Source organism: Stegostoma tigrinum, chromosome 12 (genome assembly GCF_030684315.1).
Source record: "Stegostoma tigrinum isolate sSteTig4 chromosome 12, sSteTig4.hap1, whole genome shotgun sequence".
In the NCBI taxonomy this organism is placed as follows: Eukaryota; Metazoa; Chordata; class Chondrichthyes; order Orectolobiformes; family Stegostomatidae; genus Stegostoma; species Stegostoma tigrinum.
Window position 1 is genome coordinate 32,610,169 of NC_081365.1, and position 244,161 is coordinate 32,854,329.

The 244,161-nt window shown below is 40.5% G+C and overlaps 4 protein-coding genes across 6 annotated transcripts; 1 reads left to right on the plus strand and 3 right to left on the minus strand.

The window, feature by feature from the left end:
* Positions 1-22,648: 22,648 nt before the first annotated feature.
* Positions 22,649-40,313, plus strand: LOC125457307 (T-cell receptor-associated transmembrane adapter 1-like). Its single transcript, XM_048541354.2, has 6 exons — positions 22,649-22,833; positions 23,971-24,084; positions 25,987-26,026; positions 35,015-35,076; positions 35,938-35,999; positions 39,656-40,313. The coding sequence occupies exons 1-6, from the start codon at positions 22,830-22,832 to the stop codon at positions 39,962-39,964; spliced, it is 591 nt and encodes a 196-aa protein (XP_048397311.1). The 5' UTR covers positions 22,649-22,829; the 3' UTR covers positions 39,965-40,313.
* A 12,131-nt stretch (positions 40,314-52,444) lies between these two features.
* Positions 52,445-87,259, minus strand: LOC125457138 (uncharacterized). Its single transcript, XM_048540920.2, has 11 exons — positions 87,145-87,259; positions 83,854-83,920; positions 80,493-80,569; positions 79,924-79,981; positions 74,225-74,292; positions 70,883-70,987; positions 64,496-64,586; positions 61,127-62,592; positions 59,309-59,369; positions 54,681-54,753; positions 52,445-53,231 (listed from the first exon to the last, which is right to left on the minus strand). Exons 1-11 carry the CDS (start codon positions 87,229-87,231, stop codon positions 53,186-53,188), a joined length of 2,199 nt encoding a protein of 732 aa, XP_048396877.1. The 5' UTR covers positions 87,232-87,259; the 3' UTR covers positions 52,445-53,185.
* A 4,380-nt stretch (positions 87,260-91,639) lies between these two features.
* LOC125457039 (ATPase MORC2-like) lies at positions 91,640-177,977 on the minus strand. Its single transcript, XM_059649998.1, has 27 exons — positions 177,874-177,977; positions 174,516-174,664; positions 174,373-174,426; positions 171,716-171,750; positions 162,649-162,717; positions 157,710-157,800; positions 153,715-153,823; positions 151,310-151,469; positions 148,064-148,175; positions 146,726-146,851; positions 146,181-146,260; positions 141,290-141,366; positions 140,667-140,936; positions 140,322-140,401; positions 139,333-139,476; positions 125,771-125,925; positions 122,772-122,900; positions 120,762-120,867; positions 114,560-114,698; positions 106,129-106,197; positions 105,506-105,766; positions 104,838-104,883; positions 102,826-102,946; positions 102,254-102,388; positions 101,174-101,267; positions 97,850-98,038; positions 91,640-92,124 (listed from the first exon to the last, which is right to left on the minus strand). Exons 2-27 carry the CDS (start codon positions 174,578-174,580, stop codon positions 92,095-92,097), a joined length of 2,946 nt encoding a protein of 981 aa, XP_059505981.1. The 5' UTR covers positions 174,581-174,664; positions 177,874-177,977; the 3' UTR covers positions 91,640-92,094.
* Positions 177,978-181,587: 3,610 nt separating this feature from the next.
* Positions 181,588-238,100, minus strand: LOC125457041 (suppressor of tumorigenicity 14 protein homolog). Of its 3 annotated transcripts, none has more exons than XM_059650269.1 (12): positions 237,724-238,100; positions 236,528-236,675; positions 234,924-235,078; positions 229,890-229,960; positions 219,398-219,567; positions 218,453-218,488; positions 217,130-217,355; positions 204,213-204,343; positions 197,449-197,546; positions 189,644-189,753; positions 186,037-186,155; positions 181,588-182,873 (listed from the first exon to the last, which is right to left on the minus strand). In XM_059650269.1, exons 1-12 carry the CDS (start codon positions 237,829-237,831, stop codon positions 182,863-182,865), a joined length of 1,383 nt encoding a protein of 460 aa, XP_059506252.1. In that variant the 5' UTR covers positions 237,832-238,100; the 3' UTR covers positions 181,588-182,862. The 3 variants fall into 3 exon arrangements, with proteins under 3 accessions (XP_059506252.1, XP_059506251.1, XP_059506253.1); XM_059650268.1 differs by having other exon boundaries at positions 234,924-235,081; XM_059650270.1 differs by lacking the exons at positions 181,588-182,873; positions 186,037-186,155 and adding an exon at positions 193,882-193,936 and having other exon boundaries at positions 189,730-189,753; positions 234,924-235,081.
* Between the last annotated feature and the right edge of the window lie 6,061 nt (positions 238,101-244,161).

Here is a 244,161-nt window from a genome sequence, read left to right on the forward strand (position 1 = left end):
AGGTTATAGGGCCATGACATCCTTCATTTGGAATCTGATGAAGCCATTATATTTTACATCTTGCAACCGGTATTGACTTTATCAACAACCCTGGGGGCCAAGGAGTCACAGGCCGTTGAAAAAGCAGAGTAAGGTTTCTTAGAGTGATAATGGGAACTGCAGATGCTGGAGAATCCAAGGTAACAAAGTGTGGAGCTGGATGAACACAGCAGGCCAAGCAGCATCTCAGGAGCACAAAAGCTGACGTTTCTGGCCTAGACTCTTCATCAGAGAGGGGGATGGGTAGAGCGAACTGGAATAAATAGGGAGAGATGCCACCCGAAGGTTGCAAGAACAGCAACTCATATTCTGCTTGGGAACCCTGCAGCCCAATGGTATCAATGTGGACTTCACAAGCTTCAAAATCTCCCCTTCCCCCACTGCATCACAAAACCAGCCCAACCTGTCTCTGCCTCCCTAACCTGTTCTTCCTCTCACCCATCCCTTCCTCGCACCTCAAGCCGCACCTTCATTTCCTACCTACGACCTCATCCCGCCTCCTTGACCTGTCCATCTTCCCTACTGATCTATCCCCTCTCTACCTCCTCACCTATACTCTCCTCTCCACCTATCTTCTTTTCTCTCCATCTTCGGTCCGCCTCCCCCTCTCTCCCTATTTATTCCAGAACCCTCATCCCATCCCCCTCTCTGATGAAGGGTCTAGGCCCGAAACGTCAGCTTTTGTGCTCCTGAGATGCTGCTTGGCCTGCTGTGTTCATCCAGCTCCACACTTTGTTATCTTATTAAGGTTTCTTACGTTTGCTTTGTGAGCCAGAAGTACCATTGCTCCTTTGTTTCTGAAGAAGAGTCTCGACCCAGAACGTCAACTTTCCTGTTCCTCTGATGCTGCTTGGCCTGCTGTGTTCATCCAGCTCTACACGGTATTATCTCTATTGCCCCTTGTGGAAGCTTTAGGCTTCTCCTTCCACTGTCCTTAAGAAAAATACATTGGGTGTGCCAAATCATTTCAGAATAATAATATTTGATCTACTAACCTGAACATAATAACCTTGGTGCAAATTCCAGCCTGAGTGATTTTGAAACACACAAACTTCAGTATAAATTGGCAAATGTTTGTGTTATATTAAATAGCAAGCAATTAATGCAAATTGTTTTATCCTTCCACAAGGTCTTATTCAAGTAACCCAGAATTGTATCTATTTCTGAAGGATACTCATGACTACACAAAGTGCATATTGACTTTAAGAAGCAACAAGACCCATATTTAAACTATACAGCTACCTTAATATTTTGAGTTAAATCTGCTGTTGTATGAGCCACAGAACCAACCACAAAAAGTTAATGACTGCCTCTCTATTACGTTAAATGAGCCTTACACAAGATAAACAGCTCTTACAGCACCATAACTAAGACAAAATTCAAATGACCAATGGGAACTTACTGGACTGCATTGAAAACTTATCAAAATTAAATTGAAATGTTTATCTCCAGACCACTGGTTTCAGAACACTGTCTTTCCAACAGTAGAGGATGAACCATTGGTGAAGCTTAATAAGAAGAGGTGCTTGTCTTAACATATAGCTTAATGCCTGATAACAGTAGATACAAGCTACATTATTAAGCACAATAACTAAGACTATCAGGAGGCAAAATTAATACAACTCTCTCTATCAGGACCCCAAGCTGGGCTCTGCTTTCTTCAACCAAGGTCACATGATATCAGCACAATGCAGCCTCTACCATTAACCTGTTCAGAACCAATTCCTTATGCAATAAATACACATTTGCTGGGGCCACATATTTAGGTATTGTCCATTTCTAATCATTTGCTCTTTTTCTCCTTTCTACATGTGTTATTTTGGATCCATAAATGTATAAGTCAATTGACTTTTCAGACTATTTAACATGTGATATCTTAACATCTGTCTCCTCACTTTCGTATGGATTGTCTCTTGACCTGAATGTATGACAAAGGTATATAATGTACACTATCATCATTTGAGAATTTAGATTTTAAAGACAGAAGCAGGTGGATTTTGGTTTTAATTCTGTGAAGGTAACTTTTTAATAAAGCGGGAAGAGAGTAATTTGGAACAGTGACCCCAACTTCATACTTTCCATGAAAGTATGTTATTCAGTTAAATATCTAGCAGAATACCCATGATGTTATTTGATGAAATGTTCAAACTGCTGAGTTTACCACAAACAAAGAAAACAGACAAGAGTCACTATCTTAGTTTGACTTCAGTTCAGAAGACTCAGGAATTCCTTGAATTTAGGAAGCATCAGCGTCTCTTTTAAAAGAATGAGTATGCGGGAGATCTGTATTTTCTGAATTTCTAAGCAGTCTTTGTTAATAGATTTTCCTGAGTTAAAATGAAAGGAAAATACTAAGATACTTTGACCAATTTAAACCTTGTTAAACTGTTCTAACACGCAGAGGCTGACTAACTTTCCTCTAGGTGATAGGCATTTCACATAAATTTATGGAGAAGAGCAATCCTTGGCCTGGAGGAAAGGTAAGAGAACATTGACTTGCAATATGTGAACAGCAATTGAGGAATACAGTTAAAAAGAGGCCAAGGAAATCAGAGTTGGGGAAGTACCCTTTTTGTGCCCTATCTATTCCAGATGATGTAACATGTACACTTTTATCCAGGTTTAATTAATGTTTTGCTATGAATGCATGCCAAGCTACACCACTTATAATCACAAAGGCCACACCAAGAAATCGGTGTGTGTTGCCAGCACTTTGTTGACATCACTCAATTGCCACCTAGAACATGCAGACTTTCAATGTGAATAATCAAGCACTCATAATTTGCACTAAACATAATAGTAAGCCACGACATTTTAGAGGCTGAGTACAAGTGGTTCAATTTCTGTTGAGCTTTTTTTAGAAGACCAAGCCTTTTTTTATCATATAATCCATCTGTATTTTGATATCAACTTCCTTAAATACTGGTTGATTCTGCGTTCTCATCTATTACAGGAAATATATTATTTCCGCTCGACGACAGTTCAATGCAAAATTTAGTAACTATTTCAATTCGTAAATTACCCAACAATTTGTAAGGTAGGTTACGGATTCATATCTACTTTAATATTATTGTGGATGGTAATTGCAATTGAAAATCGGGTTAAATTTTAGGACCATGTAGCGTATATTACAAATGTCACCCTGACATTATAGTGCTGTAATTTGCATCGATTTTAACGTTATTAGGGTGGAGGCTTAATCTGAAGAAATATGTGGGCTTAAGAGCAAGTGATGAGAGTTGCAAAGTGCCCAAGAGTGCTCACAATGCTCCAAAGCACTAACTTCTGGGTTCAACTTGGACATGCAGGGTTGGTTATGTGTAACCCGTGCCTGAGAGATGGGCTAATTTAAAGGCGTTGATTGATAAATTTCAGCACTATTTCCATTTGCATTCTTATTTAATGATGTCTCCATCATGGTTTCTCTGTGCTTCCTGAAACTAATTACTGAAACCAATACAAGAAGAGGACAACAATTTATGGACCTTATTTAAAGCCAGACAGATCTATTAATAAACATTCGGTGTTTAAAGCTTTCTTGCCTCCACCTGAGAAAGGCTTTGCTGGGCACACTTGGGAGAGGTTAATTTCTGCATTTAGTTGGACTCAGATCAGAGTGGGTGGTGTTTTGGGTGTGGATTGTGGAGGAAAGGGAGTAACATCTTGCTGTGGCGAGATCTGCAGATGGGGAGCAAAGAGGGAGCAGCGTGAGGGCTGGGGTCGAGCTTGCAAGATGCACATTAAAACAGGCATAGTTGTAAGTCCAGCTGGAGAGTCAGCTTCTTTGACACCTTGGAAGAATAGTACTTTCAAAGGCAGAGGTTACATATAGTTCAGCTGTGATCTTATTGTACGGTGAGACAGGCTGACAGACCTGACTTCTATTCCTAATTCATATGTTTGTACATTGCGTCAGGTGAGGGCAGAGCTCAGCAAGTCCACTCCCTGCTGGACATGAAACTCATCACAGCCTCAACTCTTTTCATTTGCTTCTAGATGCTTCCAGGGCTCTCTCAGAGACATAATCAGGATCCCATAGAATAAAAACAAGGCCCCGTTTTCTAATAGGCAGATCGTCATTTCTGCAGTGAACTAAAAATCGAGGCCCTGATGCAGCAGACTCTGGGCGAATTGTCCCGGAAGTTAAAGATACTGATGTGCAATTCTCCTGAACCTGAAAGCCTCTTAAAGTCTCCATTTAAATCAGAATTTGGAGGGTCCTGCTGCAGTTGAGTAAATAGTTATGCTGAAAATCTTAAACAATGACAACCTAATCTAACTCGTATAACTATTCAATTAATCCCTTAATTTATCGCAGCACCCCTAACTATACTTCCTGACCCCTTAAACCCAGGCCGTGACCTGATATCCACTCCCTTCCTGAGGACCCAATACCACTCCTGCCACTGGACCAGTCCCTGGAATCTGATAGCCCCATCTCTGCCTGGAATCCAACACTAGCCTGCAATCTCTGCCCAGTATACTAAATCCTTCTCTCCCCACTCTGGGACCAAAAACAGCCTCAGACCTCAGTATCCAGGCAAATGGACCTGACACCATCCTGCCCCATTCCCCACATCCCAAACAATTCCCTCTCTTCCTGGGACCCAACATCCACATGGCACCCCTGGCACCTGATACCCACTCCCACTCTGGGGTCCAACAGCATTCCACCACTGGACATGAAATTCCTGCCACCTTCCAGAATATGACAGCATGCATTCCTCCCACCCCTAGTTATAGAGGTTTACAGCTTGGAAGTAGGCCCATCAGCCCAACTTGTCCATGTTGCCCAGTTTTCATAATTAATCTTATCCCATTTTGTCCATATCTCTCCATACCCATCCATCTATGGACTTATGACACAACTATACTCGCCACATCACTTCCTCTGGCAGCCCATTCTGGATACTCACCACCCTCTGAGTGTAAAAATTGTCACTCTGGATCCTTTTTCTATCTCGCCCCTCTCGCCTTAAACCTTTGCCCTCTAGTTTTAGACTCCACTATCATGGGGAAAAGTTTTTGACTATCCACCTTATCTATGCCTCTCATGATTATATTGACCTCTATATGGTCACCTCTTAGTGTCCTATGCTTCAGGGAGAGAAAAACCAGTCTATCCAACCTCACCTTTTAACTCAAATCTTGCAGCCCAGACAGCATCCTGGTAAATCTTGTCTGCATTCTATCTAGTTTAATAATATCCCTTCTACAGTAGAGTCACTAGAAATGCATGCTGTTGTCCAAAAGTGGCCCAACCAACAGCTGCAACAAAACACTCAACTCCTGTGTGGAACACTCTGACCAATGAAAGTAAGCATGCCAACAGTTTTCTTCACTACCCTGTCTACCTGTGACTCTACTTTCAAGGAGCTATGAACTTGTGCCCCTGGATCTCTTTGTTCTATAACACTACTCAGGGCAATGCTATTGACTGTGAAAATCCTGCCCTTGCATTTATCTAAATTGAACCCTATCTGCCATTTGTCAGCCCACTTGCCCAGTTGATCAAGATCTCACTGTATTCCCAGATAAACTTCTTCACTGTCCACCGTACCACCTGTCTTGGTGTCATCTGCAAATTTACTAACCATAAATTCTCATCTAAATATTTATGTGAAAGATGACTAACAGTGGACACAGCACTGATCCCTGTGGCACACCGCTGGTCACAAGACTCCAGTTTGAAAAACAACGATCTACCACCAACCTCTGTGATCCACCCTCAAGCCAATTTTGTATCCAGTTGGCTAGCTGTCCCTGGATCCTGTGAGATTTAACCTTACTCAACAACTCACCATGCGGTAGGTACCTTGTCAAAGACCTTGCTTAAGTCCATGTAGACAACGTCCACTAAACCACCCACATCTACTTTCTTGGCCACCCCTTGAACAAATGAACCAAATTCATGAGATATGATTTCCCACGTATAAAGCCTTGCTGACTATCCCAAATGTGTCCTTACCTCTCCAAATGCCTGCAGATCCTGTCTCTCAAAATTCCCTCTAACAACTTACCCACTACAGATGTTAAGCTCAACAGTCTGTAAATCCCAGACATTTCCCTGCAGTCTTTCTTAAATTATGGCACAACATTAACCACCCTACAATCTTCAGGCACTTCTCCCGTGGCTGTTGATAATACAAATATCTCTGCTAGGGACCCCACAATTTCCTTCCAACCCTCCCGCAAAGTCCTGGGATGCACTTCATCAGGTGCTGGGAACTTAGTGTAGAGAAATTAAAAATGGGCAAACAATTTTGGGCACAACTCCAACAGTTTTTTATTTTATTTACTGGTGGGACAAGGGCCTCATTGGCCTCATTTATTGCCCGTGCCTAGTTGCTCTTGAGAAGGTGTTGGCGAGCTGACTTCTTGAATTACTCCATGAAGAAATAGGTTTCTTTTCAGAGCATCATGATACAGTGTAAATAAGGTTAAACAATTGCTGAGCTGTAATTACAGTGAAAAGTGATCTTAAAAAGCAGGAAACCAACAAGTCCACTTGGTCAACAAGTGACCATACTGTGGTTATTGCCGCAACCAAGCTTCTGACCAGAAGTGCAAAATATAATTATTAGAAATAGCAGCCACTGTTATAGCCTCTAAAGCAGCAATAGTAGACTGACTCTGTGGAACATATGTAGGTATCGATTCAGAGACAGTAGGAACTGCTGATACTGGAGAAGCTGAGATAACAAGGTGTAGAGCTGGATGAACACAGCAGGCCAAGCAGCATCAGAGGAGCAGAGCAGATCACCAACATTCCTCATTCCATTTCATCCCCACCACACCCCCACTGTCATAATCATCAACACCTTCCCCTGGTCTTATGGTTACCAGAAGACATACCTTTCACATTTCCAGAATTTAAATGCTCCTTAATTTATGTCGTAACATTTAGCCATTCTGCAGGTATTTCCTTTTTCAAATCAACACTTATTAGGAAAAGCCTAGACATAGGTCAATGTAACATTGAAGAAAATACTGCACTGACCCATCAAAGCTAGACCAGCCATTAAGGAATTACTCAGTATAATATTGCCTTCTTGCTTGACATCTGTGGCCCTGTAGGTGATACCACCCAACTGCATATCCCAGTGTCTTTTTTAGGTGTTACTGAGGTTTTGCAGTGATCAGCCTTCCTGCTCGTGAGTTCCAGAACATCAACACCCTCCTCAACTTCTATGTAACTCTCTCCCCAATTCATTTAAATCTTTTATCCCCACCCAAATCACTCTTTGCTAATGGATATAGATCATTCCTGTCCAATCTATCTTGGTACCTCTTTAATTTACAATGTGGAGGTAATGGAGTTGGACTGGAATGGACAATGTCAAAAATCATACAACACCAGGTTATAGTCCAACAGGTCTATTTGAAAATACAAACTTTCCAAGTCTGATACTACCTCTCTCAATAACACCTGAAGAAGGAGTAAGACTCTGAAAGCTTGTGTTTTCCAATAAACTTGTTGGACTGTGGCCTGCTCTTTAATTTATAAATCACAATCAATTTTCCCCGTGGCCTCCTCTGGTCCAAAGAAAACAGATTTCAGCCACTGAATACTGAACTATGGCAATGCTATGATCTAAAAAAATGACTACCTCAGACATTGTGGTGAACCAATCACTTAAATCATAAAATGACTTACCATGATTTTTGTAAATCTGCTTCAGTACCACCAAATCTCCTCTACAATGGTGAGAAAATACTAAATTAGGGAGAATTGGATAGGGTTACAATGGATTACATCTGCATGTCTTCATCATATGCTTCCACAGCTCTCAGGGTTAGAGAATTCCATAGATTCACTGCCCCCTGCATGAAGAAATTCATCTCATCACAGCCTTAAATGGCATGGAATGATACATTGAAAATTTATTAGATCATGTAACAAGAACTAATGACACATAAATGTCATCTTTTCCTCACCTAGATCACACACCCAATGCCATAATTTGGAACCTTTTCCCTTGAGCAAGTACCTAAGATGAGCTGCTATGGCACAGATGCCAATCTAGGTTATGCAAGAAAACCATCTTTCTTCTCAATTCGTCATATACTGGTCGAGTCTCAAGCTAAAGGATCTGGCAGGTGCAATCTTGCACATAAACTCAGAAAAAATAGCAGAGCAGGCCCATTTTCTGAAACTGAAAGAGAACTAACTATCCTTACGGTTTTACTGAATGGGTCATTGTACTTATTTCAATTTAAGGGCCCAAATGAGCTTAATAAGCCACACAATATTCTAAAGCACATTAATTTATACGTTCAATGGCGTCTTTCTACCTTTTAGTTTTATCAGTTTTCAACATTATTCTGAAAACTATAGATTCTTAACATAACAATATATGAAGTTAATAACTTGCAACTGACAAAACGTACTGCTAAAGTAAATATCTTTGTTCGACCAAATCCTTGCTGCAAATATGTCATTCAAAGATATATTCAAGGCCAATATCCAAATTTGGACTTTTTAACAGATGGAATGAATGCAACAGGATAAATGCAAACAAAAGCATATAAATCCGTGTTTCTGCGTTTCTATCTTTTGTGGTATTTTTGCATTGAAAAGCTTGCTGCAACGTTCTGCAGACAGCACAAGCCCTATCTGTTGCTGGTTTGTGGATTTATCGTTAACAGGAGAATGTGTTCTTTTTGAACTTGCAGATCATTTTAGTACAATGGAAAATATAAGATGTTTTTAGAAGATGTCCCACCACAAGTGCTGAAGGCACGACATTCTCACTGTCTAAGATCTAATCTCGGTCAAGTTGTCACGTTTAAGTTCTGTCCAATGAGGGACTTTATCCCAGAGTTCTCAGCCTTACTTTATTAATTAGTCACATCTTTAGCCTATGAAACATTTTGCTGTAAGTGGACGATTATGAACTTATTCATTTACTTTATAACATTCTTCTCTCATGAAGAGGGACTTTGGCATGGGAGTCTGACTCACAGGTCCTGAAGCAACCACAGTTTACGTTATTTTCTAAACAGTGAGGACTGACAGGCCTTTATCCTTCAGAAAATCAATATATATTTCTGGTATGGGAAGGAAGGTTGGCCTATCATTTTGAGTGCAGTGGGGCCATTATTTTGACAAGGTGGCACAGTGGTTAGCACTGCTGCCTCACAGTGCCAGGGACCCAGGTTCAATTCCACCCTCAGGTGATTGTCTATGTGGAGTTTGCACATCGTCTGGTCTGGTTTCCTCCCAAGGTCCAAAGATGTGCAGGCTAGGTGGATTGGCCATGCTAAATTGCCTGTAGTGTTCAGGGATGAGTAGATTAGAGGGGGATAGGTTCTGGATGAGATGCTCTGAGGGTCGGTGTAGACTTGTTGGGCCAAAGGGCCTGTTTCCACACTGTAGGGATGCTTAAAAGAAAATTTATCTGAAATGTATAATATTCTGAGAGGACTTGAAAAGATAGCTGATGAGAGGTTTTTTCCCTCGTCTGGAGGATGTTGCTAGCACCAGGTGAGGAGGGATAATTCATTCCCTTTTCTAAACCCCTCTCAATCAGTCACGACAACTTTTTTTTAAGCACATAGATATCATTTCAATTTAACTTAATTAACCATACCAAAAAGTGATGGAGAGTAAATTTTAAAGTTTTAAAGAGAGTGGAGTTTATTATCTATTTAACCAAAGAAAATTAAAGCAACATTAAAGATATAAAGACAAATAATAGCACATAGAGGTGAGGGGAGAGGTATGTGTAGTAGAGACAGGAAGGTAAAGGCAGATGCGGTTTAAAGATTTTAGAGTAATGAGAGTAAAGCCATGGTCCCAACAATTTAGCTTTAGTCCTATTTCCTCAGGAGTGGTGAAGATTGCAGGAGACCTTGATTTCTCAGTGAGTGATGGCTTTTCACAATTGCTTTTTCACCAGCATCAGTTTCTGAGTTGGACAGAGAGAAAACAGCAATTCGTATGCTGCTATTCTCAGTCCATGTTGCTTTTCTACCTTTTGTTGTTTGTGAAGCCAGGCCTGGAGGTTAATTGCAAGCTGATTCCCAAATAAAAGATTCCTTACAGACATAGCTACCCCAGGCAGAACATTGTGTCTAAACAGACAGCAGAAGTTGGCTATTGACAAGGCCAGTTCCTGGGAATTGGCTCCATGTTCAAGCAAATGTCAGATGCTGAATGGTAGTTAAGACCTCAAGAAGAGAGGATTAGTCAAACAGGTATTGAAGTTGGTTTTTGAACTATGTTTTCAGTAGATATGAGTTTGGCTGCTGCATACATAGCATGTAGATTTGTAAACTCCCTGCCTAATCTCGCACACAAATTTTCTGAAACTCAAAGAGTAGAAAGGTAAGTTAGAAGTATTATTGCTTTTACCAGAGTGAATTGAAAAGGTGACCCTGATCAATGTTTCCACATAAGTGACCACGGAATCCACACTTATGCCTGTGAAAAATGCATTGCGAAAACCATTTAAGTAATCTAACCAGTTTTTTTAATCTCTTAACTGTGTTGGTTTGTCATTCTGTCTTTTGTGTCAATGGGGGCTGAAAACAAATGTTTTGGTTTAGGTATTAATTAGATTGATTAGATTAGTTTATTGTTTAATTTTTCTCTACTGAAGTTTTGTGTATTTAATAAATGGTTAAATCTTTGGTTTTAGATGCAAAACCAGCATCTGTAGCTCATTACTTGCAAAGTCTGGTGTTGGTTAATCAGAAGTCTGGTTAGGAACCATTAGAGTAACTTGTCGGGGTCTTTGGTTTTAATTTTACTGTGTTGTAAATATAAGTATAGAAAGGCTGATTTGGTTTGGATGTCTGCATCCATATTGTAACAATTTTCACTACGATTATAAAAAAGTATAGGTCATTATTTCAGGATAAGGGATGTGCTATTTATAATTAAGATGAGGAGAAATTTCTTCAATGGGATGTGGGTGAGTCTTTGGAATTCTCTAACCATCAAGATTCAGACACAGTAGATTGTTAGATTTTTAAGCACTGAGGGAATCAAGGATCAAGTTAGAAAATAGCATTAATCTGAATGGCATTGCAGAGCAGGGTCAAAGGGTACTTGGCCTACCTGTGTTGATATTTATTCGGCAAGGTATAAAATTCCAGCCATATTTTTGGTGACTGGTCATTGTTAGTTAGTAATACCATTTATTTAGGGTGTTTGAAATGTTCTGAGCATCCAACAGGAGGGTGAGTTCTGATTTTGCGTTTTTGTTGGGACTGAAGTTTATTCTGCACCAAGTCTAATCTGCAAGTGCAAAAATTGGCAGAATGTTCTGTTCTGCAGCATTCACATTCCTCATCTTAAGGAACACAAAGATTCACAAAGTAAGGACGGATCAGGAATCAGATAAGTTTGGAACATTTTGTACTCAATGCATGGACACAATTAAAAGGAAAGATGCTCATGTAGAGGAGAAATAATAGCCAGCTATGGTAATGCGGTGGATGAAGAGCAATTGGCAAAGGGACACAAAATCCAAAGGAGCCACTGGCCCAGTTCTTCGCTGTAGGATACAGTAAGTAAAGGCAACTCTAATGCCAAAACAAATTTTAGCAAGGTGATGTCATGGGGATGGATATCATCCCCAAGGTGACCAGGAGTCAGATAACACTTCCTAGCTCACATCCCTTTAACGAATGATCAGATATCTAGACTAAACGATAGGAAGATTAGAGATAATTATAAACTAACTTAACTCTTCCTCTGAAGTGATAAACATCTCACAAATTACTTCAATGCTGTCAGCCCAATAATCTTAAGCTGTTTCATCAGAAGTGGGAATGTTCATTGATAACTACGCAATATGCAATTCTATTTGCAACTCCTCCAATACTGAATTAACCCATGTTCATACACAGCAAGTTGTGGGCAATCTTTAGGCCTAGGCTGATGTGACAAGTAAAATTCACACTGGAAAAGTGCAGACAATGACTCTCCTCAACAAGAGAGATGATAACATTCTTCTTTTGACATTCGACAACATCGCTGAAATCCCCACTGTCAACATCCTGGGGATTACCATTGACTGGGCCAGCCTTATAATTACAGTAGCTACAAAAACAGGTCAAAGGCTGGGAATTCTGCAGCATCTAGCTTTCTTTCTGACTTCCCAAAGCCGACCTATTAGGCACAATAAGGAAATATTCCCACTTGCATCGATGAATGTATGTTCCAATCACATTCAAGAAGCTTGATATCATCAATCACACAGTAGTCCACTTGACTGGCACCCCATTCACTCACTTTTTCCATCACCAATGTACAGTGACAGCAATGTGTACTATATGTAAGGTGTACTGCAGCAACTCATCAAGCCCGTCTTAGAATTAGTTATGGTAAATGCCCCACTTTGGTGAATGGTTTCAGTACTGAGTGCTCATTGTGTGGAATGCATTAAAGGTTTAGAGGGCAGAAAAGCAGGGAATTCTGCCCACATGTGGCAGCTAGTCAATTCAGCTCATTAATAGCCGCTCATTAATTGATCTCTTGTCAAATTAAAGAATGACCCTGCTAGCCATTAATTTGTTACTCAGAGGAAAACCATGTTGTATGAATGGTACCCACATGATATGGGCCTATGGTTCCCTTCTGAGCGTGGCAGTGAAGTTCAGAAACCCAGAGCATATGCCCTGCCCAAAGTTATAGGAAGTCCATTACATAGAAGATGAAGTGAACATTGTTAACACTGCAGTTCAAAATGCAACAAGAAATCTTTTTTGGAAAATAAAGTATGAGGAATTGAGTAAGAATAAGCGTTGACATATCAAAATGGAGAAGCTTGTTGAGCCTAATGGGGTTTTTGCCCTCTGAAAATACATATGCTATACTCTGTGCTTCTGTGCTGCAGTGAAGCAAGGGAAAGGCTAAATTACATATTCCTTTCTTAAAACAATGGTGTTGTAATTGATCATCTGGTTTGACATACCTGAGGAGTATCAGAATCGCTTTGTTATTGCTCTTTAGGTAGTTGTTAAGCATGGTAAGCTCAAGTAAAACTAGAAACAGGATTGTAGATGGACTGACATATACTAGACCATAGTATGGTGAACTATCACAAGTTCTTACCCATTATATATTGCCATATTTTAAAATCTTACATTGTGTCCAAACTTGATAAGCTTCTCTCCTCCCTGTTGTGCTGATAATAATCGCTTACCTTCCTGCAATTTTGTCTATCCAGAGCAGAGGCCATCCATGTTAGCTGGTATTTTCTAGTGGAGATAAATATTTTAGTGGTGATCTAAGAATTTGACAGTGACAGAAATAACAAAGCATCCCACTCAAACGTATAACCACAGCATGGATGCTAACCACTTCTATATCAGTAACTAACTATCTGCAGAGTTGTCTTCCTTCCTCTCTTTGCCACATTTCTACAATGGCTTTTTTTATAACATTGAGGACATAACAAACTTACAGCAGCCTATCGGAAAGCAATTGAAAATCAGTTGCATTCGCAAGAAAGATTTGTAATGCTTTTTTCCCTAACAGTGCATGATACTGCAACATTCAAATCAAAGTATTTTAAGCAAGCTTCATTTCATTAAATACTGTGTTGTAGGCTATATTTCATTAGTCACAATGGCTACATGCAATTCAACTGAATCAATAAAAAGCATGTTGTCAGCATAAACAAGCTGAGCTCGAAACCAGCTCCTGTTATTTTAGCAGCTTGTGCACAGGTGACTTATTGCTGAACTTTGAGGTTTTATACTTTGATAACAAGAGTTACATTATTAACTCTTGTATTATTTCTTGATCTGTTGAAGTTATTTGTTTATTATTACACCTCTTGACAATCACTGTTCTAATCTTTGGTTAATCAATCAATATGATTTACTTACAACAATGTGGATGCTTTCCAAATATTATGTTTGTGTGTCAATGCTTACATTTAAAATTACCTCCTTCAACACTTCCGGTAATAAATTGTCTCACAACAGGGCAAGAAATAGCCTATCTAAGAAAATGAGAAAGTCAATTTAGGGTTAGTGTGGCTGTAAAGTTGCTTCAATATGTAATAAAATGAATGAAAAGATTAAAGGTTTTGATCTTTTGTTAACTGTTCTACACTACCTTCGTAACTTACCTGTAGCCAAATGATTTTCCTAGCACCCTCTATATCTCATTTCAAATTGTAGACCATCTCTGAATTTATGCTGTTATTAATTCATTTGCCTGGATTGAAGTATGTTAGCTACATGGAGAGGTTGGAGAAAGTTGGATTGTTTTCATTAGAGCATCAGAGTTTGAGGGGTGACCTGATAGAAGTAAATAAAATTATGAGAGGTACGACAGAATGGATAGACAGAGTCTTTTCCCAAAAGTAAATATATCAAATACTGGGGAGCACAGGTTTAAGGTGAGGGAGGAAATGTTTAAGGGAGATGTGTGAGTTAAGTGCCTGGAATGTGTTGCCAAGGGACATTGTGGAAACAGATACGTTAATAAAGTTTAAAAAGCATTTAAACTGATACAGGAACAGACAGGGGATATGTGGATACAGACCATGTGCAGACAGATGCAATTAGTTTAGAATGGCATCACGGCTGGCAGTCATGGTGGGCTGAAGGGCATGGTCCTGTGCAGTAATGTTATATGTTTTATGTTATCCTAAAAAGTTTGAATTTTTTCACATCTCAGGTCTTAATTTGAATGAATGTGCTGGTTTAGAAGAAGAAAGGAGAAAAATACATACGAAACCTCCCTGTGAGGTTAAATGTCTTTTTTAAAATTTCTGAACACTTATAGCTCCACACTTTAGTGTGTTCCCACTTCATTGATCTGTGTCCCAGTTATTTACACAGCCATCCCTCTGTACTCCTTCTGTTTACACTGTCACTGATCTGTGTTCTTGCCCTTTAGGCTGGCACCACGCATATTCCCTCTCTTTACAGTGTCACTACTTTGGCATTGTCACATTCCTTCTCCATCCTTGCACTGTGTTCCCATTCTTTGCACTTATCACTCTGTGTTCCCACTCTTTACACTTATCACTCTGTGTTCCCACTCTTTGCACTTATCACTCTGTGTTCCCACTCTTTACGCTTATCACTCTGCGTTCCCACTCTTTGCACTTATCACTCTGTATTCCCACTCTTTACGCTTATCACTCTGCGTTCCCACTCTTTGCACTTATCACTCTGTGTTCCCACTCTTTACGCTTATCACTCTGCGTTCCCACTCTTTGCACTTATCACTCTGTGTTCCCACTCTTTACGCTTATCACTCTGCGTTCCCACTCTTTGCACTTATCACTCTGTGTTCCCACTCTTTACGCTTATCACTCTGCGTTCCCACTCTTTGCACTTATCACTCTGTGTTCCCACTCTTTACGCTTATCACTCTGCGTTCCCACTCTTTGCACTTATCACTCTGTGTTCCCACTCTTTACGCTTATCACTCTGCGTTCCCACTCTTTGCACTTATCACTCTGTGTTCCCACTCTTTACGCTTATCACTCTGCGTTCCCACTCTTTGCACTTATCACTCTGTGTTCCCACTCTTTACGCTTATCACTCTGCGTTCCCACTCTTTGCACTTATCACTCTGTGTTCCCACTCTTTACGCTTATCACTCTGCGTTCCCACTCTTTGCACTTATCACTCTGTGTTCCCACTCTTTACGCTTATCACTCTGCGTTCCCACTCTTTGCACTTATCACTCTGTGTTCCCACTCTTTACGCTTATCACTCTGCGTTCCCACTCTTTGCACTTATCACTCTGTGTTCCCACTCTTTACGCTTATCACTCTGTGTTCCCACTCTTTACACTGCCTCTTTTTATTTTTCTGTTACACCGCCATTGTTCTGTTTTCTGCCTCTACACTGCCATCGGTCTGTGTTTCTGCTCTTTACACCGTTGCTGCTGTGTTCCTAATTTTTACGTTACTACTGCTCTGTGCACCTATTCAAACACCCCAGTTCCCTCTTTAGCTCAGCCTCTCTATTTCAATAGCTTTCTGTTAGTCTTCCCTTCCAAAGGGAGCAAACTCACATTTTCCTTCATTATACTCAATCTTTCAAATTTTTACACATTCCCTTAACTATCTACATCCTTTTTGTAAGCCCTTTGTTTCATTCTTCTTTTCCCCTCCATATTTATGTTATCAGCTATTATACATCAGTTCCATCATCCACATAATTAACATGGGTCATATACAGAAGGTGTCCCTGCACTGATCTTTGTGGTACTCCACCACAATTTTCCAGCTTAAAAATGACCCATTTGATTTGAATCTATTACCAGTCTAATATCCACCACCTCTCAAGACATGAATCTTGATAACATTTTATCAAACTACTACAAAAAGACACGTGCACAAAACATGAAATTCCATGGTTTAAATACTCTGGTTCTATCTGAAAACCTTTGATTTTCACATTTGATCTGTCATTGCCAACTTGTGCATGATAATTCACTCAGGAGTCTAAGTTGCCATGATATCATATGCTCTTTGTCTTAACTGTTCATTACAGTCTATATTGGCGCTGTGGATAGTTACAGTTGAGGACTTACTGTTGCTGAGGACTGTTGTTGATATCTTGTTATGGAGGAGAGGAGGATGTTGAGGAATTTCACTGAACAGCTGCCCTTTGACAGAGCTTTCCATAGCACTTCCGGACTGACTGAGTCAAAAGCCTTGCTCAGGTTGATGAAGGCCACGTAAAGTTAATACTCCTGACATGTCTCTTGGAGTTGCTGAGCAGTAAAAATCATGTTCATAGTTTCACAGTTTAGTCGGAAGCCACACTGGCTTTCAGGAATGATTTCCTCCAATACAGGGAGAAGGTGTTTAACAAAGATTCAGGCAATGATCTTCCTAGCAATAGAGTGGGGAGATTCCGAGGTAGCTTCTACAGTCCACCTTGTCTCCATTCTTGAAGAGAGTGGTGATGGCAGCATCCCTAAGATTGACAGGGTTTTCTTCTTAATTCTTCTTCTTCTTTCATAACTGATTATGGGTAAGCTCTGCTTCTCCAAGTTTGGAAATCTCCAATGGAATCCCATCTATTTCTGCAGTTTTCCCATTTTTTACGTGTCTCATAGCAGCTTCAACTTCAGCCAGACTAGGTGGATGTCTAAAGTCACTTTTGATGAGGGGGCGGGGGAGGCTTGTGTTGGGGGGAGGCTTGTGTTGGGGGATTTCCTCAAGCATGTCCTTATTGACAATTGTATCATGGTTAAGGAACTCTTGGAAGTGTTCTCTCCATTGTACGCTGATGTTTTCTCTGTCTCTCAAAGGGGTTCCTCCTTACTCTGCATCAATTTGAGGTCAAATGTGTTAGGTCTGTATATTGCCTTTGTGGTCCTGAAGAAAGGGATAATGGGAAGTGCAGATGCTGGAGAATCCAAGATAATAAAGTGCGAAGCTAGATGAACACAGCAGACCAAGCAGCATCTCAGAAGCACAAAAGCTGACGTTTCGGGCCTGGACCCTTCATCAGAGGGGGGGATGGGGTGAGGGTTCTGTAATAAATAGGGAGTGAGGGGGAGGCAGGCCGAAGATGGAGAGAAAAGAAGATAGGTGGAGAGGAGAGTATAGGTGGGGAGGTAGGGAGGGGATAGGTCAGTCCAGGGAAGATGGACAGGTCAAGGAGGCGGGATGAGGTGGTAGGTAGGAAATGGAGTGCGGCTTGGGGTGGGAGGAAGGGATGGGTGAGAGGAAGAACAGGTTAGGGAGGCAGAGACAGGCTGGGCTGGTTTTGGGATGCAGTGGGTGGAGGGGATGAGCTGGGCTGGTTGTGTGGTGCAGTTGGCGGGGCGATGAACTGGACTGGTTTTGGGATGCGGTGGGGGAAGGGGAGATTTTGAAGCTGGTGAAGTCCACATTGATACCATTGGGCTGCAGGGTTCCCAAGCGGAATATGCGTTGCTGTTCCTGCAACCTTCGGGTGGCATCATTGTGGCACTGCAGGAGGCCCATGATGGACATGTCATCTAAAGAATGGGAGGGGGAGTTGAAATGGTTCGCGACTGGGAGGTGCAGTTGTTTATTGTGAACTGAGCAGAGGTGTTCTGCAAAGCGGTCCCCAAGCCTCCGCTTGGTTTCCCCAATATAGAGGAAGCCACAGCAGGTACAGAGGATACAGTATACCACATTGGCAGATGGGTAGGTGAACATCTGCTTAATATGGAAAGTCATCTTGGGGCCTGGGATAGGGGTGAGGGCAGAGGTGTGGGGGCAAGTGTAGCACTTCCTGCGGTTGCAGGGGAAGGTGCCGGGTGTGGTAGGGTTGGAGGGCAGTGTGGATCGAACAAGGGAGTCACAAAGAGAGTGGTCTCTCCGGAAAGCAGACAAGGGTGGAGATGGAAAAATGTCTTGGGTGGTGGGGTCGGATTGTAGATGGCGGAAGTGTCGGAGGATGATGCGTTGTATCCGGAGGTTGGTGGGGTGGTGTGTGAGAACGAGGGGAATCCTCTTTGGGCGGTTGTGGCGGGGGCGGGTGTGAGGGATGTGTTGCGGGAAATGCGGGAGACGCGGTCAAGGGCGTTCTTGACCACTGTGGGGGGAAGTTGCGGTCCTTGAAGAATTTGGACATCTGGGACGTGCGGGAGTGGAATGCCTCATCCTACGGCCCGTTTCTACTTCCCAAAATCCACAAACCTGCCTGCCCTGGTCGACGCATTGCCTCAGCCTGTTCCTGCCCCACCGAACTCATCTCCACCTACCTGGATTCCATTTTCTCCCCTTTGGTCCAGGAACTCCCTACCTACATCCGTGACACCCCCCACGCCCTCCACCTCCTCCACAACTTACAATTCCCTGGCCCCCAACACCTCATTTTCACCATGGACGTCCAGTCCCTATACAGCTGTACTCCGCATGCAGATGGCCTCAAGGCCCTCTGCTTCTTCCTGTCCCGCAGGCCCGACCAGTCCCTCTCCACTGACACCCTCATCAACCTCGCCAAACACGTCCTCACCCTCATAAAACTTCTCTTTCGATTCCTCCCACTTCCTACAGACAAAGGGGGTGGCCATGGGCACCCGCATGGGCCCCAGCTATGCCTGCCTCTTTGTAGGTTACGTGGAACAGTCCCTCTTCCGCACCTACACAGGTCCCAAACCCCACCTCTTCCTCCGTTACATTGATGACTGTATCGGCGCCGCCTCTTGCCCCCTAGAGGAGCTCGAACAGTTCATCCACTTCACCAACACCTTCCACCCCAACGTCAAGTTCACCTGGGCCATCTCCAACACATCCCTCACCTTCCTGGACCTCTCAGTCTCCATCTCAGGCAACCAGCTTGTAACTGATGTCCATTTCAAGCCCGCCAACTCCCACAGCTACCTAGAATACACCTCCTCCCAAACACCCTTCTGCAAAAATAGCATCCCCTATTCCCAATTCCTCCTCCTGCGCCGCATCTGTTCCCAGGATGAGGCATTCCACTCCCGCACATCCCAGATGCCCAAGTTCTTCAAGGACCGCTACTTTCCCCCCGCAGTGGTCGAGAACACCCTTGACCGCGTCTCCCGCATTTCCCACAACACATCCCTCACACCCCGCCCCCGCCACAACCGCTCAAAGAGGATCCCCCTCGTTCTCACACACCACCCCACCAACCTCCGGATACAACGCATCATCCTCCGACACTTCTGCCATCTACAATCCGACCCCACCACCCAAGACATTTTTTCATCCCCACCCTTGTCTGCTTTCTGGAGAGACCACTCTCTCCATGACTCCCTTGTTCGCTCCACACTGCCCTCCAACCCACCACACCCGGCACCTTCCCCTGCAACCGCAGGAAGTGCTACACTTGCCCCCCCACCTCCACCCTCACCCCTATCCTAGGCCCCAAGATGACCTTCTATATTAAGCAGATGTTCACCTGCACACCTTCCAGTGTGGTATACTGTATCCATTGTACTCAGTGTGGCTTCCTTTACATTGGGGAAACCAAGCGGAGGCTTGGGGACCGCTTTGCAGAACACGTCTGCTCGGTTCGCAATAAACAACTGCACCTCCCAGTCGCCAACCGTTTCAACTCCCCCTCCCATTCTTTAGATGACATGTCCATCATGGGCCTCCTGCAGTGCCACAATGATGCCACCTGAAGGTTGCAGAAACAGCAACTCATATTCCGCTTGGGAACCCTGCAGCCTAATGGTATCAATGTGGACTTCACCAGCTTCAAAATCTCCCCTTCCACCACTGCATCCCTAAACCAGCCCAGTTCGTCCCCTCCCCCCATTGCACCACACAACAAGCCCAGCTCTTCCCCTCCCCCCACTGCACCCAAAACCAGCCCAGCCTGTCTCTGCCTCCCTAACCTGTTCTTCCTCTCACCCATCCCTTCCTCCCACCCCCAAGCCGCACCTCCATTTCCTACCTACTAACCTCATCCCACCTCCTTGACCTGCCCGTCTTCCCTGGACTAAACTATCCCCTCCCTACCTCCCCATCCACACTCTCCTCTCCACCTATCTTCTTTTCTCTCCATCTTCGGTCTGCCTCCCCCTCTCTCCCTATTTATTCCAGAACCCTCTCCCCATCCCCCTCTCTAATGAAGGGTCTAGGCCCGAAACGTCAGCTTCTGTGCTCCTGAGATGCTGCTTGGCCTGCTGTGTTCATCCAGCTTCACACTTTATTATCTTGGCCCTGAAGAAACCCTGGTTTCATGTTTGTCATTCAGGAGTTGCCGTTCATTAGCTTTCTCAGTCTACAATTGGTTATTGATTTCCCTCATTCTTTGTAACTCTGTTGTTGTGGTTTGACGAGTTCTCCTCTTTGCCTTGCTGGTGGTGATGTTTTGCCAGGTGTGGAGAGCTTTCCTCTTCTTGTTGATGAGGCCTTGGATGATGTAATCATTCTTGTTGAATAAGTCTTGACATTTCTAGTTCTTGTAGTTGATGGTTTCTTCACAGCATGAGGTGATAGCTGCCTTCAGCGCTTCTCAGATTTTGTCCACTCCATTAAAATGAATCCTTTGGAGACATTGGTGAAGATATTGGAAGTTTGCTCGTCTTATTGGCTCTTGAAGCCTCTTAACATTGAGTTGTTTTCTGAAATGTTTCTTCATTTGCAGCTGTTTCTGGCAGCATTTTATGGATATTGAGGAGCAGATGAGCTGGTGGGCTATCCAGCAATTATTTGCACTGGTCATTGCTTTGGTAGTGAGGCCATCCTTTTGGAATCCAGATTGAATGATGACATGGTCAACCGTCTGCCAGTGCTTTGATGTGTAGGGCACTAAAAAGTCTTGTACTTGACTTTTTGGATGAACAATGTGGTGGTAATGATGAGCTCTGCACATTTGGTGAACACAAGAATTCCATTGGAGCTGCAATTCCTGATTCCTTCCTTTTTGATGGTTCCTTTTCAACCCTGGTGTTAAAATTGCCAAGGATAATAATTTTATCTTCCTTCAGTATGTTGGTGAGTATGGCATCCAGAGCAGAGTAGAAGCCTTTTTCAGACTGATCTGTGGCATCAAATGTTGGAGCATAATCACTCACAACCATTGTCCGCTGGCTTGTAGCAAGTTGCGGACAGAGTGTCATAAGGTCATTGCAGATGCCAACAGGGAGTTCCAAGCAATTTGACAAGTTTGTTCTTGATGTAAATCCAATTCCATGCATCAGGGTTGATCTAAATGAAGCAATGAGTCATCTTGTCTATTTGTTTGTGGTCAGTTCATTCATGGTTGGTTCACTTCTGTAAACTATACTGATCTGCACTTTTATGTCCAATTTTCAGTATGTTAGTATGGTGGACTACGACTAGAAGGACATTATTGAGCATGACATTGTTCATGGATGTGTTTCTTGCATACATGTTCCTAATCTACTTTGAACACTGCCATACCTTGAAGGATAAGGTAGAAATTGTATGGATTTAGGGACAGACACTTCAGGGTGAACAAAAACGAAGTTGCTGGAAAAGCTCAGCAGGTCTGGCAGCATCTGTGGAGGAGAAAACAGAGTTAACATTTCGGGTCCGGTAACCCTTCCTCAGAACTGTTCTGAGGACGGGTCACCGGACCCGTAACGGTAACTCTGTTTAATCCTTCACAGATGCTGCCAGACCTGCTGAGCTTTTCCAGCAACTTCGTTTTTGTTTCTGATTTACAGCATCCGCAGTTCTTTTGGTTTTTACTCCAGGGTGAAAGGGGGCTTTATAGCATAGGAGCTGGGAAGATAATTCCGCTATACACACCCTCAAATATAAATCCAGCTGAGATCTGACGGTTAAGGCCTAACTCATTGTGGATCATTCCATAACGATTGTCTCAAGTAAATTTGAAGCCCACGTCAGAGAAACTATTTTTTATCTGCATCATCATTTGTACGGAAGATGCAACAAGCTGCAGGAATGGGGTCCCAAATGGGATATCGTACTGAAATGCATTGGCTCAAGTTTGTTTCATGTTTTCAGTGACCAAATCAAAATCATTTGTAACACCCATGCCTAATTCATTACTTTGAATGTTCATGCACAATGTTGGGAAGAAAAGTGAATCGGAAAGAAGGCCTCGCTGATGTGCCATGAAAATGTCATCATGTACTATTTTTGTGCTCTTATGTTTTGTTTGTTGCCATTTAACTTTTATTTTTAATCAAGATTAACAAGCAAATGTGAGAAAAAGAGTGGTGCTCACGGATTCATCTGATGTGAAATGTAACATCGCAACAAAGTCGGCGATTTCCGGTCGCTCTGTGTTTACCAGACGATCTCACAGTGTGCATTGACTGAAAGAACACTCCAACCTCTCGCTGGGGAGCTTCAGATGAGTCAGTCTGCATTTCCGAGAGCTGGCCGTGTTACAGAATTGGAAATACCATGGGTACGTTACGATCCTCAACTTTATAAAGGCAGCTAACGGAAAAGTGAATAAAATCGGTTTCTAATTTTGTTTCGTTTACTTTGTAACATGTATGACGATTTAGGCACGCTGTTTAATCGCTCGAAAAGATTGCACGCTTACATCGGAGTAACTAGTGGCAATGGTGCGCGATGGAGCACGGTTAGAAGTCATTACCCAGTGACAGTGCGGCCGTGTTACAGTTGATTTACACCAAGCAGCATCTCTCTTTCGTGCACCAGAATAATCTGATTTGTCTAAAGGTGTTTTGTGAGACGGCATAAAACAAGTTAAATAATTGGCATTTTCCATTCATTAAGATTGCGGTTGTACTTGGGGTACTATGAATAGCCAGTGATAGATGTAAGAAACTCCCCATCAGCACTGACCCCCTGTTAGAGAGATGAACGCTAACGTCTCTTGCACTGGAAGTACGCTGTAATCATAATCTGGAGCCAGGTTCAATTCCACCCTCCGGCGGCTGTCTGTGTGGGTTTCCCCTCGGTGCTCCGATTTTCTCCCACACTCCAAAGATGTGCAGGTTAGATGGATTGGCCATGCTCAATCGTCCAAGTGTAGGTTAGGTGCATTTGCCACGGGAAATGCAGGGTTACGGGGATGGATCTGGGCAGGATGCTGTTCGGAGGTTCGGTATGGACTTGTTGGGCCGAATGGCCCATTTCCACTGTGGGAATTCTACAATTCTAAAATGTAGTCTGGACTCGTAATAGTGCTATGCATGCCCAAGCATTGTTTGTTAAACAAGTGACAAAGAGAAGCCCCTTTTGCTATGTTGGCTTTCAGAAACGAATTAGAAACTGTTTTTATTTCTCTCAGGTACTGTGTGTAGAGTATTTGTGATGCCTGTTTGCTTTCCCTTCCAACATTTCTATTGCCTGATGTATTGCTTGAACTTTTAGTTCACATTCGGAGCAGCGCTGACTGATCAGAAACACATTAAAGCCCAGATCACTGGAATTAAAGGCATGGTTAGGCCAGACAGCACAAACTTTCTAATTGCGGAATCAGTTTTATAGTAACCTATCACAACTGGCCTGGATTGTCTATTTTATCTGCTTCTGGCAATGTGCAATAATGACTGATCATTTATTTTTACAGAGGCATTCACCAATTGTCATATTGGAATTTGGGGATTTTTGGGGATTATCACTTTAGCTCTGATAACTTCTGTGGTGGTGAATGTTATCTACTGCACAGCCAACCGACATAGAGGTGAGCACCCTTTCCATCACTGCGTCCAAGTTTGCCAACAAACATCTTAGCTTCCTCATATTTATGAGCAACTGCTTTCAGCATTAAATCTCACTTTTGATGCCACCATCAGTTTTAGTGACTTGTTAAACACATTGATAGACACCAACCATGGACACACTATTACTACTGCTGTTTAGCAAGGCCCAGCCTTACACTGCCTGCATTTCCTGACTAAAAGAGGAAAAGTTGGGTGGCAGTAAAGATTGCAAAAGAAAGGGATAGCAGGACTGACTATGAAGAGAGCGGGGATCAGATAGGACTACAGAGATAGTAAGAACTGCCGATGCTGGAGTCCGAGACAACAGTGTGGAGCTGGAGGAGCACAGCAGGCCGGGCAGCATCAGAGGAACAGGGAAGCTGACTTTTGAAGAAGGGTCCCGACCCCAAACATCAGCTTTGCTACTCCTCAGTTAGGACTACACTCACTGGGATTTAGAAGAATGGGTGGGGGGGGGGGGGGGGAATCTCATTGAAACCTATGAAATTCAAACAGGATTAGACAGGGTGAATGCAGGAAGGATGTTCCTGATGAGCAGGGAGCCCAGAACCAGGAGTCACAATCTAAGGATGTGGGGTAAGCTATTTCGGACTGCGCTGAGGAGAAATTTCTTTACCTGGAGAGTATTGTGCCTGTGAAATTCTCAGCTGCAGAAAGTGTTTGTGGCGAAAACATTGAATGCTTTCAAGAATACGCAAGATTTAGTTCTTACGGCTAAAATGATCAAAGAACACAAAGTAAAAGCTGGAACAGTTTACTGAGCGACGTGATCAGGTGGAGGACGCACATAGGGCTGGATGGTCTATTCCTGTTCCGTTTATTTCTATGTTGCTACGTATCTATAACAAACATAATTAATGGAAAATGATAGATTCAAGGAGAAATAAAATGACAGAAAAAATTAGAACAGAATAAGCTAAAGAAAAGAGGAAGCAAATAGTTCAGTTTATTCTTTAAACTTAGTCTGGTGATTTCTATGGACATTTAATGGTGACGGAAACACACATTTCCTTTTGAATATCGCAGTTGAGTAGCTGTCCTTAAATGGCCACTCGTTTTGTATGAAAAAAAATCATCCTTTAACAAGAATATTAACTTTTTTCGCAACTCTAAGGTGAGTTTAGGATTTGACTATTGCTGAAAGCTAGTTTTCTTGTTCTGAATATGGGAATGTACATGAATTGGAATTTGATATTTCAGTGCTATTTAAAGCAGACAATAGATTGTAAATACTATGTTATCAACTTCAAGTAACAAATGAATGTCAGATAATGCATAAGTGAACATGTCTCATGGTAACAAATTCTTTCGGATCACCGCTATAACTCTTCACTGTTTCTGCGTTCAAAGACGTTTTCCCAATATATCACAACATCACCGCTATATTCATTTCCTCTGTGTATGGAGAGCGACATTACACGAAATGTAGGCAAAACTGTAAAAGTGCTGGACAATTGTAACTTGGACTCAAATGTGGCAATGTGTGGACAAAAATGCAGCTTTGTTATTCAAAGTGTCGAAGTCAATCTTTGGAGAAAGGAAACAATATTGTCTCCTGTTGGTCATTTTATGAAAAGATTATGAATTCCAAAACAACAACCATAGGACAGTTAATGAAAGAACAGTATTTGCCAAATGATCTGATACAATGTAGCTCAGTGTGTTTACTCCTAACTTTTCTAGCATTATACTCTGAAATATCATTTGGCTGGTTTATAAAACAAGACAGAGCCATTAAAAATCACAACAGATCAAAAGACGTTCAATTTCAAACATCACTCTACTATGTTTCAGTAATTTGTACTTTTGAAATTATGGTTATTTGGCTTTTAAGAATGAATCAAACTTTCTCTCATTTACAGCTCCCAGATCAGTACACCGAAGTGTCAAACAATTGCAGAGGTATGGAAATATCAATTTATATTCCAGTTCATGTGGAGCAACAGTTGATTTATTTTTAACCAGCAAAATATATTTCTCAAAGGAATAATTATTTGAGTTTTGTTTGAGCTAAGGACTCAGATTCGTACAAGGGTCCTACCAACATGTGTACTGTTCCTTAGCTGTGCCAAATATCAAGCTTTATTTACCACCTAAATCAGACCTGCCAGGGTGTCACTGAATTTAGAAGACCATCCTGTATGCACCTGTATGTAGTTGACACAGGGCACAGTGCATGTGGTGTTGTGGAGGAACCTAGAACACAATATTCCAATTGTGATCCATATAATCCAACTTCCTTGCCTGATGTTCTTAGTAACTTATTAAACACAAATTGAATACCTTAAAGCTCAGCTGTTTAGAAAGAATCCTCTATTATCGCTGCCCGGAAATCAACCGGCAAATTTTCCTGTAATAAAAGTTAAATAATTTTACAAGAAAATTGTTTAAGTGGATCTAATCTGATAGAGAGTGTTATTAATTCAAGTGTCAAAAGTGGTAAGTTGCATGCCGAGGATATCACCAGATGAACAATGAAAGTGTGTATTTGGACCTAAAAGGTTTAACTAGATTCTGCAATTTGTCTTAAATAAACTAGGGGTAATCTGCACAATTACTGTATTAATTACCTATCATGTGTCATAAATCACTAATTAGGGTTTTGAAAAATAAAGAAACAAGTTACTACATTTCTTCATTTCTTAATATTTTTAATTGAATTAAGTCCATTTAAAAAGGTTTTCTAGATGTTACTGTTCAAACACATTTGAATCAATAATAGCTATGACAAGCAAATGGACCAGGGCTCAAAATATATTTACCTTTTCGGAAAAGTTTACATAAGCTCACTTATTAATAGAAATTAGTCAGTATCCAAGGATTCAACACATTAGATGAGATTTTATTCTTGGATTCTAAGATTCTTAGCTCAAAGATTTAAGCTAGCAATGAATCACAATATTGTGACCCAAATTTATTTCAAATGCTTCAGATATTGGATGGAACTAATGAATAATTATTACAGAAATTTACAAGAATTGCTACTTATTCTGAGTAAGTAGATTACAAACTCTGTCTATGTACATTCACATATAGACAAATGCAGACGGGAAAAAAGAAATGTCTCTTAGGAGTGAAGGGAAAGACTAGGAAGGCGGTAAAGACCTCTGTCTACACAGTTCATTGAGATAATCCTTTTATCCCAGAACATACTGTTCCTTGATTTTCCTTCTCCAGGCACTGTCAGTTGCTTGCAGGAACCAGAGGATAGCTGATTCACACATATGATCTCTGACTTATTGGTTAAAATCTACAGTTTTCAATAACTGATGAGGGAAAGTAAACTGGTTTTCTTCACCTTGGGTGATTTTCACATAAGAGGAAGGGGACAGCTTTCCTTTTGGAGATCCAATGGCTTCTCCTCACACACTCATACCAAGGAGCAGTTTAGGTACTTGGAAGTTGTTGGCAGGCAGAAACCTTTGTCATCAATAACCGGTCACCTTTTCACAGACCAATCATATTGCCAGCCAGATTTCCAATTCCACAGAGCCCTTGGCTCAAGTTTGTCTGAAGTTAGACTTCTCCACTGTTTGAACAAAATGTCAGTGTAAACAGTAAGTGTGATATGAGTGTGACATGAGTGCCAGGTAACTTGCTTTTAAAGAGTGCACCAATCTTTCAGTGCTTTTAAAACATTTCAGCCATAAAACATTTAAAATATTTCCCTTTTCAGTCCTCAATCAAAAATTCAGAAAAATAAAATGATAAAGTCTTTTCAATTTCCAAAAGCTACTAGTTAGATTCTTGTTAACAAATATAATTCAGGGTTTTCAAAATATTGAAAAGGAATACTTTAGGAAAATGAGTGAGGTGAATTAAACCTGCCTGAAATAGTTATTAAGTAGTCATCTAATGTATATCACATAAATAAATCCAAGAAAAAGATTTATAGATTTTTAGATACAAAGGAAACGAAGAGTAAAGAAACAAAATGCAAGCAATCTGCCATGTTCGCATTGAACATAGAACATAGAACATAGAACAGTACAGCACAGAACAGGCCCTTCAGCCCACAATGTTGTGCCGACCATTGATCCTCATGGATGCACCCTCAAATTTCTGTGACCATATGCATGTCCAGCAGTCTCTTAAATGACCCCAATGACCTTGCTTCCACAACTGCTGCTGGCAACGCATTCCATGCTCTCACAACTCTCTGCGTAAAGAACCTGCCTCTGACATCCCCTCTATACTTTCCACCAACCAGCTTAAAACTATGACCCCTCGTGCTAGCCATTTCTGCCCTGGGAAATAGTCTCTGGCTATCAACTCTATCTATGCCTCTCATTATCTTGTATACCTCAATTAGGTCCCCTCTCCTCCTCCTTTTCTCCAATGAAAAGAGACCGAGCTCAGTCAACCTCTCTTCATAAGATAAGCCCTCCAGTCCAGGCAGCATCCTGGTAAACCTCCTCTGAACCCTCTCCAAAGCATCCACATCTTTCCTATAATAGGGCGCCCAGAACTGGACGCAGTATTCCAAGTGCGGTCTAACCAAAGTTTTATAGAGCTGCAACAAGATCTCACGACTCTTAAACTCAATCCCCCTGTTAATGAAAGCCAAAACACCATATGCTTTCTTAACAACCCTGTCCACTTGGGTGGCCATTTTAAGGGATCTATGTATCTGCACACCAAGATCCCTCTGTTCCTCCACGCTGCCAAGAATCCTATCCTTAATCCTGTACTCAGCTTTCAAATTCGACCTTCCAAAATGCATCACCTCGCATTTATCCAGGTTGAACTCCATCTGCCACCTCTCAGCCCATCTCTGCATCCTGTCAATGTCCCGCTGCAGCCTACAACAGCCCTCTACACTGTCAACGACACATCCGACCTTTGTGTCGTCTGCAAACTTGCTGACCCATCCTTCAATTCCCTCGTCCAAGTCATTAATAAAAATTACAAACAGTAGAGGCCCAAGGACAGAGCCCTGTGGAACCCCACTCACCACTGACTTCCAGGCAGAATATTTTCCTTCTACTACCACTCGCTGTCTTCTGTTGGCCAGCCAATTCTGTATCCAAGCAGCTAAGTTCCCCTGTATCCCATTCCTCCTGACCTTCTGAATGAGCCTTCCATGGGGAACCTTATCAAATGCCTTACTGAAGTCCATATACACCACATCCACAGCTTGACCCTCATCAACCTTACTAGTCACATCCTCAAAAAACTCGATAAGGTTTGTAAGGCATGACCTACCCCTCACAAAGCCGTGTTGACTGTATTTGATCAAGCCATGCTCTTCCAGATGGTCATAAATCTTATCCCTCAGAATCCTTTCTAACACCTTGCAGACGACAGACGTGAGACTTACCGGTCTATAATTGCCGGGGATTTCCCTATTTCCTTTCTTGAAGAGAGGAATTACATTTGCCTCTCTCCAGTCCTCAGGTACGACTCCAGTGGAGAGCGAGGATGCAAAGATCTTCGCAAGTGGCGAAGCAATTGCATTTCTCGCTTCCCAAAGCAGCCGAGGACAAATCTGATCCGGGCCTGGCGACTTGTCAATCTTAATGTTTGACAAAATTTTCAGTACATCAGCTTCCTCTATCTCTATCCATTCCAGCATGCACACCTGCTCTTCAAAGGTTTCATTCACTACACAGGTCGTTTCTTTCGTAAAGACAGAAGCAAAAAACTCATTTAGGGCTTCCCCTACCTCCTCAGGCTCCACACACAAGTTCCCTATGCTATCCCTGATCGGCCCTACTCTTTCTTTGACCATTCTCTTATTCCTCACGTAAGTGTAAAATGCCTTTGTGTTTTCCCGGATTCCTTCTGCCAAGCCTTTCTCGTGCCCCCTCCTGGCTCTCCTCAGACCATTTTTGAGCTCCTTCCTTGCCTGCATGTAATCCTCTCTAGCTGAACTTGACCCTAGCTTCCTCCACCTTATGTAAGCTACCTTCTTCCTTTTCACTAGAAGCTCCACCGCTCTCGTCATCCAAGGTTCCTTTATCTTACCCCGTCTTGCCTGTCTCAGAGGGACATATTTACTCATCACTCCCAACAACTGTTCCTTAAACCATCTCCACATGTCTATAGTTCCCTTACCATGGAACAACTGCTCCCAGTCCATGCTTCCTAACTCGTGTCTAATCGCATCATAGTTTCCTCTTCCCCAATTAAATATCCTCCCATTCTGCCTAATCCTCTCCTTCTCCATAGCTATGTAGAATGAGAGAGTGTTATGGTCACTATCACCAAAATGCTCTCCCACCACAAGATCTGATACCTGCCCCGGCTCGTTTCCGAGCACCAAGTCTAGAATGGCCTCTCCCCTCGTCGGCCTGTCAACGTACTGCGTTAGGAAACCCTCCTGAACACACCTTACAAAAACAGCTCCATTCAAATCTTCTGCTCGAAGGAGGTTCCAATCAATATTAGGAAAGTTAAAGTCACCCATTACAACAACCCTACTGCGTCCACACTTTTCCAAAATCTGTCGACCTATGCTTTCTACAATCTCCCTGCTGCTATTGGGGGGCCTGTAGTAAACCCCTAACGAGGTGACTACTCCCTTGCTGTTCCTAATTTCCACCCATACTGACTCAGTAGGCAGATCTTCCTCGACAATGGTAGCTTCTGTAGCTGTGATACCCTCTCTGATTAGTAGTGCTACACCCCCTCCTCTTTTTCCCCCCTCCCTATTCTTTTTAAATGTTCTAAACCCTGGAATATCCAGCAACCATTCCAGCCCATGAGAAACCCATGTCTCTGTTATGGCCACAACATCATAGCACCAGGTACTGATCCATGCTCTAAGTTCATCACTTTTATTCCTGATACTCCTTGCATTAAAGCAAACACACTTTAACCGATCCCTTGGTTCCTTCCCAGGAAAATCCTTCCCACTAGCTGGTCTACCTCTTGTTACTGCCTCACCTGCATCAACGCTCACCTCTGGTATACAGCTCAGGTTCCCACCCCCCTGCCATACTAGTTTAAACCCTCTCGAACTACTCGAGCAAACCTTCCACCCAGGACATTGGTCCCCTTCCAGTTCAGATGCAACCCGTCCTTCTTGTACAGGTCCCACCTTCCCCAGAAGGCATCCCAATTATCAACATATCTGAAACCCTCCCTCCTACACCAGCTGCGTAGCCACGTGTTCAGCTGCGCCCGCTCCCTGTTCCTCACCTCGCTATCTCGTGGCACCGGTAGTAAACCAGAGAACACTACTCTGTTCGTCCTGCTCTGCAGCTTCCATCCTAACTCCCTGAAATCACTTTTTATATCCTCAAACCTATTTCTGGCTATATCATTTGTGCCAATATGTAACACGATTTCTGGCTGTTCACCCTCCCCTTTCAGAACTTTATACACCCGATCGGAGACGTCCCGGACCCTGGCACCAGGGAGGCAACATACCTTCCGGGAATCCCGATCTTGCCCACAAAATCTCCTGTCGATTCCCCTAACTATCGAGTCCCCTACCACGAGTACTTTTCTATTCTGCCCCCTTCCCTTCTTTGCCACAGTGTCAGGCTCAGTGCCAGAGAACTGACTACTATGGCTTTCCTCTGGTAGGTCAACCCCCCCAGCAGTATCCAAAACGGTATACTTATTGCTGAGGGGAATGCCCACAGGGGATCTCTGCACTGTCTGTCTGTCCCCTTTCCTCCCCCTAACTGTAACCCATCTATCCTCGTCCTGAGCCTTAGGAGTGACCAACTCCCGATAACTCCTCTCAATTACCCCCTCTGCCTCCCGAATGATCGTAGTTCATGAACAGAAGAGTACTTAAGTAGTGCATTAACCAATGCAATTTACAATACAATAAATACTGGATGTGAGTTTGCTCGCTGAGCTGGAAGGTTCGTTTTCAGACGTTTCGTCACCATTCTAGGTAACATCATCAGTGAGCCTCTGACGAAGCGCTGGTGTTATGTCCCGCTTTCTATTTATCTGGTTAGGTTTCCTTGGGTTAGTGATGCCATTTCCTGTGTTGTTGATGTCATTTCCTGTTCTTTTTCTCAGGGGATGGTAGATTGGCTCCAAATCAATGTATTTGTTGATGGAGTTCTGGTTGGAATGCCATGCTTCTAGGAATTCTCGTGCATGTCTCTGTTTGGCTTGTCCTAGGATAGATGTGTTGTCCCAATCAAAGTGGTGTCCTTCCTCATCTGAGACATCATCTCTGTCTCGAGACACGCACGAGAATTCCTAGAAGCATGGCATTCCAACCGGAACTCCATCAACAAATACATTGATTTGGAGCCAATCTACCATCCCCTGAGAAAAAGAACAGGAAATGACATCACCAACACAGGAAATGACATCACCAACCCAAAGAAACCTAACCAGATAAATAGAAAGCAGGACATAACACCAGTGCTTCGTCGGAGGGTCACTGATGATGTTACCTAGAATGGTGACGAAATGTCTGAAAACGAACCTTCCAGCTCAGCGAGCAAACTCACATCCAGAACCTCAACCTTAGCTACAAATCTTCTCAAAACTCCCTAATACAATAAATACATTCAGCATACCCTTATATATTTTGACAACCAGGGAGGGGTGATTCACTTCCTCTCTTTTCACTCTCTTTGTATGTTTACAATGGAAATTTGTATTAATTTTAATCATGAAGCCATACCTCTAATAAAAATGTAGTTATCCAATTTCTGTTGTACCAGTAAGGTGCCATGAGGATTCTTTGAGTGAAAGAAGAAATAATTGTTTTTCATGCTAACCCCAAGACAAATAATAGTGCTATGCCAAACATACCTATACAAAGATATAAAGTTAAAAAAAGTGTCCAATACACTAGGAAAGAAATAAACAGATTAAAGTCTTTAAGGAAGACATTGAGCTTTGAAGGATTTAACTTGAAACCACAGTTGTTTATTTACTGTCAATTACTGCAGACTTCTTAAGTTCTGGGATCTGGTTGTTAAACTCCAACTTGTGTTGGTAAATGCTTTGTTCTTAAAAAGCAGGGAATGTGAAATTTCTCCGATTTTGCAGTCACAAATTCAACTCCTTTGCTGTGCCAAAAGCAGTTTCTTGCAATACAACCTGGAGTGTATATTTCTATATCTGAGTTCCTTATTTCCAAGATTGATATCGCTGATGATATCTTTCATCTCCAGCATATGAAACTTATTACACAGGTTTCAATCAATCAATGTAGGAGAGCTGGTGATGCAATGGCAATGTCACTGGTCTAGTAATCCAAAACAAGGAACAAAAACAGAGGTTGCTGGAAAAGCTCAGCAGGTCTGGCAGCATCTGTGAAGAAGAAGTTAGAATTAATGTTTTGGGTCCAGTGACCTTTCCTCAGAACTGGACATGTAACCCAAAACCCAATCTCAGCAAGGGGCTCACCTTTGTCCCCCTCCACCCACACATCAATGTCACGTCTGGACATCGAGCAGTTTTTTCCACCGCCTTCACCTCGTCCTCACCTCCCTAACCTGTTCTTCCTCTCACCTAGCCCCTCCTCCCACCTCATTTCCTACCTACTAACCTCATCCCACCCCCTTGACCTGCCCATCCTCCCCGGACTGACCTATCCCCTCCCTACCTCCCCACCCATACTCTCCTCTCCACCTATCTTCTCCTCCATCCATCTTCAGTCCGCCTCCCCCTCTCTCCCTATTTATTTTGGAATCGTCTCCCCCATCCCCCTTTTCTGATGAAGGATCTAGGCCAGAAACATCAGCTTTTGTGCTCCTAAGATACTGCTTGGCCTGTTGTGTTCATCCAGCTCCACACTTTGTTATCTCGGATTCTCCAGCATCTGCAGTTCCCATTATCTCTAATATTCTGGGAACCTGGTTTCAAATCCCAGTGTGGCAGATGGTAAAACTTGAATTCAATAAAAATCAGAACTAAAATAATGTCCATGTAATCACTATTTATCTCTTTAAAATAATTTCAGTCTATCAAAAGATGCAATATTAAAATCAGATGATAGAACTGAAAATTCAATATTCCACATTTTATCACCACTGTGACAATTTAGATGCTGGACCTCATGCAATCAGTTAAAATAATTCCAGCGGAAGGACAGTAAAAGAAAAACATTGTGTAAATGGCTTAGGAAAGAAGGTGTAGAGCTGGATGAACACAGCAGGCCAAGCAGCATCAGAGGAGCTGGAAGGCTGATGTTTCGTGTCTAGACCTTTTTTCAGAAATGGGGAAGGGATGGGGATTCTGAAATAAATAGGGAGGGGGGAGGCGGATAGAAGATGGATAAAGGAGAAGATAGGTGGAGAGGATACAGGCAGGTCAAAGAGGCGGAGTTGGAGCCAGTAAAGGTGAATTGAGGTTGGGAGTTAGGGAGGGGTAGGTCAGTCCAGGGAGGACGGACAGGTCAAGGAGGTGGGATGAGGCTAGTAGGTAGGAAATAGGGGTGGTGCTTGAGGTGGGAGGTGTTGGTAGGTGGGAGGAAGGACAGATTAGGGAGGTGGGGACGAATGGGCTGGTTTGGGGATGTGGTCAGGGGACGAGAAATTTTGAAGCGCTACCTCATACTTCCACGAGGAGCTCAAACGGTTCATCCACTTCACCAACATCTTCCACCCCAACCTCAAGTTCACCTGGACCATCTCCAATACCTCTCTCTCCTTCCTGGACCTCTCTGTCTCCATCTCTGGCAACCACCCAGAAACTGATACCCATTTCAAGCCTACTGACTCCCACTAGAATACACCTCCTCTCACCCACCTTCCTGCAAAAATCCCCTCATCCCAATTCCTTCATCTCCGCTGCATCTGCTCCCGAGATGAGGCATTCCTGCTCCTCTGATGCTGCTTGGCCTGCTGTGCTCATCCAGCTGTACACCTTGTTATCTCAGATTCTCCAACATAGGCAGTTTCTACTATCTCTGTTTCAAAGGCTTAGTGCTTTCTTTAAAGTAGTTGCCTTTTCTCCCCTTAGTTCTGTGACTCAGGAAGTTGATGATAATCCAATTTATGGCAATCTCAACCAGGATTACACAGGTAGGCTTCATATTCTAAAAATACAAAGTGAAATGTATGAGTGACTTATTAAATCTGAGACAACCAAAGCCTCGAAATTACTAAGAGTGCTATGATTATACATACAGTATAAACATATCAAAACCGTCAGCACAAATTTAATAGGTTTTTACCTCATTATTAAGATGTTTAAAAGATGTTAAATAATTGAAATATAAAAAAGAGAAATGTATTTGCGCATTTAAGAAATTTGAAACTTTGAAGTGAAATCTTAATATATAAAACTCAATAAACAAAATTCCAATGTGTTTAATTGCAAAATGATACTAAATATTGTCTATACAATATGAGAAACTAAATGTTCTTAATTTCATATTTACATTGAGACAAGTACTTCCTGAAAAAAAAAACACAATTTGATTGCACAGAACAACATGTTTTGAGACATTGAATTTGTTTCATTCACTGCTCCCGTCTATCCACCTTACAGCAACCTCTGTTCTAGTGAACTACTCCAGTTAATCTTTTTCTGTACCCACTCCAAAGCCTTCATATTTTCCTCAAAGTTTTGAATCCACAATGAACACTAAACCTTGAGCAGAAGAATGAGTAATTTCTGGGAATTATATGGGATACCATGCACTTAAACAGAGTTATCAATTATCTTGTTAAGTGAAGGAGCTGCATATTTTCCAATAACATTTCCGGATTTGGTAAACTACCACGAGTCAATTCTGTACAAGTTGGCAACTGAAAAAGCAGTGGCATTGTTATACATTACGAATTGAAAAGATGACCTTGAGTTAATAATAATAAAACATTTTTGGACACAGAAAATTATCAGAACGTGTAAGATGATAATGTACTTTTTGTTTTTACAAGTTGAAGGTGAGGGCTGTTATGAAGCCATGACACCAACTAGTGGATCTGGAGATGAAACCAAGGTATTTATATCAAGGGGATACAACTTTGTACCAAATTGCAAAATATTACTTATATATTTTGAAATGTGCCTTAGTGCAGCATAACTTTAAAATAATGGCTATATTACAATAATTGCTTTGCCACAATCATATTCTGGATTGCAGCTCTAGAAAGAAATTATTACATGACATCACTAAGGTGCAAAACCCTGCTATTGTTTAGTGGAAACAATTGTTTTTGGTGTAACTGCATTTAAACTACATTGACTTGATGTTAATGCACTTGTCATTACAGCATAATTCATCAATGTATAACAAAATCTAAATGTCATTGCAACAGAGGGTGATAATGTGCTTTAGAATCACACAAAGTACAAATTTCTTATGCAGTTGCTTACAGCTTTAAAAAGTAATTTTGTTTACAGTATAATACTGCATCTGTGCTAATAAAATTCACAAGTGCAAGAAATGATTTTGTGACTACTCCAGCATCTATTTACTCTTCAGTCAATTATCCAGTCTTCTTTGAAAGTTACCATTTAGTTTGCTTCTTCCATCCTTTGAGGCCTTGCATTCCAGATCATATCAATGCACACTGTAAAACAGCTCTAATTTCCTTTATTTTTTCATTTGCAAATTATCTTATATCTGGTATTCTATTGTTATTGAACATCTAGTATATGCATGCTTCCAAACTATTTATGGTAAATACAAAACTATAAACATTCATCATTATTTCTTTGTCTAATATACACATTCCATCTCAGCAGGATGCTCAATTGGAGTTTACATTTCACGAGGAATAGTCAGTAGAGTTTTGCTTCCCAAAGAGGAGTTGACTTTGATGTAGTCCCTTTCATTACCTCAAAACACTTTCTATCCAATGAATAATGGCTGTTGTTCTGATGTAGGAAACATGGCTGTTAATTTTTGAACATAAAATAGATAAAATAGAAATTAAATAAATTACTTGATTATAATTTTTAGTGTTTGCTGAACTAGAAATATTGGTCAACACACCAGGGTAGATTTCTTGCTCTCATCAAATAATGCCATTAGATGTTTAAATCAATTCATGAGTGCAGATGGAGTGTCATCTAGCAAACAGCATCTCCAACAGTGTAGTGCTTAGGTCTGTTTGTACCTTAGTGCATAAATCGCAAGTTAAGCAAGTGCTGTATGACTGTATGACCCTATATGTAATGAGGAAAGCTGACAGAATGTTATAATTTAATGCCAAGGAAATTGAACACAGAAGTGGGAAGGTTATACAGGACATTGCGGAGACCTCATAGAGTCATATAGTACAGAAACAGACCATTGGGTCCAATTAGTCCATGCTGAACATAACCCCAAACAAACTAGTCCCACCTGCCTGCTTCTGGCTCATATCCCTCCAAACATTTCCTATACGTGTACTTATGCAAATATCTTTTAAACATTGTAATTATGCCCACATTCACCACTTCCTCAGGTAGTTCATTCCACATGTGAACCACCCTCTATGTAAAAAAAAACTTGTCTCTGATGTCTTTTTTAAATCTCTCTCCTTTCACCTTAAAAATGTTTCCCCAGTCTTGAAATCCCCCATCTTGAGAAAAGACAACTGCCATCACTCTATCCGTACTCCTCATTATCTGGACAATTGTGGAGAGTATTGTTTTTTTTACTTAATAAAAGGATGCAAATGCATTGGAAATGGTTGAGAGAAGGTTTTACCAGGCTAGTAACACAGAACTAGGGTTGAGGATATGAATTATGAGAAAAAGTTGAGCAGGTAGAGTTTAGAAGAGCAAAAAGATTTCATAATTAAAACACAAGATCCTGAGTTGTCCTGACAGGGTGGAAATAGAGCTTTTTCTTGTGGGAGAATTTAGAACCAAGGCTCACTGTTTCAAAATGAAGGGTTAGCCATTTAAAACAGAGAGAAAAATACTTTTCTTAGAGAGGGTGACATGTTTTTGAAAATCGTTCTCAAAGGGGAAAGGAAGCAATGAATTTGAATACTTCCTAGGCAGAGATAGATTATTAATAAGCCAGGGTGTAAAATGTTAGCAGGAAAGGGTTGGTGAGAATTTTGAGTCATGTTTGCACTCAGATTAGCATGATTTAATTGACTTGGCACAGTAGGCTCAAAGGGGCTGCGCGGCCTAATCTTAATTTATTTTTGTCAGTCTCTGGCTAAATCTTAAGCTGTCAATATTCAAAATTGAAGACAAGAGTGCTATCGCAGAGTCAAGCTTATACTGTGGAAATTAGATTTAAATTTAAATTAGATTAACGTGGGTTGAATACCTCAGCAATGGCTTCAAACATTGATGTATTTTATTAGCACAGCTGCTTTGATAGCTGCTCTTTTTTCCTCAAATACTACTGCTACTAAGTCCAGACCTAGTGGTCTTGACAGCTCGCAGACATTATAGTAAAATTGTCCATTCACCAATGCTGACTCCTGAAAAGCCCATTTTGCTTTAAATATTATCTTCCCAGATTGCCCTCTTAATGAATTGGAGTTTGGTACACTCCAAACTCTGGCACAGCCACTAAGAGATTGGGAGTTAGCAGGACAAGGATAATGCCATTGAATGAAAACAGTCCAAATTGGCCATTTCTTATATAATTTCTTCACCTCAGCTAATCTAGCGTTGAGCATCATTGATAGTAAAATCCCCTATTATAAATTAGAAGGCAAATTCTGCCAGCCTGAGGAGCTGAACTAGTCCTGGACTTGTAGGGACATCTCAGCAACCTTCCACAGATCTTCCAGCATATAAAACGTCATGAGATTTTCCTTTTAGGTGCAGGGTTGGTGGCCTTCGGATTGTTTTGTCCAGCTAGGGTGGGTAGAAGTTTCTGAGTGGTTGCAAAGAAGGTTACAGAAATGATTATTTGTGCTCAAGCGGCAGTTACCTGTTGAAAATTCTTGGGGAGAAATAAAATCAAACAAAAATGTTAGACGATAGTGCGTTGTTTGCTTAAATATCTGCTTACTGTCAAAGGCAACCCATGCAGGTAGTTTCTGAAGACAGGACAGAAAATCATGGGCAGCATGTCCAGAGTTTTCTACTCGACAAGGGTAACTAGTGATGCTCCCCACCATTGTAGACATGGTGGGGAAAAAAAACACATCTATTGTTAGAGATAATGGGAACTGCAGATGCTGGAGATTCCAAGAAAAGGGTCTAGGCCCGAAACGTCAGCTTTTGTGCTCCTGAGATGCTGCTTGGCCTGCTGTGTTCATCCAGCCTCACATCTATTGTTAGGTGTGTTTTTTTAAAAAGAACTGTAATACGTAATGAAATGGGTCAGAAATCATGACAGTTTAGTAACTCCTTAAAGCAGCTACATTAAATCTGTGAGGAACATTCTTAGTACTTTAATATTAAAATAGCAATTTTCTTTCAATTGTACTTATCAATTGTTTCTTATATCAACCTTCAGTTATTGCTGCAGACCAGTGGCAATATTGCATGTTTTCACTAGAATCTGTGACATTTTCCTTGAATAAACACACACTCTATTTTTGTATTGGAAGGAAAAAATTGTGAACTGCTACACTGACATGTGAACAAAGTCAAATGCTGTGCCATGAGGGCAAAGTCACCTAAACCCTTTCAAATGTATTTTGAACATGAAATAATCTCCATGTTCTAATAGGCTGCTGTATTTGTTTATAGGTGGTGGTTGAAAATCAAATGTGCTATGCATCTCTAGACCTTCCAGTGGAACGGAAAAAACGACACAGAAAGATGGAAAAACAAAAGATGAATAATAACATAGTGGAGGATGATAATGTGCCGCTTAATTCACTTGCATTGACCTCAAGACCCAGCATTTATCTGAACAGTGATCAGATTTCTTTTAACGAAAGTAGAAGAGAAGAAACTATACATGATGATCCAATTACTTTTTATGGCAGAGTAAAGACACTGCAAAGCAATCTGTCATTAAATGATGCAGTTACAGCATTTGATAATATAAGATGACCTTTAGTTGGTGCTTGTATCAACACTAGTAAGACTAATCATGAAGTAATAGGAAGTTCAGAGAAATATGTAAAAGGGACAAGTTTATTGTGAAAAAAATTCGCATTGAAATGTGTTGTCATCATTTACATGGAAATATCAGGAAGAACAAACAACATTTAGTTTCAAATTTACATTACAATTCCAAAAAAATTCCATCTAAGAAACTTCATTCTGGAATTCATAAGCAACAAATAGCACTGAAAAATAAACATCCCAATCAACAATAGTAGGAACTGCTGATGCTGGAGAATCTGAGATAACACGGTGTGAAGCTGGATGAACACAGCAAGCCAAGCAGCATCAGAGGAGCAGGAAAGTTTGGCATTTGAAATCTGAAGAAGGATCTTGACCCAAAACATCAAAATTTCCTGCTCCTCTGATGCTGCTTGGCCTGCTGTGTTCATCCAGCTTCACACCGTGTTATCCCAATCAATAATCCATTTTTCCATAATTCACCAATTTCAGTGCACTACATTTTTAACCAAAGGGGTTTTAACCTGTCTGAGTTTCAAGTCCATTCACTTGTTGAACATCAGCATTTTGTTACTCATTGAAGACACAATGTTAGAGGTGTTTCATCTCTGCCTATACTTATTCAAATGGAGTTCAGATAGATAAACCAGGATGGTAAATATGGCAATATCTTTCAACTGGGAATTAAAGTTTAGATGTAACTTCCATTACAATATCCAATTATTTGAATGTTTAAAATTGATGTCACTTTATGAATTCAGTCATCTGCCAGAGCTGTAATGTTTAGTAATGCCATTAGTTTTAAAATAAGCCTAAATATAAGAGGACTAGTAAACCATATTTAAAACAAAAAATAGATGTGCTTCTAGTCTTGAATGTTCTAATACATTCTTGACCAAGTATTAGTGTCCAATCCCTGAAAGCTAAATTTCTGCTGTCCATGTCCTAATGCACATCAAACCACGTTCACCTTCTCTTCAATGCTCAGTAAACTACGCCTGTTCTTAGTTAAGTAATGTCTCAATTTTAAAATTCCCATCTCAAATCCATTGCCTCCCTCATTCTGTCTGTAATCCCCTGTAACCCACCAAAATATCTTCTAATTCTGGCCTTATAAATACCTGCTCTTGATCACTCTACTGTTTGTTGGCCTTTACCTGTTGAGGCCTTAGCATCCTTCCCTCAATTTCTCTCTTTCTTAAAATATTCCTAAAAACGTGTCCCTTTGACCAGCCTTTTGGTCATCTGACTTCATACCTTATAAGATTCAGTTGTTTTGGTTTTATAATCCTGTCAAGTGCCTTGGGAGGTAAAATGGTGTCAAATTTCTGTTGTTAATGCATTTGAATTGTCTTTTACCTTATAAAGTGTCTATATGAACACAGTTCCCCATTGCACCATTTTACGCCTGGGTTCTGTCACAGGCAAGGAAAAACCAATATCACTAAAAGTGTTAATACAGACTGGCGATTATAAGGCAGCAGTAAATCTCATTTTCTAATCTAACATTTCTGTTTATGGTTTGATACATGGCAAGCTCTGTATTTAAAGAGACAGCTATATATGGAAAGTTAGTCATCTTGTGGTCGCAAAAGTCAAATTGCATTCAAAGATGTGGTTGGTTTAAGACTCAGAGAAGATGCTTAATGCTGTAAGAACTCTGTCCTTCACTCACTGATCAGACTTTTCTATCATTCAAATGAATGAACAGGAACCCACAAGCTGGCCTTTTTCAAATAGTCACCAACACAGCACAATATTAAAAATAAACATTTTAAGTCAAAGTTTAATGGGAAAGCTTCAGTTGTTGCCTGTAGTGAGGCATGATAACCATGGTACAGCAGAATGTCACTTTTTGGTGAATGTTGTGGTCAATGTGATTGTGATCCTCCATCTTTTTCTCTTTTAACTGAATAGGAATTATCACAATTATCCGTTAATGTTTCAGACTAGGAGCAGACTTTGAAAAGCATCTCTAAAAGGAAACATTAATCACAGTGACAGTAAAAGCAAAAGTGATAGTATATATGTTAAGTACAGAGATATTTTGCTGCAATCGTATAGTGCATTCGTGAGACTGTGCCTGGTGTATGGTGAGAGATTCGGTCTCTTTATCTGAGAAAGGATGTCTTATGTGAGGATATTGGATCAGTCAAGACAACATTCACTGGCGTTTAGAAGAGTGAAGGGAGATTTCATAGAAACCTGTAGAATTCCAACAGGACTAGACAGAGTAAATGCAGGAAGGATGTTCCCAATGACTGGGGAGTCCAGAAAAAGTGATCACAGTCTAAGGATACAGAGTTGGCCATTTTGGCCTGAGATGAGAAGGAATTTCTTCAACCAGAATGTGGCTGAGTTCAAATTATTTAATGTCTTCAATGAGTCAGCTATAGCTCTTAGAGTTAAAGGGGTCAAAGAGTATGGAAAATGCAGGAATAGGACACTGAGTTGAATGATCAACCATGATCAGATTGAATGGTAGAATCGATGAATGGCCAACTCCTACTTCTATTCCCTATGTTTCTATACATTATTTGTGAATTTGTCATCATAATGGTAATACTAATTACCTTCCCTCATATAATATGTGTTCTAAAGTAAAAGTAACACATGCAGATTGTAACTTAATGTTTATTTAAATAAAGGACTACATTTTGATTATACCTCTTGGCCCAAGTAGTTTTTAAAGCTGATGAAAATTTACAATGGTGTCACGTCTGGGACATTTTCAGTCTAACTGCTGAAGATCATTCCAAGTTTCTTAGTTATTTACATAGGACTTTGGCAACTTTACCTTTTAATGATGCCACAATGTTATTTTTCAATGTAAGGCATACTATCTTAAAGTTTTTAAATTACAAAATTTAAAAACAATTAAATAGTAAGTTATCAGAAAATATGTATGAATTACTAACAGTTAAAGATTCAATGGAAGACCCAATACGATATAGTTTCATGGAACATTGTGTGAATAAGAATTGGCTGAAAGATAGAAAAATACATTAATTAGATAAGTTATTCCTAGAGGATTAGCATTCACATATGTACTGCGAGGGGATGTCTCAAGGAATTGTCAGGCTACTGTGGTGTCTAATGAAATGGATTTAGGAACTCAATGCAATCTGTTAAAATTTGCAAAGGAAATCAAACTCGCCTCTAAAATCAACTTGGACAAGAAAAGTTGAAGTACTATGTGTGCATAGAAAGTTTTTCTTCAATTCCTTTCACACACTCCACGAAGAAGATAGGTGGGCTCTCGACTTTAAGTTATCCAAAAGAAAAACTTCAACAATGTACTGCACTGAATCCACAGTCACATGTTCACATCCTGCAGAGAAACTTCGACACCAAAATAAAAAACACTACCATGAAACATGACCAAATGTCAGACAGGACTTCACCAAGAGCTTAACTTCTAGTACCGTCACCATTCCATTACCAAGGTACATGGAATCAAAGAATAAATTATTTTTAAAAATCTTGTATCTCCCAAAAAATCAAGTAATCACATTGGCTATTTGATACAGTTCGCACTTCGGCTGAATTACCCATATTTAAGTGTGGCTGAAAAATATGTAATTTGTTGAAGATTCTCATCTTGCAATTAATATGACAATTTGCAACAATTACCAAAGTAAAAGAAAAACACTGATACTGTATGAGAGGAGAATGCTGACTGGCTGGCAAGAGGCCTTGGATTGGAAGAGGCATTCCCAATGAGAATGTACTAATTAATGATGACTGATAGTTAACTGCCAAGTAATCTTTAGATTTTAAATCAGACAGGTAAAATTGGATTGGTCAATATTCCAGGGCAATATTTCGACCAGAGAATAGCTTTAGCTTGTTTTATTGAGTTGAAACAGGCACAAATGTGTACAATGCTTTATCTGTGCATTTTCCAATTTCCAACACACACAAGGGTCCCACACTTCAAGCCTGACTGACAATCCTAAATTGAATGTTAGCATAACGCTTCACTCTGATTATATTAGACACTGTTGTGAGATTTGAAAGCGCAGGTTGGTTGGGTATGGTCTGTACCTCATTTGTTGCAAACTGTCAACGGGATTTGCTGTTGATATAATGTGTCAGTTATTGGGATGTCTGCCCTCCATACCGAGCACCACACCAGCATTTAAATTCGTATACCACAGTAATCATCTGCACGATTGGCAAAACATCTTTTCAGCTTTACAGCTGCCTCCAGTAAGTGGCAACCAGCCCAGTTCTTCCCCTCCACCCGATGCCACCCGAAGGTTGCAGGAACAGCAACTCATATTCCGCTTGGGAACCCTGCAGCCCAATGGTATCAATGTGGATTTCACAATCTTCAAAATATCCCCTCCCCCTATTGCACCCCAAAATCAGCCCAGCTCGTCCCCGCCTCCCTAACCTGTTCTTCCTCTCACCTATCCCATCCTCCCACCTCAAGCCACACCATCATCTCCTACCTACTAACCTCATCCCACCTCCTTGACCTGTCCGTCTTCCCTGGACTGACCTATCCCCTCCCTACCTCCCCATCTATACTCTTCTCTCCACCTATCTTCTTTTCTCTCCATCTTCGGTCCGCCTCTCCCCTCTCCCTATTTATTCCAGAACCCTCTCCCCATCCCCCTTTTCTGATGAAGGGTCTAGGCCTGAAACGTTAGCTTTTGTGCTCCTGAGATGCTGCTTGGTCTGCTGTGTTCATCCAGGTCCACACTTTGTTATCGTGGCAAACACCATTTGTTTTGCTTCTGCATTGTAGGATCTGAAGAAGTTAAAATCACCAGCTGTTTAAACTTTTGACAATGCTTACGCTTCCAGATAAGCCAGGCACTTTTTAGGATGTTTTACACCTATTCAGTACAAATAAATCAGCTGATCAATGTAGCCATTATCGTGCAGGATAGCTTTGATGCATCCTATTTCAGTGTCAAAGTTGTGAGATTTAAGACCAATCCTACAGTGCCTCGAACTGTAGGAATCCTAATATTGATCAATGAAGGCAGGATTGCAGCAAACAGTAGGAGAGAAACCCCTGGCAATTTCTAAACTAGGATGGCTAGGGACCTTATTTGATTGCTTCACTTCAGAAATGAATTTGTGCATAGGATGGAGCATTTAAGCATGAAATGAAGTTCTTACATGCCATTGTGGATTCAAATATAGTAAAAATATTATAAACATCATAAACATGCAAATGTTAAGAGGTTAAAGGAGAGCCAATGGATGTAATAGACATAGATTTTCAGAAGATTTACGATAAAAGTTCTCCACAGGAGGTTGGTTAATAAAGTTAAAGCAAATTAGTAAAATTAAAGCAATTAAAGGATGGTAAATAATGTACTGATATGGATTAATACAAAAGAGAACAAAGAACAAAGAAAATTACAGCACAGGAACAGGCCCTTCGGCCCTCCAAGCCTGCGCCGATTGAGATCCTCTGTCTAACCTGTCATCTATTTTCTAAAAGTCTGTTTCCCTTTGCTCCCTGCCCATCCACGTACCTGTCCAGATATATTTTAAATGACACTATCGTGTCTGCGTCTACCACCTCCGCTGGCAACGCATTCCAGGCACCCACCACCCTCTGTGTAAAGAACTTTCCACGCATAGCTCCCATAAACTTCCCTCCTCTCACTTTGAACTCATGACCCCTAGTAATTGGGTCCCCCACTCTGGGGAAAAAGCTTCTTGCTATCCACCTTGTCTCTACCCCTCATGATTTTGTAGACCTCAATCAGGTCCCCCCTCAATCTCCGTCTTTCTAATGAAAATAATCCTAATCTACTCAACCTTTCTTCATAGCCAGCACCCTCCATACCAGGCAACATCCCAGTGACCTCCTCTGCACCCTCTCCAAAGCATCCACATCCTTTCTCTATTGTGGCGACCAGAACTGTACGCAGTACTCTAAATGTGGCCGAACCAAAGTCTTATACAACTGTAACATGACCTGCCAACTCTTGTACTCAATACCCCGTTCGATGAACGAAAGCACGCCGTATGCCTTCTTGACCACTCTATTGACCTGCATTGCCACCTTCAGGGAACAATGGACCTGAACACCCAGATCTCTCTGCATATCAATTTTCCCCAGGACTTTTCCATTTACTGTACAGTTCGCTCTTGAATTAGCTCTTCCAAAATGCATCCCCTTGCATTTTCCCGGATTGAACTCCATCTGCCATTTATCTGCCCAACCCTCCAATCTGCTCTAATCTCTGACAATCCCCTTCACTATCTGCTACTTCACCAATCTTCATGTCATCTGCAAACTTGCTAATCAGACCACCTACACCTACCTCCAAGTCATTTCCGTATATCACAGGCAACAGTGGTCCCAGCACAGACCCCTGTGGAACACCACTGGTCACAGGTCTCCAATTTGAGAAACTCCCTTCCACTACCACTGTCTGTCTCCTGTTGCTTAGTCAGCTTTTTTAACCATGCAGCTAGCACACCCTGGACTCCATGCGACTTCACTTTCTCCATCAGCCTGCCATGGGGAACCTTATAAAACGCCTTACTGAAGTCCATGTATATGACATCTACAGCCTTTCCCTCATCAATCAACTTTGTCATGTCCTCAAAGAATTCTATTAAGTTGGTAAGACATGACCTTCCCTGCACAAAACCATGTTGTCTATCACTGATAAGCCCATTTTCTTCCAAATGGGAATAGATCCTATCCCTCAGTATCTTCTCCAGCAGCTTCCCTACCACTGATGTCAGGCTCACCGGTCGATAATTACCTGGATTATCCCTGCTACCCTTCTTAAACAAGGGGGCAATATTAGCAATTTTCCAGTCCTCCAGGACTTCACCCATGTTAAGAATGCTGCAAAGATATCTGTTAAGGCCCTGGCTAATTCCTGTCTTGCTTCCGCCAATAACCTGGGATAGATCCCATCGGACCTGGGGACTTGGTCACCTTAATGCCTTTTAGGATACCCAACACTTCCTCCCTCCTTATGCTGACTTGACCTAGAGAATCAAACATCTATCCCTGACCTCAACATCTGTCATGTCCCTCTCCTTGGTGAATACCGATGCAAAATACTCATTAGAATGTCACCCATTTTCTCTGACTCAGCGCATAACTTTCCTTCTTTGTCCTTAAGTGGGCCAATCCTTTCTCTAGTTACCCTCTTGCTCTTTATATATGAATAAAAGGCTTTTGGATTTTCCTTAACCATGTTTGCCAAAGATGGGCTTAATGTTCTTAGCCACTGTAGATGACTAACTCAAAGCCGCTGAACATGCATGGAGTTCATTAATCAAGCAGGGGAACAACGATAGAAAAACTGTGAACACATTTGGACAAGCATATGGACATACATGGAATAGTGTAGGTTAGAAGGGCTTCAGATAGGTATGACTGGTCGGCACAACATCGAGGGCCGAAGGGCCTGTACTGTGCTGTAATGTTCTATATCCCATGTCCCTTTTTAGCCGTCTTAATTCCTCGTTTCAGATTCACCCTACATTCCCAATATTCTCCCAAAGCTTCATCTGTCTTCAGTCGCCTAGACCTTACTTATGCCTCCTTTTTCCTCTCAGCTAGTCTCACAATTTCACCTGTCATCCATTGTTCCCTAATCTTGCCATTTCTATCCCTCATTTTCACATGAACTTGTCTCTCCTGCAGGTTAATCAAGCTCTCTTTAAAAGCCTCCCACATATCAAATGTGGATTTACCTTCAAACAGTTTCTCTCAATCTAAATTCCCCAGATCCTGCCGAATTTTGGTATAGTTGGCCTTCCCCCAGTTTAGAATGCTTCCTTTAGGACCACTCTCATCTTTGTCCATGCGTATTGTAAAACTTGTAGAAATTGCTGGAAAATCTCAGCAGGTCTGGCAGCTTCTATGGAGAGAAATCAAAGTTAATGTTTCATGTCGAGTGACCCTTCCTCAGAACTGAATAGCATGAAATTAGGAAGATAAATGTTATGTTGACTTTTGTTGCAACTGAATGAGAGTTTTGGATTTGTCTTGCCTTGGTGAGACTACACCTGGAGTATTGTGTGCAGTTTGTTTCTCTTTTAAAGAAAGGTATACTTACCATAGTGGGAGAGCAGCAGAGGCTCACTGGGCTGGCAGGACTGTCCTGAGCAGAGATTTGTTGAATTGGGCCTGTATTCAGTAGAGTTTAGAAAGGTGAGATAGAATCTGATTCAAACATATAAAATTCTAACTCGGCTGGAAGACAAGATGTAGGGAGGATTTTTTACTGGTTGGAGAGTCTAGCAGCAGAGGAACCACTCTGAGGATACAGGGTAGACATTTTAGAACTAGGATGTGGCAAGATTTTTTTCACTTAAAATACAGTGAATCCATAGAAATTTCTACTGCATAAGGTTGTGGAGGCAAAGTCACTGAACATATTTTTAAAAATAGATTGATACATTTTTAGATAGTAAAGGCAACAAGGCTTATGGAGAGAAGGCAGAAATGTGATATTGAGATAGAAGAATAGACAGGATATTATAAAGTCATACAGCACAGAAACAGAAGCTTTGGTCTAACATGTGTATGTCAACCAGGTTTCCCAAAATAAACTAGTCCCATTTGCTGTGTTTGGCTTATATCCCTTTAACCTTTATAATTCATGCACCTGGCTAAATATTTTTTAAAAGTTGTAGTAATACCTACATCTGCCACTTCCTCTAGCAGTTCATTCCATATACGCACCATCCTTTGTATGAAAAAGTTGTCCTTCAGTCCCCTTTTAATTGTGTCCTCTCTCACCTTAGACCTATGGCTTCTAATTTTGAACTCCCCTTTCCTATTCACCTAAACAATGCCCCTTGTGATTTTATAGACCTCTATAAGGTCTCCCCTTAGGGTCTGACAAGAAAATAGGCCCCAGCCGACTCAGCCTCTCCCTGTAGCTCAAACCCTCCAATCCCAGCAACATCCTGGTAAATATTTTCTGAACCAAGTTTAACAACATCTTTTCTATAGCAGGAGACCAGAATTGTCAGCAATACTCCCAAGATGGCATCACCAATGTTCCATATAGCTGCAACACGACGTCTCAACTCCTATACTTCATGCTTCGACCAATGAAGGTAGGCCTGCCAACTGCCTTCTTTATGACCCTGCCTACCTATGAAGCCACTTTCGAGGAATTATGTACTTGAAACCCCCAGGTCTCCGTTTGACAACACTGCCCAAGGCCCTACCATAAACTGTGTAAGTCTGCCCTGGTTTGATTTACCAAAATGTAACACCTCACATTTATCAAAATTAAACTCCATCTGCCAATCCTCAGTCTATTAATCCAATTGATCAAGATCCCTTTGTAATCTTGGATAACTTTCCTCACTGTTATAATACTATCAATTCTGGTGTCATCCAGAGACTTGCCAACTATGGTTCCTATATTCTCATCTAAATCATGCATATAATTGTGAAACAGTGGATCCAGCGCTGATCCTTGCAGAACACCTGCTGGCCACAGGCCTCCAGTCCGTAAAACGACCCTCCATCACCCCCAATCCACTAACGTCAAGTCAATTTTTACATCCAATTGGCAAGATTTACCTGGATCCCACTTGGTCTAACTTTACAAATGAGTCTATCGACTGGAATCTTGTGGAAGGCCTTACTAAAAGACCATGTAAATGTCTATCGCTGTACCCTCATTTATCTCGATCACATCTTCAAAAATCTCAATCAAGTTTGTGACACAATTTCCCACACACAACACCATGCTGACCATCTCTCATCATGATGTGGATGCTACGACAATGGATGAATGGACATCACGCAACAATTGCCAGGCAGGCGTGTTCCCTCCCAGTTGGGGAACACTTCTGATCTTCGGGTAAGCATCTTCCAAGGTGGACTTCGAGATACACAACAGCACAAAATCACTGAGCAGGAACTGATAGCCAAGTTCCATACCCATGAAGACAGCTTCAACCATGATCTTGGGTTCATGTCACGCTACATGTAACCCCACCATACTGTTGTTTGTAAAATCTCCCTTACTGTTGTTTTGACACCATCACCTTGATTGATTGTTATGATCTCTCTACTTTGGCTTGTACAGTTTTAGATAACTTGTTACTTTGGTTGGACCCTTCTCATGTGACCCTTATACCCATGGTGTTATTCCAGCCATTTGGTTTGTCTCTCGTGCCATCTTATTTTTGATTTTTGAAATTATCACACTGCCTCAATTAATCGGATCATAGGTTATCCCTTTACTTGCTATGTAGCTGTTGACATTTTAGTGTTACCATCTGACACTTTTGATCGGCTACAGACTTCTTATTCAGCCTGTCGACACACCACTCACGATTTGTACTATCTTTTGACACTCTTAATTACTTGGAAGTTTCTTGCAATGATGTCTCCACCTAAAAAAAATTGTGCCTATGCGCTTCCCACTACTTCACCTGACAAAGGAGAGTTCTCCAAAAGCTTGTGATTTCAAATAAACCTGTTGGACTATCACCTGGTGTTGTGTGACTTGACTTTATCCCTAATTAGTCCTTGCCTGTCCAAATGTATGTAAATCCTAGCTCTCAGAATTCCCTGCAACAACTTACCCACCAATGACTGGTCTATAGTTTCCTACATTTCCTTGCAGTCTTTTTGATGTAAAGGCTCAACATAGCCACGCTTCAGTTTTCTGGCACCTCACCAACAGATGATAACATATGTTTGCTGGAGACCTTGCAATTACTTCCCTACTTTCCCATAACATCCTAGAATATACATCATTTTTTAAAAAAAAATCATTTTGTGGGATATGGGCGTTGCTGGCAGCATTTACTGCCTGTCCCCCGTTGCCCTTGAGAAGGTGGTGGTGAGCTGCCTCCTTGAATCGCTGCATTCCTCCTGCTGTGGGTTGACCCACTATGCTATTAGGGAGTGAATTCCATGAGTTGGACCCAGAAACAGTGATATCACGTGGAGTGAATTGAATTGGTATATCTTGTCCTGAAGTACAGAAGGACAATTAACAGCATTGAACACTGTATTTAAAGAGATTTCAATTTCCCCACCATCAATTCACTTCAGAAGTGAAGGAGGCACACTTGCACTGATGTCCATGGGCGGAGACAGAGTCAGAATGATTTTTCCAGCATGGAAAAAGGTCCTTCAGCCCCTTAGTGTCCATTTTAGTCATAAAGCATGCTTCTATTCTCATCCTATTTTTCAGCACTTAGGCCACAGCTTTGTAGGCCTGGCATTTCACATGGTCACCTACAGTTCTTAAATGTCTTACAGTTACTACCTGACATTCCTTTTGGCACTGAATTACAGATACTTACAATCATCTGGGTGAAAATATTTATCCTCAACTATGTTCTACACCTCGTGTTCTTTTCCATGAAGATATGACCCTGGTTATTGACCATTCTAAGGGGAATATGTCTCCCTGTCTACATCAAGGTGTACAAATTTCTGAAGGGCATTTAATCAGATCTTCCCTCAGCCTTTCCTGCACTAAGGAAAACACCATTAACCTCTTCATTGCTGAAATGCACCAACACAGGCATTATCCTGGTGAAACTCTTCTACATCCTCTCTCATGCCATCACATCCTTCCGGTACTGTGGCAACCAGAACTGCACAGTATCCAGCTATAGCCTAACTAATGTTATGGCAAGACGATTGACTTACAACAACCACAGCCACTTCTCAGTCAAATATGGCTCCAACTAGTGGAGAGTTTAGTCCTGGATCCTCATCTACCTTAATTTTGGTACAGGTTCTTAACATTGCACCCCAAATTATACCTTGCCATCAAGGGCAGTCATTCTCATCTCTCTGCTGCACTTTGCTTCTTGCCCAAAGTTGAATCAACACTACAAGGAGGTCTGGATTCATTTGCCCTAGCAGAACTCAAAGGTATCAGTAAGCAGATTATTAGTGAACAAATGTCATTTGATAGCACAGCCAACAATACTTTGCAGCAGTTTCCTGATTACTGTGAACAGGCTGGTGGAATCGTAATTGACTAGATTAGATTTATTTTATCAACAGGGCATGGCTGGGCAATTTTCCTTTGGTCAGATAGATGTCAGTGTTATGGCTGCACTAGAACAGCTCGCTGTGGCATGACTAGCCTTTCAGGACTTGGCTTCAGCTGTATAGCCAATACATAAAGCAGCGATGCAATGCCATTGGACAGGTAATCCAGAACCCCAGGTTAACACCCTGGAGACACAGGTGCAAATCCCACCAAGATAGACAGTGAAATTTGAGTTCAATAAGCATCTGGAGTAAAAATGCACCTGGTTCACTAATATAAATAGAGGAGGAAGTTTGCTATCCTCACCTGATCTGGCCTACATGTTGCTGCAGACCCCACGTGTGGTGGGCAATAGCCAGCAATACCGACATCCCATGGAGAAACAAACAAACATTGTCAGGATACGTTGTCCACAGCCTTTGCTGTACAGGCCTTGTCTGTTAGTTGTGAAGTCATTATAACGGAAACAATTGTGGATTCTCATTTATTCCAAATTTACTACTTAGGAGATAAATTAAGCACAAAAATTGAAACAAAGTATATGCTGGCTGCTTATTGATCATGACTAATGCCAAGACCATAAATGAATGTACCTTCAGAATTTTCTCTTGATGCAGGTACAATTCAGTGAAACAGTTCAAATTTACAAAGAAACATGAACAAGAAATTACAAGCCATTTTACAGGCAAGGTCATAGAAACCAACGAAAATTTCACACAAACAGCAATCCATAGAGAAGGAAGTTTCTTTGACTCTGCACGTGGTGTGAATGCTTCTCAATTATGGGGCAAAGAGGACGAAGACTTGCTGGAGGAACATTTTGCTGGATTTGCTTCAGAATCAGTTTGGCCAGGGTTATCACATGAAGTTTAAAACACCACGCAGTGAGTCTTCAACTGATGGCATGAATAGAGTTGTTTTCATATCAAATAATTCATATGGGTCTTAGTAATGTTGATAATCTACTATATACAAATAACAATTCCATAAAATTGAACTCAATATATAAAAGTTAGCAAAAAAGTTCAAAAGCACACAAGTAGAAAATTTGATTAGCTGTAATATTTGCCAAAATTATGAAATAAGAACTAAAATTGTAACAAAATACATTTAGTACATAATTAACTTTTCATTCAAATTTTGTTATATAGGCATGATAAAAAGGATTAGCTCTCAGAAACAACCAAAAACTGGTTTGGGGCACACTTCACAGTTTCTGTCAGACTGGCATGTTCAGTTTATTATAGACCAGTTTTCTAGACACTCTGTTGAGAGGAAATAAAAACAATAATTATTAGTGAGTTTTGAGAAGATTTGTAGCTCAGGTTGAGGTTCTGGATGTAAGTTTGCTCGCTGAGCTAGAAGGTTCGTTTTCAGACATTTCGTCACCATTCTAGGTAACATAATCAGTGAGCCTCCGATGAAGCGCTGGTGTTATGTCCCGCTTTCTATTTATCTGTTTAAGTTTCCTTGGGTTGGTGATGTCATTTCCTGTTCTTTTCCTCAGAGGGTGGTAGATAGGCTCCAAAGCAATGTGTTTGTTGATGGAGTTCCGGTTGGAATGCCATGCTTCTAGGAATTCTCGTGCGTGTCTCTGTTTGGCTTGTCCTAGGATGGATGTGTTGTCCCAATCAAAGCGGTGTCCTTCCTCATCTGTATGTAAGGATACTAGTGATAGTGGGTCATGTCTAGCCACATAAGGAAGGACACCACTTTGATTGGGACAACACATCCACCTTAGGACAAGCCAAAGAAAGACATGCACGAGAATTCCTAGAAGCATGGCATTCCAACCGGAACTCCATCAACAAACACATTGCTTTGGAGCCCATCTACCACCCTCTGAGAAAAAGAACAGGAAATGACATCACCAACCCAAGGAAACTTAAACAGATAAATAGAAAGCGGGACATAACACCAGCGCTTCATCGGAGGCTCACTGATGATGTTATCTAGAATGGTGACGAAATGTCTGAAAACGAACCTTCCAGCTCAGCGAGCAAACTTACATCCAGAACATTAATTATTCCCCTCAATAAATACAACACTCTAGCTTTTAATTTGTTTCTTCGACTCTTAAATCAGTCAAATTTCTATGAATTTCACTTTTAATGCTACAAATAAATTTATTCAAATTATTGGACAGTTGTACACTCTTCAGTTCACTGTGTCATTATATTCAAATTGAGCACATCAAATATTTTGTGCTAATCAACAGCAAACAGTGAAATTAATTACATGCACTGCAGTTTAGCATGTTGCTCCACCATTATACAATAATTCAACAAATTAAATGGAAAGGAACTGAAAACGGTTTCACTTTAACATTGCTTATAGTACTGTAAAACCACAATGCTCATTTTTCATCTCCAAATGCATGCATACATTCCTCAGAAGCCCCAAGCGTCATTATCTTGTGCACTTGTTGTTGAACAGCAGGTCAGAAATGCATTATTAAGAAACTTCACATCTGGTGGAGAAACTAAGCTTTCATAATAACATTGTAACAGAATTGACATCTAATGATACTGCAGTTTCACACTAAAGCACAAAATTACAACAGCTTGATCATTTATATCATTAAAAAAAGCCAAGGTTTACTTAATTTGCCCACACTACATAAACCTAGGTCATTCTAGGTATCAGGCCAGTAACAGTGTAGGGTACGTGAATATGAATAACCTGTACCACAAAATTAATACTTCACTACATACCTGTTTCGAAGTCTAGGTGATAAACATAAACTCACAGTGTTTCCCGAACTATTTATGACAGGCAAAGCAGTACCTAAAAATAAACAAATTAAATTTAACACGGTGCACTTTCCATTTGAAAAAAATCTGTAGACAAATGAAATATAGCCTGCAGAACTGATTCCAGAGTTACAGATGCTGAATAATGTTAGACAGACTTTAAGACATTCATTATCTGCAGAAAAACATTGTTGGTATGGGCCACGGCAATATGGTAGATGGCATTCACTTGTAGGCAACACTGGTATTGATGTCAGATCACTGAATCATGCAGTAATGAGGCCCTTCAGTCCATTAAGTCTGTACCACCAACAATTTACTCCCACCTACTCTACTGCCACTGCCTTCAGCAGTATAATACTTCAAGTGCTCATCCAAGTACTTTTCAAAGGTTGTGAGGTTTCCCACCTCAACTAAAGTCCCAGGAAGTGCATTCCAGACCTCTACTACCCTCTGGTTGTAAAAGCCTTTCCTCAAATTCCCTCCAAACCTCCTGCCTATCACTTTAAATTTACACCCCCTTTTAGTGATCGTTTGAATAAGGTGAATAGTTGCTTTCTGCTCACCCTGTACATGCCCCTCAATTTTATACACTTCTATGAGGGCCCCCTCAACCTTCTCTGTGCCGAAGAAAACAATCCCCACATATCATATCCAGCCTCTCTTCACAGCTACAATGCTCCATCCCAGGCAATATCCTGGTGAATCTCCATTGCATCCCCAGCAGTGTAATCATATCATTCTTACTGTGGAATCAGAACTGCAGAGTCCTGTAGCTATGGCCTAACCAAAGTTCTCCACTGTCCAACATCGCCCCCCTTTTCTTAAAATCTAAGTCACTCAAAGCCAAGTGTTCCCAATGCCTTTTTTACTACCATTAAACCTGTCCTGCCACCCTCAGGGATCTGCGGACAAGCACCCCAAGTTCCCTCTGTTTCTGATGCTATCAATTCATCGAGCACCACAGTATTACTGAGCACAGCAAACTTTGTTTTAGCCAGCACTTTACAAACTACCACTCTTGATAAACCAACAAAAATTATATACCTACAATACCAGAAATTTACTGTATTATTGCAATTTCTGACATTCAAGTAGTCAGTTGCACGTGCAAATGAAAAGGCTGCTTGTTGGTTAAGTTTTACTTAAGGCAAGGTTGCATTATTTTTTATGTGAATTATGTTGTAAATAAAGTACAACAGTGATGTATATACATCCTGCATTGTGTTTCTATCACATAGTGTGTGTTTTTACATTGACTATGTGAACATCTTGATTAACCGGAATATTTAATCAACTGCACACTCCTGATCCCATAGGTGCTGGTTAATAAAAAAGTTTGCCAATCTAAGATTTTCTTTCCAAAAGGTTATTAATACAACTTTGTTTTACATCAACACTACTTGTCATGATCTTCACCAAGTTGCTTTCAATTCCATATTTCAGATAGAATTCAAATTCTGCCAGTCACTTTGGTAACAGCTGAATTCACATCCCCAGGCATAATGTTTGGGTGTCTGGATAGCTAGTCCAGTAACACCTTCACTATGCCACCATCCTAAATTGTGTCCTAAAAATAGATTAAGTCAAGAAGAACTGCAAGTTATCCAATCTCATGCTTGAGTTGACGATATGCTTAAACAATTGTTACATCATAAACAGACAGCCAATGGAGAGATAGCTGTTGCATCTTACAATTAGAACAGAACCCCCCTCATCCATCACCTTCTGTTTCCTACCATTCAGCCAATTATGGATTCAATTTAGCAAATTTCCTTGGATCCCATGGGCTCGTACCTTTGATATCAGTTTCTCACGTGAGACCTTAACAAAAGCCTTGCCAGTCCAAATAGACTACATCAAAAACGCTGCCCTCATCCTCATTCCGTGTCACTTCAAGAAAATGTATTCAAGGTGGTCACACATGAACATGCCTTAACAAAATCATGGTGACTGTTCCAAACTATTTCCAGCTTTTTCAAATGCCAATTACTTATGTTTCTCAAAATTGCTTCTAACAGTTTTCCTACCACTCAAGTTAGAGTTATGGGCCTGTGGGTTTATCCTCGATCCCTTCTTGAATAATGTAACACATTGACTGTGCTCCAGTCCTCCGACACCTCTCGTGGCCAGAAAAGAATTGAAAATTTGGGCAAAATCCCCTTCCACTTTCTCCCTTGTCTCACCCAACAACCTGCGATAAATAACAAAGGCCAGATTAAACGTGTTGTTTCTGCAGGTAAGGATGAATGGTGGGATCTTGCAAAAGCAGCAATTCACAAGATTTTGTAGTAGAAGTTTATCATTAACCAGGGATTAGGTTCTGCAAAGATGGCAGTAAGCACGACCAGAAACATTCTTTCTGCAGACAAGGACATGGTAGAGATAAGGGTGTTGTAGCAGAGGCTTATTTCCTGACGATTCGCACGTACAGCATGTCTAGTGCTCTTTAGGATAGCCAAATAAGGATTGCAGTAAAAAAAAGGGAATGGGGCCTTTGGCCGGCAGAAAAGGGAACAATAAACGAGGGCTGTCCGACAGGACGGGGAATGATAGGATAAGACCAATGGGAGCAGGGAGGCGTGATTCTGCAACTCGTAAATTGTATAAGAATGTTTAACATTCTTTGTAGGGTGTGCCTGTCCAGCAGACACCCTTTCTTGCAAGATCGTACAGAATAAAATTGTCTTATTTCCAAGGCTTTGTCTCAGGCTGAATTCGTGAGCAGGGACTGGTTCTCACACCACCACTCAAGTTAGAGTTATGGGCCTGTGGGTTTATCCTCGATCCCTTCTTGAATAATGTAACACATTGTCTGTGCTCCAGTCCTCCGACACCTCTCGTGGCCAGAAAAGAATTGAAAATTTGGGCAAAATCCCCTTCCACTTTCTCCCTTGTCTCACCCAACAACCTGCGATAAATAACAAAGGCCAGATGAAATGAATCTACTTTTAAGCTTACCAAACCACTCAGAGCCTCCTCTCTGTCTACATTAATTTCTTTGATTATATGACAGATCTTCATATTGTCTAATGAGCACTGACACAAAGTATTCACTTTCAATCAGACCTACATTCTCTAGCTCCATGCACAAATTACCACTGTGGTCCTTTATGGGCTATACTCTTTTCCTTAATGTATGATACGTGTTAAGATTTTCCCTTATCTTTCCTGCCAGTATGCTTTATGTTCCCTTCTAGCCCTCTTACTCGTCCTTTTAAGTTCCTTCTTGCACATCCCACAATGCTTTATGGTTTCTGCTGTTCAGTCCTCCGCATCTGCCATAAGTTTCCCTTTTTCTTTTAATCCAATGCTGTATATCATTCAGTATCCGGGGTTTACGGGATCTTGGCCCTGTACTCTCCATTTCTCCTTCTTGGATATACCCCACTGTTCAGAGACAGAATGAATCTGCCCACAGTCCACTCTAGCCAAATCATATCTTACTAAAATCAACATTTTCCCAGTTGAGAACTTTGACTTCAGGCCCATTCCTGTCCTTTTCAATAAGGATCTTGAATCTAAAAGAGTTATGACCACTGCCTGTAAAGTACTTCCCCACTGATATTTAAATCACTTGCCCCACTCTGTTACCTAAAATTAAGTCCAGGACCACATCCAGCCTTATAGAGCTTTCTATGCAATAATTTAAAAAGCTACCTGGATGCATTTTAAAAATTCTATTCCATCCAAACCTTTCGTACTATGCCCAACATTAACAAACGTAGTCAATTTCAAAACTCCTATTATCACTATTCCATTATTTTTACACTTCCCTGAATTTGGCCCACATATCTGCTCTTCTATTTATTTGAAAGGGCCGCAGTACGCATCCAGAAACGTGATTGCTCCTTTTTGGTTTTTAAGTTCTACCCACAGGGCTTCATTTGAGAAGCCCAAGATGTCATCCCTCTTTAGTGCTACAATAGACGTCTCATTAAAACTGCAACACCACCTGTTCTTTTACCTCCCTCTGTCACACCTGGAGATCCCATTTCCTGCCCTCACAACCCTGTCTCAGTGATAACAATGACATCATATTCCCATATTTTAAATTTGGGCCCTCAACACATCTGCCTTGTTTGTCAGACTCCTAGCATTAATGCCAATACCATCCAACCTTGCCAACCTCCCTTGTGCCTTAACTGGCCTGCAATGACTACACCTTCCTGATTCACTTACTGTCTCTTCTAATTTTGAACATTCATCTTTTCCTGCTAAACGTTCTCTTTGAATCTCAAATGTACTCTGGAACCCCTCACCAACATGGTTTAGATTAGTGGAAATAGCTTGACACAAACTCAATCGACTGAAGGGCCAAATCTCTGAAATCCAAAGATCTTGCATACCGAAAGCTGACTTTGGAGCAGTTGTGTCATAGCTGAAGTGGTAACAGGGATGCAGTTGTACCTTAAATTTATTGTTACTTTAGAAATTAGATACGTTTTCAACACAAAACTTGTAAAATATTCGATGCCTACTTGTTCTTAAATGCCCATAAACTTAAAAGGTTCAAGTTGTTTCAGTTACAAAGCATTCGCACTACATGGACTGTAACTAAGAGCTGAGCAAAATATTTGAATACATACCATGACTGGAGTATTTTCTACAGACATCTTCCCATTTAATAGATGGGCTCACAGTCAAGTTCTGGGTAAAGCAAATGAAAAATTAGAAACAGAATTGATGTCAAAATATGAACTGTATTACAGATATCTCAATGTTATAAGCAACATGATAGATGGTAATAGCAAATCAATAGATGAAGACCATTTGGTCAATCAACTTTGCACTGGCTTATTTGCACTCCCTGCAAATTCCCCAAATCCTTGCAATTTCATTTATCTTTCAAACAGATTTACTTACATGTAATATATATGTATATATATAGCATAATGGAAACAAGGATATTCCGAATTTAAGTTTCTACTTGAAAACCTCTATGATTTTAAAGGTCAACATACAGAATCCATTAATTTAATCAATTTAACTGCTCCAAATTCAGGCTAAGATTGTTACCTGGTCCTAATTAGAGATCATTAATTACTACCCTCGATTAATCTATCAAGATCAGATAACTTCCATAGCCAGTCGCAGTTAAAATGATCAAAATAAGAAGCAAATGACAATGAATTTTCCTATACAACTGAAGCATAGGGTCTTGAAGAATGCAAGGAAAGATTATTCACATTGCAGCCAATTAATGCTAATTTTGTGAACAATTTCTTTCATAGAAATACTACATTTTGTTCAGATTACTGTATCCTAAATAAGCTTAATAGGATAGCACAAAAATACAATGAAACCAACTTAAATTTAACATACCATTTCCTTCAAACAAAATATCTTCAATTTATACAGGAGTCAAAGGTGTTCAAAAACAAACGAGAAGTAAAATATTCTTCACAACCACGGATTAAAATTAATCTACTCATACTTGATGAAAGTAATTCTCAGTTAATATTTCAGGAGCTAATCTGAAGAATCTCCTGACAGTTACTAGTTGTGTTAAGCACATTTAGTATTCTAGCATCAGTACATTACAGGAACAAAAGAAAAACTATAATTAAGCAAATGCACTTTGCAAAGAGATAATGGGAACTACAGATGCTGGAGAATCCAAGATAACAAAGTGTGAAGCTGGATGAACACAGCAGGCCAAGCAGCATCTCAGGAGCACAAAAGCTGACGTTTTGGGCCTAGACCCTTCATCACAGAGCAACTCTGATGAAGGGTCTAGGCCCGAAAAGTCAGTTTTTGTGCTCCTGAAATGCTGCTTGGCCTGCTGTGTTCATCCAGCTTCACACTTTGTTCTCTTGCACTTTTGCAAAGCAGTGTTCTTGCTTCATTTTGATTTCAACTCATATCCATTGCTACAGCTGAGTGATACACAGGTGAAAAACTCTAAGGGAGGCACTGGTTTAGTAATCCAGAACTATAGGTTGATGTTCTGGAGACACAGGTTCAAATCTCACATGGCAGATGGTGAAATTTGAATTTGGTAAAAATCTGGGATTAAAAAGCTTGTTAATGGTTATCATGTAACCTCAACCATGATGTCATTAAAAAAACAAATCTGGCTCAGTGTTCTTTAAGGAAGGAAGTCTGCCAGTCTTAGCTGGTCTGGGATATGATTCCAGAGCCACAGTAATGTGGTTAACAGTTAACTGCCTCTAAACAATTGAAGTCAGGCAATAAATGCTGGCTTAGCATGTGATATCCAAGTCCCATGAATGAATAAAGCAAAAACTCAAATTTGAAATGATAAAAATCCATAACTTCACTGCTGATGTATTCTGATGATCCAGGATTGATCTTTCAATTATCAATGGTCATGTTTCCGTTAAAATCCTGCCAACATTTACTCAGAATTTTTATTTTAAAAAAGCATTCAAGTAGGACCTTACCCCTCTGTGCTGCTGGCTTCCTGGTGAATAAAAGCCACTTATTGCTGTACAGTGGTATTTCTGTTCTTGCAATATGGTATTCAGCATTAACATTTCTGGGCTATTCTGTCTTGAACTAGAGGACTCTGGGAAAGAGCGGAATCTCTTTAATGGTAATCGAGAAGGGTCCCTTGTTGGGACAGTACAGGCAGCACGTTTTCTTGATTGTTGGGAAGGTGAATTGATAACAGATGTTACTGATGTAACGGTTCTAACAGGAACAGAACGGGCATTCAATATATTGGGAAGTTTCACAGCAGTTGAAAAGGAAAGCGAATTATGAGCCAAGCTTTGAAACACCGATTCAAATGCATCCATCTCTCTTGCTTGAGTTTTAACTGGGCTCTGTATTGAATGGAACATGGCTGAAACAGAACATTCAGAGGAAAATGAATGTCTCCGTTTACTTTTTTGACCAGTACAAGAAATATTACTTGAACACAAAAGCATTCTAAATGGTGATCTGCTGGAAATTGCAACATAATTTTTTTTATTTGATGGAGATAGTTTTGCCTCAGGTGGATAATTAAAAGTGTTTCTCGAGTATTGTGCCTGTGCCTTTGACAGATTAGGTTTTGGGCTCAAACATTTGAAACTGGAATTAATCATGGTATCCAGTTGAGATAAATAAGATCCATTAAAAGTTTCATTTAGACTCAATGTTTTGCTGATTTTGCAGCAATTTGTAACTTGTACTGGACTTTCTGGGTTGCAAGGACTTGTTGGTAGCAATTGAGAGTTAATTGCATCATTATAAGTACTTTTAAAGTTGGAATCTTCAATGTCAGATGATTTGGAATTTATTTGTTGCATAGTCCCAAAAACTTCAACATCAGTCATGGACACACTTGCATCAAAATTACATTCTGTGGTTTTGAATTTCTTCAGAGAACAAACACTTTTAGTCACTTGGTTGGTTCCATCACATGCTTCCAATTCAATAATGGGATAACTCTCCATCTTTAATTTTTGGACATCTATGTTGCTCTTCGTTCTTATTCCATCTTGAGTTGTATTTGATTTTGATTTACACCCATTTAACTGGAGACGTCGATAGTGCTTTATTAATCTTGAGGCAGTCTGTGCCTTGTAGCTACGGTCGAGCAAGTCACTCATCGAAGCTAGCATACTTGGGTAGATATCAATAAGAGTTGTATCACTTAAACCAGATGAATCATCATGGCTTTCCTTGGAATCTTGGTTGACACAAGTGGATACAGTTTCTTCCAAATCTAAGACATTGCTTCTGTTTTTCTTATGTCTGAGCTGATCAGGAAGTTCTTTGCTACCTTGTTCACTAAGTGGCCTTGGCAGCAAATAGTTATTAGAAACAGAAGTGAAATTTGAATTAGCTTTATCATCATGCTTGGATCTTGATGAATTATTGAAATCTCCAGAGATTGATGCCTGAAAGTCATCACTGCAATCTAAGAGACAAACAAATTACATGGAAATAAATCATACATAACATTTTGCCTCCATTAGAAACCAATATATAACTAGCTGCTAGAGATACAAAAAAATTCCAAAGATACCTGATAAGTTACAAATGGAACAGTTAAATTTTACCAATGATTTGAAAGTGTTGCAAAATGGCCAGCAATGCTTTCAGTTACACAGACATTGACTGGGAAAATAGAGGATAAGTACATACTTGCAGATTAGAACTTTTTTTTTAATAGCTGGAGAACTAATTTTCAAAGTCCCAAGTCTGCAAACTAATGCAAACGCTCAGGACAAAGATTAAACACTTTCATATACAGATATCATCTTATCACTTAATTTGTGTTGATGATGCAATTCATGTCAATAATTCCTTTGCTTCTCGGGATCAGAATTAATAAAAGAAAGTGCTCAGGTCAGTCAGACTTTTCCATGCTGTGCCATATGGTTATGTTAATCTCAATTTTAGTTTGGCAGGACTAATCTACCTCAATTGTTTCTCAATACGTTCACTTGTTATCTATGAAATAAAACTGCTGAATGATTCCTATTCAGTCTCATTGCAGCAAATAGTTGTTTAAAAGGCTTGGAAAAGGGCAAACATGAAAGAGCTTGGATTTTCCAATCATCAGACAGTCGTTACGCCAGTTTGCGTTTGAGTTGTACATCAAAAACCTTCAGAGCCCCTATCACTTACTCACAGGGAATCGCCATAGAAATTTAAGGTTCCACTGGGTAATACCCTACACTTTGCAATCTCTAAAAGTGTTCATTTAAATCAGATAATTCATTGACTTATAGTGAAATTAAGTAAACAATTACTCAGGAAAACTCAGCTCACTGAACAGACAGTCTAAGTGATGTGTAACTATTCAACTCACCTGATACCTACCACAAACACCCCCAGGTTTACTACCTCCAGAACACCTCTCCTGCCCCTGGAATTTCCTCAACTCAGGCTAGCTCAAAATCCCTTACCTAATTGGTATCCTACCCTTCCGCAATCCAAATCTTACACTTAGCTTATACATTGGCAGCTGTCGTCAAATGTAGGTGGCTGAGATTCTAGACTTTCACATTTTAGCACATGGTTGCTCACTGCTGTGTAAAGGGAAATGTGGTTTACCAACATAAGATTTTGGAAAAGTAGCCCATTTACCCCATCCAGTCTGCTCTACTTTTCAATGAGATCATGGCTGATCTGATAATCCATTATTCCTCTTTATCTACATAACCCTCAATTCTTTACCAATTAAAATGTCTCTCAGCTTTGAATATACTTAATGGCCCAACTTCCATAGCCCTGGGGTAAAGAATTGCACAAATTATTTCCTGATAGTTCTATACTATCCTAGAAACATCAGAATGGAAATATGCCTCAGCATTTCAGAAGAGTCACAATCAGAATCTCAGAGGTACGGAGTTCCCTTCTTTCTAAAAAAAAAACTCCTTGGAATATCCAGCACAGATAAGGATTATAATCTCAAACCATGCCATTGCAGATGGACAATTGGTTATTGCAAAGAACAGAAACAAACTCTGATGCAAAAATGCATAAAATCACTTATAGGAGTGACCAGTACTGCTGCAACTACAAAATATTCCAGGCACATCCAAAATCTAAAACAAAATATACATCCTCTATCTCTAAGCACAAGTTCATTTGATTTTCAGTATATTTGGTTATTTCCTCTACAGCGTTTTCTTTTCCACAATTATTAAGATAAAAATATTCAACGTACAAGACTTTTGTAAACTAAAGTGCTTTCAAATACAATAATAGTATGACTTTTACAAAATTATTACTGGGTAGGAATTTATCATATTAAAAAACTGGGAAAACAAAACTTGGGTAGCCATTAATCAGGTGCAAAAACATACCCATACCATGATAAACATGCGGCAATCCAACTTCTACGCTCGAAGTGGGAGTAAACATGATCAATGGCTTGTCTTTGGTCCTCCCGACACATTCCACCTTCAAAAAAGCATTTAATGGTTAAGAAAAGGAAACACACGTAGCATTTTTCTACCTAAAGGCACCAAACCATACTGAAAGTTAGATTAACAAACAATACTTCAAAACCTGCACTGTAAGGACAGTCAGATCAATGTGCGGCTTGAAAAATAATAATTTCAAAGGTATTTCCACGGTACACCCATTATTAAAGTTATTCTGTAATTAATCAGATGCAAAAACATGCGGCATCTCTCTCTTCAAAGCTTCCATCTGAATACATTTCTGAATGATATCCTTTTAATCCAAGAGATGTGGGTATCACTGATTAGGCCATATTTATTGTCTCTGTCCCCACGTCTTCAAAAAGATTATAAGTTATGTTCTAAAACTGTGGCAGTACATGAAAATTGGTACAGACTCAGTGCCATTACAAAGGGAATAGCAGCTTTCTGACCCAGCAACAATTGACATTTCCAAATCAAGATGGTTTAAGGCTTGTAAGTGAATTTTCAGGGGGTGGTGTTCCATTACATATGCTGCCACACATTATTAGATGGTACAGGTTACTTGACAGTGTTGTTGAAAGACTGTTGACGTGTTGCCACAGTGCATCTAGCAGATCGAGCATCAGTCAAGTGAGCTGCTTTGACCTGAATGATGTCAAGCTCAAGATTTAGAACCATCGACAGATTATGGCATGGAAAGAGACCATTCAGTCCATCATGTCTGTGTTAACTGAAGGAAGTAGTCACCTGTTATAATCCCAAATTCCAGTGCCAGCTCCACAGCCTTGTAGATTATAGCCTGTCAGGTACAAACTCAGGTTCCTATTAAATGAGTAAGTTCCCAACTCAACCAAACTGGGCAGCCAATTCTATGCATCCAATCCTCGTGTCTACTTTAATCCTTTTACCAGGCACCTAAAATCTGTCAGTACAAAACCTGACACCCTGGAGGGATCTTGCAGCAAGGCATTATGGGTAGATTTGAGGAATAGGAAGGGTGCAATTTCAATGCTGCCAGTGGACGATGGAGGAAGAAACGTGGTCAGATTCTGGAACAAGACGAAAATAACAAGGCTGTTCCAGTGGGTTATGCTAACTTCTCCGATCTTGCCTGGGACTGCTTGAGTACCAGGGGTTTGGATGGGGAGCAATTTGTCTGGTGTGTCCAGAAGAGTTTTTTGAAACAATATGCGGATAATCCAATGAGAGAAGGGGCCATACTAGTCCTAGTATTGGGAAGTGAGCCTGACCAGGTGCTCAGCTTTTCAGTGGGGAAGCATCTTGGGAATTGTGGCTATGATCCTGTAAGCTTTCGGACTCTTATGGGTGAAGACAAGTGGGGCTGGATGAAGGTGTTAAATTGGGGGAAGGTCAACTATATCTGAATTAGGCAAGAATTGGATAATGTGGATTGGGAGCAGCTGTTTGAGAGTAAATCAACATCCAACATCCGGGAGACTTTTAAAGACCAGTTGACTGGAGTGCAGGACTAGCATGTTCCTGTGAAAATTCAGAACAGGAATAGTAGGATTCAGTTCCTGAAAGTACAGCTCCCAGAAAGTGAGAACACAGGAGGATAAGGCAGGCAAGAAGGCATACCATATAGCATGCTTGCCTTCATCTATCAGGGCATTGAATATAAAAGTTAGCAAATTATCTTACAGCTGTCTAAAACTTTAATCAGGCCACATTTGGAATATTGCAGCAGTTCTGGATACTGCACAACCATAAGGATGTGCATGCTTTGGAGAGGGTGCACAGAAGGTTTACTATGATGTTACCTAAAATCCTCCAGACCAGGCATGAGAAGAGATTGGATAAACACTGATTGTTTTCGCTGGGAAGATGGAGGCTGAGGGGCACCCCAATAGAGGTCAACAAAGTTGAGTGGCATGGACAGGGTGGATTGTCAGACAATTTTTACCAGGGTGGAAAGGTCAACTACAAGAGGGCACAAGTTCAAGGTGAGAGGGGGAATGTTTAGGGGAGAAGTGTGGGATAAATCTTTTCACACAGGGGGTGGTGAGTGCCTGGAACACACTGCCGGTAGAAGTAGGCATGGTAGCAATGTTCAATGCATATCTCGACAGGCACATGCACGGGAGGCAGAGGAATAGAAATCGCATGTGGGCATAAATAGCAGGTCTAAATAAGGATTAAAATCAGTGCAGGCTTAGTGGGATAAAGGGCCTGTTCCAAAGCAGTGTTGTTCTTTGAGCCCCCTGATGATTGGCCTGCACAAGAGAAAAAAACAAGTCTTCCCTGTCCAAGCCCCTCATTATTTTGTACATCGCATCAAGTCTTGGTTTACCCAGTCCTAAAGAAACAACCTAACCCAAGCCGATCTTATTTCATATCTGTAATTTTCAAGGCTTGGCAACATTTTTGTAAATCTCCTCCATGTTCTGACTACTTGTCCTTCTTGTAATGTGATGATCAGAACTGCACACAAGCCTTCAGCTGCAACCTAACCAATATCTTATTTAGTTCCAGCACTAGATCTCTCCATTTGTGTTTAATTTCACGGAATTTTACAAAATTTGACAGAATATCAAAGAACCCCTAACCCCCGGGTGAAATTAAGCCATTCAGCCCAAGTCCACACCGGCTCTCCAAAGAGCACCTACACATCCCTGGACACTATGGCCACACTAAATTGCGCAATCTACTTAACCTGCACATCTTTGGACTGTGGAAGGAAACTGAAGCACCTGGAGGAAACCCACACAGACACAGGGACTATGTAGAAACACCACAAGGCAGTCGCCCGTGGCTGGAATTGAAGCCGGGACGGCAGCATTAACTACTGAGCAACCGTGCTGCCCATAATCCCCTCACCCAATGAAAGAAAGCATCCTATATACTTTTTTATCTAATTTATTTCCCTATCCTGCCATCTTCAGGGGCCTGTGGATATGCACTCCAAGGTCTTACTTCCTCCACTCCTCTCAAGTTCCTCTCATCTACTGGATTCCCTGCTTTTTCATCCTCCTGAAATGCATAACTTTGTACTTTTCCAAGTTGAATTACATTTCTTTTTACCCACTCAACCAAATCACTGATATTACCTTTCAGCAAGCAACACAAATACTTCAAACAGAATAGCTAATTTGTGTTGTCAGCAAATCTCCGATTCATGCCTTTCACATTTAGTTCAACTCATTAACATATACCACAGACTTCAAGGGATTCAAAACTGAGCACCACTGAACATTGTGAGAACCAAATTTCCCTTCACAAACACGAACCTTTGTCTCGTGTTTTGCACTGATGTCGTAAGTTCCACCATCATTAAAGGATAGTGACATTTATGGAGTTTCCTCCTCCAGTGAGTTGTTTAATTGTCTATCACCATTCAAAATTGGACATTGCATGGACTAAAGAGCTTAGATCTGATCTGTATGTTGTGGAATCACTTAGCCTTATCACTTGCTGCTTATGTTGCTTGGTACTCATATAGCCGCGTGTTACAACTTTACTAGCTTCACCTGACATTATTTTTAGGCTGGTACTGCTCATGACCTCCTGCACATATTGCTGACCAAAGGCTAATCTCCCAACTTGATGGCAACGCTAGATTGGGGGATATGTCCTTCGGAGTTGCTCAATCTGCTTGAAATCTCTCCATTCAGATTGAAGATATTGCCACATATCATGTTGGAGGGTGTCCTCAATGTTAAGATGGGATTCATCTCCACAATGGCTTTGCGGTAGTCACTCTATCGATTCTATAACGGGCCGATGTACCTGCAGCAGGCAGACTGAGGATGACAAAGTCAATTAAGTTTGATCCCCTTTGTTACTTCACCATCAGCTGCCAGACTGGACGCCATTGCTGCCAACTCTCTGAAGACTTTTTAGCAGTGGTGCGAGATCCACTCTTGGTTACTGATACTGAAGCTTCCCCTCACCCCAAATATATCCTGTGCCCTTGTCACTCTAGACGCATCCTTGAAGTAATGTTCAACGTGGTAGAGCAATCAACTCATCAATTAAGGGGGTGGCACCGTAGATGGTAAACAGCTGGTGATTTCCTTGCCCATGTTTGAACTAATGCCACATGACTGCATGGTGTCCAGAGACAATGCTTTCTCAGAGCTATTCCTTTCTGACTGTGTACGGCTGCTACAACCAGAGATGGTGAGAGCGCTAAATAAAAGCCAAAAAAACTGCAGATGCTGAAAATCAGGAACAAAAACAGAAGTTGCTACAAAAGCTCAGGTCTGGCAGCATCTGTGAAAGTGACCCTTCTGAGGACCTGACAAAGAATTTGGCTGCCAGACCTGCTGAGCTTTTCCAGTAACTTCTGTTTTCGTTCCTGATGGTGAGAGAGCTACCTGTGACATAATCATTCTCAAGGAGTCATTTATACCTTGCAGACAGTATCAACCTGTTGTTTGACTTGTGTGGGGAACAACTCTAACCAATTCAGAGAGTATAAAGAGTCAGACACATTGCTGCAAGTCTGGGGGGCACATGTGGGCCATATTAGCTAAGGATGGCATATTTTCTTTTCCTACAGGACTTTGCACAGACCACGTTGGTAAGGACTCTGTAGCAGCTAAAAGGCTTTGTTCCACCTTTTCAGTTTTCATCAAAACCAGATGGTCTTTTCAGGTACATTCACTTCTTTAGATTTTTCTGTAACAGTTTGATATGACAGTGGCTTGCTAGGCCAATTCAGAGAGTATTTAAGAGTCAGCCACATTGCTGCAAGTCTGGGGGGCACATGTGGGCCATACTAGCTAAGGATGGCATATTTTCTTTTCCTACAGGACATTATTGAATCACATGGGTTTTTACGCCAATTGTCAATAGTTTCATTCAGCGTCATTTTTACACTAGCTTTCAATTACCATCGGGATTCATACTCATGCTGCAAGAGTATAAGCGTGGTCTCCAAATTGTTATCCTTGTGCCAGCATTACTGTTCCAGCACCTGACCCTTTTTGGACATCAGTACGGTAATTCTCATCACAAAATCCTACAGCACTGGAGTGGGCAGTTGGCCTATTGAGTCTGTGCTGGCTGTTTCATACTCATATCTGTTTCATACAGATTGTCATACTCTCTGGTCTTTTACACACTCTCTCTGCAATCTTTTTCTCTCTCTCTCTCTGGATTTTTAGCCAGTTCCCTATTGAAAGTTATTATTAAATACCTTAAATAATCCAGTTCTTTTGTCACTCAAAAATCTGTTCCTTCTGATTACTGACCTTTCAACAATAAGCAATGGTTCCTTTCTAAACACGCCACACTCTTGACGACTTTAAATATCTCAATTAAAGCTCCTTTTAAGTCTCTTGGCACTAAAGAGAGCGAGATTCTCCAGCCTATGCAAATGACTGTAATCCCTGTAAGACTTTCCAAATGGGATGGGGTCACACTGCTGCATCAAAATAGGGAAGTGAATCCCGAGCTGAGTAAACTTAAAATTGTGAGATTCCATCATTTACAAACAGAGCATAAACCAGTGGCAAGGTGAATTAAAATATAGTTGCAGCTGTTTTACTTTGGAATGGAAGTCACAGATATGGCGCAAAGAAAATTTAACAGGATGACACCAAAACTTCAATTATAGATGAACAACTTCAGGAACCTGGAGCTATTCTCAACAGAGCAAAAGACAGGCAAGAGTAAAGCTAAAAAATGCTCAAAACCAAAGGATTTTGAAATCGTAAACTAGATAAACCTACATTGATGACAATGTCAAAAACTAGAAGGTAATTTCGGTTCAATCACCATAACAGTAAAAGGGCAAGATTTTATTTTCTTCAAAATATTGCAGAACGGAAGACATGAGTCCTCTGCCTAACAAGAGGGACAATAATTGAATCTATAATTGGTTTCTAAAAGGAAAATAAATGGAGAATAAATAGTGAAACAATAAAAGGAGAATAAATAATGAAATAATAAAAGGAGGGAAGGCGTTGGTGCCAATAATTTACGCTTTCAAAGACGCAACAAAAGTGCTGGAAGGGTGCTATGGCCTTTATATTTCATAGTCCTATAGTTTTAACGAAATGAGTAAATTAACATGATTTGATAGATATTAATACATAACTAGTGATCGTTGAAAACAAACGTTATATTTGAAGATTTAGTCATGCCATGAAAGAGTCATTAAATATCCAAAGACTACGAAAAGTATAGTTTATAAAAAATGTCTGACTCATTAACAATGTTTTGTGGATTTATAATGAAACATTTTTAATTTTTCTAAGTGCATGCCATTAATTCAAATTTGCCTATCACCACTCTTAAAATATGTAAATACTTTAAGAAAATGCAGAGAAATGCGACACTTACCAAGACTTGTTTAACAAGTTTATCATGGCCAGTAGCCAGCACGTCCAAATCTATTTTATATTTGTCTCCCACGTTCATATTCCCAATGGAGATGCTGGTTTGTAGCTAGTTTAAAAAAAATGTAATAGAGGAATGTAATATGCAAAATGGTTGAATCTCACTGGATTCAAATGGGTTCTATCAATTATAAACAAAGCATTCACAGAGAAATAATAATAGGAAATTTTAAAAACTGTGATGGACAACTGCAATAGATACTGTTTTGATTCCAACTAATCTTTCAAGATCACTAACCAATGTGAAGAATTACACAAAAACCACACGCCCCAAAGATTTTTGGAAACGCTAGTTGAGCCATCTTTGATAAGACTAACATCACTAGCCCTAATCAAAATTTGAAACTGTATAATTTCCACTATGAAAGTAAACTTTGTTTATCCACCAAGCAATCGCGTGGCCATGGAGTTTCTTTGAAACTTTCTTGCATCTGATCTACCAGCTTCTCTTTACCATCATTTGACTAAAACCACAGTAGGATAAAAGCAGTTCTCAAACTTGCATCACATATGGAATGTCAGTAGGTGTCAGCCTCAGCTCAATGAAAGCACTTGCCTTAGTGTCAGATGACTTATTTGTATTCATTCACAGGATACGGATGTCATTGTCATGTCCAGCTTTTGTTGTCCATCATTAACTGCTCTGGAGAAGATACTGCACCACTGCCACCCTGTTTAATTGTTGCTTCCATATGGCAGAGGTATGCCCATGACAATGAAGGAACAGTTTTTTTTGGTTGTTCATGGGATGTCGGCACTGCGGGTAAGATCAGCATTTAATATCCATACCCTTTGTCCAAGGGCTGTTAAAAGTCTACCACATTGCTGTCGGTCTGAAATTAAACATAGGCCAGACCAGGTAAGGATGGTAGATATCCTTCCTTAAGGACATTCATGAACCAGACAGATTTTTATGGCAATTGACAATGGTTGCAACTAGACTAAGCTTTTCACTCCAGACGGCAGGGAAGTTCTGTTCAATATCCTGATCAATGTTTTGTACCTTAAAAATCATTCAACATGCTGCTTGTGGAACCAGACTTTACTGAATCACAGTTGTTACAGTGTTGCCTGTGTCAAAAGTGCAATAAAAGGGAGAAAATTGATTATGAAAGTAAAAGGGCAGAAAATATAAAAACAAACAGTGAGAGATTTTAGGATATATAAAAAAAACTAAAGGGAGTAGGATTCTTGGAGAATTCACTGGGGAATTAATAAAAGGAATCAGTGAAAAGGCAGATAATTAAAACTAATATTTTACATTAGTCTTCACCATGGAGGACATCATAAGCATCCAAGAGATAACAGATAAAGTAAGGTCCTAATGGGAGGAAACATCTTCTAACAGGCTTTGTCACAACGGACAAAATAACTGGCAAACTAATGGGACTGAAGGTTAACAAGTTTCCAGAATATGAGGGCCTACATCCAAGACTTTTAAAGTGGCTGCAGAAATAATGGAGCAATTTGCTAAAATATCCAATAGCTCACTGGCTTCCAGGAGGGCTCCAGCAGCTTGGTAAAACAGCTGGTGTCAAGCCCCTGTTTAAGAAAAGGTGGGGGTGGGGGAGAGAAAGCAGCTAGCCTACCATATATCATTGGAAAAATGCTGAAATCCATTATTATGGAAGGAATAGCAGGGCATTCAGAACAGTTCAAAGCAATCCAACAGTCAACATGGTTTTCTGAAAAGTAAACAGAGTTTGACAAATTTGCAGGGGTTTTGAGAGGTAAACAGACTTGATAGAGGGTAACTGATAGATATAATGTTTTGGATTTCCAGAAAGCATTCAATAGGTGCAAAATAAAAGGCTATCACACATAATAGGAGCTCATGATATTAAGGATAATGTGTTAGCAAGGACTGAAGACTCGGTAAGAAAAGGATATGAGATTAATGGGTCATTTTCAGATTGGAAGGGAGCAACTAATATAACTGTTGAGAAGATGTTCCCACTAGTGGGGTTAATCTTTTATTATCAATATGGGGATATAGCTATAGTTAAACCTGAGATTGGGTGTAAGAGTCATACAACACAGAAACAGATCCTTCAGTCCAATTTGTCTACACCGATCAGATTTCAATCTGACCCAGACCCATTTGCCAGTATTTGGCCCATATTCCTCTAAACCCTTCTATTTGTGGTAGTTGGGATGTGAAGAAAATTGCCCTCTTAGGTTAGTGAATATCTGGAGTTCACCACAGAAAGGCTAGATCACAAAGCATTTCAAGAGGACATAGATTTTTGGATAATAGGGAAATTGGGGGTGAAGAAGAACTGGCAAAGACGAGTTGAGGCCTGAGACAGAGCAGCCATGATTTTATTGAATGCAAAACATGTTTGAACAGCCTGTTGTTTTAATGTGCAAAAGAGGCCATTTAGCCCGTATGTCTGCACTGACTCTGAACAAAGAACATGACTTAGTGTCAATCTACTACCTCTCCCCAAAACTCCGCACATTATTTCTATTTAAACATCATCTAATGCAATGTTGAGCAACTCAAGTGAACCTGCCTCCTCATACTTTCAGGCAGTGCATTCCAGAAACAAACTACTTGTAAGAAAATTTTCTCATGTCACATTCACTTCTTTTGCACATCTCTTCAGACACGACTGCTTTCTTTTCATCTATTTAGGAATGGAAAATGTTTCTTCCTATATACTCTGTACAGACCTCTCAATTTTGAAAACTTCGCATCTCCTCAACCTTCTCCCCCCCCAAAGAAAACAATTCCAACTTCATGAACCTCTGTAAGTGAAGTTCATAGGAAAACTATGCTAAGGTAGGGTAGGGATTAATCAGCCAGATTATCTAGTACAAGATTTCTCTACAAATCGTTCGACACAGGCATTATGTACAAATCTGACAGTATAATGCAAAAGCAGGCAAGTTTAAAATCCAGATCCCTTTATTTCAGAATAACCTAAAATTGGCTTACCCCTAGAATGCATTTATTACTCTTCACATAATGATGAAATTTACAAAAGTAAAAAAGTTTCAATTGTGCATGAACCACAAAACATAAATGCTTGTTTCGCTCTTGAAAAGAATATATCAATAAGAATTTTTGCCATTGACAATTGGCTCAAGTAAATGAATCCCACATTAAAACAAATTTAACAAAACAGCTGGACTCAAAGCTTCATATGGATACATTGCTGTAAGTCACTTAGGCATGTTGATATTATGCATGTGGTTTGCATAACACAAAGTCACAGCTGAAGATTACATAAATTATCAGATATAGGAGGAAAAAAGTTGCTGATAAATCATCACACTGTACCTTGGATTTACTTGGCATGCACTGTTCATCTTTAAAATCTTCAAATTTAGAACTCTGATCTGTTTGACCTTGTATTTAAAAAAAAGTTCTTCTTAGTTCACTTTAAATACATTCAAGACATACCAACTTCCTTTAATATTTACATCTCCTACCACAATCCTACATGTTTCCTCATTAATTGGGCCATGCTGTATCCCCAGTTGTTCAGATATTCCGTGACTTTGCAAAACAGAATTCATACTGGAAATGCATAGGCTATGTGAGTAAAAAGGGGGCCACCATTTTTTAAAAAAAACACATGATTCAGTGTGGTATTGTTCAAGCTATTTGAAGCCAGTATCATTAACTCATGTACTCATTCAACATCATCAATATCTCCATCTTAAGATTTTAAAAATTGTAATCACATGATTGAGCCCTAGTTCGAAAAACCGTGCTCAACATATGGACTGTGGTTTATTCCTAATGCAGGTTACATTACTGGTACCTTTAAACACATAGGTGCTTGATTTTAAGACAATGCAACCAGGCTGCACAGCTGCAGGACTCATTTATATTAATCTTGTTTTTGCGCTGTTCACTATTCTGACAAAATGTCTAATTGGACAACTGTTGTCAACTGCAACGGTAGAAACTAAAAGATGATCCTGGTTTCCTGAATTTGAGAGGCAATTTTCCAAATTTGAAATTGGAATACTGAAAATAATAGAAAACAAAATAGTTGAAATATACAAATTATTCTATTGGGAAGACTAGGCAATTTAGCCAAATGAGTCTCTGCACCAATTTCATGAAGTTATTGGAGATCCATTGCAATTATTGCATTGTAATCTAATTACAGAGTCATACAGCCTAGCTCATCCATGCCAACCAAGTTTTCCAACCAAAATAGTCTCACTTGCCTGCGTTTCCTTTGCTCACTTTATTCATTATAGGGATGAGGACATTGCTGGCTAGGCAGCATTTACTGTCCATCCCTAACTGCCCAGGCAGCTGTTCAGGGTCAACTACATTGCTGTGGGTCTGGAGTCACATCCAGGCCAGACCAGGTAAGGATGGTCATTTCCCTCCCAAAAGAACATTAGTTTGGCCGATATCCCTCTAAACCTTTCCTGTTAACGTACCTGTCCGAGTACCTTTTAAATGTTGTAACTGTACCCGCATTTACCACTTCCTTTGGCAGGTCATTCCACATACAAACCAAGTGCTGTGTGAAAAAGCTGCCCTTCAGGTCCCTTTTAAATCTTTCTCCTCTTAGCTTAAAAATGTGCCCCCTTGTTGTAAAATTCCCTACCCTAGAAGAAAGTTCTTTGCTACTCACCTTATCTATGCCCCTCATGATTTTATAAAGCTCTATAACATCAGCCATCAATCTCCAGAGAAAAAAAGCACCTAGCCTCTCCTTGTAACTCAAGCCTTCCATTACTAGCAACCTTATAAATCTTTTCTGAACCCTCTCCAATTTCATATTGTCCTTCCTACAGCAAGGTGAGCAGAATTGTACACAGCACTCTAAATGTGGCCTCACCATCTGTACTGTACAACTGCAACCTGATGGCCCAACTCCTACTCTCAATGGTCTGAGCAATGACAGCAAGCATGCTAAATACTTTCTTAACCACCTTGTCTGTGATGCAACTTTCAAAGAACTATGTACGCAAACTCCTAGGACTCTTTGTTCAACAACATTACCCAGGGTCCTACCACTGACTGCATAAATCCTGCCCTTGTTAGTTTTACCAAAATGCAATACCTTGCACTTATCCAGATTAAACTCTGTTTGCCAATCCTCAGCCCTTGGCCCAACTGATCAATATCCCTTTGCTATCTCAGACAACCTTCTTCACCGACTACTTTACCACCAACTTTGGTGTCATTTGCAAAGTTACTAACCATGCCTCCTAAATTCCCATCCAAATCATTCATATACATGACAAACATTTACCTTTGCCCAATGCCCCTTGATAAATTTTTTGACAAAAATTTCAAAATTTAAAACAGTTGATTAAGCATCAACTACAATTTGTCAGAGACTGAACATCAATCACTGTAAGCATTTTTAGAAATATTTCCAAATTTATCTCCGAGAAGTCTGAATATATCCCCTCGTGTTATACTTCACAACCTGAAGTAGCTTCTTTTGGTATCCTTAAATCCCATTGATACACTTAAAACATCAAATTCATTCCTTAACCTTCTAAATAACAGGAATTTTAATGAGGCTGTGTATAAATCTTACTAGTATTTTAGCTTTGAGTCTAAACATTAACTATTACATCTAGAGCTCACTCCCTCCAAGGCCATATGTCCCTCCTAAGGGGGATGGGGCATAGCCTCTGTGACACAGCTTTTAGGCATAATGTCCAGCATCCTATTTGACCTTTCTACCTCATGAGGTGACTCAATTAAGTATTTTTTAAAAAGTCAGGTTTGAGTTAGAACAGACATATCCAGTCCATTACAAATGGCAACCGGAAGCTTTGAAAGCCCCAGATCTTCAACTGATTCAACTGCATACGTTCATGTAGCAACATACTATTAATAGTGAAAATTGTGCTGCTCTTTACATTGTGTAGAAGGAACACCCAATTACTACTGGCTACCAAACAAATGCTTCACCATGCATTGTTAGCTGTACGAACTAGTTATTATTCTCTTGAATTAGGGGCAAAGGTGCAACTCAGATTAAAATAACTAGACAATGAGTTACAATGGAAGCTCAAATTAATTCTTCTCATCAGCTCACGGCCTCTGGTAACACTGTATTCCTTATGTAGGTAATGATTCACCAACTAATCTGATTGATCAATGGAAGATAGCGAGAGATGTACTTCAGCTTGTTCTCAATGAATGCCATTTCATATAACAAGCAAATATGTCTAATGAATTGCGGTTCTGTTTGAACAAGGACCTGGGATTTCAATTAGGTTTTAGTCAATACACTGCAGCAGTGTATCTTTAGCTCCATTTCTTCCTCTCGATTTCATCAAATGTGGCACGTTCTTTGAAAAGATTGTGTGTACTTAGTTTTGGGAAGAAATGCATGTGGTAAATTTAGATGTTAAAGCATTGTGAAGTCTAAAAAAAACTGCAAATCCTTGAGCAAAAAGCTGCACAGCTCGACAGTCAACTGGACATAATTACAACATTCTGTGACAATAGCTTCTTGCTAAGATGCTCTGTGGTCATTCAAAACATTGCTAGCAGTAACTGATGATTGGGAAATGAGGTTAAAAACAGGTCAGTATAGAATAGGAATCATTTTGAGCGACTATATTTCTCTAGTAGGTATGGATCTTTAGGTAGAGTGACATGAATAAAAAAGATGACAACTGGTAATTGGGCAATTACAAGGACACCAAGGAGCAAGTAGTCAACTAAGAGAGAAAACAGTACAGAACAGCAAAATTCTGAACACCAATGGAAATGTCTATAGTCAAGGGGCTATACAGCTTTTTACTAGCTGTGGTCCAAATTACAAACATGTGCTTTCTAGGTACCACAGATCTGGGTATCAAGCAGAAAATGAAAAATGATTCCACAAAGGAAAGATGATCCAGACATTTGTTTATGTGGGAACCAGTGACAGAACCTTCGGCCTACTTTTAATTATGAACAGATTGAGATTAAGCACAGAACCAGCCTTGGAGAAAAAGATCAACCGTCAACAAGCATCTAGAAGGCGAATGCAGACAACAGCTGCAGACTTCAGAGAAACTGGAACTATTTTTGGGATGAGGCGGGGGCTACTTCGGCAGTAACCTATATTTAAATCAGAAGGGAATCCATGTTCTTTGGGAAAGGCTAATTTGGCAGTGTAAGTCAAAGAAGAGAAAGGGCCCAAGAGAAATTGCACCTTTTTACCCAAGTTTAACACATGTATGTGCACAGAGAACTAGAAATAAAACGAGAGCTGGAAGCACAAACTCTGAGAAAGATGTGATGTGCTAGATGGAACCATAGCAGGCGCTATCCGACGATCTTTGAAGAATTTCTGGAGTGCATTTTGTAGATAGCACATGTTGCTCTCCCAAGCAATGGTAGTGGACTGATTGAATGTTTATTGACGTGATGCCAATCAAGCAAGCTGCTTTGACCTGGACAATGTGAGGTTTCACGAAGAGTTGTTGTAAGTGACACTGTCATTATATTCATGGAATCATATCTTCAGGCATCAAGCTATTGTTTGATTGTCAAACAGCTGTCCAACATTGGCAGTAGGCCCCATGTTAGTAGAGAGAACTTTTCAGGGTGGGCAGGCCCATTTTTGTTGCCATTTCCTGTGCCTAAGTCCATGCTAGATGGCCCGTCCACTTATGTGCATCTAGGAAATAATGCCATTACATTTTCACATTATTACACCCTTTGAGCTTACTTGTTGTGTTCTTATGCTCATACACTGTCCCTTCCTTTTCAGTTCTAGGTACATTACCTAAGTAGCTACCCCAAAATATTACCTTCTCCTTTTACTTGTGAGCTGAAGTATCCCCTCACTAAAACCACGCTATTTAGTTTAAAGCCTGCTCCAAAGCTCTAATTATTCAATTCATCAGGATTGGCCCCAGCAGAGTTTAAATGAAGACTGCTCCACCAGAAAAGAGCTTTTCTACCCAGTACTGATGAGTGTCCAATGAACACGGGGCAGCACGGTAGCTCAGTGGTTAGCACTGCAGCCTCAGTACAGTTCGATTCCAGCCTCGGGCAACTGTCTGTGCGGAGTTTGCACATTCTCCCCATGTCTGCGTGGGTTTCCTCTGGTTGCTCCAGTTTCCTCCCACACTCCAAAGATGTGCAGGCTAGGTGGATCGGCCATGCTAAATTGCCCATAGTATTCAGGGATGTGTGCGTTACAGGGGGATGGGTCTGAGTGGGATGCTTCAAGGGATGGTCTGGACTTGTTGGGCCAAAGGGCCTGTTTCCACACTGTAGGGAATCTAATCTAACAAATTCCATTCCTCCCACAATAATCTTAGAGTCTTATTTATTTACCCAATGCCAGATCGCTACCTGAACCACATATAATTACAAGATTCCCAACAAAAACAGAAATTGCTGGACAAATCCAGCAGTTTTGGCAGCTTCTGTGGAGAGAAAGCAAGTTAGCATTTTGAGTCATGACTCTTTCTCAGAACCAGTTCTGAACGGTCACTGGAATCAAAACACTAACTCTGCTTTCACTCGCAGATCCTGCCAGACCTGCTAAGTTTCTCCAACGATTTCTGGTTTAGTTTCAGATTTCCAGCACCTGATTATTTTAGTGTTTCAACGAAGATTACCACCTTGGAGGTTTTACTTATTAAGCTTAGCTCCTAACTACTCAAATTCTTTCAACAGAAACTCCTTTCCAGTCCTACCAAGGTAGTTGGTATCAATATCCAAATTTGCAGAAGACTTTAAGTTATGAAACACAGAAGATTATGTAGCTTGAAGCACAAAATTAAGAAAAATGGTCTCAGACTAATAAAGGACCTGCACTATGGCAGAAGACTTTGCATAAAGTTGAGATAACTACCTTTGATCCAAAAAAACTCAAACTCCAGTTTCTGTTTCTTCTGGAGAGAGTAATAGTCGTCCACACTAAAGTATTACATAATATTAGAAAATCGATGCAATGGGTCTAAAAGTTTTAATGCATTGTTTCTCACAAACCCCTCCTCAGTTGCACCTTGAAAGTAATTTAAAAAAACCTTTTAACTAACCTGATAACTTTGTGCTCTTCAGGTCCTCCAGGTTTTTATCAGGTGCATGTTTTTCAGGCTGAAATATACGCAAAGAAAACAATTTCAGTAATTTTCTCCTGATTCTGTTCAGCCCTCGATGACATTTATACTTTTGAAAAAAGTTATTTGTAAGTTTGCTGTGACTGCAACCGATTTTTTTTCCAGAGTATGGCTGGCTACTGTCACAAATAAATTAACATACTGATCAGGACAAAAATTACAATCAACTGACTGTATCACATGGTCGGTATAACACAAGCAGTAAAAATGAAATATAGAATGATGATCAGAAAGTGCAGCAAATAATCTGGAACAGGGTGGCTGCATATGTCTAAAGCACCACAGTACAAACCTAGTCTCCAATATACTGTATATGATCCAATTCAAAGTAAGTCTGACTTTTGAAATTGGCGTAATTTAAGAGTATTCAAATTTGCATTTTTATGTAGATCATGCCCAAAGTCAAAAAGTTCTGAGTTGAAATTTAACCTAAAATTAGCATCAAAAACTGCAAAATAACAACAAATATTACAGGATACATTCTGCACCTTTTTCTTACGGTTAACTCTGGCTTGTTTTCTTGGGAAACAAAGTGGAGAGTCAACGGGACACCAGCCTACTGGACCTATAAAAGATGAAAAATTTATATAAATGTTACTGAAGTGTCATGCTTTATGAAATACAATATTACAAAAATCACTGCAAATGGATATTCATTGTTTCATTTCATTGTGCTAAAAAATTAACCTTTGACATAAAATCCTGCCTTTCCATTGTTAATTTCTAACTAGATCTTTATTCGGCCAAGATAAGCTGCTTGCAAATAAATTTTAAGTAAGGCTTTAGTTAGCTAGACAGAATCTTCAGTCTTTCCAGAGAAAGGGCTCAAATAGAAACCAAATGTTTTCCCCACAGTAATGCAATTATGACAAGTCATTGCAATCTGCAGAGGACTTAACATTTCATTTAAATTCAGTGACAATTCTTACATGATGATGTAAAGGTTAAACTTGAATCCATTTAAATTCCGGTAAATTACAATAAGGCAGACGGAATAAGAAAATTAAATGAAGACTTCACTTACAGTCACTGCTAGATTTTAAGAGGCAAATACTAAACTAGTTAACCAACGACAACTAGTCTCTAATATCATGTAACTGAATTACAAATGTGTCACTTACAACAGATTAAATGCTTTGCTCAAATTAACAAAACCATGTATCTTATAAGCAATAATTACAGGAATTAATGTTTTGTTTGGACATGGTTAAATTGGAAATAATAACTTAACTAACAAGTTTTCATGTCTATTTAAAATCTTCAAATGCTCCAAAATATCAATGGCATTTGGAAAAGGGAAGAATTAAACAAAAACTTGTTAATTTCATACAAAACAATTAAAACAGATGTACTCTACACAATAACCAAAGTCACATCTGTGCTACCAAGAACAAACATCTTATGTGAATGGATTGGTTAAATACACACTCTTCTTGTCAGATATCTTAATTGGATTTTGGTGTGCTGTACTTTGCACTAACTCAAAGTGTCAATCATTTTAGTCTTTATGCAAGAGACATGGCAAACTTAAACAAAGAAACTGTATGGCATGAGCTGGATTCCACATATATTCTGATGTACCTACTTTGGGAACTAACCAATTAAACCAATGTGGCAACTGTAAGCAGTGGGGATTGTACTAATCATGTACACATGTTTATGAGCAAATATTCTAAATGAAGAGGGATCAGAGACAAATAGATTAAGTGATGTTTACACAAAACAAAGCTCATGAGCAAGACAATGAAACAGTGGTAGAGATCAAAATAATATTGAAGAAATTCAACAGATTTTATAGACGAGCCTCATGGTTTTCTTGAATTGTGGTATTTCTTATGGACTTGTCCTCAAACCCATCACAGTTCGTCTATCCCCCCTAATGCCTTCCATTAATTCTCTGAGCTGCTTACTGAATTGGCTTAAGTGCCCATAATGGCACTTGTCACCTCCCTTGTAAGAGCAGAAACCAATGGGTTGGGGGGAGGTAGAGGAAGAGGTCTCCTGTGGCATAGTGGTAGTGTACCTGGAGGTCCAGGTTCATGTCCCACTTGTTCAGAGGTGTGTAATAGCATTTCTGAACAGGTCAATTAGAAAAATAGATTAGAAATCAACAGGTCTTATTCGCTTACTACAATCTTTCAGTCCAATTCACACACTGGAGACTAACCCAACCAGCCTCCTATCTGTCGCTATAAAAATATGGCAAAAACTGGATATCTGGGAAAAACAAACAATGTTGGAGAAAATTTGTGGGGTGAGAAACAGAGTTAACATTTCAAGTCTGATATGACTCTCTCTCTCAGAACTTCCGAACAGGAGTGGTATAAGACTTGAGATGTTAATCATTTCTCTCTCCACAGATGCTTCTGGACCTATTATGCTTCTCCAGCATTGTGATTGCTGCTGTTTGTGCTGCTCACCCTATCTACCACAACCCATTTGGCATCTACTTGTAAAGCAACAATCACTGGATTTTCTCCAGAATGTTTGTTTGTGATTAAATGAGCCTCTTTCCAGAGATGACCTTATTCTGAAAAGGTTCAACTGACATCCTGGCTTCAACTGACGCTTGGCACAAGCCACAGATCTAGTTATATTTTCAACCACCCATTTTAATATCTCTTCTTTGACAGTCCGGTCCTTGGCTTGTTTTTTCCTCTCAACTCTCCAGTAATTTCTGTACTCGTTCAATGTAACTCACTTCTGCTGTAAATCTCATGTCCACCTACTATACATGTACAACTATTTTAAAATCCCATTTTACCTTTGATGCTCCTATGAGTATATGGCTTCTGCGTCCACTGATCTGTTCAATAAGTCCTAAACCTTCATTTTTAAAAGCTTGTCTGGGACAAGCTGTCTATTATCTCTCTCCTACATTGTTCCTCCTGATCATGGGGCTCGTCTTTCTCACTCAAAAGAAATGGGTGCAGGCAGCTTGAATATATCTGATGTAAGATTAGTTTGGTTATCCGTCACCAGGTTTGATTGAACAACATTAAACAATTAATTGTTGGGCTCCACTGTTTGAGGATCATGCTAAAAGATCAAAGATAATCAACACAACCCCTCCAATGAATTCAATTCCCATTAGCTTGAGGTTCAATTGTCTGTTGTGACAACTGATTCCTAGTATAAAACTACAAGCTTTTAAAAAGATGGATCGTCGCTTTTTTTGGCTTGAGGACAAACCCAGCAGGTTTAACACGCTGCTCTGCTTAACCACAACCCTCCTTCCAACAAACTCTTATTTTCACTCTGCTCTCCTTTCTCCTTTGAGATGAACTTGTCCACAACACTCACTCACGCGCCCTTGATCTCACTATCACTAAACTACCAGAACCCAACATCCCTTCTGGGCTATTGCTAGTTGGAATTATAATGCTCCTCTTCATTTCAAAACAACAATCATCAAGCACCATCTTCAAAACCTCTATCCTTGCACTTGCAAGATAGACAATAGCAATAGATCCCACCCCATCTCTAATCTGTCCCACAAACTGATGAAACTTAAACCTCAAATTTGTTCACATTTCTCCCACAAATCAATACTGTGGTCTCTTTCTCTCCTGCCACAGAATTGAAATGATCCACAAAAGTTCAAAAATGACACACACAATGTTACCGTGACCAGAGTACTTTATTTCCCACAATCTTTTGTCATAATCTAATGCTGCTCCATTATTCAGCTCAGTGGAACTATTCTTGCTTGCCACTCTTACTTATATGATCATAATTAACTCTAATGTATGGAAAAGCAATTCGCCTGCTAAGAATACTACATTGATTAAAAATTATTCCACTGTTATTTTTCTAGATGATATTATGTGATGAGTTATTTTTTCTTACCTGATGGAGTTTCAACAGTCATATCCTCAAGATTAATAATTAGGTCATCTTCAAATGGATGGCTGTACTATAGAAATCCAGAAAAGGTTACATTCATTTGTCTATATTATCCAAATGGGATTAACTATGTATAAAAATTGCACTATATTGTGGATTTTATAAACACATGATTAAAAAAAGGTAAAATCACAATACTCCCAAAGAACCACAGGATTGTTCTCTCATTTGAGAGCAACAACTGGTGGTGGTTTAATGCGAGGGTCACCACACTTCAGACAAAGGGGAAAGAGGTTGAGAAAGAACCTTTATGGTAACCTCAGTCAGAATTCACACTGTTGGCATCACCATGCATTGCAAACCAGCTGTCCAGCCAACTGAGCAAATTGACCACATTAACACCTTTCAAAAAGGCTAACTGCAATCTAAGTATCTTTTATTTGAGTTCAAACACTTAACTTTTTCCAAAATAATTAACATTTTACATCATATATTTAAAAACATGGTGATCATACCAATATTTATAAGCATAAAGCTCTACATGTTTATGATTGGCTGTATGGTTACTATTTTTTCTGATCTATATACTAACTTAGGAGGATAGTAACAGATTAGCAAAATAACAGACATGGCATGTGAAAGTTAACACATTAATTGATACATTTTGGTAAGAAGTAGTAATGGATATAACATAAACTAAATGGTATAATTTCAAGATAATAAAATGTGAGGCTGGATGAACGCAGCAGGCCCAGCAGCATCTCAGGTGTTGAGATGCTGCTGGGCCTGCTGTGTTCATCCAGCCTCATATTTTATTATCTTGGATTCTCCAGCATCTGCAGTTCCCATTATCACTGGTACAATTTCAATATGGCTTAAAAGACACTTGGCAGTGAACACACAGGCCAGGACAAAATTGAGAAGACTTTTTAAAAGCACGTGAGTCTTGATTTTCTTGAGAGAAAGCGTTTGTTCAAACCTCATTCCCCAGACCTTACATTGCAAGCTTTGGCAAAGACTGGAAACAGCCTGAACCTGCACTCTCTCAAACTAGCTTCAAAGTGTGAGACACATGAAATTTCCAGGACAAACTTCTGTCCCTCTCCCTGGCAACAGAGGCTTTTTGTAACCGTACGTCATATCTGACCTCAGGCCACATTTCTGACCAATTCCATCACTAAGATGGTTTATTGTCACCTCTGTAACATCAACCTACTTCGCATCAGCTTGCCTGCTGTCAAAACCCACAATCATGTCCCTGTTACAGCTAGACTTGACCAGTTCAACACACTTTTGGCTGGTCTTCCAAATTCCTCTAAGAAAGGTCATCCAAAATTCTTTGTCCTTACTTGCTCCAAGTCCCATCATGTTTCCTATCGTCTGTGTTCTCTGATCTTCATTGGCATCCAGTCAAACAAAATTATGATTTTAAAATTCCTCATCCTTATTTGTAAATTCTTTCATATCTCAGCAATTTCCTCCAGTCCCACTACACTCCAAGATAATTGCGTTCATCTAATTCCAGGCACTTGAGTATCACCAATTTTAGTTTGTCCTGCATTGTGTGGCCTTGCTTTTAGCAGCTTAGAGCTTGCCCTAGCAAATGCCCGCCATAATCTTTTACAATGGTCCACCTCTTTTTTCAAAAGATCTACCTTTTTGATCAAATTTTTGGAAATTTGCACGATTACTTTCTCTGGCTTATTTGCGTTATAACATTTCTTTAAAGTACCTTTGGACACTAATAATAATAATAAACTACTATACTTTGTTGAAAGACTACAAAGATAAAACAATTAGGCCTTTGAGCCTTCAGGAAATACTAGTTTGGCATTAGCTGGAGCACTGTGCTCAATTTTTGGCAACATAAATTCAGAATATATTAACGGTTTACTATGCAGAGATTAATTAGAACCACAACAGGGATGACTTTAGTTATAGATATAATAGAGAATCTAGGGTTGCTCTCCTTTGAGCAGAAAAGGTTAAGAGGGGATTCAGTAGCAGAGGCAAAATCATTAAGGTCTTTAATGGAGTAAATATGAAACTGGCCCCATCAGCAAGAAGATAAGGTGTAGAGCTGGATCAACACAGCAAGCCAAGCAACATCAGGGCAGGAAAGCTGACTTGTTATCTCAGATTCTCCAGCATCTGCAGTTCCTACTATCTCTCTCCATCAGCAAGAAGGTTGGTTTGCAAAAAATATACAAATACAGTAAATGACAAAAGAGTTAGCACGAGGTGAGAATTTATTTTCTACGGTGATCAGTTATGATCTGGAATGGATTACTTGAGAAAGTGTATTCATGGAAAAGAATGGAAAGAGGTTTCAAAGGGAACTGGACAAGCTAAGTGAATGGGCAAGAAAATGGCAGACAAAATGTAATGTAGTTAAAGGTGAAGTCATCCATATTGGTAGAAAGACTGAAGGTGCACAGCATTTCTTAAATGGTGAGTGATGGGGAAACCATGCTCAAAGGGACCTGGGAGTCTACGACAGGCATTTCTAATCTACCTATTCAGAGAAGTTATGACATTTCTTTGGAACATGTAGGACATTAACCCAGGCATCTTGTGTCAGAGGTAGAGACACTAGTACTGTGCCACTGCAGCCCTTCTTTTCTATGTACATAAGTGACTGCAAGATAGCATACAGGTACAGCCAACAATTAGGAAGCAAATGTTATGTTAGCCTTTATTACACAAGAAATCGAGCTCAGGACTGAAAACGCTTTGCTTCAATTGTATAGGACCTTAGTGAGACTGCACCCAGAATAATGTGCAGTTGCAGTCTCCTAAAGGAGGTATATATTTGCCATTGAGGGAGTGAAGTTGAGGTTCACCAATCTCGGATAGCATGGGACAGCGATACATGCGTACAGTGTAAATGATCTTACTGAATCGTACAGCAGGGTCAAAGACCAAGTCGTCAACTCCTGCTCCTATTTTGTATGTATGCATATATATGTTCATATGTTTAGAGATTTAGAGGTGAACAGACCCGCATTCGCTAGAATTTAGAAGAATGAGAAGTGGTGACATTGAAACTTGGAAAATTCAGAGATTTGCAGAAGAGATTTTTCCGTTTTAGAGTGGGTCGCGGTACATAAATGGAGTAAGGCCCCGGCGGCCTCTCCTCCTGCCCACCCCAATGTCCTTCCCTACTGGCAGGGGACCGGCGGCAGCAATGAATGTACCGGCTCGCGCCCGGTTCAAGGTGCCTGACAAGCTGACGTATACAAACTCTGGAGGGGGGAGGACAGCGGGCTCAGGCAGCACTAGACTTCTCACTACCTTCAGGAATATTCGCTCCATTGTCCTCCAGAACTTGTAACCGTTGCGCTGAAGCCCCTCAATAACCAAGAGCTTATTCTCCGCCATGGCGAAAGCCAACTCCAACCGCCGCTCGTTCAAACCCGAGGGCAACCGGCCTCTGATTGGCTCACCAGCGTCAATACGTCACAACTCACGCCGAGTTGGTCGAACGCGCATGCGCAGATGGGGGAATCTGGACTATCCATCCTCCAACAAAATGTGTGGTATAGTATTAATGAAGAGCGAGAAACACTGATTCTCTCAGAATTACAGATTGGACATTTGATGAGTTACAGGGGGCGCCCAGAGAACTGCAAAGGTATCATGAACTGAAAGGCAAACAGGGATAGCTGGTAAAGAGACAACATTTGTCCAGCATAAGCTGTATGACAGCAAATATCATGTGAAATAAGGCAAAAGTAATCAAAGTAGAGGGGCTTGGTCTAGAAGTCAGGCAGATGCCACAGAGGAGATGCTGTCCCTCAAAGATAATGGGAACTGCAGATGCTGGAGAATCCAAGAAAGCTTGGAGCTGATGAACATAGCAGGCCAAGCAGCATCTCGGGAGCACTACAGCTGACGTTTCAGGCCTAGACCCTTCATCAGAGAGGGGGGCCTGATGAACGGTCTAGGCCCAAAACGTCAGCTTTTGTGCTCCTGAGATGCTGCTTGGCCTGCTGTGTTCATCCAGCTTCACACTCTGTTGTTCATCAAACCTCGCTTTAATTGGACCTTGAGAACAAAGCAGTCAATTAAAGTGGTAAAAACCTAAAAGGTCAGGGTCATTTCTGAATGCCAAAAATGTACTCTTTGTGATTGGAAATTCAGCAAATAAGCTGGGTCTGTGACGACATTCAACATACACAGTGGGGGTTAATTTGGACCCAAAGTGGCCAACACACCCAGGAAAACTGAAATCTTGGAAATGGATAAAAAGACCCTGAAAAGAAGTACTTCGAACAAAGACTAAGATTTAACTGACCAGCTACTAAATTGATCTTCCAACAATGTGCTATTGCCAAAAACCAAGAAAAAAAATGAGAGAATTATCTAATTGGATCCTTTGCAGTTTGGACTGAAAGATTTTGTTACTTTTTCTATTTGTTTTCCCTTCCCTCATGACTTTACTGCTGAGCAGTCTGTCTTATATGACCTATGTGAGAATGAAAGTAGTAGGTAATATGTTTTCCCTTTGTTAACGGATACCTTTGTCTATAGTAACTACTTTTCTTCCTATTTACTAATGAGATCTGGGTGTGCAAGTGTCATGTTATAGACAGTAGTTCAAAGTGCAGCAAACTAACCACCTGACTAATTCAACTGGTCAAGTCTACTATTCCATGAGCACTCACAAATGAGAGTTCATTTCCACAGCACTCTTCAAGGAGATTGCAACAGAAGTTTGAAGGGGACAATGTAAGATTTGTGAATGCAGGCATAAGATTTAGCATGAAATGTGTAATTAGTAACCGATAGGAGAGAAACAATGTTTCTCATACTATTAGACAAGATGGCATTGGAAACAGCTAAATGCATCCTGTATATGGAAGATGTATCCCTGATCGCCTTAGTTAAGTATTGTAAAACAAAAGCAATAGATTTGACAAAGGAATTAAAAGTAGCATTTCCTGTAAAAACCAAGAAGCCAAAGCTAATTTACATTGACATATCATTTAGGACGAGACGAATTACAAGAAGAACTAGGTATATCAAGTAACAAGTTCACAAAAGTTAGCATTATAAAACTTAGAAAATAGATACACGAGTAGGCCATTTGGCCCTGCTCTATCATTTATTATAATCATAGCTGATCATCTCAATACCCTCTTCCTACTTCCTCACCATAGTATTTAAACCGAAGAACAATGTCTAATTTCTTGAAAACAATAGAGAATTCCACAGGTTTAAAATTCTGGGTGTAGAAATTTCTCCTCTTGTCACAATTGGCTTAACTTGTATTTTTAGACTGTCTCGCTTCATTCTGAACTCCTAGTCATTGGGAACTTTCTTCCTGTGTTTACCTGTCTTGTCCTGTTACAGTTAGAAATTGTACCAAATGGTTTTTGAGAAGCTGAAGGCAATTTTAATAAATAACACACTGCTGATGGTCCCCAACCTTACTAAGCCTTTTAAAATGGCAATTGATGCTAGTGGCTTGGGTTGGGTGCTGTTTTATAACAAGACAATGATTCAGGAATGGAGAAGTCAATGGGTTACCTCCCTAAGAAACTGAACGAGTATACGAAGTACTGTATAATGGAATAGAAGATTATGGAGTTGTAACTGACATTTTGAAATTTATTGTAGTGTGTTGAAGTAATGCTGCATTTTGTCAGTGTTTAATGGAGCAGCAAAGACCGAGAATATAGTTGAATTCTTTCAGTCCTTCCACAAGTCCATATTCCCTGCGTATGGCAGATAATCTTACTACATCACCTACTAAAGGAGTTAGTGAGAATGAAAAACAGAATCTCTGAAAACCAAAAGGTAGTTCTTGATAATCATACAGTAGGTCTCAAGAAAGGCTTAGAAAGAACCCATGGTGTAACAGGTATTTACAAAAGTAGGCAACTCAATCCTTCGAACCTGCTCCACCTTTCAGTAAGATTGTGACTGATCTGATTTTAACCTCAACTCTACATTCCTGCATTTCACTGATAATTTTTCATTGATAATCAAGCATCTATCTACTTCTGTCTTAAAAATATTTAAACATTCTGCATCCACTGCCTTTTGAGGAAGGGAATTCCATAAACTCAATCCGCAGACATTTTTTCCTTTATGTCTTAAATTAGTGACCCCTGATTTTTAAACTGACTCCTAGTTCTAGAGCTTCGCACAAGAGGAAATATTGTTTCCACATCCATCAGATAAAGTCCTTTCAGGATATTATATGTTTCAATTAACTCACTTCTGACTCTAAACTCCAAAGGATACAGGCTCAGCCCATCTTGCCTTCAAACACATCATTCTTTGCAAATAACACAAGATTATGTACACCCCAGTTCTCAGTCTTCCATTCTGTAGTTGAAGATTCAACCTTTCAATGCCTTTAAAGGTGCTTTCTCCTCCCTTTCTTTTTAACAAAAGAATTTGCAGAACATCTGCTTGCAGGGAAACGGTGAGCGAGAACAGCAACCAGGATCGCAAAAACCCCACAGTGCAGATAAAGGCCATTTGGTCCATCAAGTCTGTACCAATCCTCCAAAGATCATCCCAACTAGTCACAACCCCATCTATCCCTGTAACCCCACATTTACCATGGCTAACCCACATCGCTTGCACACCCCTGGACACTATGGGCAATTCAGCATGGCCAATCCACCTAACCAATCCATCTTTGGCTTCCACCCATTGTCCAGAGTACCCTGAGGAAAACAAACAGACATGGGAGAATGTGCAAATTCCATGCAGGCAGTCACCTCAGGCTGGAATTGAACCTGTTGTCCTGGTGCTGACAGGCAGTAGTGTTGACCACTGTGCCACCCTTAAACTTTCCCTTATTTCTCCACACAGGTGGAAGACAAAGAGACCCAGCTGCTTACTCAGCTGAGCCTACAGCAAATGATCAAAATGGAAGGATCATCTCTGGGCAAAACAGCCCTGAACACAGACACACATAGCCAAAGTGTGTAGCCACATGTTCCCACTCAACTTGAGTAAGGCAACAGTGAATATGTAACTCACTACTGGTTCTGGTAACTAATTTTTAAACTGCAACATCATCTTCCACCATTCCCTTTGTCTAAAGCAGTATCCATTCCATATTTTTCTAGTGTACAAGACAAACATTTTGACAAGTTAGACCAAAGGATCTATTTCCATTCTGTATGACTGTGACTCAATGGTCTTTACAGCAACAGGTTCAGTTGAGAACATTTTCAAAAGTAGGAACAGATGGATCAGTGCCATGGAAGAAAATTCCGACTACAGAATCGTGTAATTGCTGTCAATGATGGTCCAGAAACACAGATAGTAGGACAGGGGTTGAATTCCAAGTGAGGTACACTTAAAAGTAGTTCCAACCTGTCAAACTAACCTTCTGATGTGTTGTTGGTGCTATTTTTGGATATTGTATCATGAGTGGCACATTTGAAAGAAGAAAAAAAATTGGTTAATTGACGTAAAAGGCAGAATGTTTTTTTAAATTCTCTCGAACATTTCAAAACAATATTTGAACAAACAGCAAAAAGCTAAGTACTTATCTTACAAGGTAGAAAATCCGTTTGACCTTCTTGATTATTTAGCTAAGAATACAGTACATTTTTTAAAAAATGACAAGAAACTCTAACTTAGTCAGAACTTTATTTGAAAAACAGAAAAACAAGTACATTGAAATCTTAAACATGCACTGATAGTCCACTTATATCAATCATCCCAAACTATTTTTACATTATCAATAGTCAAATACAGGATATTTTGACAAGTTGAAGTTTCAGATATCCTTGATTAATAAAATTACAGGTGCCTGTAAGTGTGGATGAAAGGAATATTCTAGCCTCCAACATGATTCAGAGCATTACCAGCCAAAGATTAGGCTGTCTTATATTTAAACCATTAAACATTTAAATAAAATATTTTGACATGCTCATGTACTACATATTCAAGTACGCATGAAAAGTAAAATGAAAAATTAGACGAATAGTAATGTTCTTCAGTCATAACAGTTCTCTACTAGAAGAAAAAATTAACAAAATTTGAGGCATGATTTGTAAACAAAAGGATTCATTTTGTTCTATTTTTTCCTGCTGGAGAAATAAATACATTTGTCTTTAAACTTGGCAAATTGAAAATGATCCTTAATATTAGCTTATGATATTCAGCCTTTCCAATTGAACAAATCACTTGCATAATACTGAAAAAGTAGCCAAGGAATGCATTTGAAGATTTGCTTCCTCTTCCAAAGTTTTAAGCAGCTCTTCCAAGTATTCAGTTATCTTTAGATTGCTTTATAACTGGCTGATGAAAAAAAAGAGAAAAATCAGAATATTACATGAAACCTTGCAAGAAAACCATGACATTCAAACTTGGCAATATGCATGTGGTTTATTTTTCCATTGAATATCAGTTCATTCCAAAAGATTTCCCAAACTCTTTTGCCAGTTCAGATGACTGTGTAGAATACTTAAGTTTGTTAGATCCTGTGACCCTGCAAACGTCAGTGGAGTTGACCTCAAAAAGGTCAGAGGGGTGTGTGCCTTCACTGTCCCTGTGGTGCAGTGTATGCATCCACAATTGCTCAATTCTACTGGTAAAAATGATTTGTCAGGTCACAAATGGCATGAGTCAGATGAATTGATTTTAAAAATGTGTTGGATAAAAACAGTGTTCATTTCACTCTTCATTTTGGACTGATTGTCCTGGGCAGACACTATTTGGATGTAATGAGTATAGTATACTGAAGTTGATTAGCAACAGATGTATTTTAAGAAACTAGAGTACTCAAGTTTCCTGGATTCTGATGGAGAAAGCAGATTTGAGCACTACAATTGCACTTTAGGATCAGGCAATGGTGTTACGATAATGGCAATGGCCTACTAATCCAAAATCCAAGATAATGTATTGGGGCAGATAAGGAGATTTGAATTCAATTTTTAAAAACTGGCCCAATGGAGATAATATAACTACTAACCATTATCATTTAAAAAAAACCATGATGTGGAAATGCCAAAGTCAGAAGCCACACAACACCAGGTTAATATGAAAGCACAAGCTTTCAAAACGCTGCTGTTTTGTCAGATAAAGTGGAGGGATGCGCACAGGGACAGTAGATGTTGGCATGATAACTCCAGGTAATCAAGAGTATCAAACCAAATACAAATGGTCTGAGTGGAGTGTTGTCAGGCTAAATAACAAGTCTTTGCATGTGATCAGAAGGGTCAAACAGTGAGTAAAGTGTCAACAGCTGAATAGCAAGTGAAGTGATGACCTATGATCCATTTAATAATTACAAAAAAAATCAAAAATAAGACAATGCTAGAGACAAACAAAATGGCTGGAATGACATGACAAGCGTAAAAGTTGCATGCCGAGGGTCTAAACAAAGTAACAAGTAATCCAAAACAGTACAAACTAATTAAAGTAGAGAGATAATAACAAGTTATCAAGGTTATGGTGTCAAACCAGAACAGTTAGGAAAATTCTACACAGAACAGGATGGTGGGGTTACATGTAGCATGACATGAACCCAAGATCACAGTTGAGGCTGTTCTCATGGGTATGGAACTTGGCTATCAGTTTCTGCTTGGCGATTGTGTTGTTGTGTATCTCGACTGTTGTCTTGGAGAACGCTTACCCGAAGAACAGATGCTGAATGTCCTTGACCACTGAAGTGTTCCCCACCTGGGAGGGTATATGCCTACCTGGCAATGGTTACCGCAGTGTCCACTCATCTACTGTTGTGGTGTCTGCATGGTCTCATTGATATACTGTACCTAGGTATGCCTTTCCTGCAGCGTATGAAGTAGACAACACTGGCTGAGTCACATGAGTGCATACCGTGTACCTGGTGGATGGTGTTCCCATGTGTGATGGTAGTTTCCATGTTGCAGAGGTTGCTGTGGCATGACTGTGTGGCACTGTGTTGCTATTCTCCCGAAAGCTGGGTAGTTTGCTGTGAATGATGATCTGTTTGAGATTAAGTGGCTGTTTGAAGTTAGGTGGTTGTTTTGAAGGTGAGAATGCAGGCATAGGGATGGCTTTGGTGTGATATTCATCATCAATGACATGTTGAAGGCTGTGAAGAACATGGTGTAGCTTCTTCGCTCCGGGGAATTACTAGATGACAAAGGGTGCTCTCTCGATTGTGTCCCGTGTCTGTCTTCAGAGGAGGTCTTTGCCGTTTTTTTCTGTGGCACATTGGAATTGGCGATCAATGAGTTGAGCATCATATCCCATGCTTATCATCATTCAGTATCTGTCGCATTCCTCCTCATCTGAGCAGATGCTATGTATTCAGAGGGCTTATCCGTAGGGGATGGCTTCTTTAACATGTTTGGGGTGGAATCTGGAGAAGTGAAGTGTTGTGTGGTCATCGGTGGTTTGTGGGAGAGTGAAATACTGAGGTGTTTGTCCTTGGAGATGCATTTGTCCAAAAATTAGACTGATTCTGAAGCGGAGTCCATGTTAGGTCTGATTGTGGAATGAAACTTGTTGATATCGTTATATAGTCATTTCAGTGATTCCTCGCCATGAGTCCAAAGCAAGTAAATGTTGATGTGTATGTTGTATGTCAGTTAATTGGAGGTCCTGTGCAGTGAAGACGTTTTGCTCGAATGTATGCATGAAAATGTCGGCATATTGGGTCCCTGTGGCTGTTCTAGATGAAGGAATGGTCGTCAAAGGTGAATATGTTGTGGTTGAAGATGAAGCAGATGAGTTGTAAGCTGACGTCTGAGAATTCGTAGTTATCAGTGTTGAGTACTGAGGCTGTTGGAGTGATGCCGTCATCGTGAGGGATGCAAGAGTAGACTGCTAAAATGTCCATTGTGATGAGGAATGTTCCTAGTTCAACTAGTCCATAGGTATTGAATTTCTGACAGAAGTCTGTAGTATTGCAACAGAAGCTGGGGTTTCCTTGTACAATGGGATTCAAGATGCCCTCAACGTAGCCAGAGAGGTTCTCATGCAGGATCCCATTGCCTGATATAATGGGACATCCAGGAATTGTTATACATATATCAAATTGGATTCTACTAGATTTGATGTTTCATTTTTTGACAGTTTTTGGAATGGCCACTTAAATTGTATTGTTTGGTAATAAGATTGTAAAATTAATAAATTTTTTCTTAAGTTTTTCTGTTACAATTTTAATTAATCCTACTTTCAGTATACTAATAAAGTGGAGAAGTATGTATTCTGGTAGAGAAATCCTGGACCCTTAGATATATTTGAGACATGTATAGCACAGCTAAGGTTCATTAAATAGGACATTTACATAAATGTAACATTCTGCATAAGACCATAAGACCCTGGAGTGGAAGTAAGGCCATTTCAGCCTATCCAGTCCACTCCGCCATTTAATCATGGCTGATGGGCATTTCAACTCCACTTCCCTGCACTGTCCCCATTGCCTGTGATTCATTGAGAGATCAAGAATTTATCAATCTCTGTCTTGAAGACATTTAATGTCCCGGCCTCCACTGCACTCCGTGGCAATGAATTCCACAGGCCCACCACTCTCTGGCTGAAGAAATGTCTCCACATTTCCGTCTTAAATTTACCCCCTTAATTCTAAGGTTGTACCCATGGGTCCTCGTCGCCCTGCCTAACGGAAACAACTTCCCAGCGTCCACTCTTTCTAAGCCATAAGTTTCTATTAGATCTCCCCTCAACCTTCTAAACTCTAATGAATACAATCCCAGGATCCTCAGCCATTCATCGTACGTTAAAACTGCCATTCCAGGGATCATCCGTGTGAATCTCCATTGGACATGCTCCAGTGCCAGTATGTCCTTCCTGAGGTGTGGGGCCCAAAACTGGACACAGTATTCTAAATGGGGCCTAACTAGAGCTTTATAAAGTCTCAGAAGCACATCACTGCTTTTATATTCCAACCCTCTTGAGATAAATGACAACATTACATTGACTTTCTTAATCACGGACTCTACCTGCAAGTTAACTTTTAGAGAATCCTGGACCAACACTCCCAGATCCCTTTGTACTTCTGCTTTACGAATTTTCACACCGTTTAGAAAATAGTCCATGCCTGTATTCTTTTTTTCCAAAGTGCAAAACCTCACATTTGCTCACGTTCAATTTCATCAGCCATTTCCTGGACCACTCTCCTAAACTGTGTAAATCTTTCTGCAGCCTCTCCACGTCCTCAGTACTACCTGCCTGTCCACCTATCTTCGTATCATCGGCAAACTTCGCCAGAATGCCCCCAGTCCCTTCATTCAGATCATTAATATATAAAGTGAACAGTTGCAGCCCCAACACTGAACCCTGAGGGACACTTGTCACTGGTTGCCATTCCGAAAAAGAGCCTTTTGTCCCAACTCTCTGCCTTCTGTCAGACAGCCAATCCAAATTCCAAGCCAGTAGCTCACCTTGAACACCATGGGCCCTCAGGCAGCTTCCTCCCCTGTTAGATACATGAAACATTCTTATTTCAATCCTATTTATGTCCCTCTCCACAACTTTCTCCAATACATTGATGACACCATTGGTGTTGCTCCCCTCTCTCATTTAGTATTGAAAAAAAAAATCAATTTTCCTTCTAAATTCCACCCTGTCCTCACCTTCACCTGCTCCATTGGATTTCTCCCTTCCGTTCTTCCAGAACTGTTTTCATTTCTGGGATTAGGCCATCCATTGATATACACTACAAACCCACCGACTCCCACAGTCACCTCGACTATACAACTTCACGCCTTGCTTCCTGTAAGTACTCCATCCCATTCTCGCAGTCTCTCTATCTCAACTGTTCTGATGATGCCACCATCCACGGGCACCTCCAAAACCTCCATTTCTTTCCTCAACTGAGGATTCCCCACTACCATGGTCGACAGGGCCAGTAGCTGTGTTCAGCCCATCTCCTGCACTTCTGCCTTCATCTCTTCATTTCCCTACCACAACAAGATAAGGCTCCCTAGGTCCTCACTTACGTGCCCACCAACCTCCACACCAAAAAATTGTAAGCCGTGATTTCTGTCACCTCTAATAGGATGGCACAACCAGACTCATACACCCTTCCTTTATCATTTTGCAGGGACCATTCCTCTGGGACATTCTGATACACTCTGGTATACTCTTCCATTTCCAATATCTCCTCACACTCTCACAGCACCTTCCCAAGCAATTTCAGAAGGTATAATATCTGCCCATCTACCTCCTCTATCCTCACCATCCAAGGCCCAACACACTTACAAGGTGAAGCAATAATTTCCCTGTGTTTCATTCAATCGAATCTACCACATTTGCTAAAAAAAAAAAGTGTATATGCTGGAATCAGAAACAAAAACAGAAATTGCTTAAAGCAGGGCTGGCAGTATCCATGGAGATAAATCAGAGTTAATGTTTTAGGTCCAGTGACCCTGAGGAAGCATCAAGTCTGATTTCTCTCCATAGTGCCAGACCTGCAGTGTTTTTCCATCAATTTCTGTTATTTTTTCTGTTGTATTTACTGTTCACAATGTGGTATGCTCTAGATTGAGGAGACACAACACAGACTGGGTGACCATTTTACAGAATCCCTATGCGCTGTGCACAAAAATGATCCTGAGTTTCCAGAAGTCTGTCACTTTAACACACTGTCACATTCCCACATCAACATTTGTGTTGCAGGCTTTCTGCAGTGTTCCAGCAAGCCTCAGCACAAACTCAAAGAACAACATCTCATTTTCTGCTTGAGGACCCTGTAGCTTCTTGTACTCAGCGTTGAGTTCAATAAATTTAGAGCCCAATTCCATCCTTTCATGTTTTTTTAACCACCCACGGCTGGTCCTATTATGACATGCTTAACGCATAGTCACCCATACTCCAAGGCAAATTATCACATTATATTGCATTCAGCATGACTACCCCATTTTATCATTGATTCGCTTTCCTTCTTGCTGGCCTACTACCAATAATCTCCTTCTTTACCTACCCCTTCGGTACTGCATGAGTTCAGGCATAAAGCCACTTCCAAATTAATGTAATTACTACCAGTTTTAAAAAAAAGTATTCTAGATTTACATACAGAATGGACCTCGTTCAATAATTGTACAGTGATCTGTTGATAAACAGTCAATTTCTCTTGAGCTTTTTTCAGTTTTGTCACAGCCTGATGTATTTTCTCCTCCAATTCCTGAGCTCTTCTGATCAAATTTTCAGATGAAGATTCGAGTTGTTCTCTTAAACTCTTCTCATAGTTGAAAAAATACTGATGCTACATAAAGGTAAGCACACAATAATTAGCTAATCAACAAATAAACAGTCAAAAAGTTGTGAAGTTTAAAACTGATGAACCCAAGAATTAAAAACTTTTAAAAAAAACAGAAGGGGGAAATGAGAATCAAAATAGGAAGAGATTCTTGTGTCTCTTATGACTATTAAAAGAAAATATGTATAAATGGAGCAATGTTGTTTCACAATTCAAATTTGAAGTGTGATGAAGGTTCATATCATTGTAGTTTGAGCATTTGGGCTCCAAACTGAAGAAAGATCAATTTTCATTTTCAATTTTGATACTTTTTAAAATAAAAGGTTAGAAGTTAATTTTGAACAGTGAGTTCAGCCTTTACCAGAAGTCATGTGATTTAAGCTAAATGACTAGCAAGCCAAGAGTTTGCTGACTTGAGTTTTGTGTATGAGAGAGATAGACAGAGGAGGGATTAAAAAAAGGCCAGAAGCAGGTTCATGGAGGAGGAAGAGGTACAACAGCAGAAATGCTGTTATTAATAAGTCTCCCAGCAGTTATAAAAGTTCTGAGTTTACTTAGGTTAGTTAGTGAAAGGAAAGCTCCAGAAGCAGAGGCTATGTGGTGGTTTAAATGAAGAAGAAATCTTATGTGCCATTGAAGACAAATTCAGTAAACACGTTAAATTGTAAAAGTTGAAATTGTAGCTTTAAGTTTCTTGAGGAAAGGCATTAAAGAAAACAGCATTGAACAAATGCACAGAAATTTGTTATTAGAAACCCAAATTATAGAAATTAAAATGATTGTAAACAGAACCATCACACACTCTCAACATAACACAAAATGTGAAGGCAATACAGGGGGAATAAATCTCAAAATTCCTGCTTGCTGGATTTTCAGGGAGATGTTGCATTTGGTTGGTAGAAATAGGGTGCAATTCAGACAGTGGAATTGAGAAAAGGATCAAGTTGGGGTTTAATCTGGATCCTGAACAGCAATCAATTTTAACCAATTAAAAGAGTGTGCATTAAAATGGATACTCCACAAAGTCATTTTGAAGGGGAGGTTGGCTTCCTGCTACACCTTCCTCCATCCAATTGGGATATACTCTACTGGACTTCCCAATACACTCAGTATAATGAATGCCTTGAGGAAGTCCCCATTTGTTGCAATGGCAGGCTAATTAGGTAATTTTCCTTGACACCCAAAAGGTTCCATTCACAGGCACTGCCTTAGCTAATTGCTGAGCTCAATGGTCTAAGATTATTAAGACCTGGGTGGAATTTTAAGGGGTCTGAGAAATGCAGGCTATAGTGAGACTTGTGACAGTATCAAATGGTGGGTCTGACGAAGACTCTCATGACAGCAGGAGCTTTTGATCAGCAGTGTGGCAAGGTCTCCATTTGACTGCAGGTGAAAATGGCTGCTCGGTTACTGTGAGGTAAAAGGGGATATATACATTTTTGGTGGCATGGGGTAGTATTGCCTGGTGATCAGACAGAGGCTGGCGCTGATTATGCCAATTGTGAACTGTATTCCCTGCTATCTTTAGCTGCTCTTGACGTGCAAAATTCAATTGAAAAAAATCAGACAAAACCCAGAATGTGCTATGTCAGTGTCACTTTGATTGGCAAAAGCATGGGATCCATGTTTGCTGGATATTAGAATTTGAAAGGGGCAAGCACATGAAACTTGGATTTTCAAACTCCTGCTTCATCTCATTTGCAAACACTTCTTCACACATAAGCAATGCATGCAGAGAGGGAACATATTCTGTGTAAACACTGGTTAAAGATGGATTGCAAGTTTACCATTAGTGCTCGCCAAACACTGTCATCTCAGCTATGAAGGAGTTAGTAAAATCTAGCCAAAAGCAATGCATCACTTGTCGAATTTCCAAGGGTGCTGTGGGATGAGGGATTTCATTAGGTCATGAATGTATGACAATGGACTCTACGTAATGCGATGGAAAATAGAAAGTTTGAGGTAAGTCTAAAATGGGAAAAAAGTTAGAGTGCAATACGCACTCTTCTGCATGTTGGTTACTCAGCTGGCTTAGGACCTTGACCAAATTGATGCATGTGTTGCATGCTGGGCTGTGGTGGAACAAATGATAGGAGTGCTTATGGCCAGATTTTGCAGCTTAAAATGGTCTGGAGTAGGATCTCCAGTATAGTCCAAACAGAGTGTATTGCACCATCCTGGAATGCTGTTTTGTATAATGGCAGCATGCATTGAGGGTGATGTCATCTGAGAAACTGGTGGAACATGGAGTTGTCTTCTGAGAAAAGCAAGGACATTAGGGAGAAAGAAGGACTCCTGAATGATTATAGAGCTCAGCTGTGAGCCCAGAAGGCAGACATGGCCTGATTGACAGTTCCAGTAGATGCTAACTGGGTGTAGAAGGTCATTCTTCAACAGTCAAGGTTGAAATGCCAGCAATTTGGTTCACACTGGCTAACAATAAAACTCATGTTTGGACTTGTCCGAAAACTTTCCTATATGGGAAGTTCCCATGAGGATAATGACAGCATGCAGGTGACGAGTGGGCATCGGGTTAAAAGTATCGGAGCCTCAGAGATGGAGCTCAGATGGGATACATCTAAGGACAGGTGTGTGTTGTTTAAATGGCAACTAAGAGAGACAATGGGGTAATATGTGCAAGACTTTGTCAGCCAGGTGTGCTGTGGGGAGAATACTTTTATTTTGGCTGCAGTGCCATTATGTTGCTGGTGAGAGACAATGCTTGATTGCTAACATCCACATTCAGAGTAGCATCTCCAAGATGGCATGGCTGCAATGAATGCCTGGCCTTTGCAACATATCCAGAATGAAGTTGTCCTGTGAAATGGCATGTGGCAAGAGGAGGATAGAACAGAATGTGGCAGATACCACAGAGCCAGGGTGGGTAGTTAATGAGGTATACTTGCTAAGATACGACAAGGAATCTCACTGGGCCTTGTGGTGAGATTTCCTCCAAAAAAAAACTTGATGTAATTCACACTCAGCAATAAAAATGTAATATTCAACCCCACTACTTTTGTAAAAATCTACAGAAAATGGCAAGGGAAACTAACTTTTAAGACTATACAACAAAATAGATTATGGAAAGTGGTTTCTTTTAGTGTAATATGTTATACTGTAAATTGATAACAGTAGACTTACCATGGGGGAAGTAACAAGTTCTTCTGCTGCCATACAATTAAGCTTCTCTTTTGAAATATGGTAATTTGGAGGTAGAAAGTGAATCAGGAGATTCCTTTACAATCAAAAAAGTCCTCTGTTAGTTATTTCTTCTGATAACTATTATTTATTTAAATGACAATATTAGGGGTTATGTTGCAGGATAAATGTCATTCATTTGCAATCACAAAGAGAAGAGTGAACTGTGAATCTTGGGAATTATCTAACCCACAAAGCTGTAGAGTCACTAAGTATGTTCAGAGACTGACATATATAGATATGAGGGCACAAACAGAATTAAGACTAGGAGTCCTTGCAGCAACTGTGGGGGAAAAAAAACATAAGGTCAACAGCAAGATAATTCAGTTCTATTCTGTTCAGTTCTGAAGTAGTCATATCAGCTTTGAAACATTAACTTGTTTCATTCTCTCCACAGACACTGACAGACTCGATGAAATTCATCAGTATTTTCTATGTTTGTTTCAGATGTCCAGTGCTTGGAAAACGTTTTCGTTCATTCAAGAATAGGAGTGAAATGCGATAAAGTAAAATTTATGGAGAGGACCAGACTTGATCTTACTGAACAAAAACAGAAGTTGCTGGAAAAGCTCAGCAAATCTGGTAGCATCTGTGAAGAGAAAACAGACCTGCTTCGTTTTCCCAGCAACTTATGTTTTTGTTTCTGATTTACAGCATCTGCAGTTCTTTTGGTTTTACTGAATACTGGAGAATGCTCAAAATAGATTATATAATATGCTCGTGCTCCTATTTGCTTTGTTTGAATGACAACTATAATTGTCAATGGTTTCAGTTTTTTGAGTGCAATATTAAATGCCACCAGTTACGTAGTGGGATCTTCAATGTTTAACTTCATTATGTAACTTCTGAATTACAGCATAATTTCCTTGGGAGCACTCAGCAAGACAGAAAACATAATTTTTGGAAAGCTTTATATAGATACACAGCTTGGTGATATATATGAAATAAATTTGGTACAAATTGAAATTTAAGTTGTGATATTGAGCAGTTTTAAATATTGGAACTCTAGAAAAGAAAACCTACCGAAAATTCGATACAATTCTTTCTACCGTTTCATTACCGATACCAGGCTTTTTAATGTACACATGGTCTACGATGCTGCAAGGAGTCAAAAATAAGCCAGCAGTACTGCCATCCTGCTCACTTTTGTTCTGAAATCTAAGGAATAATTATCAATGTGGCATCAACAAAATGGTGATATTTCAATCTGCAAATATTCATCTGATGATCTTTCATACTTTGTTCTTGTTCCATTTACAGTATTATACTTTACAAGTAAACAGACTAAAAAAAATTCAACCAGCATTTTGTGTATATACGATGCAAGCCCATCACAGAAGATCATCCCACGCTTCCTTTCTTTCATTACTTCAGGTAAACAGTGGGGTTAGAGTGATGTAAAATCGGATGCAAAGAAATTCAGCTGAAAGAAAATATTCAGTACACAGCTTGTCTGAATAACTAATTTATGGCTTTTTAAAAATGTGCAAATTGGAATGTAAAATTTCTGTTAAAAGTGCTAAGATAGTAACACAACAGAAGTATGTCTCTCACCAGTCTATTGAACTGTCTTAAAAACTTGATAATTTGCTCACCTTTCACTACCTGAAGAAACTATTACATTTTCCTTTACTTCCCAATGAAAACATGCGGACCTAGCACTACATCCATTCTTCAGAGTTTCATCCTTTACTAATGCTTCAGTCATGTAGTCACCTGCAATTTAATGAGTTCACATTAATCATCACATATATAGGTGGTTTTAAAAATGGCACACCATTCACTAGTAGTATTACAGGATTCTGCATTACTGACAAATCTAACAGCTGCAACTAATTCAAGGACATCTCCAGAGTGCTCTTAATGCAGAAGAGAACAGTAGTCAGTCCTAAACCAGAAGTTCTCATTTCTTTGGACTGATGTCACCATGCCAACTTTTCAAAGTCCAGTGTTGATTTATCTCATGGGGTGGAATCTTCTGGTCCTGAAGGTCATGAGCCTGAAGGTGGCAGGCAACTTAATTAGGTGGGACAGTGGCATCTCCAAATGCTGTCACCTTCCTCCCTCTACCTGAAACAAGTTCTAGGTAGATGAGCTGCACCTTACATTGAAAAACCTCTACACTGAAAAAATCCTCAAAAGCCCTAGAACGCTCACCTGTACTTAGACGAGCTTTCAATTCCAAATACATGTACGCAAACACAAGTCATTTTGAAAACTGTCACAACACATCCCTCAAAGACCTGAGCTGCCAATCCCTTTCAAAACTTCTACATTTCCTGCAATCATCCAGGAAACGATGTGTGCCTGAAAATTCTTGGAATATCTCCGGAGTATTTGTGAACCAAACTGCCAAAACCAACAGTCCTACAAAGTCCTTTTTTAAAACCCACAAATTATCCTGTACGTTAAAAATACACTCACAAGATGCAAGTGCTATTGGCCCAGAGGGAAGCTGAGACTCAGGTCTGGACTCACATTAGTGAGACCAGGTAAAGATGGTAATTGTTTTTTCCCAAAGGAGGATATTGATGAACCAGATTTTTTTTAATAGAAATCAACAATGGTTACATGGTCACTATTAGGCAAGCTTTTTATTCCATATTTCTTGAAATCCAAATTTTGCCATCTACAGTGGTAGGATTTGAATCCAATTCCTAGAATATTAATGTGGGTTTCTGGATCACTAGGTCCAATGACACCACCACTATACTAACACCTCCCCAGTAGGATGCTCACAGAGGATTTCTATTGAAATAATTGAAACTGGTCAATCAGGAATTGAAAACAATGCAATCTACACACTTTCCAACATCAAATACAAATTGTTCAGCAACTAAAAGTCACAGGACGGATTTTACTTCATGTTTCAGATATTCACTTGAAACATCTTTGAGAGACACCATCACTGGTACTTGATTGTTGTGATCAGAATAATCTACTTTGAAAGCTTAATTTATTCCCTTTCCCCTCCAATTCACATGGATGCAGGGTCGTTGATGGGGATAGAATGTGTTACCCATCTCTGACTGCATTTAAATTGAGTGGTTTGCTAGACCCATTGAAGGGCAGTTAGATGCAAACATAAATCATCCTGAAAAATCTGTCACAACACATCCCTCAAAGTCCTGAGCTGCCAATCCCTCTCAAAACGCCAACATTTCCTGCAATCCTCCTGGAAACCAAGAGTGCCTGAAAATTCTCAGAAAGTCCTGTGCGCCCAGAGTCACCTATAGACCAGGCAAGGATAGTAGATTCCCTCCCTAAAAGGGCATTAGTGAACGAGATGGGTTCTTTTTACAATAAGCAATGGAAGTTTCACATTCATCTTCACTATGGCTAGCTTTCAATTCCAGATTTATGAATTCAAAATTTGAGCAGCTGCCATAGGGGAATTTGAAACTGTGTCTCAAAAGCATTGGCCTAGGCTTCTGGATTACGAGTCCAATGACAATATTACTGCACCACCGTCTCCCCTTTATTTTAGCATTTATTGTGTTAGTTTAGTTATAACAGCCAAAAGCCAACCACTTAAGTTAACTTCTGAAGGTCTTAATTAGACGATACAATTCATAGTAGAAGTAGTATAAAATAATAATGGTCTTACTGTGCAGTAGTATAGGATCTTCATTTTGGACCTTACTAACTGGAGCCTACAAGTAAATACAATAAATTACAAAACAACGTAAAAATCCAGACAATGTTCGTTGGTTAGATTTAAGGAAAGATTTATAAAATATAATTTGATTGTAGTCCACACTTCCATCATTTGCGTATAGAGCAGAACTTCTGTTGTGATGTTTCCTGTGAGCCACAGGGTTTAAAAGAGTGGATATTATAGGAATTAGCAATTCACTAGGTAGCCCTGATAAATGTCTGTATTGGAATGATTGCCAAGACTTTCGTGGCTTCTTGAAGTTGCCTCGGAAGCATGGAGATAAAGAAAGAGCATGTCGCCACTTTGGGTTGTCTTCCTGACAGTCGTGCCACTGGGCAAGCTTTCCAGTAGCAGTACTGGACAATGTTTGGCAGAAAGTCAAACAGCGGTGGTCATCAAATTAAATAACAAGTTGGTCTGATGGTCCACTGAAGCAAAGTTGTAACGTTGATTTTTACATTGAATAAGAGTTATTAGCACCATTGATCAGATGAGTGTCAGGGATCACGTTGACTGGGATCAGCAGCCAGTGATCTCCATTGACAGCTGATCTTAGAGTGGCTACACTGAAGCACAGGCCAGTTAAAAAATACCAATATTAAAAAAAGTTCCATTACCAGCAGTGTATTCACAATGGCTTCTTCAGTAGAATCCACAGAATTGTAGGATTGTTTTTCCAAGCTTACAGCAGACTTGGATTTCCCATAGATTCTTATTGTTTTCCCATTTCTTGATGACCTGTAGTATTTGCTCTGGGACAAGGGAATTCTTTCTGAAGATTTTGATCTTCTGTTATGATTGGTATGAAAAGATGGAATTCGTCTTTTTCGAGTGGAAGGAGGTAAAGGGAATGGATTAGATTCTGATGAAGCAATGTCCTGTGTAAATAAACAAAGATTCATATTATATTCTCACAAACTTTTTTTTCTCTGCAGCTTGTAAGCAACATTGCCAGAAATATACTGGACATTTGAAGCAAAAATTATTTTTTGTTTTTAAAAAGTATAGTGCACAAAATTGTATGCATAAAAAGGTCAGCAAAATATGCTGATAAACTAGTTTAAAATGTCTGAAAATTGTCTTAACTACCACTAAAAAACTAGTTATATTATTTATACAGATTTACAGAAATCACCTGCAAAATATAAAGAGATTTTTTAAAAAATTACTGTGAATTTCAGGAAATGGTTGTAATTATATGTGAATATTGCATTAAGAACATGCAAGTATTTAGAATTACCTTAGAAATAGACTTCTTATCTAAGTCTGATGGAAATTTGTATGTTAAGGGCTTGACTGGAGATGTTTTCTGCAAGTCAAACAGAATTTACTATAAATCATCTTGAAATGCTGTAAGGCAATGATAAAACAGGTGGGCTTTCACTGATGTACGCAACCTGCATGAAACAGGACAGCATAGCAACAACTAAAAAAAACTGTCATTAATTTGGAAATTGTCTAGAAGCACTCTACATCAGAGCAGAAAAAACACCAACTGGATAAATAAGCAAACAATATGTGACAGTATTGGAAGTTAGCAAACACAATCGATGTCTTGACAAAAATCTCCCACACTTTAGCAGTGGCTAGAATACAACCATACACAGGTACCCCACACTTTAGATACATTGCCTGATCATAGAAGTCCTGGGAATTCACAATTCCCACACCATATCATATAGATCAGTGATGGAGGCAGAGCAAAATTACGAATATATGCATTCATGTTTTAATCTTCATCTATTAAATAACATTAATGAGCTGGTTAAATTATGAACTACAGTAAAACTTTATTCTCTTAATACAGAAAATGCAAACTCATGTCCATCAGTTTTTTTCAATCAACTTTCTTCACTCCTTCAACACCTCTGTAGACTGGGGAAGAGTAGCCTAGTGGAAATATTATGCTTAGGAGACAAGCTTTCAACACCACCCAGGCAGCTGGTGGAATTTTAATTTACATTTCATTGAAATGCTCTTTCCTTAATTGTGATCATTTAACAACCAGACTGATAAATTGCCATGTGCTCTGTTTTACAGACACATGGCTCACCCCTGCTTCATCTGACTGTGCCTTATAACCTGAGGGCTTCTCATTCCACAAATTGGACTGCATGGCATCCACAGGCAAGGCAAAGGACTGAACAGTCTGCCATCTGATCAAGATAATAAAGTGTGAAGCTGGATGAACACAGCAGGCCAAGCAGCATCTCAGGAGCACAAAAGCTGACGTTTTGGGCCTAGACCCTTCATCAGAGAGGGGGATGGAGTGAGGGTTCTGGAATAAATAGGGAGAGAGGGGGAGGCGGACCGAAGATGGAGAGAAAAGAAGATAGGTGGAGAGGAGAGTATAGGTGGGGAGGTAGGGAGGGGATAGGTCAGTCCAGAGAAAATGGACAGGTCAAGGAGGTGGGATGAGGTTAGTAGATAGGAAATGGAGGTGCGGCTTGAGGTGGGAAGGAAGGGATGGGTGAGAGGAAGAACAGGTTAGGGAGGCAGAGACAGACAAAGGGGGTGGCCATGGGCACCCGCATGGGCCCCAGCTATGCCTGCTTCTTTGTAGGTTACGTGGAACAGTCCCTCTTCCGCACCTACACAGGCCCCAAACTCCATCTCTTCCTCCGTTACATTTATGACTGTCTCGGCGGCGCCTCTTGCTCTCCAGAGGAGCTCAAACAGCTCATCCACTTCACCAACACCTTCCAACCCAACCTCAAGTTCACCTGGGCCATCTCCAACACATCCCTCACCTTCCTGGACCTCTCAGTCTCCATCTCAGGCATCCAGCTTGTAACTGATGTCCATTTCAAGCCCACCAACTCCCACAGCTACCTCGAATACACCACCTCCCACCCAGCCTCCTGCAAAAATTCCATCCCCTATTCCCAATTCCTCCACCTCCGCCACATCTGCTCCCAGGATGAGGCATTCCACTCCCACACATCCCAGATGTCCAAGTTCTTCAAGGACCGCAACTTGCCCCCCACAGTGGTCGAGAACGCCCTTGACCGCGTTTCCCGCAACACATCCCGCCCCCGCCACAACCGCCCAAAGAGGATCCCCCTCGTTCTCACACACCACCCTACCAACCTCCGGATACAACGCATCATCCTCCGACACTTCCGCCATCTACAATCCGACCCCACCACTCAAGACATTTTTCCATCCCCACCCTTGTCTGCTTTCCGGAGAGACTACTCTCTCCGTGACTCCCTTGTTCGCTCCACACTGCCCTCCAACCCCACCACTCCCGGCACCTTCCCCTGCAACCGCAGGAAGTGCTACACTTGCCCCCACACCTCCTCCCTCACCCCATTCCCAGCCCCCAAGATGACTTTCCACATTAAGCAGAGGTTCACCTGCACATCTGCCAATGTGGTATACTGTATCCATTGTACCCAGTGTGGCTTCCTCTACATTGGGGAAACCAAGCGGAGGCTTGGGGACCGCTTTGCAGAACACCTCCGCTCGGTTCACAATAAACAACTGCACCTCCCAGTCGCGAACCATTTCAACTCCCCCTCCCATTCTTCAGATGACATGTCCATCATGGGCCTCCTGCACTGCCACAATGATACCACCCGAAGGTTGCAGGAACAGCAACTCATATTCCACTTGGGAACCCTGCAGCCCAATGGTATCAATGTGGACTTCACCAGCTTCAAAATCTCCCCTTCCCCCACCGCATCCCAAAACCAGCCTAGTTCGTCCCCTCCACCCATGCATCCCAAAACCAGCCCAGCCTGTCTCTGCCTCCCTAAACTGTTCTTCCTCTCACCCATCCCTTCCTCCCACCTCAAGCCGCACCTCCATTTCCTACCTACTAACCTCATCCCACCTCCTTGACCTGTCCATCTTCCCTGGACTGACCTATCCCTTCCCTACCTCCCCATCTATACTATCCACCTATCTTCTTTTCTCTCCATCTTCGGTCCGCCTCCCCCTCTCTCCCTATTTATTCCAGAACCCTCACCCCATCCCCCTCTCTGATGAAGGGTCTAGGCCCGAAACGTCAGCTTTTGTGCTCCTAAGATGCTGCTTGGCCCGCTGTGTTCATCCAGCTTCACACTTTGTTATCTTGGATTCTCCAGCATCTGCAGTTACCATTATCTCTGATGTTATCTGATAAACAGCTTTTGGCACTTGGATGCAACAACCTTGGGAAGCTACTGCATCCCGGTCCTAGAATATCTGACTGCGAAGTGCAGTCCCTTGTATCTGCTGCAGGAGTTTACTTCAGCTATCCTGACCTCAAGTCACATCCCAGCCTGTGCAGAAATGAAGAGTGCACTTGATGTAATATACACCACTACAAACAGCCTTGAAACAGAGTACCCCGAGAGCTTGCTTATTGTAGCCAGTGACTTCAACCAGGCTAACTCAACAGTGTGCCACTAAGATACAACAACACGTGTCCTGTCCCACCAGAGGCCCAAACATCCTGGACCATTACTACACAACCAAAGATGCTTACTATTGCATGCCTTACCTGCATTTTGGTATATTAGACCATAGACTGTGCTCCTTCTCCCAGCTTACAAGCAGAAACTGAAGTATGAGGATCTAATACAGAAAGTCATGCACTGTTGTTCTGAGGTAATGGATGAGCTCCTACGTGACTGCTTGGAGTCAGTGGACTGGTCCACATTTCATGAACTCAATGCCCAACCTAAATACGTATGACACTACCAAAACAGGCTTCATCAGTAAGCATGTAAAAGGACTACGTACCGAAGAAGTTAATCTGAGAGTCTTCCTCAACTGGAAACGATGGACGAACCAGAAGATCCAAACTCTACTCAAGTTGATGTCTGAGGGACTCAAATCAGGCGACCCTGATCTATACAGGATATCTAGGTATGATCGTGGCAAAGCCAATGGTACTCTCATATATTAGAACATAGAATATAGAACAGTACAGCACTGTACAGTCCCTTCAGCCCACAGTGTTGTCAAACTTTTACCCTAATCCTAAGGTCTATCTAGCCTCCACCCCTACCTTATACTATCATATCAGAGTTGATCTTTTTCTGTACCTTCTGAGTAGCTGTAACACTACATCTGTATTCTGTTCTATTACCCTGATGTACCTATCTAAGGTATGATTTGTCTGTTTAGCATGCAAAACAATAATACTTTTCATCATATCTCAGTATATGTGACAATAATAAATTAAATCAAATCAGACAGAAAAGGTCCATCTGTTTCATTGGTATCCTTTAGGGTATCAATCCTATGGCTGATGTGAGAATCCAGGTATACTGCAGACATTTATAACAGCCTTCCTGAACAGTCCCGCAAGTGATTCAATTTATCAAATTGTGATAGAAAATTTGAAGATGACTAGACAGACAATCTGACATCAATCTAGGCACCGAAAACAATAAAAGCACACCCTGCTTCGTCAACCTTGCAGAATTCTCCAAGAATCATAAAATGTAGGAGACAAAGTAGGCCCTTTGGCCTACTGTCTGCTCCTCCATTCAATTAGGTTACATATGATCTGATAATCCTCAATTCCACTTTCTTACTTTTCTTACAACTCTTGATTCCCTTATCAATTTAAAAAATGTCTTAGCCTTGAATATACATTACAATGCTGCCCCAACAGTCTTCAGCTATAGAGAATTCAAATACAAATTACCAGCATCGGAAGAAATTCCTCATCTCTATCCTAGCCAGGTGACCCCTCACTCTGCAATTATGCACTCTGGTCATGGACTCTCCCACAAGGGGAAACAACTTCTCAGCACCTACTCTTTCAAGTCCCGAAAAATCTCAGATGTTTTAGTAAGGTCACCTTTCATTCTTCTAAATACCAAAAAGTACAAGCCCACATTGTCCATAACTCCTAAGAAATATCTTCATATTTGGGATCAACCTAAATGAACCTTCACTAGACATGCTGTCAATGCCAGTATACTTTTTTTTGTTAAAGAGGGCCAAATCTGTTCACAGTATTCTAACTGTGGTCAACCAAAGCATTGTACAGTTGCAGCAAAACTTCCTTATTTTTATGCTCCGCTCCTCTGAAATAAAAGGCCAACATTCCATTTGCCTTCCCTATTACTAACTGAACTTGGATACTAGCTTTTTGCTATTTATGCACAAAGACCCCCAAAATCTTGTGCTGTAGATTTCTTCAGGCTTTCTTCATTTAAATAATATTCAGCGCTTCTTGTCCTCCTGCCTCCTATTTTCCTATATTAATTCACATCTGCCATGATTTGGCCCACTCACAACCTATCTATATCTCTGCAGGTACAGTCATCCTCACCACTTGTCTCCCCATCTATTTTTGTGCAAACTTGATTATAGTACATTCACTTCCCTCATCCAAGACATTGGAGGTCATGGCATATTTGATAACAGATGACTCTCCATTTGCAAAGATTAATAGAAAGCTCCTCCCAGCCATTAATGTCAATACTGCTATGCTTGAAGCAAAGTTTCTGCAGGTCTTTGTAGTATTTCCTTTCTCCTCCTTTGGAAGATTGCTCATTCGAGAGCTGAGAAAACAACCTGGTGAGGGATACACTTTCTGGCCATATCAGCATGATGTCCAGTTCATTGTCATTGATTTCACAGAAGTTTTGCCTAAATGCTAACAACTGGCATCAAAAAGATCATGTGAAAGTCTTTCAGGTTGGTCACCAGCTGCAAATGAGCATCTCTAGGACCTAGGCATTGATCCTCTTGGAAATTTGGGTCTTGTGATGGTTTGGTGGGAGTTGGATGTTCATCACCAACTGAACCAGTCTATGATCCATCCAGTTGACATTAATCCTCACCACAAACACATTGTACCGACATCATTTATATTTTTGACCCCAAAGACAACATTCAAGGAGCCACGAATGCTTTGGATTTAGGATGTCTCCATGTACTTTTGTATTTATACTTCTGCCATAAAAGTGTGTTAATTATAATGAGACCGTGCTGAACACACTTTCTAGCAAGGGGACAATACTTGCAGTGTCCTTTCCTTGGTTTCCCCAAAGTTTCCATTTTAGAAATTTGACCAACATAACCAACTCTTGTAATCCTTAATTTAGGCCAGAAGAATAATATTTTGTTCTCTTGGGATAGCAGTGAGGAATTCATCAAGGTCAGAATAAAATTATTCCTGAACATCTTCACTGGCATTAAGGATCAGAGAATAAAGCTGTTGTTAATGGTGTACATACTTTTCTTTAATGTAGCTGAGATGTTGGTGAATTGTCATGAGTCTTTTATTTATACAAATGGGGGATTCTAGTAGTGTGTACAAACTCCTATTCTGGATGGCAAAACTAGCTCTGTTGAGGGAGGATAACCACTAACTTTTCCTTTCCAGCAGGCATACAACTCCACAATATTCCTTCAGCTGTGAACAAGAAAAAAACATCTACTTTATCTCATCCTCAAATCTACCTGCTGTAGCTTCATCCGTCCATGATAATATTGGTGGGAATGACCATCACAAATTTCTTGTGGAGACAAAATCCTGTCTGAACAACGATGTCACCCTCCATTGTGCTACATGTCACTAATAATATCCAAATGGAGAAGAATCAGAAGAAATTTAGGCATCCATTAAGCACTGTGGCCCATCAGCAAAATTGTGCTGAATCCACAATCTGCCAAGCTCATGGCTCAATATAGCCCTCACTATCAATTCAAGGGAAACCCTTGTTCAAAGGATAAACATAAAAGAGCATGCTAGGAGCAGCATGAGTTAGGCCTAAAAACAAAAGCTGGGTAAAATCAGGACTACATTCATGATAAACAACAGAAGCAGCATATGATAGAACTAAGTGATCCTAGTACCAATGCATCAGATCAGGGGAGGTGATGGCCTAGTGGTATTATCACTAGACTATTAATCCAGAGACCCAGATAATGATCTGGAGGCCTCAGTTAAAATCGCACCATGACAGATGGTGGAATTTGAATTCAATAAATATCTGGAATTAAGAATCTAACGATGACCATGAGTCCATTGTCGACTGTTAGAAAAACCTATCTGGTTCACTAATGTCCTTTCGTGAAGGAAACTGTCAACCTTACCTGGTCTGGCCTACATATGATTCCAAATCCACAGCAATGTGGTTGACTCTTGGCAGTTATACCATAAACGCTGTGTGGCCAGTGATGCCTTCATCCCATGAATGAATAAAAAGAATAAAAAGAGTGCTGCCATATACAGTTGTGAATAGTGGTGGATAATTAAACAACTTACCAGTGCAGAAGGTTCCAAAAGCATCCTTATCTTCAATATCATTGATGCCCCATACATCAGTGCAAAAGGCAAATATGAAGCATTTGCAATCATCTTCAATTATAAATATAATTCGACTCAATGTACATGATGAGAAACTTCTGATGGCAATGGATACAGCAAAGGTTTTGAGGCCTGGTAGCAACCCAGCTGTATCCCTAGCCAAGCTGTACAAACACAGCTACAAATAGTAGTGTGTACAATAGTGTCACCACTCCCAGCTATGGGGGAATAAACCAAGGTATGTCCTGTTTGCAAAGAAAAAGTGGGAAAATTCCAATCTAACCAACTAGCGCCTTATCAATTGGTTCTACCTCAAATTGATGGAAAGTGACATCAACAATGCCATCAAATGGTACTGACACAGCAATAACCTGTCTACTAATAGTTGGGCCCTGGTGGAATCCAAACTGACTCAACTCATTAAATGAAATGGAGAAAGGTGCTAAATTCCAGAGGTGATACAACGGTGACCAACCTTGACATGAAACCACATTCGGCTGACTGGTATCGAGGAGCCTCAGCAAAATCAAATCCAAGTCATCGGGAATCAGGCAGAAACTCTTCATTGATTCCATCATACTCCTGATTTGTGCCTTATTGATAGTGGGTAGTTACTGCAAATTCAGAACATGAATAACCTTTGGCAAAATTCCTTGCCTCTGACACACTCATGTAACCATAGTGTGCATACAGTCAGCGCAGTTCAGTTGCTGGTCAATGGTAACAACCAGGATGTTGGCAGTGGGGATTATTACTGCGACAGTGACAGCTTGTGCATTAGATATTGTGCAGTACTAGAATAAGATACTGTAAGGTACACTTGACAAAAACAGGGCATCATGTGCCCTGGGATGCCTGGTCAACATTAGCAAAGAGATGGTGATATGATTTCAAATCCAATAATTAACAAATCTGGAACACAAAGTTTGTCTCAGTAATGATGAACAAGGCAGTTGTCATTGATTGTTGTAAAAACATGTCTTGTCCACCAGTATCCTTTAGGAAACAATATCTGTCATCCTCACCTGGCCTGACTTTAATGTGATAACAGAGCTGAGAAATATCATTGAATCTCAAATGCCCTAGCAAGCCACTAGTTCAAGATCAACTAGGGACGGGCAACGAAGGATGACCTTGCCAGTGATTCACACATACCATTAAAAGAATAAAGACATACAAGTCCCTGTTAAAGCTAACTCTGTGAATTTGACTTTGTTCTTTCGGTCCAAGATATGACAATTACTGATGGTATTTGGTTTCTAAGTTCTATTATTTTCTGTTGTTTGCCCTTAAAGAGAGTTAGAAATTGTCAATAGCTCAAGGCAAGGTAGAAAAATAAGTTTCTGCTTTTCTCTCAAAATGGTTAACACAAGAAAAAAAAATTGACATTTTTAGTAGGAATACTTGCCTGAAATTGTAAGGCAGCCACTTTATCCCAATGCCGCTGGACTGCTTTTTCTAGAAATTCTTTCCTTTCATCAGACATCACTGATCCCCTTAGTGGAGTTCCAAATGGAATATGGGGTAACTGTTCTGGTAGATCGCAGCTGAAAAACCATCAAATTAACAAACACAATTAAAGCTTACACTTCTATTTGAACAAATTTATTATAAAACATGTAGTACAAACACATTGGTGAAAATATTTTACTTTGACACGGTGTATTTGTTATTGCTGTAAGAAATTGTTCTGCCCACTATTTTAATGGAATGTTAATGTCTGGGACCAGGAGTGTGCATCACATCAGCATCACTGTGAATGGACTGGGACAGCAGACCTGCTTAAGGACAGACAGTGTCAAATGTGTCATCAGGTTTTATTTCCCAGATTTGTTTCACCTGTTTCTACCTGTCAGAACCAAAGCAAGACGTCACAGGAAAACAGGTAGTTGGCTGCTGGGTGTCTCATCTGTATCTTTTGATTGGTAGACGTTCTTACAGTTGAACAGTACAGTTTAAAAATGCTCCTAAAATATTTAACATTCAAATTAATTTTTTAAATAGAACAGAGATAGCCAGGTCGACAATGTGTTGTAGTTGACATTTGTTGGAGCTAGTGTGTTCTGCGACAAGTGTTGATTGGTTGAGAAATTTGGGCTCAGACCTGCTGAGCTGGAGTTCAGATTGTAAATACTAATGCAACAGGGATGGAGAGACTTATCTACATACTTTCAGGAGAAAGTCGTTCCCGCTTAAGGGCATTTAATTCGGTCTTTGTTCAAAGACAGGAGGGTGTGACTGTGAGGAAGACAGGTATTGAGATCCAGAATTTAGATTTGGAGGACCCTCAGACCTTTCTCCAACAGACATGAGGTTCTCTCCCCCATTTTGGATGAAAGAGCAGTCTGCAGAGAGGATAAGCAAACTGAACAAAGTACTATGGGCATACAGTAGGGAGACTAAAAAGAGAAATACAATAGTAATGGGGATAGCACAGTTAGGGGAATATTTGCAGTTTTCAGTGGCAAAGACAAAATCCCAAAGGCTGGATTATCTGCCAGGTGCCAAGGCTCAAGGCATCTCTTCTAAGCTGTGGGAACATGAAGTGGGAAGGAAACAATCAAGCTGTTATAGTCCGCTTAGGTACCAATGACAGAGATCAGGCTAGGAAAGAGGGTCTGTTGAGGGATTATGAACAGCTTGCAGTATCATTAAAAAGCAGAACCATAAAAGGTAATAATCTTAAGATTACTACCTGAGCCACATGCAAATAAGTTAGAGAGATACCTGCTTGGAAGATTGGTGTGAAAAAATTTGGGGCACTAACACCTGTACTGTGGAAAGACAGCACTGTTTCATTAATTCAGGCTTCATTTGAGCCACTCTGGGATCAGAGCCCTGACAAATCAATGAGGTTTGTGGGTGGTGCTTTAAACTAATGATGGGAGGATTTAAACTAAATAATGGAAGAACAAACATGCAAGATAATGAAGAGGTGAATGATAAGATGTCATGAAGGGTCAGAAAATATAAACAGAAGAGTGCAGCAGAAATTAGAACCAAAATAAGTAATAATAGTAATAAGTCAAAGCTTAGGCTCGATATCTGAATGTATGCAACATTTGTAACATCATTGAGGAATTGACAGCACTGGTAGAAATAAACAAATATGATTGGATCATATTAGTTTCAAGTTAACTCAATATTCAAAAGTATTCAACATTTCAGAAAAATAGGCAAAAAGGAAAAGGAGGTTTCGTGGTGTTGATAATAAAACAGGGTACCAGTGCAATGATTAAGAAGTGGTACAACTGTAAAGGTGGTGATGCAGAATCAATTTGGGTAGAAATAAAAGATAGCAAAGGAAAGAAGTCATGGGTAAGAATCATCTAAAAGGCCCCCAAAGAGTTCCCTGACTATATCAGGAAGTAATGGTCACATGGAAGACTGGGGCTACAACTGTCATGAGTGATTTTAATTTGCATATTGATTGGACAAATCAGATAGGCAAGGCTAATGCGGAGGATGAATTTGTAGAATGTATCAACGAACTGTTTCTTGGAACAACACACTGCAGACCCAGGTTATTTTAGATATAGTGATGTGTAATGAGGCAGGATTAATAGCAGACCTTGTAGTTCAAGATCCCTTGGGCATAGAGGTTCTAAACATGGTAGAAGTTTAAGTTCAGTTTGAGGGTAAACAACTTGGTTCTCAAACCAGTGTCTTCAACCAAAATAAGGGCAGTTACAAGGGGGTGAACAGATTTATCCGAAGCAGCCTGGGAAAATAGACTGAGAAGGTGGTCAGCAGATGAGCAGTGGCAGAAATTTCAGCAGATATTTCATAACACTGGGCAAAAATGTATTCCAAACAAATATGAGGACTTGAGAAGAATGCAGTACCATGATAAACAAAAGTGGTAAGGGAGACTATCCAATCAAAAAATCAACATGTACAAAGTAGCAAGAACTAGAGCTGGAAAAAATTAGGTGAGATGTCCAATGTGGAGTTTCTTGATACCAAGAGCAAAATATCTAACTTTCCAACCAAATAATGAGTGAAGAGACAATATTCTCACTAGTGGGAGACCTATCTGCATGCATTAATGTCTGAGTGTTCCTTAAACTTGCCTGTCAATATGGTATTTTCCCCATTCTCCTACCTACTGGACAGAAACTAGATGCTGAGAATTCCCAGCCTGAAAGTCAGAATGGTAACTTCAGCTTGTCACTTCCTCCTCTAGACCTTCACCCTGGACTCCTGGAAGCAACATCTCAGGGTACACACCATGGGCAGTGACAATACACACCCAGCATCCAATGACATTGGCATCTGACATCTGATGTACCAGCCTCATTATGGCAAATCCTTGATCCATTTATAGTATGGTTTGGCACTTCAACGTTGTATTTCAGAGTGCACCAACTTTGTTCATCACAACGCTACTGCAAAGATACTCTGTACACAGAGACAGGAACCTATTTCACAAAGTACACCAGGAAGCATTTCTGGGATAACAAGGTGTACAGCTGGACGAACAGAGCATGCCAGGCAGCATCAGAGGAGCAGGAAGGCTGATGTTTCGGCCTAGACCCGAAACATCAGCCTTCCTGCTCCTCTGATGCTGCTTGCCCTGCTGTGTTCATCCAGCTCTACACCTTGTTATCTCAGATTCTCCAGCATCTGCATTTCCTACTATCTCTGAAAGCATTTCAGGGATGTTCACTTGCTTTCAGCATGCACTCACTCAGTTTGCATCTACTTGGATGCTCACAGCATCTCTGCCTTGCCTTACCTTTTTTGCGCTTTGCCCCCTCAGCTATAGCTTAAGGGCTCACAGTAGTTCATTCAAGGCAGACACAAAAGGCAGGCAGCTTGTCATGTTTAATCAGCATTCATCAGTCAAGGTGTTAGACATGCAGAAACACCATGCTTCATAAATCTCACACCTGAACCCTGTGCTGGCTACATACATGGTAAACACACTGCACGCATTTCATGCACATGGGGAGGCACTGGCCTGGTGGTATTATCACTGGATTGTTCATCTAAAGACCTAGATAACATTCTGGGTGCTCGGCTTCAAATCGTGCCATGGCAGATGGCAGAATTTGAATTCAATAATATATCTGGAATTAAGAATTTAATGACGACTATGAATTCAACGTCATTTGTTGGAAAAACACATCGGGTTCACTAATGCCCTTTAAGGAAGAAAGCTGCCATTCTTACTTGATCTGGCCCACATGTGACTCCAGACCCACAACAATGTAGTTGACTCTGAACTGCCCTCCAGGCAATTAGGGATGGGAATAATTGCTGCCTAGCTAGCGATGCCTTCATCCCATTAACGAAGAAAGAAACAAAAAATAAACAGCTATGTATCAACATCCAAGAGAAATCCCAGTCAGGTCCATGAAGATACCCTTTGGGCAAGCAGTTCCAGCACAGTAAGTCAAGGGCAGCCTCTGATTTCATTTGAGGGGTTAGGACACTCAACTGTTCAAAGGGGTCCATACCTTTTCAGTCAAGGGATTGGGCCATGGTCAGCCCTGTGGGCCAACTGCATAAAGACAGTTAGTGAGCTGTACTGATATCAGTCAGGGTTCTGGTCATTCATTATTCAGGCTGTTTGTCTAAGAATGAAGAAGGGTCACCAGACCCAAAATGTTAATGCTGTTTTTACTTTCGCAGATGCTACCAGACCTGCTAAGCTTTTCCAGCAACTTTTGTTTTTGTATTATCAGGGGCAACTCTTAAGAAAATTAAACTGGTGAATTTACCTGTGCAGACTTGCCCCCTTATAAGGTTGTATCCTTCCTTTCTTTAGTGCAGGACTGGGATCTGCAGCTTGGATGGCGACTGCCAGCCTTATAGTGGAGCCTTGCAGACTTTGTTAGGCATACACAGAGTTATCTGTGTCCAAACAGACTGAATGTGTCTTGCCCAGAGGCAGGTCCCATACGGTTGCATGTGGCAGGTAGAATGGAGCTAAGGTAGGATTCCAGTAAGCATTGCTGAAGTCCTACAACCTGTGTGTCAGGTTGCTCAGTGCCCCTGACAAACCTGATTGTTGCTCCTCTGTATATTTGTAAATGACACCACGAATTGCCAACACCATGGGGTCCTCTCTTCCTGGCTGAGCAGGTCCCTGGTCCTTGCCTGTCCGCCCAGTGCAGTGAACTGAAGCATTCTTTCATGAACAAACTGTGGTGACATGGCAGTGATGTGCTCACCAGCAGGTGCTCCCAACTCTAATCCAGCCAATGTTCTAGTGGTTGAGTAAGACAGTAAAGACAGTGCTTCTTACTTGGTTACTCGCACATAAATGGTTCTGCATCTTCAATAGGACTGGATGTGGCTGGGAGCCAAACTTTCAACAACCCACCACCCATCTTGGATTTTTTGGCCCTATCATGGGCCATTTTCTTTTGGGAGATACTGAGTGAGATGGAAATGTCTGGCACAGATGTTAGTGCAGTTTCAGGTTAGGGAGAAGGGCTGAGGTTAGTAGTGTGAGGGTTTGGGTAGTGACAGCATGTAACAGAGTGATAAAGCACAACCCTTAGTGGGAGGTGGGCGCAGTGGTAAAGATAGAGTGTGATACAGCAGAGAGAAAATAGTGACACAAACCCTAGTGGAATGGAGGCGGTCACTGGCCTTCTTCCTACACTGCTGGCCATTTCTCCAGACAACCGAGACTGTACTAACCTGGGTAGCAACTTTGGCGGTGGCTGACAGGATCTGGTGTGGTGTCCTCATCTGCTGGTCCTGGTGGGAGGAGTTGCCCCTACAGTGCACCACCCTATTCATCAGGGCTCCAGGTTTACAGAGCGGGCACCAATTTCCCCTTATCTGTCACATTCAGATCAAATGTCATGAACAGTGCTGGACAGGTCTGGTCCTGCAACACTGGACCAAGTACATAAAAGCTTATTAAATATGGTGCCAACTGCAGGAATCCCAGGATGTCCTGCCAGTGGCAATTATATCTGCCTACAGTCAACTGGAGAACCAGACAAGCAGAGCACCAATGGGACAAGGTGCATGGTTAATGAAGTGAGTTTGGGACTATTACATCTGAAAACTCATTAGGCTGTGTTATGAGAAATCTTCTGTGAAACACAACAAGAATGACAGACAATTTCTGCTAAAATTCAGCATATATTTTCTCTTTTGATTATTGTGATTAGAACTCTGTCAAAAATTGATAACATGACTACAACTACCTGGTTATCATTTAGCAGTATCACTTGGGCCACATCCGCAACTACGATGTTTGACTCCCCAGACCTGGTTGAAATCGTTCTATACATCCATAGTGAAAAGCTGGAATTCAGTGAATTACAGCCACTTTTACACATTCTACACTATGATATCTGTAGACATCAAAGAAAAACTGCCTTCTTTCTAAAATCATGTCAATACAGGTCAAAAGAGAGCTAATGATAAGCTGAACCGCTAAAATTAATTATAAAGTATCATTAAAGTTTGATTGTGGCATGCCTATTATCCAAAAAGTCATATTAATTCAGACAATAAGCACATTTATGATGAAACACCAATAGTGTGGCTTTGAATGCATTCATAAATATGCCAAAAACACTTCATACTCGTGTAAATGAACCTTTAATTATGAAGAACACGATATTTTAAATAAGACTTACCTATTTTGCTGTGGATTTGTGTTCTTGGAGCAGACCCAGAAGTCAGAAAATATTCTGTCCTTGACATCCAAGTTGGATAGTAAACATCTCCACTTTAGACAGATGTCTGATATAAATAAGAAATTGCAGTCTGCAATTAACAGTTTCAAAAAAAAAAGCAAGGCCATATTAACTATAAACAACCATTCCATCTGAAAATTGTGGGCAGTGCAACTCAAAATGTATGATTCGTATTAGTATGTGCTAACCCTTGAGACTGAGTGTGTAAGCCCTGATGAAGGGGAGGATGGAATACAGGTGGATGCTAAATAATGCTCTGTTGTCCAGGATGCTGGTTCTCATTTTCTCATGTATTTCTCCAGAGGAAGAATTGGCGAACAGTAGTAAGTGGGAAGCAATGCAGATGCCTGGACGTGGCTTGGAGATGACCAACTGGAGGCCAACGAAACCAGCAGGATTTGAGACCCTGGATAACGAAGTGTGAAGCTGGATGAACACAGCAGGCCAAGCAGCATCTCAGGAGCACAAAAGCTGACGTTTCGGGCCTAGACGCTTCATCAGAGAGGGAGATGGGGAGAGGGTTCTGGAATAAATAGGGAGAGAGGGGGAGGTGGACCGAAGATGGAGAGAAAAGAAGATAGGTGGAGAGGACAGTGAGAAAAGAAGATAGGTGGAGAGGACCCTCTTTGCTTGCTTGGCTTCAGTTGCAGCCATAGACTGCTTTGCAGAGGGACTCCACCCTCAAACTAGTGACCTCATTGAAAAATGTTAAGAAGTTGAAGGAGATGGAGGCAGCTTTTCTCTGACTTACTTTTAAAGGTAGCATGTACATTCTTCAGTGTTGGAGGCCCTATTATGGAAAATCTCACTCCCCACACAGTTGACTCTAACTTCTCCTCCATGTCAAGGTCCTGAGGCTTGTGGGAGAAATGCCAAATGCACCCCCTGCATGTACCCTAGCTAATATTATGTACATAAAAAAACCTTCTATTTTCCTTTTACATTACCCCTCCTTTCTTATAGGTGCCAATTCTCAGAGAACCTCCTCAAACACCAAATTATTCCCCTTTTTAATGTTAAGGCTTTGAACCACAGGCATTTGCATAAACATGGTTACATTATTGAACCATACAGCCAAGCACAGGTGGTGACCACCTGGCTCATTGACTCTGTGCCAGTACTTCCAAAGACCAAACCAGCTAGTTTTATTTCCCTCTTCTTTCCCGATGTACTATTATTTTCCTTTACGTGTTTAGCCAATATGCGTTTGCATGCTACAACTTAATTTGTATTCATCACCGAATTGGACAATTTGTTCCAAGCCCTAAATGTCATCCAAAAAATGTTTAAAATTGATATTCTCTGTTACTTTATTTTTGAGTAATGCCATTAATCATTCTAGAGCCTCGATGGTGAAAATTAGTATTTTAAGTCTATGACACCCTTAAAAATACTGAAGTCCAGAAACATATCTTTGTGCCCAACTTGAGAGCTCTGTCCCAAACTTTCAAGCCACTTCACTTAAGTCAGGTTCCAACTAGACCTCACTGAGTGACGAGAAACTGCTGCCTCACAATGCCAGGGACCTGGGTTTGATTCCACCCTGTCTGTGTGCAGTTTGCACTTTCTCCCCATGTTTGCATGGGATTCTTCCGGGTGCTCCGGTTTCCTCACACAGTCCAAAGATGTGCAGGCTAGGTGGACTGGCCATGCTAAACTGCCCACAGTGTCAGGGATGTGCAGATTAGGTGGGTTATGGGGAATGGATCTGGGTGGGATGCTCTGAGGGTCAGTGTGGACTTGTGGGCCAAAGAACCTGTTTCTATTCTGCAATGATTCAATGATCTTTGATGAAATTTAACCCTGGCTTTATGCTTAATACATTATCATTTGTTTGGTTTAGATAGTTTTAACTAATCTGTTCCTGAAGAGATTACCTATAAAATGAAATGCTACTCAGAAAATACATTTCTTCACTGTATTAGCAATTCACAAATATGTGGTACTTACCACACTGCACTATAACTGGAATCTCAATGGCACGTTTCCTCTTATACTGAAGAGCATTCGAAGGTGACAGATTCCAGTCTGTTGACAGATATCCAAGCTCATTCCAAAATTTTACAACTCCCATTTGGACTGAAAGCACATGAAATGTCAGAATGACATTAATGTTCTGTTAATATGGGGATCCCATAAAAAACTGAATTTTCCTAGTGTTTATTGTGCAGCATGAGATTTAATTTAGCAGTTATTAGTGAAGCATTTAACTTTCCAAAGTTCTTTGAAAACAAAGAATTACATGAACATGATTTCCACTGAGCTAACATCAACAATTTTAAAAATCGTCCTATTGTAGGAGTGCTATTTTCAAAAGTAAGTCGTATTTATTCATAGAAAAAGTGGTAATCTAACCTTCAGATGAAGCTGGACATGGGGACAATGATTATCCAATATCATTAGTGGCTGTCCGACGGCCAGAAAGGTTCAGACAACTGATTGACAGAGTGAGGGTGATTGTCAAATTCCTTACCACTAGATCTATGGTAGAACAATAAGTGTTCAGGGCAAAGGGAAGTTGTCATCAAGCCGACCTTGTTTAAAGAGGTTTTCATTGGGCATTCGCAGAGGTCAGTCTTCATTGAGCTGTCCTCATTAGAGTCACCGGACCCGAAACGTTAATTCTGTTTTCTCCTCCACAGAATCTGCCAGATCTGCTGAGCTTTTCCAGCAACTTCGTTTTTGTTCCTGATTTACAGCATCCGCAGTTCTTTTGGTTTTTAAAAGGAACAAATTCTGTTAATCAGAAGTCCAAACCACAGGCATGGAATGTGATGCTTTAATCACATTTCTTTTCATTTCTGACAATGATATTATATTGTTGGTAATCAGAGTGATCCTCAAATCAGTAACCAGTCAGTTGGTCCTAGGTTTTTACTCAATTCAGAAATCCTTCCTTTTAGAAGCAAATTACTGCAGATGCTGGAATCTGTACTGAAAACAAGAAATGTTGGAGATTACTGCTGGTAAAGCAGCCTCCATGAAGAGACAGAGATAATGGGAATTGCAAATGCTGGAGAATCCGAGATAACAAAGTGTGGCGCTGGATGAACACAGCAGGCCGAGCAGCATCTGAGGAGCACAAAAGCTGACATTTCAGGCCTAGACCCTATAAGGGTCTAGGCCCGAAACGTCAGCTTTTGTGCTCCTCAGATGCTGCTCGGCCTGCTGTGTTCATCCAGCTTCCACACTTTGTTATCCATGGAGACAGCAAGCTAACGTTTTGAGTCTAGATGGCTCTTCATTGGAGCTGATCTGAAGGGTGGTGGGGGCAGCATTTATGTAGTAGTGGAGGGGTGGAGTGCTGGGAAAGAAAGTGTGGAAAAACTCCAGTGGGGCTATCTGTCCTTTCCAGTCTGCCAGTTAGACACCTTTTTCTGACCTTCTCGCATGTCAATCACTTAATCTGCTCTATCAACACCTTTTTCCTCTGGCACTCCACCAATTATGGTAACGCTGTCCCCTCCACACTTCACGTCAGCTCTGAGGCAGATTCATCTAGGCTCAAAATATTAGTTTGTTCTCTCTACAGATGCTGCCTGACTCACTGTGATCTCATACCCTGGAAAAAATAAAAGTAAAAACGTTACTGCACTGTTACCAAGCTCCATAATATTTTGTAGTTTTTTTTGTAGAATTCCTACAAATGTGGAAACAGGCCTTTCAGCCCAACAAGTCCACACTTACCCTCCAAAGAGCATCCCACCCTGACCTTCAGTGACTTCTTCTGGTTCTTGATACCATGTGGAATGATTCAAATTGGCTGGCATTAATAATGCTCAAGACTTCCACAGGATGCCAAGATGGATCATCCACTTGGTATTTCCAGGTGTTTTTTTTGTTGGTGCTGCATGATTTGTTGAAGATCTAATCTTTAAGTACTTCAATGCTTTTAGTAAGCAAAGTGTCTGGGTGCTGCAGGTCAACCTACAGGAATGAGGCGCTTCTCTATCCATGAGTTGGTTCATGAACTATTAGCTCCTAGTTTTGCCACATCCATGTCTATTAACTTCTTCTTAACCAGCAGGAGGTTGGCGGGAGTAGGGTTGGGAGAGGAGGGGAAGAGCGACATGACAGGAGAATTTGAAACTAACAGAAGGAGACACAAAACATTTCACTTCCATTGAGTTGTCAATGCTGTATCATTGAATTTATAGACATGGATTTACGCACACTTTTCTCACACTATGCATTAAGATAGTCTATAATGCATTTCTACTGACTTTTGTGCGTTAAAATGCTTCCTAATTTATTTCTTAGAAAGCTAAATCTAATTGTAAGGTCGTAATCCCTTATACTGAAGGCAATGTGATCTAACTGAGACCTTTAAAATTGATTTGTCAGAGTAGATACATGCTTCAAATTTATAAATTTAAAGGGAAAACAAAATAAAATTTATACAACTTGTCCTTATGGGTTATCATTCTGGTCAAATCTGTGCTGTATCCTCATCAAGCCTAATAGACATGTGCTAAAGTCTGATGCACAAAACTGAAAGCAGTTTTCCAAATGGGATTTGACTAACATTCTACACATCTAACGCAGAATCCACATGCACTAGAACACCAAGACAATGAAAGACAGGAAGCCCCCCAATGCTTGCAGTTATTGAATGGCTATTTATGTACCAAACTATTCAATAACAATTGGGTTGTCCTATTATCATGATTTGAAGCTCTAAATATCTAAACATAATTATTCATTTGCTGCTCTGGGTCTGGTTTTCTGCATTGACATTGATATGGTGCGCAACAAAAAAAATGAGCCACCCAATTAATCAAAACCAGATTTGTAATTGGAATAATTAATCCAATTTTACGCTTCAAAATCCTTGGATTTTCATCTCATGCACAGAACAGTGAGAATGAAGGCATGTTCCTACTTTATACCTATAGTTCACATGGAATTGACCATTTTACAAATCACAATAAACTACATCTTTTTCTTACCAATGCCAAGATCCTTCCAATACTGAAACAGAAATTGACCCATAATGCGAAGCAAACTAGAGTATTCTTTGGCATTTGCAAAGTCTTGCTTGTTATGAGTGGGCTCCATCATTACACTGGGTACATCAACAACACCCACAACGCCGCTACAAGCCCTAAGAATATAAATTCACAGTGAATAATAAACAGGCTGTGTCTTCTGCTGCAAATTGATCAACATGTGAACTAAGCATATTGTGCAATAGAAGAATATTAAGTTGCCTAACCAGCATAGTCGTTTCTTAATCCAGTAACTAATTTCGTGATATTCAGTTTACTACAGTTACTGAAGCTGACACTACAAAAACAAAATCTATCTACCTCACCAGCTACTTAACAGCACCACCCACATTATATTCAATGTAGAGAAAAGCTCTCACTAGCATCTGATATAACAAGGTGTGGAGCTGCATGAACACAGCAGGCCAAGCAGCATCAGAGGAACAGGAAAGCTGGTGTTTTGGGTCTAGACCCTTCTTCAGAAAGCATCTGCTGCTTGTGCAAGGAGTAGTTGCAGTGGTGCTATCATAACATAGCTCAGTTCAAACCAGCTGTTGCAACATATAATTTCCAAATTTGGGCTACAGTGTTCCACTGGATATTTGGTCATCACTTATCAAAGATCAAGTGTTCAACTGCAACAAAGGTTCAGCACTGGTACTAATTAAAGGGCTACACACCCAACATGCAACTAAAGTAATTTTTAATAACTTTCGCTTTTACAAAGTCTCTGAAAGTACTCTAGACAAGTGCTCTCTGACTACAGGTATTTCTGCTATAACGTGTGTTTTGTTAACATGAATTGGCTGCAACGATATTGATCAGTAGTGGACGCTGTTTGGATAATGCATACTTTCCACTGTAAAGTATTGTGATTTTCTATAGCAATTTCCCTATAACGTGATTTTCTATAGTGCGAGGTCACACAAGAATGCAACAATCACAATATAGAGAAATACCTGTATTTGAAACACACTATCACTTTCTCCACTTAAGGGAAACCCAAGGCCTCAAGAAAATACAGAAAACAGTTAACTTATAGTGCTATATTAACATGAAACCAAACATACATATAAAATTACTCTTTTTGTTCACTACCTCAAAGTCTCAGTGTAACACATGTGACTGCACATCAATCTGTAAGTGCCAAGGAAGTCTGAGTTGTAATTTGTCTACTAGCTATATACAGTCCATCAAGTGGCTGAGACACAAGTACAGTACTTGGATTTGGTTATCTTCATTTGGGAAGTCTTAGATATATGGACTCAAAGTAAGCTTTCCAAGCACAAGATTACAGAAACGGGTTATTTTTCTGTTCACAAATCCTCAAAACTCACTGTCCCCCGATCAATTTAATTTTATACTGTACTTATATCCATATCAATTCCATTTCTTTGTAAATCAAACAGCTGATGGAATTAGTAGCCAACCCACATCTACTTGAAAAAGTATATCCAAGACAAAAATGGCAATTTGTTTAATAATGTCTAATTCCTGAAATCACCAGCTGAATTCCTCTGTTAGCTTCCTCAGGAAGAAGTGTGCAGAAGTTTTCTTTAGTTTTGAGTCTGGAGAAAAGGGCTAGAAAACAAGAAAAATCATGTTGCAATGTTTCATTTTAGTTTTAAAATTGAAAGGATTACACACTCCGTTTCAATTTGAATGCTTTCACAGCACGGTCATATGTGTTAAGTATCTTTCCTTTACCTGTGTTCACAGTTTAACTTGCTCAGTTTTGACATTATTCCTGTAACTATCCAAAGCTGAGAAGCACGCATTGTAAGACAGCTCACTGGCAACTTCATTCCTAGATTTAAATGATGATTTCTGCCATCAGATCTATAAATCTTTGCAGGAGCTCCCCTTAACTTAGCCACCTCACATAGCAAGGAAGATGAGTTCACAATAGGCAGCACAGAGTTTGCTGAGGATTTAAATAAGTATTGCCAGAGAATAGAGTTCACAATTTTAACAGCAACTTCCAATGCATGAGAAAAATACATCATTTTGCTTGATGATGCTTACTGGTGGATTATAGAATGGTATTTGACAAAATAAAAGAGAGGAAGATCAGGATAATTTCTGCAAAATGTAAAAAGCCTGCATTTGTGCCAAGCATCGCTTGTGCATCATCAGTTGTGATGGAAGCCAGTTTCTTGAGTGGAATAAAAACAAAGTTCCTGGAAAAGCTCAGCCAGTCTGGCAACATCTGTGAAGGAAACAACAGTTAACATTTCGAGTCTGGTGGCCCTTCCTCAGAACAAACCCTTCCTCTTTTCTGAGCTTTTCCAGCAACTTTGTTTTTGTTCCTGATTTACAACATCCACAATTCTTTAATTTTCTTGATTGGAATGTTTTACCGAAGCATTTACACATTGTTCTTTCTTTGAGAGGCAAAAAGTGTGCCAATCACGTTGACAGATTCATTGAACTGCAGTGAAGAAAATTCTCAGTCCTTCAGGTGCCATTGTAGTTGTTGAACATCATTTTTGGATAAAGATCCCATTTGTCTTGCTACTGTGAAAGCACCAAGCAATAAGCTCAAGATTGTAGTCATTATTTCTTCTTTGTTGCTAAAGCCTTGGACTAAAGAATTAGAGGGCATAGTCATTGCTTGTTGAGTTACTTTGCCATATCTGATCGATTTCTTGTTTTAGCAGAAGTTGGCAAATACAAAATGATGCTTCAGAGTAAGCCTTACCTTTTGATGATGATTGAGACAAAAATTGAGCTTTCAAAAAGGCTTCCAGCTTGTCAAATGCCTCATTTCAAAGCATGCTATTAGAGGGAAAATTATTCTTGATAATTCTGCATTGCTGTGTGATGTCATTCCAAATTATGCTTTTTACTTACCATACACATTGCTAACGAAGAAGGCAAACACTAGTGTCTTATAAAATTGTAAGCATAAATTTATTTTCCCATTTTGCATGGAAGTTAGATTTTTATTTCGTTTTAAGATGGTTGAAGGTCATCATTCATCATTATTGCTTACCCTTGTAGTTCATGCTATCACTCCACCATTGGTTACGTTGCAAATAGGCCTTGAACATTCAGAACGTTGCTGGCTGCTTTCAAGTGCAGAGGCTTCGAAAGTCACTTCTGCCTTCACGATTTGCTTCTGGGGGACCCGGTCAGTTTAGGTTGTTGGAATATTGGACATGGTGCACTGCAGAATTCCCCATAATTTTTTATTGTCCTGCATGGCCCTATTAGATCAGCAGCTGAAGAAAGCAAAACATAGCGTCGACAAGGAATGACAGAGGAGTAGGACTAGCTGAGCTGTTCTTTCAGAAAGTCCACATGGGTTGAATGGCCTACGTTTCTAGTAGTTCAACATAATCGGCTTTACCATTGGACAAGCTGGGCTGGTTTTGGGATGCAGTGGGGGAGAAGGAGATTTTGAAGCTTGTGAAGTCCACATTGATACCATTGGGCTGCAGGATTCCCAAGTGGAATATGAGTTGCTGTTCCTGCAACCTTCGGGTGGCATCTTTGTGGCACTGCAGGAGGCCCATGATGGACATGTCGTCCAAGGAATGGGAGGGGGGAGTTAAAATGGTTCACGACTGGCAGGTACAGTTGTTCAGTGTGAACTGAGCGGGGGTGTTCTGCAAAGTGGTCCCCAAGCCTCCACTTGGTTTCCCCAATGTAGAGAAAGCCATACCGGGTACAGTGGATACAATATGCTACATTGGCAGATGTGCAGGTGAACCTCTGCTTAATGTGGAAAGTCATCTTGGGGCCTGGAATGCGGGTGAGGGAGGTGGTGTGGGGGCAAGTGTAGTACTTCCTGCGGTTGCAGAGAAAGGTGCCGGGTGGGGTGGGGTTGGAGGGGAGTGTGGAGCGGACAAGGGAGTCATGGAGAGAGTGGTCTCTCTGGAAGGCAGACAAGGGTGGGGATGGAAAAATGTCTTGGGTGGTGGGGTCAGATTGTAGATGGCAGAAGTGACGGAGGGCTTCACAAGCTTCAAAATCTCCCCCTCCCCCATTGCATCCCAAAACCAGCCCAGCTCATCCCCGCCTCCCTAACCTGTTTTTCCTCTCACCTATCCCCTCCTCCCACCTCAAGCCGCACCTCCATTTCCTACCTACTAACCTCACCCTGCCTCCTTGACCTGTCTGTCCTCCCCGCACTGACCCATCCCCTCCCCACCTATGCTCTCCTCTCCACCTATCCTCTTGTCTATCCATCTTTGGTCCGCCTCCCCCTCTCTCCCTATTTATTTCAGAACCCTCTCCCATCCCCCTCTCTGATGAAGGGTCTAGGCCCGAAAAGTCAGCTTTTGTGCTCCTGAGATGCTGCTTGGCCTGCTGTGTTCATCCAGCTCCACACTATGTTATCTTTTCTCTAGTCATGTAATTTCTAGAAAGGGGATTCACACAGCAGCATGATGATCAGCATATAGGTGATGTTCAAGAAAGGGTGGACAATGAGATCAACTGTGAGACTCAAATTGGCCACTTAACTGCACTCTGTGTGTTGGAGACCATGGCTCTAGAGCACTTTGAGCACGTTTTGGTGAGTTCTTATGCTTGGCATACAGCGTTGCTGCATCCTGAAAACGGAAGCCAGAGATTTGAGAGGATTGGATTATGAGGAGGTATTGAGTACACTGGGATTATACTCATTGGAATTCAGAAGGATGAGTGGAGATCTCATAGAAACATATAAGATTATGAAGGAAATAGACAAAGTGGAGATAGGGAGGTTGTTTCCATTAGCAGGTAAAATTTGGACGAGAAGGCATCACCACAAAATAAAGGGAAGCAAATGTAGGACTGAGGTCAGGAGGAACTTCTTCACCCAAAGGGTCGTGAACCTGTGGAATTCCCTGCCCAGTGAAGCGGTTGAAGCCACCTCACTGAATGTTTTTAAGGCAAGACTAGATAAATTTTTGAAAAGTAAAGAAATTAAGGGTTATGGTCAGTGGGCGGGTAAGTGGAGCTGAGTCTCAAAAAGATCAGCCAGGATCTTATTAAATGGCGGGGCAGGCTCGAGGGGCCTGATGGCTTACTCCCACTCCTAGTTCTTATGTTTCAATGACTTATTAATATACATGAGATATGGGTGCTGCTGTTGCAGTGCCTCTGGATCTACAGCACATTAGGGAGATGCACAGAAGTAGGCTGTATGTTACCCTTTGGACTCTTCCATGATCTTCAGGAAAGACATGAGGCTGTCTGGCTGAGCAGCCAGTACACTAAGATAATAAAATGTGAGGCTAGATGAACACAGCAGGCCAAGCAGCATCTCAGGAGCACAAAAGCTGACGTTTCGGGCCTGGACCCTTCATCAGAGAGGGAGATGGGGAGAGGGAACTGGAATAAATAGGGAGAGAGGGGGAGGCGGACCGAAGATGGAGAGTAAAGAAGATAGGCGGAGAGAGTATAGGTGGAGAGGTAGGGAGGGGATAGGTCAGTCCAGGGAAGACGGACAGGTCAAGGAGGTGGGATGAGGTTAGTAGGTAGCTGGGGGTGCGGCTTGGGGTGGGAGGAAGGGATGGGTGAGAGGAAGAACCGGTTAGGGAGGCAGAGACAGGTTGGACTGGTTTTGGGATGCATTGGGTGGTGGGGGGGGGGGGGGGGGGAGAAGAGCTGGGCTGGTTGTGTGGTGCAGTGGGGGGGGAGGGGACGAACTGGGCTGGTTTAGGGATGCAGTAGGGGAAGGGGAGATTTTGAAACTGGTGAAGTCCACATTGATACCATATGGCTGCAGGGTTCCCAGGCGGAATATGAGTTGCTGTTCCTGCAACCTTCGGGTGGCATCATTGTGGCAGTGCAGGAGGCCCATGATGGACATGTCATCTAGAGAATGGGAGGGGGAGTGGAAATGGTTTGCGACTGGGAGGTGGAGTTGTTTGTTGCGAACTGAGCGGAGGTGTTCTGCAAAGCGGTCCCCAAGCCTCTGCTTGGTTTCCCCAATGTAGAGGAAGCCGCACCAGGTACAGTGGATGCAGTATACCACATTGGCAGATGTGCAGGTGAACCTCTGCTTAATGTGGAATGTCATCTTGGGGCCTGGGATAGGGGTGAGGGAGGAGGTGTGGGGACAAGTGTAGCATTTCCTGCAGTTGCAGGGGAAGGTGCCGGGTGTGGTGGGGTTGGAGGGCAGTGTGGAGCGAACAAGTGAGTCGCGGAGAGAGTGGTCTCTCCGGAAAGCAGACAGGGGAGGGGATGGAAAAATGTCTTGGGTGGTGGGGTCGGATTGTAAATGGCGGAAGTGTCGGAGGATGATGCGTTGTATCCGGAGGTTGGTAGGGTGGTGTGAGAGAACGAGGGGGATCCTCTTGGGGCGGTTGTGGCGGGGGCGGGGTGTGAGGGATGTGTTGCGGGAAATACGGGAGACGCGGTCAAGAGCGTTCTCGATCACTGTGGGGGGAAAGTTGCGGTCCTTAAAGAACTTGGACATCTGGGATGTGCGGGAGTGGAATGTCTTATCGTGGGAGCAGATGCGGCGGAGGCGGAGGAATTGGGAATAGGGGATGGAATTTTTGCAGGAGGGTGGGCCAGTACACTAAGCTTCTTTGTGGACATGCCCACTAGCACTCTCCTGTATGTCGCTCATCAAGATTCTTATCAGACTCATTTGTGGCAGGATCTGTTTCCTACTCACTCCTTGGAGCTGCATGAAAATGAATCATCCTTTCCCTCGGTCTCAGACCTATTGTACTCTAACTATCCCTGTACTAATCTCAAACTCTGTTAGCTTACAAGTTACAAGCAGTGCCAATATTTGAACCAGTTGCTCTGACTGATTATGTTATGTGGTCCCTTCTTCAGTGGTACTGTTATTCTTTTTCCTCCTCAGGTTCTGGTGGGGCAAATGGTTGGTCATGTGTCTTAAGTCAGAAATTAGAAGGAAATAGGTGGATGTGGGGATGTGACTAGAAGACAGTGAGAGTCAAGAGGTCCATGATGATAGTATCAGCTGCCAACGAGCAGGACATATGACAGCAGGGAATTTAGAAGAGGCATAAAGCACATACCACATAAAGAACATATCACACTTCTATGTTCTCAGCAACGCCTGATGACAACCTGAACTCTTTTGTAGTAAGTACAGAGTCCACTTCCCAACTGCCAACACTATTGACCTTGCCAGGAGTCTGTTAGAATAGACATCTGTCTCCTAGTAGGTATTGCCAACAATATGGAAGATCTTAAAATGGTAGATCAAGCATATGAATCAATATATTGGAGATGATTTTGCACAGAAACTAAATTATTCATTGAAAAAAATGGTGATCCAATTGTACAATTTGCAGTGTAATGAGATAAAAGCAGAGCTCCAGTTGGATCAATCAGTAGCAATTTTGAGAAGAGGAAGAAACTACAACATCCATCGGGAGGCATTATCACATGGTGATACTATACCTCATGCAGCGTGCTCATTTAAATTCAGATCATAAACCAACAAAACTTACACTGCCAAGGTATGGGCTGCAATGACATTGGACGAGTGTGAATTTGTTGTTGAAACAGCTTCACAAAGGCAGGTGTCCAATCACCAAGTCATTCTTTATCTAGACGTGCATTGTACATGACACTGACCCAGCTGGCTCAGAGTCAGATCCTCCAGTGGGCAGAGCCCTACTACTCCTGTTTATATCTGTCAGCCTGGTTACGTTAACAGTCCCAAATCAGGGAACTCACTATGTATGAAATCCACCTGGCTGATGCCATTTCAATCACTACATCCCTCCCCCAGTAAGACCTGGGGCGTAATCCCATTTTTTAATCCGGTGTCTTCTCATGGGGCATTTTCATAGCATCTCTGGTTCTTCGGACTCTGCCTCAGATACTGGCACCAGACTGTAGCCTGCATCTTGCACCCAGAGCAACTCGTCTAAAATTCATCTTCTTCTTAAGCGGTAACAGCAACAAGGCTGCAACAGTTGCCATGTCCATCTTGTCCTCAGAGGTTTCTTCAATACTATGTAGAGGGGGAGAACCCAAGGGTTCTGACAGCCTTGCTGGGTGTTCTGAAGGGCTAGGTATGATTTGCTTCTGCCCTGTTTCCGCGGCTGCAGCTTCCGTGCAGTCCATGTACTTGTTCAGAATTGCCTCTTCTAACTGAACTCGTTATGTCATGGGACCTGAACTCTTGTTGACCATGCCTTTTAGCCAAGCAGGGCCATTCCTGTGGTTGACATCAAACTTCATTCCTTGGATGAAACTGCCTCTCTCACTTCGAGAAGTCTTGCGTCCAGCACTGGCATTCCTGATGAACTCTTTCATGTTCAACCACTTTGAACTGACATCCGCAATGACTGAACATATATAGCCATGAAAGAACGAGCATAGTCGGTGTGTAACTGAGGCCACATTTTGCTTGGTCATTCCCACACAGACGTGGGGAGCTGCTGGCAGCAATTTGTGTCGGTGCTGGCACTCTGGGCACAGTCTCACCACCACAGCTATATTGGCATCCAATCCTGGCAACCAGACATGCTTCTTGCTGACATCTTCATTTTGGAAATCCCTGGTTGAGGATCTGGATGTGAGTTTGCTCGCTGAGCTGGAAGGTTAGTTTTCAGACGTTTCGTCACCATTCTAGGCAACATCATCAGTGAGCCTCCGAAGCGCTGGTGTTATGTCCCGCTTTCTATTTATCTGGTTAGGTTTCCTTGGGTTGGTGATGTCATTTCCTGTTTTTTTTTCCCTCAGGGGATGATAGATTGGCTCCAAGTCAACGTGTTTGTTGATGGAGTTCCGGTTGGAATGCCATGCTTCTAGGAATTCTCGTGCATGTCTCTGTTTGGCTTGTCCTAGGATGGATGTGTTGTCCCAATCAAAGTGGTGTCCTTCCTTATCTGTACGTAAGGATACGAGTGATAGTGGGTCATGTCGTTTTGTGGCTAGTTGATGTTCATGTATCCTGGTGGCTAGCTTCCTGCCAGTTTGTCCAATGTAGTGTTTGTCACAGTTCTTGCAAGGTATTTTGTAGATGACGTTCGTTTTATTTGTTGTCTGTATAGGGTCTTTTAAGTTCATTAGCTGTTGTTTTAGTGTGTTGGTGGGCTTGTGGGCTACCCTGATGCCAAGGGATCCGAGTAGTCTGGCAGTCATTTCAGCAATGTCTTTGATGTAGGGGAGAGTGGTTATGGTTTCTGAGCCCATTTTCTCTGTTAGTTTGGGTTTGTTGCTGAGAAATCGGCGGACTGTGTTCATAGGGTACCCATTCTTTTTGAATACGTTGTATAGATGATTTTCCTCTGCTCTGCGTAGTTCCTTTGTGCTGCAGTGTGTGGTGGCTCGTTGGAATAATGTTCTAATGCAGCTTCGTTTGTGGGTGTTGGGATGGTTGCTCCTGTAGTTCAGTATTTGGTCCGTATGTGTTGTTTTCCTGTAGACGCTGGTTTGAAGTTCCCCATTGACTGTTCGCTCTACTGTGACATCTAGGAATGGCAGTTTGTTGCTGTTTTCCTCCTCTTTTGTGAATGTTATGCCATTCACTCCACCCAAGAATTCCTGAACACCAAAGACACCAAGATAGAAGAGGATGAAATAATGGTCTCCTTTGACGTAACAGCCCTGTTCACATCCATCAACATCAACCTGGCCAAAGAAACACTGACTACACTATTAGAAGAACCAAAGACACATACGCCAGACACCACCAACCTCATCAGCAAGGACATCATCAAGCTAGTGGACCTATGCCTCACCACCCACTTCACTTTCAATAACAAAACCTACAGACAAACCAACGGTACACCCATGGGATCTTCGATATCAGGGTTCTTAGCAGAGGCAGTAATGCAGAGACTCGAACTAACAGCTCTGCCAATCATCCAACCCAAACTTTGGGTCCGCTATGTGGATGACACCTTTGTCATCACTAAACAAAACAAATTAGAGGAAACCTTCAAGACCATCAATAATACCCTTTACTGGCATAACATTCACAAAAGAGGAGGAAAACAACAACAAACTGCCATTCCTAGATGTCACAGTAGAGCAAAGAGCCAATGGGGAACTTCAAACCAGCGTCTACAGGAAAACAACACATACGGACCAAATACTGAACTACAGGAGCAACCATCCCAACACCCACAAACGAAGCTGCATTAGAACATTATTCCAACGAGCCACCACACACTGCAGCACAAAGGAACTACGCAGAGCAGAGGAAAATCACCTATACAACGTATTCAAAAAGAATGGGTACCCTATGAACACAGTCCGCCGATTTCTCAGCAATAAACCCAAACAAACAGACAAAACGGGCTCAGAAACCGTAACCACTCTCCCCTACATCAAAGGCATTTCTGAAATGACTGCCAGACTACTCGGACCCCTTGGCATCAGGGTAGCCCACAAACCCACCAACACACTAAAACAACAGCTAATGAACTTAAAAGACCCTATACAGACAACAAATAAAACAAACGTCATCTACAAAATACCTTGCAAGAACTGTGACAAACACTACATTGGACAAACTGGCAGAAAGCTAGCCACCAGGATACATGAACATCAACTAGCCACAAAACGACATGACCCACTATCACTTGTATCCTTACATACAGATAAGGAAGGACACCACTTTGATTGGGACAACACATCCATCCTAGGACGAGCCAAACAGAGACATGCACGAGAATTCCTAGAAGCATGGCATTCCAACCGAAACTCCATCAACAAACACATTAGCTCCAAGTCAATCTACCATCCCCTGAGAAAAAGAACAGGAAATGACATCACCAACCCAAGGAAACCTAACCAGATAAATAGAAAGCGGGACATAACACCAGCGCTTCGTCGGAGGCTCTCTGATGATGTTGCCTAGAATGGTGACGAAACGTCTGAAAACTAACCTTCCAGCTCAGCGAGCAAACTCACATCCAGAACCTCAACCTGAGCTACAAATCTTCTCAAAGCTCGCTAATCCCTGGTTGACCCTAGTCAAGTTCAACCAGTATCTGATGACTTTTGCTTGGGACAGTCACTCTTGCTCCCCATATTAAAATGTCATCGGCTACGGGTGATTTCGTCTTGCCGGCTCCAGAAAGCTTCAACTCTGTTTGCAATGGCTCTTTGGTTGCCCCCATCATGAACATCTTCTTCCAATCTTCCAGGACAGGATCTTTTTGTGTCCATAGCCTGATATTGTCAGCAGTGACCAGAAGGGTACCCAGGATGTTTAAACCAAAGCAGACTCTTCCAGTGATGGTACCAGTGATGCAACCACCACTGAGAGGCAGCTCAAAGCATCCGCATTTGTCACTTAGTCTCTCAGATGGTGTTCCAATTTGTATTTGTATGCACTCAGAACAAGCACCCACTGCTGAATTTGAACTGAAGCTATGGATGGAATGGTCCTGTCTTCATTCAGTAGTCCTGGCAATAGTTTGTGATCCATTACTATGACAAATCCACATCCATAAAAGATATTGAAAGAACTTTCTCACACCAAAGATGACCGCCTAACCTTCCTTCTCACTCTGGGTATATCTTGATTTCGCATCGGTCAAAGTCCGGGAAGCAGACACTATTGGGGGGTTCCTTGCTGCTGAGCCACAGGTGAGCCATCACTACCCTACACTGCATGTCAGCACCATATCTCGCTTGGACCATATTGTGCCAATACTTTTGATGACAACAGCTGCTTCTTCACTGTTCTAGAGACTACATCTTGGCTTTGAGATCATTTTCAAGGCTGAACCATTTCCAATAGCAAGCATAAGGGTGCCGGGATGGAGGCCAGCTTACGAATGAACTTTCCGTTAGATTGTTGATCAAACCAAGGCAAGACCTAAGCTCTGATATAGATGTGGGAACTGAACACCTTTGATCACCCTCACATTATCTTGCAACGAATGTCACCCAGTTTTGTCTCCTCTGTAGCTCAAGTAGGTTACTTGGGTTGCGTGGACCATATATTTTTCTCTCCTAAAGCATATACCACCTTGAAGAAATGTTTAAACACCATGTCCAAGTTCTCTAAATACACTTTTTTGGTCTTCCCAGTTATTAACATGTCATCCCAATAAATGGTGAAATGTTCACCAACATCTGCTGGAAAATGGCATAGGCTGATGATACTCCATATAATCAGTACAAACCCTTTAGGTATTAATTGTAATTTCTGGTATGCATGGCTCATGTCTTTGTGAACAACAGTTCCCCACATCCCCGCCATGTTTGTGTCGAAGTCCTCTATGCGAGTATTTATCCAGCTGCAAATTGCGTTTGACTGTTTGTTTGAAATTCCTCACAAAGACAAGCCAACTCATCAGCTTCATAATCAGAGATAATGGGAACTGCAGATGCTGAAGAATCTAAGATAACAAAGTGTGGAGCTGGATGAACACAGCAGGCCAAGCAGCATCTTAGGAGCACTGCTTGGACTGCTGTGTTCATCCAGCTCCACACTTTGCTATCTCAGCTTCATAATCACTACGACCTGTACTGCCCATTCTGAAAACTGTATTGGTTTGATGATTACTTCACTTTCCAGTCTTCTGATTTCTGCCTCTACTTTTTGTATAGAAGGGAAATAGCACTGGGTGGGCCTTGCAGAATTGTGGAATTGCTTCTTGGTCAATATGGAAGACCTTTCTGAAAAACCTCCAGGTATTTATTTCAGACTTCAATCAGGCAGCCATTTTCCAATTGAAAAATGTTGAATTTCTCAACAAATTTCACTCCATAAGACTTGGGCCCGAGCCTTTTACTACAATCAGTGATAAGTGAACCAGCTTCTACTTGTAAGGCACCGAAACCGAAGCTGTGCCTTTAATCCACAGGGTTTCCCCAACATAAGTTTGCGCAAGACCTTGGCCAGGCTGAAAAACCTAAAGGGTTGGAGGCCAGAACGAATTGAGTTCTGCAATCACTGATACAGCTCCAAATTAGAGCAGGCTGGGAACTGTAATATTTCTTAGCTAAATCTGTTAACTCTGAAAAAGTTTTAACATCTCGTGCCTCAGGATGTTAGGCTTTTAACAACTGAAGAAGCTGCAGGTCCACAAGCTGTTAGAGACTTATTGATTTTCATCTGCCTCAGTGTCATTTGCTGGAAAAGATAACACATTCTTTCCACATGCTGGGCTCCATCGTCATGCAGGATTGCATGAGTCAAGCTTCCCAACGATGCCAAGAATGCTTACCTAAACTCACAAGGCAGCAGCTGGGAGGCACATCTCTCCAGGGGCAAGTGTTTCTCTCATTGCCACTGACATACCTCCACAAAGACAGAGACATAGAGACACACACTGACTGACAAACAGACACACACACACACACACACACACAGTTATGATCAGTAAAGAGCTAAATTCCTGAATGGCCTAACTCTACCTCAACAAGCAAGCACAGCTTGGCAATTAGCATAATCATTTTATTTTATAGCACCATGTATTTAAAATTTTTCTTTATGTATCCATTTTTAACTAGAACAAATCATTACTATTAACACTAGCTATTTTTCACTTAAATTTTTTTTAAAAAATTATTAAAATCAAGAATTCTTGTGCTATTTTGTGAGAAATTAGCTTTCTTGCAGAAGACGACACCTTAACGTGTGGTTCAGCTGTATTCCGGTTCTCTTATACATTTTGATCAAACGGCTGTTGTTGTAAATAAACATTCCATCCAAGTTTCTCTTCTCAACATTCACTCCAAAAATAAAAGTCAGTTTACGTGGGACTTTCAGTGCTCTAGAAATGAGAAGTCAAATCAGAGAATGTAGGTTTTAGGTAACATTTGTGGCATGGCATTGCACATTGTAACAATTGACGCTTCTAATGATATTTTTGCATTCTCATTAAATGGTCTCAGAAATGGAAATTGGCTCTTTCAAGATACTTGAAGAATTCAAAATTACTTCCAGAAATGCATATTTGTAGCATTAACTAATTTATTTTTTCACATTTAAAATACCAACATAAAAACTTACAAATACTGTGGCACAATACACTTGCATTCAAATGTAGTGAAGCTAACCAATGATGAATGGGTAGAGATGCCACATCCTCAATAAATCCCTACACAGTGTGGAAGCAGACTATTCACTCCACACTGACCCTATCCTTGTATTTCCTACCCTAGACGCTATGGGCAATTAGCACAGCCAATCCACCTAACCTGCACGTGATTAGGTTAGATTCCTTACTGTGGAAACAGGCCCTCTGGCCCAACAAGTCCACACCACCCCTTGATATATCCCACCCAGACCCTTCTCCCAAAAACCACACACCCCTGAACACTATGGGCAACTTAGCATGGCCAATCCACCTAGCCTGCACATTTTTGAACTGTTGGGAGGAAATCCATGCAGACACGGGGAGAACATGCAAACTCCACCTGAGGCTGGAATCGAACCCGGGTCCCTGGTGCTGTGAGGCTGCAGTGCTAACCACTGAGCCACCGTGCCGCCCTCCTGTTTAATGTTTTCAGTCTTGAAAGAAATAGTCACAAATGTTAGAAATTTTCCCCAACATGCAAAGTTAGTAACTAACCAAAATTAAATTCAAAGTGGGTTTGCAATTATACTGCAGGATACCTTAGCTTTTCTTGAAGCTGTTTCCTCTTTATGTCTAAGTCTCTCTCTGACTTTGATAATTTACTGTGAGCATTGACGAGCTTAAACACATTTTGAAAAGAAAATATCTTAAATCAGTTAGAAGACAAAGGGGAAAAAAGAAATAACAGCAAGTTATTGAAGTTACAAAGGGAGCATTTCTAAATTAGGAGCATAAGAGGGTGGGGGAGGGGAGAAGGGGAAATGTGGTGTGAGAGGGAAAAAGGAAAAGGAAAAAACAGTGAGGTTGGTGGAGAGATAAGGGTGAAATTTGGGGGATGGGGAAGACGCAGGATCTAGGGAGGGAGAGTGTCCAGCTCCAGTCACATTCTCCCAGTTGAAGAAGAGGGGCAGGGGGTGTTTGTACCATTTTCTGCTGCCTCGGGGATTGGGGTGGCAGGGGATGGCGGCATTTTCACATTGCTGCCTGTAGAACCTTGCTGTCCATGGACTAGCCTGCAGTTTACTCCTACATTGTTGTGGCAGCAGCCACTTCAAAATTTCAAGAGTTGGCATCTCCACACGTGCTGCTACATTGCTTGTGACATCAGTAACAGTGAAGTCCCAGGCAGCTCTGATACTGAGAATGGTGTGGATCTGTGAAAGACAGAAGAGAACGCAGAACACTCCTCTCATTCCTTTCTTCTAACCCACTGATCTCTACCAATCTCAAGGTCCAGCTTCAAGGCTGTCCATTTCCTGCCACTACTCCCATTGCCACTTCTTACTGTTTGAACAGTAGAGAATAGTAAAGAGAGCAGCAAAGAGAGTTCCAGAGGAAAAGCCATTAAACCTGCAAATGAGACGCACGTCTGCTTCAAAATGACATTCCAATATGACTAGTACATTCATCTCCAAGTGTTAAAAGTCCTTCCTTTTTAAAGGAAGATGCAAAAGAAAGCTAGAATATGTCTGTTGCTAAGTAGGCAGAGTAACTAGAAATCGTTTACCTGCGCTTCCATGTTGCCATCACAGGACTTTTCCAACTCCTTCACTTTAAATCTTGCTTCATGTACATGTTCCTCTGCTACAAATGCCAATTCAACACCATTCATGTCAGTTCTATAGAACTCTAAAACATTCAAACCATTTCTAATAATGTTTACATGTGCTTTTGCTGTTGTGTAAATTCTGCTTTCAAATTATAGGGTTGCACTTTACTTTTCCAGAGTGTACTTCCTATCCTCTGGACAGAATCTAACATAAGCCTGAATGATATGGGATATGACCACAGAGGTGGAAGAATTGTGAGAGAAGTGAGGCAAGGCCTTTCTTGACATCGGGAGCAACTTGCCACATTTTAGAAGAGTGTACCAGGCATGTAGAGGAGGTTCTTACCATAGAGTAACAAGATGCCTGTGAAGGCAGATTATTGCTCGCTAAAGGCCTCAGTAACATTGAGTCTGATTTCATTAACATGAGTTTCCTAGTCTACCAGCTGAAGAAACTAGATGGTGACAATTCCTGGCAAAGTCAGAGCTAGTACTTGGCGACTTCAGTTTGCCATCATGGACATCCAGCAACAAGATTTCAGGGCACAATCCAGGGCACCAGCAACGTGCATCCCACATCCACAGACACTGACATCCAACAACTGCCAGCCTGTCAGAACGTTCATGACACCTCTCAATCCATTTGCAGGACCTTTCTGCACTCAAGTTGCATTTTGAATCTCCCAGCAACTATTTCTGCTGTGTTATGGCAAGGGCATTTTGCATGCAAGAACAAGCACCCAGCTCATGAATTGGATCAGTGTGTATCTCAGGGCTGCTCGTTTAATGTTCACTCACTTATGGACTATCTGGATATTCACAGCATACTCATATACACTGTGCTGTGTCTTTTATTGCAATGACACTTCAGCCAGAGCCTAAAGACTCTCAGTACTATTGTACTGACTTGCTGTTAAGCACACATGCAACACCAGGCTACTTGTCATGCTCATCATTAGTGGTCCACCCAGAGAATGGAAATTTTGTTGCATATGTCAAACACATATCTAAATATGCTAACTGCCTACTTAGCAATATGCTGCTATGATCTTTCAACCAACCAGTCATATTGCAAAGCATACAAAGTAGGTAATACATCACATTACAGTCCAGGGAGTGGATTAAATTCAGTGTTGCAGGGCCTTTACAAGTATTGGGATCATTCTTACCATCAGTCAGGGACCTGAAAGCGCAACAGTCAGGATCCTGGTGAGTTCCTTCCTGAATCTGTTAGGAGACTAGACAGCAAATCAGTCCTGGGTTCATATGCTAAGCAGGATCTAGGAGAGCTCAGAGCGCTGGGTTTGGGGCAGGGGGAGGGAGGAGAAACAAGGTAAACAAATGATCATTTAAGAGAGTCTGGGAGCATTTAAAGCTAGGGATGGGAAGAGCAGAAGCACGTGTTGGGATGGGGACAAGAGCGGTGACGGGGCAAGTTAAGGTATAAAGGGAACAAAAACAGTACAAAATAAGACAGCATGAGAGGCTGTTGGAGGAGAAGAGTGTGTTGGCACTGACCATAACCATGGCCTTCACAGTTGGCACAGGGAGAGTTGTGAGTGGTGAGTTTTGACATGGGGAGGCTGGTCATTGAGGAAATGGGCTGTGATTGGAAGCACAAGTAGAAACTTTAGCAGTACCTAATGACTAGGCCAAGCTTGATGCAGAAGGTGTCCAACATGAACGTTCACCTTATCATCACTCACTGTTTAATAGAAGCAATTTACAATTTAAAAATGTCTAGGCCAACGGTCAGAGCGGGAAGAGTCACTGATTGGCAAAAGCATGACCCAACTTCTTCTGGAGGTGGGGCAAAGGCATTAATCATATTGTTGCGAAATCACTTACAATCACATTATCAAACACATGAAATGCAAACAAGTTTGGAGTTGAAAAACTGGTCATAGGTGATGTCCACCATGTCACTAGCCCTTGTAAATTGCACACAGATTTCAGTGAAGCAGGTATTATTTATTAATACAGGCAATACTGACCACAATCAATTCAATACTTGCAAAACTTAAGGGAACGGGGGATGCACCGAGTACAATGAGAGACATGAATGCAGGCAATGATAACTTCCATGGCTGACTTGGGGCTATGCAGGAAGTCTTAAGAATCCATGAAACAATCTCCGAGAGATAGTAAGAACAGCCGATGCTGAAGTCAGAGATAACACAGCGTTGAGCTGGAGGAACTCGGCAAGCCACGCAGCATTACAGGATGCCTATTTCTGAAGGAGACTCCTGACTGAAAACATCAGCTTTCCTGTTCCTCTGATACTGCTTGGTCTGCTGTGTTCCTCCAGCTCCACAGTGTTATCTCTGCCTCCAGCATCGACAGTTCTTACAATCACTGAGCTCATTTTTGAAGAAGGATTCCAACCTGAAACGTCAGCTTTCCTGCTCCTCTGATGCTGTCTGGCCTGCTGTGTCCCTCCAGCTCCACGTTGTACTATGAAACAATCTCTGTCGTGTTGCACAGAGAGGCGAACTTCATATGTGACTTTCATATTCATGTTGGTGCATGTTTCATTACGTTGATATGTGTGCAGGCACCATTGTGGAGTGGTAGCACAGGCCCTACTCTGGGTGAAGTACACAACCTGTTCCTTATGTTCCCAACATAGGTCACTGCCATCAGAAGCCATGGATGCAGCCAGAGGTAGAGTGTTGAATGCAGCGGCTGCCTTGCCACAAATGTGAAAGCACATCCTGAAGCAGCAGTTTCAACAGCAACCCCAGGAACAGGAACAGCAACAGCAAGCTACTGTGGAGGCAGAAAAGCACCTCAGGTAGCGGTAGCAGCTACAATGCTCTTCAAGATGCCTTGCGAACACTGGTGGCCGTGATTCCACTTCCTAAGTATGAGTGAGATGCAACGATGCAGATCCCGTATGTCCTGGGACAATGTAATGGAAGTGTGCTGGATGCTAAAGTGAAGGAATATCGTCTCCCAGTTGCTATGAAGGTAACACCTACTTTGACCTTCTACACAACAAGTTCCTTCCAAGGAGCAACAAGTGACCTATGTAGAATCTCTCATGTGTGGTCCTACATTGAATCAGGACAGTGACTGACACCATCCGAGCAGGTTCATTTTGTTTTCCCACAACGAGGTTAGTGCTACAGCTCAAGTAGTATGACTTGGGAACAGCTTTTCCCAGGTGTAGGGCAATATCAACTGTTCTCATGTGGCACCAAGAGGGTCATATCAAAACACCACAGAATTCATCAATAGGAAGGAACTCCATTCGATCAAAAGGTAGGCAGTTTGTGGTCACCAGTTCCCAAAGATGTGTGCCTGTGACCCTGTTACCTGCCCTGACTCCTATTTCCGGCAGCACCCTCATGTACGTGACGCATGAGGATCAAAGTGTCTTACAAGTCTGGTTACTGGAGAACATGGGCCACTCACTGCCACCTAGGTTGATGAAAGCATTGTGCAACTCCCCCTAAGTGATGTGGAGTGTGTCACATCATCCTGGAATGCTGTGCTCTATACAATTGGAGCAGGCAAAGAGGTAAAGTGTTGGATGATGAGGATCTAGTTGAACAGGAAGATGACGCCATTAAATTAAAGCAAGCTCTCCTTGTGCATTATAGGGCTCAGCTATGTCAGCCTACAAGCCATGCAAGTCCTGATTGACACCCAATTTCATGGAAAAACAGAGCCCGTAGTAGTAGACAATAGTAATGTTAACTAATTGTTGTTCAACACAATGGCTTTTTATTTAGTGTAGGCAAACTGCAGCCTCTGTTGGTTTTATTTATGCTTTCTTTTTGTTGACTGCAAGTAGAAGCTTTTCTTCAGAAATATCGGAATGCTTGCCTGTTTGTGACAGTTGCCCAATGAATTAAGACAATTTGCTGGTCTGCAGTGGACACTGGGCACGGAACCATGGGGCTTTAGAAAAGTTGGTTAATAAGATTTGGCCAAGGCAGGGTAAGCTGGCAGACCTGCTGGATGGACAGCAAGTGAGTCAAGAAAGTGGAGCTGAAAGAAATCCAGATAAGTGCCATGATCAGCCTGTGCTTGGGACTGCCAAGCCATTACATTGGCTGATGAAGGGCAACTAAGCAAAGCCAATGCCGGGCCAGGCATTTGGCTGGGGTTTAAAAGTGGCACTAGCATCATGGATGCTAGTCAACTCCCGGATAGCTGATGAATGGTAGATTCCTTTGGCTATGGTGTGATGGCAGAAATCAGATTAGCATCAAACAATTGGTGTGTCATAATAGTGTGGTAGGTCTTAGGCTCACACAGAGAAACCCTACATGAAATGTGATGGAATTGACATTGCCAAAATATTGAGAAATTCACCCTAAGTATTTTAACATTCAAATAAAAACATAGCATGGGCCAGAAGTGAAAAATAATTGAGGCTAATCTATTAAGTGGACAAATGCAGTAACCATCAAGAATTCTCGTGACAAAATATTATTTGTTAGGTGTGATTCTAATTTTCTAATACGAATCTCAACCTCTTATAAATTATTTGAAAAGTGTTATCCAAGCCTGCACCAACTAAACAAGAAAAGTGTAACAAGAACAACTGCATTACAACCATTTGGTAGTAATTAGCAGAACTAAAAGTAATGCCAACAAAATTCAGGAATGGCCCCTTATTAGCACAGTGGATAGTTTCATCATATATCTAAGAGTGATGCATTTAAATACAAAGTTCCAATTTCAATTCCTGATCTCTGAAAAAGTAAAGGGAAGGGAAAATTAGTTACAGCCTATTTTTGATCATTGTAAGCAATTTGGCAGCAAACGTATGTCCATTCAGATGCCACATTGAGGGAATTTGACTCTTCTTATTCTGCATTAACGCATTAACACATACCTATTTTCACAGCACATTCTGTGTCCTTTACCTCTCTCAAAGCACGTACTTTGAAACCTTTGGCAATATAAATGTACCTCCTACAGAGATAGCAATAAATAAAAATTAAGCATCAAGTTGCATTTTAATGTTAGTTATGCTTCCTTTGAATAGTCAGTTCTAGCAAACAAATCCCACCTTCTTGTCAGCAACTCATTTGATTTCACAAGGATTATTATCAAAAATTACTTAAATCTTATGATTTTTTTCAAATCTTTGCAATAATGAGATGCAATGCTTAAAATATATACATCAATAAAATTGAAAAGAGGAAACAATAGATATTCAATAATTAGAATTAAATAGTCAGTTATCTTGGCAGTTTAAAGAATGCTTTAAATGATTAGTTAAATGGAGCAGCTTTCATCCTTATGCACAGAACAAAGAGGCTTCAATTCAGATTTCTCCTTGAAATGACTGCAGTTAAACTTTAACACTTCTTTAAAACTTATGTAGAACTTCAAAAGGGCTCTAAAATTTGTGACATTAGTCAGCTATTTTCTTACCTAGGCCTATACAAGGAATAGACGAGGTAGTTAGCATGAATCTTTTGCCCCTGAATAAAAATCTTCATGCGAGGGTCAATGTATAATATTGCAGCATAAGCTCTAAAGGAATATTGTTCTGGTTGGCTGAAATATGACAGATATAATTACAGTACTATGTAATGTAACCACAATATCACAGAATACTATTAAATAAAAATATAGCACTTAAAATATTGCGCATTTCAGGGGTTTACTTAAAATATTTTCCAAAAAGATCTTTGATTTAGTTCTGTGTTATAAATTTTTACAAATATGCAGAATCTTAAGTTGCCTGTCCTCTTACCTTTGGAGAATTTGCAGTTAGGAACTAATTCTTTTCCCACTGTTTTTATTCATTCATGTGACACTGGCTTCACTGGATGGGTCAGTACTTATCACCCACCCCAATCGTCCTTGAGAAAGTAAACAGCTTTCTTGAAACGGTGAAGTCTATTTGATGCAACAAACCCATAATGTCATTATGAAGGGGGTTTCAGAATTTTAACCCAGCGACAGCAAAAGGTATGACAACAGATCTCCAAGTCAGGATGCTGAATGCCTTGGTAGGGAACACGCAGGTGCTGGTGTTTCGATGCACCTGCTGCACTTGCTCTTCTAGAACAACATGTATTTACCTCATTTAAAGGACAACCTTATTTTGATTATTTTAAACAGTAAATGATGATCAGTGCAAAAATCATTTAAGAAAGTTAAACCTCAAGTAACCACCACAAAACAAACAACACTCTCAGCATAAAATATGGCTACACGCTCTGAACTTTGAGAGCTTTCCCTTTTCCAACTGCCTTCATCAGTGTCTATTAAAATCCTTAACAATTCAGATGCTAATAACCTGCATACGTTTATAATTGCCTGTAGTCCTAATTGATGATGATAGAAAGCACATGTCGACTTCATGATTACAACCTACTTTGAATATACCCACCCATCTTCAAAATTTATTGTTGTCCATTCCAATGAAAATCCTAATGGCAGGAACACATCTCCCTGACTGATTCTCCCCTCTATCACCCACCATACCCCAACTTCTGGTAAACATTATAATATTTAAAATTGATAGTCATGTTTCAGCTGTCAAGCATACCCAGTAATCTTCATTCTCATTTGAAGACAACCTCACTGAATTATTTACCTTGCTATCCATTCTAAATCATCTATTGTTGTTGGAAAAGCACAAGAATCTTGGAATCACAAGAGACCATTATTCTGCTTTTACAAACTGACTGAGCTGACTTGCATATGACGCTTCAGTGCTGACACATCAGGCAAGTTTGTGTTTTCCGTTTCATTACTTACATTCCACTGGCCATCTTTCCAGTCAGTCGTATATCAGAAGTATCTGTTTCAATATCTAGTTCAGGTACTCCATCATCATTCAGTTTCACATTGTAGATAACGACTAAAGTTCCTATTAAGGAAATGTACTAAGTAAAACAATTAATTTTAATGTGAGGCCAGGAGATAACATAGTAATAGTAGGTACATGGCAGACAGGCAAAGCTTGGTGTGGATGAAAAGCTTAAATAATAGATTTCTCAATGAAATAAAAAAACAGATGATGTTAAGCGTCAGTATACATGATCTTTAAACACTTCTTTAAAACCCTAGCCTAGCTTTTAAAAGATCAAATTGAATTCTTATACAGTGACTTGGTAGTACAGGTTTCGAGTATTGCTGAAACAGAGATATGCTTTACATTTTTCATTACTTAGAATGGAATATCAAGAATACCAAATCTCAAAAGGAAACAATGAATTATACTCCAAGAGGTGTCGGAATGGCTGGTAAGTGGATTGATCAATGGAGGCTTTGCAATGGAGAGAATGTACTAGCGTACAGTTAAATGCTAAAATTGCAACTTTGGTCAGGGCATTTTTGCAGGTAATAAACCAGGGAGTGCCTGCTCCCCATGTTTTGTTCAGTTGAGAAAGGTGCAATACATACTGTGTTTACAAAGGGCAGAGCCCTACATTTGAATACGTGTGGCTTCTAGCACGCATCTGTCAATTAAACAGAGTCCGGCTGATAATCCAAAATTGGGTGACTGTGCAATTCTTAGCACTATTACTCAGCAAATATTATGGAATAATGAAATGCATTTAATACTGCAGAGTCACAGAGGCCTACCATACAGAAAAAAGGCCATTCAGTCCATCAAGTCTAGGTGGGTTAGCCATGGGAAATACAGAGTTACTGGGATAAGGTGGGCCTGGGTGGGAATACTCTTAAGAGTTGGCGTGGACAAGCCAAATGGCTTGTTTTCACACTGTAGGGATTCTATGATTCTATGAAGCCTGTACCACTCAAAAATAACCTAACTAATCTAATTCTATTTTCCAGCACTTGGCTCATAGGTTTGTATGCTTTGGTCAGAAGCTGGTTAGTTCTATTAGTTGGATGACTGCTCTGCAATACAGAACTATGGAACTGGTGTGGGAATTGAATGCACACAACGGAGGTTACCAGGTGGGACTCTCCTTTTCAATCTCTTCCCTCACCTGAGGCATGGAGATCCTCAGGTTAAACCATTGCTAGTTGTCCATCTCTCTACAGTCTAGCAAGGTTATGGCGACTTTGAGGGTTTAAGCTTCTACCATCCTTGTAGGCAATGAGTACCAGATTCCCATCACTCTCTGGGTGAAAAACATTTTCCTCACATTCCCTCAAAACCTCTGCTCCTTGGTCAACGATCCTTCCACCAAGGGGGAATATCTCTTTCTGTCTACCATATAAATGCCTCCCGTAATATTATACATCTCAATCATGCCCTTATTCAGTCTCCTCTGCTCCAAGAAAAACATACCTAGTCTATTCAATCTCTCTTCATTACTTAAACTCTCCAGCCCAGGCAACATCCTGGCAAATGTCCTCTGCACCCTCACCAGTCCAATCATAGAAAACGTGGATTCTAGAACTGCACACACTACTCTCGCTGTGGTCTCACCAATGTTTTGTACTGTTCTAACATAACCTCCCTGCTCTTAAACCCATGCTTCAACTAAAAGAGTAAGTATCCTACATGCGTTCTTAACAAACTTATCCATCTATCCTGATATCTTAACGAACAAATGGATACATTTACCAACTTTCCTCTGATCCTCAATGCACGCAGGGTCATACAGTTGACCACATATTCTCTTGCCTTATTTGTCTTGTCCAAATACAGCATCTCACAGCTATATGGATTGAATTACATTTGCCATTGATCAGCCCACCTACATCGTCCTGTAATCTAAGGCTATCGTCCTCACTATTTACCACCTCAAATTTTCGTATCAACCCAGTGGTCTAAGTTTGCAAGTATGGGTTGGTTGATTACAAAAAGCTCGTTCTGTGGCAAACAGCCAAAGGAGTGTGCTGTTTGATATGATTCAACAGTTCTTGGTCGCATGGTCTTCATATCTGGCATACACAAAATTAGAAAAAAAGACATGCTGTTGAAGCTTTTGTGTCTTGCATTCACCAGGAGAGAATCAAGAATAAATAAACCTCAAAATGGAACAAGACATTGAATACAAATGAAGGAGAAATGTTACTGAATTTGCAAATCAATTAGGCTGCAGTTGGTCTGTTGTGTACAGTTAAGGAGAACCAATAACAAAAGATATTGGAGTCATGTAAAAACTTCAGTGCAAATCTAATGGGAAGAAAACAGGCATTTAACTGGAAGTAGATATACTGGATGAGCAGGAAGTTTCACCCATCAACATAGTTGAAGGAAATTACGTTAATGGATTTCACCACTGTTGCCACCCTTGGATCTGTATGAAACAGAGCTAGATGATGCACAATCACAAGACTCCTACAGGGCATGTGAAAGTCACTGTAGGAGCAAATTAGTGCAGATGCCAGAATCTGTACTGAAAACAAGAAATGCTGATGATCACAGGAGGTCAGGCAGCATCCATGAAGAGAAAGTAAATTAACCTTGTGAATCTAGAGGACTCTTCATCAGAACTTTGAAGACTCATCCAGACTCTAAATGTTAGCTTGCTTTCTCTCCATGAATGCTGCCTGACCTCCTGTGATTGCCAACATTTCTTGTTTCCAGTACATATTCCAGCATCTGCAGTAATTTGCTCTGACAGTGGCTTTCACATGTCCTGTTGTGCAAGGTTATGCACAAGACAGAAAGATACAGGGAAACATGAATATTGCAAAAGATTGCAAGACACACTGCATGAGGCACCCAACTTTGATGATCAAGTTGTGATGAGTGACCTCAATGCTGAGCTCAATGTCATCTGACAAATTGAAGAGTACAAACATGCCCCACTTCTCAACAAGCCAGTTCATCAGAAAAAGCAAAGTCAGATGGTCTTTTGTCGCATCAATTTGGTTTCAGCACTGGGATTATCCCCTAACATCATCATTCAGAGCTATTAATAATTTATTGAAGTTTGGTTTCAGCCAGTGAATTTCAAAGTAGTTTACTGATTTATATGTCCAATATATAAAATACAAATATTAACAAGTTTTGATGATTTCCACGACTGAGTAAAATAATTCAGTGGCTATTTATTACATTGCACATGTCCTTACCACTTGCTCCTGTAATTTTATTAAACTGCTGCATCACGTCAAACTCCTTTTTAAATGGAGAATATTTATGAACGAGTGCAATTTCAAGGGAGAATTTTTCTTTTTCAGTTATCATGGGTTCCTTACTTGCAACGTACCAGGATGGCATCGGCACAATCACCTAGAAAACCAACATAAAATTCATTTGGAGTATTGTGTACAATTCTGGTCACCTGTTATAGGAAAGGTGTTATTAAACCAGAAAGAGCTCAAAAAAGGTTTACAAGGATGTTACCGAGACTGAAACGTTTGAGTTCTAAAGGAGAGGCTGGATGGACTGGCCTTTCTCCCCTTCCCCACAACACCCCCACACAACCTCCCCACCTCCAGAGTGTATACAGGTTTGTAAAGGGTCATAGATAAGGTGAATAGCCTTATCACCAGGGGTAGGGGTTTCTAAAACTACACAGCAGAGGTTTAAGGTGATAAGGGAAAAATCTAAAAGGGACCTGAGGGACAAGTCTTCTTTTCCATTTTTTTAAAAAAAAGAATGATACCTATATGCAACAAGCTGCCAGGGGAAGTGGTCAAGGTGAGTACAATTACAAAATATATTTGGACAGGTACATGGATACATTAGAGGGATATGGTAAAAATGCAGGAAAATGGGACTAGTTCAGTTAAGGAAACTTGGTTAGCATGGACAAGTTGGGCCAAAGAGGCTGTTTCCATGCTGTATGATTTTATTCATTAAGGGCATTTTTAAAAAGCACAGTTTTATATTCTCAAATGCAAAAATGCTAGTCACTCCATCTTTCATATTTCTGCTTGAAATGTATAACCAGCACAAAAATAGGCACTGAAGAATGCCACAAGATATATTCTTGATAATACTTTAGCGTGACTTGTGCACCTATTTTAAATAGTGAACAGTTTTTCACTTCTTTACAACAAAAGTATGCGAACAATTCCATACCAGAGGAAAATTAGATGATTTGAGTGCAAGTTCGTCACCAGATTGCACCGAATACCATTACAGATGGTAATTTAGAAAGAGTCCACATCAGCCAATTCCTGAAATCAATGTTTCAGGCAAATATGCTAAATATATCATGATTTCAAAAACAACTAATATTGTGTTAGGAACTCTGGAGCTGAAATTATTTGAGCTTTGTAATGTGCTCAACTCATGCTCAGTGGAAGGAAGAACAGCACAAACAGATCATTCAGCAACCCACAGGGGCCACAGGTTCAAGGTCAGAGGGAGAAAGTTTAAGGGAGATATGTGATGGAAGTTTTTCACAGGGTGGTAGCAGCCTGGAATGCGCTACCAGAAGAGGTGGAGGAAGTGGGCACATTGAAGACTTGTAAAAGACACCTAGATGGGTACATGAATAGGAAGAGAATAGAGGGAACCAGTCGAAAAATGGCAGGTTTGTTTTTAGATTAATTAGGGCATGATGGTCAGCACAGGCTTGGAGGGCCAAAGGGCCTGTTCCTGTGCTGTACTTTTACATTTGTCCATATGGTCTTGCAAAGTATCAAGTCTCTGTTTATACTTTACATCATCCAAGAGGATGAAGGCAAGGATTCTGCTTTCAAAGATTTGGTGGACAACTGAAGGTTAATATGGTCAGTGGGACAATAACACCAAACTCTAAGGGCAAAAGCAGGTCATACCTCAGAATGGGATTCCACCTAGCAATTGTACTAATAAGTAAAATTTGAGGTCTTATTTGTGCAGTGGTTGCATCCCTACCTCTCAGTCAGAAAATCCAGGTTTTGAGTCCGTGCTAGGACTTATTGACAATGGAAGGTGCAGTAGAGATATAGTCAAACAGGCTGATTGCCTTGAGAATAAGAGTGTATTTGTTGGCTTTGGACATAGTTTTAACCTATGCTAACCAAACCGAGAATGTTTGTATTGAATAATGTTCATTAAGAACTTAAAATGCCAGAAACAGCTTTTATACTACTGTTTCAGTAATGGTCAAGTTCTGTATTATGAAATGACTACTTATCTTTTGGCTGGCCACTTAACAATACTATATGAAAGGCATATGAAGGCAAAGGGGATATATGACACAGTCTACACTCTCATTTTCTCAAATCCAGGATGAATCAGAGACCCAGCCGAACTCTTACAGGATTGGGCAGAAAACAAAACGGTGAAAATGAAGAGATAACAAAGTGTGGAGCTGGATGAACACAGCAGGCCAAGCAGCATCTTAGGAGTGCAGAAACTGACGTTTTGGGCCTAGACCCTTCATCAGAAAAAGATTTCTGATGAAGGGTCTAGGCCCGAAACGTCAGCTTTTGGCTCCTAAGATACTGTGTTCATCCAGCTCCACACTTTGTTATCTCAGATTCTCCAGCATCTGCAGTTTCCATTATCTATGGTAAAAATGAAGTTCTCTCTCACTTACCTCGTCAATACCTTCTTTCTCATAAAATGTTCGAGACATAAGGATGCATGTCATGGTATTGTCTTTTTTGGTAAAGAGAATAAAATCCATTCCTATCCTCATTGAGCCGCTGAAAGTAGTAAGTCATGATTAAATACAGAGGAGCAGCTGAATGTGATCACACAGCTGTAGCATTATCACAATTTAACAGATCAGTTACAATTTATTTTTGCAGCTTTTTGTCAGGTTGCTTGTTCACAAACTTAAAATCCACAGAAATTGAATAATGTTGGCAGTAAAAGGATGAAAATATTTCCGATAATGAACAAGTTAGTGGAAAATGCAATTCAATGCAGAAAATTAGTGAAGTAACATATTTTGGAACAAGGATAAAAATTGGTGTATTTCTCAATACAGCTTGAGAACACAAGGACAAGATGTATAGCGACATAAGTCTCACAAAAAGTTGTTTGCCCAAGGTCTTCAAACTCAATGAGTAGAACCATTTGATTAAAACTTAGTCAAAAAGTCTAAAGAGCCACATTGCCATTACTGATACAATAATAATGAAAAAATTCATCTGTGAATTTCTCTGCAACAATTCTACACAGGCTCATAAATATTTGGTTAACATTTCAGAGAATTTGACAAGTTGCTAAATTGAAGACGTTTCCTTAAAATACCAACAAAAATTTAAAAACAAATTAATCAAGCCATTTAGTCATCATGAATTGCATTTTTAAATTTGAAAAAAAAAACCTCTTAATTTAAGGTGATTTCTGCTGCAAGAACTTTTGGAGAATCACTTAATATCTGGACATTGGCAAACAGGACTAAGATTTAAGCTTTCAACTGGATTCTCAATTTATGAAACTCAGTTTAAAACAATTACTCACACTGGAGCTAAATTTTATCTCAACCATTTAGCATTTTCATCATTCTATCCCTCAGGCTTCACAGACCTTTAATTTTGAGAATTTTTTTTAAAAGAAAGATCACTGCATAACTGAGTCTGAGATTTAGATACATCACTCTTTTACAGATTCACATCAGTGTATGACTTTCCTCATTTCACAATATGATTTTCCTCCTTACACAGCCTATTCAGCTGTCATGAAACTAGTTCAGCCACAGAACAATTTCACTCAACCAGTGACTGCTTTCTTGTATTTCTCTGCCTTTTTCAAAAATTCCTCCAAAGCTTTCCTTTATGGTTCTATAGCTGGACCACACTTAGCTTGGGCACCATTGTGTAGTGAAATGCGACAAAATTTGTTTTCTTGTTACTGGTGACTTTTCTTTGTCAATAAAATATATTGGATTTGGGATAAATGAGAATCAACTATCTTGAAATTCTTACTTTTCCTTCTTTATCATTATTTCCCAAGCAGTCTCAAAATAAGGGCCAAAGAAAGTATGTTCTTACAATCTTTGAACTGCCTGCTTGCACATAATGCATGGATTATCCAACACAGACTCAATGCCAGGACCAAAGTGTGTGTACTCTTTTCCTGGTTAATATATCTACCTGTCTGCACACATGCACAATAGTACAGCATAAAGAATATTATGGGCATTTGTGTAATAACTGATAGATCATCACTGAAAATGTACACCTAGCCAAATGTGAAGCACTTACTCATTGGTTGCCATATTTGGAACCTGATTGGTACATCAGAATACACAATTTTAAGCAATCTTTTTGAATAAGACAACGAAGGCCAAAGTGAGTACAACACTTTATTTGGCAGGCAGGCACATATGATCCACGTGCCTGGATGACAGTATGCCACTTCCCACTGAAACATTTGTCAAGAATAATTACTCGATAGATGATGATTTTCTTCTCATGTTTCCTCATTGGGGGCACAATGTCAAGAGTTCCTTGAAACCTCATGGCAGCCAATGTTTAAAAGGATGCTTTGGATCAAGAACAATTTACCATTTGCACACCAATCCCCAAGGTTGTCAATGCATGTGCTGAACAAATTGAAAACTGGAAGTTTGTTTTTTTCAGGAATTCCTGAAAAACAAATTTACAGGACATGGTGGCCATTCAAAATATCAGGTTTAAGTCTTAACTGAAATATTGCATGCAAGTTTGTGCTGCACACTACAGGAAAAAATTAGCTGTGCTAGGGAGAACTGCAATACACTTTGTATTTGGTAAAAGTTTTTCCAAATGCTGAAAGGAATAAACATGGTCAGTATAGGTTAATTTTTCTGTGGTTAGTGAGGTTAGGGTTCATGAATTTCAATACCAAGCTTCACTATTATGGTATCAAAACTTCAATTTCTTTCCTAAGGGTCTCCATTACTCATCTTGGACTTCCTTACCCATCCTGTAAAACTTAATTCAAAATCCAAGCTGGGAACAAGTATGTTGCATTTCCCAGTCCCCATTTTGTTCTCCTTTCTGTAAAGTCAGATAAATCTCAGGTTCAAACACATTTTATTTGGGACTCTACCAACTCAACAATTTCTTGAGAATGTTCCTACAAATTCCTGCCTTTCACTCTCCCAAAAGATAAATTAGCATAAACTGAATGATGTTTAAGTAATCGTACAATCTCTCTACACACCAATATTGTAACTTATAAACTAGGTGCTTTTCTTTACGTATAGCTTTGGCATGTGGGGAAATAAGGCGAAGAGAGCAGAAGTTCCTTCTCTAATACATGGTAATCTTCCCTATAAATGAGGGTTGCGTCAGAAGACTGAAAAATGGCAAAGATCAGAAATCCTATTCAAGGCTAAAGGTGCTGATCAAGGATGCCTTCCAAGTCACACACTCACGTTCATCAGGGTGTGCTGCCCAATGAATGGGCGATGACAGGTGGGGAACAGTGAGCCCACAGAAAATCTATGGCTACACAGCATTAGAAGACAAATTGAGAGTGGAAATAAAAGCTAGATCTCACATGGATGAGCTGCCTAGTGATTACCCAAGCATGAGTTAAAAGGAGGGAAACAAGATTTTAATGTTAGGAGCAGAATTAGCTAAGATTCTGTTTAAAATTGTGAAACTTCAATGAGATGAAAGAAAAGAACTAGAAAGGGAAGAAAATGGAAAGAACAATGGAATGGATTACGAGAAAACGGAAACATGTCTAAATCACAAAATGCTACCACAGAATTTCAATAGGTAATAGGAAGGGAAATGGAATGATGCTTTTTATTTCAAAGGATTGAAGTATAAAAACTTGCTCAAATTATTCAAGGCACCATGCAAGCCACAAATAGAACACTCAGAAGAGTTTTGAACCCCGTATTGTTCAAGAAAAGATATTCATGGCATTGGAGGCAATCAGAGAAGATTTACTAAACTGATCCTTGACATGGAGGGATTTGAGGAGAGGTTGTGTTAGTTGGGCCTTGTACTTACTGGAATTTAGAAAAATGAGAGACAGCCTACTTAAAATAAAAATTATTCTTTGGGGATCAACAGGGTAGATCCTGAAAGATAGTTTCTATTTGAAAGAGTGTCTAGAACCAGAAGGCATAATCTCTAAGGGCTCACCCAATTAGGACAGATTAAGAGGAATTTCTAATCTCAAAAAGTATGAATTTGTGGAAGATTTACTGGAGAGGGCAAAACAAGCTGTGTCATTAAAAATCTCTTTCAGTCTGGAATATTTAAATCCGGAAGAGAATCATGGGTTATAAGGATAAGGGAAGAGAGTGAGGGAGTGTTATCAGATCAGCCATGATCTTACTGAATGGTGGAGCAGACTCCACCAAATGGCCTAATTTTCTGCTCCTACATCATACTGTCCTACCAGTTAGTAAAGAAATGACTCAAATAGGTAAACAGTAATAAGAGAATTCTTTCATTATTTTGTGTCATCCACAACTTGTCAATCATACATTCATTTTAGAAACAAACAATCACATTCCAAACAGAGCAAAACAGAAGAAAGTTGACAAGAATGTTTTCTTAATTCTAAAAATCAACCTCAAAGGTTTGAGCTAATTTCTTCTACAAAACTAATGACAAACTTATCTCTGAAACTCACGACTTCAATCCATTTCCAAACTGCCCAACCAATCGGGAATTTGAAGCCCTCTTTATAGATTTTCCTAAATGAATAATATCTGCTGCTTCACCTGTGAAATGTAAAAAAAATTTTATAATCCTGTTTTCATATGTTTACTATAGTTTACAATAAACAAATAACATTTTTGTACTGAATTTCTGGAAGCTAATTGCCAAAGGCAATGACTGAGAATTTATAACTATGAACCTATCAATAAAAATTAATGCATATTTTTGAAAGGTAGGTCATGTCCAACTATCCAAGCCCTTTTTTTTTGAAGTCACTACAACTGTCAACAGTATGATGTGCCAAAGAATGGAGTTTATATAATTTCTATATCATCATTAGAAAATACAATTAAAAGAGCATGAATTGAAGGCAATTTGTGAAACAGGTCTGTAATTAGTTTAGAGATAGGGATAGAGTAAACTGAATGTTCCCTAATTGGTAAAGAGGTTTTTCAGCATATTTCATTTACATAGGGGAGGAAAATGGAATTTAAGTCCAACTTACCTACATTAAGTTTTGTAGATGGGAGAAGGGAGCTATAAATGGATACAATGTGACTAAGTGGACATGATAAGTCCAAGGTTCTTCCACATTAGGGACATGTAACATCATCCATTGTATACATGATCATCTTCTTGGTCAGATATTAAAAGGAAGATTAATAGGATCTGGTGTTCATTTACACTCATTGTTAACAGTCAATAGGAACAAAATAAAATTCCATTCAGCTTTAAGATTATACGTCAAGGGGTTGGTATGATTACCAGTTATAAAGGAAGGGGGAATTCTGGACTTAACATTCAGAATTAAGTCCAATCAGGTAGAAAGTGCATCAGCAGGGAAACATTTTGCACACAGTGACCATAAGTCAGATAGATTTAGGATAGTTATGGAGAAATTTCAAAAAGATTTGGTCTGAGTGAACTGGAAGCAGCTCCTTGTAAAGTATCAGAGCAATAGGAGGCTTTCAAGAAGGAAATAGCAAGAAGCCAGGGCAAATATTTTCCCATCAAGATAAGGGTGGAGATTGGAGAAGCCTGGATATTAAGGAACATAAGGTTTAGGACCAAGAAAATAAGATTATTGCACAAAGAATATGAGACAGTCATTAAATGGAATAAAAAATTGCTGGGAGAACTTAAAGGAAATTATGAAAGCAGAGTGCAGCAGAAATCATTATAACAGGAACAGTTCTTGAACAGAAGTTATAAAAGAGCCTGCAGATAATTAAAGAGTAAGAGTAGGGCCCATAACTGTAATCAGTGTGCAAACCCAGAAGTTGTGGCTGTCATCCTCAAAATGGAAAAAGATGGTGCAGGTGTAGACACCAGGGGTTTTAGCAGCCTTAAGGGTAAATAATTCCATGGGTCTTGTTGAGATGTAGTTTAGGCTGTTGGGGAAGGAGATAACAGGATCATTGACAAGCATTTTCAAATCCTCTGACCACAATCAAGGTGCCAAAGGACTGGCGTGTTGCTAACATTGTCCCATTATTTAAAACAAGAGAGAGAGAGAGGAAGGTATAGATAAGGAAGTTACAAGCCAGTCTAATCTCAGTGGTATGGAAATTAGAAGAAAGAATTCCGAGTGACAGAATTTGGAGAAAGTCAGATTAATCAAATACATCAGCATGGACCTGTTATGGAAAGACTATTTGACAAATTTGATTGAATTTTGAGGTATTCGGAAACATCAACAAGGGCAATGTGGTCTACATGGACTTTGGCAGACTTTGTAAAGAAACCAAAAACCCACAGGATCCAAGAAAAGTGGTATTGGATCCAAAACTGGCTGAGAGGCATGAAGGAGAGGGTGATGATAGAGGAATGTTTCTGGGACTGAAAATCTGTTTCCAGTGGATTACTGTACGATTCAGCGCTGGGAACCTTGCTGATTGTGGTGTTCATTAATTATTTAGAATTAAATGCAGGAAAATTGATGAAGTAGTTTGCGGATAGCACCATTAATGAGGGGACATCAACAGACCCCTCAGGTGGTAGAATAGTCATAAATGAAATGGAATTCAAACCAAAAAACTAACACACTTGTGGAAGGATAGCAAGGAAAGGTTTATGCTATAAAACAGCTGGATCCTGGAAAGTACTAAAGATCAGAGGGACGTTTGTGTACATATCCACGTATCCCTGAAGGTACGAAGGCACATAGATAAAGTGGTTAAGGCAGTTTATAGGATATCAGTTCTATTAACTTAATTGAAACATATAAAATAATCAGAGGGTTAGGTAGGGTGGATAGGGAGAGCCTTTTTCCTAGGATGGTGACGGCGAGCACGAGGGGGCATAGCTTTAAATTGAGGGGTGAAAGATATAGGATAGATGTCAGAGGTAGATTCTATACTCAGAGAATAGTAAGGGAATAGAATGCTTTGCCTGTAACAGTAGTAGATTCGCCAACTTTAGGTACATTTAAGTAGTCATTGGATAAGCATATGGACGTACATGGAATAGTGTAGGTTAGATGGGCTTGAGATCGGTATGACAGGTCGGCACAACATCGAGGGCCGAAGGGCCTGTACTGCGCTGTAATGTTCTATGTTGCCTTTATTAGCTGAAGCATGGAACACAAGAGCAAGGAGTTTGTGCTGGGAACATATGAAATGCTGGTAAGGCTACAACTGGAATTCTGTGTGCTGTTCTGTTCATCATATTATAGAATGGATAAGACCGTATTAGAGAGGGTGCAAAGGAAATTTAACAGTATGTTGACCAGACAGGAAGCTTGAGCTTTTCGGAACGATAGGCTGGGATTGTGTTCTTTGGAGCAGCAAAGGTTGGTAGGGGATCTGAAAGCAGTGAATAGGATTAGGAAGGGCATAGATATGGTAGCTAGCAAGTTGACTTTTTCAGAAGTAAAAAAGTAAAGAACAATACATTATCGATGGAAGGCTAAGAGGAGAGCTTTGGAGAATGCTCATCATTCAGTGGGCAATCGGAGCCCGGAACACAGTACCTGAAAAGGTGATTAAGTCAGAAACTCTTGTAACATTTAAGCAATATTCAGATATTCATTTGCATTGCCATAGTCTCCAGGGTTATGGGCCAAAAACCGGAAAATGGGATTAGTGGAATCAGATCTGGCATAAATATGATGGGCTAAATGGCGTTCTGCACTGTAACTGTCTATGAGCCCATGAGGAAGTAAGTATTGTACAAAACAAAAAACAACTCACCGACTTGATTCAATAATTCTCACAACTTGCACATTTTGATGATTAACCCAGAGGAGTCAGGCTAGAACTTTAAGTTAAATAAAAGGAAAGTGCTGCAAATGCTCAAGGTCAGAAAAAAAAAGTGTGCCAGAGCAACTCAAGTCTGGTAACATCTGTGGAGATAAACACATTTCAGAGCCAAATCCATAATACAACTGATTGGATTCAAAACCAGAACTCTTGTTCTCTCTCCTCAAAAATGTCTGACATGCAGAATCTGTCCAGACTTTTTAGTTCACTAATCCATGATGAATATATTGAAAATATTTGAATATTTCTTTCAAATTACGTACAGGAATAACTAATTTATTATGATAACATTCAGTTAGAATTTCAAACTGAACTGTTGTTCTAATACATGCGTCTTTATTTAATTAGTTGATTTTCTTTCAAAATCCCATTTTGTAGTATTTCAGTTACTACTATCATCTCATTTGTCTTTCCCATTATTCAGCAGTGCGGCTTCCCCAGTTTATTTTCTCTATTTCTTTAGCAAACTACGCTGAATTTAGTTTATGCAATCCTCAAGTTCTAAGATTCATTTTCAAACAGGGTACAACTCTATGAAGACTAATACTAAAATAGGGGAATACCAAGTACACATCAAGATGGTTCTCCAAGGTCTAGATTTGTCCAAAATTTACCAAGTCTTTGTGTTGCATATGGTTTATAAAAATGTAAATAATATAAACAGATGTACTCTTGACAGGCATTGAAGGTTACCTTAGTTTACAAAGGGATCTTGATCAAATGGGCCAAGTTTTGGCAGATGGAGTTTAATTCAGATCAATGTGAGGTGTTGCACTTTGAGATGATGAACTAGGGCGGGACTTATACATTTAATGGTAAGCCCCTGTGAGTGTTGTCAAGCAGAGAGACCTATGGGCTCAGGTGCAAAATTCCTTGGAAGTGGTGTCACAGTGACACAGGGTGGCAAAAGAAGGTATTTGGCATGCTTGCCTTCATTGCTCAGATGAGTGAGTCTGGGTTGGGATGTCACGTTGCAGTCGTACAGGATGTTTGAGAGGCCACTTTTGGAGTACGGTGTACAGTTCTGGTCACTCTGCTATAGGAAGGATATTATTATATTGGAAAGGGTACAGAAAAGATTTACAAGGATGTTACTAGGGCTGGAGGGTTCGAGTTAAAAGGAAAAGCTGGATAGGCTGGAACTTTTTTCCCCTGGAGAGAAGGAGATTGAGGGGTAACTTTATAGCATTCATAAGGTCAGGAGGGCCAGAGGTGAGGTGAATAGCCGAGTTCAAAACCAGAGGGCATAATTTTAAGGAGAAAGATTTAAAAATGACCAGAGAGGCAACTTTTTCATAAAGGGTGGTTTGCATGTGAATGAACTGGCAGAGGAAGTAGTACACGCTGGTACAGTTACAACATTTAAAAGACATCTGGACAGGTACATGAATAGAAAAGGTTTAACAGAATATGGGCCAAACGCAGACAAATAGGACTGGTTTAATTTGGGAAACATGGTCAGCATGTACAATTGACCAAAGAGTCTGTTTGCATGCTATATGCTTTCAGACTGTTTGGTTGCCATAACCTCAGTAGAAAACTAAACTGATATGGTGATCCAAAATTTCACTTCAAAACCAATAGCAAACAATCAGGCAAGCCTCATGGCAAATTTTCAGAGTCAGGCAACAGAACTTTTAATGTACTTACCTGGATTCATACCAATACCATTATCCAGAAAACACAGCATAAACCCTCCTCTTATTTCATCATTGGTTTCTGAAACATAAAAGTTAAAAGCTGTCAAATCAAATCAATTCAGCCTAAAGTTTGGCTTCCATGGCTGACTAGGATGAAAATAAACTGAAAAAATTCGAATAAAATTAAAGTTAGAACGAAACTTAGTTTCACCATCTGAATACAGAAATAACAGCAAAGATTATCTGTTGAGAGCTTAATGTCTCTCGATGATTTTGGTCCCTCCTGAAAAAACCCTGTCTGTATTAGATGGTCTGAATACAGGGACTCCCTTGAGTAAGTGAGGATGTCTAGTGTCTTTGGTGATGCTTTCAGGACATCCTGAAACTGTTTCTATTATCCTTCTGGGAGTCTCTTGCCATAATCAAGGTCCGAGTAGACAGTTTCTTTAGGAGGCTGGTGTCAGGCGTATAACCCGGCAACATGTTCTATCCAGTGGAACTGGTTGAGTGGTTACCACCTTGAAGCTGGGCATGTTAACTTTGGACAAGATATCGCTACTGCACTGCCCTGCTTCCACAGGACTTGAAGGACTTTGTGAAGGCACCACTAATGGTACTTAACCATTTTCTCATGTTGATCATTATTCAAGATCACTGACTACCTCAACAGCAGTCATGTTTTTATCTTATAGCATGTACCATATTCCTCATTAACAAATGCAAAGACATTTACTAACTGCGTAAAAAAAACACACCACCAAAAAATTAATAAAATCCCATTATGGACTTAAGAACATAACTTTAAAAAGGTTTGTGTGAGGCTCTCCCTCTACCGAGAAGTGAATTCTACCCTGCAAGTTTCATTCTTATTGCAATCACAATTTGACAATAAATCAGTTTTATAGTCATTCCCAGCGACCAACATACCATAAACTGTAAACAAGCAAACATAATAAAAATAATAAATAGTCATCCCTCCCACATTTTGAATTTGTTAGCTATTTTTAAAAAAAGCTTGCTAGAGTCACAATTATTAGGTTTCAGATTGTTGAAGTCTTTACTCAAACTTACGCTGGCAAGTTTCAATGGGTCAACCAATGGATCAGTTAATAAACCTTTTTTCCCCTCTTGCAAGTGAAAACAAAAAATATTTATGGAGGCAGGTCTGACTGTCTCCACAGCCCTCACTATTACAGTCGCTTAATATAAAAAGGATAAATAAAATTATTCAATCAAACATTACGAGACTGCGATGAGGATTAAAAAACGTACACATTCCATTTTTAATGCCAGAAAAATGTTATTCTTTATTTGTTCCTGGGATATGGGTGTCACTGGCTATGTTAGCATTTACTATCCATAACTGCACTTGAACTGAGTGAATTACTTGACTAGAAGGCAATTAAAAGTCAACTGCATTGCTGTGGATCTGGAATCACTGAAGCCAAATCAGGTAAGGATGACACAGCTTCTTTCCCAAATCAACTGCGTTTTTACACAATGATAAAAGTTCATCTAGTTGTGACTGTATAAATTACAGATTTTTAACTGAATTTCAATTTCACCATGCCCATAATTTTAGCCTTAGGTTCCTGATATCTTGTCAAGATACATTATTAATATGGCAGTACCTCCCCCGACTCCACTGATATTGTCGCATGGCTCCTTTTTACACAGTAATATTAGTGGACTTGTTTTGCTGCCTTGCCATTTTTTGTGGGTGAATTTGAAACAGGCAGAGACGCATGTTTTCATGATCAGAGACATAAATGCTCATCACTGCTCAAGTTTTAATGACGAAAATTCAATCCCTGAATTTGTTTAAAATGATTACTACGGTGATTCTTTGTGGGTTATGATATCAATAACACTTAATTAGTCAAAGGCTGCTCATTGAGGATAGCTTGGCTATCAAAGCACTAACGTGCAGCTGACTGTTGATACTAGTCCGTCATTGAGAGGCCAAAACTACACTGGGACACCATTTACAATTTTAAAAATTATGTAATTTACAAAAATAAACTTACATAGTTTACAAAAAAAATAAATTTACATAATAAATAAATTAGACCTCATTCAACAGCTTCGGGGGGAGAGACTGGCCAGGATGTTAGAGAGATATACAAACTAAGACTTAAGATATTCCTGAAATGGTTCAGAGATAAGCTGAATGCTTTGCAAAACTTGCTTCTGATTGATCGTGAGATTATATCATGTGCTCAACGTCTCTTGTAGGAATTTGTCCTAGTTTGTCATGACCTTAAGAAATGAAAAACAATTATAAAAACTTTAAAGTTTAAAATGATTTGCTAAACTAATACAGCTGCAATAGATCACATCACTCGCAAATTGGCTACAGTTCCAGAATTTTACAGTGAATGAAACCAAATCACTTGTGAAATTTTGTGCATACAATTGCATGGGGCCTGTAAACAGACAGTAAGGGCACACACTTTTTATGTCAAACTTGGAACGGAGGACAAAGGGAATGTTGAAATGTTTTGTAATTGCAAAAGGTGCTAATAGCACCTTCTAAGATGGATCCTTGAGCAGACAGTGAAATTAATCGTCAAGTTGTAACAGACTCCTTAAATGGGCTCGTTACAGGACCAAACTCCTCTGGTCTTTGATAAGTTTTTAACTGCACATTTCTGAACATGTTTTGATGTTAACATAACAGAAAGCAAAGAGATACAGATGAAATAAACAAATATTTTGCTTCACTATCTTTATTTCAGAGGATGTAAAAAATGTTCCAGTCACAGAGAAGTACAGATCCTTCAGTTCAACTTCTCCATGCTGACCAGATATCCTAAATTAATCCAGGCCCATTTGCCAGCATTTGGCTCATATCCCTCTAAACCCTTCCTATTCATCTACCCATCTAGATATCTTTTAAGTGTTGTAATTGTACCAGCCTCCACTACTTCCTCTAGCAATTCATTCCATACACACACCACCTTCTGTGTGAGAAAGTTTCCCTTAGGTTCCTTTTAAATCTTTTCCCTCTCACTTTAAACCTATGTTATCCTACCTTGAACTCTTCTACCCTGAAGAATAGATCTTAGCTATTCACCCCACCCATGTCCCTCATGATTTTATAAAACTCTAAGGTCACCCCCTCAGCCTCTGACACTCCAGGGAATAGCTGAAAATCAGGAAGTAGGATGACATTAGTAAAGTCAGTGAAATTACAATCACAAGGGAAGTGGTACAAAGCTAACTGATAAAGTTGCAGACAGACAGGTTTCTGGATTCTGCCAAACTTCATCAAGATCTTAAAAGAGATTAATAAAAAGGAGGTAGTAGATGCATGGGTGACTATCATCCAAAATTTCCTAGATTTAGGAAAGGCTCCATTTAGCGAATATAATCTCTCTATTCAAGAAAGGAAGGAGGACGAGTACAGGAAACTATGTCATTTAGCTTGATATCTATCACAAAACATAGGAAATATAAGCACAAGTAGCCTTCTCAGCCCTTTGAGTCTGCCCCACCATTCAATACGATCATGGCTGATCATCCAACTCAATACCCAGTTCCTGGTTTCTTCCTATGACCTTTCTTTAAAACATTCAATATTTTAGCATCAAATGCTTTCTGTGCATTTCGGGCTCATCACTCCCTGAGAAGACACTTTTTCCCTCACACATCAAGGAAGACTTGGAAGGTGGTGGTCATTGAACATTTTTAAAGGCACGCAGATATATTCTTAAATCACAGAAATCAAGGATTTTCAGGATATATGGGAATAGAATCTGAAACACAAGGTCAGCAATGTTTTTAAATTGCAAAGCAGGCTTGAGAAGTTGAATGGTCTTTTTATGCTCCTACTTTGCTCATGTGTAACACCACAAAAGAAACATTAAGCCAGCCTGAGACAGGCTGCTTGATACTTAACTCAAAGATTCTTATACCTGTGTCAAAGAGGTTTTGCATATACCAAACTTAACTTGCTACATTATCTACTAGGGAAAGAAATCTGCCATTTTAACATGGTCTGACCCAGATGTGATTCAAGACCTACAATGTGGTTGGCTCTTAACTGCCCTAGGATTATTGTAAGTATTGGGCACACATTAATGACTTTAAAATAAATTCATTTTAACTTTATCAGGGTTTTTGGAAACACACCACACATTATTCAAGATTAAACCACTACTTCATGCAAGAGGCCACATCTTTCATTTTCTGGAACTATAAACTAAGACAGAAGTTTGGCTGCTATAATTGGAGTATCAGGAAAGTCTTTTGCAGCTTGAAAATTGAGTTTTGCATGTTGTTGGCCTGAGTAGTATAATAAACTGTGGGCTGGATGAACACAGCATCTTAGGAGCACAAAAGCTGACGTTTTGGGCCTGAAGGGTCAAGGCCCGAAACATTTGCTTTTGTGCTCCTAAGATGCTGCTTGGCCTGCTGTGTTCATCCAGCTCCACACTTTGTTATCTCGGATTCTCCAGCATCTGCAGTTCCCGTTCTCCGAGTAGTATAATGTTGCTTTTTGGAAAAAGAAGAAGGAGAAGGAGAATGAGAGTGAAAGGCACCAACAATCTTTTGAGTCAAGGAAATTCTACTTGACAACAGCCCTCTGATGGAGCTTTATCGTACTCTGCCTCTCAAAGTCCCAGAGTAGTAGACAGTGGAAAACACTGAATGCTTTCAGAGGGAAAATGTGTACGCACACACATATGTGTGGGGAAAAGACAGAAGAAACCCAAGAAAACATGAAATTATATGTATCTGAGAAGACCCAGGTTTACCCATCAAATTGAAAGATGGCAGCACCTTATAGGCAACAGTACATAGCTGCAAAGAAAAAAAATCAGAAGTGCTCAGAAAACTCACTTGCCCCTTACAGTCTGGACTTTTGACCTTTGTAATGTTGCTTGCTTTATCTATAGTCTTTCCACACTTAGTATATGTGGAAAAACTGCATACCTTTTGTCTGTCTCAATCATAAATGAGCATGTATGCATTTGGTGTTTTGAAGGGACATGGTTTAAATTTCACTGATTAGAAATCCACACACTTTACTGTTCAAAGTTAAGTGCAACAATGAGTACTTTTTCTCTGTAATTGAAAGAAACTTGATGAGAATGCCTTTGTTCTGAATGGCAAGTAATTTGTTCATTTTGGTGATGTCATTGGGATTTTATTCATTCATTTAAGCTAATTTGTTAAACAGTGAGGCATAATGTGACACTGGTCCTATTGAGAAGGCAGCACACAAAGTTCGTGCTGCCTCCATTTACCTGGTTGTAGGATGCAGCTGAACAGGGTGTTGGGACACTTACTTTCAGCATGCGCACTCAACAGCATTCAAGGCTAGGTACTTTCAAATAAACCTGTTCAGAGATGTTATTACACACTAGTGGAGCAGGTGGGACTGGAACTTGGGTCTCAAGACTCAAAGGTAAGGATATTAGTACTGTACAACAAGAGCCCTTCAGTATTCAAAGTAAGGTACCCTCAAATAACGATACGCTAATAAAGGGAACTGCTGTTAATAGCAAGCATTGGAACTGGAAACAAAGGAAATGGGAGGGCTTCCAGGATCGCAAACATGGTGCTGAAAAAGTAACAGAATGAGAAATGCAATGTTTCCATGAGGGACAAGGCCAGAAAGCCATTAATCTACATCCTCCAACATGCATGAGCGTAGAATAGGGAGGAAGATCAATGCAAGAAGTATGGCAAAAATTAAAAAGGCAGTGTTGCCAGAAGAAGTTGAATGTCTTCACAAAGATGAAGAAAATTAGCTGTGAATCTAGCATACCAACAACATTTCAACAATCAATCCACCACACTCTAGTAATTAGCCAGTGTTCAGGCCTTACATTCAGGTAAACCACTCACTCATTCAAACAATGTCAGCCTCCCATCTATCTTTCCTGCCAGATGCTGAGCTATGGGAGGCACTATCCAAACACATACAGAATACTTACTAACATTCTTCCATTGTTTTAGGTAACAAAGGAAAAAGTCAGAAGCAAAGACTGACACACCTATTGTGGGGATTATGCTTTGCGTTATGGTCTCAACACAACAGTGACATGAGAATCTAACATTGCTGAGATAGGACGGCATGGCGGCACAGTGGTTAGCACTACTGCTTCGCAGCATCAGGGACCTGGGTTTCATTCCACCCTCAGGTGACTGTCTGTGTGGACTTTGTACATTCTCTCCATTTCTGCGTGGATTTCCTACGGGTGCTCCAGTTTCCTCCCACATTCCAAAAATGCGCAGGCTAGGGGGATTGGCAGTGCTAAATTGCCCAGTGTTCAGGGATGTGTAGATTCGGTGGGTTATGGGGGATGGGTCTGAGTGGGATGCTCTGTATATCGGTGTGGACTTGTTGGGCTGAAGGGCCTGTTTCCATACTGTAGGGATTCTATGATAGTTCAGAATGATGGTATGTTCTCACCTTATGTCACTTCAACTCCCATTAAACACTCATGATACAATCTGCAATGTGGAATTCCAAGCTACAGTTGATGTTGACCCAAATCGGTTGCTTTCAGAGTCACCCTCTGACTCATCCCAACACTCCAGTCCTCATTCTGTTTTCAGATACCAAAGGTGTGATGCCTGCCCAGTCAAAGTAACTCCCAAGCAATCAGACAGAAACATCATCACTGAATCTTAAAGTTGCACCCACAAAGCAGGTACTGGCACTTTGTGAACTTGGGATAGTAGATTTTTTTTAGGGTCAGCAAGTAGTGAGTCACCAGACAGTAGGAAGGGCAGTGTGGAAGGATTACTTGTGGTAAGGGACTAGCTGAATGGTCTGGCCTAATTCTCACTCCTGCACTGATCTTGTTGAATGTCAGAATGGCTTGTGGGACTGAGTCTCTAATCCAGTTTCTAATCTATATGTAAGTTTGTATTAGTGGATGCACCAATTCATCAAAAGATTTCCAAAAGCTATAAATAGTATTCTCAAACTGTGCCAGAGCAGAAATAAACCAGAAACATCTCATGAGGACATTGGAAGCTTGTCACTATATAGTCTAGTTGAGGTGGCAAAGTGGTGGACGGCTGCAGAAATTTTATCTTGTCAGGTAGCTGAGCACTTCCTCAGCTGAGTTATTAACACATGAATTCAGTGGACCTTGTTATTCACGGTTCTATGGCATGCATCAACGCAGCCGGTGTAATTGATGCTGAGCTGACTCTTGACTTATCTAGCTGTGTAGTGGTACTAATTCCACAAGCATGCTTTGCAGCACAACACACTGCATGGACCACATCAAGAATTATCAAATGCAAGTCCTGCACCATTTACAGATTTCAGCACTTTATGTAGTGCACAACCACAGTCAGAGTCATACAGCATGGTAAGAGACCCCTTGGTCTAAACAACCCATGTCAAAAATAATCCCAAACTAAACTAGTCTGCCCTGCCTGCTCCTGGTCCATATCCTTCCAAATCTTTCCTATTCCTGTACCTATAGAAATGTATTTCAAACATTAATTGTACCCACATCCACCACTCTCTCAGGAAGCTCATTCCACACATGAACCACCTTCTGTGTAAAATATTTGTCCCTCATTTTCTTTTAATACCTCTCTCCTCTCACCTTAAAAACGTGCTCCCGAGTTTTAAAATCCCCCATCCTAGGCAAAAGGCAACTACAATTAACTCTATCTATACCCCTCATTATTCTATAAAAATTTATCAGGTCATCGCTCAACCTTCTACGTTCCAGTGAAAAAAGTCCCAGCCTCTTTTTACAACTCAAACTTTCCAATACCCAGTAACATCATGGCAAATCTCTGCTGAACCCTCTACAGTTTGATAATATCCTTCCTATAACTGGGTGACCAGAACTGGACGTAACATTCTAGAAGAGGCCTCAATGTCCTGTACAACCCCAACATGACTTCCTAATTCCTATATTGAAAGGACTGAGCAATGAAGGCAAGGACGCCAAACAGCTTTTTAACCACCCTTTCTATATTTGATGCAAGCTCCAAATAATTGTGTACCTGCACCTCAGCTGCCTGTTTTACAACATAACCAAGTCCTACCATTAATTGTATCAGCCCTACCTTTGTTTATTGTACCAAATTGCAATACTTTGCATTTATCCAGATTGAACTCCATCTGCCATTGTTCAACCCACTGACCCGTTCGATCAAGATCCCGTTGTAATCTGAGAAAAATCTATTGTCTATTATGTCACCAATTTTGGTGTCAGTCTCAAACTTAATAACCATGCCTTCTACATTCTCATCCAAATAATTTATACAAATGACAAGCCAAAGAGGGCCGAGAGCCGATCGCTGTGGTGCCTATGTCATTAAGTGAGAGGACACTGACAATATGGACCAAATGCTAACATACTAAATGGGAATCGGATCTAAGTCACAGACAAGCAAAGTAATTTGGTGGCACAGGTTTGTACAATCATAAAGTCACCACCTAAGGTTCATAAGTCTATGAAAAATATGCTAACAGAACAGCACTACATAGGGTGATTGAATACAAAGACAAAAACGTGACATAAGCCTGCAAAGAACTGCTTCACGGTGGCTCAGTGGTTAAGTCTCACAGCACCAGGGATTCAGGTTCAATTTCACCCTCAGGCAACTGTCTGTGTGAAGTTTGCATATTCTCCCCATGTCTGCATGGGTTTCCTGCAGGAGCTCCAGTTTCCTCTCACAGTCCAAAGATTTGCAGGATAGGTGGATTGGCAATACTATATTGGTCATATTATCCAGGGATGTGCAAGTTAAGTGGATTAGTCATGGGAAATGCAGGGTCAAAGGGATAGGGTAATGGGGGGGGTGGGTGTGGGTGAAATGCTCTTCTGAGGGTTGGTGTGGACTCGATGAGCTGAATGGCCTGCTTCCACACATAGGGATTGTTGAAGAAGAAATTAAAAAGTTTCGAAATTATTCAAAGGCAAGTCCAGAAAAAAAGGAATCAATTAATTCTACTTAAATAAAACACAGAAAATCAATTAATAAAATGTCATATCAAACTACCTATTCCAACAGAAAGGCATTAATTTTGCCAATGAATTGTTAGGACACATCTCACTACCCAATTCAATTTAGTTACTGTGGCTCACCTGTATAAATGTTCAAAAGTGTTGCTTGAGCATCTCTGCAAGTACATTATAATGTTATTATACCTTTTCATATTTTTCTTTCAAAAATAGTCTAATGATTTGAAAGTTCAGTTCAATAAATAAAGCAATGATTAGAAATGATTAAAACAATATTACAACCCAGAAAAAAAACAGCAATTTACTAAAATAATTTTTTTTTTAAGATGTCAAAATTCTCAGCAGACATAGCATGAAACTATTGGAAAAAACACACAAGTTATAACTTGGAAGAGCATGTTAAATTGGGGCAGAGTCAACACAGTTTCATGAAGGGGAAGTCATATCTGATAGATCTGTTGGAATTCTTTGAGGTGGTAATGAGCAAGTTAGACAAAGGAGTGCCAGTAGACATGATTTATTTGGATTTCCAAAACGTCAATGACAAGGTGCCACATAGGGAGCTGCTAAATAAGAGTCTATTGTGTTCAGGGCAAGGATAGAGAATTGACTGGAAGGATGGATGTGCTAGTGTTGGAGGGGGGCCCAGAGGAGATTTAGAAGAATGACCTCATGGATGAAGGGCTTATCACGTGAGGAGCAGTTGAGGACTCCAGGATAGTAGCTGATGGAGTTTAAAAGCATGAGCGGGGAGATCTGAATGTAACTTGCAGAATATCGAGGGGCCTGCATACAGTGGACATGGAGAAGACATTTCCACTACTAGGAGAGACTAGGACCTGACGGCACAGCCTCAGAATGAAGGAACAACCTTTTAGAACTGAGATGAGGAGGAATTTTTTCAGCGAAAGGAATTTGAATCTGTGCAACTCGTTGCTGCAGAAGGCTATGGAGCCCAAGTTTTGGTATGTACTTGATAGAGATATAAATAGGTTCTTGTTTGGTGAAGGTATCAAGTGTTGCAGGAAGAAGGTAAGAGAGTGGTATTAAGAAACTTATCAGCTGTGATCAAGTGGCAGAGAGGACCTGATGAGCCAAATGGCTTAATTCCACTGCTCTATCTTATGCTCTTATAACAGGACGTAACCTTATAACAGGGCTCTTTATGTCCTATTATCATCCCAGCTGATGTTATTACTGGGAAAATCAGATCTCAGATTGAAATCTGGCTTGACTGATCATAATTTTTGGCTTTAGCAAGTTGGTTTCTCACAGACAGAAGCCCTCAACATTTCAGATTTTGCTTTAACAATGAAGTGACTCAGATCACTGCTGCCTCACAGTGCCAGGGACCAGTGTTTGATTCCAGCCTTGGGGCAACTGTTTGTGTGGAATATGCACATTCTCCCTGTGTCTGCGTGGCTTTCTACTGGGTGCTCCTGTTTCCTCCTGAAATCATGCAGAAACTAAATAGAATAAACTGCTCTACTTATAACACAAGTTTAAAATTTTAAATACATGATGGACGTACATGGAATAGTGTAGGTTAGATGGGTTTCAGATCGGTATGGCAGGTCGGCACAACATTGAGGGCCGAAGGGCCTGTACTGTGCTGTAATGTTCTATGTTGTATATGTTCTATAATCATTTAATTCCATTTATCCTAAACTCTCCTTTACACGTTTCAAAAAAGAAAACAGCCTGTGTACCCAAGAAACCTTATACAGTACTCACACCAGAATTCCTTTTGCTAACATTAACAATAGATTTAAGTTGACTGTGACTTTAAAATCCTAGACTGGAACCTCTGGAAATACATGTATTGATCATTGAAGTTAGCAGAACAAGTGAAGCAAAGAGTTAACAAAGCATGCTGCATCCTGGACTTTATTAATAGGATATAGATTACAAGAGCAAGGAGGCTATGTGAAACTTGTACAGGATACTTGTTAGAGTGCATCGAGTGCAGTCCTAGACACCACTCTATAGGAAGGATGCAAATGTATTGGAGACCGTGCAGGAGAAATTATGGGAATGTTTTCAGGGATGAGAATTTCAGTTATGAGGAAAAATTGAAAAGGTAGAAGCTATTTTCCTTCAAAAAAAGGTTACAAGAAAACAATGCACTGTTTTCAAAATGATGAGAGATCTGGTGGGGGTAGATCAGAAGCAACTCAAAAACAATCCAAGAATTAGAAGGCATAGAAGAAAGGCATTAAAGAAGAAAAGGTAAAGCAAGAGGAGGCTTTTTGCTTTTAGTAGTTCAGATTTGATTCACAGAATAACTGAATACGTTGCTTGTAATTACGGTGGAAGCAATTCAACCAAAGCATTCAGGAGGGCATTAAATCGATATCTGAATGGAAACAATGTACAAGGGTATGAGGAATAGGCAGGAGAATGGCATTAAGTCATAATGCCTGTTTAGAGAGCAAGTCCATATGTAATTGGATAAATGGCTTAATTCTGAGCTGTAAAACTGTAATTGAATCTCTCCAGGCCTTCTTTTTGTTCCTTTCCTCATTAAACAAATGAAGGTGGGAGAAAACCCATTTCTGGCATTTCCAATTTCTGGAAAACATCAGACCTAGCACTTTCCCTCTATGCTGTTAGACCTGCTGAACATTCCCAGCATTGTGCTTATTTCCCATTATTTGAGACTTTTTATTGATTCAAATGAAAATGGACCATGACTTTATTCAATTAATACACGTCAGCTAGATATTTTAAATTTAAAGCATAGTATTCAATTGCTATCTTTCTTAGTTATCAAGACTTACCTTGCATTATCCACCAATTCTGCCAATGCTCCAAAGATGAAGTCATGCGTGATCCTAGAAGTGTGGAAAAAATGTACCTATGCTTTTCTTTGCATGGTCAAAAATGTAAATAAATATTTAAAAAATTACTAAGTCATATTTACGAGTTTGCATGAAGGTAGTCACAAGTAAGTTGTGCTCTGGATAATTCTTGGTACTTGTCAGTCATTTTTATCCTTACTTTCTCTTTTCACCATAACTTTCCAGTTATGCCAAGAGCTTAGGTAGCACTTTAAGATTCTCCAGCTTTATTCTGTAAAATATCAGGAACTCAAGATGACTTATAAAAAAAGACTCAAAGTAAGCTTGTAAGATTTTATTTTAAAATCATAAGGACAGATGTGAAAAGTGAGTAATCTAATTTGGTATTATACCAAGGTCCTTCACGTGTCCTTACTTGGTCTGGTTTAAATGTGACAACATGCACCGAAATGTATTTTAGAAACCAAAAGAATTATGGCTGTTGTGGAAATCAGACACAAAAACAGAAAAAGTGATGGAAAAGCTCAGCAGGACTGGCAGCAGATCTGAGGAAGGGTAACCAGATCCTAAATATTAACTCTGATTTCTCTTTACAGGTGCTACCAGGCACACTGAGCTTTTCCACTGAAATGTATTTTACTCTTGATTAGCTCGTAAAAGGCATACAATTCAAGGCAAATCAGGAATAGGCAATAAGTGTTGGCCTTTCCATCAACATCTGCGTCCCTTGAAAAGAATTTTATAAAGTGTCTAATCCAGGCATTTCAATGTGCTCTATTCAATATTAAGAATTTTTGAGTGCTGTGGTTGATTCGCTCACTGACCTAGTTCGTTAGTTTACAGACGTTTCATTACCCGATGGATAACATCATCAGTGCAGCCTCCGATGAAGTGTTGTGGTGTTCCTGGCTGGTATTTAAACTCTGGGGTCCATTGGAATTGATTGCCTCATTTCCAGTTTTCCTTCACAGTGGTGTATGTGTAGGGTCTCATTCTATGTATTTGTTATGGTCTTCTTGATGGATAACCAGGCCTCTAGGAATTCCTGTGTTTGTCTCTGCTTGGCTTGTCCTAGGACCCTGGTGTTGTCCCAATTGATCTGGTGGTTTTCCTTATCCGTGTGAATGGAGATGAGCGAGTATTGGTCATGTCTTTTTATTGCTAGTTGGTGTTCATGTACTCTTGTAACCAGTTTGCTCCCCGTCTGTCCAATGTAAAGTTTGTCGCAATGCTCGCATGGAATTTTGCATGTTACATCGATTCTGTCCATAGTGGGTTAGAAGTCTTTGGTTCAAATTAGCAGTTGATGTGGGTTTTTGTGCTACTGTGATGCCCAACGGTCATAGGAGTTTTGTGGTCAGGTAGGATACGCTCTTGATGTTTGGTAGCGTGATGAGTGTGTTAGGGTGTGCAATATCTTCCTGTTGATGTTCATGTGATCCAGTTGTTCAGGTGTTCATTGTCTTAAGTACCCTGGTAGAGGTACTCCTCTTCATCTTGGTGTATGCCGGGTTGCTACAGTGCATTGCCGCCCATTTAAATAGTGTTTTCACGCAACTTCATTTGTGGGTGTTGGGGCGGTTACTGTTGAAATTCACTACTTGGTCAGGGTGTGTGGCTTTTCTGTGTATCTTCATCAGGACCCCATTGGTCCTGCGTTCTACCATGACATCCAGGAATGGGATCTGTTCATTTTTTTCCTCTTCTCTGGTGAATTTGATGCTGGTGAGAATACTGCTTATTAGTTGGTGTATCTCCTTTAGTTTGGTCCATTTGATGATGACAAAAGTATTGTCCACGTATCGGATCCATGGTTTGGGTTGGATTTGAGGAAGGGCTATGCTTTCGAGTCTCTGCATCCCCGCTTCTGCTGTTAGTCCGAAAATAGGTGACCCCATGGGTGTCCCATTGATCTGTTTGTACATTGGCTATTAAAGGTAAGGTGGGTCGTGAGGCACAGGGCCAGTAGTTTTAGCATGTTTTCAGTGGAGATGGTGTCACTTTGGTCTCGTTCTTTTAGTCGTGTTGCTAGTGTTTCTCTTGCCAGTGGTATGTCATTCAATGTGACTAGAGTAGTAATGTCAAGTGAGACCATGGTCTCATCATCGTGTATTTTTATATCCTTGAGGAACTCCTGGGCTGAGTGGATTGAGTGGGGTAACTTGCTGATGAAGTACTTTTGCCTTCGTTGTAATTCCTTGGCTGACGTGTGTTGGTGTGCCTGGGAGGGCTTCTATAGGTCTGAGGGGCACTTCTGGTTTGTTCACCTTTGGGAGGCCATAGAAAGGGACAAGCCCCCTCCACCCCCCCATTCTGTTTCCATATACAAAATTCCATGCAAGAACTGTGACAAACATTATATCGGACCGACAGGAAGAAAGATTGGCCACTACAGTACAGGAACACCAACTAGCAATAAAAAGGCACGATCAATACTCACTCATCTCCATTTACATGGATAAGGAAAACCACCAGTTCGATTGGGACAAGACCTGGGTCCTAGAACAGGCCAAACAGAGACAAGCACGGGAATTCCTAGAGGCCTGGATCTCCACCAGGAAGGCCGTCAACAAATACATAGAATTAGGCCCTATATATACATACCACTGTGAAGGAAAACTGAAAATGAGGTAATGAAATCCAATGGGCACCAGAGTTTAAAAACCAGGTGGGAAAACACAACAATGCTTCATCAGAGACTGCACTGTTACCGAGCAGGGTAATGAACATCTGCGAGCCAACAAACCAGCTTGGCGAGCAAACCAACCACAGTATCCACAACTCAAGCTACAAATCTACTCAAGAATTGATTCCTACCAACACCCCAGTAGCTGTTGACTTATTAAATCAAATATCAACTCTTCAACCTGAAACCAAATTAAAATAACACAAGGTCTCTTACCATTACGAAACGTAGCAATTTAAAAACATACTTGTCAAAACTCAGTGTGGAATTTAACAGATACACCTAGCAGAAAACTTCATTTTCTGATTGATTCAGACACTGATCAAAAATTGAATGGTAAACGGTTTTTTTTCCCTAAACACTGCGAGATTCTTGAAATCTGGGACTAAAAAATGCGACAAAATCATGGAAATACCATCCTATCCACCTGGAATTTCGTAGTACCATTTTAACTTGTTCTCAGTTACGGATTGTATCCTGATTCATTTTTAAAACTGCGTTAATCTGGAAAAATACCGTACAATTTCAAACCGACCATGCTAACTGATGAAAAATGCTTGCAAATGCAATAGTCACATAACTGATATCACGTCCTGGGTTAGGGTCATGACTACCGCGCAGTTCCCATCGCACTGCTGACGCAAACCAGAAAGAAAAATTAACACAAAATACGCGCAGCCCACTCCCGCAAGGAAAATGAAACTTGCGGGCTCTAGATAACGGCCGTAAACTCGCCGTGAAGGATAGGGTCACGATGTCGAAAATAAAAATCGAGAACAAACATAAAAGCATACTTCTCTAAAATAACTGGCGAGGAGGCGTTGGGGAGAAAAAGAAACTTATGACTTCCCAATTAAACTAAATGTGACCTAGGAAAGGCCTGCACTGCCGGGCAGGGAAATTGCGTCTCTGGGACATCTAGCGGTAACGCCCACCTGGAAGCTTCGCGCTGCCATTAGCTGACGGCACGTGCCCCTCATCTGGCACGTGGTTCTCGGCACCTGGCTGAGCGCGCGTGAGCATCGGCCTGCTGCAATAAACTAACCTCGACATTAATCCCCCATCTCCATCGCCCTCCAGATATGCATTGGAAACAATCACGAAGCGAATAGACATTTTTCCCGTCAATGGAGGATTTTCTTCCTTTTCAGTTTGCATGGGGGCTCAACTGTCAGGTAAACATTCCCAAAATTCATTTTCTCTTGAGGCTTAATCATTTTAAACCAGCGTGTTTGTAATTTCCTGCCCGTGGGAAAGCATGCATGATGTTTCATATTTTCTTTTCATGGGTGAGTCATAATCATATCCCTGGTGAAAACAGATTGCAAGCTTCCCTCATAATTTGGATACACTGTAGTTTCAAACACTCCAAATATTTTTAAATACAGTGTGCCTAAAAGATTGCGCACAATAGACTGGATTTTATGCAAGAAATCCTGCTGTGAAGAATGAAAGCAGATCTGGAGTCTTCAAGTATGGATGGTGCAACTGAGAGGCTATTTTACCATTGGCATCCAATTGAGAGGCCAGACTGTTTGCCAAATTAGCATAGCAGCGTGTCTTTCCAACCTGTTGGCCTAATTAGAGGGCTGATGGGCTGGCACCCTCCTCAACATCAACCACATAAAACTCACTGCTTTTAAAGTCTTATGGTGCGGTGGTAGCAATCTGTTTCTGAGCCAAGGAGGTCCAGGTTCAAGTCCTACTTGCTTCCAAGGCAATAGGGAGTAGCAGAGCATATGTCCATTTTGAGAATTCCATTGAAAGGTGGGTAAGAAATGTGTTCAATATGTTAACCGCAGGTAGGCCCCAGCTATCAGAGAGGTAAACCTTCCAGTGATAGTGCTGGAGCCAAAGTATTGGACATGCCTCTCAGGAGTTCCTCCGGTAGGCAGAAAAAAGAACGATCACCAGGCAGGAAATCTTCTGAATGTAAAACCAATCTGACCTGGGAGGGGGTTATGAGGTCTTTCTTTATGCGAGTAAAATCCAGTGTCATGGTAAGACAGCTGTTAACTGACCAATTAGTTCAAATAATTGCTTGCTAACCTCCAGTCCATAGACAGTTGAGCCACTGCTATTTACTACTTGTGGAAATATTTCTTGATAGTTAGAAGATCTGAGTTTCTATCCCAATGTCTTCTGCCACCATTTAACAAGCCCACTTGCCTCTCAGTCTGTTGCCACAGGACTGGTAAAATAAGGCAGGAATAATCCAAATACTATGACTAAATCACAATGTCAGCCAGCCTTTTCTTAAGAAAAAAAAAGGCCCAATTGACACAATTTCCCTCAAAGAAGCCAGTTTTCTTTGCTTGATTACCTTGAATTGTTCTAAATACACATGCATAAAATGTATATTAAGAGCATTTGATATCGTACGTCTAAGGTTAATAGGCCTGTAGGATCAGTTGGTTGGATGGCTGCTCTGCATGCAGAGTAATGCCGGCGGCAGGGGTTCAATTCCTGCATTGGTTAAGGTTACCATGAAGGTCTCTGCTTCTCAAATTCTCCCCTCACCTCAGGCAGGGTGATATCAGGTTAAACCACCTTCAGTTGTCACTTTCTAATGAGAGAGCAGACCTATGATCCAGCAGGCCTAAAATGACCTTACCTTAGTTTTCTTCAATTTTCGAAAGGAATTACATTTGCAATTTTCCAGTCAAATGGAACTTTGCCCAAATTGAGGAAATTTAGAACCCATGCAACTACCACCTCACTGGCCATATGTAAACGAATATCACTGCATTTCACAAACAGGAATATATTGATCTTTAAGAAAGAGAGGCACTTAATGTAATCCTTTGGAAATTCCTCACTATGTATCCTTGCTGATTCAGTTCCATCATTAATCAAATTGTAACATGTTCTCAACTATAATGTCACCTGATTTTGTCAGACCCAACATAACTATCAATGGAAGCATAATTTGCAGGGGCAGATGCAGAGGAAAGCAAGTTGGAAGGTGGAATAAGCGAGGAGAGTTAGGAGGAAGTGGTTGAAGTTAACCTTGTCTGTCATTGAAATAACAAACAGAATTTTAACTGATAAACCCATTTGGAGTGATGAAGTTAGCTACTGGTCAGCAAACTGAAAAAGTTAGTGAACAGGGATTTTCCATGGCTTTTTAAAAACATAGCCACAGTATTAGCCTGGGTTCTCATAATTGGAGAATGTGGATATCACCATGTCTAGAATCTTCAAGCCTCAATTTAAATGAAACCCCGTCAGGTGGCATCACAGATCTTTGCTACGAACTGTCAAGGCAGATGCAGCAACTTTAATGATGGAGCCTCAAAATGGCAGAAGCTGTACTTTGGATCTTAAGCATTCCTGAAAGTCTGACAGTAAGGACCCCAGGAAGTTAAAGGTTCTTCCCCACAGGTGGAAGGAAGAGGCTAGCTTCCGAAATTAAGCAGTTAAGACCAGAACAGATGAAGCGAGGAGTAATATCCCTCAAGGTCAAAAAGGTTTACCAACATTGAGAGCAGAAAAGGGTGACAGGCTTGTCATATCCAAATGCTCAGCCTTTCTTTACTTCACTAAACATTTCTCCTGTTCAACTGTTCCTCAGACCAACTCAGCTTGCTGCTCCACTCAATCCCCTTTCACTCAATGCATCTTTACTCATCTGCATCTGACCGTCAACTTAACACTTATCCCCTAATACCACTCCAACAATGTTATCCTTCCATCCTTTCCTCACAATCCATTTGTCACATTTATAACTCTTTACTTAAGGTACTTAAAAAGGAGAAGTTTTCAGAACACTTAGCAGAGACAGGGAGGAAGTGGGATGTGCCCTTCCAATAATCACCACCCCAAGAACAGCAGAAAGTGACAGTGACATTCTCCTGCTTTGTCGTGCACCACAGTTCATGGCCCTTGGAAGTGGGAAGGGATAGAGAAGCCCAAATTACTTGGTCACAATTAAGTATCTTGCAACCATTTGGCACACAATCATTCATGCTATTTATTTCATTTATTGTAATCACCTGTAACTATACAATGATGACTTTGAACTCTTTCCCATGTCAGTCAGTTTTAATTTACATCTTTTAACCACAATCAGACCCTTCTAGCATAAAACAGGTGGTGGAACAGGGTAAAAAAAATTCCCCAAAAAGGGGGTTGTCCACTGTGAGGAAGCATCATCAGGTGAATCATTACAGCCCTCGGGGAGGCCCTCTAGGCAGACAGTTGAGCTGTTACATCGAAAAAGGGCAGGATTTGATGATGTTAGGGACAGACTTGGAACACTAAACTCTGCTCGTCTGGAGGTACATGCTGAGCTGGGATTAGCAATACAGGAGAAGTATTCTGAAAACAAGCATGCTACCTTGGTCAAGGTGCCTATGCTCTGTTATTTAAATGAATACACAAGTAGCAAAACAGCATTTTAATGAAAAAATATTGATTTCAATACAGAATATTCTATAAATATATGTAATTGATAAATATCAAAATTATTGTTGGGTTTAAAAACCAAAAACCACAGGTTTGCCAAAAGAGATTAAATGCCATAAAAATTACAATATACTAACTATTGGAAATATTAATTAGATTTTTGTTTGAAATACAAACAAACATTTCTTAAGTTAAGAAAGCAATTTTTTCTTCTGCAACAAAAGGCAGCATCTTGAACCAGAATCGCTTACAAAAGGGTTTGCCATGGAACCTTGTAATGCTGATAGCCAGCCTACAATACACTGCAAAGCAAATTACAGCATAGTCTAACCCTTTGCATCAACACTGGATGTGATATACAGAAGTGGCTCTCATGTCCAATTAGATCTTGGACATAAATGGAAGAAAATGTCATACGATTTATCTTCCAACCAAGAGTCATATTGCACTCTGCCGCTCCACAGATGCTGCCAGTTCTACTTCATTTCACCAACATTTTCTAATACATGTTATACACACCTAATTGCCTGTATTATGCATCTTCCCCTGATGTGCCAGGCATTCTCTAGCACTGACATAGAATATGATCCTTGCAGTTCTAAAATTCCATTCTTCCAACAGCAATGCATTCAAAATCCAGGCTGTACAGCCTAGAAATTTTATGACCTTAATTCATACTATTGCTAATCCTGCAGAATATTATTTTGATGGAGGTGGGACTATGACATATTTTCTGCATTCCAGCAGTGACTGTATTCAAAGCACTTTGGGATTATTGCCAAGGTTGTAAAACGTGATGTCAGAATGCAAGTCTTTTTGTTACAATATGTAATGCAGTTTCATCAAGCAGCTGCAATGATCATTCCATGAAAAACAGTTGATTCAGGGAAGTCCACGATGCTTCTTTTACAGTATTGGGAAGTGGTTTGAAATTCTGAGGGGTCACAAATTAGTAGGAAACTAAAGAATATAGAAGCAGCTGAACACTTGCATTGGAATCTTCAACATACATTAAGTGAATTAAAACATTGGATCAGGAATGGTGTTGCTTATTTAATATTCAAAACTATGATTGGACGTATTGATCCTCCTTAAATCTTTTCTTCATTGGTATATTTGGTAGCTTAACAAAAAACCTTCTCAAAATCTTCCTCAGTGCATTTTGGTAACACAGTTTGCAGAAAATTTCACTGGCATACCATTTGCTATGGAAACAGATTTCATTCAGAGTTTGAGAGTTTGCAGTGTTAAAACAATGTCCTTGCAAGCAGTAATAGTTTGAATCTTGCTTGTAGATCTGTGATGACTTATGGTGAAATCTGTATGTGTGGATAGAATCTTCCCATCCATTTGCTTCATGAATATGACTTAGATAATTACACATGTGCTGTCAGAAGAAAAAAAATTTATGTCAAGAATTTTACATCATTGTTCCCCTGGTATTAAATAAATCTGTACGAAAGAAAATATAATCTGTGTTCTAGTTGGTTATGAATATATACCTAAATTATGGTGAAAATGAGAATGATATGAATTTCAAGACAAATGTTGGTGCTAATCAATGTTCGACTGGTTTAGAACACAATTTCATAGGAATAGAAGTAGTCCATTCACCCCTCAAGCCAGTTTCACCATTCCTGGCTGATCTGTGGCCCAGCTCCACATACCTGTATTTGGTCCATGTCCCTTAATACCTTTGTTTAGCAAAAAAATTTTTATCTCAGATTTAAAAATTAATAACTGATCTACGATCCACTGCTGTTTATGGAAGAAAACACCAAACATCTAACATCCTTTGTATGGAGAAGTGTTTCCAAACATCTCTCCTGAATGCTATGGCACTAATTCTAAGACGAACCCCTTGTTCTAGATTTCCCAACCTGTGCACAGCTCATCTTTATCTATGCTGTCCTTTCCTGTTAATATATTGAAGACTTCTGTTAAATCACCACTTAAGCTTCTCAATTCGAGGAAAAATAAACTTAATTTAGATTCAGTCTCCTCAACTTAATCTCTGAAGTCTAGATTTCATTTTTGTAAACCTACATTGTACTCCCTTTTAAGGCCAATTATCTCCTTTCTACGGTGTGGTGCCCAGACCTACTGTTAGTAATCCAAATAAGGTCAGTAAGGAAGAGCTTGTAAGTTTACTATATCTTATTGATGTCTCAAATGTTTTATCCACATTAAGCCATTGTAATAACTAATTGATGCATAGCTTTTCCTAAAAATGACAAGGGTGTAATTGGTTAATAAATCTGATTGTCAAGTTGCTGGTTTTTGACAAGCATATTCTGAAAAGAGAAGAATATTCCATCCAAATTAGGAACCCACTCTCTACCCATCTAGTATTCATTTGGCTGAGTAGGGTAAGTAACTTATAGTGGGGGAGAAAGAAAATCAAAGTCAACCAAATATTGCTTGTTCTATTTGGCTGTGAAATTTCAAGTGTAACATCGCCTGGAAGATAGTGGAATGGCAACAAGTCTTAAAGGGACTCAAACACAGCTATGGTCTAGCATTACAGTTTCCAATATCCTTATTTGGGGCTGACACTTTCTCCTACCAAAACAATGATACAGAGCCCCACTTGCCCCACCTTACACTTCTAGCTCTGCAATTTTTTTTTCCTTCAGCTAATTGTCTATAATCTTTGTTCAAAAACCATTGTTAAATCATCCTTCACCACCTTCTCAGGCAGTCCATTCCATACTCCAAACACTTGTTGCTCATGCAATCATATCTTTTTGTCAGTCATCTTAACAGGTGCCATTTGTGTTCAATCATTCTGCCAATGGTAACAGTTTCTCCATCTACTCTCTCAAGACCTCGATTTTGAACATCTGTGTCTTCTCCCAAGAACTTCGCAGCTTCTCTGTTCCATCCATATAAATGAAGTTTCTCATCCCTCAATCCATTCTCATGAATCTCTTCAGTGTCCCCTGTAGTGTTTTTATGTCCTTTCTAAACTGGATGTTAAGCATTAGACTCCATTTGAGACAGAACCTGTATTGATCAGACTTTATTGCTCCATGCCTCACTGATAAAACCCCAGGATCCTATATGCTTTATTAAATCTCTCAACTTGTCCTGTCACCTTCATTGATTTTTGTACAATACACTCAGGTCCCATTTGCTACTGTACTTTTTTGAAATTGTACTTGAAATTGTGCTGTGAACACCTAAATCTCGGTCACTAATTTATCAAAGTAGTGAGCCTAAGGAATTCTCCTAGGCAATCATCCTGTATAATTTCCCAGTCTTTAAAACAACCCTGTTAACCTCTACAAAATTTCCTCTTAACTCAACCAATTTCAAACCAATCATGCCAGCGTCCTTTTTTATTCTATGTGCTCTAACAATAGCCAATGACATCCCCATTCCATGAATGAATAAAAACAAACTTTGCTGATAACTCCATTATATGTCACATTATCAGATGCTTTTTGGAAGTATAGGCATACCAGATCAACTACATTATCCAAATCAGTTATGCTACCTTAACTCCAGCAAGTCAGTTCAATACTCATTACTAGTTGGCATACAGTACTGTGCGAATGGGATGAGTAAAAGGCCACGAAGAGTTTGATCAACCATGATTATATTCAATGGAGCAAGATTCTTATGCCCTTTTCTTGTTAAACCACATTCAACCAACTTTATTTTGTTGAAATTAATTTGTCTGGCAACATCACTTCATACAAGGAGAATTGGAAGCTAACGTCCAATGCCTGTGTAATTTCTAGCCTTACTTGACTCAGTATTCTTGGATGCATTTCATCTCATCTTGGTGTCTTATCAACTTTAGGTACAGCTAGTCTGTTAATTACCAATTTTTAAACCTATCCAAGTGTCTATATTATCTCCTGTTGGGAACCATCATGTTATTTAATAAGGACAAATGCAGAATTCTCATTGAATACCTCAGTTGTGTCCACTGCTTCAGTGCAATAGTCTAGTCTAGTCTTTTTGCATGCTTGTACAATTAAATGCCTATAGGAAATATTTATACTTCCTTTCATGTTAACTGTCAATCTATTTTCTAATCTCTTGATTTCCCTTGATAAATATTCACCTACTCATTTCCTTAAACTTCAATATTCAGTATGGTTCTCAGTTACATTATCCACCTGACATCAGATATAAGCAGCTTTTTCTGCTTCATTTGACTCTTTCAGGGAGCTCTACTTGTTTCCTTCATGGGAATATCTATTGACTGTAATACTTTTCCATTCTTTGGAAATCAGTTCAGCATGCCACCCTTGTAAAATGGATGTATGAATGTCATCCATTTTCTAGCTGAAATCCAGTAGACATTAAAAGCTGGATGTTTAATAGATCATTTTCTTGTTCTATTCTTCACCCACAACTGTCCTATACTACATACAAATCAGCATATTCTGTAGAAATCTCATTTCAGACCAGCTTTTATTTAAAAATATTTGATCTTCAATTGTAACAACTTAAGTATATTTTAGATTAAGCTCTGGAATTAGTGAAGTGCTATGGATCTAACAAGCGAAAAGATTAAAAAAAACTTTAATACTTGCCATCTGTGGCTTTGTAATCAGCAGCAAAATGTTGTGCATACATTTTCTTGGAATGAAAGTTTATTTGCAAACTGGAACTATGACTATGAAACAAAAATGGCTTGTGGTCTCCACAGAATCTGCAGAAGATCAGAAAGTAAAAATCATTGACAGAATCAAACAGTTTGGGTATGTCATGATTACCTTCTCAGCATCTTTAAACCATGTGATTTTATGTCATCAAGTCTCTTCTTGCCATTAAAAAATTTTAATTTTTGTATCAAGAATAGTTGTTTTTACTTATTTCTTTTTATTGTAAAACTATAATAGTCACATGTTCGTATTATCAATTAGTACTTAAGCTTAGGTATGGTCTCATTTATTAAAACCTATTTAAACCAAGGCACTTCTTACAAATTAAAAAAGGAGCAAGGACACAGTGGCCTTCAGCCATTTACTGATCTACAGGGTTTGGTTTGTATACCAGGAAGCTGTATAAACATTGCTATCATAGGAATAAATGTCTGCAACATGAACTACTTACTGTTGTACTAAACAAGGTTCTGGAGTTTAACAGGGTTGAAGTTGGATGCATAGTTAGAGAACAATTATGACTTGATGTTGCCAGTAAACCATCCAGGTGATTTTAACCCTTGAGCCTTATTTTAATATAGTTGACGGATTATGCAACTGATCATCCCGTGAAGTGGGGAATTTGCCCATTTTCCATCTGCAATTTTCAGGACCCTCTGCACACCAATTTAAAACTGGGACATCTTTCTTAAAGCTGTATTGACTTCTGAAAGATTTCATTAGAACTGTGTGGAGACAAATATATTGGTAGTAACATGCCACAGAGCTGCTGCCAGATGTATGGATGCCTGACTGATGATCCTGCTGGAGGAAGTCTAGTAAGAGGGATACAGTTCTTCAGCACCACTGGAACTGAAGAACAATGATTATCTTGTCAGCCTACAAAGAGGTGGTGAAGCTAACCAGGGCTGGTACCGTAAATCCCATGTCCTAGCTTCACTGTAGAAAGTGATTAAGCTTACAAGGGGTGCAAAGTCATGCACAAATCTCCTTCACTCCTGTTTCATGCCTTCCACATATTCAACAACTAGATCATAAGAACTCACTGCAACATCTCTCCTTATTTTAAGCAGTCATTCTTTCTTCTCTCTGCTTTCAATGTAGATACTATTCTCTTCTGCCATTCTAGCATTTGCAAAATCAGCAACTCCTCCAGTTCTCCTTCCTCACTCACATTTTGACACGCTTTGCTTTATATTCATCACCAGCCCATCCTCATTTCTTCTTGATCTCTCAGGATGTATATTATAAAAGTTGTTTGTACACCTCCACATACTTTGAAGGCATGCACCAATTTACTCTGCTCTGCCCTTTCTGCATCAAAAACAGTGCATGGTACCAGTGGAAGAAGCAGGATGTTGTGAGGAGCATCTAAGAGCATACCCCATGCCCATGAGGTAGATCAAACATGGGTGAACCTATTGGTTGCTCCAGAGGGTACTCCTTAGGTAAACAGTATAATTTCTAGTAGCTCAGAGTACGTAGTGATGTTCCTCCAAGCAGCAATTATTTTCTGACCTCAGTGGTGTGCTATGTAAGCTCAACAAACATTAAGAGTTAGCCATGTAATGTAGAATGTATCAAAAGAATGGAAGGAAATTCCAGTATCTGGTCTTGGCTCTTCAACCTTTTGATATCATAAACCTCAAAATACTAAGTGAACAATTACAGTTGAATAGCTACTGATGATTTTTAAATTTTATTAGTGGTGGGATACCACAAATATTAGCACCAGGATTAGTGCATGACCTGTTGCAACTTCACATCTCCAAAAAACTTGTGATTTTCACCATAATATCTGAATTTTCAAATTTGCATCTTACTCGCACTTTAATTATAATCAGATTAAATATGTAGATATTTCACCTTGTAACAGGAATACCCACCTGGTTACTGTGATAACTAGTCCATATACTTGCAGTGCAGTTCCACTGTTTAAAAGGGGAGAGAGTGTTTGCTGACTAAGATCAGCTGAACAGTAATCAGCTATTATTACATTATTGAAGTGTACTTTGTGAGGCAATTTGCTAAACTCTGAAGCAACTATATTGTACAAGTCATTGGTGTGATTACAGCATCAGAGCAACACCAGTTAGCAGTGCTGAAGTACAAGTAGTCCATTAACACATTAGAGAAGGAAGTTTCACCAACCCTTCCTGAGGAAATAGGGCGTGAAAGATAATATCCACCCTGAACTTCTCAGAAGTTCAGAAACATGAACTGTTTTTCCTTCACAGATGCTGCCACACCTACTGAGCTTTTGCAGCAACTTTGTTTTTGTTCGTGATTTACAACATCCACAGTTCTTATGGTTTTTACCCAAGGATGGAATGGAACCTCTGTCCCTGGCACTACGAGGCAGCAGTGCTAGCCACTGTGCCACACCATGGGTATACCTGCAGCCAATATTATACTAAGCAAGCATTCAGCTCACAGGAACTTTAATTCAGAATCCAGTGTTAAACAGTACAAGTCAAGTAGATGCGACTCGTTAAATAAAAATTTGAATTTAGATAAGATGTTTCAAGACCTCAGATTATGCGAAAGCATTTGACAGTTGAAGTACTTTTGAAGTATAATACTGTTGTAATGAAGGAAACATAACCGCCACTGTGTTCAGAAGACTCATACAAACACAATGAAATCAGTTAAGGTGTTAGTTGAATGATAATAGCCAAGATGCCTGGAGAACTCCCCTGCTCTTTTTAGAAATAATGCTGTATAATCTTTTACATCCATGTGACAGAGCAGATGTCTGCCATTTAGTTGAACTCATTCCTGCACAAGAACATTTTGCCCACAAAGTTGCTGCAAGTGAACTGATGACACTGCACTGAGGGAATCAGGACATTTTAGAACTATGCCCACAGAAAATAAATTATCTGCTTCATAAGTGAGACTAGAAATTAAACAGAAGTGATGATGGCTGAAGCTGAATTCAATGTCAAATCAGTTACAGAAAGAAATAGAAGAGAAAGAAAGATTGGATTAAGAGAGAAAGAATACCGGAGATAGAACGTGCTTATTTTAAAATCTCTCAAATTTAAAATATGAACAAATGCACTTGTGATACTTAAATTTTAATGAGGTTGATTGGGCACAAAAGACAACTATCATATTGCTACAGGGCCCTAATTACCAGTGAGTTTAATTGTACTTAGGAAATAAACAAAACTTCATGACTTTCAGTGCACAGTGAAATGAAATATTGTTTTTGTAAAGCTAAAAATAAAGTGATACAACACAAACAGCAAAGTTTGACAATTCACATTCAATTGTATACCTGCTTCTCACTTGAATTTGTCTTTTAAGAGTAAGTAACAGTGAGCGAGCATCATTAGCTTCATTGTTATTTTGACAAACTGTTTTGTTCCAAGGTGCCTTAATGTGTAAGCTATTTTATTCAGTCTTTGTTTTTATTTCGTGTCAGTTACCAACTTTAAACAGTTGTTTTGTTGTCTGCCAAATCAATTGCAATAAAATGTTATTAAAAAATTACAAAATTAAGACCATTGCTGTTTCATGTTTTGCTCACCTCTGACCATCAACTTCCAGATAATCTGCCATGCATGATTCGTCAATCAGTGAAAAGCCTCCCAGCTTGAATTCTTTGAAAAATATGATGATTCTAAAATGTTCTTGAACCTACAGCATTGAGAAAGAAAACACCAGGGTTTCTATTCAATATGATCTTCTATGCTACATAAAATGTTTTACATAGCTAATTTACAATTAACCTAAATGTATCCTTGTCACAGAACATAAATACATCCTTTACAATAACCAAATGAGGAAAAGTAAACATTTCTAAAAATAAAGAAATGCTTGCACTATCTAGTTTCTACCATCTTTTAGAAATTTCAGAGCTCTCATGTACAATACACTCATTAGAAATGCATTGACAATTACAATGTCATCAAGTGTAGTATTAATTTTACACAAACAAGTTGTACAAATGGCAGGATAGCTACACGTTTCCTTTATTGTTTTATGTTGTTGGTTGAAAGAGGCACTAACTGAATGAACCTCAGATTTTGATAAATTCCATTCATCTTCAATTTCATCTGAAACACTGGAAAATGCAGACGTCAGTTCAATGTTATCTGAAGGCCAGTGTATCTGACAATGCAGCATTTCCTATTATGTGTTTATGTCAACTGAGGGTATTTTTCACAAGCTGGGACAAACATCTGTTGTCAAACCAATGTGAGGAGTCTAAATATTAGACTGACCACATTTGACAAATGGAGATACTCCCATTGGAGATGAAGGTTAAAAAATAAACTTACATTTCCAAATCAATGACCTAATTGGTAGCATTTTCAGCTGACAAAAATCAGAAGATGCTGTTCGAACACCATTCTAAGCCTTCAGCACATGTAGGAGTGCCTCCAGTGTGACTCTAGACCATTGCTGTATTGTTACAGATATAACCTTTTAACTGAAATAATTACTGCCAAGGGAAAATTTGCAGTGTCTGTAGAGAAAGCAGAGTTACCATTGTGCTCCCGAGATGCTGCTTGGCTTGCTGTGTTCATCCAGCTTCACATTTTATTATCTTAGAGTTAACATTGAGTTCAGTTCTGAAGGAGGATCACTAGACTTGAATTGTTAATTCTGCTTTCTCTCCACAGCTGTTGCCAGACTTGAGTTCCTCCAGCACTTTCTGCTTTTGTTTCAGATTTTCATCATCTCCAGTCTTTGTTTTATTTCAGTTTTTTTTCATATTTAGCTTGACGTAAAATCCCACAGTATTGTTTGAAGAACACCAGTGACTTCTCCCAATTGATTAACATTTCTCTCTCATTCAGCATTACAAAAGAAATTAACCTAGTGCTATTTAAAATGAGAGATTTATGTATATTTTAATAGCATTCATTTTTGAGTTTGTATTTTTGAATTTCATCTCATGGCATATAGATTGTATGTGTATCCCAGTGGTTTAATAATTATTGTAGAAGCACTTCTATAGCCATGATGATTTCCTTTAGAACAATGAGAGAGAAAGACTTCCTGGAGAGTAATGGGAGCATTTAACGATTAAAAGTAAATAGTGTCATGCATTACAATTTCGAATAGGAAATTCTAACTTGCTTTTAGGGGCTAGAAATGTTTTAATTTTGTTTCAGTTTGGGCAATTCTGAAGGGTTCTTAGCTGAAGCTGGATTCATAAAGCGCTTGTGCTAAGAAAGGGATCAAGTTTGTTTAGAGTTGTTAAAAATAGGTTACCACAGTATATAAAGAGTTTAGTTTAAAAGTTCCAGACCTAAGGTGTTTAATTAATACTGCATTACTTGGAGTGTGTTTAAGCTGACAAATCAAGTAAAAAGTTATCAGAATCTCTCAATTGGGAACCGTAGCCAGAGCATAGTTAGAACCAATGAATGATAGAGAAGGGAATTCTTTCTGGTGTTTGACTACTGTATTGGGAGCCTTTTGGGATTAGGAGTAATATATTTTTACCATGTGTTTTAAAATCTTTAAATATAGGTTACATGTGAATCATTTTGGTTTTTTTCTCTTATCTTTTCTTTCATGCAGAAAACTTACTTTTTTGGTTAAAAGTAAATCTGCAACGATGCTTAGAAATAGTAAAAACTGCCAATGCTTGAGTCAGAGATAACAGTGTTAAGCTGAAGGAACTGGAGGACTTCCTTGGATAAGCAAATAGATAATGATGGGATAGTGTAGGGGAGGGGCTTAGATTAGTTCACAGGTCAGCACAACATCAAAGGGCCTGTTCTGTGCTATATTGTTCTATGTTCTATAACACTGTAGGCCAGGCAGCAGAGGAGGGGAAAGTTGACGTTTCAGGTCGAAAACCTTCTTCAGAAATGTCTGAGGAATTTCTGAAGGGTCCCAACCCGAGATGTCAAATTTCCTGCTCCTTTGATGCTGCCTGGCCTCCAGCTCTACACTTATCTCTACAACATTGCTTGTTGTGTTTCAGTGAAAGACTGCCTCATTAAAACCAATAAAACAAATTAGATCTATTAAACTAAATATTGTCAAAGACATCAAGATTATTTTGATAAATTCAATGGCATAATCCAAAAACTACTGAAAGACAAACATCACCTCCACAGGTTTTCGTAATAACTGGTCATCATCGTCAAGGCATGGCTGAATCAGAAAGCACAAGAACATCAGAACTATATAGACCAGAAACACTCGAAGAAATTCAGTGATTCTCTGAAACTTGACCAAACCAAGACGACTGGTTGACCACCAATTCTTACCATACAGCTCAGGAGAAAAAAGCCCAGATTTTGGGAAAATGGACAGAGTGTTTTAACAACATCCTCAGTTTTCATCCATCATAAAGGAGAAAACTTCTGATGACCCAGCCATCAAAAATATTATAATAAAACTCCTGTATAGTGGCCAAAAACCAGGAAGTGAAGCTATCCTAGCTGCAATCTCATAGGCTGGAGTTCACTGCCTGGTCACACAGCTAACTGAACTCTCTGGGAGAGAAGAATCATCCTGCAAGAATACAAAGATGCTTCCATTGTCAATCTTACAGAGAGGAACTGAGTTCTGTAAAAATCTTCACCAGGATCTTTCAGCAATACTGAGTTCAATGCCTTAACTGGGATCTCCTGCCAGAAAGACAGTGTGGTTTCAGAGGAAGTCAAAGAACATGGTGCTTACAACTCAATATTTCCAGGAGAAATTCAAGAATAGCAAATTAACTGCTCCACTACACTTATTGACCTGACCAAGGTTTTTGATACATTCAGCCAAGCAGGCCTTTGGAAGGTAATGGAGAAATTCACTGCCCTGAGGAATTCACCACAATGTTTCAACAGTTCCAGGACAGCATGTGTGAATATGTCTTGGATGATGGTGAGTCTTCTGACCTTTTCTGGTCTCTGAGGACTTAAAAACAGGTGTGTGCGCGCTAACGATAGCCTTTTCAACATGTTTTTCTCTGCTATGGTCTCTGTTGCTTTCCATGACTGTAGTCCTGGCATTCCCCCCCCCCCCCCCCCCCCCCCCTCATGGAGTATGGGTCCTAAGACAAGGTCAGCACTTAATATCCATCCCTGATTGCTCAGAGGTCAGTTATGAGATGACCACATAACAATGTGGTCTGGAGTCTCATGTGGATCAGACCAAGTCTGGTCAGATTTCCTTTCCTAAAGGGATAATAATGAACCAGATGGGACTTTACAACAAAATCAACATCTTTATATTTGATCCTCGTTTTTATGGCCATCTTTAAAATAGATTTTTTAAAAATTCTATAATTAAAAATCTGCCATCCTTGGATTCAAACCATGTTGCCAGAACATTAGCCTGGGGTTCCTTATTACTAATCATGAGACATTACCAGTATGTCACCACTTTGCCACATTAGAATGAGATATCACATGGACAAGAAGCTGCTCAATCTGAGATGACACCAAATGAAGACCAAGATCTCCCAGGACATTCTTTACAGTTTACTGTTTGGTAATGACTACATATATCCTGCTTGTTCATAACTGGATGTGCAGTGTAGCAGGGACTTGTTCTCTTGTATGTGAGAACTTCAGCCTTATGATCGGTATAAAGTAAACTGAAATAATATACCAGCCTGTTCCAGAAAAGTCTGATCCTTTGCCTAAAGTTTCAGTTCATGACTAGAAGTCATCAGCTAGTGCTCAATATATATGAGGACAGGAGGAAAATCCACAGTCCCCAAATTGCCCTGTAAAATTCACCCATGGGTGTAACCAGAGAAAAGTAGCTTCCATAAGTAGCAGATGAAATGGTGAGGAACTGCACCTCCAGTCACAGGCCTTTTTTCTCCCTTGCTTCCTGCTGATAGTTCTCAGTGAGCCTGTCAGATTTAAATGCAAAAGAAAAGCAGTCAGTGATTTAAGGAGCAGGGCAAGTGCCAGCTGTAAACAGGCTGGAGGCATGAATAAGAAGCAAGACTGCCAGGCATAGGAATAAGGCTGGTAAGTGAGACCAGCAGGCAAGGCCAAAGAGGTCAACCAGTGGGTCCATTTACAAAGATGTGATTAAGGCTGGCAGCAAGACAGGGTCTGGGAAAAGGTGTTTGTTAGGTGAAGTGAGGCTGCAAAGTTGGGAACCCACAAGGAAGAGGGAGTAAAACTTGGGAGTGATATACACTGGTCCAACTTATTTTATATACCTCAGAAAGTGCTCCAGTATGACCAGTACATTCATTCCTTAGTATTTTTTTCAACTGATTTTTCACCTATGCAGATAGGAGCTGTGGATATGGGAGCAGAGAGAAGAGCTGCAGTGAAAACAATTGGTAGAGAGGGCCTGAAAAGGGATGAAAACCAATTTTAAAAATTGAGATGACTCATTTAACTGGGAACATGGAAATGGAAATAATAATATTTGTTTTCAAATTAAAGTGGAATCTCCAGATTAAAACTATAGGAGTTCAAGAGCTAGTATATGGGGGTGGGGAGGGGGTGGGGAGGGGGTGGGGGGGGGGGGGGTTGGGGAAGTACACTGGATGATAATTAATACTGTCAATTGAAGAATTTAAAATTGAATAATTTTATTTCAAAATGATTTCACAAAAACTTTACACACTAAATTATTTGAGCGTCAATGGCTTTGTTACAGAGACAAACATGCAATCATTGAGCTGTGACCTCACCAGTGGCAAAAGAGTGCTTAGAATGACAGCTTTGTGTGTATTGAGGTATGTCCACGATTTTTATGCGACATCTTGTGCCATTTGAAATACTGTGGTGTCTAGGAAATGAAGGCTTCCTTTGCAGTTTGTAGCTTTATCTTTAATGGAGTGATGATAATTACTTAGATATTGATTAATTCTTCTAATGCATTTTAGAGAGTTCAATCCTTTTCTGTATAATAAAATAACTTTGCTTATGTTGATAAGTAACTGTGTAATCTAATGAAGGAATAAGAACTGAGAAACCAAAATGTAGTCTGAGAAATTTCAAGAACGGCCCTACAAAAGTGTTTTGAGCCCTGCTGTCAGCAGTGAATAAGTTGATTTCTCAACAGCACACTTGAACAGTTTATATCGGCAACAAAACACATGCAAGAATTGATAACAAGGGTGTTGCCTTCAACAAACTTTGATCGTCAGTTTGGGAATTAAGAGGAATAATTTGCTTACCAAACTGAAAGTCTTGCTCACAGCTCTATGCCTGTGAGATTGGAACTATGTACTAGACAATGAGGTCTTCATTGAGCTAGCATGTTGCGTAATCATAACATATTGAGAAAGTCACAATTGAATTGGATTGGTCATTTGACCAGAATGCCTGACACTTGCTTACCAAGGCAAATCTTCTATGCACAGCTCAGTTCTGGGGTGCATTATCATGACAGTCAAAGGAAGCATTACGAAAGGAATTTTGATATCAACTTTATGTCCTGGATGAAGCTTACCTACAATCACTATTCCTGGTGTAACCAAACATAAAACAGTCCTTCCAAATAAACCAAACATCAGAAGAGAACAGAAACATGAGGAGAGGAAATCTCAAGCCAGAATCTTGTCTAAGATGTCGAAGATCTGCATTATCATAACTCCTCTATAGCAGAACCTACTGGACCTTGACATTCACCTACATAACTACCAGATCTCTACCAAACACCCCAGCTAATGAATATATCATTGTCTTGAAAATTGAACATAATTTAAGATAGGCACAATTACAACTTAAAAACAAATAACTTCAGTGAGCAACATCCCTTTGATTTTCCACAACTATTCGAAGTCCAAAAATTGCAACATCTGGTCCCTTTAACTTTATATTGAAGGGATAACTAACTGTATATAACTTGTATGTCACCTGCACAGACATGTCCTAACTACTGCATGACTGCATCAGGACAATTTAGCGAGAATTTTGGCTATTAGGCACTTAGGGTCATCATGAGGATATAGAAACAGCTCTAACAAACATACAACAAAAGGAGATAAAGTGTAGAGTTGGATGAATACAGCAGACCAAGCAGCATCTTAGGCTCTTCATCAGAAGAGGGGGAGGGGGAGAGGGTTCCAAAATAAATAGGGGGGAAAAAAAATCGAAGATGGATAGAGGAGAAGAGAGACACATGTTAGAGGGGCGGGGCTGGAACCAGTAAAGGTGAATGTAGGTGGGGAGGTAGGGAGGGGACAGGTCAAGGGCAGGATGAGGTTAATAGGTAGGAAATGGAGATGCAGCTTGAGGTGGGAGGAGGGGATAGGAGAGGGGAAGAACAGGTTAGGGAGGTGGGGATGAGCTGGGCTGGTTTTAGGATGCAGTTGTGGTGGGGGGGTGGGGAGGATTTTGAAGCTTGTGAAATCCACATAGGAACCCTGCAGCCCAATGGTATCAAAGCGGAATATGAGTTGCTGTTCCTGCAACCTTCGGGTGGCATAGTTGTGGCACTGAAGGAGGCCCAGGATGGACATGTCGTCTAAGGAATCAGAGGGGGAGTTGAAATGGTTTGTGACTGGGAGGTGCAGTTGTTTATTGTAAACAGAGTGTAAGTGTTCTGCAAAGCAGTCCCCAAGCCTCCGCTTGCTTTCCCCGATGTAGAGGAGGTCACAACGGGTACAGCGGATGCAGTATACCGCATTAGCAGATTTGGGAACCCTGCAGCCCAATGGTATCAGTGTGGATGTCACAAGCTTCAAAATCTCCCCTCCCCTCACTACATCCCAAAACCAACCCAGCTCATGCCCACGTCCCCAGCTTGTTCTTCCTCTCACCTATCCCCACCTCAAGCCGCATCTCCATTTCCTATCTACTAACCTCATCCCGCCCCCATGATCTGTCTGTCCTCCCTGGACTGACCTATCCCCTCTCGACCTCCCCAGGCTCCATCCCCACCCCTTTTACATGTCTGTCTCCTCTCCACCTATCTTCTTCTTTGTCCATTTTTGATCCGCCCCCTCTCTCTCCCAATTTATTTCAGAACCCTCTCCCCCCCTCTTTTCTGATGAAGGGTCTATGCCCGAAACGTCAGCTTTTGTGCCAAGATGCTGCTTGGCCTGTTGTATTCATCCAGGTCTAGACTTTGTTATCTCAGATTCTCTAGCCTCTGCAGTTCCTAATTTCTCTGATACAACAATAGAGTGTTAGACTTATTGATCAGGCATTTTTAGCATATGGGCTTTGTTTTCTGTAAAGAACAGAATTTTCTTTCAGCTTTCCAGTGTGTGAGAATGTATGCAATACAAATTGTAAAGAATTTATTTGTTAAATAATTTTCCTTCTTTCTTCATCTACACTTGTGACAAATTATATATCCAACAACAGTGTTCTATAGAGACATAGTCCTACCAAATGGAAAATTTAGCTTTGTTCTGCCAAATTTTTAGGAGCCAGTTTCCCTGCAAGTTACCTTCAGATTCCATGTACAATTTATTTCTTCTCGATGATTGTTCAAGTAACTGGGTGATGTGAAACTCCCATTCATTCCAGCAAGGATACCACCACATGCTGCAAAAGTAAAGCAGAACTGAGTTAATTTAGCCCTGTACAGATAACAGAAGGCTTGCTTCTACTAAAAAGATAGTTGGCATGGTTATAATTTCTTAAGCCAGCTGTAAATGTAGGTGGCAGGATTTCTCAGCAACTGTCTCAAGAATGGTGGAAGTTGAAGATCCAAAACAAAAACAAATTGCTGGAGAATTGCTGGAGTGCAGTGAAGGCCAGGACGTTGGATGCCTTCAAGGCAGAGATCGGCAAATTCTTGATCTCAGAAGGAATCAAGGGCTACAGGGAGAGTGCAGGGAAGTGGAGTGGAAATGCCCATCAGCCATGATTTAAATGGCGGAGTGGACTTGATGGGCCGAATGGCCTTACTTCCACTCCTATGTCTCATGGTCTAAATAGCAACAGGTCTGGCAGCATCTGTGGGGAGAAAACATTGTTAACATTTTGAATCTTGTGACTTCAGTGCTGATAGCAGCTAGGAAAAAGCATAAGTCGTACTGAAGACAGGGAAGGTAGTCAGGAAGAGGTGACTAATTAGGTGGAGATAGAGCCAAGAGATGGGCTTCAGATCGGTATGACAGGTCAGCACAACAATCGAGGGCTGAAGGGTCTGTACTGTGCTGTTATGTTCTATGTTGATAGAAATACAAAATTGATAGGGAGATCGGATTGTTAATAGTAACCCAGGATGGAAGAGAAGCTGAATAAGTGACAATGAGCGTTAAGAGTGAGTAAAAATAGAATAGTTGTGTTGAAAGCAACCCATATCATGACAGGACGAGGGTGTCAGGAATTGGTTAAAGACATGGAAGCACACAATCAAGTTCTAAAGTTATTGAAGTCAGTGTGGAGTCCTAGAGGCTGGCAGGGTCCTCAAACAGAAGATGAGATGCTGCTGTTCAGATCCTGCCACTTCAACACACCACTGTTCCTATACCAACGTTTCTATCTCAGGCCTTCTGCAGTGCTCCAGTTAGGCTCAGCACAAATTTCAAGACAGCATTTCATCATTCAGTATGTAACATTCTCAAATGTCTCCCTGTTGGAGAAAAAATATCTGAAGTATTACTCATCTGGCAAATTCTGGTATGATACTTCATGCTTCCAACTATTGGTAGTAATGACGTAAAATCCCAGAGTTAAAACTTAGTCTATCAAGCCAAGTTTATGTTTTGCAATTTGAGCTTTGGTGATTAGTCATAGAATCAGAGCTGTATTTCATGGAAACAGGCCCTTCTGTCCAACTTGTCCAGGCCAGATATCCTAAGTAAATCTAGTCCCATTTAATAGCATTTGGCCTATTTCCATTTAAACCCTTCCTATTCAGATATTATTTAAGTGTTGCAATTTTATCAGTCTCCACCAGTTCCTCTAGTAGTTCATTCTGTACATGCACCATTCTGAGAGAAAGTTTCCCCTTAGATCCCTTTAAATCTTTCCCCCTCACCTTAAACCGACACCCTTTAATTTTGGACTCCACTGCCCTAGCCAAAAGACCTTGGCTATTCACTCCATGACCCTCAATCTTATAAACTTCTACAAGGTCACCCCTCAGCCTCTAATACTCTAGGAAAGAAAGCTCTAGCCTATTCAGCCTCTTCTTCTAGTTCAAACCCTCCAACCTTGACAACATCCTGCGTATCTTTTCTGAACACTTTCAGGTTTCACAACATCCTTCTAGCAGGGAGACCAGAATTGAACACATTATTCCAAAGTGATCTAACTAATGTCCTGTATAGCCAGAGCATGATGTCTCAACTCCTGTACTCAATGCACTGACCAATAAAGGCAAGCATACCAAATGCCTTCACTGCCCCATTTCCTGCAATTTTACTTTCAAGGAACTACAAACTTGTACTCCAATGTTTCTTTGTTCAGCAACACTCCCCTAGACCTTACCACCAGTGTGTAAATCCTGCACCGATTTACTTTTCCAAAATGTAGCACATCACATGTATCTAAATTAAACTCCATCTGCCACTCCTTAGCCCACCACATTGAACGTATCACAAGAGGATGCCAATGTACTTCTTAAAAAGCATAGTTTATCACATACAAAAGGAAAGCAAAAACTCAAACCATTAAACTATACAAGAACTAGGTGAATGAATTTTATTGTAAATATCAGCAATGATTCAACTCTTTCAAACAACTTTAGGTGCTGAAACTTCAGTGAAGAATCACCTGTTTGCATTTGCAAGTTTTAGTTGGGATGGCTATACTTGGTTTCTTCCCTACAAACTTTTGCATTCAATTGTTGGTGTGTTTAGTTAATGTTTCTTCACAAAATCCTTTAGCAAGTTACTAATACAGCTCATTATTTCTTAATACAAGTTTCTTAAACTTCTCATCCACCGCTTTCTATTTTTGGAGTTCTCAACTCCCCCATCCCCAACTTATATTACCATATCTTGCCAAACCTGCCTCATTAATTATCCTGCCCTATCAGATCGCTCATCGATTTCCATCCCATGTTACCACAAGAGATGCACCACAGTGGGATAGCCCATAAACAAAAAGATATCTGAACCAAAAACAGCAATTGCTGGAAAAATTTCAGATTTGGCAGCATGTGTGGCAAGAAATCAGTTAACTCTTCAGGTCCAATGACCCTTCTTCAGAACTGGGCCGAAATGTCAACTGATTTCTTGCCACACATGCTGCCAGACCTGCTGAGATTTCACCACGTGTGTGGCAAGAAATCAGTTTACATTTCAGGCATAACAAGGCACAGAGCTTGATGAACACAGCAGGCCAAGCAGCATCATAGGATCAAGAAAGCTTGACGTTTCAGGCCTAGACCCTTCTTTACATTTCAGGCCTGGTTCTGAAGCAGGGTCACCAGACTGGAAACATTAACTCTGATTTCTCTTCTCAGATGCTGCCAAACCTGCTGAGATTTTGCCAGGAATTTGTTTTTGGTTCAGATTTCCAGTACCCACAGTTCTATCAGTTTTTCATCCATAAACTCTACAGGCTTCACATTTCCCCAAGTCCTCACTCATGAACCTGCACCATCAACCTACCTTTCCTATGCAGCCCCTAACTTAGGAGATGACCATGCACAGATATCTTTAGAATAGACGGGCTTAAGAGGAACATTAGGGAGACGATCAAAATTATGAAGGATTGAGATTAGCTACAAAAGGGAGGAACTATTTCAGTTGAATGAAGGTCAATAATCAACAAACATATTTTAAATAGTTAGGAAAAATGCCAGAGGTTAGATGAGGTCTCGTTATATTACACAGAGTGAGATTTGATAACTGAAATGCACTGCCTGAAAGGATGCTGGAAGCAGAATAAACACTAAGTTTCATTTGGAAGTTCCATAGTTAGAGCCTCGAGCCAAGGTAGCAGCATTTTAAACTTTCATAGAAAGTGTCACGGGCATTCTGTATTGATCTCAAGCACCCATACAACTGACTAAAGTTACTGGCATGATTTCAATACTATTTAAAATGCAGCAGACAGATTGTAGTTCATACTGTGGGCAGACATGCTGATGCAACACAGTTAACTTCAAACATCTGTGTGTACAATGAGCCTATGCTGTTCACATCTGTCTCTTTTGGAACAGTGCCAGGATGCAAGCCATCTTCTGGGCAATCTTACTTCTTTCCCCATTCTTAAACTTTTGCACTTGTGTTGCATGTAAACTCCATGTGCAGACATCTCTAGGCTCTCCCCTGAAATATGTATGTTGTCAGTCTCTAAACTCGGGTCTGCAAATGTGAAGTTAATATACATTTTTTAGCCAGCCTTCTGCTCCGTTTCACCGTAATGTTAATCTGGCAAACATGGATTTAGTAAAAGGAAGAAGTAGGAGCTGGTTTATCTTCTATGTAGGTTAATTCACAATACCATACAAAGTACAAAAATAAGCCATTTTTTCTTCCATAGGCCAGGTACTTGACAGTGATTTTTTTTTCCTAGTGTGTCTCCTAATCCTCCCCCAATTTATCAACTGCTCTTAATCACAAACAGAACATGCCTATTATACACACGAAACAACATTTAGAGGTGAACTACTGTCCATGTCTGGGACGGACCCTTCACATTTCGTGCATTCCATGCTTGATAATCTATTGTACACTGATGCAGTTTTAGTCATTAGCTGCTTACTATTGTTAAACATTTCAGCCCTGTTCCAACAAATGTCAAGAGATGAAGAAAATTATGGCATAAAAACAACATAAATGACTAAAAACTTTTTACATCTAGTTATTCCTCATGCTGTTACGAAAATTACAGATTCTTTAAAAAGAATGCAGATTCCCCAGTTTCCCTATCTTATAGAACTAGATTAACAAAACATGAGAGATAATGGGAACTGCAGATGCTGGAGAATTCCAAGATAATAAAATATGAGGCTGAATGAACACAGCAGGCCAAGCAGCATCTCAGGAGCACAAAAGCTGACGTTTCGGGCCTAGACCCTTCAGAGAGGGGGATGGGGAGAGGGAACTGGAATAAATAGGGAGAGAGGGGGAGGCGGACCGAAGATGGAGAGTAAAGAAGATAGGTGGAGAGAGTATAGGTGGGGAGGTAGGGAGGGGATAGGTCAGTCCAGGGAAGACGGACAGGTCAAGGAGGTGGGATGAGGTTAGTTGGTAGATGCGGGTGCGGCTTGGGGTGGGAGGAAGGGATGGGTGAGAGGAAGAGCCGGTTAGGGAGGCAGAGACAGGTTGGACTGGTTTTGGGATGCAGTGGGTGGGGGGGGGGGGGAAGAGCTGGGCTGGTTGTGTGGTGCAGTGGGGGGAGGGGACGAACTAGGCTGGTTTAGGGATGCAGTAGGGGAAGGGGAGATTTTGAAACTGGTGAAGTCCACATTGATACCATATGGCTGCAGGGTTCCCAGGCGGAATATGAGTTGCTGTTCCTGCAACCTTCGGGTGGCATCATTGTGGCAGTGCAGGAGGCCCATGATGGACATGTCATCTAGAGAATGGGAGGGGGAGTGGAAATGGTTTGCGACTGGGAGGTGCAGTTGTTTGTTGCGAACTGAGCGGAGGTGTTCTGCAAAGCGGTCCCCAAGCCTCCGCTTGGTTTCCCCAATGTAGAGGAAGCCGCACCGGGTACAGTGGATGCAGTATACCACATTAAGCACACCTGCACATCTGCCAATGTGGTATACTGCATCCACTGTACCCAGTGCGGCTTCCTCTACATTGGGGAAACCAAGCGGAGGCTTGGGGACCGCTTTGCAGAACACCTCCGCTCAGTTCGCAACAAACAACTGCACCTCCCAGTCGCAAACCATTTCCACTCTCCCTCCCATTCTCTCGATGACATGTCCATCATGGGCCTCCTGCACTGCCACAATGATGCCATCCGAAGGTTGCAGGAACAGCAACTCATATTCCGCCTGGGAACCCTGCAGCCATATAGTATCAATGTGGACTTCACCAGTTTCAAAATCTCCCCTTCCCCTACTGCATCCCTAAACCAGCCTAGTTCGTCCCCTCCCCCCACTGCACCACACAACCAGCCCAGCTCTTCCCCCCCCACCCACTGCATCCTAAAACCAGTCCAACCTGTCTCTGCCTCCCTAACCGGCTCTTCCTCTCACCCATCCTTTCCTCCCACCCCAAGCCGCACCCGCATCTACCTACTAACCTCATCCCACCTCCTTGACCTGTCCGTCTTCCCTGGACTGACCTATCCCCTCCCTACCTCCCCACCTATACTCTCTCCACCTATCTTCTTTACTCTCCATCTTCGGTCCACCTCCCCCTCTCTCCCTATTTATTCCAGTTCCCTCTCCCCATCCCCCTCTCTGATGAAGGGTCTAGGCCCGAAACGTCAGCTTTTGTGCTCCTGAGATGCTGCTTGGCCTGCTGTGTTCATCCAGCCTCACATTTTATTATCTAACAAAACATGAATCTAGTTTCTGCACTTAAGAATTACTACTTATTACAAAGAGATTCTAGCCACAGGTAAACAATTGAGAATCTGTATCTGATGCTACACCCTTATAAACTCCTCCACCCCACACAGACAAAGACATAAGAAAAAATGGGTTTCATGGACAGAGGGAAAGATGGAGAAGGACATTAATGGCACCTATCCTCAATCTTCTTTCTCCTGGTATTTTCATTGATTATGTCTCTGACTTAGTGGTTATAAGTCACAACTTACAGAAAGCGGTGAGGGAAATAAATTGGCTTTCTTCAAGCTGAAGAGAAAGACAGCTCTTTGTTTTCCAGAAGTCTGACATTCACACCCACGATGTTCAGCTATCTGATGGCCAATCAAATTTATTGGCAGGCAAAAGACTTTGTAACTAACAAATGGTCACCATTTCTCAAATTAAATGGTGACCTAATGCCACCTGAATCTCCAATGTACACATTGCTTAGCCCCAGCTTGTCTGCAACTAGACTTTCCTACACTTAAATAAATAGCATTTTAAATACTTAAAAGGACTGTCAACGTGCAGCAATCCTTTTTACAAGTATTAGTTTTAAAAACAGACCTTTTTATTTCAATTCACAATCAAACAAAAATAAAAAGATATGCTCGTTAAACTACTTATCAATCATTATAGGAATAATTGAAGAAACTTTGCCCCTACTATTTTGAATTGTAATGCATAACAAAACTAATGACTCAAGGTCTAAAGGAATTACTTTTCTGTAAAAAGGAAGAACAATTTATTCTCCTTACCTGTTGTTGGTACTTGCAGAAATGTAATTGAATATTGTGAAAGGTCACACTCTGTCAGTCTAAAAGTGACTAATAGCATGTTCCCAGAAGTAATAATCTCATTTGTAATAGATAGACCAGTTTGGCTGAACCTGTAAGCAAGAATATTTTATATTACCTTAATGAAGTAATTTTTCTGAACAGAAAGTTTTACACAGAAAATAAAATAAACATTTTAATTGTAAAAAAGTGTCAGAATAAGTCAATGGAATTTGAGTTCATGGAATATCAAGAGCATTATCAGTGAGTCATTTACAAAAATACTTCAATAGGACTGGATTTAAGTTTTTGTATTCCACAGCATTACAGCTACAAATTACATCAATTATTTGATCTCAGTCATAAAACTGAGGGCCAAAGACAGGGACCTCCCACATTGGAAAATCCCATGTCTCTATCATTGAGTGGAAACAATAGGTCATACTTTGAATCCCAACTATGGCCTTAGAAATGGAGCTGTTGAGCTCATTTAACACATTCTTGCAGGTTGGAGAAACATTGCACATATCATAAAACCACCAGCCTCTGGCCTGCGATGCAAGTTGAATTCCATAGGTCTTGATAATTAGCATACCATTGAATAGTTCTACCCCGCAGACTCTGGCAAAGTTGTTGATGGAAATTTTGGATAGGTAGTGTAAAATAGGTGAAATATATTTTTTCTGAAAAAAATGGCCTAAAGCTATTTAACAGTCTTGGTAGTCTAACAAGTGAGAAGTTTTTTTCACATTTGTCTTGGTGGTTTACACATGCAGTGTAACAAACCTCAACAGAAATATTTTATACACCACAATTTACTAGTACCTGTACATATTATATTAGACTAACAGTTATTTCAACAACTGATGTTTGAAATAGAGTTGACAATTGTCCACATTTGTATGGACAGCACAGATTTGCAACTTCTGTTTGTGTGGTTAACCCACAAGTTAACAAGTTGGCTGTTGCAACAATTTAAACTCCTTTAAAAGTTCATAGCATCTACCTTGTGGTAAAACCCTGGAATTGCCCATTCATTCTAAGTAACAAGGAAATGTCATCAAGCATGATATTTAGTTCACAGTAATCTGAGAGTCAAATGGCATGTTGTCCAAAGTGCTGTTAGTCTCAACTGCAAGGGCATTGGCAGTTTCATTCTTGGTGCACCTACTTAAAATATTATTACCTAACCTTCATTAAGGTTAAGGAGTTATGACCATTTTCACTTCTAATACTTGGCCAACAGTGTGGGGGCTCAGTTGTAAAACCTGCATGCTTTTCACCCATTGACAGAATTATAGTTAGACCTCCACCATAAGGTTTGATACTTGACCACACAAACACAAGTCATTTCCTCTCAAAAATAAGCATTATGCAGAACATTCCATTTACTGTAAAGATGCACATTCCTGTTCTTTTACCCTCTCTCCTGCATCCTGTGATGAAGAATCTCAGGCAGGCCTCTGCTGACAAAATCAAACCTGTGGCCAGTAGTTTTTCCAACGGAACACAACCAAAGCTTTGAAAGCTTCAACATAATGCTAAAGAGACCTGCAGCACAACAGCATGAACAAGCTTGTACAATACTTATAGCAATGCATCAAAAATTATAGAAACTTTCCCACCATAGGCCCACTTTACTGAAATGAAACCAACACTGTTCTACAAAGAAAGAAAATCTGCATCAAATTAGCCCCTATTTCCCTTTGTTGTTTTTAACTGGCCCTGACTGAGTGGGCTGAAGGATCTTTTTAATATGCTGTAGACCTCTATGACTGTTTATAATCAACTTGTTCAAAGATGTTATAATGTGCTTGTAGTGTGGATGGGACTTGAACCTGGGTCTCCTAACTCAGAAGTAGAATTGTTACAAGTGTGCCACAAGGATTGAATTGAACTGAGATAACAAAATGTGAGGCTGGATGAACACAGCAGGCCAAGCAGCATCTCAGGAGCACAAAAGCTGACGTTTCGGGCCTAGACCCTTCATCAGAGAGGGGGATGGGGTGAGGGTTCTGGAATAAATAGGGAGAGAGGGGGAGGCGGACCGAAGATGGAGAGAAAAGAAGATAGGTGGAGAGAGTTTAGGTGGGGAGGTAGGGAGGGGATAGGTCAGTCCAGGGAAGAAGGACAGGTCAAGGAGGTGGGATGAGGTTAGTAGGTAGATGGGGGTGCGGCTTGGGGTGGGAGGAAGGGATGGGTGAGAGGAAGAACAGGTTAGGGAGGCAGAGACAGGTTGGACTGGTTTTGGGATGCAGTGGGTGGAGGGGAAGAGCTGGGCTGGTTTAGGGATGCGGTGGGGGAAGGGGAGATTTTGAAGCTCGAGAAGTCCACATTGATACCATTAGGCTGCAGGGTTCCCAAGCGGAAAATGAGTTGCTGTTCCTGCAACCTTCGGGTGGCATCATTGTGGCACTGCAGGAGGCCCATGATGGACATGTCATCTAAAGAATGGGAGGGGGAGTGGAAATGGTTGGCGACTGTGAGGTGCAGTTGATACCATTAGGCTGCAGACAAACAATGTGGACTTCACCAGCTTCAAAATCTCCCCTTCCCCCACCGCATCCCTAAACCAGCCCAGTTCGTCCCCTCCCCCCACCGCACCACACAACCAGCCCAGCTCTTCCCCTCCACCCACTGCATCCCAAAACCAATCCAACCTGTCTCTGCCTCCCTAACCTGTTCTTCCTCTCACCCATCCCTTCCTCCCACCCCAAGCCGCACCCGCATCTACCTACTAAACTCATCCCACCTCCTTGACCTGTCCGTCTTCCCTGGACTGACCTATCCCCTCCCTACACTCTCTCTACCTTCAGTCCGCCTCCCCCTCTCTCCCTATTTATTCCAGAACCCTCTTCCCACCCCCCTCTCTGATGAAGGCTCTAGGCCCGAAACGTCAGTTTTTGTGCTCCTGAGATGCTGCTTGGCCTGCTGTGTTCATCCAGCCTCACATTTTGTTATCTTGGATTCTCCAGCATCTGCAGTTCCCATTTTCTTTGAATTGAACTGAATTGGGTTTATTGTCACATGTACTCATAAGTACAGTGAAAAATTTACAAGTCACCACTTACAGTGCCATCTTAAGTACAAAGGTACCTCGAGGGAGCCTGAGAAACGGCTACCACATCCAAGGAAGGCAGCAGGCGCGCAAATTACCCACTCCCGACTCGGGGAGGTAGTGACGAAAAATAACAATACAGGACTCTTTCGAGGCCCTGTAATTGGAATGAGTACACTTTAAATCCTTTAACGAGGATCTATTGGAGGGCAAGTCTGGTGCCAGCAGCCGCGGTAATTCCAGCTCCAATAGCGTATATTAAAGCTGCTGCAGTTAAAAAGCTCGTAGTTGGATCTTGGGATCGAGCTGGCGGTCCGCCGCGAGGCGAGCTACCGCCTGTCCCAGCCCTTGCCTCTCGGCGCTCCCTTGATGCTCTTAGCTGAGTGTCCTGGGGGTCCGAAGCGTTTACTTTGAAAAAATTAGAGTGTTCAAAGCAGGCCGGTCGCCTGAATACTCCAGCTAGGAATAATGGAATAGGACCCCGGTTCTATTTTGTTGGTTTTTGGAACTGAGGCTATGATTAAGAGGGACGGCCGGGGGCATTCGTATTGTGCCGCTAGAGGAGAAATTCTTGGACCGGCGCAAGACAAACAAAAGCGAAAGCATTTGCCAAGAATGTTTTCATTAATCAAGAACGAAAGTCGGAGGTTCGAAGACGATCAGATACCGTCGTAGTTCTGACCATAAACGATGCCGACTAGCGATCCGGCGGCGTTATTCCCATGACCCGCCGGGCAGCTTCCGGGAGAACCTCATCCCACCTCCTTGACCTGTCCGTCTTCCCTGGACTGACCTATCCCTTCCCTACCTCCCCACCTACACTCTCTCCACCTATCTTCTTTACTCTCCATCTTCGGTCCGCCTCCCCCTCTCTCCCTATTTATTCCAGTTCCCTCTCCCCATCTCCCTCTCTGATGAAGGGTCTAGGCCCGAAACGTCAGCTTTTGTGCTCCTGAGATGCTGCTCGGCCTGCTGTGTTCATCCAGCCTCACATTTTATTATCTTGGAATTCTCCAGCATCTGCAGTTCCCATTATCTCTGATACCTAGGTACTATCTTAGTTAAAAAGTAGAAAATAAGGAAAACAAACTTAAAATGTTAAACATTGTAGCCTTTCTTACTAAAAATAGAAAAACTTAGAGATATAGTTACCAGCACAGTCTTTAAGCGCTTGGTCATGATGTTTCGCACTCCTCTCAAGGGCTCAACCTCACTCTCTACAGGCCACATACTGACCCCTCTCAACCAAGCATACACGGTGTGCAAATATCCACCAACACTATCCACTAATAACAGCAGCCAACCTATACACCAACATCATTCATCTTGGGACCATTCCCTGCGGTCTCTGACTCTTAAGATTGGGACTCCTTTCCATGCAACATTAGGTGTGTTGGCAGTAGCTCAAGGCAGCAACTCACCACTGGCTCAGAGGCAATTAAAGATGAGTAATAAATGCTGGCTTTGTCAGCAGTGCTCAGACCCCCATAAATAAACCTTTTCTGAAAGAACCCTCCCCTCAAGTCATTAAATATTGGTAGAACTTACAACCATTATGTTCTATCAGCTGAGGCAGCAGGGGTTGATTGTGAGCCCTTACACCCAGCTCTCTAGCTGTGTAGCATGATGCATATAAAATGGAATGTTTTCATGAATGAAAGCACCTCAGTATTATCTCCAATCAGGGTTCATGGAAAGTTCATACTGTTCAACTTAATAGGACAGTTCCTATTTTATCTGTTAAAAATAGGAAGTGTGGTAGTAATGAGCAACTTAAAATGAAACAATACTGGTTGGACTTCTGAGGAACAAAATGAATGAAAAATCCAGGATACACACTTTTCTCATAAGACCACACATAGCATTATATATACATATCTTTCTAAAAAAAAATTAGTACTTTCTAATAGTTGCCTGTTAGTGGCAAGTAGATAGTTGTTTGTTAGCTATTTTTTGTAAAGCGTACAAGATATGGTTTTGACTCTTTTCATACTTATGTTCTATGTTGACTTTAATTAAAATGAAGAGAACCATTAATGTGACAAGCGAACAAGCATCACATGAAAATCAAAGGCTGTCTGGAACACAGTGTATTTCGAAAGGATAAATGTTCAGCACACACTTAAGGAAAAGTTGATTAAATATAGAAGACATTCAGCCAACTTCTCACAAAGTTTAGCAAAATGAACAAGAGAAAAGCAATATAAAATTACAAATGTATTTCTATGGCAACATTTCTGTCTCAGGCCTGTTGCGGTGCTCTAACACTGATTGCTTGAGGAGCAGCATTTCATCTTCCACCTAGGTACCTTAGAGATTTCAGGTGTCAGCATCATGGTTAATAATTTGATACCATAAATTCCCTCCTCTATTTTCATCTCCTGTGCCCATACTTAGGTCTTGCTTTGTATGGGTTGCTCCCAGCACAGCCAACAAATTTTCAATCATTTTCATTTCAAACCAATTTCCAATCATTTATCTTCTCATTAGTACACTACCAGCATTTCTCTCTCTTTTTCAGGTCATCATCACCAACAATCTCCATTTCCTCTGTTCACTTCTCATCCTCCACTAGTCCATCAGCGTATATACTACCTTTTCCATTATGAAGAGGAGTCACTGGACTCTAAATGTTAACTCTTATTCCGCTCTCTAGATGCTGTCAGGCCTGCTAAGTTTCACTAGCACTTCCTGTTTTTGTTAAAGAATAAGATGGGTACACCTAAGGTATTCCCCACCTACCCCTCCTCAAATGCTATTATTTTGTGACACCAAACAGACATGCACTGACATTGTATTTAAGGGATGTTTAGACCTGGATAAAAGGAGTGATCAGATTAAGGGCAAATTGAAAGAGTATGTTTTCATGATGGATGAGAACAATTGGTAGAGAGAGGAAAGCAATCCACCAAGCCTGACTAGAAACCATCAACAGTCAAGATGATGTGACTCTCTAGTACATATTTAGCAATGTTCGGCATCATGCTTGCATTCTTGCTCAGTAGAAAGTAAAATTATTAGCAGGACATGCAGACAAATTATGGGTCAAAATTATGTAGAAGTTATGGGTCCCCCAAAAATCTTTTAGCATTTCCTACATAGCATGAGGCTCATTTAACTGATTCCTGGAACAGTTGTTATTTCCCCAAATGTAAATCATTTCACCAGTAAAATGAAAGTGACAATTAAGACCACCAAGACCACTATAATCCCACAAGTGGATTAAAGGACCAGATAAATAACCATGTTTACCTTATTATCAACAGGGTTTAAAAAAGAAAAGTTTTGCTCCAAAAACAAAAATTTTCCTGGAGATAAAGTTTGGCAGGCAGGAAAACAATTATACTAATGTTATGAATAATTGTTCCATGTCCATTGACCCAGAGGATTCTAGGCTACCAGCCCAAGAAATAAACTATATCCACCAGTGCTCAGAGGGCAATCCTCATCAAGTGGTCCTTACAGACAGCAGTCCACACGAGGGAGCTGTCTTCTTCAGAAGGAAAATAGAGAAGAGATTGAGGGAAGATCCAAGGAAGAAAACTTGAACATCTGGGAAAGATAGCTACAGCTAGAGCATCCTTCCAAATTTAGGTAATTAGTTACATTGTCAACTGCCTGTTCTCCACTGATACCTGTGAGCCATCCTCAATTGTCATAGATTGTATACTTAGGATACATTAGTTAACCGTGTGCACATCTAAACTTCTGCTTAGAAACTTAAACTGGGAATTCCTTGCAAATGGTCAACTGATTATATTTAGTGTCAGTGGTCAGGAACTCCTAAAATCTAATAACAGAAGAAAAGATTGTTCTTTAGAAAACCTAGCAAAGTGAAAAGCCAACAGGCTGAAGACTGCATTTCAATCTATTCCATCCTTATTCTTCACCTACACTTAGCACAATGAAAATGCACAGCTTTCATTTGCATCTCCTGTATCACACCAGAACATGCATACAGCAACAAAAACCTTCCACTGAAAACAATGCCAAATCTTTCAAATTATTTATACTCCAAGATCCTGACACTGATCCAGCTCCCTCGAAGCCAGCCGTCAGTAAGCAAGAGTCTTTGACACTCCTGTTTATATCTGTGGGCCAAGGCTTCCTGATTGGACCAAAATACACGCACTGATCTGAGAACTCATATTCTATGAGGTCCAGCTGGCTGAACTTGTTACAATCACTACAAGCTATAATTGAAGAAAATTGCCCTATGTCATGTTGATTGGTCATAAATTGAAACTAGTAGTTAGAGGAAATTATGCAAAACTGAAAACAAAACTCATGTTTGTTAAAACCATAAATATTTATGCAATGAAAACATTTCTTACACGTGTAAGGCAACACATTTATCACCAGGAGTTTCAAAAATCATTCATTAGCGATATCATTATGCCATTTCATTTGAAAGCATGTAAGATTCATTGTTCATAAGCAATAGATGTTAGGGGAGTGACAGTACCACTTAGGATGTCAAGAATCACATACTTCAGTGACCTGAGGTTGTCAAGTGCATGAACAGAACTGTGTATGGTGATTATAACAAAGAATTCTTTGAATCAATGGCCCCAATGTTTACTGTAGAAGGGTTTCAGAACAGGGGAGAAATTATGTCCAAGAAACCTGAGGTTCTCCCCAAGTGTCTTTCGTTTTAACAGTGTCATTTCCCCCCCAATCTCTGCCTGAATACCTGGATAAATGACAGGTGTAGTTACTTTTTGGGTGAAAGTGCTGGAAAAGGCTGCAGCCGAGAAGCAGTTAGGTATTGTAGTGGTTGGGAAATGTCTTTTTTGTGGAAGGGAATGGGGAGATCCAAATTAAGTGTTAGGGAAGGAATGCAAGGATATTTCTGAAGAGTGGAATATTCAGCAGTGATCATCCTTCATCATGTCTGCCACTTCCAGGGTGATTCTGTCAATTCCGTTCAGCATTCTAAAGGGCCAGTTCTCTCCACAACACCCTCAGCCATTCCTCAATCCCCTCAAAAAACCCTCCCTTCCTCAAAGCATATTCCATTCAAGTGCACCAAATGTGTCATGTTTCATTTCACCTTCTCTCACCATCCACTGTGTCAAACACTCTTTTCAAGTGAAACAGCAATTTACGCATATTTCACTCAGTTTAGAATGCAACGTTCCCTGCTCATAATGAGGCTTATGTCACATGAGGGAGAAATAGTAGATTGGGTGCCCACTTTGTGAAACACCTCCATTCAGTCTGTGGTGGGATTCTGAGCTTTTAGTTGATATCATTTTAATTTTCCACCTTGTTCTCACTCAGACCTCTTTGTCCTCAGCTTCCTGCAGGGTTACACTGAAGCTCAAATCAAACTTTAGGAATACCATCCGATCTTTTAATTGATACTCTACTGCCTTCCAGAACGTGAATTAAATTGTTTTGGACTGTAATCTCTGCCTCCATGTTGTTTCTTTAGTTTTCTCCTGATTTTGCATTCAGTCAGCACATTAATCATTCTACCATTCACACTTCCTCTGGACATACCATTGGTTTACTTTTTACAATTTATTTACTTATAGGTGGTGTACATTGCTGGTTGGGCTAGCATTTATTTCGCAAGAGCTACAGCCTTGAAATACTGATGACCATTTGTTGTAGGTAGACCCATAGGGAGTCGCAGGAATTTTGTTTTCAGTGTCACTGAAGGAATGTTGATAGAAAGAACAAAGAACAGTACAGCAAAGGAACAGGGCCTTCAGCCCACCAAGCCTATGATGACACATGACACCTTTCTAAACTTAAAAATCTTTTCCTTTATGCAGTCTGTATCCCTCTTTTCCCTGCCAATTCATGTATATGTCAATTGCAACTGTATCTGCTTCCATCACCTCCTCCGGCAGCACGTTCCAGACACTTACCACCCTGATATCTGATATCTTCTTTAAACTTTTCCTGCTTTTTATCAATCTCCCTAGTGATTGACATTTCTACACCAGGAAAAAGTCTCAACCCATTCATTCTACCTCGACATCTCATAAGTTTGTAAACTTCTATCAGATCATCCATCTGCCTTTGATGTCCAAGTAAAAACAAAGTTCATCCAATTTTTTCCCAATAGTTAATACCCTCCAAATCAAGCAACATCCTGGTAAGCATGCTCTTTCTTCTCCAAAGCCTGCAAATCCTTGGAGATAGTGTGTCAACCAGAACTGTGCGCAGTACTCCAAATGTGGCCTAAATAAAGTTCTATACAGCTGAAATAAGATAACAAAGTGTGGCGCTGGATGAACACAGCAGGCCAAGCATCATCATAGAATCCAAGATAACAAATCCAGCCCCACACTTTGTTATCTTGGATTCTCCAGCATCTGCAGTTCCCATTATCTCTATACAGCTGAAATATGACTTGCCGATTTTTAAGGTCCAAGCCCCATCCACTGTCCGTCCTGCATTCAACCTTCCAAAATACATCATCTTGCATTTGTCTGGATTAAATTCCATCCGCCATTTCTCCGCCGAATTCTCCAAACTATCTAAATTCTGCAAATCTCCTCACTATCCAAAGCTCCCCCGGATCCTTGTGTCATCTGCAAACTTACAAATCAGATCCGCTACATTCTCCTCCATATATCATATTTACATATATGTATATATAGTGATATATATGACATATTTCCAAATCTGAGTTGTGAATGGTTTGAGGGAAACTTGCAGGTGGTGTTTGTATTCCCACGTATCTACTGCCTGTGTTCTGATAGATAGTAGTGCGTGTGGGTTTAGAAGGTGTTATCTAAGCATTCTTGATGAATTTCTACAGTGCATCTTGTAGGTAGTACAGCTGCTGTAAGAGTTGGTGGTAGAGGATCTGAATGCATGTGGATGTGGTGCCAATCAAGTGGCTGCTTTACCTTGGATGGTGTTCAGTTTCAAGTGTTGTGGAACTGCACTCATCCAGGCACCTGGAATGTATTCCATCATAATCCAGACTCGTACCTTGTAGATGGTGGACAGGGTTTTAATGAGTCAGGATGAGAATTATTCACCACAAGATTCCCAGCCACTGACCTGCTCTTGTAGCCGCAGTATTTATATGGCCAGTCTAAATCAGTTTCTGATAAATGGTAACAACCAGAAATTTGATAGTGAGAAATTCAGTGCTAATGATATCATTGTATTTAAGAGGTGACAGTTAGATCCTCTCTTGTTTGGCACTTGTATGGCCACCAAGACAATCTTCCTTTGTGCCAGGTGTGACTCCAGCTGAGGTACCCCCAATTTCTACTAACTCCAGTTTTGCAAGGGCACTTTTGTACTACACTCGATCAAATGTAGACTTGTATGGCTTAGAAAGGATGGACACTAGGAAGTTGTTTCCGTTAGGCAGGGAGACTAGGACCCGTGGGCACAGCCTTAGAATTAGAGGGGGTAAATTTAGAACGGAAATGAGGAGACATTTCTTCAGCCAGAGAGTGGTGGGCCTGTGGAATTCATTGCCCTGGAGTGTAGTGGAGGCCAGGACATTAAATGTCTTCAAGGCAGAGATTGATAAATTCTTGATCTCACAAGGAATCAAGGGCTACGGGGAGAGTGCAGGGAAGTGGAGTTGAAATGCCTTCCAGCAATGATTAAACGACGGAGTGGACTCCATGAGCCAAATGGTCTGACTTCCACTCCTATGTCTTATGATGACAGTGGCAGTCACACTCACATCACCTATGGAATTCAGCTCTTTTGTCTATGTTTGGACCAAGGCTATAATGAGGTCAGGAACTGAGTGGTTCAGGCAAAACTCAAACTGAGCGTCATGAAGCAGGTTTTTGCCGAGTAAGAGTTGATTGAAAGCATTGTTTATGACATCTTTCATCATTTTACTTAATGACTGAGAGAAGACCAATGGCATAGTAATTGGCCGGGTTGGATTTTTCGTGCTTTGTGTGTTCAGGAAATATCTGGGAAATGTCTACATTGTCCAATTGGTGTCAATGTTGTAGCTGTACTGGAACAGTTTGGCTACGGGTGTGGCAAGTTCTGGAGTTCAAGTCTTGAGTACTATTGCTGGAATATTTTTAGGGTCCATAGCCATTATTGCATTTAGTGCCTCTAACCATTTCTTGATATCACATGGATTGAATCAATTTGGCTGAAGTCTGTCTTCTGCGATACTGGGGACTTCTGGAGGAGGCAGAGATGAATCATTCACTTGACACTTCTCGCTGAAGATTGTTGCAAATTCAGCCTTATTTTTTGCAATGATGTGCTGGGTTCCCCTATTTTTGAGGATTGGGAGGTTTGTGGAGTCTCCTCCTCCAGTGAGATGTTCGCTTGTCCAACATCATTCATGACTAGATGTGGCAGGACTGCACATTAGATCCAATCTGTTGGTTGCTGAATCATTTAGCTTTGCTTATCACTTGCTGCTTATGCTGTTTGGTATGCAAGTAGTCTGGATTCACTACGGTGACACCTCATTTTTAGGGTACACCTAATGCTGCTCCTAGCATACACTCCCGCACTCTTCAATGAACCAAGATTGATCCTTTGGCTTGATGGTTATGGTAGAGTGAGGGTATGCCTGACCATGAGGTTATAAACTATATCGGAATACAATTCAGCTGCTGCTGATACTCCACAGGAGGTCATGGATGTCCAGTCTCAAGTTGCTAGATCTGTTCGAAGTTTATCCCATTTGGCAAATTGATAGTACCACACACCATGATGGAGTATATCCTCAATGTGAAAATGGGATTTTTTTTCTCCATGAGGGCTGTCTGGTGGTCACTCTTACGAGTGCTGTCATGGACAGATGCATCTTGGGCAAGCAAATTGGCGTGGATGAGGTCAAGTATCCATATCCCCACCTGCTGCGGATCCAGTCGAGCATTTATTTTCTTTAAGCCTTGACTGGCTCAGTTATTGGTAGTGCTGCTGAACCAATCTTGGTGATGGATATTGAAGTCACCCACACAGAGTACATTCTGTACCCTTGCCACTCTCACTGCTTCCTCTAAGTTCTGTTCAATATGGAAGAGTACTGATTCATGAGCTGAATGGAGCGGTATAGGGTCATCAGCAGGAGGTTTCCTTGCCCACGTTTGACCTGATGGGACTTCATGGGTTCTGGAGTCAACGTTGAAGACTCCTAAGGAAGATCCCACCTGATGTACCCCACAATGCCACCACTGCTGGTGGAACAGGACATAGCTAGGGATCATGATGGCACCTGTCTGGTACATTGTTTGTGAAGTATCATTCTGTAAGCATGACTGTAACAGACTGTTGCTTGACTAATCTGAGACAACTGTGACAGCAATTTCCTTCCCTAAAAGATATTAGTGAACCAGATGGGTTTTTATGATAGAAACAGAAATTTTTGTAGAAATTCAGCAGGTCTGGCAGCATCTGTGGAGAGAAAACAGAGTTATCATTTCAGGTCCAGTGACCCTCTTCAAAACTGTGTCACCAGAAGAAAGGTCACTGGATTCGATACATTAACTTAACATTTATATATCTCTGCCTTAAAAATATTCGATAACTCTGCCTCTGTCGCTGACTGAAACTCCAAAGGCACACAAGCCCAGAGAGAAAAATTCCTTTCCTCTCTGTCCTCTAAGGGTACCCCTTAATATTAATACTAGACTGACCAAGAAGAGTAAACACCTTTTCCATGTCCAACTTGTCGTCAAGACTGTTCAGGATCTTATAGACTTAAATCAAATTATCTTTACCCCCCCCAGAAAGGGAATAATTTAAATTGTGAAATTTATTAAACTAGACAATTACAATATATGGTATAAATGTCATATTCTACAAGGCAAAACTGCAACAATATAATTTTATATTCGTACTGATCCACTGCAAAATTTCTCTAAATGACACGTACTTACTAACAGTTTGCTTAGAATCTGGAATCCATGTATTATACATTGTCACATTCACACCCGTGCAGACAGATCCTTCAGCTTCAGTTGAAATTACAGTTTTGATGGAGTGATCACTTTGTCCTTGTACCAGCCAATAGGTGTTGTTGTTTGTACTGCAGTTCCCTATTCTCAGTGATCCAAATGTCTTTTCTTTGCTCAATAATAGAACATGAGACACACATTGACCTAAAAAGACACAAGCAAACCTAAAAGAATTAGGATACTTACTTATTCTGTTCTAGTACGAAGGCTAACTGGATCTTCATAGCTAGATAATTTTCATCTTGAACTAAGGAACAAACTTTCATCATGGCTGCATTTATGTGCAATAATGAGGTTTCTGATTTCCAATGAGGCTAGTGGAGCAAGAGTAGTTTCTAGGACATTGTTGACTATATTGCTCAAGAGGATCAACAAAACATATGTTTATGTAAGGCCTTTAACAAAGAAAAATGAGCTAAAGCACTTCTAAAGAATAAACTCTATCGTGAACAAATTCTTTCTAATTGGAAGGTAAGAGAAGGACGGAAAATGCCAATTATGCAATGCAGCATTTCAAACAATCCTTCATTTGCTACTGTGATCTCATCTGACTTTCACTGTTGAGTTTCAGGAAGATTGGGAAACCATTATGCGCCATTAAAGTGCAAGTCTGTTGAAATATCATTCATTAACATGGTAAGAGGCAATCAGGATCTCCCAAAGGTTCTTACAAATAGGCTAGTGCACTCCAGTTCAAATGTGGAGCCAGATCCTCAACATGTTGACATTCAGCTGGTATTAACAGTGTCTGCTGTCCCTCCACTATCCCTCCCTACAATTTGCATCAAAATCAGAAACTGTTCCTCTAGGTTAGGTTCTCTAAATAGAACCTTATGGTATAAAAGGGGACATTGGTCCATCAAGTCTATATTAATCCTTCTTAGTCCCAAATTGCTGCTGTTTTCTCACAGCATTGAAACACATTTTTATTCTAATTCGTACCCAATTCTTCTTGAGCAACATGATTGAATCTCCCTAAAATATCTGTTTTGGCAATGCATTCAAGATTATGGCAACTCTATTCCCAAAAACTTCTAAACTTCCTCCCCACTTTTTACATTAAATGTGTGAAGAAAGTGCTAATATAATCATTTATATCTCAAAAGCAGTAATTTAATATATTTTATAGTGAAAAGTATGATATAAATGCAGTCATTATTTAATCCTGATGGTTTCTATTCCACCCAAATTAAGATTGATTCTTCCTCCTCTGAAAATTGCATCTCACTTCAGCCACTTACCAATTTTCAAGCTTCGAACATATCCATCATCAGCAACTGTAAAAGGCCCAAAATACAAGTCAGTCAATAAAAGACAGGACACTTTCTCATTGAAGAATTACCTACATCACCCCTTGTTCCCGGCCACAAAGAAAATGAATGTATGGTTAAAAGAAGAGCAGACAAAATGCAAGTGTGTGTAAATGACAAAAGTGAAATATAGTATCAACGGTTGAGCCAGATTTACTCTGTACAGGTTCATACTTTATAGCTATTATTTAAAGACTGCTTTTAGACGTTTTGCTGTTGTTTGAATCTTAGTCATTGTATTGTCGATAAAGGATAATCATCACAAGCTATACTAGATTACTGTAATGTCTTTTAATTCACTTAAATGTGACCAAGCTACAACTCACAAAATAAATTAAAAATGAAGATTATTAGCTTATCTTACTTTATTTATCCAGAAAAACCCTACAATATCCCTGTCACCTCATCCAAAAGAATGACCACAATGCACTGTATTACATCTTAAAGGGGAAAGACAAAGTTAGTATATTTAGTATAGAAAGCAACACCTTAGAAGGCTACATTAAATTCTATCTTCCAAATGTAAATTTTAAACATTCTAGATCACAATATTACAGCATAGTTGAGCTTAAGCCTAAACCAAGCTGGTAATCAAGTGTATATGAGGGTGGATGAATACAGCAGGCCCAGCAGCATCTCAGGAGCACAAAAGCTGACGTTTCGGGCCTAGACCCTTCATCAGAGGGGTCTAGGCCCGAAACGTCAGCTTTTGTGCTCCTGAGATGCTGCTGGGCCTGCTGTGTTCATCCAGCCTCACTATTTATTATCTTGGATTCTCCAGCATCACCAGTTCCCATTATCACTGGTAATCAAGTGTATAAGCTTTCTTCCGGTAACCTCGGCTAGATTTTTACAATACATAAATAAAGCGCTTACACCGTAGTTTGACAGAAGATGGTTCAACTTCAATATTCTTTACTTTTCCATCAAGATAAAGATGTTGTCGTAAAACATTTAACAGCATTTCCACACTTAGTGTATATTTAATCAAAAGGTCATGTTCTTTTGGCAATGCAAATTGCAACCAGAAATATGTCGTAACATTGCTGCAAATAAAAAGATCAATATCAGAAAAAGAAAGTTAATATCCCCTTCATCAAACAAAATAATTCATAGAAGCTTAAATAGGGGTCCAGTAATGAATGCATTGATGAACTAAAGACTGAACAGCTTCTCCCAACTCAATCAATTTACAGACAACGATACAGACCAGGGAGGACTCAGGTAGAATCTATGGTCTGAATCAGCTTTTTCAGTTGGAGTAACAGTAGGTGCCATCCTGAGCTTGAAAAGGATAAAAATGTCAATTATTATTCCTGACTGAGATTGCATCAACATTCCATAAATAATAGTATAGGTGTAAACATCTTGTGAGGATTGAGTCAGACTGAACCGTGATTCTCCCATGAAAAATAGTCTGCAAATATTCACTGTCAAATAAGCACACGGGTATCAGCTGCTTAAGAAAGATACTGTAGGGAGTTTGCATCAATGAAACTTAACCCAAATACACATGACATAGGATGACATGACAGACAGGCAAATGGAATACTGGCAAGAATGATTTATTAACTTTAAAGCCAAAAGAGTGGCTAATACACTTACTTGGTATTAGGAATTTAGAATTAGTTTCTCATGGATAGATTAGTTTTGGAAATGAATGGCCACTTTGTGAAAGAGAAAGGGGAGATGAGGGCCATACTGAAGCGAATTATAGGGAAACTAGTGATTCTAAACACATTATATAAATAAACTTTAAAACACAGGGCTAATTTAGAATTCTGTAATCTGGAACTAGAGCAAAATGTTTATCATTACACAGTTGGAGACTCCAATAATAGTACGTACTATTACAGCTTCTTCAAAAGATCTCAGAAGGCCAACTTGTTAAAAAGTGAGCTATTTGACAAAGTTTGGATCTTGCAAGACCAAGTAGGCATTCGTAAGGCATTTGATATCAGAGCCTGACCACTCCATAAACCAAATACCAGCAATCCCATGAATGAATAAAAACAAGAGAAGTGCAACATCTATTTGTTCCTAATTATCAGTAATTATCCTGTGAATAATCAACCTAATTTACACTTGCAGTTTTAGTTACTGACATATCCATGTCAGGTTGATTGACAATTTATCTAGGCTCATTTTGATTCAGCCATTGTGTGATATGAAAATTACGAAAGTGCCCAGTGTATAAAATCATGTTTTTCTATTAAAACTACAAGGAAATATAATGGTTTTTAGAGGGACATATTTTCAAGTGATAAAGTAAAAAAAACTTAACAGTTCTACAGAGATCAGAAAATGTGTAAAAAAATAAGCTTGGAAGACTAAGAAAGGAAAATATGCTGAATAAAACAGAAACATAAAACTAGCAAACTGTATTAGTGCTATTAATAGCTTAAAGGGACTGAGGGATCATTTAGTCTAAAAATGCCACATGAATCACGAAGCAGGATGCAGTGCTGCCTCAGAATTAGGGGTTAAATAGGGGCCCAGTAATGAATACATTGATGAGCTAAAGACTGAACAGCTTCTCCCAACTCAATCAATTTACGAATAACGATACAGACCAGGGAGGACTCAGGTAGAATCTATGTCAGTGCAACAATCCATCAGTATCATAGTGCCCACAGTGAAGCCTTTTCTCAGTACAGAGCCTTCAATACTATAGTATTCTTCAAGTGCTACCCTCCTACAGATTCTTTGACAATGCAACCCTCCCTCTTTACTGACCCTTTGACCACGCAATACTCCCTTGCGGGAATGCCAGTAATTATTGTTAGGAGAATTGAATATAAAAGGTAGGGAAGTATTCCTACAGCTAAACAGAGCCTTGGTTAGAGCGTTTTTGAAGTACTGTGTACAGTTCTGGTCTCCATACTTAAAGAAGGATATGATGGCCTTAAAAGCTGTTCAGAGCAGGTTCACTCAACTGATAATGGAGCCAAAGGTTATGACAGTTTGGAGATCAGGTAGGAAAGTAAAGTTAAGGCCTCAACCATATCGGCCATGATCTTATTGGATAGCAGAGTAGGATTGAGCGGCTGAATGGCTGTTTCAATCCAAGAACAACTGTGCTAACCTTTGCTGTACTGTCTCCATTACAACCATTTCTTTCTTAAATATGGAAACCAAAATTTCACACAATATTCTAGGTGTGATCTCACTACAGTCCCCTATAACTATGGCAAGACTTCCTTATTTTGTATTCTAATTCACTTGCAATATAGGCTGATGTGCCATCGTCCTTTTGGAATTGCCTCCAAGTATCATGCTAACTTTTCTCTTCACATCTTTCATTCCCACTTTATATTATCAGTAAACTTAGACACATGACTCTCTGTCTCTATCTCTATCTCGCTGATGGTATGCACAATTATGTGCTTCATGCACTGTCAAACCTGTCAAGGTCAATGGGTTTGGCTCTGACGTTGCACAGAACTTTGTACAAAGCTTGAAGCTCGGTCTTTCCAGGGTGAAACTGGCAGCTTATGCGTATAGTTGCAAACCCAATTATAATGCAGCATCTGATGGCTGATATCTCAGCTTCCATTCTGACACAGCAGAAGCCAGCCGTTTACAAATGCTGCAGTGGAAACTCAGACATCTGCAACACAAAATCAGTTTGTTGCCATGTCAACTCACTCTACTACCCTGTTTTTTTAAAATCAACCTGCTCAGAGCATGGGGGTTTGAACACAAGCCTTCTGGCTTTGAGGTAGGAACACTACTGCCGCGCCACAGGAATCGCCTGCCCCCCTTTATGCTTAGACGACAGAAGTACAGTGTGCAAGGCCACATATCAACTTGATCTCCAAAAAATTAACCGGCTTATTAAACAGCAATATTTAAGGAAAGTGGCAATGGTTCTAGAGAGGTATTGTCTCAGGATGACAGCATTTGTCTTCACCCATTTGCACACAACCAGTGTCTTAGCTATTGTCCAACACTCAGCCAGCCCAACCACGGCTGAAGCTAAGTCTTAAACAATGGAGAGAATTAGGACAACTATTCTGCCAGTTTCGATCAGCGCCACAAGCTCATTTACTTTGTTTTGCATACAATGCGCATTTAAGTACAAACCCTCAGGTCTGTGTTGACTGCCCCCCACCCTTTGTTTTCCCCTTATCTGTTGTGCCTGAAGTTATATTCCTGATGCTTTCATACACTTTTGTTCTTTTAGTTGTTTTGGAAGATTTGACCTCTGCTGTGGCCTCCTCCCCTTTGACTTTTTCCATACAGGCAATGCACATTGTCCAGGAAGTAACTTGATGCCTTCATTCCACAATGCCATCAACTCTGAAGCGACAACAACACTTCAAAGGATAACTGATTGGTAACAATGGACACCTATGGACAACACTCCTCATGACTCAGGTATGCACAAAGGATAACATAATTTCGATGAAAGCCATGGTATCACACAAAATGTGTTAGATCGGATGATTCATGTGCTCAAATAATGCTAGGGCATTTGAGAATGAAGAATAGATGAAAGGAGAAAGGAAGAATCAACTAACAGATCCCCTTTTTGGTTGGATTGTCTGTGAATAATGGATAAACTGTGATAGCAGAAAACAAAACCACAATTCTCTAAGCCAGTATCCAACACCTTACCACTATCACAATTACAGTGTTCAAACGACCACAGTGTGAAAATGAAAGGTAAAATAAATAAGCATTTCAAACTAAATGCATAAATTAAAGTCTGCAATTTAGTATACTGATGCCAATTAACAACTCTTGCAGATTTCCGTAGTGCCTAGGTCGAAACTTTTTCCAAAACAGGGAATGGCTTTGGAAATCTGAAGCACAGATTTGTTTTTCACAGATTTGATTTTGTTTCCTCCTTCTCTCCCTAAACCCCCTTCACTTTTTAATGACGGCATTGCCAATAATAGGCTTTCTTGTAAATGTTTCATTAGCCACAATGGGTGTTTTCCTGGTAATGGAAAAAAATTAATTACAAAATATATACACAATGGTGTATTTTTTCTATGTTACTTATGTTTTTAAAAAAGCATTATAGACAGCCACGGGTGCTTTGGGGAAAATGTAAGCGTTATTGCTGGGCCCTGTTGTGTGCAGTGGCACAAAAAAGTCTATTGATTGAGGGTCATTCCTAACTCAGCCTGTTTTGTATCCAATCCTATCCATTTAAAAGGTCCCAGGTTTTCCTGGTGGTGGAAAAAAATCTTGAATAGTGTTAGGATTCTTGTGGCAGTGGTAGTGCTCCTGCCTCTGGGTCAGAAGGTCCAGATTCAGGTCCCTGCAAGCGTATCACAACATGCCTGAGCAGATTGAAGAAAAAAAATTGTGTAACATTAATATTATATAAAAAAGAAACTTGAGTTGTGTTGAAGGCTTTTGGGCCACATCGGTAGTGTCCTTACCCATGGGCCAGGAAACCTGGGTCCAAGTCCCACCTTTTCCAGAGAGTCTATATCAGTTCTGAACAGATAGGTTAGGATCTACAAACTTGTGTGCCGAACTCCCACTGGAATTGAACCAGCTTATGATATCATCGGTACCAGATGTTCAATACATGCATGTGTCCCATCACCAAAATGGCAACTGGTGCAATTTGACCGAAGTACACATGTGTACTATGGTTGTGATTTTGAATGTTTAAAAGGCCACTTACAGCATCCAAAAATACATTTGCTGTAAATCCAAAGTTTGTGCCACATCCTCTGAATCAAAAATGGAGTGTAAATATTACAGTAGAATTTGATCATGTACATTTAGGCTAGTTAAACTAAGATGACTAGGTGACTGAAGAAAAGACATTGAGTCATAGAGCCATACAGCACAGAAACAGACCCTTCAGTCTGATTCATCCACGCCAACCAGACATCCTAAACTGATCCAGTCCCAATTGCCAGTATTTGGCTCATATCCCTCTAAATCCTTCCTGTTCGTGTACCCTTCCAGATACCTTTTAAATGTTGTAATTCATGATGATCACAATTGACTTACCCTAGCTGTTCCCAGAAGAGAAACCATGGCCAGTGGAAAGCTTGACTGGCAAACACTGCAATAGTCACTGACAAATCCTAGCCTATTTATACTCGCCAGTTCAAAATATTAAAACAGCTTTATTTCATAAAATTTTAGATAGAAGCTTACAACTACTATATAGAAATTAAACAAACCCTGATAACGCCGCAGTGAGAAAACAGAACTGCTGCTAAAGATAGTGATCAGTAGATAGACTTTGGACTTCACTGTTTTATTAACTCTAGCAATTTATTTTTAGACCAGTATGTTAAAGGTTTCAATACATTTCTGGCCAGTAAACTGTACATAGTGCCTAAAGTTTCTGTCCATGGCTCAGTTTATAAGCAGATAACAACTGGTAAGAATCATGTTAACTAGCCCAATCCATGTGCTGAACTCTCCCCAAGGAATTCTTAACCCTCCCTGCATTCCATGTGATGACTGCTCAACTGAGAATAGCGATGTACCCAATAACTGTGAGAATGATGTTCCATTGTGCTATACAAAACCGAGGTCCCAAGCATCAACATTAGTGCACTTCTCCGAGGGATCGCAGCAAGATTTCAATCCATTGTTACTGATATCAAATGTACTAACTCAATGTTGCAAGATAACGGCAAGCATAGTTCCCCGTTTGGTTTATTGCTGACTTCACCCACTGCTGATAATTTCCCACTGTTAATTTTGTGCCAGGGACCGCAGGTATGATTAGTGTCATCTTCGAGCATGTGGGCTTTCAGAGTCTAACATACCTTACTTAATGAAGTGCTATTCAAAGCAAGACACACAACATTAGAGTGTCATTTACATATCACAACAGTACTGTTTGATTAAAATATGCACACATTAACTGTCTGACAAAAAATGTCTGCCTGCTTCTGCTCTGGGTCCCAGTAGCTCAGTAAAAATTACTCTTTGCACAGCTAACCTAGGAACATCACTTTGTGGTTTGCTTTCCTTTCTTTAACGAGGAAAGAAATACAAGTGAACAAGTAATGATTAACTTCAATCTCCATTGTTTTACTTGACCTGTGACATTCGTATCAATTGTTGCCACAGCTGATTTTCCAGCAACTCTAAATGCTAATAAGTATGTTAGATACACACTCCTAATCTTCAAACCTCAGGAAATATTATACCACTTGAAATAGCCTCCCTACAAATGAATATTTAAAAAGAAGACCCTACCTGTTGGAGGCAGTTGTTTTGTACATTTCTATTCTATGCCACCATTCACAAATGCTGCAGCTCAAAGGGAGGGAGATTTGACAGAATAGAACTTTATTACTTATATTCTTTTATTGACTAACCAATGTAGATAAATACAGCAGATGGCCAATAATGAAAATCTAGGCTCATTTTAAGTCGCTACATGGCAGCTGTTTACTGCCTAAAGTTACGATGTTGAATCACTTATAGTATATATGTACTTTTTTATATGTTGTTATGTACTGTCATCAATGATAATACTGTGAGAAACTCACAATAAACGAGCTTGTTTACTACATATTTTACTAAGATAAAAAACAAAATTTAAAAAAAGCCTACGTTCATTACTCAGATCAAGAGCTGCTTTTCTTAATATAGTAAGGTCTACTCATCTGGTTATCTGAGAATCCCACGTCTAAGCATTGTCCTAAAACTGAGGATTAAAGTACTGAAAAAAGCATTGCAAATAAGTAAAAGCGCAGTTTTAGTAATGAGTTCAGGAATGTGGTGAACATACACTTATTTGAAATGTAAAAGGGAAAAAAAGAAGAAAGCTGTTCAAAGGGTTTGAAAAAAGCTATATAGTGCTAATCTTTCCACAGGGGATTCCTAAGCCTTCCTGCATCCCCTGTATGATGACTGCTTAACTGAAAGTAGAGACCCACCCAATAATTTTGAGAATGATGGTCTTCTCTCCTATTCTAAACCTATATCCCACAGATCAACATTGCTGCATGTCCTCAAGGAATCACAACAAAATTTCAATGCGTTGTTACTGACACTCGGTGTGCTAACTCTATGTTGCAAGGTGATGGTAAACGTAGTTCTCCAATTGGTTTACTGCTAACTTCACCCACTGCAGATAATTCCCCACTGTAATTGCTGCACAAAGTCCTTCTTTCCCCTCCTCCAACACCAAATGTGAAGAGCTAATGATTGCTTTGGCTCTGCTGCTTCCTAGCTGTCCTTCCTCTAGCTAGACCCATAAAAATATTCAAAGAGATAATTTTAAAACATGCTTTTGATTATCTCTTCAAAATACCTGAGCCTGACTTTGACCACTTCTTTGGTCTGGACATACCAATTTGAGGTGTATGTTTTCATAACCATATCACCACTCAAATTATGAACATAATTTAGTTTACTTTATTGTGCACATAGAAATTCATTTAAATACATAGGCCCAGATTTTCAACTTGATAGGTCGTTGTTATTCCAATCTGGATGAGAATTGTGTGGGGAGACCCCATGGAATCCTCATTGTAGCAGACTCTGAAAGAATTCCACTGGGCCTCTACGCCCACAGCCTTCCAAATATCTCCCTTTAACTCAGAGAATTCAGAAGGTTTCAGTGAAATTAAGTGAATAGTTACTCAGAAGAAGTTAGACAATTAAATACATAGTGCAACTCCTGAATAACTATATACTGGTCCCATTGCTACTTAACACACACCCAGACATGCACAATTTCTCTCATGCCACTCCACTTATCCTGAAACACTCCATCAATTACACATCCCCCCATCCCATGCTACTTTGCATCCTGGCACTTGGCACACTACCCCTTCCCACTCGGCATCCTACATATCACACAGCTTGCATCCTAATGCCTGGCACCCTAACCCTTCCTATCTGGCATCCTGTACTCTAGAAACCTACTGTCTATCTAGCTGGCCACCTACTTACTTGGCATTACACTTCTGTGGGAGATTGTCACTCCTTGGAAATTATGTTCCTTTGCAGATGTTCCACACATACCAATCACCAGGCCAATGCTGTAACAAGCACCAGCTCCGGTTTTAAAACCCACTAGTGCATTCAGACCTCAGAGGCCTATGCAGCAGAAAAATATATTCAGAGGGAACTTTGCTTGGAAAATTTGTTTCATTGCATATTTGTTAAAATGTGATTCTGACAGTAAAGAAAGACCAGAAAGATCTCGATTTTCCTCACAATCTTCTCTTTACTTTTATTGTTTCTCAGTTTAATTTCACTTGTGCTCATATTTTGTATTAATTTTGGTTTAATGGTGTCTTCCATTGAATGATATAATGGCATCAATGGTAACAAACTATGTGTCCTACAAGTTTGTCAGTTATATTTGCTTTTCTATCATGTTTTTCATTTTACTGCATTTTTTTGTTCTGTATTGTGAAATTATGCTTTTTTTTTATGTTGCAAGACTGCTGTGTAATAAAGCCTAAAACAGTAAAAATGTGAAATGCAATTCTTTGAAACTGTAGGCTGGATTCTACAGAATTGCACCAAAGTATGATATAACCAGCTGTTTGAAAATCAAAAACCTCTTTTTTTTGCTCACCAGCAGTGGAAGGTCTGTATAAATGCACAAGTGTAGCATTTTTATGATTAGTATGTGCTGGGTACTGATTCACTGGTGGTCAAGATGGTAGATCTACACCCTTCAGCCATTGCCTCCAGAATCATTGCAGAAAAATACCTGCCTTGCACCTGTCAAGTCCTGTTCTGAAAGTCAGGGCAAGCTTCAGGACTAAAATGGATGGCTTAATCATTTTTGATCTAGTCCTGAATAATACTTGAAGCAATAGGTTTGTAATGCATTTTATTTTGAACAAGTTTGTGGATCCATTCAAAATTATGGGTTTCATATTTTTAGCATTGTCACATTCTGTGGCCAGATAATTTAATATTATGCACTGTTCAATAGTTCTCTGTGGAAATATCATTACAATTTTATATGCTAATTCAGAAAGAACATGCATGAATTAAATGAAAATTAGCTGAGTCTGTTTAGATATGTAAGCCTGAATAAACAGTGGTTTAAAAAAAGCACTCAGCTTAAAAGAATTTAACTTCCTTTTATCGTTGAAGGAGGGTGTTCTCAGATTTCCAATCAGCTGAATGCCTGAGTGAGCAGTATAAAAGTCACAGAGAAATAGAGACCAGGAATGTCACACATTCTACCAATTGTTTGTACTGAAATAAAAATGGAAAGTGCTGAAAATATGCAGCAAGTCAGGCAACATCTGCTGACACAGAAACAGCAATAACATTTCAGATTTAATGGGAACTGCAGATGCTGGAGAATTCCAGGATAATAAAATGTGAGGCTGGATGAACACAGCAGGCCAAGCAGCATCTCAGGAGCACATGAAGGGTCTAGGCCCGAAACGTCAGCTTTTGTGCTCCTGAGATGCTGCTTGGCCTGCTGTGTTCATCCAGCCTCACATTTTATTATCATAACATTTCAGATTGATGGTTTTGTGAATAACCAGAATAATAATTCTGATTAAAGATCATCAATCCGAAACATTTGCTGTGTTTCAATTCCCACAGATGCTATCTAACCGGCCACACAGTTCCAGAATTTTCTCTTTTTATGTAAGATTTCTAGCATCGAGAATATTTTGTTTTGTTATATTGTGTGCTGAGCTTGTCAAGCCTAGCCAGGGTGATTTTGAATTCTTGGATGTGCGTTATGTTCAAATGTAGTGATGAGAAGAAAAAGCAACATTTCTGTTCCTGACTGATAGAAGCCTTCAACAGGGTCACTGGCTACATAGGGTATCTTCATTAGACAGGATGGCTCATTGGCATGATTTGAATCTACTTTGCTGCCTGATAATATCGAATGACCCACTGGCGCCCAGGGGGGTCATCACTGAAAAATAATCATTGACCAAGATATTCGGAACTGATGCTACCTGTCAATCTTTACTATGTACCTGTATCCCTAGGTCTTTCTGTTTGAAAACACTCCCAGGGTCCTACCATTAACTGTGTAAGCCATGTCCTGGTTTGTCTTATCAAAGTGCAATGCCTCGGATTTATCTAAAATTACACTCCACCTGCCATTCCTTGGCCCACTGGAGAAAGAGAAGGTGTAGTGGGGAAAAGAAAACCAGAGGAAACTACTGAAGAAGTAACAGATTGGGGTGTAGAGGGGAAGGGGAAACATTTAACAAACATTCAGCAAAATTTAGTAAATGACCAATCAGCAAGCTGGATGGTATGACCCCTTATGATATACATAAGCTATTTTTCTCATTCTGCTGTCTTTAAAGCAAAATAAGATTGAACGATGACACAAGCTTGACATAGGCGTACATTTGTGTGTAATTCATTTTAGGCAAAAGCACTGGTTAGAAGCCATTAATAATAACATACTTCACCTTACCTACATTGGAACACACCACTATCCACAAAATAATATCCAGTTGCCGGAGATTTGTTGTATAGTTGCCATAGCTAAAAACAAGGAGAAGTTGCTGTATTAAGTATTGATCACAAATCCAAATGGAAATAGCAGAACTTAAAAAATACTTGTTTTAAGACAATAATGTAAACAAGTCAGCTCTCACCCTAGATAATAAAATGTGAGGCTGGATGAACACAGCAGGCCAAGCAGCATCTCAGGAGCACAAAAGCTGACGTTTCGGGCCTAGACCCTTCATCAGAGAGGGGGATGGGGAGAGGGAACTGGAATAAATAGGGAGAGAGGGGGAGGCGGACCGAAGATGGAGAGTAAAGAAGATAGGTGGAGAGAGTATAGGTGGGGAGGTAGGGAGGGGATAGGTCAGTCCAGGGAAGACGGACAGGTCAAGGAGGTGGGATGAGGTTAGTAGGTAGATGGGGGTGCGGCTTGGGGTGGGAGGAAGGGATGGGTGAGAGGAAGAACCGGTTAGGGAGGCAGAGACAGGTTGGACTGGTTTTGGGATGCAGTGAGTGGGGGGGGAAGAGCTGGGCTGGTTGTGTGGTGCAGTGGGGGGAGGGGACGAACTGGGCTGGTTTAGGGATGCAGTAGGGGAAGGGGAGATTTTGAAACTGGTGAAGTCCACATTGATACCATTAGGCTGCAGGGTTCCCAGGCGGAATATGAGTTGCTGTTCCTGCAACCTTCGGGTGGCATCATTGTGGCAGTGCAGGAGGCCCATGATGGACATGTCTTCTAGAGAATGGGAGAGGGAGTGGAAATGGTTTGCGACTGGGAGGTGCAGCTCTCACCCTAACTTGGTTGACAAGAAAAGTCACGAAAGACAAGGTTGCTAATTAGTTACAATATCACCAGGTGAATTTTCATTAAACCCCACAATCTTTCTATTCACAACACCTGACCTTCACCACTTTTCTCAATTTTGCTACCATGTTGCATTGTAGATGTGATACAGTACAGCAGATAGATATGTCAAAATATCAGAAACAAATGGTTAACTTGCAATGTAAGCATTCAAAGGTATCCTAAAATCAGGAATTTCAGTTCTTGCACCAAACATTGAAAGCATTGTTTAATTATTTCATTCCAATGCTGTTATTTAAATTAGCACACAGCAAAGGTGGCTATGGAATTGACAATACTGTGGAATTCCAGATTGGAATTCATCAATATACATGTGGAAACAGATTGACAGTCAGCAGGTGACATTCCTGGATGGCTATCTGTAAACAGTAGAAGGAATTGGGGGCAAAGAAGGAACCTCTGGATACTTCAGAGGTGACAATAACCCATACTGCTGGAGATCTGTAGTTGTATACGTGGAACCATATGGAACTTGGGGGTAATAAATAGTATCTTCTTGAAAAGAGTCCGCTTTACTGAAGAGGAGGTGCTGGAAGTCTTAAAACACAAGAAGATAGATAAATCCTGGGATCTAATCAAGTATATCCCAGGGCACTGTAAGAACTTGAAAAGAAATAGTGGGGGTCCGAGCAAAGATATTTATATCATCAGCAGCCACAGTTTGAGGTTTTAGATGAGAATATAGGAGGCATTGTTAGTAAGTTTGCAGATGACACCAAAACTGGTGGCATAGTGGACAGTGAATATAATTATTTAAGAGTACAATGGGATCTTGATCAATTGGGCCAGTGGGCCCAGGAATAGCAGGTGGAGTGTAATTTAGATAAATCCAAGGCATTGCACTTTGATAAGACAAACCAGGGCACGGCTTATACAGTTAATGGTAGGACCCTGGGAGTGTTTTCAAACAGAAAGACCTAGGGATACAGGTACATAGTTCCTTGAAATTGGTGTCACAGGTCAAGAGTGTGGTGAGGAAGGTGTTTGGCAAGTTTGCCTTCAGCAGTCACAGCACTGAGCATAGGAGTTGGGACGTCATGTTATGGCTGCACAAGACATTGGTATGGCCACATTTGCAGTACTACATACAATTCTGCTATATGAAGGATATTACTAAACTGGAGAGATTGCAAAGAAGGATATCACTGAGATTGGAAGGTTTGACTTTTAAGGAGAGGCTGGATAGACTGGGAGCTTTTATCCCATGGAGCATAGGAGCCTGAGAGGTGACCTCATAGAGATTTATAAAAGATAAGGTGAATAGCCACAGTCTTTTCCCCAAGTAGGAGAGTCTAAAACTAGACAGCTTAGGTTTAAGTGAGAGGGTAAAGAATTAAAAGTGATGTGAGGGGCAGCTTTTTCTCACAGAGGATGGTGTGTATATGAAACTAGCCAGCAGATGAAGTCGTAGAGGCAAGTACAATTATAACATTTAAAAAACATTTGGATAGGTAAGGTTTACAGGCACACGGGCCAAATGCAAGCAAATGGAACTAATTCACTTTAGGAAACCTGGTCAACATGGACAAGTTAGGCTGAAAGGTCTGTTTTCACAATGATAATGGGAACTACAGATGCTGGAGAATCTGAGATAACAAAGTTTGGAGCTGGATGAACACAGCTGGCCAAGCAGCATCTTTGCTTGGCCTGCTGTGTTCATCCACCTCCACATTTTGTTATCTCTGTTTAAACACTGTTTGACTCTATGACTTTATTCCACAGAGATGGAGCATGGATCTCATACCCTACTATACTTTTAGCATACGGTCAACACATTTTAAAACTGGACATAAATAGTCCATTGAAATAGTTGTTGCAAATCTTGCAACCTCTGGCACTTGTGCTAAATTAGACCGGGTGATACTCAGTTGCTAAACAATACCACATAATGTTGGAATCCACCGACACACTATCCCTTTTCTTGGGGGAAAGGGCTTTAAACTTAGTCATGTTTTCTGCTTCTAGAATCTGCTTGAAAGCACTTCCACCAAAGCCATCAAAGTCACAAGTACTCTGGGCTGCCAAAGTAAGCAGCAAAATCATAAACAAAAACAGACATTGCTGGAAAAACTGAGCAGATCTGGCAAGATCTGTGCAGAGAAAGCAGACTTAATGTTTCAAGTCCAGTGTCTCTTACTAAGGAAATGTCAACAGAGAATCTCCCCAAATCTACTCCAGCTTTGAGTTCAACTAAGAAGCATCACAAACCTCTTACGTATTAAAAAAAGAGGTCAGTAAAGAAGATTTTACAGTTACAGTTTGGTGAGGTCACCTGTAACATGACATGAACTCAAGATCATGGTTGAGCTTGTCTTCATGGGTACAGCAAACTACTCAGCCTTCAAGACAACGTGGATCTCAATACCACACACCCCAGTCATGGTAACCTCTGCAAGACATGTCAGATCATCAACATGGATTCTACCATCACAGTGGAAACACCACCCACTATGTACATCCCAGATACTCAAATGACTCAGCCAGTGTTGTCTATCTCATATACTGCTGGCAAGGATGCTCCAAGGCATGATATATTGACAAAACCATGCAGACACTATGACAATGGATGAATCTCGCAACAATCGCCAGATAGGAATATTGCCTCCCAGTTGGGGAAACACTTCAGTAGTCAAGGACATTCAGCTTCCATTCTTTGAGTAAACATCCTCCAAACTGGACTTAAAGATACACAACAATGCAGAATTGCTGGGCGGAGGCTAATAGCCAAGTTCTGTACCTATGAAGATGGCCTCATCTGTGATCTTGGGTTCATGCTGAGCTACAGGTGACCCCACCACACTTCTGTATCTGTAAAACCTTCCTTACTGTCCTGTTTTGACAGCATCACCTTGGTAAGTTGTTATGATTGCTCTACCTTAATTAGTTCATACAGTTTTGAATTCAGTATGCTATTCCAGTTAGTTTATTTCTAGTGCTACCTTGTTTTTATATTTTTTTGTAATTATCTCTGTTTCATTTAATTGGATTGTAGATCATCCCTTTGCTGGCTATTTGACTGTTAACACTTTACTCACAGTCCAACACTCCTGGTCACCTGCAGAGACTTATCATCTGACACTCCGTTCATACCAGTTGTATGATCTTTTGATCTTCCTGCCCTTGATCTTTCTGCCTATAAATTCTGTGTCTGTGTGCTCTGCACTCTCATTGCATCTGATGAAGGAGCAGCGCTCTGAAAGCTTGTGATTTCAAATAAACCCCTTGGACAATAACCTGGTGTCATGCGACTTCTGACTTTGTCTAGCCCAATCCAACACTGGCACCTCCACATCACACAAAATACTAATCCTGGACAGTAAAGGGAACACAAGTTCTGTCTGTGACAGAGAGACGAGGAATAAGAGGAAGGGAAGAAGATGGAATGACTAGCCAAATGGGCTGCACAAAAAAACAGAGTGAAGGGAGGAATAAAGAACTATTCAAAATGTTATTGACAACTTTTGCCAAGATGGAGTCAATGTCATGAGCATGAGTGGGAGAACTCAACAAAAGGAACTGAAAATGTGCAACGGGTAACAATTGAACCAGGTAGCACTGACCACCAGTGTAAAGAAGAAATGGAAGTTAAAGATGGGACAGCATTTAGAAAGGATCTTGATTTTGAGGTTGAGAAGAATGATATATGTGTACAAGTTAACCATTAATAATAATGGTAAGCATTGAGTAAACAAAAGTACTTAAGTGGTTAATGGTTGAGTGGGCCACCAAAACTATTTCACCCAACTGTGTTCAACATAGTTAAAACTGCTGGCTATAGTTTTGCATTCCACTGGAAATAATACTTAGAGGATGATTTGTAAAGAAAGTATTATAGAAGAATTTATTGCATGGTATTATTAATTAAAAAATTGGGCCAGTTTGCAAACAGTTTCTCAGTTAAGTTATATTAATGTAATAAGGATTATAACCAAGAATTTCAAAATACTTTAACGTTATCTGCAATTTTACTGTAATAAATACATAATACAATTGTAAACAAAAATTCTGATTCTATAACTTTGTCGTAAACTTTCTCCAGGAATATTAACCAGAGAAGCAAACACAAAAATGAGTTACGTACCACATCTACTCTTTCTAATTTTTATAAAGTATTGTTATTTCTAAATTACTTACCATATCTTTTAACACCAATGAGTAGTTTTTACAATGAAGTATCATTGGTTCATGTGTTAATGAATATTTGGATGTTTTCACACTTCCAATGTAATATTGAGAAATTCCATAAATTTTGAGTTTTGGATCAATAAAATCATCATCAATTGAAGTGGCTTCTTAAAAACAGGAGGAAAAACTGTCATCAAAAATGAGCCCTGATAGATGTGTAAGAGGTTTACTTAGGTTGAAGTTTAACTTGACACAATTTAAAAACAAAGAACAACTGATTTCTAATTCTAATTCAATGACACTTTTCATATTAAGTCCAACTGTATGGCAAGAATAGCAGATTCATTCGTTTATAATACTACTCATGAGATGTGGGTATCATTGGGCCAGCCTGCATTTGCTATCCATTCCTTAAACCCAAACTGCTTGAGAAGGTGGATTGTTAATTGTGAGCAATAACATAGTTACAGAATGATATCTAGCTGTTTCCCACTTGCCCCTCTCCAGCTTTCTTTTAAAAATTTACAATGGAAAGCTGTTGAATGTATTCTCTCTGTTCCTTGGGTCAGTGTGAATTAATCAGAGGTGAATAAGTAAAAAGCACAGATTGAATTTATTCGTAAAATGAAGAGTTTGTTCACATACAAGTTTGTCATCAGACTTGTCTTAATCTGTGCCCTTAAAATTTCATTTAAAAAGTGCACATTTATGAGGTAGGTCAGTTCAAATTCAGAAGCAAGTGCATAACGATTTACATGCCGCTGGGGGGATAGAGGTGAAACCAATATGACACATCCCTCCTAACGAATCTAGGTTAGGTCAGGATAAGTACTAGGTCTCCTTAACTTGGACAAAATGGAAGTTACTCCATACATTTCAGACTTAAAAAAAAGTTTAAGATTATCTGAAGTAGTGTGTACAGTTTCAATCTCCTTACTTGAGTAGCATTAGAAACTATTCAGATGGTTCACTCACCTGGTTCCAAGGATGAACAAAACATTACACCAGTTTAGTGTGTACCCACTAGAGTTTAATGAGCATGATGAGACATGATCTTACTGAATTTGTAAAGATCTTGAAGAGAATTAACAGTTTGCATTCTGAGGGGATGGAGGAGACTTGAACCGAGGGACGCAATATAAAAATAAGGAGTCACCCTTGATTATGATTCATTTTCTTGAAGACGGTCAGTGCTCTGTGAAATTCTATTCTCCAGTGAACAATGAATGCAAGGCCTTTGAATATTTTCAAGGCTGGGTTAGATAGATTTTTGATGATAAGGGTTTGAAAGGGTATAGAGGGTAGACAGGAATGCAGAGCTGAGGTTACCATCAGATCAGCCATGATCTTGTTAAATAATAGTGTAGGCCTGACATTTATGATTGACATAAATTCTCATGATCCATAACATGTTAAAATAATTGTCTTTCAGTACAGTTTTAATTAAAATGTAGAGATGGAATGTGAGGGTAAAATCAAATCAATGCACAAATTAAGAAATACACCCCCACATTTTCCAGGATTGAACAATATTCCTAGAGTGTGTTGTATCAGCAATGAAATCTGTACAATAATTAAATGTTTTATTTTGATGATTTAAATATTCTACTTACTTATGCCAAGAATCACGATTATGGTTATTAATAATATAGAAGATAACACAATAACCACTTTAAACTTCCAGCTGTTGATTTTGTTGCAGATATTTCTATCGTATGTTTCTCTGCAACACTGAATTTTCCATTGACTGTTCTGTTCTTTCTGCAGAAAAATTAAAATATGAACCCAGAAAATTAAGTAATCTAATCGAATTCTTTGCAGCTGTTAAAGATTTAAGAAACATCATGACATGTTTCAATTTCCATATTATTGGCTCTTTCTGTTCTGCTCTTTCCACTCTTCAGCTCTCTCTGACCACTTGCATTACCTCCTTAACCAGTTTTATTCTGTTTTGACAGCAGGTTTCCCTTAGAAGTAGGTGGATGTGGAAAATCCTACACCATCATTTGAAAAGCAAGGTGAATTCTCCTGGTGGCCTGGCAAACAACTATTTGTCATGTACTATCAAAAACAGTCAAACACTGGAATTGTGAGGTAAACTGGAAATGCTGGATAAATTCTGCATACTTGGCAGCACTTGTGCAGAGAGAAAGAGTTGACATTTTGATCTCTAGTTAAGGAGCTAATAGTGGTAGACAGAGGGAGCTGAAGTGGGGAAATGGCCAGACCTCCCGAACTTCTTGAGCAGTTTCTTTTTATTTGTCAGATTTCTAGTATCAGCAATACAGTGTTTTGTTTTCAATCAGATTTATAGAGAGGTAGAGTTATACAGCATGGGGACAGACCCTTAGGTCCAACTTGTCCATGCTGATGAAATTTACCAAACTAAAGTAGTCCCATTTGCCTGCGTTTGGCTCATATCCCTCTAAACATTTCCTTCTCTTGTACTTATCCAAATGTTCACTAAATATTGTAACTATACTTGAACAATGCACAAATCGGATTGGACATGAGCCTACCCAACAACCTCTTCAATTCAGGTTATTATTCTGGTTAAGAAACATTCGAAGGACGTGCACGTTTTATAGATTTGCAGTTCCAATCCAGTCTGACAACTTGCCTATGTGTGTACCTGTCAACTTTCCCCTAAATAACCTAACAGACTGGGATCACAATGGAAGAGAGCGTTCTAACGAAGAGGTGTTCTAAGCAAACGAATCGACAAGAAACAGCTCAAAATAAGACCGAGCTAGCGAGTGGGAGTTTTAAACCTCCCTTCAACATTTGGCTGAGGAGGGTTGCAGCTCACCTGCCAAGTGTGATCCGTGGCCTGAAGGAATGGCTCAGGTGTGTTGTTGTTCATTTGAACGCAGTTGGATTGAAGATCGATCATTGGTATTAGTGTTGCTTCTGCCATGTTGTATACGAACTCCTCAAAGGAAAACTCAGTCAGACTTGGTTTCACTTTTCAAATATAAAACTTCCCAGATCATTTAGTTGCCGTAACCCCGGAAGTCTTGGGTTCAGGTGAAATCCAGGCTAAAGTTGAGAGTAACTTCTCACAAAGTTGGCAGCCAACTGGGCAAAATAATAACAGAGTAAATCTGCCTCTTACAAGAATAATTAGCACGAGGATAATGAGCCCCGATTTCTGCCGAGGTTTGGGAAGGGCGAGTGTTGCACTTCGCTCTGCGACTGTTAGGAGGGGTAATTTCCAGGAATGTGAAATGATGCACAAGTCACACCTCTTTAATAGGCGTAAATAGGGCTGCGCCCAGTTTATTCAATGTATAGGAATAACCTATGGTCTGGAATAATGAATCGAAATCGTACTTTTAAAAAAATCATCGCCGTCAGTACTTATTTTTAATTTAAACGACCCTGTGACGACATTTGCTGTAAGCCTCAAACCATTTCCCGAGATTTCTGAGAGTTGGGACTTAATTCATTTCATTCTCTCGGAGGGAGGGGGATGTGGGCAGCTGGCCGCCCACAAAGAACAGCTTGTGAAATACACACTAACTGGTCTTGTATACTTTAAAATGGAGTCCCCAGCGCAATCATTTCCAAGTATTATTGTTTATTTTCCCTGTTTCTCTTTTCCCTGTGAGTGGGCAGCTTGTACTGGCCATTTCTAGTTGCCCATGAGGAGGTGGAGGTGACCAGACGTCTTGAACCGCTGCAATCCTTGTGCTGTAGGTTCACCCAGAGTGCTGGCGCGAAGGGCTCACCAGGATTTTGATCTAGGCACACTGAAAGAGAAGCAATATAGTACTTCCCACACATTGTCATTCCACTCCTTTCTTTACGCCACAGAAATTCCACGTTGCTGACAGCAGAATAACTTACAGAGATGCACAGCCGTGTTTTCATTTTAACAGTTCTCTTGTAGCGCAGTACTGTCAGTGGAAGGCAAACCAATTCCCTTTTTACACAGAGATAGTAGGAACTGCCGATGCTGGAGAATCTGAGATAACACGGTGTGAAGCCCTTTTACACAGACAGCCACTTTTGACAGCTGCTGTCAAATGAAAAGTGTGCAAGGTAACTGAGAGGTTGGGGTGCCAGGTTAGTAGAGTGCAGGCTGGGTAGGATGCCAATTAAGTCATGTCCAGGATGCCAAGTGTCAAGAGGGCCAGGTAAGTGATGGAGTGTGAGATAACAAGGAGTAGAACTGGATGAATACAGGAGGACAAGCAGCATCAGAGGAGCAGGAAAGCTGATGTTTTGGGCCTATACCTGAAATGTCAGCTTTCCTGATCCTCTGATGCCCCTTGGCCTCCTGCGCTCATCCAGCTCCACACCTTGTTATCTCAGATTCTCCAGCATCTGCAGTTCCTGCTATCTCTGAAACGAATGATGGAGTGTTTAAGGTGTGTTGGGATGGGTAGAAGATATGGATGTAGAAGAGGGGAGTTGTTGGGTCCAAGGGGTTGGGTTGGGTCTGGACCAGGGAAAGGGAGGATAAGGATTGGCGTGTATTTGGTGGTGAGTGGTTGTGTGTTTATATTCAGAGTGGAGGAAGGTGAGGATTAGGACTCAAACCCAGATTGTAGACGGGGTGTTGGTTATGCAGGGCTCAGTCTGGTGTAGGGGGAAGAAGGGTCTATTGCAGAAGAAAAAGGTGTCAGGCCTGTACCTGGGGTGTCAGGTCTAGAACTAGGTAAATTGGGGCATAAGGTCCAGACCAGAGGAAGTGGGTGATGGTATTGGGGAGCAGGGGAAAGGGCTATTGGATCCAAAGTGGGGAAGGGGTAGTGGTCAAGTATGGGTGGGCAGGACAATAGTTGTTCAGAAAGTGGTAAGAGGACATTAGGTGCAGAGTGAGGGGAGGGGGAGATGGGCCAGGTGGCAGGACAAAGGCAGGAATCAGGTCTTGGAGGGGTTATCAGGTCATAAAGGAGGTGGTTGTGTCTGGAGAAGGGAGTGTCAGGGACCAATGGAATAGGTCTTATGTCACAGAGAGGAAGGATGGTGTCAGATCAGGATCTGGGACTGTGATGTGCCTTGGAGTAATGTAGTTGCAATATGTGAAGTAAAACTGGTGTCAGTTGAATAGTTACTCAAGAACTAAACTAAGTATCTAATAACCTGACTTTTCCTGAGTAACTATTTAGTTAACTTCAGTAGGCCTTTCAATACTTTTGGCTGGTTCCAAAAATGGGGGAATTGTCCAATGGAATCTTCAAATTCTTGACAATTCTATTGGAATCTGTTACAATGAGTAACCACAGGGTTCCCAAGTACAACTCTCAATGATGTTTCAGGAATGACTGTCCATAGAACGTAGAACATGGAACATCACAGCACAGTACAGGCCCTATTGGCCCTCGATGTTGTGCCGACCTGTCAAACCGATCTCAAGCCCATCTAACCTACACTATTCCATGTACGTCCATATGCTTATCCAATGACAACTTAAATGTACTTAAAGTCGGCAAATCCAGTACCGTTGCAGGCAAAGCGTTCCATTCCCTTATTACTCTCTGAGTAAAGAAACTACCTCTGACATCTGTCCTATATCTTTCACCCCTCAATTTAAAGCTATGCCCCCTCGTGCTCGCCGTCACCGTCCTAGGAAAAAGGCTCTCCCTATCCACCCTATCTAACCCTCTGATTATTTTGTATGTTTCAATTAAGTCACCTCTCAACCTTCTTCTTTCTAATGAAAACAGCCTCAAGTCCCTCAGCCTTTCCTCGGAAGACCTTCCCTCCATACCAGGCAATATCCTAGTAAATCTCCTCTGCACCCTTTCCAAAGCTTCCACATCCTTCTTATAATGCGGTGACCAGAACTGTACGCAATACTTCAAGTGCGGCCGCACCAGTGTTTTGTACAGCTGCAGCATAACCTCTTGGTTCCGGAACTCGATCCCTCTATTAATAAAAGCTAAAACACTGTATGCCTTCTTAACAGCCCTGTCAACCTGGGTGGCAACTTTCAAGGATCTGTGTACATGGACACCGAGATCTCTCTGCTCATCTACACTACTAAGAATCTTACCATTAGCCCTGTACTTTGCCTTCCGGTTACTCCTACCAAAATGCATCATCTCACACTTGTCTGCGTTAAACTCCATTTGCCACCTCTCAGCCCAACTCTGCAGCTTATCTATGTCTCTCTGCAAACTACAGCATCCTTCATCACTATCCACAACTTCACTGACCCTAGTGTTGTCTGCAAATTTACTAACCCATCCTTCTACGCCTTCATCCAGGTCATTTATAAACATGACAAACAGCAGCGGACCCAACACTGACCCTTGCAGTACACCACTTGTAACTGGTCTCCAGGATGAACATTTCCCATCAACTACCACCCTCTGTCTTCTTTCAGCAAGCCAATTTCCGATCCAAACTGCTATATCTCCCACAATTCCATTCCTCCGCATTTTGTGCAATAGCCTACTGTGGGGAACCTTATCAAACACCTTGCTGAAATCCATATACACCACACCAACCAGTTTACTCTCATCTACCTATTTGGTCACCTTCTCAAAGAACTCAATAAGGTTTGTGAGGCACGAGCTTCCCTTCACAAAACCGTGCTGACTATCCCTAATCAATTTATTCTCTTCTAGATGATTATAAATCCTATCCCTTATAACCTTTTCCAACACTTTACCAACCACTGAGGTAAGGCTCACTGGTCTATAATTACCAGGGTTGTCTCTACTCCCCTTCTTGAACAGGGGAACCACATCTGCTATCCTCCAGTCGTCTGGCACTATTCCTGTAGACAATGACGAGTTAAAGATCAATGCCAAAGGCTTGGCAATCTCCTCCCTGGCTTCCCAGACGATCCTAGGATAAATCCCACCCAGCCCAGGGGATTTATCTATCTTCACCCTCTGTAGGATTTCTAATACCACTTCCTTGTGAACCTCAATCCCACCTAGTCTAGTAGCCTGTATCTCAGTTTTCTCCTCGACAATATTATCGTTTTCTGGAGTGAATACTGTTGAAAAATATTCATTTCGTGCTTCCCCTATCTCCTCTGACTCCACACACAACTTACCACTATAATCCTTGATTGGCCCTAATCTTACTTTCGTCATTCTTTTATTCCTTAAATAACTACAGGAAGCCTTAGGGTATACCCTGATCCTATCCGCCAACAACTTCTCATGTCTCCTCCTGGCTCTTCTGAGCTCTCTCTTTAGGTCTTTCCTGGCTACCTCGTAGCCCTCAAGCACCCTAACTGAGCCTTCACATCTCATCCTAACATAAGCCTTCTTCTTCCTCTTGACCAGAGATTCCACCTTCTTCGTAAACCACGGCTCCCGCGCTCCACAGCTTCCTCCCTGCCTGTCAGGTACATACTTATCTTGGACACACAGGAGCTTTTCCTTGAATAAGCTCTACATTTCTAATGTGCCCATCCCCTGCAGTTTCTTTCCCCATCCTATGCTCCCTAAATCTTGCCTAATCTCATCGTAATTGCCTTTCCCCCAGCTATAACTTTTGCCCAGTGGTATACACCTATCCCTTTCCATCACTAAAGTAAACATAACAGAATTGTGATTGCTATCACCAAAGTGCTCACCTACTTCCAAATCTAACACCTGGCCGGGCTCATTACCCAGTGCCAAATCTAATGTGGCTTCACCCCTTTTCGGCCTATCTACGTACTGTGTCCAACCAGCAGAAAACCCAGACTATAGTTTCACGTCAGGATAAGTATGACTTGGAAGGTAACTTACATGTCGTAGTGTTCACATAAATCTGCTGCTCTTGTCTTTCTCAATGGTAATGGTCATTGATTTGGTAGGTGCTGATATCTGTACATCTCTCGGACTGACCTACCCTCAGACTGGTTGACCATGACTGTTGGGACTCATTGTGGCCCACTCCCTGAACTGCAGTGATACGAACCCCCAGACCCTGGATGCCCCAAACAGCTAGCTGACCATTTCCCAGACCATGGAAAGATATTCGTCTCTGTCCTTATTACTGTGTCCCTTATCCTTATTGAGAATTACTGAGTATGTAGTATTATGGATTTTGACAAGGTTCCCCCCACTAGTCTGCTAAACAAGAGCCCATTGTGTTCGGGGCTAGGGGCTAGTACAGAATGAGGATTGACTTACTGTAGAATGCAGGTTGTGGCGATATTTGGGTCTTTGTCAGGATGGTGGTGAGCAGGGCTCGGTGTTGGGACCACAACTATACACATTATATGTTGACAATCTGGATAAAAGAACTGACAGCATTGTTGCTAAGTTTGGAGACGACACAAAGATAGGTGGAGGAACACTTTGTGTTGACCAAGTGGAGAGGTTGCAGAATACCACACGGGAAAGTGTGAGATTATACACCTTCATAGGAAGAATAGAGGCGAAGACCATTTTCTAAATGGAAAAGGCTTTGAAAATCTGATGCACAAATGGTTTTGGGAGTCCTAGTTCAGGATTCTCTTAAGGTTAACATTCATGTTCAGCCAGCAGTTAGGAATGCAAATGGAATTTTAGCACTTATTTCAAGAGGGCTAGAATACAAGCTGTACGGGGTTCTCATCAGACGGTGTTTGGAATATTGTGAGCAGTTTAGGGCTCCCTGTTGAAGGAAGGATGGGTTGGTATTGAAGGTGTCCAGAGAAGGTTTCCAAGAATGATCCCAGGACTGGAGGGCTTGTCATTTGAGCAGAAGTTGAGGACCCTGGGTCTCATCCCAATGGAGTTTAGAAGGATGAGGGATCATCTCAGTTTTACAGAATGCCGAGAGGCCTGAATGGTGTGGATATGGAGAAGATGTTTCCACTAACAGGAGAGATAAGGGTGCAAGGGTACAGCATCAGAGTGAGGCTAACCCTTTAGAACTGAGTGGATGAGGAATTCCTTCAGTCAGAGGGTGGTGAATCTGTGGAAGTCATTGTCGCACAAGACTGTGGAGACCCAGTCATTAAGTATACTTCAGACAGGTAATAGGCTCTGGGTTAGTAACGAGATCACATGTTATGGGGAGAAGGCAGGAGAATGGGGTTGAGAAACATTGCAGCCATGAATCAAATAGTGGAGCAGACTTGGAGGGCTGAATGGCCAAATTCAGTTCTTATATCTAATTGTCTTACCCCCTACATTTCGAGGCACGGTCATTTGATCCATTTGGTTGAATCTGTGGAATTCACTACCTGAGACTGCAAAGGATGCAAGGGCACTGAATAAATTTAATGAGGAGACAGACAGATATGTTAAAGGATTATGGGGAGAGGTCAGGAAAATGGAGGTGAGGCTGAGATGAGATCAGC

Excerpts from the sequence above, each read along its gene's own strand:
- LOC125457307 (XM_048541354.2), top strand. Across the intron at positions 24,085-25,986 it reads CACAGCCAACCGACATAGAG|CTCCCAGATCAGTACACCGA; the intron begins GTGAGCACCCTT and ends TCTCATTTACAG. Across the intron at positions 35,077-35,937 it reads TCTCAACCAGGATTACACAG|TTGAAGGTGAGGGCTGTTAT; the intron begins GTAGGCTTCATA and ends TGTTTTTACAAG.
- LOC125457138 (XM_048540920.2), bottom strand. The coding sequence starts at position 87,231 with ATGGCGGAGAATAAGCTCTTGGTTATTGAGGGGCTTCAGCGCAACGGT. Across the intron at positions 80,570-83,853 it reads GACTGTTGAAACTCCATCAG|GTCCAGTAGGCTGGTGTCCC; the intron begins GTAAGAAAAAAT and ends CATCTTTTATAG. Across the intron at positions 53,232-54,680 it reads TCACCTAGACTTCGAAACAG|AGTGTCTAGAAAACTGGTCT; the intron begins GTATGTAGTGAA and ends TCCTCTCAACAG.
- LOC125457039 (XM_059649998.1), bottom strand. The coding sequence starts at position 174,580 with ATGACTGACAAGTACCAAGAATTATCCAGAGCACAACTTACTTGTGAC. Across the intron at positions 140,402-140,666 it reads TCTTCTTCAACTGGGAGAAT|CTCGTCAATGCTCACAGTAA; the intron begins GTGACTGGAGCT and ends AATGTGTTTAAG. Across the intron at positions 120,868-122,771 it reads TCCAGTTATAGTGCAGTGTG|ACATCTGTCTAAAGTGGAGA; the intron begins GTAAGTACCACA and ends TATTTATATCAG.
- LOC125457041 (XM_059650268.1), bottom strand. The coding sequence starts at position 237,831 with ATGGCAGAAGCAACACTAATACCAATGATCGATCTTCAATCCAACTGC. Across the intron at positions 229,961-234,923 it reads CATTGGTGTTAAAAGATATG|CTATGGCAACTATACAACAA; the intron begins GTAAGTAATTTA and ends CCTTGTTTTTAG. Across the intron at positions 217,356-218,452 it reads TGTTCGAAGCTTGAAAATTG|GTCAATGTGTGTCTCATGTT; the intron begins GTAAGTGGCTGA and ends GTGTCTTTTTAG.